Raw genomic sequence first — 288,358 nt, 5'->3', positions numbered from 1 at the left:
CCAAACGACATACAGCTCGACAGCCTCATCCGTGTTGAACACCCAGCCCAGGATTACTCAACCATCACTACAAAACGGTCCTTTTCAGGACCACCAAAAATGTGTTAAAGAGTATTATTTGGACATTGGTCAAAGTCATCAGTTCCCGCAAGCAGCTAGTTATATAAGGCTCAACCTGCCTATAGAAGATGTGGAATTGTAGGCCTGAATATATTGGTGCAATTAGTTTTTCCTCGGCTTTCATTCCGCACGATTCAATCACCCTTGTAGTGACGTCGAAAAGATTGTTTCAATTGGCGCTTACATATGAAATTTCATAGTTAAAGTTATCATAAAAAAAAAAAAAATCACCAGCTGGTATTTCCCGGCGACTTTACAAATAAAAAAAAAATCAAACAAAATCATCATGCTGAACATGATCAGGTTTTCTCTAACGTAACATCGAAAAAATGTAATTTTTAAAATAATATAATTTTTTTTATACAAATCTTGTAAATTCTATCAGAAAGTGAATTCCAGTTAGGTACGTTGGTCATGATCGATCATTCGAAATTAGTATATTTTTTAAGGATGCAAATAAAAAAAAACTGTTTTTGGTCCTCAAATTGGCTAGAATGCACTTAAGTATAGTGTTTTTTATATGAAATCGGGCTTAAATTTTCCGAGAAATCCAATTCCGTGCCCAGAATTTATATATAAAACGATTTAAAGAGTTTAGTATAAGCATTTTCGTAGAAATCGTGTCGATCGACTTAATTTTAAGCTATACTTGACATGAGCAGCGAAATCGTTTACAAGCATGCATACAATATTGCTAATTTATGCGATATTTCGCTTAAATTTACACTAAATATCACGTAATTTTATAGGCGTTAATTTTATGTGCGCTATATCTCGCAGAAATTTACATAAATTTTTCGAACGGTGCAGGTGGAACAAGCCGAGGTGAATTCGAGTGTGGAAACAGAATGGTTTACTGCATTGCATCAAATCTTCCAGCTCTTGAAATAGTCGGACAGAACATCCAGGCCTGATTGTAGTTTACTCGCAAGAGCACGGATCACTCGACCCTTATAAATGATGGAGGTGTCATCTGCGAACATAGACAGGATACCACCACCCGGCAGGGGAGGAACGTCTGACGTGAAAATGTTGAATAGGATAGGCCCACGCAGGCTACCCTGAGGGACCCCTGCATCAACGTTGAACGCATCAGAAGAGAAAGTGTTCAAGTATACCTGGAATGATCTGCCCGACAAGTTGTTTTTGATGATCTTCACGAGGTAGATCGGAAAATTGTATCGATGCAGCTTGTACACTAGACCATCATGCCAGACATTGTCGAACGCCTTCTCGACGGCCAACAATGCTATGGCAGATGTATTAGAAACGGACTTATTCCGCTTGATGATGTTAGTAACCCGTGCGAGTTGGTGGATGGTAGAGTGGCCTTTCCTAAACCCAAATTGTTCTTTGAGAAAGATGTTATTATCATTTGAAAACACCAGCAGACGGCTGAGTGTCAACTTTTCGAATAGCTTCGAGATGGAGTACAAGAGGCTGATGGGGTGATAGCTTTTGGCACTGGTAGGATCTTTGCCAGGTTTGTGTATTGGAATCACTTTGGCTAACTTCCAGCATGCAGGGAAGTAGCCAAGCTCCAAACATTTGTTGAAGATAAGGGTAAGATGGTTGAAGAAGTCAATACTCAAGTTTTTCAAATCGAGGTTGACTACACCATCCATACCCGCAGCCTTCATGTTTTTAGTGCTTCTAATAGCTGCTATCACCTCATCAGCCGATATTCTACTATCATCATGCACTACTACGGGATGTCAGCGACTCTACACATTGCCTCCAGTACGGCAGGCCCATGGGGTCTCACCATGGTTTGGCCAAGATTATGTTAAATCACAAAATGTTGGCCAAGAGCATTGGCCTTTTCAACTGGGGTTATAAGTAGGGATGGGTCCAAGTTCAGGTCAACAGAGGAAAGCGGAGGGATCGGTCTCGACTTAGTTTTCAAAATTTTGGTCATCTTCCAAAATGGTTTTGCACAATCTGGGAGAGAGCGAATCTTGTTGGCAAAATCGTTATTTCTGAGTTCCACCATCCTGGAACTGCCTACAAATGGTATTACCGAGCCTGATAAGATCTTTGGTTGGGCTGTCAAGGTTCAGAGTTTCGATGGTTTGCAGACACTGATCGACTTCTTCCAACGACTCCGGTAGGACGTCGTAATCCATTGCTGTGTCTACATAGCGTTGATACTGCTGCCAGTTGACACGATGGTTATTTCACCAGGGAGCTTGAAACCTATTGGCCGAGGAACCTACTTCGGCCACCACCGGATAGTGGGCCGAGCTCAGTTCCTGATAGGCGATAGGTTGAGAGATGTTATCGCCAATGTTGCTGATGAAGATGTCGATGGTGGCATGAGCTCCGGATCGACTCAACCGGGTGGGAGTGTCCGGACACAGGATGTTGTAGTGGGCTTCCTGCAGGTCGTGTGCCGTTCTGGTTTCGCCGACTATTGCCCCAGGCATGATGCATGGCGTTCAGGTCGCCAGCGATGACGAAATTTTGCCGCCATAGTGCTAGCTTGATGATGTCTCTTCGGAGGTCTGCGGCCGAGCCGTCCCTAATGTTGGTTTGTTTGGGGCAGTAGTGCACATTACAGTTATAACCAGATCCTGTCAGCCTCTCCGCGCATCAGATTGTTATTTTTCAATAACTCGACATAATAGTAATTTAGCCACACTTGCCGGGCAACGTTAGTCACGAGCTTGTCCCAGTTTAGTGTGACCATCAATCGCACAGAGTTGGCGAAGATCTCTCCAAGAATTTTGATGGTATTTTCTGTTCGAAGCCACGGTACCGTCAAAGTGCTGTTAATGAGGCCAACGTCGATTGCCGTTGTTTTATCTTCATTCAACCGTGCTTCTGCTACTTGCTTAAATCGCCTGAACAAATCTTTCATCGCGTCGAGTTTGCCGACGCTGGTGACGATGGCACTGATATCATCTGTGTAAGCGACGATTAGATCTGCTCCACACACTTGTTCTTACCGCCGCAAAAGTGCCGCCGATGCACTTGTTCGGATGGCGGAAAGAATTTAGACTGTTGTTATTTCGACAGCCCAGTGGCAGGCGCGTAGGCAACATCTTACCGTGACAGCGGGCCCAGCATAGCAAAATAAACGATTTGAGCCCGGGACATGCTGCCTACTGTCAAACGCTGCTGTTGGTATAGGCCTTGTCACTGGCCTGTATTTCGTGTTTACATCATCCTGCTCAGGGAAGACTCTTTCACAACGAAAAATACCGTCTTCTGCTTCTTCGTCCACATGACCTCGTGCATTGTATGGCAGCAGAATCACCGATGATCTCATCCCTCTCGTTTCGCAGTTGCTCGATGGTGGTTCTGCGGCGCCTTCGTTCCCCCAGCTGGTAGGTCGACAAAGGTTCACCAGCAACGTGGGTTTCGTTGATTCGCATGAATATCTCGGAAAAGCGTCGTTGATGTGCGAGCATTTCGGCTTTTGTCCGATTGATGGTGGTGAGCATGGCACGGTTGTGTTGGTAGCCGTCGTACGCATGTCGTAGTAGCTCGTAGAGGCGTTGCTGTTCCCGATTGAAATCGTCGAAAGCGATTTTAGATTTCCAACGGAAGAAGGATTGTATTTTGGGCTTTGCTCACGACAACCACCATTCCATCCATGACGGATAATTTCGGCGTTGACGAGTCCAATATTGCCACCGTATTTGGAACTCGTCGATATTGGAGGTGGGGACGGAGGAACCAGAAACCACGACCATGTGCTCTCTCGGGAAGAGGAAGGCAGATTCTCACGGTGACGGCTTTGTGATCCGAGAAACAGCACATATGGACAGCTGTTGATCTCAGCTGTTCTCGGAGACCGGCGCTTACATAGAGCCGATCGAGCCTGGACGAGGAGTTGTGCGTGATATAGGTGTATTCTGTTTCGTGTGGCCAAAGCTGTTGCCACACGTCGTATAGATGAAGCTGCTGAACGGTGGCTTGTAGAGTAGGGCTCGAATTGTGCCCCGTCGCATCACATTGTCGAATCACACAATTGAAGTCACCACCGAAGACGATGTGGTCGGTGCGATGAAGAAGGAAGTATGCGATGGTGTTATTGAAAAACCGTTCTCGTTCGGCGCGATAGACGGATTCCGACGGGGCATACACATTGCACAGCGTAGTATTGTGTACACGCAGTGCGTGTAATCTCCCGTTCAGACTCTTCTCTACGTGGGAAAATTTAATGTGCTGTTTAAGCGCAATTGCCATTCCTCTCCTTGCATGGTCGACGTTGCAGACAACGTTGTAGCCGGGCAAGGTAAGCTGTTCGTTTTCCACCTCCTGTAGGAACACGATGTCGAGCTCCATCGTGCGAACGAACGTGCGAAGGGCGTTTAGCTTGGTTTGGTTGGTGATTGTGTTGATGTTGATGGTTCCGATATTGCAGATGACGTACTCCATCATTGTTGCATATCTTCAGCGGTAATTTGGACGTGTTCGTGTTCGGTGGTGGTGGTTTCTTCTCCGGAGTGTTGCATTTTCTTGCCTGGTGGTTGTCTACGCGAACGTCGGCTGCTGTTCGAGGCTTGTGAAGCTTGTGAGCTGTCCGTTTCGTTGCCATCAGTCTTGCGATGGGATAGGATGGTGCCGATCTGGATAGAAGCCGGCGAGAGTTGTATGACAGCTTGCATTGAGGAGGGTTTTGTTATAGCAGGTGCAACGAGAGGTGGCATCGTGGTTTTCGGTTGTGTTGTTGCAGCTCGTGTCTCGCTTGCTCCAGGGAGATTTGGGGCCAGTCTCGAAGTACCTAGTTTTCTGGTCACAAACGAACTGTGTGCTGTATTCAAACCCGATGATGTTTTTCGTGGATCTACCCGAGATTTGTTTGACGGAGGTTTTATTGGTGCGGGATTGTATGCTTTCCCTTTCGTAACATTTGCGTACGATTGATCTGCTGCAAGCTTCTGCACCAGCAGTTTTTTGTTTTGTACACATGGGATGCCAATGTGTGCAAATTCATGGCAGTACAAACAGGTTTGTCGCTGCCCCTTGTAAACCACCGCAGTTTCCTCGCCTTGAATCGTAACGAGAGAAGGAATGTTCTTCGGTACCACAACACGCGCGACACGAACACCGGTTTTAACAACACCGAAGTCATTGTAACGGTTATCCCATAGTAAAGGCCGGCGCACAATAGATATGTACGTTTTCGGGTTTTTTGACAGATAATGCATGGACTAACTGTCAAAAAACCTGAAAACGTATCTATTGTGCGCCGGCCTTAAGCCTTGAACGTAGATGACATCACTGTATTCGGCGAGGAAAACTGCGATTTCTTCGTTGGAGACGCCTTCGGGTAGCTCAAAAAACTTCACCTCCACCGCTCCATCCTCCATCGTAATTCGTAGTTTGTAGGACTTTCCGTCAAACACTAAGTCGTGCTTACCATCGTGTTGCTCCACGATCTTCTCGGCAAGTTCGAGGTTGGTAACCTTCACGAAGGTACATCCAAGCCGCCTGCTTGGCTGGAGTTGAAGCACATTTTCGCGCGTAAGATCTTTCGCGACGAACTTGTGGATCTGATCATGGGAAAGATGCTTCGGAAACTGCGAATAGTCGACGCGAAACATATTTTCGTGGCGCGGCATCGCGAGATGTGACGTCGCGGCAGAGGCGAACGCGATACTTGGTACGACGGTGGAAAATAACCGACAAAAACGTACAAAATAGTCTGTGAACGACTTCCAAAATCTGCTCGTCCGAAAACATCGACTGATCGGCTCAGAAGTTGAGCACTAACTGCCTTCATTCAGACTGGATCTATTGATTTAAATTATTTAAGTTTTATTCCAGCTCTTTGATAACGGAACATCATTAGATTTATACTGTAATGATTCACTCTTACAGCTTTCGCCCTGGTTTTGTCTGTTGATCAGATTTGTTTGAATTGATTTTCAGCTTTTTGGTGTTGGCAGTCGCGGGCGGTCAGTTTTGCTCATGCTCATGCTCTAAGTTTATTTTCAGCTTTTCGATGATGGAACGTCTTCAGATGTATATTATAATGATCCACCATTTTGTTTAGGCTTCAGGAAAATCCAAGTATAATGCATGATAACACTGATTCATTTAAAACCATGGTCGCATCACTTATCAAGGTGAATCCAACGAACCCAACTTACCAACAAGTTTCCTGTGTCTTTTGTTGGGGTGCAGAGGTAAACACGACCCACAAACTACAAAGGTCACTCTAATATTCCTTCCCTACTCCCACCTGATTGCAAGGGCGTGACCGGCGCCTTTATTGATCTACAAAATATGGAGTCACTGACACTTGAACAATGAGAATAGACAGTCACTTCTAGCCCCATTCAGTTGATTCATTGCACAATTTCACTGATTCTGATCAATCCCGGAGCAGCAACCATTAATATTTGCAGTCAGTCTAAGCTAAGCTGATCTATTCTTCACGATTCAGCAATTCTGCAGGATAATTAACATCAGATTAAAAAAAAAATCTGTACGTAGAATTGCATAGTATGATATCATCGCCTGTGATAATGGTGTAGCTCACTGGCATACATTTTTTGCTTTAGTGACATAGACGTTTTGCGCGCATTTTGGTTTACACGGTGGATTTTTAGTTTTTTTAAGTTTTCAAATTAAAAATAGTAGTAGAGCCATGTTGTGTTTAGGGTCAGAAAAACCATTTATTCTTATACGAGTTTGAATTTGTGTAAAAATTTCTATAATTTTAATGTGAGCTGAAGAGCTGTTCAAAAGCATCGGCTCTCCTTAGTGAGCTGGACGTAACTGATCCGCTCAATCAGATGAGCTGTTTTGCCGAATTCTAGTGTAGATGCTGAGAATCAACGTTGGACACCATTTTGAAATACAAGATGGCGACCATTGGTTTTCGAAAAACTGTCAAATACCCCACAATATGAGTATTTTCCGAAAGCGACAACGTGTAGAGTTCGAAAATCGAAGTTTAACGTCATTTTGAAATCCAAGATGGCTACCGTGCGGTGGTGTAGTGGTAAGCGTGATTGCCTCTCACCCCAAAAAGTCTGGATTCAATCCCGCCGCCGGGAAGGGAAGTAAAGGCGTTGGTCCCCGTTTCATGAGTTGATGGGTCGATAGGGAGCTGCCTTCCTGGTGCCGGTAGCATTGGTACTCAGTGCAGAAACAAGATCGATGGAAAACAAATCAAAGAAAAATAATGGTTACCATCGGTGCTATAAAATCTGTCAAATACCTTACAATACTGCTTTTTGTGTAATGTAAATGACATGTAAAGATCGATTATATAAAGATCCATTTTGGGATGCAAGATGGTGGCCATCGATTTAAGAAATACAGTCAAATACCTTACAATATGGGTATTTTCCGAAAGGGAAAACGTGTAGCGTTCGAAAATCGATGATGGACGGCATTTTAAAATCCATGATGGCAACCATCGGTTTTAGAAAAAAAAGTCAAATACCCTATAATGTTAAGCATTTGAAAGAGCGTATTTTTTCGATATACAGTCAGGAATCCTTATTGCCAGATTCCTTATTTCCGGTATCCCTTATTACCGGATCCTTATTGCCGGGCTATCCGCGAATAAGGATACCCACAGCTTATGAGATTTTCACTAATAGGGGCTGTGGTGGATTATCTCATTTGTTTCAATATATAGAGCTATACTGTCTTAGACAAAGTTGTGGTACTGGGATAGACCAACAAGCCTGTGTTGTTGAATTCAGGTTTAATTGGGAACTACGCCCCTAGAGGCGCTTCACTTTTATGTTACTTATGACGGGAGCTATAATATATGGATCATAGGTCCAACATAAAATATTTCGTGATCCTGGCCATATAGAAAGTTACTGTCTTCAGCAAAGTTGTTCAAGTGACCAAGTCCCTTTGGATGGTGGCCATATTAGTTCAGAACTCTATCACTACACAGCGCTAGTGTGCACGTGAGCTTGCTATATAAGCTGTATCTCAAAATCCTGGCCATATAGAAAGTTACTGTATTCAGCAAAGTTGTTCAGGTGATCATGTCCTTTTGTATGGTGTTTATATTAGTTCAGAACTATCTCCCTACGCTGCGCTAGTGTGCATGTGAATTTCCTATATAAACTGTATCTCGAGAACCTGACCATATAGAACGTTTCTGTCTTGAGCAAAGTTGTTCAGGTGACCAAGTCCTTTCGAATGGTGGTTATATTAATTCAGAACTCTCTCACTACGTGGCGCTATTGTGCACATGAACTGCCTTAATATGTTATGCGTGGAAAGCTTGTCCATATAAGATGTTGCTGTGCAATGAGGGGACAGGAACCGGAAAAGGGATGATGTGTAGAGGTCGGAAATCGATTTCGGACGCCATTTTAAAATGGAAAATGGCGACCATCGATTCAAGAAAAACTGTCAAATACCCAACAATATGAGTATTTCTGGAAAGGAGACGACGTGTAGAAGCCGGAAATCGATGCCAGACGTCATTTTGGAATCCAAGATGGCGGCCATCTGTTCAAGAAAATCTATAAAATACCCTACAATATGAGGGGAGGACGTGTAGAGACTGGATATCAATTCTAGACGCCATTTTGAATGTCAGCTTGCAATGTATGACGTGTATAGGCCCAAAATCGATGTCTGTCACCATTTTGGGATCCAAAATGGTGGCAATTGGCTTTCGAAGGGACATTTAGTGGCTATGGACAGCCTCGTATCAGTTCAGCACAGTTAACGTGGACCGTTTACGAGGTAGGTTTGGCGATAATCCACTAGGAAGATGAATTTTGTCTAATTCATGTTTTAGGGTATGTTGGAGCTCAAAATCTTGTCTCGCATTGATTTTCCTGAATAATGCTTAACAAGCATATTGCGTTTAATTTGTATAATTTGTATAACGTATCACTGAACAAGATGGCAACGTTTTGACTTCCCTTAGCAAACCTTGCATTTTTGCACTCTGTTCGACATTGCTGTCCAATGTGCAGAAGGTTTCGAACTCGAAGAGCTGATTTATTTTGAACTCAATTTCTGTCGTGGTGGGATGAAAATATAATCCATATTCGTTGTAGATGGGTCCAGTTTGCTAACAGTTCATCTGCTGTAGCCGGTTCATCTCTTATGATTTCGTTGATTTCACTGTGTTTGTTATCCCCGGCGCACCAAACTTTCCGTGAATTTGTTGAATTTCGGACATGATCTGCAAATCCTCGTTGTCGTCTTCATTGCATTGTGACTTCGCGAAATACGACGGAAGAATTTTCTTCGAGCAGTTTTCCAATGTGCTTTGTTTTATGTCCTTTAGAACCACATCTAAGCAGTTGAAACAATTCTTGAACTACTTTCGTGTATCCGCTAGTGAAAGGCCTTCATTTTCGGTTGTTTCCAGAACAAAACTGTAACTTCTCTTGACATGCTTTAGGTTGAAATTTTGGATGATGCCTTGATCAAGGGATTGAATTATGTGTTGATTATGTTGATATTGCTTATGTTGGGCGGATGCAACGGAGCGTTATCAAGGAGCAACAAAGCCTTGAAGCTAATGTTCTTGGCTGCGCAAAACTCCTCCAACTGTGGTGAAAAGCGGTCGTTTATTCAGTCCTCAAATAATTCTCGGGTCATCCAACCTTTCTTGTTGCCACGCTAATGCCCAGGGAGATTTACTTTCTGTAAATTTCGCTTTAGAGAAAAACATGATTGAGAACCTTTGTTTGTCCCCTTGGTTAAGGCAATACTGAACACTTTCAATTTATTTTTTTAACCAACGATCAAATGACATCAACTTTTGGCCTCTACACGTCTTTCTCTTTCTCTTTCCAGAAATACCCATATTTTAGAGTATTTAACAGTTTTTCTCGAACCGATTGTAACCATCTTGGATTACAAAATGGCGTCTTGCATCGATGTACAGCCTCTACACGTCAACCCCTATCCGGAAATACCCATATTGTAGAGTATTTGACAGTTTTTCTTGAACTGGTGGTCGCCATCTTTTATTCCAAAATGCCGTCTGGCATTGATTTCTAGCCTCTACACGTTATCCCCTATCCGGAAATACCCATATTGTAGGGTATTTGACAGTTTTGCTTGAACCGATGGCCGAAATCTTGGATTCCAAAATTGCGACTGGCATCTATTTCCGACCTCTACACGTCATCCCCTTTCTGAATATATCCATATTGTAGGGAATTTCCAGTACAACAACTTTGTCGAAGACAGTATAGCTCTATATATTGAAACAAATGAGATAATCCACCACAGCCCCTATTAGTGAAAATCCCATAAGCTGTGGGTATCCTTATTCGCGGTTCCTTATTCACGCCCCCGTTACCCCGGCAATAAGGATTCCTGACTGTAATAATAATAATAAAAGTGATTAGAAATATATTATTTTAATAATTCATACAAAATCAATTTACCTTTGGTAATTTTATAAAATATAATTGAGATCATTGATTTCTTCATTTTCTTCTTCTTCTTGTTCTTCGCATTTTAAACTTATTGCTTAGCTCATATAAGCTGTGACTATGGCATTACCAGACACTCCCGGGTAACTAGCTCAGTAGCATGAGACCCCTGAACTGTGTCGCAGGGCCGGCATGTTACTGGGTATTCGGAGGGGCTACGCGGACAAAGTATGAAACACAGGAATATTCACATTTTCTAAAACATTTATTTGCCCTTTTCTGTGGCGTGTGGGTGTGGGTTTTCACATATATGTGGCGTGTATGCGAGAGTTTATAAACGGTACGGTACTCACTGTTGCAGCAGAACCTCCTTCGGCGTCGCGACGCTGGCGTTGGCCCACACGGCTGCTCCTGCACTACCGTGTGGCCGGAAACTTGCGGCGCGGGCTGCAGACAGTGTAGTTGCCGCTTTGGGAGAATGGCGGATCTGGTGGCGTTCATCAGCCACATACGGCTCAGCAGGCGTTGCTGGCTCGTTTGGCTGGCAGGCGTCTTCCGTCGTTGACAAAATCGGCTGACCGTGGCATGGCCACCTTGGTTGAGCCGAGACGGGACCCTCCTTGGCAATTAAGGCCACCGGCCTGAGGGAATCGTCCCTGACGGACGATCGAGGATCATTTACTATTAGGCTCGGAAGCCATCTTGACTTCCGAGCCGAGCCGTGTAAAACCGTTTTGTTTACGGTACGAGGTGTACATGTTGTACAAAAGCACAAGAAGTCCTGAGAATTCAGTCAGGGAAATTTCCGTCAGGATAATAAAATTCAATTACCTGAACGGAGGTAGGCTTTCCAGCCCAAACCCCCACAAGGGGGGGGGGGGGGGTTTATTGTATATGCACTACACTTCACGATACCGGTCTACACGGACGCCTGATTACTTCTGCCAATTAGAAGGTTTTTTCTTTTACAACATGGCCACTCGCATGCCTTTTGCCGATCATTCTCTATTTTTAGCTTAATTGTCCTCTCTTTAGTATCGTTCGAGTGTTTTTGCAGCGGTACTAACCCTCTCGCTGCTGTGTGTTGCCTTCTGTCTTTTAAATTAAAATACGTGAATTTTCCAAACAACAACAACTCATACAAACAAAAATCCACGGATTGTAACCAACTGGTTACACTATCCACTACCCCGATGAAAAATGTAAAAGCACGAAGTGATTTTGCATTTTTTTTTTTATCAAAACCATCTTTGGCTCAAACGGTGTTATGGAAGTGCAACCGCATCTCAAACAATCAAAACAAACTATTTACAATCTACTTGAAAACGCGAATTCATAATCATACTATTTACATACAAATTAAAATAATAAATTAAAATCAAATTTTAAAATAATAATAAAAACGTGCACTACTCATTTATTTTACACTAATAAATTACAAAAATCATCCCGAACCATGGGTAAACCTTCATATAAACATATTTACAATGCTGCAGCAAAACAATTTTACAACCCTATTTCTAATATTTACATAATTTACATTTATATCACTTTCGATCTTTCGCATTGGTAGTCCCCCTTGCGCAGGCGGGATTTACCGGCGGGTGAACTGTCATTTGATCGATTAGTCGATCAAGCGATCAGTCACCGATGACAGGTTGTCATACGGCATCAATGTGTAAATAAACATCTGTCAAAGCATATCGCCATGAGCAATGTTTATGTTTCGTGTTATTTATGTTGTGTTGTGTATTTTATTTCGTTGAAATTGGCCAAATTTCAATCGAAACGAGGTAAGTAAATAAAGATACCGACTAAGCATATCGACATTTATGCTTCCTGTTTTTCTTGTAGGTGTATGTGTGTATAAAAGTGGATTGGAGCTCTAGTGGATGGATTGTTTTGCTGCCAGTGCCAAAATCTTCCTGGGGAAGATCTGCCTGCAGAAAACCCATGAAATCCTGGGATTACCGTGCTAGCCATCTTGTATCCACAAGATGCACTGCAGGTGAGTAAAGTGCGCACAATAATTCAGTGAATTAAAACAAATTGCCGATCGTTCAAATTGATCGATGCATAAAATGGTCAACATAAGTTGACAAGTGGGTATTTTCTGCAGTCTTACCGTAACAAGTGCAAAGAAAGAGGGCAATACATGCAATTCCTCGATCTTTCACTGTTGTTGCTGGTACGAAAATCCCTTGTTCCATCAACAGGAACAATCAATTATGATCCGGTGATCCATAATTGATTTAAATGGAGTGTTGAACTCCTTAATCAATTGAAAGCACAAATAAATTTTCTCTTGAAAATTTTAAAACAACTTTGCAAGTGACTAACGATTACCTCCTTATTTCCATTTTAGGACAATCGATCCCTAGGCCAGTGGATCTGACGAAAGCGGTGGTATTTGGGCAGGATATATGTATCGAGGTTCCGAGGACATAACTAGATGACTCCTCGCCAACCTGTGCAGCCTATTCCCGGTTACCTGCCTCATCATTCCACCTTTATGTACCAGGGAAAATGATTGTAAGCTTCCTAAAAATAAAATAAAGTGGCTTCATTATCTTTTCAAGCGCCGCACGACCCTTCTGGTCTGGGCAAAAGTAAGAAATAGTTCATGAAAAAGAAAAGTCTAGTCAATGTCAAACATTTTGTGAATGGTAAGTATGAGTGTGCTGCTTTTACTTAATGGATAATACATCACAGGTGAGTATGTATGTACGGTAAGTATAGTACGGTAGAGTGATTATGATTTTTAAAATATAAATTTGGACGAACACGAACAAGTTAAAATCGTTTGAACTAATTTTAGTTTGTGTCCTCTCGTTCAGGACCTCTTTTGATTATACAAAATATTCAAACTTCTAAACATTTCATCGATTAAGTTTCCAGTGTGCGGTTTTAGACATTCGTGCTAAGCACGGATCCCTGCCACCTCCCGTTGGAAAATCCTTAGATTTTCATACTTTAAGCGATCCTCCGAGTACCTTTCACGATTTTACGTCGGTCGCCAATTGTGACTATGGCATGACCAGACACTCCCGGGTAACTAGTCCAGTAGCATGAGACCCCTGAACTGTGTCGCAGGGCCGGCATGTTACTGGGTATTCGGAGGGGCTACGCGGACAAAGTATGAAACACAGGAATATTCACATTTTCTAAAACATTTATTTGCCCTTTTCTGTGGCGTGTGGGTGTGGGTTTTCACATATATGTGGCGTGTATGCGAGAGTTTATAAACGGTACGGTACTCACTGTTGCAGCAGAACCTCCTTCGGCGTCGCGACGCTGGCGTTGGCCCACACGGCTGCTCCTGCACTACCGTGTGGCCGGAAACTTGCGGCGCGGGCTGCAGACAGTGTAGTTGCCGCTTTGGGAGAATGGCGGATCTGGTGGCGTTCATCAGCCACATACGGCTCAGCAGGCGTTGCTGGCTCGTTTGGCTGGCAGGCGTCTTCCGTCGTTGACAAAATCGGCTGACCGTGGCATGGCCACCTTGGTTGAGCCGAGACGGGACCCTCCTTGGCAATTAAGGCCACCGGCCTGAGGGAATCGTCCCTGACGGACGATCGAGGATCATTTACTATTAGGCTCGGAAGCCATCTTGACTTCCGAGCCGAGCCGTGTAAAACCGTTTTGTTTACGGTACGAGGTGTACATGTTGTACAAAAGCACAAGAAGTCCTGAGAATTCAGTCAGGGAAATTTCCGTCAGGATAATAAAATTCAATTACCTGAACGGAGGTAGGCTTTCCAGCCCAAACCCCCACAAGGGGGGGGGGGGGGTTTATTGTATATGCACTACACTTCACGATACCGGTCTACACGGACGCCTGATTACTTCTGCCAATTAGAAGGTTTTTTCTTTTACAACATGGCCACTCGCATGCCTTTTGCCGATCATTCTCTATTTTTAGCTTAATTGTCCTCTCTTTAGTATCGTTCGAGTGTTTTTGCAGCGGTACTAACCCTCTCGCTGCTGTGTGTTGCCTTCTGTCTTTTAAATTAAAATACGTGAATTTTCCAAACAACAACAACTCATACAAACAAAAATCCACGGATTGTAACCAACTGGTTACAAAGCTTATTATGTGCTCCCAACTTATAGCGAATTCGTTTATTATCGGGGTTGGAACCAGTTCCAACCCAGTGCGAAACCGAACTTTTTGACAGTGCGAACCTCAACCTGAGCTAGGTTTTAAAAACAAACGAGCAAACTGACGTTTGTCAGAAAACAAGCAGACCCAATCTTGATACCCGATCCAGGTTGGAACTGAATAATAAACGAATTCGCTATTAGTGTTCTAGATGCGCTTCGCCAGTTATTAATTGAGAGCTTTCGATGCCTGTACCATTTTTGCATTAGTATAATGGTGTGGCAAGTAGGAAAGTCGAGAAATTTTCAAACCCAAACAAATTCTAGACGGACCGGGAATCGAACCCAGCCATCTCCAGTATAGTCCAACTTTACTTTGGATGTGAGAGAAAATTGGTCAGCATGTAATTGAAAATGTTCATGCTGACTAAAAAAAAGTCTAAGAGAGTGAAAACGTAAGAACTGCTCTCAAAAATGTATTCCTCTAATTGATGCAAATATCAGCATAATATTCCCTTCCCAATCCCATTTGGATTGTGAGAAAACGGGGGGGGGGGGGGTCAGATCAAGTGTCCATAGGAATCAAAAGAATCCAGTTTCCCCTATATGGCTTAGCACATTTTGAATAAGAATAACACCTACATGATTTATTTTAGTGTTTTCTACACGATATTGCAAAAATATGCGCTGAGGCCCAAGAGGCTCTTAGCCCAATATAGGTTACAAGCTTCGTTTATAAATAACCCAAGTAACAATTTTGGTTCTATCATAGTCTTGTACCTCATACAGTGATGGAAAAGTACGCAAAAACTCACTATGACTCGTTGGTGAACTTCGTGAAATATCTCGAACTTTTCCAACACTGACCCCATGTAGATTTTTATAATTCTATAATATCTAAAAACTTCTCAAAATCCCACCTTCATCAACTGATATAAACCCAACATACGCCCATTACACTCCTCAATAAATTCTAGTACATTTGACTGCACTTCTCGTCTGTCAGGAACTGAAGCGCTCTCCGGATTCGCTCCTCAAACCAGTTTTTAGTACCCATTACCATCACCTGATTGTCAGATTTTCCCGCGCGAAAACTCTAGCGCACTCACACCATTTCAATCGCAATTTGTAGTATCACCGCCTGTCAACGTGCGTCCTCGAAAGCATGAATGAAACCAAAGAGAGAATCCTCATCGACACCCACATCGGCCAGCGCATCCCTACTCGGAGCGATTTTCCACCCGGAGCGCTTTCTCTTATAACTCACCCACTCACTCACTCACTTATTCAAGTTAAAAGCCACTGAACTGGTCGGGAAATTCGTATCCCATTTTCAGAAGCCGAACAACCTTCCAAGAGGTAGGAACAACCGGGAAACAGTTCGCGATCGTTTCGCTCAGAAATCAGTTTCGGGAAGCCTGTGGCCACAGGAAAGGTGGGGAGCGGGAACCAGCACCTGGTGCGCGTTCCTCTTCAGGAAAAGATACATTTGAGGTGTGGGTTTCACGGGAAAAAAAGTAACAACCGTGCAGCTGGATTTCCGCCCCATCAGTGTAAAATCCTTGAAAAGCAATCGTCCCGAAGTGAATGTGAAACTGCAAACGACGGAAAAATGCGTTTACCACCGCCCATTTTCAGGGTGGGGATAGCGTGCAGTGTGAAAATGAAGTCGGATGTTGTTGGAAGTGCAATTGTGTGCGGTTGCTGTTTGGGAATTAGTGAAGCAAATCAATGAAATATCGAAGAAGTTTGTCAGGCAAGTAGGAGGAAATTTGTGCATCATACTGCAAATTACCTGTCTGTGGGGGGGGGGGGGAAAGAGCGAGAGGGTGCAGCTGAGGAAAATTTCGTCTTGCTACTGGTAGGGTCGGTGGTTTCCTGAACGGGTTCTTAAAACATAGGAAAAGGCACAGCAGGGAAAGAAGTGCACCAAGTGTGACCGATTCAAGCTGGTTTTGAGTGAAAATGTTGAATAATTTATTTGTGCATTGAAAATATGGGTGGATAACAGGATGGAAATCCGAATCTCCAGCTGAGTGAAAAAAAAATAAGCAGTGCATTTGGATTATGACGCCTATGGATTGGGTTTAATTAAAGTGTACATTTTGCAAATCAATCCCCAGCTTCAGCCAGCACAGGCAACTTTGGTAGTGACAAGAGTGAGAGAGAGAGGAGAGTGATGAACTCATCCCAAAAATCTCCAAGATGCTATCAAAGAAAAAGGGATGCTAGAAGAAGGAGGAACGCCAGCTGACTGAGGTGAAACGAGCGGAAGCGTCGCAATGTGTAGTGCAGTGTGCGTGGAAAAGAAGCTGTGAAAGGAATGTTCCAGTTCGGGAAATATGAGCAAGCTCAGTGATGCCAGAGTTTGCCATCATGGAAGTCGGTGATTTTTCCAATCGTCAGATTAACTAAACGAAATATAATTGCATTATGAGGGGAAACAAGACAAGATGATCAGCTTTTCCATAGGAACTAAATTAAATGTATACATATTAGCCTGCAGTCTTGATAGCCTGGTCAGCAAAGGAACGGTGGGTCCAATTCCAGGAGTTTTCAAGCTCTAGAATATTATTATAGATGACACATAATATATGAGTGCCAAATGGGATGCACTAGTATTGGTAAGCTCCAACCGGTATTATCCTCGGATTAAATACCGATCAAGAATGTCCGGCAGCTTTGATGTCGACATCATATTTAATCAACACGACTCTAAGCAAACATTCTGCAGATCATCCAATTAGGGCCAGTATTAAAAGTTAATCCGAGTTGCAGCTTACCGCCATAAGAAAGCTCTTGGATCTCTTAGCACTGACACTATCAAGTATCTTGGGGCAATATAACCCTAGGAAAGTTTCACAATTTTAATTACTTTGATCATCACCATCTGAGCCATCGTTTTTTGCATTGGACCTCAGCCCGGAATATCTCATCCTTCGTTCATGCAGTCTCCACTAACATTCCGTGATGGTGAATCCCTCATAATTATAAACAAATCTCAATGAAAAATGAACTGACTTCAGTGAGAATTGCTCAGCAAAAATAACACTTTTTATGCCAACATTTGGATACTCACAAATGTCGATGGAAGATACAACTGAACTCCATTTAATCAACAGACACTCTACTCTACAATGATACAAGATTTACTCGTTAGTGTTACTGAGCCTTTCATCAATATCATCATCATCAAATATCGTCACGGAACTCACTAACGACATCTCGCGAACTATTCGTATAAAAAAGCTTAATGCTTGCCAATTCTCAAACAATGTTGCAAATAGATCAATAGAATGTATACGCTGAATGACTGGTTAGCAAACTCAGTGACATTGGAGTCGCAGATGGTCGATGAACTGTCAGAAGGCTGGTGTCCTACCAGACCGTAGACCCGAAGATGAAACCCGTTGGCGTTGGCTGTCTAGCAGATAATCACAGAGGCGGTAGATGTCTGGTCATCAAACCCGGTGACAGCGGAGTCACGGATGTTTGAGAACTGGGAACATTTGTTGAACAAAATTAGAGACGCAGTATCACTGACGTAGGGGAAATGGATGTAATATCAGCCTAAATGCCACTAATTTGGACTCATACCTAAATTCAGCAATCGACTAAATTTTCAATACCGACCAAAAATATCCATGAATTCCGTCCCAATGACGCGTTCATCTAGAAAAAAAATGATAAATAGCAGATTTGTAGCGATGGGTCTAATCTTAGATCCATAAGCCAACATTAGAGCCATTTCCCCTATTCGGCCAGACATATACCAGTGTAGTTACCTGTCAGAGAGCTGGTCACAGATTTCACAGTATAATTCAAAATTTAAGAATAGATAATCGAAGAAGTTGTTAAAGTTTAATCCAGTGAGGCCAGTAATTGATATAATTCCTTCATAAATAGTGTAGGACCTTTTGATTTACGAATCATTTAGAGAAAATAATCCACAATTTGTTCATTGTGATGTAACTTTAAATAAATATGCTCGGTGTGTAATTTCATTCTCACTAAATGGTTTCAAGCTAAAAAAATGGAATGCTGCAACATTTATTAGAAACTGAATATGATACGGAAAGTGCTAGTTGAAAAATATGCTTTTAATCAATGATTTTTAAGTTTAAAAAACTTTGAACTTGTATCGCTTGCTAGTCATCAAATTAGACAGAAATATCTTAGCAAGAGTATCTAGCATATATTTTTAATCAGAAGATATAGTATTCTTCTGATTGTTCACCTTAATCCTCATAGTGCATAGTACCAGTGCTGTGATCCTAAAATTTGACCTGCGCCCTTAAAATATAAATCTGCTTAAAATAACGATGTGGCCGCCCCTGACGCGGATGACGTTGTTTAAAAAAGTGTATTATCTAGTTTATATGGTACGTTGCAAAACATTTGCACTTTATCGATGCTGCCTGATGAGCTGCACCGTACTCTAAAGGTGACGAAGGTGGCATTTGCCACACAACAAAATCCCAAGGGGCGGAAAATTTCTCTAATGTTCCTTGAACATTTACTAATTCCCTTTACCCTTTCCAAGTAACAATCCAGTCACCATTTAGCATCCACTCTGAATTTATGATGGTTTTATAACGGCAATGAACAATCCAATAAGTTTAAATATAGCACTTCAAAGTGTAAAACATTCCTGCTTAGTAATTCAGCTTTTTGCTGTTTTAAAAACTTTTTATAGTCTGGCAAGAAAGTCAAAAACTGTCTTGTTTTAAAAATAAATTTAAAACAGTTATCAATCCCTACTTAAAACTGTTCTGTAATTCAAGCATAAACGTCATTAGCAATTGTTTGTAATGTCCTGATAAAATACTTAATAAACGTGTTCTATCATTATAAAAGCAACCATAAAGCCATTAGGTTTTGCATTAGAGCAAAAGGTATTTATTGTTGCTTTTTATGCTTATTAAAGTGCATCATTAACTCCCCAATTACTCTGTTTACAAATTGAGCTTAAAAGATGGTTCCTCATACACAGCAAAAAAATAATTTTGATATCACATCAAAGTGGATGCACTTCAATTGTGTCAAAAATATGGTGTAATATTACTTTCCAAAAAGGACAACATTATCATTAATACAGTGCATGAACTGACATTACGCTGCTTTTACTGATTTTTTTTGCCATAAAAACTACATGAGATTTTCGATAATTTGAGCTACCGATCTGAATTCACAATATCGCTGTATGAAGGGCCAAAAACGGTGGGGTGGACCCGTAAGCAGAGGCACTTACGCGAAATCCACGGGAATTTAAGAATCTCCTTCCAACGATACGATCCAACAAATCAAATAGCGCAATTCGCAATACTTATTAAGCTTCCTACAGGATGGTTTGTTAAGAAGGGCGCGTCAATCTCCATGAAGCTGTTGGAGTAGAATTCACACCATCACAAACGAAGATACCTAAATATCCATTCACTTTAAAATCATTACCAATTTGGTTTCTACGTTGCTGTTCAATTCATTCAGCAGGATGGTTTTGGAAGCGTGAAGCAACTTTTCCTACTTTTAGCTAAAGTGGAAGGCCAAACTTCTCGACCAAGCGTGCGTGTCAATAACGCAATCGTAGCTACGCAAATTTTTGAAGAAAAAAAAAACAAATAACAACCAAAGATGTTTGATCTGTTACAATTTATGTTACCAGTTGTTACGTTTATAACAGGTTTTTGTTTCAGACGTTCCCAAGAGCTCGTGGTATTACTTCCGTAAGTGTTAAATCAGTCCAGCAAATTTAACACTTTCGGAAGCGAGTCTATCCTTGAGCGATTCAACTGAAGCTTTTCAGAAATTATTAAATATTTCATGAGCTGAATACAATGATCCAGTTTTAGTTATTTTTTCCCAAGTGATTTAAAACTTTTATAAAGTTCAGTGCTATTCGAAGTAAATTCTGTACGTGCCAACCTTTTTAGATACTTTCCAAAGTGGTCCTAATCTTTTCTCAAGTTATTCAGTACTTTCTGAAGTGATTCTGAACTATCTACAACTCGACATTGAAGGGACCATCGAGTTATAGAATTACAATCCCATGCTATCGCAGTAGCCATGACATTCATTTTTACTACGGTTCTATAATTCGATATGGAGTTAGTGGGCATCGAGTTGTGGATAGTTGACTGCACTTCATCTATGTTGCCTAAATCGAGACCTTTTTCGATGTGTCACAATTGAGTACGAATATGGCTTAGTGATAAGAATCAGAAGAGATTTTGAACTTTTTTGAAATGATTCTGTGCTCCCCAAAGTGATTCAAATTTTTCAGAAGTGAAGGGATTCCAATCTTTTCTAAAGTGATTCAGTTATTTCAAAATTATTCAGTTCTTGAGGAAGTGATTGCAAACTTTAAAAAGTTGATACAGTACTTTTCGAAGTTTAGTGAAGTGATTCGGTCCATTCCAAAATCATTCAGTTTTTATGGAAGCAATAACAACCTTTCTGGAAAGATTAAGTATTTGCCAAACAGATTCAGAAATTTTCTTAAGTCATTCAATATTATCGGAAGAGTTTTCGAACTTTTCTGAAATGATTCAATACTCTCAGAAGTTATTTAAAACTTTTCAAAAGTGATTCAGTTCATTCCGCAGTGATTCAGTACTTTTGAAAGTGATTACAAACTATCTGGAATGATTCAGTACTCTTCGGAGTGATTCCAAACATTTATGAAATGATTTAGTGCTCTCTGGAGCGATTCTGAATTTTTCTGAAGTGCTTCAGTACTATCTGAAATGATTCAGTACTTTCCGAAGTGATTATGAACTTTCTGAAGCACTTCCTAACTGATTCAATTATTTTCGAAGTGATTCCGTCCTTGCAGAAATGATTATAAACTTTCTGGGATGATTCAGTACTTTCCAATGTGAATCCGATATTTTTTTTAAGTGAGTCAATATTATCCAAAGAGATTCCGAACTTGTCTGAAGTGATTCAGTACTTTCTGAAATGATTTCAAGCTCTCTTTCCAAAGTGATTCAGTACTTGAGGAAGTGATTACAATCATTCTGAAATGAGTGATTCTAAACTTTTAGTAAAGTAATTTAGTACCTTTTGAAGTGATACCGAATTTTTTTAAGTGTTTCAGTACTATCTGAAATGATTCAGTATTTTTCGAAGTGATATGAACTTTTCCAAAGTGATTCCGAGCATTTCTGAAGCGATTCAGTATGCACTGAATCACTTCAGAAAGGTTCCTAAAAGATTCAATTATTTCCGAAGTGAACTTTCCTCAATGATTCAGTACTTTCCAAAGTGATTTCAAATTTTTCTTAAGTGTTTCCTATCTTTTCTGAAGTTATTAAGTACTTTCTTAAGTGATTCCAAAGTGTTCTGAATCGATTCATTTTTTTTTTTTCAGAAGTGACTCCGTAATTACTAAAGTGATACAATTCAGTATTTTCCGAAGTGATTGAAAACATTTCTGAAGTGATTCAGCACTTTCCAAAGTAACAAAAACTTTTCTGAAGTGATCCAGTACTTCCTGAAGTGATTTCGAACTTTTCCGAAGTGATCGAAAACATTTCTGAAGTGATCCAGTACTTCCTGTAGTGATTTCGAACTTTTCTGAAGTGATACACTACTTTCCGAAGTGCTTTAAGTATTCTCTTAAGTGGTTCAGTACAATGCGAAGTGATTCCTAAGGGTATTGAAGCGATTCAGTACTTTTCGAAGTGATTCCGAAATATTCTCAAGTGATTCAGTACTTTCCGTACTCCCGAAACTTTTCTTCTATACCTCACCGTGAAGGAATTTTGAATGCATCTAAATGCTGTTTTAAAAGTAAGATAATGAACAAATATCACTTTACTCACATCCAGCCACGGCAGTGGATGCCAGAATATATTCGGAACCATAACTGTTGTTATGAAAATCCCATCCTCTGATGGCCATTCGGAGATTATATCAAGAAATTTGGTTGTGATGTGCTGAAATGGCAACAATTTGATTTGGGGATCTCGAGATGGCGTACGTATAGTTTAAATGGATAAATTTGCTTATATATTTTTTTGGATCTTAAGCATAACATGATATTTTCCGCCGGTTGGAAGCACTGTCCTCATACTAGCCAAAGGATCTTTGCCCGTACAGGGTGAGAGCGAGTGCGAGAGTTAGAAGTCGGAACGCAAAAAAAAAACAAAATTATTGCACCCAAACTGGCCGAAATGCTCCAACCGGAGAGAAACAGTTGCCTTTTTCCAAGCACACCGAGAGCGGCAGAACCGAACGGATTCGGAAAATCTGCACTCACACACTCGGAGAGCCCCAGCACACCGCTAGGTGGCGATGCTTTGCTTTCCGTTGAATGCGTGTACACATGGTGTTTGTGTGTTTTCCTCCGTCCCTGCGCGGCTCCCTGACGGTGTAGTCAACGGGGGAGGCAACCGCGTGCAGACGGAACGGATTCTTGCTATCAAAGACGAAGAAGAAAACAAACACGGGCAGGTACATAAGGTTCAAACACCCAGTCCGGCTCGGCGTCCGGAATGGGCGACAAGTGAGAACCGAACCGATCCAACGACGATGGGTGCACTCTCACAGGCATTTCCGTGGGAATTTGACATTTGACCTTTGACGGCTGATTCTCACAGGGAGCGATTTTTCATTTCCCCCTCAATCGTTAGGGTGAAATCATCGTGGCCATGATTAGGTGGCACTGTGAGTTTATTTCCACGTTTATGGTGGAACCCCATTGATGGTTACGGTCGTTTGCGGTTAACGAATTCGGAACGGAATATCGTAATCAACAGCCAGACGGCACAACGAATGATTTACTAACATTCGGAATGGAAAGAGTGGGCCGCCGGACTGCTGTTTGCTAAGTTTATGTGCATGTGGTCGGAAGTAATTAAACAAAGTACAACTTCCGAGCAAGTTAAGAGCTCATTATTTCTGACCAGACACAGTTTGAGCTCTAAGCTTATTGTTGTTTTTGCTTTTCGTCTTGCAGGAGCCTGTTGCATAAATATTGGGGATATTTTTGTGGATATAGTTCAAGATTTGTTTGATGAATCGTCTCGGGGATCCGATTGGGTAATAAAAGACAAACAGCTCGTGCAACAGCTGTGGGATTAATTTCTGGCTATCAATTTCCCCTTAGGTTTTAAACATGAATTTCATTTATACCTTGGCATTCAGGTTAAAGCCTTTGCTGTACATAGAAGTCGTCTCCATTCCACTCAATCCATGGCTGCATCAGTGATGTTGGTGGTTAAAACTGGTTACCCTCCGTCGTTACCAGTTATTGCTGATTCACAGAAATCTAAGCATGCATCGTCATTTCTCAAATAAGAAGAAGCAACATCCGCAGCACTTAAGCATAAACATAATAATGATTCCGTAATACAAATGTAGACTACAAAACAAATCACAACGAAACATTCTCAAAGACTTGGTAGTTTCATTATGATGGCTACCAAGCCTTTGGAAATTTTTCTTTATTTTTTGAGATTTGAATAGATTTTTCTTAACTTTTACTTAACTTAAATCTTTGGTTATTAGTAGTTAGGTTGGTTCCGATTCTACACGTTGTAGTTTCATTTTTATACCTTTATATTTTTAGTGGGAATGACACTGTGATGAAGACTGCACATTGTGGTTAAAATTAATTAAGTGGAATTAAATGGAAGATAACCTTTTTTTGCTGTTATATTTCAGCATTCCGCTAACAAACCAATTTCAAATGGCTCTAATTTATTTATTTATTTAATAAGTCATCTGACAAAGTTTTCTTAATGAATAAACTATTCGTCTTAAATAAGGTTTAGTCTTCTTACTCTATTCACAAATTGAGGTGTGGACGTACCAAAATAAACGCGGACTCGACGGATACAAACATACGAACCATTGCACGAATAGGCTGGTTATAGCCATAGATAGTACGATGAAAGCTCGGTTGCATCAGGGATTGCTGACGTAACATCCTACGTGAAGCATGGAAATCAAGCAGTGACAAAAGATGAGAGCAATCGACGTCACCGTTGAGCAAGGTTGCAAAGACTCATTTCAGCTAAAATAATGTTTTTCGGAATAATAAAACCAAAAGATGGTATGATGGCATGTTTTACTTGTAACTTACAAGAAGAGGTTACAAAGTATGCGTTGGAAACATAAAACCTGTAAATTTGGCTTTCTATGAGTCACAATCAGCGATTTGCTGATCGCTGAGTGAGTGAGTGAGTGAGTGAGTGAGTTTGTGAAAAATCGCTGATTGTGACTCTCATGAAGTGAAATAAACAGGTTTAATATGTCAAACACATTCTTTGCAACCTCTTCTTGTATCCTACCAATTCAAAATTTTATCATGGCATCTAATTATTTCATAATTTAGAAAAACATTGTTTTAGCTGAAATGAGTCTTTGCAACCTTGCCGTTGAGTAATTTAGCTATAAACGTAGCCTGTTGTACACACTTAGTTTTTTCTACCGAGCTCGGCTGTGCAAATCTCGGCAAAAAAAGTTTCACTGAGATCTCAGCAAAAGTGACATTTAATTGCTGAGTCTCGGATAATGCTTAGCTGAATCTCAGCAAACAAATGAAATGTTTGCTGAGATCTCAGTGAAACTTTTTTTGCCGAGATTTGCACAGCCGAGCTCGGTAGAAAAAACTAAGTGTGTAGCTTAAGTCTTCAATCAAGCATTTCGAGGTCAAGCAGACGGCATCTATCGGGATATGCTGGAAGGTTCAAAAGATCACGCAAGGTTTCTGAGCGCAAGTTGCTTTTTTGCACACGCTCGATTCTTCACTCATAAAATAAATCACAAACCAGTGGAAAATATCCATGTGAATTTCACATAACTTTTATGTGATCCCATAATTGGAAATTTCACCACTAAATCACATGAACGTTATGTGTCCAATGAAATCTATATGATTTCTCATATAGAATTTCTTATGCTATGTGATTTTCAGGTAAAAATCATTGTTTTTGTTTTTGGAAAAATACTGGAACTAAGTGAAAACTTTTTTCAGTGTAGATTCAATGAGGTAAAAAGGTAAATGAATCATTAAACAATGACGATGTTCCTTAATAAGTAACAGAAATTCCTTAAAATAGATTGGGTTGCTCCTTAAATGATTGATCAAAATACGTTAAAAATCTTAAAATGCTCAGTAAATATTTAAAGTACGCTCCCTACAATAGAGAAAACTGTACATTAAGCATTTGAAAATGCTCCTTAGTATGCACCGCTTTGCACCATTTTGAAGTGTAATTGTACCATATATCATCGGAAAAGCTGCTGTAGAAAGGTTAGTAAGTACCATGAAATCAGCTGAAATGTTCAGTAAATCATTGTGTGCATTTGTGCATTTTTACTGAACATTTCAGCTGATTTCATGATACATTACATGGTAAAGTGGTGCATACTAAGGAGCATTTTCAAATGCTTAATGTACAGTTTTCTCTATTTTAGGGGGCGTACTTTAAATATTTACTGAGCATTTTAAGATTTTTAACGTAATTTTATCAATCATTTAAGGAGCAACCTAATCTATTTTAAGGAGATTTTTGTTACTTATTAAGGATAATTTCATCTGTTTTATTGAGCAAAAGTAGGGCTGCCGATTCCATGATACGTCGTTTGGAGCCCATACAACTGAAGCATTTTCTAGGATCGGCCTTACGAGTGATCAATACAATGCTTTTAGACAGTGTGGATCCGTGAAATCTTTGGCAATCTTAGAGATGAAGCCAAGTTGACGATTAGCCTTGGAAATAATCGATGCATAATGGGAATGAAAGGAAAGCTTCCAGTCCAATACGACACCAAGAGCCGGCACCACTGAACGAACATGTTGAGCAACATTTGCAGCAAATGGCGATGAAACATAAGAGCCGTGTTTAACGTACAGCGTTCTGCCAGTCAATTACGATGACAACCACGACACCAATCGATTTGAGGCTCTCAATCGCGATAGCTTGCAGAGCAACATTTTATGTTCAATCTTGTCAAAAGCCGCTTTAAGGTCCGTATAGATTACGTCATCCTGCGCTTTATCTTCCATAGCCGAAAAACTACTACCTAGATCCAGTAAGTTAGTAGCAACAGACCTATCGGGAATAGATCCATTTTGATCTGACGAAATGTCGTTTTTTGTAACGCGTAGAATTTGATCACTGACGATAATCTCAAGAAGCTTCGATGCGGCAGAAAGGCTGGTTATCCCACGGTAGTTTTTAACACCTCGTCGGTCACCACTTTTGTGCACAGGAAACATGTACGATAGTTTCCATATCATGAGAAATTCACCTAGCTCAAACGAACGGTTGAAAATGAAGGCAAGTGGCTCAGCTACTGCACATGCAGGAGGGACACCATCCGGGCCAGGAGCAAATGAATTCTTCAACTTTTTTGATGCACCGATGATCATTGCAGATGAAATTTCGAACGTGTCTAAATCAACTGCATCCATCGCGACATTTGACGCAGCCAGTTCGGCCTCGACGTCGGACGATGACACTGGTTCGAAGATGAATGCGTGTGATTTGTAAAGTGAAGCATTCAACTTTCTGTTGCCGTCGCTCGCTCGTTTGAAGTTAGCTTTTGCAAATACGGATTTATGAGCCCGGAAATAACGTTGCCATCGATTGCGTTCTTTCTTAGATTTCCGAAGAAGGGGCGTACTCCAAGGAGGAGAGATAGGTTTTCTCTTCGTAGGAACGTTTACGATCAACCATTGGCGGATGATGGCACAAAAATTTGAGGCCATCCACACTGTCGTAGACATAATTCCAGTTGAGGCCTGACAGGTAAGCGAAAAGCACATCAAAGTCGATTTTGCGGTAATTGCGTGCTCTTTCGAATTCATTTGCCACTGGAAGTGACCTAGGACATTCAGCTGCAACATTAACGCTAATTTTAAGTGGTGGTGGTGCGGATCTACTGGCAGCAATGGATCATCACCAGAATATACTACAGAAGAGCTACCCACGGGCGCGAAAACCAAATCGAGAGTGCGACCTAAATTATTCAGCTGCGCGTTAACTTGATTCAGGTTCAAGAAGTCCATACCGTCGACTACCCTAGCAGCACACTTGTCACTGAACAATTGTGGAAACTTGTGTACAACTGATTCCGGTCACAATCAAGTATCAGCAACTTATTTCGATCGAAGTGTGCCGCTTGGGATAACGCTGTACTCGCCGGAGTCAAAAGCGTCGAAGAAGTAAGACGAATGCCATTTTCATGCTCAGACCAGGCAATACGAGGTTGATTGTAATCGCCGCACACAAGTACAATGTCATTCAGAGAAGCGTTGTCGCAGAGCTCACGAACGGTGTCGATGTGTTCTTCAATCAGATCGACATTACGGCTTTTGTCCGGTGTAATGTAGATATTGGACATCAGGAATCGACGACCACGAATATTGGCAGAAACACACACTTGCATATTCTCCTGTCATTGTTCGTATCAATGCGCGAGCTGCCATATCGTTCGGCAACGACTAATGTTGGTCTATGGATCTAAGATCGGAAAATCTACCATTTATCAATGTTATCTAGATGAACGCGTCATTGGGACGATACTGATGGATATTTTTGGTCGCTATTTAAATTGTTTTTCGATTGCTGAATTTATATAAGGGCCCAAATTAGGGGATTTAAGCCAACATTACATCGATTTCCCCTGCCAATTGATCGTGGATATCGTTGTTATCTCAAAATTGACGAAAATCAAAATGGAACTGATATGCAATTAAAGACAGTATAGGTCTTATCCATCTGATTAACTTTACTAAAGATATTAACCTCCTACACTGAACTAATATGGCATATTCCCTTGATGTGGAAGTCTGCGCCTTTTATAAGAAAATCCAATGAAAACGATATGATTGAAAATGTGTCAGGTAAACTCTATATCTGATACATTTACTATGCTGATAAGTTGGGAACTTTTATATGATTGTCATAAAGGGTGATACGGTCAAAATTTGGTCAATATCAACTTGACGTATTTCTTTCAATTTTGCATTTAAAAAACCTGAACATCCCTCATTTTGAAGGTGTGTGTGTGTAGAATGTTGCTCCTATTTTGATTTTGGAATTCACTCTTCAGTTGTCAAAATGCCGTCCAAGCAAGAAGAGCAGCGTATCAAAATTTTGCTCGCGTATCGCGAAAATCCGAGCTACTCGCACGCAAAGTTGGCAAAATCGCTAAAAGTTGCCAAATCAACCGTTACAAATGTAATTAAACTGTATGGGGAACGTTTGTCGACAGCCAGGAAGTCTGGATCGGGGGGAAATCGAAAACCGGAAGCCGCTGAGACGACAAAGAGAGTTGCCGGTAGTTTCAAGCGAAACCCTAACCTCTCTCTCCGAGATGCCGCAAATAAGCTGGGTGTATCGTCTACAACCGTGCATCGAGCCAAAAAACGAGCCGCACTATCGACTTACAAGAAGGTAGTGACTCCAAATCGCGATGATAAACAAAATACGACGGCCAAAGCGCGATCCCGGAGGCTGTACACGACGATGCTGACGAAGTTTGACTGCGTGGTAATGGACGACGAAACCTACGTCAAAGCCGACTACAAGCAGCTTCCGGGACAGGAGTTTTATACGGCAAAAGGAAGGGGAAAGGTAGCAGATGTTTTCAAGCACATGAAACTGTCAAAGTTCGCAAAGAAATATCTGGTTTGGCAAGCCATCTGTACCTGTGGCTTGAAAAGCAGCATTTTCATAGCTTCCGGGACTGTCAACCAAGAAATTTACGTGAAAGAGTGTTTGAATAAACGTCTGCTGCCTTTCCTGAAGAAACACGGTTGTTCCGTACTGTTTTGGCCGGATTTGGCATCTTGCCATTACGGTAAAAAGGCCATGGAGTGGTACGCCGCCAACAACGTGCAGGTGGTTCCCAAGGACAAGAACCCTCCCAACACGCCAGAGCTTTGCCCAATTGAGAAATACTGGGCTATTGTCAAGCGGAACCTAAAGAAGAGCAAAAAAACTGCTAAGGGCGAGCAGCAGTTCAAGGCAAACTGGCTTTCTGCGGCGAGAAGGTGGACAAGGTGGCTGTACAAAATCTGATGGCAGGGGTCAAGCGTAAGGCCCGGCAATTCGGATTTGGAAAAGCGGAAGCCTAACTGAATATTTTTCCTGAATTTTATACTAATTGAACTTGAAAAAGAAATTTAATTTGATTTTTTAAATAAACGATTTCACCGATTTACACGCGTTTTCCCTTGACCAAATTTTGACCGTATCACCCTTTACTCATCGCTAACCGCGTTCAAAGCAAAGGAATGTAATGTACTGAGTATGTTAAAGTCATTCCATATCGCAGTCACATCTTTTAACCGATATTCCAATGCAATCTGTCAACCATCACATAGAATCAAAGATATCTAATTAACAAGATATCCCACTAATCAATTCCTCATACAAGGCATATAGTTACCACCCTTATGTGATCGCAGTGCCATCTGTTGAGGGCACATTGAAACTGTTGGGAGCTCCTCACCAACTTTACCAACAGGGCTCAATAACTGGCAGGTGTCAGCATGACATATGTCAACGCGGACGTTGATGATCCTTGATCATCCTTGATGTCATCATCAATATATTGCGATAGCAAGACTCTACTTGTTTGTGATTGCTTCGATTTTCAATCATTACCACTTTATACGCAACTGAGACACTTGAGAAGACAATCACACATCCAAGCTATTATGATGTGCTTGTAATATGTTTTGCTTTCGAGCGAAAGAGTATCCAATATACCACCGGTATCAGTAAGATGCAAATCTTTAATAGTAATTGATGATTTACGGAGCTGTTGTTCAACATAATCTTAATAAGCATAGAAGTAAACATACACACTTAAAAATAAATAATTTTACACGTGACGAAATCCGTCTTTGACATAAAAGATGAGACGTAAACAAACATGTCATGTAAAATTAGGTGCTCCGAGACTGAAAAGTTCGTTGCTCGACGAAAAGTGCGTTTGATTGGACTATATTTCGCGTCTGTTATGATTCAAATTTATGTCAAAATTGACGCTCGTATATGTCACTCTCAGAGCACCTAAATTTACATGATTTTTTCTAAGTGTGTAGGAAACCCTTCCCTCTCTCTAATAAATTGTTCCAACACCCCAGCCACTAAAAATGCAACGTATCGAAATCATTACTAACCGTAATAAAATATGCCGTCTTCTTTGGTCAACGCAGCACGCATTCCATTCAAAAATTCCGTTGGAATAAACATTACTTTCCTATTTTATAACGTAGGAAGTATTTTACAACGCCGGTGAAAACAAAGGCAAACGGAAGTAGCCGAAGCTGAATGATGACGATGAATGATGACACCGCTTCGTGTTTTGATTTGCGCTGTATCATCCGCTCGTGTGGGTTCGTACATGTATATATGTTGGTGTGCATGTTTACTTCCATCGCAGCAGTTCAACGTTGCCTCGTCACAAACCGTTTGGCGCTGTTATCTGTCTCTATAAATTCCAAAGAGTGAAGGGGGTCTGCATAGAATGCATAAACCTTCTGACATTGATATGTTATAAGGTTTATCCAATAAACCGTACATACCGATTTGTTTCAGTGTATCTATTCATACTACAGAAAACAAAAGTAACTCAGAGAGTGAGTCACTTTTGCCCAGTTGTGAGTTACTTTTACTCATTCTTATGGATAAAAGTTCAAAAGCTTTTAGAAATTTCTCCTTAAAAATGAGTAAAAGTGACTCCGAGAGTGACTAACTCTCTGAGTTAGCTTCAGATTATGATTTTTTAATAATTTTTAAGTGTCCATCTTGAAATTTCTCAAAAGATGGCATTTTCATATTTTTTTTTAAATATTTAAAACAGTAGTTTTTTTTTTGTTATTAAACACTCTAAACGATTTCATACCGAAAACAACCTCAATTTTTTCCGTGTATATTTTTCCAGTAAGCCAGTATTTTTTTTTTTCTAACATGTTTGTGTCAGACGTCATATCCATTGGAATTGACGATCTCAAATTATTATTTGTTGAAAAATATCCGTAATTTTAAAATGGCCGAATTTTAGCTGAAATGTGAAAGATTGACCACAACAATCAATTATGCAATGTTTAATGCAAATCGAAGAAGGTCAAGTCTAATTTTTGTTGTTGCTATTTGGCCTGGAAATGGTCAGCTGCGCCATTACCAACTGAGCTAAGGAAGCCTTTTGTTTTGTTAGTATATTTAACAGGAAAAGTCCCAGGTAATGTGTTTGTTGAATCAACCGTGGTTCTAGTAATATACCCCATCACAAAAAAAATATTATAAATATAATGCTTACAGTAGCAACTAGGGTAGGAGTTGCAATAATAGTGGTGTACCTATAGTTGCGGTATGGAGGTTGTGCAGGAATAGTGAGGAGTATCCGGATAAGATTATTTTTCATCAGTAGCTTTCCTAAAATAAAGCATATTTGCATATTTCAAACTCAAAATATGCCCAAAAGTGACGGAAAATAATTAATTTTCCTTAAGATGTTCACTCCTTTGCACCTACACACAGAGATTATTTTACTGGGGTCAGTAATTTTTTACTGGGTTTTCAAACAGCTGAAAAAGTCAGTAAACTGAAAATAACGGTCACACGTAATGCAACGAACAATTTTAACATATTTTATTTTTATCATCAAATAAATGTAATAAGAACAGAGTCTGTATAAATTTCAAGAAAAAATCACTTTTATACAATTTTTTACAATTTTTTTAAGTTTACTGACTTTTTCAGCTGTTCAAAAACCCAGTAAAAAATTACCGAACAGGGAGGCCGTGATTTTGTGTGTATAGTTGCAGTAGTGCTCCTAAAATAGTGGAACCCTTAAGAAACCAACGCATTCCACTACTATAGGAATCAAAGTTAGCAACTACCACAACTACTGGAGCAGTGTTCATATTAATGGAGGACGATCTTTCTAAAATTTTATGCTATTTTATTACAATGTAATATTTTTCTATTAAAATAGAGGTTTAAAACTGTAGATTGACGTATAACAATTGTGTGTACATCGTATATTTATTTTTTAATTGATAAATTGGCTTTGTACCTTCACTACTGGCTTACCCACCCTAGTCTTCTTTTATCCAAAACGAAATATTCAAATTACGGCTGTAGGAATCACATTCAATTTATGACTCTTTCCTCGCTCGTTTCATGCTTGTGCTCAATATATACAATAGTTGTATGTGCTTTCAAAACGAAAAAGACTCAACTAGCAGCGGAGGGGAGCTAGGGGTAAAACAGTCTATGCTAATTTAATTTTTGTATTATATTAGTTATTGAATTTTAGGTCATTCGCGATTTCGTGTGAATGGATTAGGCCACTGTAGCGGGTTCAAAAAATTGATTTTTTGTTGGTCTTTAAAAATAGTTTAAAGAATACGGGACAATTGGCTTTAAAGGTTGACTAAAAGGATCTGTAATTCGTCATTCAATAAGTTTAAAAAGTCCATTAATAGTTGCTTTACAGTACATTTATTAAAACCTCAAAGTTACAGCATAAGATGGTTACATTTCTCCAGTTCGAACGAAATCTCGAACCTTCCTCTTGATGGAGCCCATCAGCACCCGCACAGTGGAAACGAACACGGAATCAGCGCATTTCTTCCATTATGCGCGCATTTGCTGGATGCCCTTGACTGCCCGCCGCTTAATTGAAGTCGCTGCTTTGAAATTGCCCAGTATTTTTCGATTGGTCGAAATTCCGGGCAATTCGGATGATTCGTTAGCTTGAAGACAAAATCGATCTTGTTGGCAGCATACCACTCCAGAACCACCTTGGAGTAGTGGCAGCCGGCCAAATCGGACCAAAAGATGACTTTACCCCTATGCTTGCGGGCAATACGCGCTTTTTCAGGCATTCTTCGATGTAAACTTGGGATGTCATCGTCGAAGATGCGACGAATGGTTCCGTTTGCAGGCCTCAACTGCAAATCGCTTGTCGGAAAAAAAAACGAACTTGAATCTTCCCGGCACATCCCCACATCCAGTCGCGATGTAAAACTTTTGACTGGGAAGCTGATTAAAATCGAGTTTGACGTATGTTTCGTCATCGATCAAAGTGCAGCCCTTGTGTTTCGTCAAAACACGGTCGTACAACAGCATTGCACGGTTTTGACCACGGAATTCTGCTTCATGTACCGGTTCGGATGTTCAATGGCTTTGTACGACTTGTATCCTTCCCCGGCAAAAATAATCACCGTTTGAAAGTTGGCGTTGTACCTTCTGGCCACATCTCGGATCGAACGACCGGGGGTTGGCTTTAACGCACCTCAACACCATGCTGCGCAGCAGACGATCCCTGGTTCCACTTTTTTCGTAGGTCCGTTGATTCCTTTTCACACTCAGGGTTTCTTTGTAGGTTTTGAGCACTCGACAAACTGTTGTTTTTGGCATCTTCAGCACTTTAGCCAGCTTGGAACCGAGTTTCATTTGACGTTATTTCTGAACGCGATCAACTACTTTGATCAAACTTGCACCAGTTGTTCTCTATAGAAGTGTAAACAAAATACTGTCAAAAAATTTCGATTCCCAACACTAGAGGCGTACTAGGTAGCAACCGGTGGAACCTAACGATTTTAAATTGGTTCACTACTTACACGGGAAAAAAATGACTCATGATTTCATGAACAAAGCGTATTTTCATGTTATGAAAATACACCATGACTAATATTCATGATATCATGAGCATTTTTTGCGTAACGCAGCAAACATTCCCAAAATCATGAATCATCCGAGTTGAAATCATGATCTAAATTCATAGGTTTAACTTTTAACCAAAAAATGTAAAAATAATAAAATAAAGCCTCAGACTGGATTCGAACAAAGAACCTTGAGATCATTAAACCTATTCTTTGACCACTAGACTATCAGTACTTGTATTTGATGGAAGACAAAAGGCGTATATGTAGTGCGGTTTACGAACACGGTTTGCCAAGTACGTGTAACGCTTGTAGCGGTCTTGATTCCACTACATTATGAAACCATGAATTTCCATGACGAAATCATGAATCATTGTTACGATTTCATGGGATGGCAAGTTTTTTTTCATTTCATGATTTTTTATTCATAAAAATGGAATTGGATTTGTTTTCGTGTAGCCTATTGGTCCCAAGCAAATCGAATAACGTACCCCATTCTAGTCAAAATTCTAGTACTACACAATGTTTGTTTTGATTCGCTATGAAAGTTTGACAGATAAAATGAGGGGTTAGCGGATTTTCCTATGTTTCGAGGGGTGAATCGATAAGCTTGGGACCGAAGATAGTACCAGAGCTGAGCCAAAAAGTTGAGCACGTTTCTTCGGGACCTACTAGTCTTAGAGTTACCTCTATGGTACTAGCGGTACGCGAGGGGTGTATCAATTTACTTTTAGTCAGCCTTTATACCGGGAACACTTCCTTTCGTATTATTTTGGGGCGGAGAGTAGGGGACTACCTGAAATTTATCTTTGATTGCGTTTTTCTCGAAACCATGGCGGAATCGAAAGTCATATTTCTAATTGATTAACCGACTTGATTTTGTGTAGCTTGTTCTACATACCTTTTTCTAGTGAAGTACCTGAGTTTTTATCTTTATCTTTAAAAGTTTTTCGATATTTTTGCCTGAAAACCAGACCACTTTCTTCAAACGCGTGACATTTTGTTAAAAATCAAAATTTTTACTATCCGGCTCCGGCTCCAAATCGTTTCCGCCTGCAAACCGCTTCACGTCGGGGATGCCATCACTGAGACGACTGCAACGCCACCTCGCTGTACATTTCAAAAACCTATTTTTGAGAAAATAATAAATAAAATATTTCCAATAAAATGCGCATTGTTTGCCAAAAATAAAATCGTGAGATTGACCCTTTTTTCGGCTTCTACACTGGATTAGCCCCTGAAAAAGGATTACCCATAGGTACAGGATACACTCATTTCTGTTTTAAAGCATTTATTCTTTTCCCAATTTTGCTATCTTGTAGGATGAGTACAACGATATTCAGATGACGAAGGAATGACATGGGGCATAGTCTCCTGTTGTAAATTCATGAGTTTTCATGCCCAAATTGTAGGGGTGGCTTCCTAAGCACTTCTATGGCGAATAGAGGCTCTACGTGAACCTGCTCCGCAATGGCCGTTTTGGGAACAATCCGTCAGATAACCAGAATATAAGGATAAACAGTCTCTTACTGTATTTCATTCATTTTGATACCCATATTGTAGGGTTTCCTTCAAAAACACTTCTATGGCCACTTCTGCAATATGAAATCTTTCTTCAGGTATCTCCATGAGATCTAAGATGTCACTGAATTCTGGTTTCCTGTCGTGAAAATAACTGTATAATGTCTTAACTTGAAATCTGAAAAGGTACCCGGGTACCCTGTCGATCACGAGTGTACCCCATTAGGCATAAATACGTTAGGCATACGGACGTTAGGCATAATGGACGTTAGGCATAAAGTCATTAGGCATAATGGACGTTAGGCATAATATACGTTAGGCATAATGGACGTTAGGCATAAAATACCTTGCTGCTGTGCAACTCTAGAAACCTGTTTCGAGCATGGTAAACAATGCTTAAATTAGGCTAAGCGTTGAATAACAATGATACAAGTTAAACAAACATAGTTTGTTTAATAAGCACAGTTTGGAATCCATTATTTATCATATCATAAGTGACGTAGCTATATATTTATTTGAATCCAAGATTAGTAGCGATAGCGGTTAAGTAATCTGGCAATGAAAACTCAGCAAAGTTTTGAACTATATCTTGAAATCAATCGCATCTAGAAATAAAAAAAACCACACATTTGTTGTAATATATTCTTACACACATATTGCAATTGTCAAAAAAGAAAAGGTTTTCCTCAAAGAACAGCTCAGGAAATAAAGAATGGTGAATTCTGTGATTTTTTATTCAATAACAAAAAAACAGCTAAGGTTGAATAAAATATGATGCCAAAGAACAGCTCATGTAATGAAGAATGGTGAATTCTGTGGTTTTTCATTCAAAAAATAAAAAAAAAACATTCCTGCTGCTTCCAGGATTTCCTGCCATACTTTTCGATACAACGATTCTGTTTTTGTTGTCATCAGAATGAAAACTAGCGGAACCGTCTGCTGATGTGAGGGAGCGATTCTTCCATGAACAGTGACGAGTTGCCGAAACAAACAAGGAACTGTGGCAAACGTACCATCTGTAACCCAATACTTTGCCTGTCCAAGACGTCGCAAGTTTTCATGAGTTCCAAAAATTAAGGCTATTTCATTATTGTCACCGAGGTCAGCAATCAATAGACAGTCCCCATTATCATCCTTCTGGAATTCATCGGGTGGATTATGCCAAACGTCCTTTATGCCCAACGTCCATTATGCCTATCGTGCATAATGCCTATCGTCCGTATGCCTAACGTCCGTATGCCTAACGACCGTATGCCTAACGTCGTGTACCCGTCGATCACATAACGGTTAATACCACACTAGTTAGATTTGCTTAAACAAGTTGCATTAAATTTGGATAATCACGCTCAAAACTACGCAGCAAAAAATCTGAATTTTAATTGTGATGTAAGCATTCATTCCTGTAAACTTGTATTTCATTTCACGCAAAGGAGCAACTTTTAAGCAATGTTGTTAACAAAGATGGGTTTTTGAATACAATATTTGCAACTTTTCATGAATGGTATCACAACTTTACACGATTTATAATGTGAACATCTATGATATGTGACGCTCCATTTATGTGCATCATATTGAACAGAAATTTACACTACTTTTTCGAACTTTGAAGAGGCGAAAACAAATCGGGCAAAACAGTGTGTGTAATCCAGATATTGTACGAGAAAGCCGAAATATCATCATCATCATCTTCATACATTCTAGTTGGTATGCCAAGTTATGCCTTAAGATTTGGAGAAGTTCAAATATATCGATTTATATATCAATATTTTTTTTTAAATTTCAATAACATTTTTCATAACATAGAGCATTCAACCCCCTATTACCCCTCCCCCTCCCCCTCCACCATCATATGTACTCATGAAAGCATTGAAGAGCCTTCGAAAACGGGGACTGAAGGTAAAATAAACACAGCGATCCGTCTGAATGGGAGAAATTGGACCTGGAAGGAAAGCTATCGAAACAGCTTACCGTTGATGAGGACTATCTTTTCTTCACCTGAGCTTGGCTTTTTTGCTGCCCCTTTACCATGTATGCCATAACCAGACCAAAGGCCTCTTGATATAACTCTCGCCTGGAGCTCACATTTCGTGGGAAAGGACGATGATGTCTTTATGCATGTTGTAGGCAAGTTCGCTTCATTTGAGGCATGCATCAGACCACGGTGATCAGTACCTGAACACGAACTACCTGCTTGTAGTTCTGTCAAGAAAGTTTACTATACATGTTATGCAAAATGTAATGGTGATGTCGGTCGATAACAATAGTAAAGTACCCTATAAGGCATCAGTAGGGATGCACAAACAATAAATGTGCAGCCTTCAGAGAAACTTAAGTGCACCCTACATGGTTGCAACACATTCTATATTGACGTCAATACATCGATATTGCCAATATTTCTGAACTCATATAATCAATATTGTTGTCAATAAATCCCCTTTGCGTCAATATATCGATGCGTGTGGGGTTCGCTTTACGGTGACAACCCCATGTGGTACACTGTAGAACCCTGTTAGTTTGAACAGCAAAAATCGCAACTAAACGACACTCATCTAGAATGTGTTAGACTGGTAACCCCACACTGGTGCGTAACGCTATTGAGCACCTCACAACAAAATCAAATTAAGCGTAATTTAATTGCCATTTTAGCTATTCAATCTCACGGGGTTCTACGGTATATCATCGTAGGTACTCGTCGTTGGTCGACTGCCACACGGAGGTGTGGCACCAAGTGGATCAAAAGCAAGTATAGAGACATGAGTAGCAATAGGGTAGAGAACTACTTCGGCCTAATCGCCGATTTTGGGCCTATCGAGCAGAACACTTCAAATAAATCCATGATTTCAGAGTTAACAAGTCTATTATGCGTTTGATACGATACTTTAGTTAATAAGCTACCGAACGAAGCCAATGAGAACGCGTGATATGAATGTTTGCACCCATTATTCCCAAAAACAAAAGAAGCGCTCCGACCGAATGAATTTTCTTCTTCATCCGATATGCCAAAGTGAATTCATTGGCGTTTCAATGGCGTTTCAATGCGTTACACCGAATTTAGAATCCGTAGGCCGAGTTTGGCGTCAAGAAGTAGTGTTAGACTTTCGACAATATCTCAACGATTGATTTATCTTTATCAAATCTTACGGTACTTACGGAAAAGTAAATAAATGTGGAAGCCATCAGTAATAATAACATTCCGTTTGGCGTTAAATTGCACTAGATTAAGAAATACTACGTGCGGGTTGTGCTTAATAGGCCGGAAATGGGGTAGTTAACCCTACTCTGCTCTGGGTGTGCTTCATGAGCCGTAGCAGCTACAGCGGTACTCTCGTTGCTGCTTATGCTTACGATGCGACTGCTACACACTTCCTTTTCCTTGGACCAGCAGCGCCCGCCCGCCAGACAAGATATTGCTAGGAAACTCCAAACTTTGTCCTGCCGGGTGCGCACACCGGGTGATTTGTGTTCCTATGTGTGGGTGTGCTGTTGTGAACCACCAACATGATGTAAGTACCTATACAATATCCCAGCTGGCTCGTACTGATGTACCTGCTGCTGCTAAGGGGCGTTCGTTCGGAGGAACATTTTACTGGGAAACGATGGCACCGGAGCGTATTTGCATTTAAGATTTTGACATTTATTAAAATTTGTCAAGCAAGAAGACACAAACTGGAATGAACGAGGAAAGCGAGACCTTGTTAGGCTGCAAATATATCGCTCGGTCGGCCGTGAACGCGCGGCACGGTTCGGAGGCGAGGCCAAGGTTCATGCTTTTCTGCTGCTTCCTGGAAAGTGTTATCAGCGACAAATTGTGTTATATTGGACGACGACACCCGCTGGAAGAGAATAATTGCGACGGATGTTGTATGGGAAGAATTTGAGTAAATTTCACTTTCGAGAATATATTAGCATGCAAGGTTAATCCTCTGCAAGTCAAATTGCCTTGATTAACATGAAAAGTTTTATGAATCATTGAGCTAGCATCAAAGAACACAATGTGAGAAAAACTGAAAATTGAATCTCGTTACATTTCCAATCTAATGCGCGACACTGAGCCCCGCAAGGAAACATGATTTAAAAGAAACAATGGTTCGTGTATGACTTGATATAACGTAGCTGTCACTTTTGACTTTCATCGTGGATTTTTCGCAAACGATCATTTAAACAAGCAAAGTAATAACACTATCGGACGAATCAAATAAGCTCCAATTTAATGATAATATTGATTTTTACACGCAAAATCAAATTTCAAGCAAGTTTTTCCAGAAGATTTTATGGGGTTGTAGGCAATGGTGACGTAGGACTACGTGGTCTATATAATCAATGTTATTTTTTAACTGCAGTAGGAGCTTATATTTTGTGTAGGAATAGGAATTTGAGCGAGGTTCTCTCTGTTTAGTATGCCTATGATTGCCCGGAAAAGAACCTTTTGATATGAATTTTAGTTGGGACATGTTCAGAAATCTAACTCTTTTGATAAATATTGGTGGCCCTGAAAAGCTGGAAAAATCTTTACGATTAATCGTTAATCGAATAAACAGGTGATTTTCCAAAAAAATTGGAAGAAATCACTTTTAGTCCCAATATTTAAATCTGGCAAACGGTCAGACATTAAAAACTATAGAAGTATTGCAATTATGTCATGCATTCCTAAAATGTTTGAAGCAATTGTTAACCAAATAATATTTAACCAGGTTAAGCATCGCATTTCAAATAAGGAACATGTTTTTTTTAAAGGTCAGTCAACGTCTACTAATCTTTTGGAATTTGTAAACTTTTCTATTGAAGCAATGGATAGAGGTAATACGGTTGAAACCTTATACACTGATTTTAGTAAGGCCTTTGACAGAGTAGACATTCCCTTACTTCTTTTTAATTTAAAACGTTTAGGTATGACAAGTACACTTTTAAAAAGGATTGGATCACACTTGACAGCAAGAACACAGATGGTCCGCTTTAAAGGAAAAATATCTTCGCCAGTTAATATTACCTCGGGAGTTCCACAGGGATTTCATTTAGGTCCTTTATTATTTATTTTATTTGGGGATGACGTGAAGTTTGCGTTAAATCATTTAAATGTGCTCATATATGCTGATGATATGAAACTGTACATGGAAAACTTTGACAATTCTGATTTGCTACATTTAAAAATGAAATTGTAGTTTTCTACAATTGGTGCGTTAAAAGTCTGTTGGACATTAATGTTAAAAAATGCAATATTACATCTTATTCCAGAAAACACACTACTCTAGATTTTACATGTACTCTAGGAAACCAGCTGGTTGTAAGGTGCGATACAATTAGGGACTTAGGAGCAGAGCAAATAATATGTTGGGATTCATAAAAAGATTTAGTTATCATTTTAAAGACTCATATACCATCAAAACACTTTATATAGCTTACGTGAGATCAATTCTCGAATATTGCAGTGTGGTTTGGGCTCCATATTATGAAACTTATATAAATCGTATAGAATCAGTTCAAAAACAATTTTTGTTATTTGCCATTAGGACACTAGGCTGGACCTCTTTTCTCCTTCCTTCTTATGAATCCCGTTACATGTTGATAAACATTGAAACACTTAAGAAACGAAGAGAAATTTCCATGATTTCCTTTTGTTGATGATATTATCTCACAACGCGTAAATTCAGAAAAAAATATTAGTAAGTTTAAATTTTTACGTACCATCACGCATGTTAAGAACTAGAAATGTATTTCAACTGTCAACTCACAGAACGAATTATGGTAAAAATGGACCAATCAACAGAATGATGAGAGTTTATAATAATTATTGTGAGCGTATAGATCTAACGATGTCTAAAGATACAGTAAGGAGAACAAAAAATGCTAGGCTTTCATCTCGTTAAGCTTAAAACAATTTTTATTTCTTAGATATTTGTATATGTAATTTACATTTATTGACAATTTCAAATAAAACGTTTGAATTTAAATAGCATATCTGGCAACAGAACTATTGTGAAACGGTCTACACTGATTGACGACAAACAAATAAATAAATAAATAAAATAAATAAATAAATAATTGAGCTTTAAGGCATCCCTGGAAATGAGTGTAATTTCATGTTTTTGGTGCAGAATTGCAACCAGCAAGTGAAACCCAAGAACCAAAAGCGATGCTAGTTTTCATTGCTATGACGACGACTGAATTAAGGGGCTTAGAAGCAGAGGAGTGAAAGTCAATTCTCTTCATCGATTTCCTCTTTTGATGACCATGGCTTCACTAACCTATTTCGCACTATTTCTGCTATGCTCATCTATCATTCAGAACAACAAATGTATCAATGAATATATTTGCCGTCGAGTTCTTAACGAAACAGAAAGTAGATGAAGAGAATCGATCAAAATCACTTGCACCCCTGCTTCCAACTTTGGTTACAAGATTACAACTCTTGAGAGCATTTTGTGTGGTCGTTGGAGGCGTGTGGTTCTGAATATGGCGTTGAGTGCGCAAAATGTTACGCAATTGAATCCTCCCAATTCGCACACGCCCGAAGATCAGAGGCGAATGCCACTTCGACTTGTTTCGTCTACTAATGACTTTCTGATGACAGTGTTGGGGAAGCAGCATGTACGAAGGGATTTGTTAGTTAATTCGACGCTTTTGGACAATGCTTGACATTTACCAATTTTCAATAGTTTCTTGTTTCTTGACGTAAGACTACGTCTGTGCTATATGGGGGTACACTTTGTGAAAACTGAAAAAGGAACATGGAATTATGAAAGATTTTTAACATTAATAACTCAGCTGCCTCTCATCAAATTTCAATAACTTTATCATCAATCAATCAGAAATATTTCTACGCATTGATAACAATGCTTCCGACTGATCATTTTCAACAAGAAACTATTGAAAAAGTGGTAATGTCAAGCATTGACATTATGTACAAATAAATGTATCACTTTTTTTTTATTAAATAAATAAATGTTCTTCCCAAACCCAGTCGTCATAATCGAGTACCACTTGGTTGCACATCATTCTGCTTTAACCTGAAAAGATATAAAAGAGCGCTGCTGTCCAGCCTCAACTCATCTGTCAATGGTGAGTGGTCATTCTCTGCTTGACCGTCAATCAGTAAAGTTCGGCTTTGGCTCGCTCTGTCGAGCTTTTCGATAAACCTATGGTTTGATACAAACTTTCGCAGATATACTGCACGTCACGTCGTCAGTTGTGTCGGTCGCATCGCGTGATTGGAAGACAGCGCTCCCGGAGCAGACTTCGTGACCAAGCGGAGAAGAAGAACAGTGATGAGGGTAGCTCGGTACCCTGTTGGGAATACCAACCCAGCCCCGGTGAAGCAGACGAAAATGAGGAAGAAGAGTCAAGGACAGCGTGATGGTACGAGCGGACGCGACGATGTTACCGCGACGAACGCCAGCGACATCGGTGATTTCGACGACGCCGTCGAAATCGAGAATTCTGCCGGCCCGAGTGCGGTGAAAGTCAAGCTTCCTCCACTGGTAGTGAAGGTAGTGCCACTCAAGACGCTCATTGGCGATTTTGCATCGCTCGGCAACGCAGCTAAGTACAAGATCAGCAGGATCGGCACTAAGGTGATGCTCCGGACGAAAGCGGAATACGAAATTGCCGTCAAATTCCTGAAGGATTCCAATGCCACGACATCCCCGGTGAGAAGCCCTTCAAGGTAGTCATCATGGGTCTACCGAATGTTGACCCCAAGGCAATCGAAGAAGAACTCAAGGACCGGTACAAGCTGGCCCCAATCGCTGTCTTTCGGATGACGAGGAGAGACGAAAAACTGAAGACGTACCCATTTGTCTTTTCCTGGTGCACTTCCAGAAGAGAACGGTGACGCTGAATGCGCTGCAGTCTACCCGAGCAAAGTAGAATAACAACCCGATATCGTCTAGATAACAAGTCTTTTTATCCCAGATATCATTTTGTTTTCAGTTGTTATCTCATAACTTATTTAGTTATCAGCCTTGATCAATTTTGTTATCAGTTGTTATCATGAAAAAATCACTATATATTATTTAGCGATACAAGGTTAGTTCAAAACTTTAAATGTCATTCGCATTGAAACAATAAAAATAGTGCTTTTAATCCCTAATCATATTTCAGTTATCAGCGTAAGGCTTTGATATCAAAATGATAACATGATTTGAAATTTATGGAATAAATTTGTATGGCTTACAGAATTTGTTATCAAGATATTATCAATGATAACAAAATTAGTTATTTTTGTGATATCCAACGAGCAATTTTTTAATATCATTTTTGTTATGTTGGCAGTTAATTCAACCATAATGATAACATATTCAGCTATCAAAAAGTGATAACCGGGTAATAGAACTTGTCATCAATTTGTATTTTACTTTGCTCGGGTATCCACTCAATCTACTCCATCATAGTACGATGGGAGCCATACCATGGAAGCCATCGCGATGTGACCCAGTGCCAACGATGCCTGAACTTTGGACACGGCACTCGCAACTGCAACATTAAGCCACGCTGTAGCAACTGCGCTCAAGAACACGCCACTTTCAACTGCCCTGTGGATAGAGCCGTGGCGTTAAAATGCGACAACTGTGGTGGTGCTCATCAATGTTCCGACAGACAGTGCTCCAAACGCGAGGACTTCAAACACATCCAAAAACAGGCGGCATTTTGGACGGAGGATTTCAGCAAAGGCAAGCGAATTCTCGGGTGCATTCCGCTCAAGCAACTTCCGGTGATTCTGCTGGCCAAAGCTCTCCATCTCTCCTGGATTCTGGAGACAACCAACAGCGCAAAACAACAACCCCGATCTGTTCTCAGCGGATGAACTGATGGAAATCTTCGTCAACATGTCCGGTGCTCTTCGTAAGTGCCGCAATAAGCCCGAACAGATCCAAGTGCTCGGTAAATTCATCATCCAGTATGGCGTCTAAACCGCTTACTATCGTCACTTGGAATGCTTGCTCTGTGAGAGCAAAATAGATTGAGCTTGCCGACTTCCTCCGCAAGCACAGCATCGACGTGGGCCTTCTAACCGAGACCCATCTAAAGTCCGGCGACAGCTTCTGGTTGCCTGACCACAACATTATTCGGCTTGATCGCATCAGCTCCAGGGGTGGTGGTGTTGCGGTCGTCCTCAAGAAAGGAATAAAATACTCTATCATCGATGCCCTTGGTGTGGAGGTGGAGTCATCGACTGGATACGTCCAGTTCATCGCCGTCTATTGACCTCGACAGTGTGCCGCCAGCAGTGGATTAGCGGCTAAATTCAAGAAGGACCTGTCCACGATCACCCGTACCGGTCCCTGCTTCGTAGTTGGAGAAGATCTAAATGCTCGCCATGAGGCCTGGCGGAACTACAGGCAGAACCAGAACGGTCGTCTGCTGTTCAACCACTCGCAGCATAAGCTGTACTCCGTTTGGTTTTCGAATGAGCCAACATTCATCTCACCGGCGGGCAACCCATCGACGCTAGGCCTGTTCCTGACAAATACCGGCTTGTCCAAGCCGGTAGTCTCGAATGAACTAAGCTCCGACTACCAACCGGTGGGGCTGAACTGGGCTGCAACGTGGCCCCTGCTCCAAGTCTGCACAGGGACTACCACCGTGTAAACTGGGCCCAGTTTGGACGCGTGGTAGACAGGCACATCATCGACAACCAGCCGCTTGGCACCGTGGAGGACATCGACCGAGCGTTGGAGGGACTCCACTCGTGGCTGACGAGGCGTGCGTCCGACGAGTTTCTGTGAGGGGTAAGTTTATTGCCATTGATTCCCACACCCAACTCTTGATTCGCCTGAAAAGTGTTCGTAGACGCCAGTTTCAGAGGACTGTAGATCTGGGAAAAAAAAACGTGAAATGGCCAATCTGAACAGGCAGATTGCTTCCAGAATGGACTCACTCCGAAATGAAAGTTTCGGGCTTGTTTTCAAGGTCCTGAAAAATCATCCCAAACCTGTTCCACCTCTCAAAGTCGAAAATGATGACGATCGGCTTTTAATCACCCCACAGGAGAAAGCAAATGCGATCGGCCAGCATGTCGCTTCATCGCATTTGCTTGGCTCGACTATCCAAAGTCCGCTCGATGATCAGGTTGCGCAATGCGTTCAAAACCTAGATGCCTCCCCTTGTGTGGTGCCTCCGGTGGATATGATTACAGTACAACAGATTTGCTCAGCGCTGAAATGCACCAAGAACATGAAAAGCAAAACGAGAAATCTAGATAAAAATGATAAATAGCAGATTTTTAGCGATGGGCCCAAGCTTAACTCCATAAGCCAACATTCGAGCCATTTCCCCTAGTTTGATAAAGGAGGTTCTACGCCAAACACGAAAGGGAATGTTGTTTGCAGATGAGTGATTAACCAAAGAGAAAATCGATAAATAAAACGATCAATACAGATAGGACCTTTCGAAATGTTCATCTAGATTTGAACTCATCCGCAAAACTTAAGGTGATTCCTTGTAGAGTTCACAAATAGCCGCCACATAGGCTATACATACACTTCGATTTCATCTGAAAATGCAACTTCATGTATGCTGCAGTGCAGTAAACATGGAGTAACAATTTGAATGTTGCACGTGTCGTATAAGCTGATATTTGTGCACTTAAAGTTTCGAAGTGGTTCCTAAAATAAGGATGTCACAGCGATTCACCTTAAACAGAGAAGGTGACTTTTGCTAGAAGCAGCTCTCACTCAAGCTCACAGCAAAATGGCAACCCGGATCAGAGTGTTAGTGGATTTTTTTCGATGCATTCATATTTCCCATTTCCATTTAGATACTACCAGTGTTGCACTGCACAGTTGCTAGATGGGGTTTGGAAATAGGGACAGGGATCCATCTAGCTTATAGCTTATAGCTTTTAAAACTTTATTATAAAATCATAAAACATTAAAATGTTCAAACATCATGCTAGTTAATTTAATCGTGTTTTAGGAAACCAAGTTATTCAATAAAATTTCCATCCGTTATGAATGTCATAAACAGTAGTAATTCTCTGCCCACACAAAGTTTACCAAGAACCAAATCCTTTTCACGAGAGAGGAAAACTACCAAAAAAGTTCATTCCGTCCACTTTCGATCAAATAACTTGGCAATCAGAAGAAACGAAAACATCCCTCAAGAGAACGTGATAAACACTCAACGATGGAAAAGGTCAAAGAGCCGCCAGCAATAAGAAAAACTGTGTAGACGTTTCCTATCGTCCACCCACTTATCACACCTTCTGAACCGAAAAAAATAACGACCGTATAAACATTTGTGCGAATGTTTTTTTTTTATTCTCCACTTCATTCTACCGGAAAATATAAAGAAAACTCAGGAAATATCCTTGACGAAGAACTAATCACACCGCTCAGATCCACCAGCCAACAGCTCGGATAGGCAGCCAGGAAACGAATCAAAACGATTTTTCCTCCTTCTTTGTTCTATGAACATCCATACCACCGCCGGTTTCTGAATGTGTGTGAGTGTGCGTTCCACAGTGAATATGTGTTTGTTTATTATGACGCAAGACGAACATTTCCCAGCTCAGACACCCCCGCCCACAGCGCAATCAAAAGGAATCAAACAAATACCTACCCTAACCATCATCTTCTGTCTTTGTCTTTTCCATAGGAAAGCGATTTATTATGTGAGCAACTCCCTCCCTCGGATCCGGGGACAGCTTTAGGAAAAAAAAAATAACGTGCGGTGTAATCGCGGCGATTATATCGGTCGAGAAAATCTCCGCGTCTGGAAAGGAAAAGATGTGCGAAGAGTGATAAAAGATAAACGTTTAAATCCTCAAACATTTGAAAGAAGATAAAAAACGGCAGAGATATAACTTTCCATCACTGGGGTGTGATAAATAAAACCCCGGGCAATGGGAAGATTTATTCGATCTGATGCAAAAGGTCCTTCTGCATGGTGCTAGGTGAATACTAATAAATAGTAGCAAAGGGAAAGTGAAGTGTGTAAATCCGTGAAAACGCAACTGGAAGTGTCGGCGTCGGTTGGAGCTTGAGATCGTTAGTACAAATGAGCATCTCAAATGAGGGATGAACACTGTCACGGTTCAGTGAACAGATAATGAAAAGCATACCGGATGGGTGGGTGGATCGGAAAATTTCAGATTTGTGCGGTGTACACAGGTGTGTAATACGATTGTGATCTGCTACTAGCGTGGGTTGGGGCTACTACCAAGACAGGAACGAGGATTATGGCTGATCTTCAGGCAACGATAGAATTTGCCGTGGAGCTCTACAAGTTCTACAATGTGGACCTGTTCCAACGAGGGTGAGTAAATTTACAGTTGATTTGTATTTCTGAGAATTTTAGTTGTTTTAAAGTACCAGAACGAAATTTATTTTTTCAAAATGATCTTTCTCAGCAGTGTCACAATCGATTTTCATAAACCTGATTTTTTATTGAAGAGGAATAGGATCTAACTTTTAACGTAGGTAACGCTCCGGTAGACCCCTCCTGCGTTTGAGAGATACAAATATGTCTGTATTTTTCTGGTTTTTTTTTCCACAAGCATGAACAAATGCTTTTTGTTGTCTGACGACTTGGTTATCTGGTGCATTGAACAATATCAAATAGATGAAATATGAAATGTACGAATGAATGAAATGAAAGTACGAATGAATTTAATGTTTCTACAATGTCTGGCTACGTTATTATCGATTCCGGAAGTTATGGAATCCGGATCTATAAAACATAGTAATTCTTCTGGAAATCGTATCATGCATCATTTAAAATCATGTCAAATAGGTAGAATCAAACAAATGAAGACCATTTGAGGTGCATCCGGTGACATATGGCCAGTCAACATCGGTTCCAGGGTTCTGGAATTCCGTTCCTGAAGTTCCAATATAGGGTTTGTTGTAACATTATTAAGTTCAAAGTAGCTATATCATGGAGCATGTCAAATCATGCCAAACTATTTATTTATTTATTTATTTATTTATTTGTCGTCAATCAGTGTAGACCGTTTTACAATTGTTGTCTTAAGTGCTATTTTTACAATTTTGTCTTTGTTTATATTTTTATAATATGTCTTAAGAACAAGTTAAAACATTACTTCTAGTTGACGTTATGCGACGAATTAAAATATTGCTTTAATTTGGTTTTTGTCATTGTAAAGTCAATGTTATCGCAGTGCTTATTATATGTATCCATCATTTGGTTCAAGGGTCCAAATTTGGCATAATTCGTACGATGACGATTTGTAGCAAATATATTTCTATTTCGTAAATGCCTAGATGGTGTATATAAATTTAAGGATGACAATAGTTCTATTGAATCAATTCGATGTGATACGATATCGTTTACGAAAGAAATCATAGCAAATTCACGACGCTTTTTTAATGTTTGGATATTTATGAGCATACACCGAGCTGTGTAAGATGGCAGAGGAAATACAGTCCAACCTAACTTGCGGAGTGCATAAATGGGAGCCTTGAAGTGACATCAACGGGATTTGATATCTTTCCTTTGTATTTCACTATTTGATGACGGTCAGTTAAATATGATTCAAGCCACTTGAGGAGTGCGTAATGAATTCCCATTTTTTGAAGTTTAAAAAGAAGCATGGGTATGTCAATTCGATCAAACACTTTGCTGAAATCTGTATACAACACTTCTACATGGTTTCCGTTATCCATTGCATTCAAGGAATAATTAATTAATTCGAGCAAATTCGTAGTTGTTGAACGGCCTTTAAAGAAGCCATGCTGCATAGTAGTTATTCTGTTTTTAATTTGAAGAAAGAGTTTTTCATTTACAATCGCCTCGAAAAGTTTCGGAATGCAAGAGATAATAGCTATACCACGATAATTACGTATGTCGGATTTTTTACCCGATTTAAAGATAGGCACTAAAAACGAGTTTTTCCATATTATAGGAAAGTTTCCGGATTCCAGTGACATATTGAAAATCCAAAATAATGGAGCAGTAAGTTCAATTGCTAAAGTTTTCATAAAAACTGGCGGAACACCGTCAGGGCCAGGACCTTTAGATGCATCTAAATTGTTTAAACCCTTTAAGATATCATGAACCTTGATTTGACTTACGCTGATGTCACTTGAGAATTCTGGATATGATTCAAAATATTCACGGTCACGGTCCTCTTCTGAAAACGTAGTATATATTTCTTGGAAGAAATTTGCAAACAAATTGCATATATCATCCGAGTTCTCACCTATCCTATCGTCCAAATGCATCTTTGAGGGAAAATTATCAGATTTTAATTTTGTTTTCACATAATTGAAGAAGTTTCTAGGACAAGATTTTATTTCAAGTTCAGTTTTTAAATTATACTCCTCAAATGCCATATTCACGGCCAAATTTAACTGATCGCAAATGTCTAAATAGTATGCCAAAGTTTCTTCACTATTATATTTTTTATAAAATTTGTGCGCTTTTTGCTTTCGATTTTTTAAATTTTTCAGTTCCCTGTTGTACCAAACTGGATGTTTTGCATGACTCTGACGTCTTCTTCTTTTAGTTGGCACTTCTTCAAGTATTATTTCAAGCAACACATTGTAGAATACGTCAACTGCACATTCAACATTTCCTGCAGTTCTTAATATTGCTTGCCAATCGACAATGTTCAATCTATTTCTAATGTTATCATAATTTGCTGAATTGTAATCAAAAATTTCATCAAATTCGCAGTCGTTGGTTCTTTAATTTATGTGAACGAATAGAGAATATTCTATTGCTGTGTGAAACATTTCATTTCTCCATATGGGACTTAACGATTCAGTCACACAGAAATCTTCATAAGTATTTGTTAATAAAAGGTCTAAATAACAATTTTGTTGATTTTTCACATGGTTAATTTGATTGAGTCCTAAATTTGCAATTTTGTCAAAAATGAAATGGAGTGTTTCATTTTCCCCAACGACTGGAAGTAAGATGCTTTCATTGTCCATATCAGAAATAAAGTCAACATTGCGTTGGTTAAAGTCCCCATATATATGAACTTTTACTTCAGGGGGTAAACTAGACAAAATTTCTTCCGCTTTTCCAAAAAACTTATCATACGTGTCCTTATGAGCATTGTTTGGAGGAAAGTATACCAAAGCAAAGACATGTGTTTCGTCTGCTACTTGCACTTTTACCCATACATGTTCGAATTCTTTAAATTTAGTAGCCATAATAATTTCTGAATTCAATTGGGTCGAAATCGCTATTAATAAACTGAAAATAGGGTCTCTGATATATCCGATGACATCTGGCCACATTGACATCGGTTCTGGAGGTCCCAAAATCCAGTGCTATAGGCTATCGTAATATTCGAGACAAATGAATTATGCTGCAGGTCAAATCACAGCAGTTTAATAAATGAGGTCAATGAAGACTGTTTGAGGTGACATTAGTCCACATTGGCATCGGTTCCAGGGCTCCAGAATTCGATTTCGTTTTTTTTTTTTTTTTTTTTTTTTTAACTCTTTATTTGTTCCAAATTCAAAATAAATTACATTTCATTTTTAACCTAGGTGCTCCAGTTACTGCAGTAACGTACCAGCCTTAATTGTTATGATATATATCTAAGTGTTTTTACATTGTTCATGTCTTGGCAACTAAGTATTTTAAACAGGTTTTTTAACCTGCATGTCAGTATAACAATTGATATCTTAAAACTAAAAACTAAAACTAAATCTTATCTAAGTATAAAGGGAATTAATCGTTGCAATTGAGGATTGCAACGATTTTTGTCTGAAATTATTCATTATTTTGTTGGACATTAGTTCTAAAGTCTCAACATTCGAAATTCTATGTACCTCGGTAGTACTGTACCAGGGAGGCAACTTCAAAATCATTTTCAGAACTTTGTTCTGAATCCTTTGAAGTGCTTTTTTCCTGGTAGTGCAACAACTAGACCATATTGGCACAGCGTGAAGCATGGCCGGTCTAAAAACTTGTTTAAATATTAGAAGTTTATTCGTCAGGCAAAGTTTGGATTTCCTGTTTATAAGAGGATACAAACATTTAATATATTTGTTACATTTGGCTTGAATGCCCTCAATGTGATCTTTAAAAGTTAATTTTTGGTCAAGTATTAATCCAAGATATTTCACTTGGTTTGACCAGGAAATTGGAACTCCGTTCATAGTGACTATGTGACTACTACTAGGTTTCAAAAACGAAGCTCTAGGCTTGTGTGGAAATATTATAAGTTGAGTTTTGGAAGCGTTGGGAGAAATCTTCCATTTTTGTAAATAAGAAGAGAAAATATCTAAACTTTTCTGCAGTCTGCTGCAAATAACACGAAGACTTTTTCCTTTAGCGGAAATGCCTGTGTCATCAGCGAACAAAGATTTGTGGCAACCCTGAGGCAAATCAGGGAGGTCCGAAGTGAAAATGTTATACAATATAGGCCCAAGAATGCAACCCTGAGGAACTCCTGCTCTAACAGGTAGTCGATTAGATTTGGAATTTTGATAATTTACCTGCAGAGTTCTGTCAGTTAAATAATTTTGAACTAATTTCATAATATAAAGTGGAAAATTAAACTTTTTCAATTTAGCAATCAAACCTTCATGCCAAACACTGTCGAATGCTTTTTCTATGTCTAGAAGAGCAACTCCAGTTGAGTGGCCTTCCGATTTGTTTGAACGAATTAAATTGGTAACTCTTAAGAGTTGATGAGCAGTTGAATGCCCATGGCGAAATCCAAACTGCTCATCTGCAAAAATTGAGTTCGTATTGATGTGAAGCATCATTCTATTTAAAATTATCTTTTCAAAAAGTTTACTTATTGAAGAAAGCAAACTTATTGGGCGGTAGCTAGAAGCTTCAGCTGGATTTTTATCCGGCTTCAAAATTGGAACAACTTTTGCATTTTTCCATTTATCAGGAAAGTATGCCAAATGGAAACATCTGTTAAATAATTTTACCAAGAAAGACAAGGTACTCTCTGGGAGTTTTTTGATGAGGATATAGAAAATTCCATCATCACCTGGAGCTTTCATATTTTGAAACTTTTTAGTTATAGACCTTACTTCGTCCAAATCAGTCCCCCAGGAATCATCAAAAATATTTTCCCGAGAGAAAATATTCAGAAAATCCCGAGCAACCTGATTCTCAATAGGACTAGTAAGACCCAAACTGAAATTATGGGAACTCTCGAATTGCTTAGCAAGTTTCTGAGCTTTTTCCAAATTTGTGATCAAAATTTTACCACCTTCTTTAAGCGCTGGAATATGCTTTTGAGGTTTTTTCAAAATTTTTGTGAGTTTCCAAAAGGGTTTGGAACTCGGGTCTAATTTAGAAATATTATTTTCAAAAGTTTTGTTCCTCAGGGCAGAGAATCGCTTTTTAATTTGTTTTTGCAAATCCCGCCAGATAACCTTCATGGCAGGATCGCGTGTTCTTTGATATTGTCTCCTACGAACATTTTTAAGACGGATCAAGAGCTGAAGATCGTCGTCTATTATAATTGAATCGAATTTAACCTCGCATTTTGGTACTGAGGCAGCTCTTGCTTCAACTATAGAAGTAGTCAGAGATTCAAGAGCATAATTAATTTCATCTTTGGTTTGCAAAGGAATGTTTGGATCGAAGTTATATTCCATAAATGTTCGATATTGCTCCCAATCAGCTCTATGGTAATTGAAAGTAGAGCTGTTGGGATTACAAATTATTTCTTGGGATATTTCAAAAGTTACTGGAAGGTGATCAGAACCGAAGTCAGCATGGGTAACCAGTTGGCTACAAAGTTGACATGAATCAGTTAAGACCAAATCAATAGTGGAGGGATTTCTTGCAGAAGAAAAGCATGTTGGGCTGTTTGGATATTGAATAGTGTAATAACCTGCAGAACAATCATCAAACAGAATATTACCATTGGAATTGCTTTGAGCATTATTCCATGAGCGGTGTTTTGCATTAAAATCACCAATAATGAAGAATTTAGACCTATGACGGGTAAGTTTCTGGAGGTCACCCTTGAGAAAATTCTTTTGCTGGCCTACGCATTGGAATGGCAAATAGGCAGCTATAAACGTAAGTTGTCCAAATTTTGTTTCAACAGAAACTCCCAAAGTTTCAAAAACTTTGGTTTCAAATGAAGAAAGAATTTTATGTTTGATTCGTCTATGAATAACGATGGCAACGCCACCACAGGGTCCATCAAGACGATCATTTCTATAAATCAAGTAATTTGCGTCCTTCTTAACCTTATGGTCAGGTTTAAGGAACGTTTCAGTTATAACGGCAATATGCACGTTATGAACTCGCAAAAAGTTAAATAGCTCGTCTTCATTATCTTTAAGAGATCGAGCATTCCAATTTACAATATTTAATGCTTTAAAATCCATTACTGAATTTTAAAGTCATGACAATATTATTTGCAAATTTTACTCCAGTTTGAATAGCATCAAACATGGAGTTAGATTTAAGCATATCAGAAATCATGTCAATTAATGATTTCTGTAAAAATTCCATTTTAGGGGCAGTAATGCTTCCTAAATCAAAATTGTCAAAATTTCCGTTAGAATTACTTTGGTTAGTATTTTGATTTCTACCCGCTGCAATAGCAGCATAGGTAGCTCCATTAACTCGCTGAACATTGTTAGCAGCGAGGGGAGTAGGTACAGATGAAACATTTGAAGCAGGGGAGATATTTGTACCTACGGGTACGAATGTAGAATTTGTTCCTCGCTGACCGTTGTTAACAGCAGAGGAATTTGTACCTGGTCGGAAACGTGGAGCGTTTCTTACCTGTCGGTTAGAACGAGATTGTAGGATCGCTTTGCGAGTCTTACATTCCCAAAAATTGGATTTGTGGTTTTCACCACAATTTGAACATTTAAATTTCTTAGGATCTTCCTTCACAGGACAGTCGTCCTTTGCGTGAGAGGAATCACCACAATTCATGCATTTAGCTGGCATGTAGCAATTTTTAGTTCCGTGACCCCATCCCTGGCATTTACGGCACTGGGTGAGGTTTTGGAAATTTCCTCCAGTCTTCCTGAAGTGTTCCCACTTCACTCGGACATGGAGCATAAGGCTAGCTTTTTCTAAGGCCTTAAGGTTGTTTAGTTCACTAGACTTGAAGTGAACTAAATAAAAATCATTAGAAATCCCGTTGCGCGAATCGCCAGGACGGGATTTCATTTTCATTTTGATTACTTGGAGTGGCACAACTCCAAGTAATTTTGCCAGTTCATCTTTGATCTGATCCAGGGATTCACCACTGGGCAGTCCTTTCATGACAACCTTGAACACACGTTCAGTTTTGGTGTCGTAAGTAAAAAATTTGTGCTTCTTCTCAGTAAGATACTTGAGAAGACATTTAAACCCGTCCAAGGTTTCAGCCAATACACGGCATTCACCCCGACGTCCAATTTGTAGTGAAAACTCAACTTTCACGAAATTCAAAAGTTCCATGCGAAGAGCATGGAAATCGGAAGTGGTTATTACAATAGGGGGAATCTTTTCCTTCTTGGCATTAAGCCGGGAAAGTTTACTAGAATTTTTCTTGGATGATGGATCATTCTCATCATCCGTGAGCAAATCAAATTGATTACTCAAATTAATTTCTTCAGAAGGGGGGTCAAGAGTTTGCCCCTTTCTTTTGCGTTTAGGCGCCATGGCGGCAGTAAATTTTTATCCAAATCGACTTCCAAGCAGATTACTATAAGAATCTGAAGGATCGAAGAGGAATTTTCCAAATCGATATCCAAGAAGGATTACCTCGGGTAGGGTCCAAACAAGGATCGAAGAGGAATAAAGTTGAACAAGGTAGAAATTTTTTACAGGTTGAGCACTGAAAAGTGCTGTTTAAATTTGTTGTAGCTTTAGGTAGTAGTAACACTTCCTTAAGCAAAAAGCAAATAGATCCGCACGGCAAGAGAGCACGATGCGGACTGAATTCGATTTCGTGAATCCCGGGATACGGTACGGTAGGCTATAATTATATTGGAGAAAACCATATCATGTGGCACTTCAAATCATAATAAGGGTTGATGCATATATTAGGTCACGCTCTGTCTAAGATTTTGTGACAAGCAATGCATTAGGTATAGGAAAAACGTCACGATAGGGGGGAAGGGGTAATTTTTTGCTCGATTTAGCGTGACATAATTAATGCATGGGCCCTAAAATGTGAATATTGTGTCAACGAAAACAGATCGAAATGCATCCTACGACATATGACCACATTGGCATCGGTTCCAGAGGTCCCAGAATCTGGTTCTATAGACCATCGTATTATGCGGGGCAAAATAGTCATCGTAATATGCGGGGCAAAAAAATCAGTTTATCGTGTATCCGATGACAAATGGCCATCCTGGGGTCCCGGAATCTGTTCCTTTAGGCCATGGTAAAATTTGAAGTAAAATAATAAAACAGCAAGTCAAATCATGCAAGCACAAATGCGATATTGAAAATGCAGACTATTCGAGGTTATTCTTTTGACATATCCTTTTGACATCAATTCCTGGGTCTCGGAATCTGGTTATATAGGCAATATATTCGAGGCAAAATAATCATGACGCTTATCAAATCATGAAATATATGGTCAAGGAAGACTATCTGAGGTGATTCCTTTGACATCTGGCCACATCGGCATCGCTTCTAACTACATTTACATACAAAAAACATAAAATTACATCAAAATGATCAGATGAGGTCAATGAAGATACATAATTTTAAATGTACCCATTGTCATATGATTATATTGGCATGGGTCTAGGGAGTTCCGCAATCCTGAAATATGGGTGGCATGGTGGTACGGACCACTTCTCAGAGGATCCCAAAAACACGATGTAGCCGATGGGTTCTGGGAATCCAAGAATCAATGCCAATGTGGCCAGATGATACCGGATGAATCTCGAGCTGTTGTCTTCCTTACCTTATCTTACCAATCAAGCTAAGGCCTTGTTGTCCTCTGCTGTCCGAAGAAGTCGTCTCCACTCTACTCAATCCATGGTCACACTTCGCCAGCCACGTAGTCTGCGAAGGGTCCGCAGGTCGCCTTCTACTTGGTCGATCCACCTTGCCCGCTGCGCGCTTCTTCTTCTTGTTCCTCTTGGGTCTCTTTCTAGAACCATTTTCACTGGGTCGTTCTCGGCATTCTTACGACGTGCCCAGCCCACCATCGTCGCCCAATTTTTGCAATGTGGACGATGGATGGTTTTCTCAGCAGCTGGTGCAATTCATGGTTCATTCGCCTCCTCCACGTTCCATCATCCATCTGCACTCCACCGTAGATGGTACGCAACACCTTCCGTTCGAAAACACCAAGGGCGCGTTGGTCCTCCACGAGCATAGTCCAAGTCTCGTGGCCGTTGAGGACCAACGGTCTAATCAACGTCTTGTAAACGGTCAACTTTGTGCGGCGGCGAATTTTATTCGGCCGGAGCGTTCACCGGAGTCCAAAGTAGGCACGATTCCCTGCCATAATGCGTCTTTGAATTTCACTGCTGGTATCATTTTCGGCGGTCACCAGTGAGCTCAAATACACGAACTCATCGACCACCTCGATTTCGTCACTGTCAATCTGAACTCGGGGTGGGAGGCTAACCTCCCTAGAACCTCTTCCTTTCATGTATTTTGTCTTTGATGCGTTGATGACAAGTTCAATCCGCCTAGCTTCAGCCTTCAGTCTGATGTACGTTTCCACCGTCGTCTCAAAGTTCCGTGCCATGATGTCGATGTCATCGGCGAAGCCAAGGAGCTGGATGGACTTCCTGAATATCGTGCCCAGAGTTACATTTTCCTGGTGTGTACAAAAATGTGCTGCTGAGACTCTCAACAAACCGCCCTCCGTCGAAAACAACATGTGACGAACGAGAAAGAGACACACGAGAATAAGATACGAGCGAGAAACAAATGCGATACCCAAAAATCCTGGCGTGCGCGAGTCTCGCGCTGATCTCATGTGTCTCATCTCATGTGCTACGATTAATGCTAGAACTGCAGAGCTCGAAGTTCTGGAAGGTGTAGGTAAGCGAAATACAGGCTGTTGAAACTTGGTTGCTTTGACGGACATTTCATTTGCGTTTGCACAACCCATTCCTATTTTAGAGGAAAGGTAGCATATATTTGCAGTGCTTAAATTCTTGAAATCCTCTAATAGCAAAAGCCATTAATTTGCTGGTCAATTAGAATATTCTTTGTTTATTTTTTCCGGTTTAACACTTAACTTCACTTGCATGACTAACATCTTTTGACACGTTATTTTCAAAATATAGAATGGACAAAAATTCTACAAAAAGTGTACGGGGATTTGACCGTTGCAAGACGTTCACACATTTTCAACGTAATTTAACCATTCATCGACAACACAACTGGTATACATTGTTAAATGGGATTCAAAATACGAATAGATTATATCGGAATGCTACGAATGCAGCAATGTTATGATGATTCAATGGGTGAAAGATTTTTTTGCAGAACATTTTTTTCTTGGCTTTGTTACCATTACTTTAAAAATGTTCAGATTTTTTTTAATGTGCCTCATGTGATCGAGCATTCAGATAAATTCTATAACAGAAGCGGTGACCCACTGGGTGATGGCGCGGTCTTTGCTAAATAGCTGCAGCAAAATAGTAACATGAGCGGGCATCGTTGGCTTTAACTCAGATGAACGTGTAGACCAGTGCAGTGATATATTTACCATTCCAATTATTAATATCACCAAGTCTACCGAACTTCTGTTCCGTTCCTTCAAATCGCTTTCTGGTTGGCACGCTACGATCTAGGTGGGTTCTACTGACCATTGATCTGCGGGTTTCGACGGCATCGTTTTCGCGTCGATGTCCGTAATCGCTAAGAAGAAATAACCTTTTCGGTTAGATAACGGGGTGAACTTGCCTTTGTATACCAACAGTGTCAGAAGGAAGCGCCTGAGTATCGGCACCAATTCCACAAAGTGACCACCAAGCGCCACCATCTCGCTACAACAAACCAGAAAGTGGTACAGCCATTGCTACAACCTGCAACAGATCAACCAATCAAATCACCATGTTGCCACCATGTTGCCAGAGTTTATGGTTTAAATTTGGAAAATACCGTGTTGAAAGTTGATCTATCCATTTGAAAAATTCAAAAACTTAAGCACATTCTTAAGTCATCCTTTTTTAGCAACTCGCTAAATCAGATCAGAAGAACATCAGTAAATGCTGATCTTTTAAAACTTCCTGGCTGTCTAGGGAGCATATCTGAAAGAATATCCTGTTACTTATGCAACGTTTCCTGAACATCTACAAAGTTTCCTTATGTTTTAGAAAATGTACTCAAATTTCAAAGTACCTTGAAATTAAACGATGGTCCAAAATCTTCATCTTCAGGAAGTTCATTGAGATTTTTAAGATCTCTGACAAACTGCTATGAAGTTCTCTAAGCTGAGACGAAGATCCCTGAAGTCTTCTATCTTTACGAAATTCCCTGAACTTTTTCAAAATGCCCTGTACTTCTATGAAGTTATACGCAGTTCCTCGAATTATTACGCGGTCCACAAAACTTCATCAAAGCTTGCTTCACGTCTACGTTTCTCGTTGATTTTCCGCAAAGTTCGACGCATGAAATTTCCTGAATTTGTGCGGAATTCTCTGAACTATTTTTAGTCCATGCGGTTTCATCAAAGCTCTGAAGTTATAAAAAAGGTCCCTGAATAATAAAGAGGTTCCCTGCCATTAAACAATAAACTTCTACGAAGATACCTAAACTTGTATAAAGTTCCCACTTCTACGAAGTTTTCTGAACTTTTCCATGATCTCAGAACTTCAAATAGTTTCACTAAATTTAGCTCATGATTCATCTGACATATGTAGGTCGTAATGCATAAAACAAAATCCATCAATAATAATACCAAAGAAACATTCAAAATCAGGACAGTGTTCTAGTAAAAACAATTAACATTAGAGTCAAACGAAGCATAAGTGCTACTAATCACATTAGCGACAGTATGAATAGCCTCATTCAGCCCATACTGTCAATTACGAGCTGCGAGGTGTATGAAGTATCGTTGTCTTATAACTTTTTCAGGTACGTAGAAGAAGAGTTACCGAAGCAGTTCGATGAAACTCTACGAAGTTCAATGAAGTTCGGTGAGCTTTTACAAAGTTAGCTGAACTTAAAAAAAATTTGCACTTCAAGAAAGTTTCCGGAACTTTTAAAAAGTTCACTGTAGTGTACCACGAAGTTTCTTGAAAAACTACAAAATTCCTTGCAACTCGGATAGCACTTCGTACCCTGGTGTAGTGGCTGTAGGTGCATTTTCAGACAGCACCAGCAAATCAACAGAGGAAGTGGTAGAGGTACTGCATGAAGAGGTGGTGATAATCGACGTACCCTCAGGAGGCCGATAAAGCATGCAAAAACGAACATCAGCATCCTCGGCAGAAAGGGTTTGTGGATCTGTCGAGATTCGATGCGTTGCAAGCACAAAAAAATATATAAAATCGATTTAGATCTCCATTGTAATATTTGTTTAGTCCTTCGGCTCCGAAGAGCTTTCAAAGATATTGAGCCTACTAAATAAACATTTTGCAAAACATGGTTTTCGATTCAGATACAGACCGTTGAGTGTAACAAATATGTTGGATTCATCCCAAAATTTACAATCCAGTTTTCTTATTTCTCATCATATTTTCAGGTTGACTACTACTTGGGACGAACACACCATGCTTTTTGTCTAAATATATTTGAACAGTTCTCAAATTTAAGTACATGTTTGAATTAACTAGTGATGTCGGCTACAGCTTGAAAGGCTGATAATACTGATGGATGAAGTCAAACGAATCAATTTCAACAACGAAGTTTTTTTAATGAGCCCTCCGAACTATTGGTTCTCTGCTAGATGCAAAATACCTATCAATTTTATTCACCAAGATCAATCGGATCCAAATCAGGCTGATCAATATCCAAAAAATTTGAGCTAATTTGGTGGCGAACTGATTCTGCACTGGCTCTTTGAAGTTTATATGGGAATTACTATAAGAAAAGTGTATTTTTTGTCCTCATCGTTCTAGCCCTGCACCATAATGATTTGCGGAAAAGTTGTCCATCAGAGCCCCCCCCCCCCTCTCTTGCGTGAAAATTTCCCAGCTACAACTTTGTTGAAAACCACTTTTTAGTTGAATGTAAAGAAAATTTGTTACTAATTAATTTCCAAGTTGATAACTTGCTGGTAGGATTAATCGGCTGTTTTCAGGACAACACTGCATCTTGCCCTTATGACATAATAAAGGGCGAACACGAAATTATTGCGACACCGAAAATGTCATGCCAATTTTCTTGTAATGTTTAGAATCAAACCAAAATTTTAGGGTAGTTTTATACATATATTTACTTCAAAAATCAAAAGAAAAGTTAATCGATGGAGCCTTGAGTGTAAAATTGAACGCATTTTCGCTTGATGCCCTCCATCAAAGTCTTTACAGTGTCATCCGGTACCAGTTTCTCAGTTTTTTTTTTCCATTTTCTTAACACGTCCTTCTTGTCTTTGACTGTCTTCTTGCTCTTCCGAAGTTCCCGCTTCATTATTGCCCAGTACTGCTCCACCAGGCGCAGCTCCGGACAGTTTGGCGGATTCATGTCCTTTGGAACAAAATGGACAGAATTGGCCTCATACCACTCCAGGACACTTTTAGAATAGTGGCATGATGCCAAATAGCGGAGCTTCGTCGTGCTGCTGCAAGAACGGCAAAAGGCGCTTCTCGAGGCACTCAGATTTGTAGATCTCGCCATTTACTGTGCCCTTAGTCACGAAAGGCTCACTCCTCAGTCCGCAAGAGCAGATGGCCTGCCAAATGAGATATTTGGAGGCGAACTTCGACATTTTCTTCTTCTTAAATTTGTCGTCCACATTGAACTTGCTCTTGCCGGTGAAAAACACCAACCCCGGAATTTGCTTAAAATCGGCTTTTATATACGTTTCGTCGTCCATCACACAGCAGCCATATTTTGTCAGCATCTTCTCGTAGAGCTTCAGTGCCCGAGTTTTAGCCGTCGATTGTTGCCGCTCATCGCGGTTTGGGAAGTTCTGTACCTTGTATGTATGTGGTCCAGCTCTCTTCTTTGCATTCTGGACGTAGCTCTGCGACATGCCGATCTTTTTAGCCAAATCACGGCTTGAGACGTTGGGATTTGCTTTAATCATCCGCTTCACCTTTCCCTCCGTCTTTTTGTTCTCCGGTCCCGGTTTTCTTCCAGCTCCTTTGCCGTGGTCCAACGTCAACCGCTCCTGGAACCGCTTCAACACTCTGGAGACGGTTGAATGGTGAATGTTCAACATTTTTCCCAACTGCCGGTGCGACAGGTCAGGAAATTCCAGGTGTTTGGAAGGAATTTGTTCTCTCAACTCGCGTTGGTTCACCTCCATTTTCGTTGAATCGAAAAACACGACTTCGAGTTTGACAGCATGTACACAATACACATCAATGAGAAAGTGTGCAAAATTTGGTTGATTTTTACCCAATGGTAAAAAGTTATGCCCTGTTGAATGTGTCGCAATAATTTCGTGTTCGCCCTTTAGCGTCGATTTTTTGTCCTATTATTCCAATGTTGTCTGCTGAGTAGTAAATGAACCATGTCAGAAGAACATCATCTTCCTAATCAATTAATAACTAATCATCCTAACGTTCAATTTTTCAATTCCCACATAAACTTCAAAGGGCCAAGTGCAGTATGAGTTCGCATCCTAATGAGAACAAATTTTGTGAGAATGATCAGAAGCTGATTTGAAATCGTTTGAACTTGGTGGAGCTAAATCAATATTTTGAACCATGAAAATTCCATGCGCATGGATTGGTAACAAATAACCCCGCCGGTAATTGGTTCGCAATCGTTTAACTCATCTTCCGCTTGAAATACTTCTATAAAACCACAATCTTTCAACCCTCAAAAACTGAATACCAACTGATTGAAATCAATCAGTTGTACCAGCAACACGAGAATGTGATTGGACTACAACAGTTCTCTGCTGTTTTTTTTTATCACCAACCAGCCACTTTTAGCATACACGCAGGACGTAGGTACGCTGCCGATCTCCCTGGAGCTCGCCGAGCTAAGCTCATGAGACACAGCACATGTGACACGAATGAGGCACGTAGGAATAAAAAAGAGACGCGAAATAATTCGTCTCGAAATGTACCAGGCACCTACGATCTGATTGAAAGCGTGTCTCTATCACGCGGGATGCATGCACGTGTACATACATTAACTCTGATAGTGCCACTCGTGTCTATCCCAGCTCTTCTGATCACACCTTCTAACGCGATGTTGAATAGCAGACACGAAAGTCCATCACCTTGCCCTTCGAGATTCAAAGGGACTCGAGAGTGTCCCCGATACTCGAACAACGCACATCACTCGATCCATCGTCGCCTTGACCAATCGCGTCAGTTTGTCCGGAAATCCGTACTCGTGCATAATCTGCCATAGCTGATCTCGATCGATTGTGTCGTATGCGGATTTGAAATCGATGAACAAATGATGTGTGGGCACGTTGTATTCGCGGCATTTCTGCAGAACCTGCCGAATCACGAAAATTTGGTCCGTGGTAGCGCGGGCACCCATGAATCCCACCTGGTATTGCCCCACGAACTCTCTTGCAAATGGTGACAGACGGCGGCATAGAATTTGGGAGAGTACCTTGTATGCGGCGCTCAGCAGTGTGATCGCGCGGTAGTTGCAGCAATCCAACTTGTCGCCCCTTTTGTAGATCGGTTGTAGAAAATCGGTTCCAGGGCTATGGAATTCGGTTCCGTGAGTTCCAATATAGGGTTTGTCATAACATTATTAAGTTCAAAGTAGCCATATCATGGAGTATGTCAAATCATGTCAAACTGGCAATATAGAGTCTCTGAAATCAGTTTATGGTTTATCCGATGACATCTGGCCATTATGGGGGTCCAGAACCCGATTTCGTGTATCGATATCGGGATGAGGTACGGTAGGCTATAATAATATTGGAGAAAATCATATCATGTGGGACTTCAAATCATAATAAAATGTGAATATTACGTCAACGAAAACAGATCGAAAAGCATCCGATGACATATACATTGGCATCGGTTCCAGAGGTCAAAGAATCTGGTTCTATAGGCCATCGTAATATGCGGGCAAATATTTTTCCATTAACAAAACCAATTATATCTATCTCAATTTTACATAATATTCATGTGATAACATGAGTTCTATATGATAAATCACTTAATTTTTATTTGACACATAAGGTTCATGTGATGCTGTGGTGCAATTCCCAATTATTATATCACATGAAAGTCATGTGAAATTCTAATGAATATTTACCATTGGATATGTGATTTATTATTTATGTGTATATTTCTAGAGTGAGTAAATGAGACTCGGAAAATTTTACTCAGTCTACAAGTAAACTACGTTTTCTAGAGTTTGAGTAATTTAAACTTAAATTTGAGTCGATTTTATATGCCATGTAGTGTGGAATTTAGTTACTTAGTACTGGTGCTTTTGCACGCCAGTAGTGGGGGAACGGGCACATCTTAGTGAGAGATTTAACCTTCCACCTCCTAAATATGGAGAAATCGACAATCAAAAGAGCAATGTATAAGCTTATTAATACGATTCTAAACATTCTAAACATTTCGTAACGGCGCCGGTGGTGTAGTGGTAAGCGTGATTACCTCTCACCCCAGCAGGCCTGGGTTCAATCCCAGTCGGCGCCGCCGGGATGTTCTGAGGCATAACATCTCTGATCACGCCTTCCTTCGGATGGGAAGTAAAGCCGTTGGTCCCCGGTTCATGAGTTGATGGGTCGATAGGTAGGGTCCAGGTGTGGGAGCTGCCTTCCTGGCACGTCGATAGCATTGGTGCTCAGCACGGAAAACAAGATTGACGGAAAAAACAAACCAAAGGAAAAAAATAAACATTTCGTGCTCAAAAAGTCTTGATGAATCAGGATTAGGGTTGCTAAAACGATTCAGATAGGAAGGAATATCGAAATAAAGATTATCGAGAAATGGAGAGTACTATACAACGGAGCCAAGTACGATGAATTGGCGCTAAACACTAACACTGTGGTAACGATTTTACAAATACAGTTTTAAAATAAGATATATCAAGCAACATATTCATTACGTGTTGCAAAATAATTACACTCCGGGGGGAGAAATACTTGGCTAAACATAACACAATTTGCTGATACCAACCTTTTTACCTTTCTCGTACACCAAAGTGTATATTACTTGAAAAACACAATTTCGTTCCAGGACCCGGAGAGACGAATGGCATATACCAATAGAATCATCTCAACGGGATGGGAAAATGTTTCTGTATGTGTGTATATATGCATGTATGTTTGTATGTACACACTAATCGAGTCAGTACGGTTTTACCGGGTGTTTGAATTGAGGAACTGTTCGGTAAAAGTTTAAAAATCTGTGGAAAATTTATTAATGACAACATTTGTTCTGAACTTGTACATACTTAGTTCTGTTAACCCCATTTAATGATAGAAAATAAAATTGGTCGATTTTATTGATTCCTTACGGATAACGGTCATTTGAATTTTTACCGACTTTTTCAGCAATTCAAAAATACTGACTCCTGTAAAAAAATCTTAGTGTGTATGTATGTATGTATGTATGTATGTATGTATGTATGTTTTTTTTTTTTTTTTTTTTTTTTTTTTTTTTTTTCATAGTAAGGTTTAGGAAAGCTTCAAGAAGCCTGGCCTGTAGTGAAGGTGGCACGGTGTGGTATCCACTAGTTGCCTAGTGCAGCTCCACTAAAACCCATTCCTTACTCTCTCCTCTGCCTGGATCCCCCCGGGACCACTGTGAAGCGACTACTTCGGGGGGTGGCTGTGCTCATGCACTTGTCGTACTCTCAGCGCTAGCTGGCGTTGCTAGATCGCTGCTCTTCTCTCCATTTACGCTGCAGCTCTGACATAATCTGTGTGACTGCCCTGCTGACGGCATTCCAAGAGTCCTCCTCTCGACACATTTCATCAACGACATTCTCCACGTTAAGGACGGGCATCTCCGTTCGCACTGCCTCGAACCTTGGACAGTCAAAGACCACATGCTCCGGCGTTTCATCGACGTTGCCACACTCCGGACAGAGGGGTGACGCTGCGTGTCCGAACCGATGCAGGTATTTCCTGAAGCAGCCGTGGCCAGACAGGAACTGCGTTAGGTGGAAATTGACTTCTCCGTGTTTTCTGTTCACCCAGGTCGAAAGAATCGGTATTAGTCTATGTGTCCATCTACCGTTCTCCGTCGTGTTCCACTCCTGTTGCCACTTAGCCAATGACTCCACTCTCACAACTTTCCGTACTCTTCCGGCTTCTCTCTGCCTGTAGCACTCGCTGTCCTCCGCCAGGGTGATGCCGATAGGGATCATACTGGCGATAACGCATACTGCTTCCAACGAGATGGTTCTGTACGCACTCACGACTCGCATGGCCATGAGCCGGAACGTACTGCTCAGTTTCCTTTGGTTCTGCTTCGTTTCCAGCGCTGGAACCCAGGCTGGACCTCCATATCTCAGTATCGATGATGACACGCTGGCCAGAAGACGCCTCTTGCTACTGCTGGGACCAGCGTTGTTCGGCATGATTCTAGCTATCGCGTTGATGGCCTTCGAAGCCTTCTCACAGGCATATTCGACGTGGCTGTTGAAGTTTAGCCGGTCATCGATCATCACTCCCAGGTATTTTAACACACGCTTCGAGGCTATGGTGTGCTCCCCGACGGTGATTTCTGCCCGCTGTACCGCTTTACAGTTACTGACCAATAACACTTCCGTTTTGTGGTGGGCTATTTGCAGCTTCGCTCCTTTCATCCAGTTACCAATCATGTCGATTGCCTCGGTTGACAACACTTCCACCTCTTCCAGCGTCTCGCCTGTTACCGTCAAGACGACGTCGTCCGCAAATCCAAAGCGTTAGCACGCCGTTGTACATCCCGTTCCAGAGCGTTGGACCAAGGATGGAGCCTTGTGGAACTCCCGCTGTGATCCTAATCGATCTCTGTCCCATGTCTGTCTCGTAGACCAGAACCCGGTTCTGGAAATAACTCCTCAGGATCCTGCACAGGTAGTCAGGGACCCTCATTCTATGCAGTGCTTCGGTGATGGCCTCCCAGCTGGCGCTGTTGAACGCATTCTTGACGTCGATCGTTATCACGGCGCAATATCGATCTCCTCTCCGCTTCTGTTTGGACGCCTTTTCAGCTGTATGTATGTATGTATGTATGTATGTATGTTTCTATGTATGTATGTATGTATGTATGTATGTATGTATGTATGTATGTATGTATGTATGTATGTTTTTTTTTCTAGGAGGAAACCTTCAAAAGGCCATCGTGCAACCGCTTGATGACTGGGTGCATAGTCGCGGTGACACGGTGTGTGGGATTCTTACCGCACTAAAACCTCCTTGGACGCCTTGCCCTTTTCCCCCGGAACCACTTGTCGTATTACTTCGGAGGGGGCCGTGCTTTACGCACCTCACTTTACCTCAGCTAATTGGCGCTTCCAGTTCGCTAATCGTCTTTCCAATTTGTGAGCCATTTAGCTCCCAACGTCGCGTTCTACTCGGTTGACCCGGTGGTGGAATCAGCCTACTCTGACGGAGAGTTCTCTTGGCTTCGGCTTTCACTTCGCACTTGTGTGAGCACATTACTACTTTCTAGCTGGTCCTCTTGCCATTTTCGCTACAGCGCTGACATGATCTGCGTTCCTGCTCTGCTGACGGCGTTAAAGGTGTCCTCCTCTCGACACATTTCTTCGACGACATTTTCCGTGCTAAGGGCGAGCATCTCCTCTCACACAGCATCAAATCTAGGACATTCGAAGACCACGTGCTTTGGTGATTCTTCCACATACCCACACTCCGGACAGAAGGGTGACGTTGTGTGTCCGAACCGATGCAGGTACTTCCTGAAGCAGCCATGACCAGACAGGAACTACGTCAAGTGGAAGTTGACTTCTCCATGCTTCCTGTTCACCCAGGTCGAAAGAATCGGTATTAGCCTGTGTGTCCATCTACCGTTCTCTACCGTTCTCTGCATCCCACTCTTGCTGCCACCTAGTCATCGATACCGTTCTCACCATTTTTCGTACTCCTCTGGTTTCTCTCGTCATATAGCACTTGTAGTCCTCTGCCAAGGTGATGCCGATTGGGATCATACCGGCGATAACGCATAGTGCCTCCATCGAAATGGTTCTGTACGCACTCACGACTCGCATGGCCATGAGCCGGAACGTACTACTCAATTTCCTTTGGTTCTGCTTCGTTTTCAGCGCTTCAATTCAGGCTGGACCTCCGTACCTTAGTATCGATGAGGACACACTGGTCAGAAGACGCCTCTTGCTGCTGCTTGGACCAAAATTGTTCGGCATGATTGCGTTGATGACCTTCGCCTTGTATGTATGTATGTAAGTTCGTACACACAATTTTCGCAGTGATTGCTGGACCAATTTGAGTGGAACAAGTTCAACCTCCCTCCCTTAGCTCTATCGGTAGAGGCGCAGCTACAAAGCAAGGCCATGCTGTAGGTAGTCAGGTTCGATTCCCGGTTCGGTCTAGAAATTTTTCGGGTTGGAAAATTTCTCGACTTCCCTGGGCATAGAGTATGATTGTACTTGCAATACAATTATACTAATGCAAAAATGGTACAGGCATCTAAAGCTCTCAACTAACAACTGCGGAAGAGCATCTAGAACACTAAGTTAGGAGCACGCAATAGGCTAAAATGCGATAAGAAATAAAATTGAAATGCGAAGAACAACAACAACAACAACAAGTTCCAGAATATGTGTTTCTTCAGATTCCTATAGATCGATTTGATATTTTTCCCTATCGGAATTATGGTTCCGAAGATTGGAATTTTACTATAAGATCAATGGTGGACATATTCAGACCCAATGATCAAAATGGCCTCTTTCAAATGTACCGGGTACCCCGGGTGATTTGAGGTATCATACCATCGTGCGATACCTCAAATCACATGGACTCAACATAATGATTAGTGCAAGTATTTATATTGATTTTACTTAGCTTATAGCTTACCTGGTCCTTTGAAAAAGTTCGTTAAGGGGGTTTCTTCTCGGGTTCCCTTTGTTTTTTTTTTACGAAGGACTACGTCTGTGATTTCTATATGAGGGTACACTTTGTGAAAACTGAAAATGGAACATGAAACGAAATTATGAAAGATTTTGAGCGTTGATAACTCAGCTGCCCCTGGTTCAATTTCAATAATTTTATCACCAATCGACCAGAAATATTTCTACGCATTGATAATCGTGCTTCAGACTGTTTATTTTCAACAAGAAACTATTGAAAAAGTGGTAAATTACAAGCATTAAATAGCTAACAAATCCACCAATTACGTACATGCATTTGCTGCTTCCCCAACACAGTCATCAGAGAATTGTTTCTAGACGAAACAAGTCGAAATAGCATTCGCAATGCAATTGCGTAACATTTTGCACACTCATCACCATATTGAGAACGACATGCCTCCAACGGCCACACAAAATGCTCTCCAGAGTTGTAATCTTGTAGCCAAACTTTGAAGCAGGAGTGCAAGTGATTTTGATCGATTCTCTTCACATTTATTGATACGTTTGTTCTTCTGGATGATAGAAGAGCATAGCAGAAATAGTGCGAAATAGGTTAGTGAATCCATGTTCATCAAAAGAGGAAATCGATTAAGATAATTGGCTTTCTTCCCTCTGCTTCTAAGCCCCTCAATTCAGCCGTCAGCATAGCAATGAAAACTAGCATCGCACCGCTTTTGATGCTTGGGTTACATTTACTTACTCAAAGGACCACCACAAAACATGAAACTACAATATTTTCTAGGGATGCCTAAATGTCCAATTATTCAATTAATTAATCATCCTAAAGATTTGTCCAGCTATTCGCTTAAATATTTTTAGAATTTTCAATTATTCGAGCGCGTAACCGACGTCCCTTCTTATTTCTACTCGTTTGATTTAGCGCAGTATAAAAGTTCTAATTTATCTGAGGCATAGAGAAGAACCATGACGTGAAACAGGATCATAAATTCGCCGAAAAAAGTGTTAAGCGTCTTTATGTTAAAGGCTAAGACTAACCAACTTGTTGAAAGAAGGAGTTTGAAATTAAAAAAGGGGAGAGCTTTAGCCGGGTGGACACTTTTCAGGGCCACCAATATTTATCAAAAGAGTTAGATTTCTGAACATGTCCCAACTAAAATCCATATCAAAAGGTTCTTTTCAGGGCAATCATAGTCATACTCAGTGTTCGGAAAATCACTTTCAAATCTTATTCATTGAGTCTCCCTGCGAGAATAAACTCGCATGCGGATGTGGCAAGCAAAATTCATGCTTGAGATTCTCTTGCATATTCACGCACTCACACTCACAACGCCAAAAAATCATTCCAACTTTAAACTCATATAAACCACTCAAACGTCAATTGATAGCGTGCTTATGCATGTTGTATTAGTTTTCCAACCCCTGCTGCACAAACAAGAGCAATAACAATTAATAGCACCGAGAAATGAATTTTTGTACCTGAAAACTCAACGGTGATTTTTGCGACGTTGAATTTTGGCAGGCAAAGCTCATAGGCGCATAAACTCATGCATGAGATTTGAGTTTTTAAGTTTTTCTGACTCATACTAAAGAGTATAAACAGAGAGAACCCCGCTCAAATCCATATTCCTACGCAACACACAAGCTCCTGATGCAGTTAAAAAATAACATTTATTATATAAGACTACGTAGTCCTACGTCACCATTACGTACAACCCCATAGGGCTGTCCCTTGTAGATTTTTTTTCCACATTTTTACGACTCTTATTCAGGTACAAAACGGCGCAAATGGCTGCTTCGTTCAGCACTAAAACTGCATGTGGGTGTTTTGAGTTGACGCATCCAAACAAACCGTCTTTTTCTTCTTCATTCCCTTATTTAACGTCGGTCTCTGCTCCACAATCTAGTGCCAATCACCGATGGACATCGATTGCCATCCATTGACGGCAATCGAATGTGCAGGAAGGTAGCTTCCACACCTGCGTAGGATATCACACCCATTCAACACACATGGGCCGGGACCAACGACTTTACTTCCCCTCCGAAGGAAGTCGTGACCAGAGATTTTTATGCCTCACAAAAATCCCACCGACCTCGGCTGGGATTGAACCCAAATTCATTGGGGTGAGAAAGCAGTCACGCTTACCACCACACCACCGTCAAATCGTATCAAAAATGTTCGTTTTGTACACAAGATGGCAGCACATTGACAGGTCTATAACTATGACCGTCTATAACAGTGACAGCTCGTTTGTGTGGTTGATTAGAAAACACGTGAATTTCTAATGCGTGTTGCAAAATGCGTCGAACGCGTAATTTGATTAACGATGTAAAACAGTGTAATCAAATAAATTTTAAAATTTTCTCCTGATTACAAAAGTCTGTAAATATCTGTGAAAAAAACTAAAAAAGTCTGTAAAAGTCTGGAGCGAAAAAAAATGTTTGTGAAAAAATGTAAAAGTCTGTAAATTCATAGACATGTCTGTAAATCTGGCATATCAGTTTCTGAATCCGATTTCAATACGATTATATGTCAACAGCTACATATAAAATTGACTTAATTCACCTCATCTGCTCATTTTGATAAGATTTGATATATGGTTTACTCGAATATAATTATATATTCAAGCGAACCGGGTTCTTGAATTCGCAGAACCGGTTCCAAAGTGACCAAATGCCAAAATAATGATATCTAATATATTCAGTTGACCTTCTTTTCGATTGGATTGCTATTTAGCATGAAACCTAATTTGTTTGCCTATAATATTCTAATAGCATATTGTACATAATTCCGGGACCACATGTGGTCATATGTCATTTCAAACATTTGGATCCGTTTTCTATGGCCTTATATTTACATTTAGTTATGATTTGAAGTGTTGCATAATATGGTTTTCTTCAATATAATTATGTTCCACCGTACAGTATCCCAAGATTTACGAAACCGGATTCCGGAGACCCGGAGAAACCGATGCCAATGTGGACTAATGTCAAAGGAATCACTTCAAATAGCCTTCATTGACCATATTTTTCATTATTTGACAGGCATCATGAATATTTTGCTTCGAATATATTGCGCTCTTCTCCCTTAAATGGACTGCACAGTTTTAAAGTGCAACCATGCATAAGTGTGATTAGAAGTGCTATCTGTCAAGTTCTGGCATGCGCTGTTTTATTTATGACATCTGTCATTGTTTGTTTTGATTTTTCATAGCTGTTCGTTTTCCGTCGATTTTGTGGAAATTGATTATTTACAATAGGAACATGGCCAACGTAATCCTACAGAATGTTGAAAATAAAAGAGCTAGCACGAATACTAAGTATCATTGCCTTTATGGCTACTATTTCTTCGGGCTAACAAGAGCCAGGCTTGCAATTGTGTACCGTAAGAGCAAAACAACAATCAGCGGCTGGATAACATCCTACGAGGAGAATGGACTACTTTCCTCTAAGCAGCGGGAGCACGTATTCCGGAAATTCAGTACACGACAAAGGCAATGGATTTTGGACCTCTACCATCAGAACCCGATTCTCTACCTTGAGGAATGTCGAGATCTTTTCTACCAACGATTCCAGATCAAGATTAGTGGATCATCTATCTGCAGAATTTTGCATGCTGAAGGATTGACGTGGAAGGCTTTGGAACGAAAGGCCATCCAAATCAAAGAGCATGAAATTCTCCGTTACTGCTCAGAACTAAGTTCTTTTGATTGGGATACGTATCAACTAGTATTTCTAGACGAAGTGTCGTTGGATAACAGAAGCATCTTGAGGAATCGTGGCTACGGGATCAAGGGGAAACGACTCGTTTTCCGGGGTGAATTTGTGCGTCATCCCAGGGCATCGTTCTTATGTTTTCTGGGTTTGCATGGTGTGTTGGACTGCTTTGAAACAGAGGGAACATTAACCCGGAAGATATTTTTTGAATGTTGTCGTGAATTTGCCCTTAAGAACAACAAAGTACTTCAATACCCAGGAAAGAACTCTGTATGGATAATGGATGGCGCTCGCATCCATTGCGATGCCAACATCATTCTGTATCTTCGATCCATAGGCATCATTCCAGTGTTCCTACCTCCTTACTGTCCCTTTTGCAATCCGGTGGAAATGATATTCGGCATGATGAAATCACGAATTAGGAAAGTATACGTAGAAAATCGAAACGAAAACCTGTCCCATTTGGCTCTGGAAACATTTATGGGGTTGGAAAACTATGATTGTACCAAAATTTATCATCACTGTGGATATTCACCGGGTGGAGTTTTTAACCCTTCAGTTGGGTTGTCGCAAAATGCTGGGCAGCCAAATTATGCTAAAGGAGAGTGAAGTTAACAAAAGTGTGAGTAAAAAGGCTTTATTTGAATAAAACTGTTCAGGTACAAAAATCACGTATGTATTTGAAAATGATGATTCAATCAATGAATGATCAATATCATACATATCCGAAACGTTTTCTGCAAGGGAACGGCTTACTTCATTTTCCTCTGGTCTAATAGAGTCCTGCATTGCTGAAACTAGACTCGAATTGATCGATGATCGAGCCCGCAGTGCACTAATGCGGTGCTTTACCCTCTGTCCCAGTGCAATCAATTGGTCGGCCTCTTCTTCCAATACTGTTAGCTCCGTTGAAAATGCGTCATTGATGGTGCTGGCAACAGATAGCCCATTTCGAGTACTTTCCAGCTGCACAGCTTCGGAAATAGGTACAGACCTGAAGAACTTAATTATGGAGTACGGAGGTAACTCTGCCATTCTTCGTTCCCGTTCGTGTGCTGGAGCCGTGTGGATGTAATTTGCCCACAGCTTCCACGCGCTAGCGTGACCGGTAAACTGTCTTCCATGCAACTCTCGAAGCTCATTAGCCAACACGGAGAGAGACTGGTTGTTGGGAGCACCCGCTCGATCAGTATCCTGAAACTGCACCAATTGGTTGTTGACCAAATCCCACAGTTGCTTGCACGATACAGCCGTTGAGTAGATGTGTACATGCACTCGTATGTCCTTCGTGTTCCAGCTAATCAGCAGTTTGCTGTCAATTTGGTCAATGTTTATTCGTCTCCGATTCTTATTCTGCATATAAACGAATTTCTGCAAATCCTCATACGATGGTTCACTATCAGCCCAGGTAGGAACCTGACTTCCATTATCCTCGATGAAAATAACTTCACGACAAATGACCGGCTTCACAATTGTCCACACACTTTGCAGAATCTCCTCTACTGTATCACCGTACAGTATTTTTGAAGCTATCAAGCTACCTGATGTTTCTCCAACAAACCTACGCTTGAAGAATGATCCACACAGCGATAAATTAATTTCGCTTTTGCCCGTACTTTTCGCAAGCTCGTCAGGTTTTCCTCCATTCGTGTATGAGTTTCCTGCAGCGTCATCATGACCCAAAGGAAGAATCAGAGGGTCACAATCATCGTCGAGAGCTTCAATGGAGTATTGGTCAGAATTATCATCAAAGCTGACGTCGTAATCCACTTGATTCGTAGTGTACCGATTCTCCTGATCCTCAGCGTTAGCCTCGTCATCGTCCATGTTGCTGCAAGCAAACATTATCAAAAGTTGAATCAGTCAATGATCAAAAGATAATAAAAACTTAATTTTACCTGGTAATCGTTGCTACTACAATATTTATTTCGACAACAATTTTCAAGCGCACAATTCCGAGGCAGCAGGAAACTTGAAGAAAACAACAACAATCAAATTTCAACTCTGTTTTGTTTCTGTTGACAATCTGAAGGATCGCTTCTGGCAGTGTTGCCAGGATGTATTGTGCATAAAAAAATTGTAAATTGTAAATCCAAAAAAGTTTTTTTTTTCTTTGTTATGACGCAAAAAACAATAACAATGACGCAAAAAACAATAACAAAAGATCACAAAGTACATGAGATAATTGTAGCGTGCAAATAGTGAATGCTTAGCACTTATATTCAAGCAAGTATTCAAGAATTTGTTAAATTATTTATCAATACGATATCAAATCTTTTCTGGCAACAATATAGCACAAGGATAAACTGTGATTTGAGAAGTGTGCTGAAAATCCAACTTTCAATGCAAACTGCAATATTGCCTATATAACCAGATTCCGAGACCCAGTAATTGTTGTCAAAAGGATATATCAAAATAATTACCTCGAATAGTCTGTAATTTCCATATCGCATTCGTGTTTGCATGATTTGACTAGCTGCATTATTATTTTACTTCAAATTGTACTATGGCCTAAAGGAACAGATTCCGGGACCCCAAGATGGCTATTTGTCATCGGATACACGATAAACTGATTTCAATGATCTTACCTTGTCAGTTTGACATGATTTGACATGCAGCATAACTATTTTGGCCCGCATATTACGATGGCCTATAGAACCAGATTCTGGTACCTCTGGAACCGATGCCAATGTGGTCATATGTCATCGAATGCATTTCAATCTGTTTTCGTTGACGTAATATTTGCATTTTATTAGGATTTGAAGTGCCACATGATCTTGTTTTCTCCAATATAATTAGAGTCTACCGTACCGCATCCCGGGATTCACGAAATCGGATTCTGGAGCCATTCATTTGCCTAGAATATTACCATGGCCTACATCACTGGATTCTGGGACCCCCAGAACCGATTTCAATGTGGCCAGATGTCATCGGATATATCAGAGACCTTATTGTCAGTTTGAAATGATTTGACATGCTCCATGATATGGCTACTTTGAACTTAATAATGTTATAACAACCCCTATATTTGAACTCACGGAATCGAATTCCAGAACCCTGGAAACGATGTTAACTGGCCATATGTCACCGGATACACCTCAAATGATCTTCATTTGTTTGATTCTACCTATTTGGCATGATTTTAAATGATGCATGATACGATTTCCAGAAATATTACTATGTTTTATAGATCCGGATTCTATAACTCCCGGAATCGATAATAACGTGACATCGTAGAAACATCTAGATTCATTCGTATTTTCCATATTTCATTAACCTACGTCAAAAGTTAGATCCACTATTCCCCTTCAATAAAAATCTAAGTTTATGAAAATCGGTTATGACATTTTGAAAAAAAAAAAATAAATTTCATCCTGGTTCTTTACGGGTTAATAGTTTGTTCGCATACAAGGGTATTGTGTGGCCGGAAATCGATGCTTTGAATTCCAATATGGAATTGTTCGGAAACGTTTCTATAATTTCTTCAAACCAAATTATGCGCATTAGCGAACCTTTCAGGTCAACATTTATAACAGTCGTACCAGTACTCAAAAATGTTTTAATATTCAAATACGCGAACTGCAACCTATAGAGACAGCGATGAAATTCATGGTAACGATGACCTCTAGCTCTCATTCTACAGATGTGGAGAGACACCTCATAGATTCACCATAGTCCCCAAATAGAGATCACATCAAAAGAAGAGAGCCAAAAAGGAATTCATCAAAATCAATCCATTAGTCCATCCAAAAATGCAATTGATTATCCAAAGTAACTCTCCCTTCATCGGATACCACTCTAGTCCAAATTTACTGTTAGCACGAGCGTTCAGTTCCACCGACCGGCCTCAACACAATTACCTGACCCTTGTTAGCAGTCAATCAGCAACGCAGAAGTGGAGTGCAGCAGCTCCATCAGTGTTCTTCTCCCATCCACCTTGCGCTAAAAGGCCCTAGAAAAAGAAAATCTAATAACAAATTGGATAAAGCATTACATCAGGACTCTATAATGCAATCAATAAAAAACCGTAGGCCACCAACCGTTTTGCTGACAGGAATAAAAAAAAGAACCAACAAGAGTCCAAAGCAATGAGTCAACGCTTTGTTCTTCTGCTTTGTTTTACCAGTAGAATCTAAGAAAAGAGATGGACTATTTCCTACGATTAGCTAATGGATTTTATCTATCATTTTACATAAAGACCAAAATTGGAATGTTTAATTTTTAAAGTGTTCATTGTTTGTATAGATCTGATCGACGCTGATGGCACTATTTTCAATATTATAATTCAGTCAAACACGTTCAAATCGTTATCTTATTATTCCCTTCACCCATTTCATCGCTTTAGCACAAGATTCAGGAAAGTTTCCCACTGGGACACATGTAGGGTAACTAGGTATAATACGCCCCTTTTATGAAAAACGGCTATATTTTACCGTCTTCAAATAGGTTGTAGTCACTTTTTCTTCAGTGGCAGTTAAAAAAATAAGGAAATATTTACGATTTTTAGTAGAGTGGTCCATTAGAATACTTGGATTTCCCATAAGCTTTGCACTAATATAAATTCTTTATTCAAAAAAAAATGCAAAGGGGGCCTTTTGCGCCGGTGGGGCGTTTTATACACTCCTACCCTAGTAGCGTGATGACTGGTGGACGACAGAACATCTTGCGTGTGTACTACACGCGCACAAATAATGATAGGGTACCATTCAGAAGACAGAATCTCAAGGCAACACCAATTGAGGAAATTGGTGTGTAGGTGAACATCGTTAGCCCATTTAGTGAGCTGTCGTCGTTTTCGGTTGCTATACAAGTTCTGCGTGATTTTCGAGGGTATGTAATTTTAATGGATGCACAATTCAACAAGGATAAGTGTTTCCTAAGGCGAACCAGCCTTTAGGCTGAAAACTTAAATAACGATACAAAAAAAAAACCCAAGTGGCCAGGGAAAAAAATAATATGCTTTCTACAATAGCAGCCATACTTAAAAAAATATATACTATTTTGTTCATATGAAAAGCCGGCAATGACTGAAATCAACAAAACGAAAAGATTATGTTTTTCTTTTTCATAATTCAATTGCGATTGCTGCTGAGAGCACAAGATCAACAGTTTCCTCCATTCACTCTCTAGCCATGCGGATCTATTTGCTTTATGCTGAAAGATGTCTTACTGCTCCCTATAGCTGCAACAAATTTAAACAAGGATCGAAGAGGAATTTTCCAAATCTATATCTAAGCAAGATTTCCTCGGGTAGGGTCCAAACAAAGAACGAAGAGGAATAAGAATCGAACTGGGTAGAACATTTGCAGATAATATTTGGCACTAAGAAGTGCTGGCTCAAGTTTATTTTCATCAGAAGGGGGATCTTTTCTTCTTCAAATCGACTTCCAAGCAGATTGCTATATAGCAATCTGCTTGGAAGTCGATTTGGAGAAGAAAAGATCCCCCTTCTGATGAAAATAAACTTGAGCCATCAATTTGATATACTCACGGCTCATGAGAATGATGCATCATTCAGGAAAAATTCCAATAAACTTTCCTAGCTTGTTGCCAAGAAGGAAAAAGTCCCCCAAGTTGTGATAACCTCTTCCGATTTTCATGATCTTCTCACGGAACTTTTGAGCTTCGTAAAATTCATGTTTTCACTTCAAATTGGCCGTTGGTGTGAGTGCCGTGTTTTGGGCGAAACCTTGTTGCTTTTTCTAAGGCCTTGATATTGTTTAGTTCACTAGACTTGAAGTGATCTAAAAAAAATCGATAGAAATCCCGTTGCACGAATCGCCAGGATGGGATCTCATTTTCATTTTAACTACTTGGATTGGTTCATCTCCAAGTAATTTTGTCAATTTATTCTTGATCTAATCCAGGGATTCACCACTGGGCAGACATTTCAGGACAACCTTGAACACACGTTCAGTGTTGGTGTCGTAAGTAAAAAATGTGTGCTGCATCTCAGTAAGATACTTGAGATGATGTTTGAATCCGTTCAAGGCTTCAGCCAATATACGGCATTCACCCCAACGGTCAAATTCGAAGTGAAAACTTCAATCTAAAAAAGTTCAAAAGTTCCATGCAAATCGGAAGTGGTTATCACAATAGGCGGGACCTTTTTCTTTTTGGCATTAAGCCGGGAAAGTTTAGTGGAATTGTGGCTGGATGATGGATCAAATCAAATTGATTGCTCAAATCATTTTCATCCGAAGAGGGATCAAGAGATTGCCCTTTTCTTTTGCGCTTAGACGCCACGGCGGCAGTAAAACGTTTCTCTAAATCGACTTTCAAGCAGATTACTGTAAGAATATGAAGGAACGAAGTGGAATTTTCCAAATCGATTTCCAAGCAAGATTATCTCGGGCAGGGTCAAAACAAGGATCGAAGACGAATAAGAGTGGAACAAGGTAGACAATTTGAAGGTAATATCATAGAGGTAACTCTAAGACTAGACGGTCCCGAAATAACGTGCTCAATTTTTTGGCTCAGCTCTGGTACTCTCTCCGGTCCCAAGCTAATCGATTCACCCCTCGAAACATGTTTGTGACTGAAATAAGGTGCATACAAGTAACCACAACAGTTAAATGGCAAGTGTGCTGCTAGGGACACTTCCTTCAGAAAAAGTAAATAGATTCGCACGGCAAGAGATCACGATGCGGACTGAACGAGGGGACTTTGTTTGACCACAGACAAACATACGTAACTCTTTATGCTGGATCTTTGTTCACGCATTAAACGATTGATTTGAATATTATCAGCCTTATATTGCAAAACGGCGAATTAGCGGGCTTGTTGGTTACTCGAATATACAGAGGTCCAAATCAAAAAAATGTGAGCCGGAATAGTGTCAGCATCAGGTTTTAAGTGCTTATAACTTGGCCATTTATGGATAGATTTCAAATTTTATTACACCATTTGATTCAGATTTGATGTACGTAAGATAATGGTGGTTCATCATTAGTAAACTATTGAAAATTAAATTAAACTTTTCGATCGTATTCAACCAACCACGTGCTTGCTGGATATGACTATCGATAGAACAGAGAGTTAAAGCGAGACGAGCCGATAGTGAGTTTATAAATGAGCGTACCTGATCCAATTCGTCTGTGCATGTGGTGGTTGTTGCATCACTGTACGCCGTAGACTATATCCAATATCGTAATTACACCGAGTTCACTGTACTCGTAAACCGAGTAAATTTTATCCGATTGTCCTTATATTCGAGACGATTTGTGAGGATAATCGAGGACAATTATTAACCGACTCAACTTTGATTTAGTTCAGTTGAGGATTTCCTCAGGTGGCGTTAGATGGTGGAGTTTGACATTAAACTGATTCTGAAGCTTGACATATCGATTAAAAATTTGTCAAAGTTTTTTTCCTTGTTTTGTTTTCCGTCGATCTTGTTTTCCGTGCTGAGCACTAATGCTACCAACGCCAGGGAGGCAGCTCCCACGGTGGCGCCGACTGGGATTGAACCCAGGCCTGTTGGGGTGAGAGATAATCACGCTTAGCACTACACCACCGGCGCCGCTAAATCATTAAATTTTTTCAAAAGATAAGGTCTATTGGATGGTGCACAGCTCAGGTCAGAAGTTTCCATCCAGATGACGCAGATATGCAATATATTTTAAAATTACGTGCTTAACTTGACATTTTGACTAGATAGAAGGTAACTGTCTGCCGTAAAGTTGTTCAGCTAAATCAGATCTTTTTTTCAGTAGAAAGTTCAATAAAAATTCTCACACCAGGCGATGCGAGTGTACGGTTTGACTTCCAATTTACTTGCTTTTATTTGACAGCCTAACTATATGGAAGGTTGCTGTTTTTGGCAAAGTTATTCATATTGTTAACATCTATTGCATAGTGGAAAGAAGAGTTGAGAATATCCTTACCAGGCGACACTAGTGTACCAAATGACTTACCAACATCTCGAACTGCAAAGGACAGAATAATTCTGAGGACCATCGCCTGGCAGGTCTTCAAAAACTGGAGGAGCGAAGAACGCTTTTTCTGGAAATAATGGTGCGATCAAAAAATCATCAGAGATCTGGAAAGTTCGGTTACATTATTTGTAGTTAGATAAGTTACAGTCAACTATTTAATGAACCATCGAGATATAGAACAATATAACCGTACACATTGATCAAAAAAGTGGTCATAATATCGAGGTATAGAACATCGAGATATGGAGGGTTTTTTTTTTTTTGATTTCTCGCGTCACTTTTCAACTGTCCTAAGTAACAAATGTAAGCAAATCGAGTTAAGCGATACAAACTATTGCTATGCTATCATTGTATGTGATCCATCCATGATCCATCCAAATTTACTTTCATTTATTTAAGATAATCATTGGTCAAAAATTGTCAGTTTGAAATGATGGGTACATGATTGTTACTTCGGTCATTCGGACTGCCTTACATGATTGGTGCTCATTTTCTAAAGGCGGGACCAATCTAAAGTTTGGTGTTCTACTTTGAAATCTGTGAAAGGGAATCTACTATCATGTAGAACAAAACGTCAAATTTAACACTCATTGATTATGTCATTGAGAAAAATCGTCCAATTTAACATGTCCGATGTAGTCCGACTAGTCAAAACGTCCTATGTTTTTTTTTCTATATTGTAGCATTAAATTCAAAGTAAAATTGTGATTTTTTTTCCGTTTCAACTGAATTTTCAACGTTATTATTCACTGGCTACATTAAAAATAGTATTGCAAAATGTATTGTTTCAAAACAGTTCAAAAAATAATCTATCGAAGTTCAACTTCGATTTTCTCAAAATGGTGGATATGTTGATCTATTTGAAAAGTGACGAGTGATTTGTTTTCCGTACTGAGTACCAATACTATCGACGCCAGGGAGGCACCTATCGATCCATCAACTCATGGACCAGGGACCAACGGCTTTTTTTTTTTTTTTCCTTTGGTTTGTTTTTTTCCGTCGATCTTGTTTTCCGTGCTGAGCACCAATGCTACCGACGCGCCAGGAAGGCAGCTCCCACACCTGGACCCTACCTATCGACCCATCAACTCATGAACCGGGGACCAACGGCTTTACTTCCCCTAGGAAGGCGAGATCAGAGACTTTGTGCCTCAGAAAATCCTGGCGGGGCCGACTGGGATTGATCCCAGGCCTTTTGGGGTGAGAGGCAATCACACTTTCCACTACACCACCGGCGCCGCTGAGATTTTTCTTGTCTATTTGATATGTGTTTCACTTCAAAGATGCCTCACACATAAAAAAAAAAAAAAAAAAAACGGTCAGGCCTACTGAACATCGGGCCTGTTTAAATAGAATATTTAAACACGATGCTTCTGACATCTTGTACCGCAAGTCTTGTTTTTGGTCATTATATGATTAATTGGTCGTTGAAAAAATCTAGGCTAGAAAGGTTAAGTGATGCTCCATTTTGCACTGACAGTTGGGACATAAGCACTAACTCTTATCCTAGCCTTTGTAGCTTATGGTTATATCGCCATTTCTCGCTTTCGGAAAAGAGAATAGGGAATGGAAAAGGAGAAGGACAAAGCAAAAACGATTATATATCAAGAGAAAATTTTAGCTGCGCTGGTGGTGTAGTAGTAAGCGTGATTGCCTCTCACCCCAAAAGGCCTGGGTTCAATTCCAGTGGGTGCAGAGCAAATTTTCATTATGTAGAAAGTGACATTCGCACCGATCCGAGAAAATTAAAGTTTTGAATTGATGACCGAAAAGTTATTCCTATTTCCATTTAAACACATATAATCTCATAGTGATAGCAATGTTTGACATATTAGGCGGGGTTTGAATTATACAAAGCAGATCGCTAGCTTTCTTGCTAAACAATACCGGTTTTTGAGTCAAAAGTTATTATACGTCATTTGGTAGCCCCCTAATGTTACTTAAATCAAAGCGTATTTACCAAGATATTAGGGAAAATTCTCAATCACGTATCCTTACGTGCAGCCCATTCATCATTTTAGAACCACCGAAATCGTCTTAGCAACAAACAGTTCTATTTATTCACTTTAATAATGAGAAAACGAAACCACAAACGTACACTTTTCACGGGTGTCTCTGCACTGTTACTTAAGACAAACGGCATCTCCATTGAAATCGGGTGACTTGAGTAACATCGAAAAATATTTTGATCGGTAGGTGATTACGTCAAAAAGCAATTTTACTGGAAATTAAAATTTTAAAATGGGATGTGATCCTATATTCGGACAGTATATAGTGTAATAGCAGGAGAATCGATTGACACTGATTGCTCGACTTTGTTTACCTTTGTTACTTTCGACGTAATGAAAATTTGCTCTTACTCTATGATTATAAGCAAACATCGAGATATGGAGAGTTGACTGTATCCAAATTTTCGCCCGACATTCAAAATATACCCGAAAGGAGAATAATGTAAACTGGTTGCAAAACGAAAAAAAAAACACAAACGAAATGTTAAACTATTTATCGAAGATGAAGAGTACTTCAGGCTAAATCAATTGAAATGTAGCATCAAATGTAACACGTTAATTATTGTAAATAAAAGTTATTTCACTATTACTAAATTCTGTTCATTCTGTCTCATTGACAAGACAGTTGACACTTATTTGAGAATTCAATCACAAAGTGGCACTTGCTATGATGTCTTCTAGCTGCCTGTTTAACTTGACTGCTGGAAAAGATAGAAGGTTGCTGTCTCGGGCAAAGTTGTTCAGATGGACAAGCCCTATTAGATGGTTGGCAGCACACTTTAGAATTCATTCACCACGGGTGCTAGTATACCGTTTGACGCTTAATTTATAGCTGTAACTTGATAGGTCGATTAGCGAACAGTTTGCTGTCTTCAGCAAAGTTTTTTTTTATATATTAACAAGAACTATTAGATAGTTCAGTTGAGAATTCACTCACTAGGTGGTGATAGTTTGTCATTTGGTTTCAAATGGCTTTGTTTAACATTATAGAGCATGATTATGATTGACAGCCCGAGTATGCAACTCCGTTATTGCCAGATCAGCTGTAATTATACAGAGTACCAATAGACGTTACTTGGGACTAGCAATCATCCTCATAATGCTGGTGATCTAAAACTAGGCAATACCAGCGCTGACCACGTCCGAATGCTGGTCAAGAAAGGAATGCGTAGGAATATTTTGACGTAATACACGCTTGAATGAAAGTCGGTAACACTTCTGCACTTTCAGGAGAATATGTTGGATAAAAGGGTTGGGATTGCAGCAGGATTCGTTTTGGTAAACAATATGCTGAATTGATGTCCTAACGATCCAATATCGCGGAGGAGCCTGTTTTTGAACCCACGGTCTTCTACTCAGAAAAATCGGTCACCACTAGTCCACCGAGCTCCACACATCACAAAACAATCACGATCAAGTTACCGTTCAACTTATTACTGCTATACCCTGGCAGCGACCTCACCGACGACTTCAACAACTGCTCTTGAGAAGGATTTGGAATGGATTTTCAATCAACACGACTTTTCAAAAGCTGGAATATTACTTCTTTTACGTACCCGTTCCTTCAACCAAATTTCTTTACGCTTTATATCATATAGTTAGAGAAAGCCAAATTAAAGTTTAACTCTATAATGTGAACGATTTTCTGCTCAGTAAGCAAAGTCGGCTATCGAGCTCCTCATTTCACAAAACAATTACGACCAAGTTCCTGTTCAACTTGCTGTTACTAGATTTTGATCCTGGCGGAGACCTCACCGACAACGATAACAACTACCCACATTAGATCTGGATGTAACGCGTTGCGGAAAAGTGACAGCTAAGTCTAACTGTAAAATTTACGTCAACGCAGCGTAAGCATATCTAATGTGGGTGAACCTTTAGTGTCAGCGTTGTTGCGGTATACTTAGAAAGATCAAGTATATAAAGATTTCTTTCACATTGACACAACATTGTATGATGTACATTACAGTTCAAAATTTACTCAACAGGTAGCACTAGTGTGTCATTTTTTTTCGAACTGATTGTTGTAACTTGATAGTCGGATTAGGTAGAAAGTTGCTACATTTGGTAAATTTCTTCAGATGGACAAGACCTATTTAAGGGGGTAGTCCACTCTGGCGGCATGAAAAATAGGCCATTTTCACGATTTTTTTTTTTTTAGGGTAAATAACGATCAATTCAAAAAAGGAATGCATGGTTTTGTCAATTGAAATGTTCACTTTGATTGAGATTTTTTTTGGCGCGATTGGATGTCTCCTGTAGCCGCTGCACCAGGTTCCCCAGGAGACCTCCCGTCTGAGTCGTCGCGGGCGGGACGTCTGGCGGTCACACCACTGGAGCTGGAACAACGAATTTTTTTGTGGTTATTCTCTGACCTAGTCTTGTACGTAGCCGTTTTTGATTTGGTTGAAAAAAAAACAGTCCGTTTTTGTACCCTAAAATTGGAGATAAAAGCTTGCACCAAAAATTCATTTTTGATTCTTTTGAAAATCGGCTACGTACAAGACTAGAAAAAAAAGGTACTTAGCTCGAAAATTCAATCGCCGTTTAAATCGAATGAGCCCGCCAATTTTGAAAACATCGTTTAGAGATAATCGCGTTTAAAGTTGGAACTACTAAGACACGCCGTTTCGCCGGTAACGGGCGGGTACTCCAAGCGCTTACCTGAGCGCGCTTGGAGCGTCTGGACACGAGTCCACTAATCGGCCTATAACTTTGGAACGATGTCACTTGCGGACTTGCGGTCAAGTCTATGTCAAAGTAGACATTCCAAAGCATTTTTAAGCAAAAAAAAGATTTTTTGAAATTTCCAGAGTGGACTACCCTCTTAATTATGGATAGCTCAGCTAAGAATTCACTGACCAAGCAGCACTAGTGCCGCATTTATCGCCAGTAATGATTCAAAGTGTAATATTGCAACAGATGGCACTTTTTTAGTGGTAGTAAAACCGAATTTTCAGGGCAAAAGCGGCATTCTGACTAGACATTTATACATAGATATGAATATTTGTTTAGGGTAGAGAACTACTTCGGCCTATCAAGCAGAAAACATCAAATAAATCCATGATTTCGGTGTCAACAGGTAAATTATGCGTTTGGTACGATACTTTAGTTCAAAAGCTACCGAACGAAGTCAATAAGAACGCGTGATATGGATGTTTGCACCCAATATTCTCAAAAAAAAAAATTGAAATCAATACAAACGAATGTGCTGCCGCGTAGTGATGGATAGCACAAACTCGGTGTTTTGCCTCCAATGCACTACTTGCTACTAGCAGCTTCAGGAAAATAATTTCAGTGAGTAGAGTCGACGTCCTCGAAGTCGAAACTTGAATATTAGATTATATTTTTTGATATTCGATTTTTTGAATAAATCGAACGATTAACCGTCATCCCTAGTACCGGCCAATCGCAGTCCTACGTCAAACTTCCGTTCGTACCCTTAGGTACAGACCCTTCTACTTCGAATTATCGAAAATAACCTTCAATCTAATCAATATTAAGTTCTTTACCACTTGCTCAATACTCAGGCATATTATGGAGGCCAGTATTGGCAAATCAAAGTTGGCACTCGTGGAGAATAGAAGAACTATGAAAGTGATGATGGTTTCAAAATTTTACACGGTGAGGTATACGAGTTCAATCTTAAAATGCCTTTATTTTGCAAATGGAGCATTTTATTTAATTCTGGTTAATGCTACGCTAGTAGAAAACTTAAGGACTACTTAATAGACACATAATATAGAAAAATAATTTCTTTTCAGATTTTTAGGTGTAGACATAGATTTCAGCTTTTCTACAACTGTAGCAGCAACCAGAATTAAATAAAATGCTCAATTTGCAAAATAAAAGCATTTTAAGATTGCATTTGTATACCTCCCCGTGGAAAATTTTGAAACCATCATCACTTTCATAGTTCTTCTATTCTCCACGAGTGCCAACTTTGATTTGCCAATATGAAAATAAGCTATTTAATATTACATGCACAGTGTTCACTCGGCTGTCGACAAAAGCAGGCCACTCTCGATGTGTGCTACGCGATCGTCTGTTTTCTCGACAGCAACCATTGTGTGGTCCTCCTCATTGTTCTTCATCAGCAGTTCTTTCGGTCGATGCGTCGTCGACTTTGGAAAGCAACCGTTTCGTGATGAGTGTGTGAGTGCTGACCACGTTTTGCGTCCATTGCTGCAATGGACGCGCTCTGACCCTCGTTGGCGTACAACAATTTGCCATACAATGAAACTACTGGAAGCGGCTCCAGTTCTGATGGAGGAGGCTTTTTGGATAGCGGAAGATAAAGTGTTTATTGTGTTGTACCTTTTGACTATAGCTTTAAGATGTATTGTATAGTGACCATGAATCCTCGGCTCTGTTAAGTTAATTCGGTTGAGCCTTATCAAATAAATTAATATACAAAAAAAAAAAAAAAATATTACATGCACGAGAAAGGCATTCGTTCACGGTAGGAAGATGCATCTATTTTTTTTTTTTCAATACACTGATACTATAAAATTACCTCGTGAAGGTTTTATACGATAATTAATAAATATTCTGGAAAAAAAACTGGCTTGTACTTACGCTGCACTCCATTGTAAGAACTGCCATTACATTTATTGTTATAAATAATGCACAGGATGTAAGAAATCCGTTTTTCCAATAATGTTCATGCTATTTATTATGCGTGAAGAAAGAGAATGCACGAAATCACTTTGTGGATTCAATTACTAAAACTCTAACTTCAGCTCACTAATCTGCAATCTCATAAAAATCCACACTTGACTGCAAAAGTTTCAAAAGCCAATCTCTAGATTACATAACTGGCACAATTTTGTTGCGGTATAGTGACACACATTCCGTCCGGGATTTTGGCAGCCTTTCAAATAGCCTCCATCACTACTATATCCCTAGACAAATATCCTTCGATGCGTCTTTTCCGTACCGAAATGGAACATTAACAATATATTTTACGATTCACCTAACAGCGTACCACATTCACCACAGCATAAGAAGCTTCGATTTAGTGCGCTTGTGATCAGCTTCCAATCGTCTTCGAGAAACCATGATGCGGGTTCCATGGCTTTAGTTGCTCGCTTTCGTACCCAAAAGAACGTTGTGCATATAATTCAAAGTTTGACGGAATCGTTTCCCATTATGCTGATTTTGAATGAAATGAAATGGCTAACAAGCTTAATGGCAGTGGATGGCAACTGTCTCAGACAGAATTCGTCAGAACATCCATCTTTCGCCAATGCACAGATAAATAAGTCGTCGTCACTTTTCTTCAATATCATATTCCTATCGTGGACCTTCACAACGACCGGGGTCTGACTCGTCATTGTGCTGTGAAAATATACAATTTTAATGAAAACCAGCAACGAAACGGAAACGAGAAGAAACTTTGCCTCACTCCTCTGGACAAACTAAAATGAAATAAGTTTCTCAACCGTGCTCCAGTGGCACCCCCCGCAATCCACCTCCCAAGGAGGAGAGGTGAATCGTGATTTACGAAAAACAGCACAGTGTGCTCTTATTTCTCGGTACCCGGCCGGTGGACCGTTATTGGCAAAATCCTAAACAATAACAACTTCGGAAACGGGTGAAACTTTATCTAGGGCAATCACTGTACTCCGGATGGGATGCTCTCGCTAGTTGTAGGCTTGAGAATCACAATTTTAATTATTTTGATTTTGCGCCCTGGTATGATTTTTGGAAACCCCAAAACCTAGGTACATTCAGTAATGAGTGAGCCTTAAACTTTTAACGGACTCGAGAAGATGGGGTTGGGTTTTATGGTTCTGGAAATGCTGAGAAAACACTAATTAAGGTCAAGTCTGGGGTGTTTCGCTGAAAATTGAATGGTAAAACATTGTGCAAAATTTGAAACTTGGATCATTCCCTTTACCATAGAAGCACATTTAGCATACAATCAGGGACCACTACCGACAAATCGCTGAATTAAAATTTGTTTGTTCACTCATCTACGATAATTTGATGGAAAATTGATGGGAAAAGTTCGATATCCGAATGAAAACCGATTCACGCATTTTCGTTGGCATCGTTTATCAGCTCCCACTACCATAGAAAAACGCCCGACCGTGCATGTGGTTCAGTCGTCGAAGATTTCCAGAACTTACTCCTAGCAAATTCCAGAGCGTATTACACAGCTCCCATTCTTTCGGGGGCAACTTTCCCAATAACAATTTTCGAATAAATCCAAAAGACAAGCACAAGTTTCCCCTGCATCTACCCGCGCAGCCACGGATCACGGATGGCTGCGGTATTGGCCGGGCTATTGGTTCGGAAACATGTTCCTCACGTTTAAATCCACTCCAAAATGGTAATCCGAACGATTCATGGTGTGTCAGCAAGTTATCTATTATTTGCGCTCGAAGCTGATTTGAATATTTTCACACCCCGGTAGGATCGTCCGCTGCCAAATCGTCCTAGAGCGGAGGAGCGAGTGGATCATTTTGAAATTTGCATTTAGTGAATGGAAAACACTTCTCCGACAGCCAAATTCGAACGCGGATCCACCACGCCTCCTCGGACACTAACGAACACAAATGGAAAATTGACCAAAAGTGGGTCTGGGTTTGAATTACGTTTGCTCAATGTGAAATTCGGATTAAATTTCTAACAATAAGCTTTAATAGAAACATTTCGATGCAGGTGAAATCAAACTACCAATTTGTATCCGCTACTTAATGAAGAAAAGTTGCATCGTCAGAATGGTTCTGTCACCCTGCTGTGTAGATAGGTGAACGTATTTATTTTCCTTTTCACCCGGAAGCCTTCTGTCTAATGTTCAGCTCGGCCATTGATACTGAAATGTGCTGCCTGCCCGTCCAATACATAGAAGCAGTAGAGGCGCATCATAAATCATCCATAGGAAGCGGGAACCAACCAATAGCCGACACGGGATTCTCGCATTCTCCGATGGGCCACCGTGCCGGCGGCCGTCGAAGGGAAATGCCCGTACAAATTGGGACGTCTGCCTAATGGCCGATGGAACAATTGGCTTCCCGAATTTATTTCACGCATCTGTGAGTGCACGTTTTCCAATTGCTGGTTGACCCATCTAGGGTAGCGAGTGTGGCTAGCTTTTTTTTGTGGGATCGATAACGTGTCTGGGTTGAAGCAAGGGTTTCATCTGCCAAAAACGGGAGAACTCTTGCAAAACGGGATTTCACTGGAATATTGGTGTCCTTTTAGTTTGAACAGTTAAAGCTACATTCAACTACCGGAAGGTGGGGGTACTGATCTCCATTTTTGAATCTTTCGATAGACCAGTCAGTAATTCAATTTTTTCGTCAGTTAAATCAAAAAGTCGTTTCTCAGACACGTGCGTTTAGACTATCTGATTTGTTGGTCTGATTCGAGCGGACTGCTCGATAATTTTTGTCAGATGCAATGTTCGGATGCGTTCACACTTCTTCGACATGATGATTAGATTTGACGTTTGATTTGTCGAACGGAATAGGGTTGTGTTTGATTTTCATTCGACTTGTTCAGCAAAATAGCCGCAAGTGAGGTTAAAATATTGATTTTTATTTTCAAAAATTTCACGGATTTGAACTGCTAAACGCATTATTTGTGTTTTGATGGCATCCAGCAGCAAGGTAAACTGATTTCACTAGGGGAAATTACGGCTTCGGCATGACAGACTATTTTCGGCAACCCAAATTGAAACACTATTTTCACTGAATTTTCTTACGAAAACACTTCGCTGAATGCATGCAATCGATTCTTTATGCTTTCAGCTTCAGTTTGACTATATTTTTACCACTGAGAAAAGCAATCTAGCAGGGTTTTCTTGAAATGAATCACACGCACTACAAATTGTAGCTGATTTCGAGTTGCCGATAATAGAACAGCAGATTTACATGCAGTTCAAATGGAAAGGTTGTCGAAGAAAAACTGGTTGCCGACAATACTCGCTCTCACTAGAGAAGATTGGAGCTTTGTAAAAGCGTTTCAAAACAGTTTTTGACAATTCTTTCGACTGAAATTGTTAGAGCAGCTGGCAGCAAAAGATTATAAACAAACCAATACTGCATATGTATGCATCCCATATAGAAAAAGGCTAAAGAAAGAAGGTCGCTGCTTAGGTTGCCGAGAATACGTAAATTTCCCTATTAAATATTGTCCTGTGTATGATTTGATTTATTTTTATTTTCCAGTGTGATTGGCCGAAAGATACCGTAATGGCTTTGATCATGGCCTGGTCAACAAAACAGTGTTTATATAATACAAATCATGTATTATAGAAGAATGGGCATGCCAGACAGCAGGTCTGAGAGCCTAATAAGACTTTTTTTAGAGCTTCAGAAAGGTTCAGAGATCAACTAATAAATATGTATAGCTTCAGGGTAGTTCGTAGATCTTGAAAACAGAGCTAAAAGTCTTTAGAAAATTTTACAGAAATAACAAGAAATTTGCACATATTCAGACAAATTTACAGAAGGGATCGTAGACCTTCAGATAAATGTTCGAAAAAAAAATTAAAAACTTCAAGCAAGTTAAAATATTTCCATATCAATTTGTTAAACTTAGAGCGACATTTTACAAATCTTCAGGGAAATTTGCAGAACTTCAGTCCAAAAATCTACAGTGAAATATAAAGAATACCCGTAACGTGGGTAGATCACCTTTTCGTGGTACGTTACGGGATGTAAGATCTACCACCGATTCCTAGTCCTGACTTCTTCAAACTAGGGGAACAGGATTTTTCAGTAATCAAAGGAACACATCTTAGTCCTTGTTACTTTTTATGCCCTGTTGACAGTGATAAGTCCTCGGGTTGCCTGGACCAAGGATGATCTTGAAACAAGGAAAAAAACGAGTTAGTTAGTCTTCATCTATGTGATTCCAAATCTTCTAATCGTTGTTCCCTAGTTTGAAGTGGTTAAGACTAGGGTTCTGATGCATGGTCATTATCGGTGTCATAGCTTGTTTTTGTTGTTCAGAAATCCAATTTTGACTGGCAAAGGGGCGCGCCTTTGGAGGGTGTTTCAACTCCGAAGGGTATAAATAGTGGGACCTTTCAATTAGAATCGATTCCTTGCGATGAAGACAAGAATGACAACTGTATCAAAACCGAATACTTCATCATTTCTCACTAGTGATGGAGTAATACAACATGCATTAAACTAAAGACACTGGATATACTACAATAGATCAAATTACTGGTCGCAGTAGTGTTATGTCCCGAACAGAGGAAAAAAAAAAGAATTTTACAGAAGTTTGGAGATCTACTGAAAAATTATTGAACATCAGTGAAGTTCGTCGATCTTCAGAACAAAGCTACAGAACTTTGAAAAAAATACAGAACTTCTGAAAAAATCACAAGAATGGTCATAGATCTTCAGATAAATTTGAAGAACTTCAAGAAAGTGTGTAGATTTTCTAAAAAAAAAATTAGTATCTCAGAACATTATATGAATCTTCAGTGAAATTTTCAGAACTTCAGGGAGATTCATCGATTTTTTAAATATTAATACGATTTCAGAGAAATTTGTAGATTTTGAGAAAGACATTTAAAACTTCAAGGAAGCTGAAATATTTACAGATAAATTTGGAGAACTTTAGGTAATTTAGAAAATCTTCAGGGAAATTTTCAGTGGAGCAGTGGAATTTACAATACTTCAGAGAAGTTTGCAGGTCTGCTGAGAAATTTATTGAGCCTCAAGTTTTTTTTTTTCGTAGATCTTGCAAATAGAACTACGGAGCTTCAGACAACTTTACAAAACATTAAAAATATTTGCAGAAAGTTGAGGAACTTTAGAAGAGTTCAGAGTGCAGATCGTAAATTTACAGTACATGTTTAAATAAATTTTCTGAATTTTATTGCGATTCTTGGATCTAAAGAGAAGTTTACAGAAATTCAGGAAAGGTCGCTGATCTTCAGAGATACTTGCACAATTTCAGAACAAATAGTAGATCTTCAGGGAACTTCCCAAAACTTCCGGGAACCTAAAAAATTTCTAGATATACTTTCAATACTTCAGGGAGCTGTGTAGATATTCAGAGATATTTGCAGATATTTATTGAATCATGAAAATCTACAGAGAAAATTACAAACTTTCGAGAAGTTCGTTGATAATAAAAAAAATTGAGTGGACATCAGAGATAATAGTTAATCTTTAAGAATCTTAAATCTGCAGGGATTCAGGAACTTAGAAGATTTTTAGAGAAATTTGCAGAACTTCTGAAGAACACAGAACTTAAAAAAAATCTGCAGAACTACCGAGAAATTTGCGTATCTCCAGGAAAGTTTGTTGATGCTTAAATATATATTACCAGAAAACATAAACAACTTCAGAGAAATATGCAGAATTGAGTTCTTAACAGAAATTTGTCACTAGTTTGTCGAAAGTTGGTATCGACATCCTGGCAAAGTTTTGAAATCCTTTTTCGCCTTCATATCACAGTTCTTGAAGGATAAATGAGCCAGATGTCTGCTGGTGTTCCTTCTAAGCAACCATATCCTACTCCACAAAGTTCACCTCATCCTTCTCATTTTATTTAAAAAATAAAAGCTAATACGCCTACCGAAGCTACAACAATGTTCCAGTAATTCATGATGGAAATATTTACTATTGATACAGTTTTGATTTGAAATCTAAATTGACAGTTCTTTCGACATGTGCAAGCAGTGTGAACACTAGCAAACAGGGGGGTTCGATAAAGTGTGTCGAGAGTAAATTCGAGCAGATTTTCCATTATGGTGGCGGTCAAAATCAGACCAAGAAATAAGATAGTCTAAACGGACCTTTAATAAACTATTATATCAGTAAACTTAATTTCTGTTTAGTAGAGCGTATCGGACAACAAAATGGTGAGTCGAAAACCTGGAAGGAGCATGACACAAAGCTCCAGTCCTCACATGTCTCTATCTGAGCAGTTCCTGGTTAAGTAACAACTTCCAACTTTAAATTCAAGATGGCGGCTTCCACTTATAAAAAAAAAAGTTAAGGGTTGTGTTTGAAGCACGACCGCGTTGTTGTCGTAGAACTAAGATTTAGTTTTTTGAAATTAAATGGATAAGAAGCTTAACTACAAAATAAACAATTCATTATTCAAGTCTTTGAAATTGAGCAGTTATTGAATGAATGCATTTCAGATTCATTTTTTGAAAATTAGAAAATCAGTTCCTTTATTATTCATAATTTGGTTCCAGACTTGTTTACCTAATTTTTGGAATCATACTAATGTTAGCCATGGCAAAACAATTTTAGAAATCAAAGTACACCTGATATCATAAATCTTCATGTTGCAGAACTATGACAGACAAGTGGCTTCAACTGCAACTTAAATGGAATGTCATTGTAGCATATAACACTCCCAATATAATGGATCAAACCCCATTTAAGGGTAGTATCGAAGTAAGCAAGTTGTAAGCAAATTTTTCTTTTCAGATCCATAATAAAAGGTTCTTTTATTATTTATGTCACGTCCTTCTTAAGAAGTTAACTTCAAAAAAACAAATAAAAAATAATTCTTTCCCGTACTTTAATGATGCATGATTTTGGTATTCTAATAAATTTTAGACAGTGTGACAAAAAAGGTTTTTCGCAGCTTTGTGCACATTGAACAATATTTTTTAAAGCTGTTTTATGATATTAGTAGCTTTAGAATCCATGAAGAACACATAAATTGCAATCAATTTGGCGTTTCTGACATCAGTTCTTAACGTGATTTTTGCGGAAAAATGGGAAAAACTAGGAATATCGATTTGCGTCGAGAGTAACCAAACATTGGCGTAGCTAATGAAGGTGCCAAGAGAGTTAGGCTCCCTCCAGAATTATCCAGCTCTTCTAGGATTTTTGGGATTTTTTTTTTTTTGACTCGCCGGTATTTTTTCAAGATTGTCAAGTTCGATTTTATTTAACAGCGATGATTAAAATTTGACCAGAAACAAAGATTTCTTTAAAGTCCTTTAATTTGACTGCTTTTGTTTTGATCTGGACTAGAAGAAACTATGTTGATAAAAAAAACATTTTATCGATATTCGTGGAAAATCAACGAGAAACGTAGAAGTTCCGGAAACATTGTAGAACTTTTGCAAATTGAGTAGAATTTTGATTAGCTGCGAAAAACTTCATATAATGTAAGGAATTTTGAAAAAAGTTCTGGGAATTTTGTAGAAGATCTAAAAATAGTTCAATAGAACAATATCCCGAACTTTAACATTAGGTTGTCTACCTCGAGCCCGTACAACTCGGATCTGACTCCACGGTGCTCAGCACATGACCAAATAATGTGATCTGCGTCCTGGTAACATTGTCCACATTCACAGAGATTACTGTCCCCCAGTCCAAAATGGAACAAGTGAGCGCTTAGCGAATAGTGATTGGACATGAGGCGAGACATCACACGAATGAAGTCTCGACTCACCTTCAAACCTTTGAACCAAGGACACTTCGACACTTTAGGGATGATTGAATATAACCATCGTCCCAAAACCATCTAATGATGTAACTTTAAAGTTTTAATTAAAGTACTTTAAAGCGACCATTAATGGACTTTTTAAACTGATTGAATTACGAATTACAGATATTTTTGTGCGTACCGCAAAACGGGGTAACATTGATAATTTTTTAAAGGATATTCTAAATATTTTGAATATATGAATAATGAATATTTTTCAAATTTTGTATTTTTAAAACAAGTACTGAGGATCCAAGAGTTAATTCGTTAGTAATTTGTTTAACGGGAATTTAAGCATTTGCACAATTTTTTTTTAGTTTTGTTACCGAACATCAGTATTTTGATTTGGAGTTACTTTGATACCGGATGAATGTAGAAAAAGTGCGTGAAACTCAAAAATTTTAGTTTTTTAAATATGAAACTTTGAATGAGTATATAATCAGAAAACATCAAAGGCAATAAGATTACAACATTGAATTTGTGATGGCTATATCGGAAATTCATTTCATAAGTGATGGTTTGAGTGCTTTTTCAAACAGGCGAAAAATACGAAAATTGTTTTTTAATATGTTTGTAAAATATGTAACAGATACTACACAAAAACTATATACGATTTCAACGGAAACACCCTAAGCTACAATATGGAACCAATATTTCTAATTTCGAAAAAGCGCAGCGATTAAAATTAATCTTTATATTATACTATCAAAGTTATCCGCATTATCAAAGATACCCCGTTTTACGGTACCAATTTACTTTTAGTCAGCCTTTATTCTATACAGAAGCCCATCTTTGTAAACAACATTGTTTACAAGCTGTTCGTTTACTTGAAATGAAATGCAGAATTTTTTTACTGTGTAAAATACGTTTTTCTACACGCAAACCAAAAATCTATTACAATGAATGTTAGTTCCGTTTCCTATCATCCTCTGTTCATGAACATCGCAACGAATGTTAGAAATTGACCATGCAGGCGATGTAATGGTTTTTTGTCTTTTTTTAGAACGACGCACATTGTAGAACATTGTAGAACGACGCACACACTTGCCTCGAATCTCTCCAGCAGAAAAAGCATACGAAGTCGAGTATACGATAAAATGAGCGCTTCATGTTTGCTTTTAGGCTATCCAATTCAGAAACATGGGGAGAGCAGTGGAGAAAGCACAGGTCTGATAATCGTAATGTTCGTGTTTCGAGTCCAGACCGGCAATCTGTTTCCTATTTTTTTTTTCGACATAACTTATTTACTTCACTAATACACTCTACATTTTTCAGTCTCCAATTTTCTTGCATTGGACCGCAGCAAGGTATATCGCATCCTCGGTTCATGCGGTCTCCACTAACATCCTCTGATGATGAATCCCACATAATTGTAAGCGAATCTTACATCCCCCGGTTGGGTGTACGCACACTTGCTTGTACACGTTTGAGTACATCGCCTTTTTTGCGGTCTCAACTGATGATCCAAATGCCATATTATAAGCTTCCGGACGAATTTGCAGGCGGAAACGAACTTAAACTCACAGAGGGCGTTTCCTCATACCGTGGCATTTTTGTTTTTCATTTTTAATTTGTTTTCGCGAGTTTTGGAGCTGACAACGTCGGATATTTGATAGATTTGTGCTAAATAAATTTTCATCTCTCGTCTTCAATCTGGCATAACCCGCACTGCAAGAGGAACCCTATCAAAACAAACTGATTTCAAAACATTCCAGATCCGACCACAAAGGGCGCTGTTATAAAATAAATTGTACTTCCGGATGTGCTACTGGAGGTTCCCAGGATACAGGTATAATCCAACAAATGTCCAGATACACAGATAAAAATTCTGAATTTTAATTGTGATGTAAACATTCATTCACGTAAACTTAAATTTAAATTCACACAAGCGAGCAACTTGTAAACAATGTTGTTTACAAAGATGGGCTTTTGTATACAATATTTGCTACATTGCATGAATTGTGCTAGAACTTTACATGATATATAATGTAAACTTATATGATATATGACGCTCCATTTGTGTGCATCATATTGAACAGAAATTTACACTACTTTTCGAACTGTGTAGATGTAGTAACGTCATAAATTACCATGCTACGGCTCATTCATACACAGCTAAAAAAAAGTAGCGTAAATTTCCGTTACTATGGTGCACATAAATGGAGCGTCATATATCATACAAGTTTAGATTATAGAGCATGTAAATTTATGAGACATGTCATGCAATATTCCATATATTGTATGCAACTGTCCACTTTCGTTTGCAACATTTCTTGCAAGCTGCTTGTTTACGTGAAAAGGAAGTTTACATGTATGAATGTTTGCATGCATGGATGTTTACATCGCCAGTAAAATTCAGAATTTTTTGGTGTGTAAGTTCGAAAAAGTAGTGTAAATTTCTGTTCAATATGATGCACATAAATGGAGCGTCACATATCAAATAAGATTACATTATAAATCGTGTAAAATTCTGAGACATTTAATGAAATGTTGCACATCACAAATAAAAGTTCTGAATTTTAATTGTGATGTAAAAATTCATTCACGTAAACTTGTATTTCATTTCACGCATCCGAGCAACTTGTAAACAATGTTGTTTACAAAGATGGGCTTTTGTATACAATATTTGCTACATTGCATGAAATGTCAACTCTACATGATTTATGATGTGCATCATATTGAACAGAAGTTTACATTACTTTTTCGAACTGTGGGTATACAAACGCTCATATTTGTAAACAACATTGCTTTCAAGTTGATCGTTTGCGTGAAATGAATCACAAGTTTAAGTGAATTAATGTGTACCTATAACACAATTGAAATTCAGAAGTTTCTGCTGTGTAGTGAAAAAGCGTCAAATTCAGAAAGATGGAGACGTGGGAAAGATCATCTGAGCATAAAAGCACAGCAGTTGATACAAGTATTGAAGTGGTACACTTCAATCAAAGTGTAAATATGTAGCATGTCAAACTTATATAAGGGTTGCATATGAATAACATTTCTTCAAGGGTGTTGACTTTGCTGGTACAGTGAGTTCACATTTCCTCCATTGAAACATGGCATACATTATTCTGAACAAAGCTATTGCTATGTGGGTCAGACGCAAGCCTTTCAAAAAATCACTGTTTCATTTCGAAGAAAACTGAAGGATTTGAAAAAAAAAGAAAAATATCCCATCATTTTGTCATCAGCACAGTTACCCAGTTTTCCATCACGGCTCGATGCCGCCCGTTGACTGATGATCAGGAAAAAGGAAGAAACGGGTGTTACCAGTAATAATAATCACCGTCATTCTTCCCATTATTAAGGGATATGGAAGAGCAACAGAGGAGATGAGCAAAAGCCAGCGTGCATCTAGCGACATTGTTCGGTCGGAGCCAACGAGCAGCGTGACAAAGGACAACGACCAAAACGAAACACCGTGCGTCGCCACTGGCCACCGTCGTCGTCGTCATCAACGGTATCATTGAGGAACTTCATCTGCTAGGTTATTGTGCTTGCTCATGTTTCATTTTTCCTCTTTTGTATAATGGCGACAGCTATGTCGGCTACATTCCTGCTGCAACCGAAAGGTGTGACATCGAGGACACCCACGCTACCGTGGATGGTTTTTAATATATAGCTAAGGTACACGATGACTCCTTCCTATCCGCACGTAATAAAAACTCGCTCTCTGCATGATCCAGTACTCCATTGCTCTACTTAAGATGAAACTTTATTCATACCATCTCGCTGATGACGTTGTGGCTGCTGCTGCTGCTGTTTCTGACAGATTCTACGATAGATGCTTTTGCTTTGATGAAGCTACTACCGGAGACCTAAAATCGTAGCCTACAACGAATGAATTGGGGCCCTTCATAGTTAGCAACAATGAATGGGGTTGAAGTCGATGGGTTGAGATGGTACTTGCCGTTGAAAATGAAAATGGAGCAAATTAGTTCACTGGGTTGTACATTTGAGGGGTAATGGGGGGGTTGAAAGGTCACATGTTTATCAGTGTAAAGATATTAACAGGTTTTCCATCGCTTATAGAGCCCTCAAAACCAAATAGACGAGTATGAGTACTTATAATAGCAATATTTTAAAGGTTAAGATCATATGCATGGATTACTAGAATCAGAAAAAAAACTCAGTGTTTGAATTAACCTGGCAGATGTCATAAAGTAAATGTTGGGAGATTCTATCTATGCAACGCAGGAATTCAAAAATGTTACTAACATTATGAAATGTTTAAATCTGGATGATCTACAGGCTCAACAGAGTATTGTACATTGTCCTAATTTGCTATACTAGTTCGTAGGGCTTCGTGCAATATCGTTTGAATTAGTATCCAAGGATCTCCATATGGAGTTCAGATCCTGAAGTGTTACAGACACAACAATGTCGATGTCCAGATTGAATTTTCAGAATAGCTTCGTTGAGCCCCATAATATCATGCAGGATACAAAGTTGTAATGACAAAGTATGTCAGGTTCTCCCAACGATCCTTAAGTTTCAATGTTGCTGTTCTACAGCATCAACATAGTCTTGTACGATGTCCTGGTTTATTATACACACTTAATTTTTTTTTTTCGCCGAGATTCCAACAGCCGAGGAGTTCTGCAATTTATTTTGCTGAGATTCAGTAAAGCAATTGCCGAGACTCAGCTAACAAATAATATTTTGCTGAGATATCAGCTAACAAATAGATATTTTTCAGAGTAAAAGTAAATGCCGATGTAATCGGCTGTTGGAGATATTACCGAGCTAGATTAAGAGTGTACGAATCTGTGGAGCTTCGGGAGACCTCCCTTGTGCTTAGCAATGTGAGAACTTGTCACATATTGGAAGACTCCCTTCAAAAAAGGACTTGGTCTATGTCCAACTAACTGTATGAATCAACTAACTGTATTAATCGATAGACCTACACCAAATATATTATATTAACAATATGATCCACTCTTTCACTTAGCTGGTGAACCGAATTCTTAGCGATGAAAGCACCTCTGTGGCCAAAAAGCCTACCAATGTATTTGTTTATCGTCATGAGGGGTAAACCAAATGAAAATTCGTTTAATTTTTAAAATGAATATATTTCAACATTTTATTTTATTTCGTGACAACAGTCAGTGACAAATTTTAAAGTAATATACCCAATGTAATTAATGAAAATAATTTGACTCTTACTTTTGTAATAAATGCTATATTCGCACCCCTCGATTGTAATTGAATGATTGTTGCTGACCTTTTTCAACGCTAGATGGTGCGTGAAGCAATATTTTGCGGGTCACCATTGCATCATATGGAAAAGGCATGAATGGATCATATTGTTAATATGATATATTTGCCTACATGGTAACATATTGTTGGGCATATTGCTGTACAGTAATGACCGGATTTTGTAAGAAAAGATTTATTTTAGCGGCACCGGTGGTGTAGTGGTAAACGTGATTACCTCTGACCCCAGCAGGCATAGGTTCAATCCCCGCCGAGATATTCTGATGGATAACATCTTTGATAACGGCTTCCTTTGAGTTCATTGGTCGATAGGTAGGGTCCAGGTGTGGTAGCTGGCCTCCCTGGCGTCGGTAGCATTGGTGCTCAGCACGGAAAACAAGATCGACGGGAAACAAATCAAGGAAAAAAAATTCTAATATTCGCCGAAGACCATTCACTTTTTGGTGGTCATGTACAACCAAAGTATACGTTAAACATTACGGTTATATGACATTATTGAAAGATAAAAGTCTGATGTGCGGAGGGGTAAGGCGGTACATATCTTCCAAAATCGTTCGGAGATAATTTTTTTTCCTTGATTTGTTTTCCATCGATCGTATTTTCCGTGCTGAGCACCAATGCTACCGACGCAGGGAGGCAGCTCCTTATGATGATTGAAAATGGCAATGGTAGCATAAGTCGAAACAAGCACAATTTCCTAGTTGTAAATGTAAATCTTCAAAATATTCCCAACATGAAGAAAAGAACAATTGTTGATAAGTATTCCTAATACTTAACGTTGAAATCAGATCACATTTCAAATACAATCAAGATTCCTATAGTGCGGTTAATAGAGACCACACAATAGGAACCAGCATTAACGAATACACGTAGCATATGGGATTAGAGCTAATTGGGACCAAACACTGATAGTACGGCAATTTGAAGAGATAACTTCCTGCTGTCTTTGGAGAAGTTGTTAAGCAGATAGTTGACCACCTTTAAGAAACAGTCAGTTTTCTGTTGGACACAAGTCTGCTCCTGTGGAAGCTCCAGAATATCCGTAAAAGTGGTCAATTCATGAAACTGATCCTAGAGCTCCGCGTTTTTTTTTCAAAACCACTCATAGACATATTATCAGATTAAATTCAAAGTTGTGACCAGAATATAGACCCTGGTGACCACGGGACGGTCCACCGGAAAATCCGGAACATCCGGAAAGTGGTCAATTCATGAAACTGATCCTAGACCTCCAAGGTTTTTTTGACGTAGGACTACGTCTTTGATTTCTATATGGGGGTACACTTTGTGAAAACCGAAAATGGAACATGTAACAAATTAAGAAAGATTTTGGACGTTAATAACTCACCTGCCCCTGGTCCAATTTCAATAATTTTATCACCAATCGATCAGAAATATGGCTACGCATCGATAAAAATGCTTCTGAATGATGATTTTTAACAAGAAACCATTGAAAACTGGTAAATGTCCAGCATTGTCCAAAAGCGTCGAATTAACTAACAAATCCACCAATTACCTACATGCATATGCTGCTTCCCCAGCACAGTCGTCAGAGAGTAGTAAGTAGACGAAACAAGTCGAAGTGGCATTCGCCTCCGATCCTCGGGCGCGTGCGAATAGGGAGGATGGAATTGCGTAATATCTTGCACACTCATCGCCATATTCAGAACCAAACGCAAATTCTTCGAGATCGACCACCGACCACCAGCACCAACTTTAGCAACAAAACGGCTCTTTTCAGGGCCACCAAGCTTATTACAGTAAAGAGTAGGAATAAAATTCATCTGCCTGTTTGTCTATATTCAGAACCAACGATCACAAAAAAATGCTCATGTAATCAAACTGGAAGCAGGACGACAGGAAACATTTGTGAAGCCTAGTTATTTACAAAATAGAGTGACGATGAAGAGAATCGATCAATGTAGATAGGACCTATTGAAGCTCCAATGCTACCGACGCCAGGGAGGCAGCTCCCACACCTGGACCCTACCAATCGACCCATCAACTCAACCATAAATCTCAAATTTAGATGCTCAATAAATCTCACACTAGCGAATAAATCTTCGAAAAATCTTCTTTCATTTCTCGCATCTACTTGCATCGCGTATCATCTTTTTGCAAGAAATATTCAAAATCGTGATAAATCTTCTTTCTATCTACTCAGCGTACGCGCAGCTAGCCACAGCAAAACACAATATTTCCTGCATCGTAGATAGAGTCGTCCCCCTCGGATTGGACCCAGGTCTGCTGGGGTGAGAGGTAATCACGCTAACCACCGGCGCCGATATCTTTCAAGGTGATATCATGACGAATGAGATCGACCTAAATTTGAGTTTAGTTATCTCAGAAATAAGAAGTAAAGTGCAGGAATTCAGCGATGAGTAAATTTGCCTCATGGTTTCCCAGGTTTTTTCCCGGATTTTCCAAATTTACAAATTTACTCATCGCTGAGTTCCTGCACTTGAGGCGATTATGAGTGAACTAAACTCAAATTTACGCAAAAGGAAAAGAGCCAGTGTCGCTACGTGATAGCAAACTACTCATAATCGGAGGAGTCTTTATAGCTTTTATACCACTTGGTTTCCGCCTTCTAAAGATCCAAAAGTTATTTCATGACACCTTTGCTGAGTACTGTTTTTTAGAGGCACCCTAACTCAATTCAAGAAAATTGCTCTAAATCGGTCAATTTAAGAGATACAAAAAAGATTTTTTTCAACAAAGTTGCTTGTCAGCTATAACTTTGCCCAGGAATGTATGCCTTAATTTTTTCGAACAAAAAAGTTATATTTTTGATTTTAATGACAATAAGAACCACCCTAGAATTCATTTCATTAAACTGAGGGCCTAGCAATTAGGAACAACTTAGAAGACGAGACTTTTAGTCTATAGTTTAAATTTCAGGCTCAAAACATATCCTTCCAGCTAAATCTGCATTCTGGACCACTGTGCAATGCAGTATTTTAAAAAGTTGTAGAACAATCAATTCAAAGCTACTTTTCTCAATACATCAAATTCATATTATATCTCTTATGGTTCATGAGTTATGATTATTTTAAGCGAGCAGGTAAGGGTGGCCCCTAGAAAATCGACTTTTCTTTTAAATCTTTTCTACGAAAGCAAAAATATACATCGAAAAGATATTCAACGAAATCTGTTTTTTTAGGGGCCACCCTTAACCTGCTAAGAGATAGAAATTTGGTGTCTTGGGCAAAGTTGCTTCAAATTGATTGTTCTACAATTTTTTAGAACATTGTATTGTTCTATCTCAAATACTAAAAAAGTTTGTATTTTCAATTCACCAATTTAATATCGGCCAAAAAAGATGAAGAAATTTTCCCGCAGACACTATAAACCTAAAATTGACGGTTTGGGTGCAAACATTTTTGTCTTCAAAAATACGACTTTGTGACCATTATGCAGCGGATGGTCCTCCGAAAGATCGGAAACATTCGTAAAAGAGGTCAATTCATGAAGCTGATCCAAGAACTCCGTATTTTTTCGAAAACTTTCACAGACGTCTTGTAATTATGAATACGGAGTTATGATCGGAAAATAGACCCTGGAGACCATGAATGCTCCTCTAGAAGATAATAGACGTCTCATCAGAATGAACTCGAAGTTGTGACTGGAAACTGGACCCCAGGGTTCGTTGGATGGTACTCCGGAATATCCGGAACACCCGTTAAGTAGATAATTCAAGAAAACTGATCTCAGCACCCTGTGGTTTTTTAGAACTGCTCATAGGCATCATTTTTCAATTTATTATCATGCATGATTTCTAGGTGGCATTTAAATATTTAAGAACTTCTAGGCACTTTAAGGACATTTTTGAATATTATTCCTTGGATTTCTTTTACGGATATTCCGGATCTTTTGGTGGACCAACTCGTGGTACCCAGTTTAAATTTTCCTATCAAAACTCCGATTTTATTGTGATAAGACGTCTATGAGTGGTTTCTAAAAATCCGCGGAGTTCTAGAATCAGTTTCATGAACTGATCACTTTTACGGATTTTCCGGATCTTTTACTAGACCAGACTTGTCTCCTACCGGAAACTGACTCTTCCTAAAAGGTGGCCAACTATTTACTAAACAACTTCTCCAAAGACATCAGGAAATTATCTCTTCAAATTGCCGTACAATCAGTGTTTGGTCCGAATTAGCTCTAACCCCAAATGCTACGTATATTCATTAATTCTGTACTATAGGAATCCAGCGGCATCAGTACTATAGGAATTCGGCAAGAATGAATCCGCACTATAGGAATCTTTACTGTACAATCCTTTTCCCTCGGAGACTATCTAAGCTACTTAGACCACATATCCCATGCACTACCGTAACTCGAAATCCTTCTCTAACTCGATGTTCGCTTGAATATCTGCTGAAAGAGAGTTTACCTTTTCACCTCCTTTTTCTCGTTTTGTCTCTATCTCTCTCTATCTTTCTCTACCATTCTCTTTTCTTCTCTCTCAATATCATATTAACTCACGCTGCAAGCACTGCAAGGATGCTGATTTTAATATACAGCTATTCCATAGCAAAACGACATAGTGGTTCTCAGAATTTCGTTAAAAAATGGGTTTGTTCCTTATCACAAATATAAGACCGTTTTTTCTTTTCATTATAATTAGGGTGACCACTTCCATGTTAGGGTGGTCTAAAAATATTTTTTATTAAATAATGACTTCTTTCAAAAATGCATAACATTTGAATTACTGGGCGGATTTGAATATTACATGAAAGGTAATTAAAAATATTTTTGAGAAAAAAAAAACAATAATAGGGGAAATGGCTCTAATGTTGACCTATGGATCTAAGATTGGGCCCATCGCTAAAAATCTGCTATTTATCAATTTTATCTAGATGAACGCGTCATTGGGACGGTACTAATGGATATTTTTTAGTGGCCAAACTACATCCATTTCCCCAATTCAAAAAAATAATTTTGTATTGAAAAACATTGAATGCATTTGTTTTGTTTTTTCATGGATTTCATGGTTTGTAGTCAGATGGCACAATATGTTCTTATATTTTTCTCTTGACAATTTAGGATTGTAGGAACATTAAAAAATCCCCATGTATTTAATTATTATTTTTATAAATAAAATTTTTATTACCTTTCATTAAATATCTTAATCTTCGAAATCGGCCTAGTGCTTCAAATGTTAGGAGTTTTTGAAAAAAGTCACTTTTGAAAAAGAATCGATTTTTGGGTCACCTTTACATGGAAATGGTCACCCTAATGACAACATTTAAAAAAACGGGTCTAAGATTATGCGATAAGGAACAAAACTACTGAAGTGGTAATTTTTATACGATAGATGAGGAGGAGATGAAAGTATAAAATTGATAGTTCCGTTTAGATTACGGCAGTGTGAAAATTGCATATAGAAAGTAGACAGCGAGCTAGGACAACTTTTAAGGAAGGTACAAATCGGTTATATCATCTCTCTTTACCAAACTCCCCCCCCCCCCCCTTTGGAGAGGGATGGTGAGGGGTGTCCCCCCTTTGGAGAGGGATGGTGAGGGGTGTCCCCCCTGGCAACCACCAGCAAAAAGAGATGATCGCTGACCGCTCAAGTACCAACGATGTGTTTGAAACAGTTCTACCGATTTTTACCGCACTTCAGTTGTTATTCGAAGGAAGGCATCCAGTCGTAGGTTCGAAAATTACAGCTATTGTTTACCCCTACCACGACATGTGCTCCTGTCTTCGTCGACTTGACAATCTCGAGGGGACACGGGTGGGGTAGGTGCTGATAATGTACCTTTCGACCAATGACAGTAATTGATGGTATGCTCCCATCCAGAGCTATGTACTTAGACTATATGTTTAGTATTACTTCTGCGTGAAGTCAACGATTTACATAGTTGAAGATGCTATTTCGAATAACAGACTGAAGTGGTAATTTTTATACGATAGATGAAGAGGAGAAATAGCATCTTCAACTATGTAAATCGTTGACTTCACGCAAAAGTAATACTAAACATATATTCAAAGAACAAAACAACACTTTTTTTTACGAAATTCCACTCACCATCATTGGCCAAAGAAATTATCGCTGATTCGCTCATGTACCGCCAATGTGACGTAAGAATCTAGTCGATAGGTTTTGAAATTGCAGCTATTGTACCGCTTCTGGGCTCCCGTTATCGTAAACAAACTATTTATTGATTTATCGGTTGAGTTTGTAAAACTTTAAGACTCTGGGATGAATTGGAGAGTCAAAGATATTGTATACCACACATGGTATTATGAGGCTTTCAAAGTTTTACACAAAAATTAAATCTGGACTTCGAACAAGATTTCATTGAGCCTGTAGAACTTTATGATCTAAACTCCAGGACGATTCATCGAACCATAGATATATTGGTAACACAGAACATTTCATAAAGGGTGTACCGTTTAAAATCCGCACACATTCTCAAAAATCGAGTTTTAGGACTTTTTTTTTATTGTTATTTAGATTTTAACCCGTTTTATGGATTTTTAGCTTAAAATGACTGCCGTGTATATAAAATATATATTTTATTGTATCGACATAAATTATATAAAGAATGAAACAAATAAAATAAAATTAATCTAGGACGAATTGGAGGACCACTAGAGTCAACAACTGGCTCACTTACCCTAATTTGGACTACCATTCCACTGGTGGCTGTGAAGCTCATGCATCGTTGGCTGTTGGCGTTCAATGCGGCCCGACCCGATTACCGGCAATTGATTGAGCAGAGTTGTTAAACTGACAAAACATTATTATCACGATTTAAAAACAATGAAATATATGAATATTTTTACTATAAAGATAATCTCACTCTTGAACCATCCCTCACGAACAAACTCAAAAGTTGACACCATTTGTAAATTCAATGCACATCGCATAAATCTCTGCAAACGGGCAATAAAATCCAGATTACTCCAAACGCTCTTTTATTGCGTTCGGCATGCGCCATTAGGTCAGAGAATTCAGCCCTTTTCTGGCACATGTTTTCTAGCTATCCCTGTTTACTAGGACATGAGGTATCCCAGACCGAACACAATAACAGAGACTGGAAATGTATGTCAGTAGAGAGCATCTCCATTTTTCATTATAAATTTAATGCCATTCCTCCTTGCCACTTTCTTCTTCTCTGCGCTAACTTTCCAACAATGATGGCTCCAAACGCCCGCCCAGCAGCAATAGGTCTCCCCTCGACGGAAGTACATGAAAGTTGAATGTTGGTATGGCGTGTACGTGATAGGCACAATATGTCTTTATCACAAGGGCAAAGATGAACGGGGGAAACCTCCGCAGAGTTTCGAGTGTTTTTTATTCTTCTCTCCTTCAAATGCATATGTAGATTCACACTGACGCACTTTCGAGACAAAATGGAAAACAAAACCATTAGCAGATAGGCAGAAAGCGAAAACACATAAATATACCTACAGCCTACCCCAGTTACGAAAATTCGCTTGTTTAACTTGATATATGAGGCAATCGTTTGTACGCCTTTTCCGGGGGGACGTTCACCGGTCTCCAGGCAGAATGCATGAAGAGGAAGTTCGTAAATTGTATTCCCATTAAAAATTGAGTAAACATTCGGAAGAAATGTTTGCTACCATTTCAATTACCTACCTCTTGAGGCATTATTTCACGAAGTCTGTTAACTGTGGCACTCACAGGAGAATCTGCAAAATTGGAAAATGTGTGAGCGAAGTGAAATTTGAAGCAAGTGATAAATCTTGAAATTTCGCTAGCGAAAAAGGTTGTGAAAAATGGTTGTGCAACATTTTCCAATTTCCTCTTTTCGTAGATCACAGTTCACGTGAAACGAAATAGATCAGTTTACACTTCCGGTAAACTTCGAAACTTCGATACTTCACGTATCTGCAGATATAAAATAGACCCCAACACCTCTGTGGGCGTAGTCACTTAGCCTCTTGTCCAGTTAAAGTTTGTTCCATTTAGAATTTGGCCGCTCAAAATAGGTAATTGCTCCAAGGGAAAAAAAAGTACAAAAACGCTAAAGGTATCCTTTTGTAGGATTTTTATTTAGCTTTAACTTCAATTCAAAGTTATTTTTTAAATTTATTTATTTGTCAAGGCGTTAGCTTTGCGGAGCCGTAATTCAATAACAATATTTCTTATGACAAAAGTAATTAGAACGGGGGCCGAATACTCGCGGTTACTCGAGGTTAATGACTACAATTTTTAAACAGGTTGAACGGGTACATTAGGATGAATTGTCGTTTTATCTCCGTCACCGTTTTTGCATTGATGAATAAACGTAGAGGAAGCACTGTGGTGGCGTGCAAGTGCTCTGAACCTCGAAACGTGAATGGGCGGTTGTAATTTAAAGTAATAACCACACAGAAATGACGAAATGTAGTTGAAAAGTCACGGTGAAGAACTTTATGGAATGGGTATTTTTTCCCACCAAGGCAAAATTTCGAATACCAAAAACGGCAAAGGAATGAAGTGTGGAGGGGGTGCACTCGTTCACCCGCCAGCAATTATACATTGATGCATACGAGTGGTGGAAATTTTATACTAACTGTATTACTACCCTTGCGACGTTTGCTCAAATTTAGAACTGTTTTAAATTCAACAGACATAAAGTAGCGGGAATCCTTAACTCCACCAAAAACACACCACTGTGACCCGCCATTTCAGACGTCAACAAGCTTATTTTCCATTCCGGTCGTGACGATTTTCTACGTAACCACGGACGGGCATCACCCCCGTTGTCACTGTCACCACCAGTGACGACGACGACGACGTTGGAAACGATGACAACAACGAACAAAGACGACACGCAGTGCTACGGAAAGAACAAACGGCTTCACGCCCCCAGTTCAGTTCCATTCGGTGAGATTTTTTTCCAATTGTACACGCAAAACAAATTTCTCTTACATCCAGTGTAAGAAGTTTGGATTTATTACAGCCTCTGCATACGCTTCATACAACAAATGTAATGGCAGTTGTTACAAGGGACTGTAGCGTCCAAGCTAGTTTTTTCCAGAATGCATATTTTCTTGACGCAATGCATTTGGGGAAATAAACTTTGTTCGAAAAATAGCATATTTAAAAATTACAAAATTTTTTTGAAACCTTCCATTGTAATTGTCAATTCCGCATACTTTTCATGCAAATTTGTAAAAGAATCATACATTTCCCTGTTGGATGTACCCATCGTCTAATGCTTCCCTTGAGAATCGAGTCAAAATGATTTTACAAAGCAAATTACATGTTTGACATCTGAATGCAGGATGTCTTCTATCCACAGTCTATCTAATTGATGGTGTAATTATTCTGCATGTGAATTCGGCTTATGGCTGAGACCTGTGTGTAATATTCTCGAGCTAGACTGTACATTACCTGCAGCTTATGGTCACTTATGTCGTTGCCGTTGGAAGCAAAAATTTGATCATGAATGGCGTTGAAATAATTAATACGATCAATTTCAGATTTCCCACTGGAAATGCGAAACACACCATAGGCGAACTTGCAAATTTCGAACAAGCACTGGATGCGAACCACATTCAGCTGGTAGCAAGTTACCGGACTGCGGATGGGAAAGCACTTCCTAAAATTCAAGAGAGAATAATCAATGCAGCATATATTGACGTTTAGCTCGGAAGACTTACTGTTGCAATAAGTGATTCGAAGTGACTGTTACTTAAAATAATGGTCATAACGATTGAACGCTTTCATGAATGCTCGATATTAGTATATTACAGATGTACTACACATATAACCTCCAACTTATCATAAATATTGTACTCGAAAAAACAAGAACACTTTCTTTTGTGTATAACTTTTCATTGCTTGGGTAAAAAAGATGAAATTTTGAGTAAATCTAGTTTAGAGTGTAATGTTTACATGTGCAAAATCTCGACACAATCTGTCAAGTGGTTATCGAGATGGCTTCCAAGGAAGAAGTGCTTCGACAAAAAATTATAAGAGCGGTCGTGGAAAATCCAGGCCAGTCCCACAGGTGGATCGCGAAAAAGTTTAGAATCGAAAATTTGACCATGACCGGTGTACATTAAAGTGGACGCCAAGCAGATCCCCGACCTGGAGTTTTTCGTAAGCAAGTCCCGCCTGGATGTTCCGGAGAAGTTCCGGCAGAAGAAGGTCGACAAATTTGCCAAGAAGTACTTAGTGTGGCAGACGATCTGTGGGTGCGGCAAATTCAGCAAGCCGTACATAACGACACCGTCACCATCAGCGGCCAAATATATAAAGAAGAATTCCTACAGAAGCGCCTGCTGGCGTTCCTCCGGGCCCACAAAGGTGACACTCTGTTTTGGCCAGATATGGCATCGTGTCATTACGCAAAACCGGTGATGAAGTGGTACGAAGCCAACGATGTTGTTTTTGTGCCGAAGGAGGCAAATCCGCCAAACTCGCCAGAACTTCGCCCAATAGAAAAATGGTGGGCAAGCCCCGGAAAACAGGGGAGGTCTTCAAAAACGACAAGGATTGGAAGGAAGAGTGGATGAAAGTGTGTGAGAAAGATGGCGCAACAATTCACAGGATTTGATGGGTAGCGTTATGTCCAAGGTGCGGGCTTTTATCCTTGGAGAGAGGGTTGAATAAACCAACTTTGCAAAAACATAGCTCCTGAGAGTTTCAAAAATATCCGACTTAAAATGAATTTTTGGCGCTCATTTTGTCTGTTGTATTTTTTTTTTTTTTGTTCGGCTACAGTCTTTACTTACATTAAAATCTCTCTCCCTTTACTTTAATTACCACTATACCAGCGCACACCCCCCACCGGAACTTTTGCAAACCCCACCGCCGCATGATGATTTTTGATACGCCACAAGCGACACCTCAAATCACATGAGAATTCGAAAAAATGCAAATGGCAGTAATGCAGAAAAAGAAAATTGTCGTATTGGGCAATGTTTCTTTGAATGACTTCATCTACAATGTTTCGATAGATATCAATTTTAACAAAGCATAAAAAAAAAAGTTGTTAAATTTTTATCTGAGTGTATACTCCCCACACAGCACACATTTTTGCTACTCTATTAAAGTACTCTAAAAATGAAGAAAAATTATAGAAAACTGCAATATTTTCGTATCAAATGACCATGTCCAACTTTTTTTTAATATTTCATCACAATGAAATGATCGGAGCACAAGCCTAGTTCTGATAATCCCATTTAATGATAGAAAATAAAATTTGCCGATTCATTGATTCCTTACGGATAGTGGTCATTTGAACTATTACCAACTTTTTCAGCGATTCAAAAATCCAGTTAAAAATACTGACTTCTGAGCATTTCCAGCTCAAATCCTTAAAAAAAATGTCAATTTTGTCTCGACCCCTTCTGATTTGAATGAAACATTGCTCACGTGTTCGCTGCTACTAATGGTTGCATTTTTCATTTAAATATGATTTTTTCCTCCATAGTAACTTTTGAAAAGGGCGTATAAAAAAATGGATTAATTTTTTGCAAAAAATCATAACTTGAAAACAATTGATCTGATGAAAATGGCATACGAGAAAAAGTTTTAGGTTATTAAATTATCTTTGCGGAAAATATACACTGAAAGAAAAAACTTCGTAAATTAGTATTTTAAAAACGTAAAACGATGATTATCTCAAAACACCCCCCTTTCGATCTTTATAATTTTTTTTTCAAGAAAATTGATGGAATACTCTTAAATTTCGTGAAAAGTTTATGTTGGTAACTTTCTTAAAAAGAAATCTATAATTTTTTAAATATGTGTTGGTTATTACAAGTTGATGAAAATTATATTTGTTATATTTATTTGGATTTAACGTATAATTTTAAATAACTTTGCATATAAAAACTTTTTTCCTAAGTCCAGCCGTTCTCAAGTTAATGCGAATTAAAAAATATAATTATAACAATTTTCAACATTTTAGGCCATTTTTAAATGTTCGTCGAGATGTCCAGCAACGAGATTTTTTTTTTCATGATTGTATATTAAAAAACAAACAATTCATTCTCAGATATGGTAGCTGTCAGACTTACCCGGACTGTAAAATAACCTAACAGGGTACCCTCATTTGCCTCCCCTAATTTTTCAGCCGATCAAATCCATCGTTTTTACCTTGACCAAACTGACCAACCGATAGTGAACTTGTGCCATCCTGCAGGGAACTGGAAGAGTGTTTGGCTCAACATTGGAAGCAGAAAGTTGTTATCAACCCAACATAGTAGCCGGTATTTGCTCGTCAACGAGAAAGTCAAGCACACCATTCGGCGCGTGGACAGCAATGTAGCAATGGAAACACAGTATTGAGCGGGTGTCCACGAGTGACGGCGGCGTGGTCTTTTTTGCAGAAGGTGTTAGCGATAATCCTTGGAGGTCGGAGGCCTCTCTCTTTCGAGGACCTAACACATCCAGTTTCGGACAGAATAGATACAAGACAAAGAACTGAAATCCTTAAACATTTAATTAATTATGTTACCTTTTTCCATAGATAGTGATAACGCGGTAGACGTAAGCGATGTGGATTTTTATTAACAAGTTGAAATGAAATTAATTGTGTTTATTTAGAATAAGTTTAAAACAGAGTCAACTAATTAAACAAAACAAAATAGCTGTACAGAAATAACTTAATAACTTTTTCCTTAATTTTAACTTCAATACTCTGGCAATTCTCGATTTTGCTTAAACGGTGCATTTTGAACCACCGTACCCTAAATAGCGCAGTCCCGCGACGGTAACTTTTATTTCCTCCCATTTCTACTCCCTTGAATTCCGATTTGTAACACCCCAATCCGTAGTCTGTTTGTATATGCTGCCCACTTTTCTTTCTTCAAATTGAAAATTAAAAACTGATTTTAATTTCCCTTCAAGGATGTTTATTTTGCTGTCCCTAAGCACAATTACATTGAAGAGCGACGGCATACAGATGGATCCTGGAAATTCTGTGAAACCCAATATTGCCAGTGACCAATTATTTTCTTTGCTATTTCCCCCGCTTTTTTTGTCGATGGAGTTTCGTGTTCAATTTATAAACTAGGGGTCGTCCATTAATTATGTCACACATTTAGGGGGGAGGGGGGTTTTGAAAACTGTGACGAGCCAAACAAAAAAAAATTAAGATCCATACAAAAAATGTGACAAAGGAGGGAGGGGGGTTGAAAATGGGCCAAATTTGCGTGACATAATTAATGGACCATCCCCTGGGTGGATCGAGATGAAGCGTCAAACCAGGAGGAGATAATGCGAGAGAACACAATGCGCGAACGTCGCTGTTTCACCTTCTCGAAGATCGAAAGCCATTCTCGGCGTTATTCTTGTGCTTCTGATTTTCCAATTTAATTTCGTCAACAACAACAACAACAAAACTTTCGCTTTTGTTCGCATTCAAAGTCATATTCTACACGGAGAAAAAATACTACCCAAAATTTGAGTTCTTTTTACTTAATTTTGAGTTGAGCCTCTCACGTACACTCGTTATTGTTGTGGAAAAAAGGAACGAGAGATTCGACTCAACGATATAGTTCAGCCCAATAAGTTACTATTGAGTAAATTGCAAATTCTCAAATTTACGTAAATTAAACTTAATTTTGGGTAGAAAATATTTTAGAGTAAGTTTTTTTTTTTTGGTTTGAAATGGAAACTCCTTTATGCGATTCACTCAAATTTGGGTTATTAGGCTGAACCTGGAAATTGAGGGAAAAGTACTTAATTTTGAGTAGTTTTTCATCTCCGTATGCGCTGCGATGTTGACGTGATTCTTTTACATGATCTTTTGTTTCTTTTGCACCTTTAATTTTTTTTTCACTACTCGGTTAACAGTTGTGTGTAAAAGTTATTCAAAATCTGTTATGAATCGCAGCACATACAGATTATGTAATGTTTTAACAGGAATAAATTTCAAATTATGAATTAATAACCATTACATTTGAACATGAAATCTTCATGAGAAGGTTTTGTACGAACATATTTATTCTGTGATTTTTTAATGTTAAAGTCTGTTGTAAGTACCTATAAAATTATACATAGGATGTATAGAATTAAGTAGAGTTTTAAAACATCACGCAAAAATAGAGGATTATTTTGAATTGAATATCAAAATTAGTTTGATTTACGGCTTAGCGACTTTGCAGTCAATTTAATTGTTTATGAGATAGTTTGAACATACCGACCAATATTAGTGTAGATTAAAACAGTCAAAACCTGATGATCTTATCGTACCTCAACTCCTGAAAGATTCTAAATTCAGAGAAAAATATATAAACTATGATTCTTTGGAACATTTTAAACGTTGATCCAGTACATTATTCTGCCCAAGTAACAATTCAGCAGCTACTTGGCATCCACTCTGATTTATGATGGTTTTATAAAGGAAATGAACAATCCATTTTGTTTAAATACAGCATTTCAAAGTGTAAAATATTCCTGGTTTATAATTCAGCTTATTGCTGTTTTAAAAACCTTTTATTGTCTGTTGAGATAGCCAAAATATGTCTTGTTTTAAATATAAATTTAAAGCAGCTCTCAATCCCTCCATAAAACTGTTCTGTAAATCAATCTTAAACTTCATTAGCAATTGTTTATTAATGCCTCGATAAAATACTCTTAAAAGTTGTTCTTTCATTATAAAAGCAACCATAAAACCATTCGATTTTAAATGAGGGCAAAAAGCATATATTGTTGATGTTTAGACATGTTAAAGTGTATCATAAAATCCCCAATTACTCTGTTTCCAAATTCAACCTAAAAGTTGGATTCAGTGAAAAAAAACAAAATTTATGACAAGGAAATCTCGAAGGGTAGACGAAGCAGGATGAAAAAATCAAGCGATGTTAACTACCCAAGAGAAGTCAATTTTAGCAATGACTGAGCCGCTAGCGTTTGCATCACATTTGCATCACTGTTGTTGATTCTTTATGAAATACCTAGTCTAAAAACAGACCATCATTCTCCAGATCGGACGAACAGAATAATTTGCATTTGTACTTACAGCAAACCACTGAAACTGTCAGTAAGTGGAGATTGGCTGGTTTCCGATTCATAGCAGTAGTTTTATTCAGCGAAAGGTTCAAAATTTCATTCAAGCGTACTTAATTTAAACTGCATCGTTTGATGGTGCAATTCGGGAACCATCCGAAAAAAGGGGATCTTTTACGGGAACGGTTGAGTTGCCAGCTGTTCCTTCCATATATGCGAAAAATTGCGAAATGCTGCAAAACAGTTCCGCACACTTCCTTAGTAACTGCTTCCAATCCAGCGGGAGAAAATCACCTGGAAGAACGCTGGAGTAAACCTGTTGTGATCGAACAACGCAACTATCGAAAGATAAACAAACTTTGACGTTTAACTTTTTGCAGGTAACTTTGCCTCCATAAGTGCTGCCATAAATCTGAACGGGTTAGGAACAAGCAAAATGGTTTTATATAAATACAATTCAGTCAGGAAGTTTTCTTCATAAAAGCCATTTCAAAACCTTATGAATTTGTTAGGGATCTCATTAAAGCAAAACAACTTTTTCACAAATGGCCCATGAAAACCAAATTTTAAGCCACCGCCATATTACAATTATTTTGTTTGATTTTAACATATCTTCGTTTTCAATGTGTATTTCCTTGAATATATCTTTATTTTGGTCAAATTAGCAATTATCAGATGTTTGAAATACGATAATCATAAAAAAATATTTCGGTTGAGCTTAATGATTAATCTGACGAATAACTTTTTTTTTATCTCAATCAATAATAATAAGCAAAATCGACGTTGATCAGATTATATTTCCATTATTTTGTTAAGGTCGGATGGTATTTATGAATCCTTTTCTATCTTGATTGATGATTTTTCTAGAAGATTCAGCAAGTGGCTAGCGAAAATGGCTTTAAAAGGATTTTTTTTTATTGTTGCCAAAAAGCTTTTATTGTAGCTTAAGATGGTTCTCAATACGTTCGTCAAACAACCTAAATCAATCTTGAAGAGCTTCGATAATATACCCTTCGGAACCTTCTCCAGGATGGGCCAACTAGACAGATTCTAGTCTTAATGAGGTTTTCGTGGATGCATCAATGGCAAAGTAGCCTTGACCAGAGTTTTATGAATGTTATTTTATATAAGTTTTGTATTACTTCATAAAACTTAAAATGTTACTTGGGAGCAGTGTTGGAAAAATTCACCAAAACTCATTATGACTCACGAACTTTTCCCTTGGTAAACTTCGTGAAATATCGCGATCTTTTCCAACGCTGCTTGGGTGCACCTTATTTTTTCAACTCTCTCAGATAAACGCCAGGATGTACCTGCTGAAACAAGGTGACATAAAAAAAACTTTCCAATAAGCTCAAGGCAGTTTCGGGTTGATGTTTTGCTTCTGAGGATATCTCGCTAAAACCGGTACACTAGTTTATCGAGGTTCAAAAAATCTTGCCTATATTCGAAGACTACAAATCATTTTCTCATACAAACGCTATGAGACAGGTACAATCGCGTCATCTGCCACTCAGAGGTAAATGCTTCGAACAAATTTGATAGCAAAGATTACATCCTCGGAAGAAGGGTTTGTGTATTTGCTCATTTTTCTATGCGTTACTTCCACCTTCACTGAAGCGCAGCGCCATTGTATCTGTCGCTTGGATTCTGGCAAAGTTGTTTGTTGTCTTCGCTATATTCCGAATGTTTGCGTACCATTTGAAAGGGAAACGTCAGGGCTTTCATTTGACATGTTTAGAATTTTTGACGGCCATTTTGATATTAACCACCATATTGGATTTTTTCGAAGAAATTGGTTTTTCATAAGCTTACCTCCTACCAATTAAAAAACTCAGCCCGTCATTTCTAAGATAATACTTCTTCCTATAATATACATATCAAATTATGGTTATCGTCAATAACCAAAAAAAAAAGAAAGGAGAGGTAATATGATCCTATAAAATTTATGATAATTCGTCTTCTTTTATTCTGTTTCCTTACGAAAAATTAAGCGCTCAGTTATAATTTGATGTGTTTCTTGTAGGAAAAATTGTGTACATTGTTTTTAAATACGGCCGCCAAAAATTATATATATGCAAAAGAAAAGCCCTAAACACCTTTAGAATGGTATGCTAACATTAGAATACTGTAAAACCGATTTTTCTATGCTCATACTAAACAGTGCTGTGTTCCTAAAATTTGAGCTAAGCAGTCGCACCCAATTTTGACCAGCGCCCTTAACACTCCGAATACGATGCCTCCGAAAAACGTGTAACGGCAAGTTTGCAATGGCATAACTTAGCCATTTCTTAATGAATTCCTAGGGTTTTTGCTTATGACAACTTTTCGAAGTGATGTCGATCTTTTTTTATATGATTCCAAATATAAAGAGAGCGAGAGAAGGATTAGTAACTTCCATTTAATTGAACTACCTAAAGTCGAGTATTAGTACAAGACACTGAATAAATCTGCACATAGTAGATGAAATACGCGTATCTGTCAAGGATAAGCAAATAAAGTAGAATTTAATGGAAATTACTAATCCTTCTCTCTGTCTCTCTTTATATTTGGAATCATATAAAAAAGATCGACATCACTTCAAAAAGTACTAAATCAATTAATAGAAATTAGGAATCACTTCGGAAAGTACTGAATCATTTCAGAGAGCACTGAATAACTTATGAAAAGTTCGAAATAACTTCAGAAATGTTTTGACTCAGTACTGAATTACTTCAGAAAAGACCGGAAACACTTAATAAATATTCGAAATCACTTTGGAAAGTATTGAAACATTGCGGAAAGTTCACTTTGAAAATAATTGAATCACTTATGAATGCACTGAATCATTTCAGGAACGCTCGGAATCACTTTGGAAATATTTAATCGCTTCAGAATGTCCATAATCACTTCGGAAAGCACTGAATCATTTCAGAAAGTACCGAATCACTTCAGAAAAAATGGAATCATTCCTGAAAGTACTGAATCACCTCAGAAATGTTTGGAAAACGCCAAAAAGTACTGAATAATTCCAGATAGTTTGTAATCACTTCCGAAAGTACTGAATCACTTCAGAAAGAATTGAGACACTTTTTAACAGTTTGAAATCATTTCTGAAAGTAATGAATCACTTCAGAAAAGCTCTGACATTCTTCGGATAGTATTGAATACTAAATAATTCCGGAAAGAACTGAACAACTTCACAAAACTTCAGAAAGTACTTCACTTATCTGAAGTTTACAATCACTTTTTCAGGAGCTGAATCACTTTGTAAATCACTTCAGAAAGATATGGAATCCCTTCAGAAAATATTCAATCACTTCAGAAAAATCAGAATCATTTAAAAAAAAAGTTCAAATTCTCTTTTGCAAGTATTGAAACACTTTAAAAAATCTCGAAATCAGTTTGAAAAGTAATGAATTACTACAGAAAAACTTCAGAAAGTGCTGAATCACTGCAGATAGTACAGACATAATTGAGCATGAGAATGATTAACTGCTCGCGGTTGCTACTCCGTTATTATCAGATCACCTGACAGAGAAGCAACTAACGATGCGTTGGACTAGCATGCATCTGCAATGTGTAAAAACTGGTGATTTCATATTTTACGCTAGGCAATAACAGTGTTGTCCACTTCCAAATGTAGGTTAATTAGACCGCCAAAAATCAAGAGATCCTCCTCACTTCCACGATTTTTTTAATAGTTCTTCAACAGGATTCCCTTAAGGGAGTATTGATTCTAAGTCACTCAATTGTGACACATCGAAAAAGGTCTCGATTTTGGCAAGATAGACGAAGCACAGTCAACTCTCCACAACTCGATATTGAGTTATATACTTATAATAAAAATGAGTTTCATAGCTTCTGCGATTGCGAATTTGTATGGGATTGTTATTCTATAACTCGATAATTCTATAACTCGAGTTGTAAAGAGTGCACGGTAGTTACGTTTCCAAAAACGAGATGTGTCTATGCTGACACTACATTACATTAGGAAAGTTTGCAGTCACTTTGGAAAAGTTTTTTTTTTTCCTAGATTTGTTTTCCGTCGATTTTGTTTTCTGTGCTGAGCACCAATACTACCGACGCCAGGGAGGCAGCCCCCACGCCTGCACCCTACATATCGAACCATCAACTCATGAACCGGGGACCAACAGCTTTACTTCCCTTCCCAAGGAAGGCGTGATCAGAGATGTTATGCCTCAGAACATCCCGGCGGTGCCGACTGGGATTGAACGCAAGCCTGCTGGGGTAAGAGGTAATCACACTTACCACTACACCACCGGCGCCGCTATCTTTGGAAAAGTTCAGAATCACTTCAGAAAGTGCTGAATAACTTGAGAAAAGCCACGCTCTTTAAATTTACCTGAACATGTATATCAGACGCTAGTTATTTCAAATTTAATATTTTTTAACTTTTCGTCAAACTTGTTAATTGAGGGCGCAAGTGTTCAAAGGGACTGACTTGGGTGCAGTGTATTTTTAATATTTAACATTTGCGGTGAGATTTTGTGCTCATTGATTGCTGTATTTTACTTATTTTGCAAACATTTTTTTCGGTTTGCTGCTAAGTAGTCGCCGACTACCCGCAACTACCCACAACCACAGCACTGAAAGTTCTCGAACCTCGATCAAAAAGTGGCCGGTTTCAGCGAGAATTGCTCATCTATTCTGTTATTTTTCATCTTCTGTTTGTGAAAGTTTCCTTCCCCTCTCACTTTTCCTTGTTCCGCTTGACGAAGTAAATCAGTCTTCACCCCGGCTTGGTTAGTACCTTTCGTGAAAAAAAAAGACGGAGGTAAACTGAATACAAACCCGAACGTTCGTAGCGTCAAGTAAACAGAGGAAGCATCCTTCTGCTTAGTTCAATGCAATCGCTAACGGGATTCAATCGATATTTGAGTGGCGGACGTGAGTTTTCCGTTCATCATCCTCTTGTGCCCTTTAAACTTTGGGAAGCAGCGATGAAATCTTCAAGTTTTGTACGGTTTTGTTGTGGGAGGATGGGGTTGATTGATTTAAGCGTGATGAGAAGTTATCATTGTTACCGGAATAATATTGCATTCAAGGGACATTTGTGACGCTGAGGAAGCTTATGAGCAGTTTAAGATGATTTTCCTTCGGATTTTCTTATATGTAATTAATAAGCAATTTTTTTTACACAAATAAGTTCGAGGGGCACGCAATAGTAATAGTCAGCAATAGTGCTGACCAAATATGATAAATCTTGTCATTACTGCATTCATTACTTTTAATACACTCTCAATTTCATTAAATGCTTTAATTACTAACAAAATTTTATGTTTTAATTATTTTCAATACATTGAAATAATTTTTCATTACATTAGTATAGTTTTCTTTTCTTTTTTCTTTTTTTTTCCTCTGTTCGGGACCTAACACTACTCCGACCAGTAATTTGATCTATTGTAGCATATCCCGTGTCCTTAGTTTAGTGCATGTCGTATTACTCCATCACTATTGAGAAATGATGAAGTATTCGATTTTTTTTACAGTTGTCATTCTTGCATTTATCGCAAGGATCCGACTCTAATTGAAAGGTCCCGCTATTTACACCCTTCGGAGTGTTGAAACAACCTCCAAAGGCGTGCCTCTTTGTCAGTCAAAATTGGATTCTTTGCCAACAAAATGAAGGAATGACACCGATAATGACCATGCATCAGAACCCTAGTCTTAACCACTTCAAACAAGGGAACAACGAATAGAAGATTAGGAATCACATAGATGAAGACTAACTAACTCAGTTTTTCCTTGCTTCAAGATCATCCTCGGTGTACAAAGCCGAGTCTTGTCACTATCAACAAGGCATAAAAAGTAACAACGACTAATATGTGTTCCTTGGATTACTGAAAAATCCTGCTCCCCTAGTTTGAAGTAGTTAGGACTAGGAATCGGTGGTAGATCTTACATCCCGTAATGTACCATGAAAAGGTGATGTACCCACGTTATGGGGCTTAGTTATCGTTAAGTATTAGTTGATAACTTTCAATATCGTTATAGTATATAAATTTAAATTATTACTGTCTTCAAATTATTGAAATTACTACGACTACTCGCTTAACTTAGCTTGAGCTTAGATGACTGAACATTTTGTAGTATCTACTCCGTGATTGACAACAGCTAAAAAATGCACATGCATTGGTTCTTACGGTCACCGTATGATGGTAGGTTTTATAGTTTGACATGCATCGTTAGTGTAAGAGACCGAATGCACTTCTGCAACTTCAAGGATGTCACAGATCTGGATTCACTTTTAAAAGTGCTGCAATCTTTTAAAGAGTCAAGCGACACTATCAATTCAGTAATTTAAAGAGGAATCGATATCAAAAGTTTCTACTCAGTATGCTAAAACGATCGCTACTAGACCAGCAAACCCCTTTTAACAAAACCATGGTGACTGACTATGTTTTCAACAAGGTTGCAAATACTCATTTCAGCTAAAACAATGTTTTTTTTTATAATGAAATAATAAGATGCTATGATCGTATTTTGAAAGCAAAATTTACAGGTGTTATGTTTCAAATGCATACTGTGTAACCTCTTATTGTAAATTACAAGTAAAACATGTCATCATACCGTCATTATTTTAGCTGAAATGAGTATTTGCAACCTTGGTTTTCAAACCCGAATCAAGCATACGTCAAGTTTTTATTCTCCGTGCCGCCGCGACCGAGTTCTATCAGTGTTCATTTTCTACATATTTTTCACACAATTACGAAAAAAAAAACAAACAAACAACGATGCCCAGGATTCAATGGTAGGGGTATTCAGGGTAAGCTGATTGTTGATGGCTTAACTATTGAATGATATTTAATGCATTTAAGAATTTTATTCGGGTTTCTGCTTTTGGCTGAACAATCGAACTCGACTTTAAACATAGGGAGATGGCACAACCGGATGCGTCTATGGGGTTGTCAGTACTGTCTCAGATTTTATTGAATTTTAAAGGCTATAAAGACTGAATTTTAAAGGCTACAAAGGGAAACAACAAGCAAATTAACCACCTTTTGAAAGAAGAAGTACATTATTGTATTCAAGACACACTAGACTGACTGAACCATAATTGATTTTAGCTCATCGATAATTAACCGAAGAAAATAGTTTCTGCACTGTTCGGTCATCAGATGTCAGTACTGTTGTTTGTGGTGACATATGTCAGAAATTTAGCATTAACTGCTTTCCGATAGTTGTTAACAAACAGTGCAGTCAACAATACTAGAAATCCCTTTCACAGTCTTCAAAATAGAGTGCAGAATGATGCCTCTGTTTTGATTTTTACATTTGTTCTTCAGTTATTAAAATAACGCCCAAGCCAGAGGAGCAACGCATCAAAATTTTGCACGCGCATCGCGAAAATCCGAGCTACTCGCACGCCTAGTTAGCGAAATCATTAAAAGTGTGCAAATTGAAGGAAGGGGAAAGGTTGCAGACATTTTCAAGCATATGAAACTGTCAAAGTTCGATAAGAAATATCTGGTTTGGCAGGCTATCTGTGCCTGTGGGTTGAAAAGCGACATTTTCATGGCAACTGGAACCATCAACCTGAAAATTTACGTAAACCAATGTCTGGAAAAACGTCTACTGACTTTCCTGAAGCAACACGATTGTTCTGTGCTGTTTTGGCCAGATTTTGCATTCTCCCATTACAGAAAAAAGGCCATGGAGTAGAACCACAGGACAAGAACCCTCCCAACATGCCAGAGCTCCGCTCAGTAAAAAATATTGGGCCATTGTCAAGCGGAACCTGAAGAAGACTCAAAAATCTGTTGGAAGCGAGAAGCAGTTTAAGCAAACTGGCGTTCTGCAGCAAACATAGTGGACGTTGTGGCTGTACAGAATATTATGGTAGGAGTTAAACGAAAGACCCAGCAAATCGGATTTGGTCAACCGGAATCAAAGCTAAGGTTTTCTATTTGTATTATATAGTAAATGAACTTAATTTATTTAGTGCATTCATTTCTATTAATTTTCCTGTTACATTTTTCATCAACAGAATTCCGTAAAATGATGTTTGAAACTTTTGTAGGTTTTGATATTGGCTACAACTTTTGTCAATAACTCAAATCTGTTTCTCCTATACGTGACGAACTAGTGCGGGCAAAATTCTGTTAACCTATTATTGTTTTTCAGTGACTATAATTTACATTCACTATTAAACAATGGTGGGTTCTGTTCGCTCTGGTTCATCATGCATAAGAGATGCAGATTTGAGTTATTTACAAAAGTTGTAGCTAATATTAAATCGTACAAAAGCTTTATACATAATTTTACGAAATTCTGTTTATGAAAAGTTAGAGACAAATGAATGTAAATTAATGCACGAAATGAATGTAGATGACCTAACGCATACATGAATGGATGACTTGAAGTGTTTCTTCAAATTTACAGGCAAAAGAGTGCGCGTTTGACTTGCTCATATACTGTCTGTGAGATCTCAGAGAGAAAACAGTAGAGTGCTTGTTGCGTGCTGTACAATAGAGTGATGCAAAATTTGAAATTTTCGCTCCACAATACTTAAACGATTCCAAATCGGATCCTGACTAACCTCTCCAAATTTGAACCCATTTGGTGAGAAACTGAGATCGCACAAACCATTTGAAGTTTGTATGGGAATTACTATGGTAAAACCAAGATTTTTGTTCATGTCTATCTAATAATTCGCCATATCGATCTGCTTCAAAAGTTTTCAACTGTACTTGTAGGAATTTTCCCAGCTACAACTTTGCTGAAGATCACTTTTTGATTAAATGCGAGGATCGAAAGTTATCAATGGTTCAATGCGCTGATGTTTTATGATCATGCTCAATCAACTGCTCACCAGGCAACATTGGTGTTTCTGGGGCGTTGAATAGGACACAAAAATCATGGCTACTATGTCACTCTGCAAAATACAGTGTTGCCTACAGAGCAGCTGCTTGATCATGTCATAAGTTTACAAATCTCTTAAATAATGAATAACTTTTTCCTGTCTCGTTTTACATAGAAACGATCTGCAGCAAAGTTGTAGCTGAGAAAATTTTCTATAAGAATGGTGATCGAACTGTTTCGCAGCTCCATATGGAAAAAGGACTAGAAGGCAATGAACAAAAAGTTGAGATTTCCCATAGTAATTTACATGTAAACTTCAAATGGCTTGTGCGAAGTCTGTTTCTTACCAAATGAGATGTAACTTTGGGAGGCTAATCAGGACCCGATTTGAAACCATTTAAGCACTGTGGAGCGAAAAAGTCAAATTTTGCATCAGTCTACTGTACAATCATCAGCATTATTAACGGTTACTCCCGCCTTGAGTTTATTTATTTATTTATGTATTTATTGTATGTTATGAACAAACTAGTTTGGTGTCCAAATGATAAAAAGTTATCTTAAAGTTAACAACAATTTTCTTCTAGGAGAGTCGCGTGACATATCTAAATCAAAACTGAGGAGACTCGGTTGAACGTCCGTTGGAGGACTATTAGCCCAGAATTCGCGGCATAGTTAGTTCTCCTGAGTGGGATCCTGAGAAGAGAGTTTCCTCGAAGCACACGGAAGCGAGCTGGAACATTAATGTTGCCGAGCAGGGCAGAACAATCGATACGGTCGGTTAGAAAATCAGCGATGACAAGTGCCTTAGCCACCTCATGTCGTGTTTGGAGGGTGTCCAGTAGAGGGTGTCCAGTAGTTTCAACAGAGGAAGCAGACGCTTCTGTAGACACTCCTTGAGGTAGATCTCCCCGTTTACAGTCCCGGTAGTCACGAACGGCGCACTCCGTTTGCCAGATGAGCAGATCGCTTTCCAAATCATGTATTTCTTGGCAAACTTTGAAAGTTTCTGCTTCCTTACTTCCTCTGGAACATCAAACTTGTGCTGGGCAGTGAAAAACAATAGCCCCGAGAGCTGCCGGAAGTCCGCCTTGATGTAAGTCTCATCATCCATTATGAGACAATGAGACTTCGTCAGCATCTGGGTGTACAGTTTCCGGGCCCGTGACTTTCCCACCGTATTTTGCTGTTCGTCACGATTTGGAGCCTTCTGCACTTTGTACGTATGCAGTCCATGGCTCTTTGAACGAAATACTTGGACAGTTTCAACTTTTTGGCCACATCCCTGACTGAAGCATTGGCATCCCGCTTAAGGAGGTAGTACACTTTGAACGTCCAAAAAGTAAGGCATTTTTGTTAATTTTTTTAAGCAATAAAACACTCAGGGAGGGCAAATATGTTATAACCCATTTATTAGTCATCCTTCGAACTGCAATTTGTATTTTTTGGAACTCGATTGGCGTCTCCCCGTGGTCGGTGCACCAGGTCGCGTGGGCGTCCTCGCGCGGAAGTCGGAAAACGGCGTGGGAAAATACTCCTTTCCATGTGATCCTGGAACATAAATCGAACAAAAATCCTGATTAGTAATGAAATTTGGGTTAGAAATACATATTCCGATTTTTTTTAAATTATTTTTTTCAAAAGTTGTGGCCTTAGGAAGAAAAGTCCATTTTTTCACCCTAAAAATGCTTACAAAATCGTGGATTAAAAATCCATTTTTGACAAAATCGAAAATGTGGATACGTATTTCTAAGCAGAATTTAATTCTGAACAAGAAAACTTAGGCGATATCCAAATTTGATGATAACTGGTTAGAGTTATTTCCCACGCCAGTTTGAAAAACCCCGTTTCGAGATAAACGCGTTTAAAGATAAAAAATGCTCTCTCAGTGCGCCGGTACATATTTTAGGAAATCGCTTCGTAAAGCGGTAAGGAATATTCTGGCGGGCTTGGAACATTTTAAGCCAAAAGAAATGCATTTTTTTGAAAAATCAAAGTGTACTCCCCCCTTAAACGCTTTCACGACACGCTGTGATCCTGATCACTAATCGAACATCCATTCTGACTGCATTTCTGCTTCCGTTCGATGCTCGGAGTTTCGTAGTAACGTTTAATCACAGGACTCACCGTTGACTGCACGATTTTGAGCTGTTTTCCGATGTCCCGATGAGAGAGTTGAGGATTGTCCAGGTGCTTGCGCAAAATCAATTCGCGGCGTTGCTTTTCGGGTGACGCCATTTTTTCCAACTTTCAAAAAACTGACAGCGATAAAAATACAGTGTAAACAACACACTCTAAACTACTTCTACCCAAATTTTCAAGAGAAAATACCCAATGGGTAATTTTCTACAGCGTTTTTTCCGTGATGCAATTTGATGTGGGACAACTTTTATTATCAAAGTAACCCCAATACAAAAAAAAAAAACTGATGATCGGCTACAAGACAATAAAGATAGTGCAAATGCAATAATTACCTTTGAACATATTACTTATGAATTAACTCTAGGATTCTCAGTACTTGTTTAAAAAATTATTATTATTATTATTTAGCTTTATTTAGGAGGCTTTCAGCCTTAGGTTGGTTCGCCTCCACTGTTTGTTTGAAAAAAAAAAAAAAAAAAAAAAAATAATAACATTAACTGAAGTAAAAAACATTTAGAATATACTTTAAAAAAAACTATCAAAGCTACCCCGTTTTACGGTATCGATAAATCGGCGAGGGCACGCAATAGCCTTTTTGACTGCGTTGGATTTAAAGTACAAGGTGTTTAACTATGTAATTAAGTAATTAAAAATGAAAATTAAGTATTTCATGTAATTAAATTTAATTTCGCGTAATCAAAGCAGTGCCAGTGTATTTACTGTAATTAAAACACGTACTTCAATTTGATTACGTAATTAATGTAATTAAAAATTAATTTTCTGTAATTAATGTAATTAAAGTTACACAAACGTACCAAAATCCTTATTCTTGAAGTATTTGAAAAAAATGAAGAAAACCCTTAACACATACTCGAATGAATTTATTTATTCAAAAACTCTCCTTACACCCTGAAATACGCATATTAATGTTTTACTAGACTACAAACATGACCAATTCTGCGAATACTTATACTAAATTTCTTGGAGCACCATGCTAGAGTTGAAAACTGAAATAATCCACTCGCGACAATCGATTTCACTTTCGTTTTGTACGTTCAACATAATGTCGTATCTAGTGCACTGTATTCGTTGAATAATGCGCTTTAATGCAGAACTAGAATTAAATCGATTGTCACGAGTGGGTTATATCGGTTTACAACTCTAGCGACAATATACAGTGAAAAGGAAGTGATACTCATAATGAGGGCCGTGATTGCCATACAAATGAAATGGGAATCTCTTAGTTGTGACGACAAGTCTTCAAATTTCACATTTCCTTAAATTCAAGCAATTCCTCGAGCAAATTTCCTCCCGATCAAAAAATGTTCGAATTTTAAGCCATGCTCGCAGCACAGTTCGACAGATGATGATATTAGCTTATGCCTGAATTAACAGATTCAATGGAAGATGTATATGCATTTGCATTAATTTTCTGATGTTACGCGTGAATTCTTCGATTATTTCAATATTTCTTTCAAACTTAATATTATTATACTAACAATAATTCACAGATTTAAGGCAGAGTTCATTAACAAAAAAATTATAATCAGGTTTTGGTTGCAGACACTAAGATGATTTAAACCAATTGTGTGCTTTTATTTGTATTATCGCCATCATATGATCACATCCGTATTCAGAATTGACGCGACAGCACTTATGAAATCCGCCTCCCCATTATTCGTCTTTCCATGGGTAAACTAAACAATACTATCGGCAGAACTCCAAACCGATAGAAAACGATGAGTCCCATGTGCGCAGGACACGAAATGATCGTTACCGATCAACTTGACACACTCAAGTTATCCGTGCTGGGAAGACAATTGCATACCAACTACGATTTTGTTCCGGAAGAAGCTCAGGTAAGGTATTGCCGAAGCCAACTTTTCCCCTAGCACAAACAAACATTCCTTTCATTGTCGCATTCTCCGGTGCTTTTACAGGGGCGTGATCCAGGATATAGTTCATTGCCCTGCCAACACCTCGGCAGTATTGAAATCCGACTACATTTCCAATCACGAACCGATCGTTGTATGTGAATTGGCACCAATCACCAACTGACATTATCCTTAACGTAGCAAAAGGGCCTGTGAAATTTTGGTTTCACGGGCCAATAACGAAAGGGTCTAACGGTACGCTGGGGGAAATTTAAGTACATTTCTCGTTGTACATTAATGGAGTTAATGTACTTAATTTATGCGACTTGTAATTAAAGCTGAAATTTGTACTTAAAAGTAATTAAATCAAAAAATTTCCGACGCTCGTAATTAAAGTAATTAATCATGTAGTTAACTGTAATTATTGTACTTAAAAAAGGCTTGCGTAGGAGTTAAAGGTTATTGCGTGCCCCTCGTAAATCGGTATGCCTGGCAACGCTACCAACAACCAATACGAAACCAACGATTTTAAATTGGCTCACTACTTGACTAGCCTATTGGTACCAAGCAAATCGATTAACGTACCCAATTCTAGTTAAAATTCTAGTACTACACTATGTTTGTTTTGATTCACTATGAAAGTTTGACAGATAAAATGAGGGGTTAGCGGATTTTCCTATGTTTCGAGGGGTGAATCGATTAGCTTGGGACCGAAGATAGTACCAGAGCTGAGCCAAAAAGTTGAGCACGTTTCTTCGGGACCTTCTAGTCTTAGAGTTACCTCTATGACGCTACTGCCGAGCCGAAACTAAATGGTGAATGATGACACCACTTCGTGTTTTGATTCGTGCTGTACAGTCCACTTCACATGGCGCTGTGGGTTCGTACATGCATATATTTTAGTGTGTGTGTTATTTCCTGAGATTTATTCAACGCTGCAATTCAACGTTATCCCGTCACTAAAGGGCCACCCACATTAGATCCGTTTGCGTTGCGTTGACGTAAATTTGACAGTTAGACAATAGATTTAGCTGTCACTTTGCCGCAACGCGTCCGATCCAGATCTAATTTGCGTAGGCCTTAAGAGTGATGGCGCTGTTATATGTCTCTAAAATTTCAAAAGAGTGAAGATGAAGTGCAGTACATATTCAGCTTATGAACAGTAACTTACACAAAATTCATACTTACAATGTAAAATTCACAAAATGACTCTTAAAACACACCGCCACACACAGCAAAAAATTCAGAATTATTATTGTGATGTAATCATTCATTCACGTAAACTTGTATTTCATTTCACGCAAACGAGTAACTTGTAAGCAATGTTGTTTAAAAATATGGGATTTTGTATACAATATTTGCAGCAAGTCATGAAATGTCTCACAACTTTACACGATTTATAATGTAAACTTAGATGAGATGTGACGCTCCTTTTATGTGCATCATATTGAATAGCAATTTACACTACTTTTTCGAACTGTGCAGTTACAACATGGCATTCATTTTCAAAATGCCCACAAATGTCACATGGTCACATTCATAATCGAATCACTGCGACCGGATGCGCATGAAAGCATTTGCAGCTTTTTTTTTCTCGTTTAACTTTGTTTGCGGTTTATGTCCGTCCCAATGGAATAATTGAGGACGCACGAAAACCACAATCAGGATTAAAAAAGCAACTCACAGGAGAAAAGCCTGCAACCGTGCTCGTTCGCCTGGCTGTGAGCTATGTGACATATGACATTCCGAATTTAAGCTCTGGAGAACTTTAGGTCAAACACCGGTTGCAGCGTGGATGGTGATGCAATCAACTGGAATCAAAGATAGGCAAAATGCATAAAATTTTAAATTGAGGAAAATTTGAAACGTTAAATTATCGCAATCTTCTCTCAGGAGCCCAAAAAAAATAAGAGAAAATTGCATCCTGCATGTGCTTCATTAGGATTTCCCTCGTACCTATGCTGTATCTCTCCTATTCAACCACCCACTTCTGCTACGGTACGACACAGACGCAGCCAGGTAAAAGTAGGACTGCGTTCTTCGAAAGTTTGTTCATCCCCTTAGCAATGCGGATGGAATTTCAGCTGAATGCAGACGTTGAATATTTCTTGCATTCATCTTTACTTCTAGAAGCCATGTGGGTTGGATATATTGCGCCGCTTAAAATCAATTTCCGATGCAGTTGTGAACATAGTTTTGTCAGGTTGGGGAAGGTGAACTGATGTTGGAAGTTGACACTGTTCAAAAAGTTTGATTTTGTGTAATACGCAAAAACATGGACGTGATTCAAATAAGTAATCAGTAATATTATGAAATAGTTTTGGTTACAAGTTACTTAAACTCTACATAGTACAATGTCTCTACAATGCTATTTGTTCTAGAGAGAGACGCTTGGAGTTGCCTGAAATTATGGCTCAACCAATGGGAGCTCAGTAAGAAGTTTTATCTGTAACATGATGCGCTTGGTGCCGGTCGAACATATCGGTGCGCATGCAATAACTATTGATTGGCTATTAGTCGTGTATGGGAGCAAATGTGGTTTGGAGAAGGCAGAGTCAGATTACGTCTTCTTGTGTGGGAATCTGGATTAGGTTTTGTCTTGAGGTGACGAAAACGTGGGCCATCATTATGTGTTACATGGGAAAATGCCTTAGCAATAATTTTAGTTTGAAGTGGTGTTTTGCACTTGTGCTGCTAAGCAATCAATTGTAAAACTCCACGGATGCAATGGTCTGGAGTATGGGAACATTTTATTTGGAATAAGGGAATGTCTCGTTTGTGTCAATGTAAGAATGTCTGTCCCACAGACAAACAGACATAACACTCGCAAGTTGTTCATCGAACAAGCATTTAGCGATCAATTTAAAAGTATCGTAGTTGGTAGTACCGCCACCTGTGGCGCGCATAGTCAATTCCCCCAATACTGCCAGCGTACTACCCACCACAGCGTACTCAACAGATGGCGGTAATGTTTTAGCGACGATGTTTAACAGTGATGAATATTCAATGTGTTATGTCTGTTTGTCTGTGTCTGTACTGTGGGAAAGTTTAGAGCTTTTAAGCATAAGCTAATGAAGGCTTGAGGATAATGTATTATGTTACTATCTGGGATGCTACACATGCCAGCTGGCACTTTACACTGACCTTAAACTGAGTGTTCTTTGAGCATTTTTACAAATTGTGTCAAACCAGTTTTGACAGTCGTATATAGTGTGGCAGAACATCGATACTTTAAACTCAGAGAAGACGAGAACGTTTCCATCCCGAAGACATCCTCGATCGAATACCAGAATTGGCATTCACAATTGCTCATTTTTTTATTACTTTTGATTACAAAACTGTATAAAATTTCCACTTTAAATTGAGCAAATATTTATCTTTAAAGCAATTTCCATAATTAAAATGATTTTCAGAGAATTTCACTTTCATTTGATAATATTTTACCACGAATCAAAAAAAGACTAAATAAAGAGTGTTGCGGCACACGACAATCATAGACCTTCGGACGTCTTTTTAGCAAACCCAGTTTGTTTTGTGGGAATATGCTTTAAGCTGTAAATTTTATTTAAATTAGTTTTAAGTGAAAAGTAGAATATATAGAAATCTTACATTGCTTAGTCCAATTTTAATTTGTTTATCGTGTTGCAACTTCTTGTGTATATCCTCGATTATTGTCTATTAATTTAACACAATATTTAGTTCCATGTATGTAATTCAATTTCGTATACTTACAATTGTGTGTAGTTCAAATCTTAGTTTAATGAAATCTGTTTTATTAATCACTGACTACAAACTTTTCCAATAAAACACTTATTTTTCATCTTTATTTTAACCTACCATCTACCAATGACATTCCATAGCTGTCAACTTGACGTTCAATAGCTTCCCATGGAAACTGTAGTGAATGTTTGCAGACAGTTCAGACGGACAGCTTGCCAAGGTTGTTATGATTCGCGAGGTGTTCGCTCTCGCCAACAGAGAGAGATAAAAATCAAGCGGGGTAAGGCTGTTTTGGGCAAAATTGCACAGTAGCTCAAGGCAGATTGGTTAGTGAACAGTAGTACAGGATGTTTTCACTTGAGGTCTTTACTAATTAGAAATTTTCCATCTTCGGAAAAGTTGATCTAGGTCACCAGATGTGGGCCCACACTAGCGCCGCGTAGTGGAAGAATTGCAAGTGTACCTGTTCACCACAGTGGTCAGATATGGCAAAATCACGAACTTAATTGAATCGAATATAAACTTTTGACTGAATCTAAAAAGTGATCGCATAGGAATTGTTCACATTAGTATTAACCACAATTCTATGATCTCAAAAATGTATCATGGCCTACTATGAATAAAATGATAAACCTAACATTTCCCCCAAAAGAGATAGAATGATGCTTTCTTGAACAAAATTGTAGAACCACTCAAAATTTGAAACTTTGTTGAAAATACCAATATTCTATGCCTTATAGTTTTGCATATATGAACCGTTTCTATTTAGTTTAGTTTTTTTATTATAAAGATTTTACATAATAACTTTTCAAGCTAATAATGTTCTAGACAAATATAAACCAAATTAGATTATATGTTTGTGTTGAAGACAGTATGGGGCTATTTGCATTAATTGCAAAGTAATAGCTATTTTTAACTTTATTTTACCCTATTTTTGACTGCATGTAAGGGAGAAGGAGCCAAATTGGGACATACAATCAACTACTATTCTCAAATCATAGACTTTGTACTAGCGCCAATTCGTAAATGAGTGAATAGGGTCACGTTGAATGTTCGTGTGTTTTGCCATTTTCTATACAAAAACCAACCAAACTGCTAATGTTTTAAATGTGACTTGAGAAATTGAAAGGCATTTAGTCCAGTTTGGCTCGTTTTGATATAGAAAATGGCAAAACACACGACCATTCAACGTGACCATATTCACTCATTTATGAATTGGCGCTATCCAAACCTTCACTTATATGTAGAACAAAATCTAAGCTTCTAAAATAGTGCAGTGTGTGCAGTCAAAAATGGGGTAAAATATAAATAAAAAGAGCTTTAACTTTGCAAAGATGTACAAAGTGTCTTTAGCGAAAACATGTAATTTCATGATGAATGTGGGCGTCTTAGTGGAATACCTGAATAAAAAGAGAGAAAGAGAAGGATTAGTAATTTCCATACACTACCTTAAAGTCTGCAACGCGCAAAAATGGGTCAACTTCAAATCGGTGTATTTTTGTTAAAAATGCTGCATTTGGAAGTTGAGTGTACATACAAGGATTGCTATGATGAGTTTTCACCGTTTGCTCTCCAGTTTTCAAAATGACGTCCAAGCAAGAGGAGCAGCGTGTCGAAATTTTGCTCGCGCAGCAAGAGAATCCGACGTTCTCACACGCCAAGTTGGCAAAATTGCTGGATGTGGCCAAATCGACCGTGACAAACGTTTTAAAAGTGTTCGGGAGCGTCTGTCGACCGCCAGGAAGCCTCAAAGCGGCGGCAATCGTAATCCGGACGTGGTAGCGACGACGAAGAAGGTGGCGGTGAAATATAAGCGGAATCCTAACCTCTCCATCCGGGACGTCGCTGGCAAGCTCAATGTCTCCCATGCTACTGTGCAGCGGGCCAAGAAACGAGCCGAGTTGTCGACGTTTAAGAAGGTGGCGAACCGAGATTACAAACAAAACACGTCGGCAAAGCAGCGGTCCCGAAAGCTGTATACGAATCTGCTCACAAAGTTTGACTGTGTCGTCATGGACGACGAAACTTATGTGAAGGTGGATTTCAAGCAGCTTCCGGGACAGGAGTTTTATACCGCATCAGGGAAAGGGAAGGTGGCTGAAATTTTCAAAACCATCAAATTATCGAAGTTCCCGAAAAAATATCTCGTCTGGCAGGCCATATGCACGTGTGGTCTAAAAAGCGGTATTTTCATTACTACGAGAACCATCAATCAAGAGATCTACGTCCACGACTGCCAGAAAAAACGGCTGCTACCATTCCTAAACCAAAATAATAGACCTGTGCTGTTCTGGCCGGACTTGACGAGCTGCCACTTTGGGAAAAAGGCAATCGAGTGGTACGATGCAAACAACGTAGTTGTGGTACCCAAAGACCACAACCCTCCCAACAGCCCAAAACTCCACCCTATCGAACGGTATTAGGCCTTGGTCAAACGGAATCTCAAAAAAACTAATAAATCCATGGAAAACGAGCAGCAGTTTAAATCTAACTGGCGTTCGGCGGCGAATAAGGTCGCAAAATTTAATGGAAGGCGTTAATCGGAAGGCACGGCAGTTCGGATTTGTCAAACCAAAAGAATAAACGAACATTTTTTCCTTTAAATATATGAATTGAAATACCAAAAGAAAAATAAGAAGATTTTTGTGATATAAATTTCGACTGAAAGAAACGATTTTTTTGTCGACCAATTTTTGCGCGTTCCAGTCTTTAATTGCTTATCCTTGACAGATACGCGTATTTCGTCTACAATGTGCAGACTTCTTCAGTGTCTTGTAAAACTAATTTTGAAGGGGTAACCATAAAAAACGGTCCATTTATCCAAAACTATAGCACATCGAAAATAGGTATCTTCAACAAACCTTAATTTTCATTTTCCTTGCTTTGTTTCCGTCGATCTTGTTTGCCGCGTTGAGTACCAATGCTACCGACGCCAGGGAGGCAGCTCCCACACCTGGACCCTACCTATCAACCCATCACTCATGAACCGGAGACCAACGGCTTTACTTCCCTTCCGAAGAAAGGCGTGATCAGAAATGTTATACCTCAGAACATCCCGATGGCAGTGTCTGGTATTGAACCCAGGCCTGCTGAGAGGTAATCACGCTAGGAAACCTTCATATTTTTAGTAGTTCTACTTCTTGGTCGGAAAAAGTAGAAGTACTAGGAGAAAAGGTCAGGTTCATCATTTTATTCATAGTAGGCCATGATAGTTTTTTTTTTTATTTGTAGAATTGTGGGCAATACTAATTTGAACAATTCCTCTGAAGACACTTATAGATCAAGTCAATAATTAATACACAATTCAATTAAGTTCGTGATGTTCCCATGTTCGACCTGCGACCGTCACAAATTTGAATGATTGATCACCTTACTTTTAAATCCGGAAACCGAAGCTTCTTAGAAATACAGAACCATATTTTATGAATTGACTGCTTTTACGGATGTTCCGGATTTTTTTTTTTTTAGGGTCCCCCGGGACCTCTATATCATGAATTTATATTGATGACAGATCTACAAATGTTTTCGAAAAAACCTGATTTATTTCAGAAACAAAATATTGTTATTTACTACGTTCAGTTTCTAACTTGAACCATAGCACATCTCAACCAAAGATACCCGTCTTACCCCGATACAAGTCAAACTGTAGCAGCTTCTAGAATGTATTTTATAAAACCAACTATTCTTTATCAAATAAATGTTCATCGTAATTTTTCAAGAGTTGATTGTTTCAATAATCTAGAGGGTGTTCGTCGCCCTCTTCTCACTTTTGCGTCACAAATGCGAAAATAGAAGCAATCGTTGCTCTTTTCGGTCTTTCAATGAAAAAAAACTCATTGCTGTGAATTCAAATATACACACTACTCTGTGCGTTTCTACAGTGAACTCTGATCCTACCCTATTATTTTTGCTCAAGGCTCAAGACACCGTCACTCAATTCGGATTCTTCTTGTTTTTGAAGTATTCTTCAATCACCATCATTAGTATACACATACATTCACACACAAGCAATCCGAAAATTTAAAGCAAGTGTTTCATGATTTTATATCGTATATTTTCTGGGTAAAACACCATCACTGCAATTACTTGCTTGTGTTCTTCGTAACATTCCACCATTTCAAGTAATCGAATACACCAAATTAATATGAACAAAATAAACACCAAGAAAATCACTTCGACTCCACTTCTTTGCTAGCAAACGCAGAAGAATCATTGAACAAGCGTGCCCAGATGTAATTACCTCAAGCAGTGAATATAAGTTTATTGAAACATGCAAATGCGAAGTATAAACCAATAACTTGTTTGGTTTTAATGGTGAATAAGTATCAAAAACTAAAAGGATCTTTTTTGCAACGTAAACGTTCCAATTACAAAGGTAAATAATGATTGAATTAAACACAAACAGGGAAGATGGCAGCATTGCATGTAGCCTATTGTTGGCTTTCCCGCTCATGGGTGTAAACAAAATACCATACAGCGTGGTCTGGCAGTGTGAATGTTTTGTCTACGACATTCTTATACACGTGCATGTGTGACGTCACATTTGCTGTTGTGTTGAAAGTTAAAAGAATAAAAGAGATGGTAGATTTTGCTCACCATACCAGTTGATATTATGATGCATTGACTGTTTTGGTACGGTGATGCACGCTACTAAAGAATTTTACCAATACTTTTAGAATGTGATGATTTAAGAATACAAGAAGAAGAAGCAAAAGCAAATCGTGTGATGGTTAGTTGATTCTTAAGTTAAAACCAACCGGTGGACACTAACGATTTTAAATTGGCTCACTACTTGATAAGCCTATTGGTCCCAAGCAAATCGATTAACGTACCCCATTCTACCGACAATCAATACGAAACTATCGATTTTAAATTGGCTCACTACTTGACTAGCCTATTGGTTCCAAGCAAATCGATTATCGTACCCCATTGTAGTCGAAATTCTAGTACTACACGATGTTTGTTATGATTCGCTATGAAAGTTTGACAGATAAAATGAGGGGTTAGTGGATTTTCCTATGTTTCGAGAGGTGCATTGATTAGCTTGGGACCGAAGAGAGTACCAGAGCCGAGCCAAAAACTTGTGCACTTTTCTTCGGGACCTACTAGTCTTAGAGTTACCTCTGTATGGTAAACCGAAGTTTCAAAGTTATTAATAAAATAGCATTTTTTTTAATGGGCATGCAAACCATGCTAATAGGATATTAAATCCACCGCCTCCGATAAAGCATATCGCTCCTGCAGTGAATATGCTATCAGGATACCCTAACTGATTTGATATTCATCATTACATCTTGCCTGCAATATGAATTTTCCTAAAACAAACCATTTTCGCTAGAAGACTCTCCGACGTAATATCAATTACTTTTATTAAGAGTCATTCGCCTCCACGAACAAAACCGTACACCTAGATATAATGTTTCCTCTAATTGAATTTGATTTCCACTTGATGGCCTCCACCATGCTCAATACCCATGAAAGGTAACGAACGTTTCCTCACTCTACGGAACCATAACGTGTAACATTACACATAGTTAATTAGCTAGAAGGTCCGTCCCGTCACCTCATTGCTACCGTTTACGCTCCTGGTCCTGTTGCTTAATGTGCTCTTCTACGTTACCAGGTTTGACATTGACAGGCGCAAACGTAAACATGGGTTCTGCCAGAGAAACGAAAGCACCGTACCTACATAAATCAACCGGTGTCAATAACGTGAGCAGGTACCATTTCCCCGATCTCATTTCGCCAGTCCGTGCCAACATGCGGGAAACTGTTCTGGGCTCGTTTTTCCACGAGTTATTTGTTTTTGTTCCAACTTGTTTAACTTTGTTATTCTTCATTTTTATTGTGCAACCGCGCCAAGGAGGCAGATTTCAGCTTTCGTTCTGCTTTGCTGTTTGTTTAGTGGAAAGCCTACAGCATAATAACCTGTTGTTTGGTTGACTTCTTGTTTTCTTCTGGAAATATCCAATCATATTAGGGAAGAAGGTGAAAAATTTGTTAATTCAGAGAAGATGAACCACGGCAATCTTTACTAAGCATTTCGACATGTAGATTCCATTTAACTTATCCCATCTATCCTAACATCGACATTCTTCATCTTCACGTGTCAACTGACGGCTGCCCTTCAGCTTTTTGTTCGTTGAAGCACCATACATAAAGGACGTAGACCCCTCACCTCCCCTGTTACATCACCTTAAAATGCTACGTTATCTAATAGACTGATGCAAAATTTGAAATTTTCGCTCCACAGTGCTCAAACGGTTCCAAATTGGGCCCTTATTAGCCTTCCAAAATTTGAACTAATTTAGTTAGAAGCTGACTTGGCACAAACCATTTGAAGTTTATATGGAAATTACTATGGGAAAACAAAACTTTTTGTTCATTGTCTTCTACTCTTTTTACATATTGTACTGTTAACAAATTCCATTGCTATTCTTATGGGAATTTTTATCAGCTACAACTTTGCAGAAAATCATTTTTCAGCCAAACGTCAAATTAAATAGTTATTAATTGTTTAAGAGATTGAAAATCTTATGGCAAGATTAAGCAACTGTATTGTGGGCAACACTGTATTCTGCAGTGTGACATAGTAGCCATGATTTTTGTCCTCTATTCTACGCGCCATAAACACCAATGTTGCCTGCTGAACAGTTGATTGAGCATAATCATAAGACATCAGTGACTTGAATCATTAATAATTTTTGCTCCTTACATTTGATCTAAAAGTGGTCTTCAACAAAAGTTGTAGCTGAGATTTTCAACAAGCTCTGCTATCATTTTCTAAAGTAAAGTGAACTGGTGAATTTTGAGATAGATATGAACCGAAATGATGGTTTCTTCATAGTAATTCCCATATAAACTTCAAATGGTTTGTGCCAAGTCAGTTTCTAACTAAATTAGTTCAAATTTTGGGAGGCTAATCAGGGCCCAATTTGGAACCGTTTGAGCACTGTGGAGCGAAAATTTCAAATGTTGCATCAGTGTATTATCTATGCATCATAGAATGTGTTTAGAGTAGATTGAGTGAATCTCTATGATGAGTTCTTGATGGAGTGGAATGCGACAAAACCTAAAAAAAAAACTGGTGGCATTGTGTATTAGATACGACCACATGGTTGACATAGACTACGTTGAGATGTTTAGTGAACTTCTCGAGGATTTTTTTTATATTAATTTAAAATACAGTAGAAGTAACTTATATCCTCAATTTACTCTATTTCTTCTCCTTGACATAATTTTTCTAACTGTTTCTGAACTCTCCGTTAGGGATATTTCTGCATACTCTTTAATCCTCCGTTATAAAATATATTCCCCGTGCACACTTCAATTCCCATCCCATATCCGTTGAATATTTGTTATAGATCACGTTTAACCAAACGATTGATCGCAGTGGGATTCCTTTCGGTGGGAAATCGTTCACAAGCATTTATTGTACATCCCAGCTAAGTAACATTGTATGTTTTATTGTGGTTTTAAAGCACTCTACAAGTCTAAATCATGGTCTACAGTACCCTTATAAAACCCAAACTGTTTCTTGGGAGGTAACCAACAAGCCCACTTATTTGGATTGATTTTGTTAGATAAAGCTAACACCCGACTAATACAGGGCTTTGGCGCATTATTAGTCGGATTTTTACTAAGCAAAATGGTACACTTTCTTTCCATCAGCATAATCGAATTCAGAGTGATTCATATTCAATATTTAATCATAATTTGCTACTTCAAGCAAACAAAAATTCGTCTATCCAAGCAGGATCATAATTCTAAATGTTCATTGGATAGCTTAAAGTAGGAACTCATCCGCATCTTAACCACCTAATGAGGAACTAGAACTACAAGTTTTCAGAAATATATCTCTTAACTTTTTGCCATTCTTGTATTTTCAGAGGTTCGATTTTTGTTAGACCGAACTAAACACATCACCACACGGGAAAAAAAGAGTTCCCATATTCGTGAACCACAGCCGTGAACCATAGTTCACGGTGTATATTTGAGAAAATTTTGTTCTGGATAGCTGGCCGTGATTTTTAGTTCACGGTCCGTTCCCGTTTTCGGGAACAGATTTTTTTCCGAGCACCCAGAAACTCGGTAATCCACTTGGTGTATGAATTTTGTAACAAACAACAATGTAAAGCTCTACTTAAAGATATAAATGAATTTTTACCGTCCCTCTGTCCACCATAGGACGGCCCAAAATCATCAAAATTAAGTTCGCCAAGCAGAATCTCACGAACATTAGCGTGTAAATTCATAGCATTTTGACAGTTCTTACAGTAATCAATATGTAATGTGTATACAACATCAGAAGTCCCTCCCTTTATACATATTCTGCAGAAAAAATACATCCGAATTCTCGCCTTTTTTACATATTCTGCACAAAAACTACTTTCTAAGCCCCGCCCCTGACAGGATTTCATGCTGTTTTTTTTTTATGAAAGGGGCGTGAGAGAAAGTATCTTTTGTGCAGAATATGTAAAAAGAATGGATCAGATGTTAACCTAATTGCATATAAAGAGGTACCAGACATGTTTTGCACTATTGTGAAGCTGTGAGAGGTACAGCATACATGACATGCAAATTTTCTCTCAACTTGAATGTTTGGCTCTTTTGGCGGGTGAAAAAATTAACGTCAATTCTTGTTAGGTTGTCGTTATAGGAGGATCGGGGGTTTGTTATATAAAAATAACATTTGTCGCATTTCATATAATTTTAACGGGACCGAAAACAGCCTCAATAACTCTTTCTGTAAAATATGTGTGATCCTGAAAAGGACCAATTGTTCGATCTCCACAAATTCCACATCCTCTCCACCTCGCTCTCCACTACATCGTTGGTTGTCATCAAGGTGATCACGCTGACTGCTGCTATTTTACCACACCGTCCGTCCGATGCAAAAATGAAAGGATTCACAACAGCAGGGCTCTAGCCTGACAGCGGTAATGTTCAGCAGAGGCAGAGGCTTGTATGAAAAAGTTTTTCGTTTCGAGATGCTTGATGCTCAATGCCATCCCTGATTTGCTTCTGCTTGCCACGCCGTCCAAAGCTTTAATGAGTGGAGCAAGTAGTAGTAAAATTCTTCTTTATTTTGATTTGTTATGTGGTTTACAATTGCTAATACAGGGCAAGAGGTTAGCCAGAAGGGCTGTTCATCTGTGGTGAACTTTTTGATTTTGTGTTGTACATGTTGTGTTTTACTGAGTAATGTTTTTCAATTTTATTCTTGTGTTGTTTGAATGTTTTAATTTGTTATTCTACCTACTTAACCTAACTTAACCTAAAGTGCCAGATACCTGACGATCTGTTGATCGGATCGCCTATAGCAATCTCTGAACCTTGCGATGGATTCAGCTCTCCGTAACTCCAGTGTCTGAAGACCAGCCAGGCGGTGGACCTCAGAATTTCTAGCCCGCGGGGGACTGTTAAGGATCATCCTAAGGATCTTGTTTTGGATCCTTTGGAGTTTGAGGTGATGGCATTTGGCGCAACTCTCCCAGATTGGCACCCCGTATTCTATTACGGGAAGGATGATTTGTTTGTAGACAGCAAGCGTATTTTTCAGGGACAGGGTAGACCTCCACTTGATGAAAGGATACAACGATCTTATCAAGATGTTGCACTTGATTTTGGTTTTGTCAACGTGCTCCCTGAAAAGAAGCTTGCTGTCTACAAACAAATCATCCTTCCCGTAATAGAATACGGATCATACAGAACAAGTCTGGGAGATTTTGAGTGGGAAAGATGATGACCTGGGTATTTGCCGCGTTGATACGGATCTTCCAGCTGTTGAAATATTCAGATAGGACGTCCAGGCCTCTCTGAAGTTTGGCATTCAGAGCTCCGATGACCCTACCCTTGTAGACGATGGATGTGTCATCTGCGAACAGAGACAACGATCCACCATCAGGGAGAGCCGGCATATCGGAGGTGAACAGGTTGAATAGAATGGGGCCAAGGATGCTTCCTTGTGGAACCCCGGCACCGATGTTGAATGCATCCGATGTGATGCTATTCAGAGAGACTCGGAACGTCCTGTCCGATAGATAGTTGTTTATTATCTTCACTAGGAAGATTGGAAGACCATACTGCTGCAATTAGAACACCAGGCCATCATGCCAGACATTGTCGAACGCTTTTTCAACGTCCAACAACGCCATGGCAGATGTTTTCGAAACAGACTTGTTCCGTCTGAGAATGTTTGTCACTCGAGTCAGCTGGTGGACAGTCGAACGACCTTTCCTAAAATCAAACTGTTCCTCGAGTAAGATGCTGTTTTGTTCGGCAGATGTTAGGAGCCGATGGTAGACTGCTCTTTCGAACAGTTTTGATAACCCTGAGAGAAGGTTGATTGGTCGATAACTTGAAGGAGAGGACGAATCCTTCCCAGGTTTCCGGATGGGTATGACTTTAGCTGACTTCCAACACGAGGGGAAGTAGCCAAGTCTGAGGCACTGATTAAAAATCAGTGCCAGATGGTTGTAGAATCTGGAACTCAAGTGTTTGAGTTCCAGATTCAGGATGTTGTCGAAACCTGGGGCCTTCATGTTTTTAGATGATTTGATATAGGCCAACAGTTTGTCAGCCGTAATCTGGAAAAATGTTAGGAATCTGAAGAAGATTGGTTACATTTTTAGCAACCTCAGATTCATGAGGGCTGACGATGTTTTGTCCGAGATTATGGGCGCTGACGAAGTGTTGACCTATCGCAGCAGCCTTCTCTTCAGGGGTTATCAGATGAACCACTGGGTTGCCGTTACAATCTAGTGGGGTCAGTGGTGGAATGGGTCTTGGCTTATTTTTAAGAATTTTGGTTAGTTTCCAAAAGGGCTTTGCACAATCTGGGAGTTAGCGGATCCTGTTAGCAAAGTCCTGATTTCTGAGGTCCACCATCCTGGCTTGGATGGTTTTTGTTAGGCGATTACAGTGGGTCTTAAAGATAGGCAGACCAGAGCGTTGGTACTGCCTTCGGATGGTGTTACTGAGTCTTATAAGGTCTTTGGTAGATCTGTCAAGGTTCAGAGTTTTGCTCACCTGTCTGGATACTGGCACGTGTTGTTCCCTGGCCCGGGATATCGCCTCCTCGATGGAATGCAGACACCGATCAACTTCATCGGGCGTCTCCGGAAGGACACCGTAGTCGACAGTGCAGTCGACACAGTGTTGGAACTGATCCCAGCTGACACGATGGTAGTTGCGTCGGTAAGCTTGGAACCGGTTGACGGATGAGCTCACTTCGGCCACCACCGGATAGTGGTCCGAACTCAGTTCCTGGTGAGTCACAGGTTGCGAGATGTTGTCTCCCATGTTGCTGAAGAAGATGTCCATCATGAAGTGCACGCCGGACCGACTCAGCCGGGTGGGAGTGTCCGGCACCAGGATGGTGTAGTGAGCCTCTTGCAGGTAGTCGTTCAGGATGGTGCCGTTTTGATTCCGCCTTTGGTTGCCCCAAGCTTGATGTTTGGCGTTCAGATCACCAGCGATGATGAATGTTGTACGGCGTCGTGTTATCTTGAAAATATCCCTCCGCAGGTCTGCCGCGGATCCATCCCTGACGTTTGCTTATTTCGGGCAGTAGGCCGCAATGATGGTAACAGGGCCGACGGATGTGAAGACTTCCACTCCCAATGCTTCAACCATTTTCAGCTGGAAACTGGGTAACAGCCGGCAACAGATGTTGTTCCTGGTAGCGATGGACACTCCACCACCTCCAGAGCTTGTCCAATCCAGCCTCACGAGCCGGAATCCAGGAATAAATACGTTTATCTCCGGTTTCATGTGAGTTTCGGTGATGATGGCGATGTCGATGCTATGTTCGTTGAGGAAGTCAATGAACTCGATAATTTTGCTCTTGAGCGAGCAAGCGTCCCAGTTTGCGATTTTGATGAGCTCACGGTCCACAACTGAGCATGAAGGTAGCCACAGCTTGGAGCTGGTCGGATTTGTTTTTGATGGTGTTGGCAATGTCGTGCATCTTGAGGAAGATGATCATTAGTTCCGCTGCGGTGAACCAAGAACCCTCGTTGATTTCTTGGCTGCGGTAGGGACGGTCCATCCTGACGCCAGTTTAGCCCAGGGGCTGTGGGGAAATCCTGCGGCTGTGGAGCAGCAGTCGTCTGTTGACCTGAGTTTGCAGGGGCTCCGGAAGTTTGAGCTTGAGTAGTAGTAGCAGTGGAACGAGCAGCAGCCAATCGTTGATTGAGTGGCAGCGGTGGCAGCACTGGAATCGGTCGTCGTGGAACCGATGGGAAGTTCCTGCGGCCGGACTGGTTTCTCGTCGATGCCTTCTTCCGGATCTCGATGTAATTGACGCGCTTCGGGCAGGCCTTGCTTGTAGCTTTGTGAGCAGCATCAAAGTTGTTGAGTTCTTCTCAAGGTGAACCAGGTATAGCTGGTCGCGGTACTTGGTGGCCTTGTTGTAGCGGGCCATCTTGTGAATTTGGACCGGTCACATTAGTCACCAGCTCATCCAAGAGGACGCCTGTGTTCATGTCGTATAGTCCGCGCAGGACCACCTTGAACGGCATAACAGCCTCGATGTCGTGGGAGAAGTATTCCACCTGTCATTGGTACAGTATGGTCTTTACCGCCTTGTAATATTTCAATGCCGGAACCATCAGTTTGTATCCTTCCGTGCACAGCTGGATGGTGCACCGGACGCCCTGCGTGATGAAGAAGTTTATTTTACCGCAGTCCGGGAGGGAAGGCCTTCACGTAAAAGGGCGGCATTCTGTCCTTCTTTGGCGGTCCTGTTGTTTCCGTCACCGGTTCTGCACCGTCCTTCAGAACGGAGAACCGATTGTTGTCGAGTAGCTTCTTCGCAGCTGTCGCAATGTCACTGTTGTCTTCAGGCCTAGACCGTTTCCCGGGATTGCCGGCACTCGCGCCACCGCGCGATTTTTTACCCTTGGCTGGGTTAGCGAGAGTGTCACTATTCAACGCGAGAAAAAACGGAACAACGCAATCAAACCAACGAAGAGAGCGAGAGTAAAAACGTCGACTGTACTGCTCAGCAGTCTGGCAGCGAATGAATGAGCGGAGCAAGTTTTTTTTAGTTTAAATGATCTTTATTTTAGTTTAACTTGGACGATTACCATATAAATTTTTACTAAGTGATTTAATGATTTCTTCATCTTTAGGTATGGGCAAAATTCAAAATTTGTTTTACAGAATTAGTCCTAGACTTAGTACATGGTCGACCACCTTGGTGGGATTGGTTTGTTTTGTTTTTAGAATTTGAAGAGAAACTACTTAATACTACTATTTACAGCTTAAAACTAACCTACTCTACTATATACACTTAACCTACTATGTACAAATTGCTTATTAAAGCATGTTCAGAAAGATTGCATTTTTGAATAAATTTAGTTGTCATATCATCAATTTTGGAATCTACTTTGGGAATTTCTGCCTCTTGATGGAGGTCTGCTATTCTTGTGTCGAATGGACGATCTAGGATCATCCTCAACACTCTATTCTGTGCAACCTGGATTTTGTTCCTGTGGGTCTGAGCGCACGATTCCCACACCGGGGCGGCATAGAAGATCGCGGGGGCTATGATCTGTTTGTAAACAGCCAGTTTGTTTTGCCTTGAGAGGCGGGATCTGCGGCAAATGAGCGGATACAAACACCTAACCAAGGCGGAGCACTTAACTAGGGTTTTCTCTATGTGCGAGCGGAACAGGAGCTTCTCATCGAACAACATCCCGAGATAAGTAACATCAGTGGACCACTCGACCCTTGTACCATCCATTATTACGGTACAGGAGGGAGACGGTTTAAGTTTTAATGATTGTCTGTGAAGGAACATGATCGCTTGGGTTTTCGAGGCGTTGATTTTGATTTTCCACGTGGTGGCATAATCAGTAAAGGTGTCAAGGCATCGTTGGAGCTTGTTCGTAATTTCACGAGGCATCCTACCCTTGACGGCTATCGCGGTGTCATCTGCAAACAGAAAGAACACGCAACCGTCTCCTAGAGGAGGGATGTCCGACGTGTAGATGCTGTAAAGCAGTGGTCCCAGCAGACTCCCTTGCGGAACACCTGCTGGGATCGGAAATTGTCCCGAAAGGGAACTATTCAACGACACCCTGAACGACCTTTGCTGGAGATAGTTACGGGTGATTTTCACAAGGTATGGTGGAAAGTTAGAGTTACAAAGCTTGTATATAAGTCCGTCGTGCCAGACATTGTCAAACGCCTTTTCGACGTCTAACAAGGCCATGGCTGTGGACTTGGATACAGCTTTGTTACTTCGGATGTTATTCATCACCCGCACTAGCTGATGATTGGTGGAATGCCCCTTGCGGAACCCGAACTGTTCCGGAAGAAGAATGTCATGTTCCTCCACAAACTTGTTTAGTCGGCTGAGGATCAATTTTTCGAACAGCTTGCTCAGCGCTGAGAGCAGGCTAATCGGTCTGTAGCTTGACGGTAGTGAAGGGTCTTTCCCAGGTTTGCGGATCGGGATGATTTTTGCCACCTTCCAGATGCTTGGAAAGTAGTGCAGCTCCAAGCATCTGTTGAAGGTGGCAGCTAGCAGCGAGTACACCCTCGGGCTGAGATTTTTCAACGCTAGGTTGAATATTCCGTCAAACCCGGGAGCCTTCATGTTCTTACTGTATTTCAGCGCTGAGCAAATTTGTTCCTCTGTAATCCGTTCTTCTGGAGGGACGGCACAAGGGGAGGCATCTAACGTCAGGACGCACTGCGCAACCTGGTTCTCGAGTGGACTTGGGATTTTAGAGCCAAGCAAATGCGACTGGGCAATGTGCTCCCCAATCGCATTGGCCTTCTCTTCGTTGGTGATAAGCCGTTCGTCTTTGACTCTAAGTGGTGGAATGGGCTTGGGGTGAGACTTCAGCACCTTGGCAACCTTCCAGAATGGTCTGGAACGGTCGTCCAGGTTCTGAACGAGCCGCCCGAAACTCTCGTTCCGGATTGAGACCATTCTGGAAGCGATCTGCCGATTCAGATCGACCATTTCGTATTTACGCTGCAGATCCCCAGTCCGCTGAAACTGGCGTCTACGAACATTTCTGAGCCGAATCAAGAGTTTGGTGTGGGAATCAATTGCTTGAAACTTACCCCTCACAGGAACTCGTCGAACGCACTCTTCGTCAGCCACGGATATGGCTTGATGGAGACCCTCCAGGGCCCGGTCGATGTCCTCCACTGTGTCGAGCGGTGGGTTGTCGTCGATGTGGCGGTCGACCACGATGAGCGGAGCAACGGCAACAGAGCTCTTTTATAGTTTTACAATTTCAAGCAAAACGATGCGCAACCAAATGGTACTCGATTATGACGACTTGGTTTGGGGAAAACGTTTATTTAATTGAAACAGTGATAAAATTATCACTTTGAATTTGAACATTTTCAGCGATTTTTTTGAGGAAATTGGAAAAGCATTTATTGTAGCAAATTGTGAGAGCTATTTCCTATCGATTGGTGCATTTGGATTTTAATTTCATCTATAAATTACAAAGCTATAAGCATTCAAAACCTTACACCTTTTCATGACGGTCGCAATTTTAGATTTTCGATTTATCCCCAGTACCTTCCCGTAAGACGTAGTCTACGTCAAAAATTCGAACATATTGCATGGAAAAACATTGTTTTCGAGTGGATTGCGTTGATCGCCAAGTTCTGGCCAGTGTTTCGAAAATCATTTTCAAATCTCATCTATTGAGCACTCCTGAGCGAATTTGCAAACAAATCTCACGTTTCAAATTCTCATGCAGTTTCACGGACTCACATTCACAACGCAAAACATTCAGTCAATCTCAAAACTCATCAAATCCGGTAAAACGTCGACGGTAAATCCGGTAAACGAAAAAGGATTGTCGAAAGTTCCAATTTATATTTCATATACGTGCTAAAATTATAGAATTGATTTCAAATCATAGGGGGTCCCGCAATAAAAATAGACCGATACTCCAAGGGTGGTTAAGACGGTTCTGCTCCTGTAGTAATTCACATACAAATTTCAAATCATTAATTTTTACGATTTTTTGCACAGATTCATTTGGATTAGGAATCAAACTGGGAGGTGGGCTAGAAGAAATCTAACACTTATTCTGAAACCAAGCGCCCTAATGTAAATGGGTTCAACATATTATATACAAGTATAATGTTTATATTTAAGATATTAACACACAAGCACACTAACAAAAGAAATGCTGGAGAAATGACACCAACACTGACAGAGCAGATTCTGAGGTGACAACGTATCTGCCATGGATTCCAAAATTAATTAAATGGAATTAATTGGAAGATAACCTTTTTTTGATGTTTTAAAGAGTGATAATAGCTTCGCACACGAAATCTTTATAGTTTCTGAGATTTGTGCCATAAAGGATTCAAAGTGGAAAGGCAAAATAACCAAAATAGCGGCCATTTGTGACTTCTATCAGCTTTCACATTAGATTTTAAATAAAACAGCAACGCCACAACAAGGAAGTTACGGAAACCGAAACAGTGGTTGTTCAATTTGTAGAAGAATATCCCTCAATTTTGATATAACATTAAGTTGTCAAGCCAAAACCTTCAGCGTCGATCCGAATAGGGCCAGTTATGGAATTTAAATCGAACATCAGCGATTTAAGCAACATTCGAACATCGTCGGTACTACCCACCATACATATTGAATGCAGCACCACAAGGCACGTCCATGTCCCTGTGAATTATTGATATCAACAGTAGCAGCACATGGGAAACGGTTTTCGCTCGTATGGATTCTATTCTTCCGGTTTCCAGTCGGTCGCGTCCACCCAGACATACCATACATGCCGGGGCGATGAAATTTTAAACACAGTGCGACAGTTCCGTCCGGACTTCCCGGCATCACCATCATCGATTTCGGAATCTATTGAAGCGTGGTGGATGTGTTTTTCCGATGAATTGTTGTTCTTTTTCTCTCCACGGGAGTGTTGAACTTGGCTCAATATAATCGACAGAACAAGCGCCAAATCGCTGTTGCTATTCTGATTTGTTGCGGTTTGAAAAGTGAAATAGATATGAAGCGCATTTCAATTATTCTATAAATTTGAGGTTATTTTAGAAAATTATACATAGATTTCCAAATCAATATTTTCTGTCAGATATGGAATATGATTCGATCAACAATCCATTAAAAACGTTCAACTGAAAAGCTGCATTCAAGCATATAACATTCACTCCGGTGCTCTCGCAATTCCCAATAAACCCCCAGACAATAATAGCCTGTGGCACTTTATGACAATTTCTCGCATTTTTTCTCCTCTTTCAGATTATATCAAGTTCGATGTTCACTGAGAGTTTCACCCCGGCTGCCGGTACAGGTGGAGACCTGTCTGCCGGATGCAACGACCACGGGAGTGCCTTCATCTGCGAGTACGACATCGGCTCCTACTCCTGGCAGTGGTGGACCTGGTGGTGGGTCGGCCATCGGGTCCAATAGCAGCGGCAACGGCAGCAACAACGCACCTGGATCGGCATCCAGTAGCGCCAACACACCCAATTCCACTAATTCCTCGAATGCTTGCAATGCAGGAACGACCAGCAGTAGTGGCACCGGTAGCAGCAACGCCGGAGGCCTCAGTGGTTCCCCAACCACCGCTGGCACGACAGGCTCCAACGCCACCATCATCGACGATTGTGGCGCCTCACGAGTGTTCCAGATTCTCTATCGCAACGAAGAAGTGTCGCTGCGTGACGTTATTATGTTCCGAGCACATTTACTAGGTAATTTTATGCGTTTTCATAAAATCGTCGTACATCTTCACACCGACTGATGGTGATGGCGGTGCTGTCCATGCCATGTCGGGTGAATGCAACAGTAGAGAATCGTGTATGGCACAGGGAATGGTTCCGAAATTCCAATAGTAATAATGTTCGATTTACGATCCACTAACATGACACCAATAAATCCTGGTTCCCTTTAAGCCCACCTAGATCTATATCTTCCGCATCTCGACTCATTTTACCACCCTGAAAGGCTAGACTGCGATGCCGATATTTTCGGGAATGGCGTATTCCTGTGTTGAATACAATTAAACTCGCCTTAATGCGGAAGTAGTGGAAAGCAATGAGACTGTTCAAAGTAAGCGGTCTGGCTAGCCGCGATTTTGAATATATGATTTTGTTTTGCAATTTTTTCCAGAAAGTCCAGAGTCCAGAAATGGATGTCTGACGCCATAATGAAATCCAAGATGGTGGCTTCCGAATATAGAAAAACTGATAAATACTGTCAAACACGCTTAAATATGGGTATTCGGGGTGACGTTAAGTATCAATTTACTTTGATGCTTTTTGGAAAATTTCAAAATCAGTTTTTTCCGACGCATTATTTCAGATTGCGGAAAGCTCGCACTATTCGATACCTTTTGATATTTTACACAAAATGACGCGAGCTTTTTGCAATCTAAAATAATGCGTCAAAAAAAACTGCCTTTGAATTTTTAAAAAATGCATCAAAGTAATCCATGTCTGACGCCATCTTTAATTCAAGATGGTGCATTTCGGATACAGACAATCTGGGAAATACTGTCATACTGTCTTCAGTATGGGTATTTCCGGAATCGGGGTGACGTATAAACCTTTCATTCTGGGGTTGTTGCTTACAATTTTTATAAGTGGATGCCTAGATTTCCAAAAATTCTTGATTTTCGAATCATGTTCCATCCATATCTCCGGAATCGAATAACTGATTCTAAAGGTGCTGAAAAGTGTTCTATGGAAACGTGGTTCCTTTCATTTGGCGGATGTTGTGACCGATTCGGCTCAGTGATAGTTGAGACATTTTTTAGATTTCAAGATGGCGTCATATTGCCGGTTCTTATACGTCACTCCAATTCCAAAAATACCCATATTAGAATGGATTTCAAGATGGTGTCAGGCATCGATTTCCAGTCTCTATACTCAACCTCGATTCCGAAAATACTAATATTGAAGGGTATTTGACAGTATTTCCCACTTTAACTAATCATGATGGAGTTAACAATTTTCATAGTTGGAGATGCTTAATGTCAAATATAAGACTTAAAGCGGTCATTTTATCGATAGATGTGGAGATAAAAGTATCGAGTTGATAGTTCCGTTAGAGTAAAAATTGTATATAGAGCGTAGAAACCGAGCAAAGGTCTATTTTTAGGAAGGCACGAATCGAGTTGATCATCTCTTTTACCAAACTCCCCAGTTGGGGAAGGATGGTGAGGGGTATCTCCATGGAGTACAAACATGATTAGATAAGGTACGAAAGGTAGTTTTGATGTCAAAGCTAAAATATAGTAAATATTAAATTGATTTCTTAACTCCTTTGGTTTGTTTTTTCCGTCGATCTTGTTTTCCGTGCTGAGCACCAATGCTACCGACGTGCCAGGAAGGCAGCTCCCACACCTGGACCCTACCTATCGACCCATCAACTCATGAACCGGGGACCAACGGCTTTACTTCCCATCCGAAGGAAGGCGTGATCAGAGATGTTATGCCTCAGAACATGATGATAATAATTAATATCACTCACCTCAGATGCGTTACAAACAATGTACCTCTTTGTTTCAAAGGAATATAGTCAAATATCCTACCTTGTCCATGAAGACCTTTCTCCAGCATCCCAATCAGTAGATAAAGCAATGTTGTCTCTAGTCGTTCTGATCCTGTCTCTGTAACACCGATTTCTTTCACCATCAGTTTTCAGCTGCTTCTTCTGAGGTTTGTCCCCTTGCAATTCCTTTGCACGCTTACGTGATCCATGCTTGTGTAGTAGATAGAGTTAGTGTTGAATAAATAATGAGTAGAATCAAGTGAGCGTGAAGCGTGATAGTTCGCATGTAAACAGAATCTCATTGGTTAGAGAATTTTGATAGGTTAGCAGGTATAAATATGAAGTACCTAAGCTCGTTGAAGTCATTCTTGTAACGAATTTTGGAGGTGACGGACCACCAGCAGTAGCAGAAACAGCAGCAGCAGCAGCAGCAGCAGCAATAGAAGCAGCCGCACCCGTGGGAGCTGCATCGCTAATTCGTGTTGCCGTGGCCGAGGCTGGAAACCTCGGTCCGGTCACGACAATGGCGCAGTCGGTACGATAGTGTAAGTATAGTGGAATGTCTAAAGAACTGAAGAATTATTTTGAAAAAATTGCCATGAACTGATGGATGGTATACAGAATGACCATGACCTGATGGATGGTAGATAGAAAGACCATGACCAGATGGATGGTAGATAGAATTACCATGACCTGATGGATGGTAGATAGAATTACCATGACCTGATGGATGGTAGAAAGAATTACCATGACCTGATGGATGATAGAAAGAATTACCATGACCTGATGGATGGTAGGTAGAATTACCATGACCTGATGGATGGTAGGTAGAATTACCATGACCTGATGGATGGTAGGTAGAATTACCATGACCTGATGGATGGTACAAAGAATTACCATGACCTGATGGATGGTAGAAAGAATTACCATGACCTGATGGATGGTAGATAGAATTACCATGACCTGATGGATGGTACAAAGAATTACCATGACCTGATGGATGGTAGATAGAATTACCATGACCTCATGGATGGTAGATAGAATTACCATGACCTGATGGATGGTAGAAAGAATTACCATGACCTGATGGATGGTAGAAAGAATGACCATGACCTGGTAATTCTGGGACAGATGGTAGATAAGAATTTCCATTACGTGATGGATGGACTAAAGAAATTTAGAAATAGTTAGAATTGCCATGACTTGATGGATGGACTGAGGACATTTTTAAATAGTTAGAATTGGCATGACCTGATGGATGAAATATCTCTGAGATGGTAGATGAAAGTCCCCCGAGAGGGTGGATAAAATTCCCCCAAATGGGTGGATATAATGCCCCCTTCCTCAATTAAGGAGAGTAGAAGAGGGGAAGAATGTAGTAGATAGAGTTAGTGTTGAATAAATAATGAGTAGAATCAAGTGAGCGTGAAGCGTGATAGTTCGCATGTAAACAGAATCTCATTGGTTAGAGAATTTTGATAGGTTAGCAGTTATAAATATGAAGTACCTAAGCTCGTTGAAGTCATTCTTGTAACGAATTTTGGAGGTGACGGACCACCAGCAGCAGCAGAAACAGCAGCAGCAGCAGCAGCAATAGAAGCAGCCGCACCCGTGGGAGCTGCATCGCTAATTCGTGTTGCCGTGGCCGAGGCTGGAAACCTCGGTCCGGTCACGACTTAATTCGCACTATAAGTGTAGAAATTTGAACTGCCCATTAATTTGCTATTCGAAAATGAAATCTGTATTAGGGAAAACACATCAATCACTGAATCTGAGCATATCGGACGGTACCTACGTTAATGCTTTTTGATGCAAATTGTAAGCCCCTCATATTAAAAGAATTTGACAAGTATTTTTTGACGTAGTGCTACGTCTGTGATTTCTATATGGGGGTATACTTTGAGAAAACCGAAAATAGAACATGTAACAAAATTATGAAAGATTTTTTACATTAATAACTCAGCTGTCCCTAGACCAATTTCAATAATTTTATCACCAATCGATCAGATATTTTTCTACACATCTGTTAAATTGAATACTTTTTTTAAAATGTGACTTTTGACAATTGCATGAATGTGCAACTGTTGCTTTGATAAATAAAATTATCACTGATTGCCTGCGAAAAGCGATTTCCCTAACAGCATCATACTAAAGAGTATAAACAGAGAGAGCCCCGCTCAAATTCCTATTCTTACACAAAACACAAGCTCCTGCTGCCGTTAACAAATAAGATTTATTATATAAGTCCACGTAGTTCGACGTCACCATTGCATACAACCCCATAGGGCTGTCCATTGTAGTTTTTTTGTTTGGCTAATCCTCTTAATAGGAGGGGCTCAAAGTTTGCATCAAAAGACTCAAAGGTAGGTACCGTCTGGCATGCTCAGTACACGGATGTTTTTTTTTTTTCATCACGAAAACGCATCGTTTTCTGATGAAAAAAAAAAACCCATTTTCATGCACAAAACGCATGGATTTTTTGGTTTATCCAATATATAATAAAAAAAAAACGCAAATTAATTGCAATCTAATTTTCCAATCGCGAGATTACGATATAAATTCGTGATTTTTTTTGCTTTCTTGCGTTCTTTCCTTAATTTGAAGTGTTTTAGGTTAATTGACAAGGTCATGTAGTACTCGGTCATTGCGAGAATGTTTATACTGTTACGCATTTGACCACAAACTTTTGGTTGCTGAGTACATTATCATAGAGCTTTGGGGGTAATGTACCCGGCAACAAGGCGAGCGACCGTTCCTTGAAAATTAACTCCTAAACATCAATAATTTATGGCGGGTTGAGTAATGCTGAGCTATGAGGGTGTTCAACACAGATGAGGCTGGTGAGCTGTATGTTCTTTGGAACGAGATTGAATCGCTTGGCATAGATGGCCCACAGCGACTCACGAAGAGCTACTGAATCCGATCAGTAGCGGTGTGGCTTCTTCCTCGTTCTTCGGTGAATGGACGCTCATGTGAGCTGCAGCTCGCTGTGTACTGGAGAACAATGTTCAATGACACGCGCCGAAAGCAGTGCAGGATGCAATTCGGTTTTGAAATCTGTGTTTGGTAAAACGCTTTTTGCAGGAAATCGGTAATATTTTTGATCACCATGGCAACAGTTGGATATTTGCGTAATTTTAATAGTGACCTATTGAAAATTGATGGTGCTCATTTTAGCTGATTTGTAGAAAAATTTCCAATCGATTGTTTAGAATTAAAATCCATCTGCCATTGACAGAGTTACAAGCGGTCAAAACCTAATCACTTTTCGTAACGCATCCCCAATATGTTGCCGAAAGGTGTAATCCTACGTAAAAAAATAAACCATACACCAGTATTGTCGATAGTTTCATATTTTTGCCATATCTAAGAAAAACGATTGAACCACAATCTTCGTGCGGTTTGTGGGCGATATGTATGTGTACCCCGAATATGATTTGAATCAACAATCTTAACAGAACTCAAGACCTCAAACTTGAAAAAAACGTTAAATATAACCAAAACATGGCCAAAATAGAAGCTTAGGTGCGTTTCCTCTACATTCATTGGTCGTATTTTGCCGAGTAGATGTGATTTAATATATCGCTTGATCTGGTTATGAGAGATATCAAATTTGACCATAATCCGGAATATCCAGATTCGGTTCTATGGAGGCCATATGGGTCTATGGATGTCATTTTGGGTGCCATTGGCCATATTTCAACGAGTAGATGTGATTTGATATGTGACATGAAATGGATATGAGAGATTTTATCATGTGGAACCTTAATCCGTGATATTCAGAATTCTAAGGTCTCCGTATGGTTATCATTTGGAGTGCCATCAGTCATATTTCATCGAGTAGATGTGATTTGATATGTCACATGGTATGGTTATCAGAAATAATAAATTTGACCAAGCTTTGAGTGGGTTGGTTTATTTCGTTTAAATTCCGTTATAATTGCTTATTTTTTGACAGATACGCGTATTTCGTCTACTACTTGCAGATTTCATCAGTGCCAAGTACTCAACACCACTACTTGGCACTGATGAAGTCTGCAAGTAGTAGACGAAATACGCGTATCTGTCAAAAGATAAGCAATAATAACGGAATTTAAAGGAAATAAACCAACCCACTCAAAGCTCTTCATAAAGGGATTCCGTTAAGAGGTTCGACAAATTCAAAGGATTAAATTAGACCATTTGGAACCATAATCAGGAACATCCAGAACCAATAACCGATAGGCATGTGATCTTATGATTGTTCTCTATCATTTCCGGCAGTTCTACGAAGCAAAAAGGAAATAAAAATTGAAAAAACACCCACGTGCCAATAAATTTTTCAATATATAACAAAGAGGGAGGGGTCTGGGAGGGGCAGTACCACCCTACAGATGTAAGAATAACTCACCGGAACGATGTTAAATAAATCATGATATCTGAGATACAAATTTTTGAAAATAAAAAGTTTGTCCCGGGTTTTCACGGGTTAAAGCTAGTTTCAAAATGTTCAATCGGAGAATCATTTTTCCATACATTGTTTAGGCTAAAATGGGCTGAAAAGTTACACACGGAAGAAAATTTAATTATTCCAGACCTTCGTTTCGTTTGGTGGGTGTTTCAATGGAACTTATTTTTTGTAATAAGGTTTTCTTTCAGAGACACAGTGTCAGAAGTGAGCTTATTAAATTAACTGTAAATTTCTTTCTCTATACAGCCATTCCTTAGCAAAATGACCATTTCCATGTTAAGGTGGTCAAAAAATCGATTATATTCAATTATGACTTTTGTTAGATTAAAATATCATATGAAAGATAATTTTAAAAAAATAGGGAAAATATAATGTATGTATGTATGTAAGGTAGCCACCATCCCTTCATAGATCTTGTCTTGTATGCAGCTCCACTTAATAGCAAGATCAATTTGAGCTACCGATCTGAATTCACAATATCGCTGTATGAAGGGCCAAAAACGGAGGTGCGGACCCGTAAGCAGAGACAGAGTTTTTATATTTTTCCTGGAAAATTTAGTATTGAGTTTTTATTTTAACACATTATATCACAAAATCAGCTACATATGTGTGTTTTTTTTTAGATTTTGAGTTATATTTTTTTGAAATTATCAAGTTTTGGGTTTTCGCTCCATACTTCTATGCGACTAGACTACCATGCATCCCCATCGATTTATAGTGACTGTAACATGGGTTCAATCCCAGACGGCGCCGCCGGGATGTTCTGAGGCATAACATCTCTGATCACGCCTTCCTTTGCAAGGGAAGTAAAGCCGTTGGTCCGCGGTTCATGAGTTGATGGGTCGATAGGTAACGTCCAGGTGTGGGATCTGCCACCCTGACAAGGAAAACAAGACCGACGAAAAACAACGCAAGGAAAATAAATATTTTTTTTACTACAAAATCCTAATTTTTTTAATATCATTATGTTTTTCCTAAAAAGTATTTTTAATTACCTTTCATTTGATATTTTGATCTGTCAGGGTGTCGACTCAACGACAAAAACAAAATTTCTTGATTTTACAGTAATTTAAAAAAAAAACCAGGTGCAGGCCTACCCGTTTTTGGCAATGCAGCCCCATCAGCCATAACATTCATCAGTGCTTTATGGGCATTTTTTTTTATGAAGTACCACACGGACCTCTAACTCATGAGGAGTGGTCCAGTACAAATTCAAATTAAATAAAGCGTTCGATACATTTTATAGAATGCAAAAAAGGCAGAAATTTCGTGTTGCCAAAGGCGGAAAGGATCCGGATTATATCCTAGGGGCATACATTCATCGAGATCTCCACCATATTCATGATGACCAGCAAATCTCGATTAGATTTTTTTTTTTCGTTTTTCTCCCGGAATTTTGGAAATATTCGCGGCTTAAGTATTTTAATTAAGCATAAAACTGAATGCGATTAAGCCGAAGATTAAATGGGTAATTTAAAAGAGCAGCACCTTTGCTGGATCTTGAATTTAGTTCTGCGACAGGTTTGAAGTCTTCGAAATTTGTGTATGAAAATTTCCCCCAAAACTTTACACGGTTATATTTATTGTCCTCAAGCTTTTCCTTTAGATTAATTACTTGTCACAGAATTCTTCTGAATTAAACTTGAAATTGTTTCTAGAAACTCTCCGTAGAATATGAATTCACTTGTGCTTCATTTGTTTTAATTTGCATGAAACTCTCCGTAGAATTTCCATACAATTCACCTCAGATTCTCGACCGACAATTCAAAAGGGCCTACTAGCTTTTGTGAACAAAACTTGTAATCCCCCTTCGCTGCTAACACCAGGGTAAATTTCCCCGCCGAGAATTGTCTTTAAATTTTGCTCAGAACTATTTTGTAGTTCTCCTATAAATTCTTCTGGAGATTGCATGGAATTATCATCAACATTCTCTAGAAATTCCATTTGAAATGCGCTTGGAATTATACTCGGACTTTCCTTATAAATCTTCGCAGAATTATTTTTGAATTGTACCCTCAAAATTCCCTTAGTATTTTAAGAATCCTGGAATCCTCTTCACTCTTGAAAGTTCTAGTAACAACTCTCTTAGAGGTCTTCCTAAAGCTTCCTAGTAAATATTCTCTGAAATACCTTGGTGTTATCTGTAGAAGTTATTCTAAAATCTGCTCAAATTTGTTTTAGAAAAATTCTAAAATTCTCTTAATACTTCTTCAAAGTGACTGTAGTTATCTTGAACATCTAGTCCAAGGGTCTTGAAATCTTATTTATTTCATAGAGAGGACGAGGTATATTTTTCCAGATTTGCCATCTAAATTCACGGGATTTCCCCGGTGACTTCAAATTCACAGATTTTTTCCCGGTTTTCCCTGTTCACTGGTCACTCTGCATTTCACACATGAAACACTTGTTTTTTATCCCATTATATATGTTTTGCCTTGAGCACATTTTAAGACCTAGCTCCACAAGAAAATTGTTCCGGATAATACGCTAAACTAAAAGCTAATTTTTGGGTGAATCCCTCCGGTGTTAAATCGTAAAAACAGCGCTTTCACCTCCAACATTCTGCAAGTTAATTCCATTTAAATTGCAATAGCAGCAACATTATAATACTAAAACTTTACTGACAAGCTAATTTGACGAGCTAACCAGGCTCACAATGAAGATCAAAAATACTTAATACAGCCACTCTATGCCGTCAAAGCAATGTCTACGTATATTTGAATAATTATTCAATAATAAAAGTGTTGCACCAAGCAATAAAAAAAAATCATCCCAAACAATTGAATTCTTAAGCGGCGCCGGTGGTGTAGTGGTAACCGTGATTAACACTCACCCCAGCAGGCCTGGGTTCAATCCCAGTCGGCGCCGCCGGGATGTTCTGAGGCATAACATCTCTGATCACGCCTTCCTTCGGATGGGAAGTAAAGCCGTTGGTCCCCGGTTCATGAGTTAATGGGTCGATAGGAAGGGTCCAGGTGTGGGAGCTGCCTCCCTGGCGTCGGTAGCATCGGTGCTCAGCACGGAAAACAAGATCGACGGAAAACAAACCAAAGGAAAAAAAACTGAATTCTCATTTAGTTACTTCTCTGAGCTAATCAAGCTGTTAAAATCACAGACCTAGAAGCATTCAGAAAAAAATCATCATCTTCTCTTAAAACTGGGTTTATACAAGGCAAGTCAATTGATTAACTCAGTTCAATTCAACTGACTTGAAATGTGTAAACCGTGCCGTTCAACTGACTTGATCAACTCACTCGAATTTTAAAAAGTTGAACCAGTCTCAACTTTTAAAGTCAATTGAATCCAACTGAGTTGATCAACGACTTGCCTTGTCTAAGACCCAGCTTAACTCTTAATCTTTCTTGCATTTACTCAAAGGCGCTAAAGGGTGTCCACGATGAAATTGCCACACACAAAATTGATTCGCAAAATTCGAGTTTTCATCCGATTGCCATCAAATTTTCAGGGATTGAGAAATAACTATTAAACTTCATTTTACCATTTTACTCGTATTTTATTTACAGTCCATACACAAATGCCCGCACCTTGGCCTTAACCCCGGCCATAAGATTCTGCACGACCTGTGAATCAACCGTTTTTTGCATGTAAACCCATACTTTCTTCAGTTCCTCGACTGTCTTCACTACCTTAGGTCGTTTAAGAAGGTGCTGCTTCATAATCGCCCAGTACTTCTCGACGGGGCGTAGCTCCGGAGTGTTGGGAGGGTTGAACATTTTCGGCACGAAATTGACCTTATTGTCCGCATACCACTTCAGCACGTCCTTGGAGTAGTGGTATGAGGCCAAATCCGGCCAGAAGATTGTTGGGACGTTGTGGGCCTTCAGGAGAGGAAGCAGCCGCTTCTGGAGGTACTCTTTTATGTACACCTGTCCGTTCATCGTGTCCTGGGTCACGAAAGGTGCACTCCGCTTCCCGCACGTGCAGATGGCTTGCCAAACCAAGAATTTCTTCGCAAATTTGGACATCTTCTGAGTGCGGACATGCTCCGGAACGCTGAACTTATCCTTGGCCGTGAAAAACAGGTTGCCGGGGATCTGTTTGAAGTCGGCCTTCACATATGTTTCGTCGTCCATGATGCAGCATTCAACTTTCGTCAGCATGTTGAGGTACAACTTCCTGGCACGGGTTTTGGCGGACTTGTTCTGCTTCTCGTCGCGATTAGGGGCCTTTTGTACCTTGAACGTTCGAAGCCCAGCCTTAGTTTTGGCCTTCTGGACAAAACTTCGGCTTAGGTGCAGCTTCTTAGCCACATCCCTAACGGAGGCGTTCGGATTTCGGTTGAAGGCCCCAACTACGCGGTTGTGATTTTTGGTGTTGTACGGAATACTTTTTCCTTCACTTCTGGGCTTCCGATCGGTGGTCAACCGTTCCTCGAACCGCTTAATCACTCGCGACACCGTGGAATTCGCGATTCCCAACGTTTTAGCGATGGAACGATGCGAGAGATCCTTGTTCTTGTGATGAATGCGCAAGATTTTATCACGCACGAGCTGTTCTTTCGACATTTCCGCGAGTTTTGATCACAGGACTTTAAAACTTGCAGGATGTAAATAATGCACTATGAACTAAATCCACCCAAATTTTCATTAAATTCTACCCAACGGTTAAAAAGTTAGAGCAATTTCATAGTGTGGCAATTTCATCGTGGACACCCTTTACAAAGTGCTCATGGAATTGATTTTTGTTGGACACAGCTGGATCGAGCAGACGCACCAATCTACTCGACGGTTACATTTTATCACACGTAATTAGGTATAACATCTATTAAGAGACGCACATTCCCATAAGCAGCATGAATTTTGCAAAAACTAACAACGTCTAGCGTATCTACGAAAATGGATTTTTATTTGGGTTCAACTCTGGAATATGACAACACTCAGTGGGAGCTGAATTTATAATAGGCTCAAAATCATCGAAGTACCCTTTTATTTGAGTAACTTTTGCTCAACTTGTAAAAATAAACATCAAACATTGAACAACCACAAGTTCACAACTCTACTTAAAATTTTGAATTAAAGACCATCCTTAAACTACAACCAGTAATTAAGTTATTTAAAACTAGCGAAGTCAGCCATACTTATCCATAAGTTTCTGTAATAAAGAAATATTTCCCTGACTTTGAATTGAATTCCCTGAGATTCACTGATTTTCCAGGTCCAAAAAGGAATTCCCTGATATTCCCTGATTTTCCAGGTCCAAACAGGAATTCTCTGATATTCCCTGATTTTCTATATTTTTACAGGTAGTCGACACCCTGTCTGTAAATTCCTAGTGGTTCAACAGATACAATTGTATGAAAAAAGTCATGTTTGAAAAAAAAATCGATTTTTTGGACCACCGTAACATAGAAATGGTCACTTTAATGACAAAATAAAAAAAATGCTGGTCTAATATTTTGCGATAAGGAACAAAACAACAATTTTTTACGAAATTCTAAGAACCACTTTATCGTTATGCTATGGAATGGCTGATAAATAAAAATAAAGTGGTGTTCGCATACGTCACGCTATACGTTGAGAACAGATTAGCAAGATTCTTGTTTTTTATTATTTTTTCGGCGGGCTTATATCAAACAACTAGGCAGTATATCATTTGCTGGCTCAGCTTGTTCAAAATAAAATCAAAACTCTATGAAATATGTTTTTAATATGATCTATTAAATCTTCTGCCTTCTTCGGCGCATGAATCTAACAAACAACCACTACACTCTCCGATGCGTCTTTACGATAGTTACCCAGAAAAATAACACGACCTACGGAATACGAGACTGCATGAATGAACGGTGGTAGTACATGCGCATATCGAGCGATGCCCACTGAATGCTTCTCGCTTCCACCCGACTGCGAACCCATCCTGGCACTCCAAGTGACTATCCTATAATCCCAAATGACCTCCGGAATTCGCACACCACATCCTGCGTGCGCTACCATCCTCTGAACTACAGCATCGATATCGATGATGCCACTACTATTAGGAACGCTATCTGGACGTCCTTTCGCTCTCACACCATCCCACATCAGGAAACTGCATAATCCCACATCGATACACGCAGTATCTCGATTAAGGGTGCACACCACCAGGGAATTGGTTCAGGTTTTTGAAACCCGAGTTGTTCGTGTAATTGCAATGCTCTCTCAATAACGAGTCAATCTACACGATAACCTACACTCACGATACCAGCCCGTATGGGAACTGAACAGCCAAGAATAATCCCGTGCAGGGAAAAAATGTGGAAAATCGATCACTATGGTAGAGATCTACTTTGGCACAAGCGCCCATTTCCGTCATATCGAGCCAAAAAAAATATCAATGAATTCGATGTGATCGAATCAATCATACAATTGGTGTGGAAGTTTAGTTCAAAAACTACAAAGCAAAGTTTATAAGAACGCATAACATGGATATTTACATCCATTCTTCTCGATAACGAACGAAGCGCTCCTAGCGAATCAATTTTTTCTGCCATCATCCGTATGCCGAAGTTAATCCAGTGACGTCGCAATGTGTTTGGACGGAATTGAAACTCGTAGGGTAGAGTACTACTTCGGCATAAGCACCCCTTTTCGTCATATCAAGCAGAAATATAAAACTATTAATGATTTCGATGTGAACGAATCAATCATCCGTTTGGTGTGATGGATTGGTTCAAAAGCTACAAAAAAAGTTATAAGAGCCATAGGCGTTGCCAGAGCGGTACAGCCCCTAAGCCCAGCAACACAAAGGCTTTCGATAGAACGGACGCCATTTCTAAATGGCATTCTTCCAAATTTTCCATAGAATTTTTTTTTTCGTCCCTCCCTAGCTCGAAATCTGGCTACGCCCTTGATAAGAGCACACAATAGGTATATTTACATCCAATATTCTCAAAACAAAAGAAGCGCTCCTAACGAATTCATTTTATCTGTCATTATCCGTATGCCGAAGTGAATTCAAAGACGTTTCAATGCGTTTGGACGGAATTGAAACACGTATGTATGAGGGAATTGGAACCAAGAAGCAGTGTTAGGTTATTACAAAATCTCATTAATTTATTAATCTTTTCAAATCCGTCAAACGGTACATATGAAAAGATAACAAATTAAAGAAATAATTTTTGGTATGAAAAAATAAGTTTCTATTGAAACCCGTTCGAAAAATAGAGCGGTTTGTCCTGCTTTTAATTCATATTGTTTCACAGTGCATTGAATCAGCAGATTTGCTTTATTTTCCGTCGATCTTGTTTTCCGTGCTGAGCACCAATGATACCGACGCCAAGGAGGCAGCTCCCACACCTGAACCCTACCTATCGATCCATCAACTCATGAACCGGGGACCAACGGCTTTACTTCCCTTCCGAAGGAAGGCGTGATCAGAGATGTTATGCCTCAGAACATCCCGGCGGCGCCGACTGGGATTGAACTCAGGCCTGCAGGGTTGAGAGGTAATCACGCTTACCACTACACCACCGGCACCGCTAGCATATTTGCTGTCTAGATTAAATTTTTACGCACCCTCTCGGCAATTACGTAACCGACAATTCCTACTAATTATGCTAAATTTGAGCCACTAAATCAGATAATGTCTGCCTATAACAAACATTGCGAAATTATCAACCTATATATGTCAAAGGCTAAATTGCGAAAAAATTTCACAACTCTGCGAATTACTAGATAATAAGATTAGTAACAATGTAGTCTCCGATTAACTGATTGATGAATAAATAAATAAAGTAAGACGGAAACTAGATCTTAACCCTACACAGTAAGAAGCTATCGGGAAAAAGGGGAAACAGTGAACGAAATGACTACCGGGCATTATTTTATGCATGCGATACGCCGCCGTAATTAGGTAGGCTGTGTATGCAATAAGCAACAGAATAATGCCATGTGGCTCCATTCAGACGGGAGCATGATGGTTTTCGGGGTGGTGCAACACATACACACACGTAAAAAAAAAGAAAATTGGAAAATTGACAGCGAGCGAGCGTGAGTGCATGACGACGATGATGGCATTGCATAACGTAACCGAACATGGAAGTGCAATAACATGAAACAGACGTTGGCGTGCTATAAACAAAGTATGTATGACGTTGTGAACATGAAAGTCATGAAGTACGTAGGACGAAGAGCTGCCCTGTTAGGGGATCAAATTACTTTCATACTAATTAATGCATAGAAAAAAATGGAGCTGATTCACTTCATGTGTGATTTAACCCTCCGTTACTCGCGCACATGAGTTTTCCACTTGCCATTTTGTTGCTGAGTTACCAATCGATCTGAAACCAACGAAAATTTGTTTTGATCTAAACAAGCTAAACTTTGATTACAGAAAACACCTAAAAAATGCGGATAATAGGGAAAATGTAAATGGAAACCGCGAAAACTGTGACCATACTACGTGGGATTTGACTTAATTGATTACAACATGAAATATATAAAGATTCTGACAAGATAGAAAGTTACTGTCTCTGATAAAGTTGCTCAGGAGATCCTAGCCTTGTCGCTGGCGGACAGTAGTTCAGAATTTTCTCACTACGTAGCGCTAGTATACATGTGAAATTCTCGCATGTGATATATCTCGAGATCCTGACCAAATAAAAAATTACTGTCTTTCACAAAGTTTTTCAGGAGATCAAAGCCTATTGCTTAGTGCTCAATAGTTCAGAATTTGCTCACTACGCGACGCTAGTATACACGTGAAATTCTCATACAAAATATCTCGAGTTCCCAACCAGATAGAAAGGTACTGTCTTCGGCATAGTTGTTCAGGATGTCAAGACTTTTTCGCAGGTGAACAGTAGTTCAGAGTTTTATCACTTTGCGGCGCTGCTATAGATGTGAAACTCTTGCATATAAAATATCTCTAGATCCTGACCAGATAGAAAGTAAATGTATTCGGCAAAGTTTTTCAGGAAGTCAAGATCTTTTTGTTGGGTGACAATAGTTAAGAATTTTCTCACTATGCGGTGCTAGTATATACGTGCCTTTCTCCCATATTCAATAGCTCGAGATCTTGATCAGCTAGAAAGTTGTTGTCTTCGGCAAAGTTGTTTAGGGGGTCAAGAATTTTTGGCTGGTAAAAAGTAGTTAATAATTTTCTCGCCACGTGGCGTTAGTATACATGTACACTTCTCGCATATGCTATATCTCGAGATCCTGATCAGATAAAGATGTTCAGGAGGTTAAGGTCTTTGGGATGGTGAACAGTAGTTCAGAATTTTCTCACTTCCTGATGCTAGTATACATGTGAAATTCTCGCATATAAAATATCTCACGATCATGACCAGATAGAAAGTTACTGTCTTGGATAAAGTTGTTCAGGAGTTTAAAGCCTAGAGTTTATGAGAAAATTCTAAACTATTGTTATCTCGAGATATAGCATATGCGAGAAGTGTACATCTACGCTACGTGGTGAGAAAATTCTTAACTACTGTTTACCAGCCAAAAATGTAACTTTCTATCTGGTCAGGATCTCGAAACAAACCATATGCGAGAATTTCACGTGTATTCTAGCGCTACGTAGTGAGAAAATTTTGAACTACTGTCCACTAGAGAAATCTATCTGATCAGAATCTCGAGATATTTTACATGCGAGAATTTCGCGTGTATACTAACGCCACGTAGTGTGAAAATTCTGAACTATTGTGTACCAAGCAACAGGCTTGGCTTTTCCTCGCACGTGTACCTACGAAGTGTATGTGTTGACCCACACACCGAAAAGAAAACACGATGCACGCGGAGCAAACTTTCGTTGCTCGCCGTGCACGAACGCTCGAACGAAGAGCAGGAGCATTCCCTATCGTGCACGCGTAAAACGAAGAGAGAAAGACATGGAGGAGAACAGTGTACGATCCGAGCAGTACGATTCGGGGTATGCTACGACTGTATGCTTTTAATTCGGCCGTGCTGTCTTATGAGCAACAAGAAAAAGCTATTGTAAGTGTTTTCGATTTCTATTAAAAAATTACACAGAGTTTAACACATTTGATTTTCAGAAACACCTGCTTATAACTGCGGTTTCGAAAAGCGTATCCGTAAGCTGTGGTTGGAACCATCATTGCGCCTGGACGAAGATGTGGTTGCATGGTGGAAGAAGAACCAAAAGATCGATCCTGAAATGGCTATGCTTGCAGAGACAGTGATGCAGATGCCTTGCACGCAACTGTCTGTTGAACGCGCATTTAACAGCCTTGGTCAAATAATGACCAAACATCGAACTAAATTAAACTATTTTAATCCACTTTCTGAGTGTTTTGTGCTTCTCATATTTAAAATTTTAATAATGAGTTTAAATTCGGAAAACTTTTATATTTTATAAAAAAAAATCTGGTTTATTTGACTCAAGCTCCCCTATAAATGTTTTCAACAGTTTTTAAAAGGCACAAGCTGACTACTAGAAGACATATTGGCTGCTTCTGATAAAAGGTACTGAAAATTTGAATCAATGAAGTATCATAATGGGAAAGAAAAAAACTACAGAAAATATGGGATTTTGGGGGCAAAATAGGCTCCAAACATGCCTTTATAACAGCGTGTGCCAATTCAATATATCAAAAATAAATGTCTTGACATTTTTCCCAAAAAAAAAGTCATATGCTACAATGTGTGGTTTCAGCGGCAGACAATTTCAAGCCTTTTTGTTGCAATTTGATTGAATAGTTCAGTGCTTTCACACTCAGCCTAGGCAGTCAATAATTTTACGCTCTGCTCTACGTAAGTTCAGTAAACTTGTTTTTTTTTTATTGTTATTATTCTTACATTTCCACATAAAGAGCAACAATATGTGTATCGTTTTTATCGTTGTCATAAAATTTCTGCCAATCATCGTAATTAGCTGTTTTAATGTACTATATCTTACCCCAATAAAACTTTATTCAATCATTCACGATGGAAACACAACCTAGATTGTTTTTAACTATGATTACTAAATGTTTTGAATAAAGAGGGATTATATTCTAGTTTAATGAATTTGTTTCTGTGCAAAATAAAACCTACATCAAATTCCATGACTATTGTGCGGCAATCTTTTTAGACCACTTTCTTTCCTCTATACAATTCTACAAATTTCACCTCTTTTTTAATACATCACCTTCACTAAGTATTGGGTTTGTTAGAGTTTGGTGCATATGATCAAACTAAAAAAAATCATATATCTACCTTATAAAAACATTCCTTTGATTTAAAGTGACTAGCAATTTTTTTTAACTCTTTGTTTGTTCAAAATTCAAAATAAATTACATTTCATTTTAACCTAGGTGCTCCAGTTACTACAGTAACTCACCAGCCTTAATTGTTATGATATATGTTCTAAAGTCTCAACATTCGAAATTCCATGTACTTCGGTAGTACTGCACCAGGGAGGCAACTTCAAAATCATTTTCAGGACTTTGTTCTGAATCCTTTGAAGAGCTTTTTTCCTGGCAGTGCAACAACAAGACCATATTGGCACAGTGTGAAGCATGGCCGGTCTAAAAACTTGTCTAAATATTAGAAGTTTATTCGGCAGGCAAAGTTTGGATTTCCTGTTTATAAGAGGATACAAACATTTTATATATTTGTTACATTTGGCTTGAATGCCCTCAATGTGATCTTTAAAAGTTAATTTTTGGTCAAGTATTATTCCAAGATATTTCACTTGGTTTGACCAGGAAATTGGAACTCCGTTCATAGTGACTATGTGACTACTACTAGGTTTCAAAAACGAAGCTCTAGGCTTATGTGGAAATATTATAAGTTGAGTTTTGGAAGCGTTGGGATAAATCTTTCATTTTTGTAAATAAGAAGAGAAAATATCTAAACTTTTCTGCAGTCTGCTGCAAATAACACGAAGACTTCTTCCTTTAGCGGAAATGCCTGTGTCATCAGCGAACAAAGATTTGTGGCAACCCTGAGGCAAATCAGGGAGGTCTGAAGTGAAAATGTTATACAATATAGGCCCAAGAATGCTACCCTGAGGAACTCCTGCTCTAACAGATTAGATTTGGAATTTTGATAATTTACCTGCAGAGTTCTGTCAGTTAGATAATTTTGAACTAATTTCATAATATAAAGTGAAAAATTAAACTTTTTCAATTTAGCAATCAAACCTTCATGCCAAACACTGTCGAATGATTTTTCTATGTCTAGAAGGGCAACTCCAGTTGAGTGGCCTTCAGATTTGTTTGAACGAATTAAATTGGTAACTCTTAAGAGTTGATGAGTAGTCGAATGCCCATGGCGAAATCCAAACTGCTCATCTGCAAAAATTGAGTTCGTATTGATATGAAGCATCATTCTATTCAAAATTATCTTTTCAAAAAGTTTACTTTTTGAAGAAAGCAAACTTATTGGACGGTAGCTAGAAGCTTCAGCTGGATTTTTATCCGGCTTCAAAATTGGAACAACTTTAGCATTTTTCCATTTATCAGGAAAGTATGCCAAATGGAAACATCTGTTAAATAATTTTACCAAGAAAGACAAGGTACTCTCTGGGAGTTTTCTGATGAGGATATAGAAAATTCCATCATCACCTGGAGCTATCATATTTTGAAACTGTTTAGCTTAAGACCTTACTTCGTCCAAATCAGTCCCCCAGGAATCATCAAAAATATTTTCCCGAGAGAAAATATTCCCAAAATCCCGAGCAACCTGATTCTCAATTGGACTAGTAAGACCCAAACTGAAATTATGGGAACTCTCGAATTGCTCAGCAAGTTTCTGAGCTTTTTCCAAATTTGTGATCACAATTTTACCACCTTCTTTAAGCGCTGGAATTGGTTATTGAGTTTTTTTCAAAATTTTAGTGAGTTTCCAAAAGGGTTTGGAACTCGGGTCTAATTAAGAAACATTATTTTCAAAAGTTTTGTTCCTCAGGACAGAGAATCGCTTTTTAATTTGTTTTTGCAAATCCCGCCAGATAACTTTCATGACAGGATCGCGTGTTCTTTGATATTGTCTCCTACGGACATTTTTAAGACGGATCAAGAGCTGAAGATCGTCGTCTATTATAATTGAAAGTGACTGGCTATTTTCTTGGACAATGTGGGACTAAACAAAAAATATTTTTAATGTACTAGTAGTGCACCAATTAAAATTTAAAACCACGTTTTGAATGCGGAACGCCTAATGATGCCGGATAGGTAAGATAATCCAGAGGCCGGTCACTTTACTTTAATTACTGTATACATTATTTTTTGAGCTCGTCTTTCTAGGCATCAGTCTTATTCCCCTTTCTACCCCATATGTAAGAAATTCTGGAAAATAAGATTTAAAAGAAAATATTAACGTATTTTCAAAAATTTTCACGTGGCTTTTGCTCTCGGCAACTGCATGCCGCTCTCTCAGTGCCTTAAAATATGAGCTGATTTCTCAAATAATGACAGAATAACCAAAATCGTTTACGCTCTACACCGGTGGTCTTTGATTCCATTGTCTCATGCAGATCTCGTCTGGAAAGTGCACAAAGCACAGGGAATGCGCCAGCTGTTATGAGGTAAGGAAAATGCGCAACGGAATCGCTTCAGCGAGCGTGCTCTTGCTCTGGTAAAAAAGCCGAGTGTAGCCAAGTGCAAAACTTCGGGATTTCTCATTTACCGAAGTGTGTGCGATGTATTGCACTCTGGCACTCACGTACAATCGGTGCGCTTGAGCGTCTGGTGAAGCCGACCTACGGTGCGCGCACCATTTTGTTGGATGCGGTGCACGTGGCAGATACACTTTTCTCTTCACTCACACCGAGGAGAGAACCAAGCCAGCCAAGCAATTGGCCTCATGAACAACTTTTTCGAAGACAGTAATTTTTTACCTGTTCAGAATCGCGAGCTTGGCATACGCGAGAATTGTACACGTTTACTAGCGCCATGTGGTGAAAAATTTCTAGGCTTCTGTCCACCAGCCAAAAAGTCTTGACCCCTTGAACAAGTTTGCCGACGACAGTAACTTTCTATCTGCTCAGGATCTCGAGCTATTGTATATGCGAGAATTGCATGTTTATACTAGCACCGAGTAGGGAGAAAATTCTGAACAACTGTCCACCAACGAAAAGATCTTGACTTCCTGAAAAACTTTGCCAAAGACATTTATTCTTTATCTTGTGATGTATCACATGCGAGATCTTAACATGTATACGAGCACTACCTAGTGAGAAGATTTTGAACTACTGTTAATCAGCAAAAAAAGCTATGATCTCCTGAACAGCTTTGCCCAAGACAGTAACTTTCTATCTGGTCAGGATCTCGAGATATTTTATATGAGAATTTCACGTTTATACTAGCGCCGTGTAGTGAGAAAATTCTGAACTACTGTCCACCAGCCCAAACTACTTGACACCCTGAACAAGTTTGCCGAAGACAGTAACTTCTATCTGCTCAGGATCTCGAGCTATTGTACATGCGAAAATTGCATGTATATACTAGTGCCACGTAGTGAAAATTATCTGAACTGATCCACCAACGAAAAGATCTGGACTTCCTGAAAAACTTTGCCGAAGACAGTAACTTTTTGTATGGTAAGGATCTAGAAATATTTTATATATGCGCGTGCGGTAAAAAATCGGTAGAACTGTTTCAAACACACAGTTGGTACATGAGCGGGTCGGGTTTCATCTCTTTTTGCCAGTGGTGGTGGGGGGGGGGGGGACACCCCTCACCATCCCTCTCCAAAGGGGGGGTTTGGTAAAGAGAGATGAAAAAACCGATTTGTACCTTCCTTAAAAGTTGTCCTAGCTCGCTTGTCTAATATCTATATACAATCTTCACACTGCCGTACTCTAACGGAACTATCAACTCTATGCTTTCATCTACTCCATCTATCGTATAAAAATTACCACTACAGTCTGTTATTTGAAATTAGCATCTTCAACTATACAACTCTAGTGTTATCCACCTTTAAGAAGATCTGAGCCTTCTTACAACTGAGCGGCTCTATTTTGGCACCATAGATGCAGTGATGTCATTTCACCCAAATGCGGCTCTATCGTACGTATATGTTGCCTCCTCTGAGGATGTATGCACTGCAACTCATACGAGCAAATCACCGCGTTCACGGTGAGAACACGCCAAGCCAAGTGTGAGAGAGTGCATATTGAGAACTTTTGTGGTGAAAACTAAAATCATTCTCTCACTAGAGAAGTGAATTTAATGTGCTCTCGAGTTCACTCACCTAAAATCTCTCGATGGTTTACTTCTCGAGAGACTTCTCTGCAGAGCCCACTCTCCAGAGAATAGGTTTGAGCGCTGTTGAAGAATTACTTTGCTACAAGCAATTAAGCATGGACCTACTACATATGAGTGTTTCGCATCGTGCGTGTCGGTTGTGAATTTGGTCTGAGCGTGTAATTATAAATAAGAAAAAATGGCTGAAGAAAGAAAAAGAGAAGATGTTGTCCAGCTAATTTTCAAAAAGAAAAAAATTATAAATAGTGACGGATATGAATATCTTGCTGTTCGTTGTGAGGTGAGGCTGGTAAGCCATTTAAATGTGATTCTACGTCCAATTTGTCGTGACATTTATTAATCAGAGTGTTCACTCGGCTGTCGACAAAAGCAGGCCACTCTCGATGTGGGCTACGCGATCGTCTGTTTTCTCGACAGCAACCATTGTGTGGTCCTCCTCAATGTTCTTCATCAGCAGTTCTTTCGGTCGATGCGTCGTCGACTTTGGAAAGCAACCGTTTCGTGATGAGTGTGTGAGTGCTGACCACGTTTTGCGTCCATTGCTGCAATGGACGAGCTCTGACCCTCGTTAGCGTACAACAATTTGCCATACAATGAAACTACTGGAAGCGGCTTCAGTTCTGATGGAGGAGGCTTTTTGGATAGCGGAAAATAAAGTGTTTATTGTGTTGTACCTTTTGACTATAGTTTTAAGATGTATTGTATAGTGACCAAGAATCCTCGGCTCTGTAAAGTTAATTCGGTTGAGCCTTATCAAATAAATTAATAAACAAAAAAAAAAAATTATTAATCAAGCATAAGCAAGAAGCGGAAGATAGTGCACCAGAAGAGCAAGTAATCGAAGGAGATGCTCCAGTGCCTAAAGTGAAAAAAACATCTAGAACCCATTTACTGAAAAGAGCAGTTTATTTGTACAGGCTCAATCAAAAAAACTTTACAGAGCCGAGTTACCCTTTCCGTTATACATTATTACTGTCTTATATTTAAAGTTAAAGGAACTGGACCGAGTACTCGCGGTTGTCTCGAGGTTAGTGGAGATTAAAAGGGCAGTTTTGGGAATCTCCAAAAACGTTTTAACTAGGGTGTAATTATGTTATGCTCTTTAATTTTACCTGGGGCATTTCATATGCGCCATTCTAATATCACAGCTTCGGAAATATGCACAGAAGATTGTTGTATGACCAATTTAAGGGTTTTAGCGGCGCCGGTGGTGTAGTAGTAAACGTCATTACCTCTCACCCCAGCAGACCTGGATTCAATCCCAGTCGGCGCCACATCTCTGATCACGCCTTCCTTCAGAAGGGAAGTAAAGCCGTTGGTCCCCGGTTCATGAGTTGATGGGTCGATAGGTAGGTTCCAGGTGTGGGAGCTGCCTCCCTGGCGTCAGTAGGCGCTCAGCACGGAAAACAAGATCGACGAAAAACAAACCATAGGAAAAAAAAATTAAGGGTATTCATAAAATGAGAAATTATAAAAAAAAAAGGTGCCAAACATGTTAATTACGCTTTGCCATCAGCGCAATAGCGGTAGCAGCACGCGAAGCGTATTTATAAACAAAAATCAACTTGGGGATTTATTTATTATTATTTATTATTACCTCTCGTCTGTCCCCCGCTACAAGCAGAAACTATAACTCTTTACTCCCATGGTGAAATTTCATAAGTTAACTGTAAATCTACAAGAAAAGTCGGTGTCTTATACTGGCGATGACGAGTGTGTTGATTTTGTATACGGTTTTACGTGAGAAGGTGAAGGAGAGAAGAGTTTTTACTTTTTTCACACAATAGTAAATAAGAAACACCATTGGAGTAAAGATAGTCTCCCAGCTCAAATACAGTCGTCAACGCCAATATCGAATGGAAAATTGAAACGGAGCGTCAAACCATTCACAATTCCACATGCTCTCTATCCAGAGGACCAACCAGTTCTCCCACTCCAGTGTTCTCTAGAGTGAGCTTCTGTGAGTTCACTGCAGAGTGTTCTTGAGCTCTTATGTCGCTCACTAGTTCCCACCAGTGTAGAGTAATCCAATCTCACCGCGCAGTTCATTCCAAAAACTGGCTGTTGTGAATAATTTGACATTTGTCTACTCTTTTGTTTCCTAAATGTATGTTTATGCAAATGGTTCCAATTTTTCTACTAAATGTTATTACGTTACATTTTTTTTACGTTGAGTTGGAGTAGACTTTTGCTACACCAGGTGTAGCATAGATTTATTCCATCCTGGAATATTTATGCGTCAGAGGCATTTCTTATTTCTATGAAGAACTTCATGTCGTCTGCATACACAATTACTTTAATATTAATCCTTTAAATTTGTCGAACCTCTTAACGGAATCCCTTTATGAAGAGCTTTGAGTGGGTTGGTTTATTTCCTTTAAATTCCGTTATAATTGCTTATCTTTTGACAGATACGCGTATTTCGTCTACTACTTGCAGACTTCATCAGTGCCAATTACTCAACACCACTTGGCACTGATGAAGTCTGCAAGTAGTAGACGAAATACGCGTATCTGTCAAAAGATAAGCAATTATAACGGAATTTAAAGGAAATAAACCAACCCACTCAAAGCTCTTCATACTTTAATATCCTTAAGTATGAAGGAAATGTCGTTTGCGTACAAAGCAAAAAGAAATGGGCCTAAAAAGAAGTGGGAATAGGGATAGATGGACCACAGAGGTGACTAGAATTGATCAGAAAGTTTATTTTGAAAGTATACAATTTGCTTCCGGCTCTTAAAGTTAAAAAAAAGTTCCAAAAAGCACTTTTAAGGAACTTCAGGCAAAACTGAAAACATGGCCACAACAAATTTCCGGACAAGTTGCCAGCGGAACTGCTTAGTAACTTGAAAGTTTCTAAAAAGGTCCGTCATAGCCCACATGAAGCAACCCGCACATGTCTGTTTTAGGAACAAAAATTAATGTACCTAAATATCAAATGATCAGTGGCTCAAATAAATCATAATCCTTATATTTATGCAGTGCATCAAGATTCCACGCAAACATAAAGAATATTAATGAACAATTTCCTGGATTCGAACCCGTGTGTTTGGCATGATCTTCGAGCGCTAACCACTGCGTGTGTAGTAGTACCCTGCGGACAAACACCAATTTAAAATTCATCAAGGTATTGTGTTCGTATTCAAGTCAGTCAGCTGGCACTGAAAACTCCAACAAAGCGGGACAACAGCTCACTTTGATATATCTCAGATGACGTAGCGGTTTGTGCTGGGGTTCTCACGCAGAAGGACTGGGTTTCAAACAGCTCCAATTCTACTACTAATGCTTATAAATCATTACACTTCATACCTGCCTTTAGAAATAACTTTCATAAAGACCTGACTTTAGAATTAACTTTCATAAAAGTGCGAACTAAATATAAAATTGGTGTAGAGAACAATTTAATTTATTTTCTAAAAGTTCCGTTCAAGTTCCGCCAGAAGCTGCTTGAAATGCTTTTCAATTATGGTACTGGAACTTTCAAGTTCTTTTAGTGACTTAAAAATGAGGCTGCTTAGAATTCTATAGATCACCTTCAACCAAGCTGCTTAAGCCACAAATATCCCTTTATCAGAACTTTTGGTTACTTGGGTGGTTACCATTATCCATGGCATTCAGGGTAAACGCGACAAACTCCAGAAGATTAGAAGCAGTGGAGCGGCCCTTGTCTTGTTATTTGGTTTTTTACTTGTTGATAAAGTTTGTCGTTTATGATAAATTCAAAGAGTTTTGGAATGCAAGAAACAATGGCAATTCTACGGTAATATCGGATGTCAAATTTCGAGCCATATTTCAAAACATATGCACTAAAAACGAAGCTTTTCAAATTTCAGGAAATTTTTAATTTTTCAAGGACATGTATAAAAGGCGTTTTAAAGGAAAGCCATCCCATCAGGTCTTGGTCCTTTAGATGCGTTCAAGTTTTTCAACACCACTGCGACCAATAATTTGATCTATTGTAGTATATCCCGTGTCCTTAGTTTAGTACATGTCGTATTACTTCATCACTATTAAGAAATTATGAAGTATTTGGTTTTGATACAGTAGTCATTCTTGCCTTCATGGTAAGGAATCGATTCTTATTGAAAGGTCTCGCTATTTATACCCTTCGGATTGTTGAAACACCCTCCAAAGACGCGCCCCTTTGTCAGTCAAAATTGGATTCCTTAGCAACAAAAATAAGCAATGACTCCGATAATGACCATGCATCAGAACCCTAGTCTTAACCACTTCAAACTATGGAACAACGAATAGAAGATTAGGAATCACATAGATGAAGACTAACTAACTTATTTTTCCTCGTTTCAAGATCATCCTCGGTGGACAAAGCCGAGTATTAGCACTATCAACAAGGCATAAAAAGTAACAAGGACTAAGATGTGTTCCTTTGATTACTCAAAATTCCTGGTCCCCTAGTTTGAAGTAGTCAAGACTAGGAATCGGTGGTAGATCTTACAACCCGTAACGTACCACGAAAAGGTGATGTATCCACGTTGTTGAGATAGTTGGTTGACAGATATGTAATTTGAAAATTCATGGATGTACATGCCTGTCGAAGTGCATTCGTGACGGAAAGATGCTACTTTTAAATATCGTGTTCACGTAATTGAAGAAGTTATTGGGACACGATTTGACTTCAGTTTCGACTTTACGATTGTATTCTTCATGTGCTGAGGTAATGGCTGTGTTGAGTTGATGTGATAGTTCAGCAAATTATCAGAATTTCTTTTTTTTTTCTTTTTGTATAATGTATGCGCTTTCTGTTTTCTGTTCTTAAATGTTTCAGTTGCGGGTGGAACTACACTGACAATTTACTGCTATGAGTCCTTCTTGTTCTTTTTACTGGTACAGTTTCATCACTGAGATGTGGGATAAAGGGTTAGGATTGCTGCAGGATTCGTTTTGGTAAACGATATGCTGAATCGATGTCCTAACGTGGTTTTGAACCCATGGCCTTCTGCTCAGTAAGCAAAATCGGTCACCACTAGGCCACCGGGCTCCTTATATCATAAAACAATTACGATCAAGTTTGCGTTCAACTGGTTGTTATCCCGGTGGCAACCTCACCGACGACGACAACAACTGCTCTTGAGAAGGATTTGAAATGGATTTCCGATCAACTCAAAGATTATATTACTTCTTTACCCGGCTCGCCAACCGAATTTCCTTATGATTTTCATCATATTATGAAAGCAATCCGATTTAAAGTAAAACTCTAGAGTGTGAAGAAGCGTGATATTGAATCCATGATTTTCTGCTCAATAAGCAAAATCGGTCGATATAAGGTAACCGAGCTCCTTATTTCACAAAAAATACCACCAAGTTCCTGTTGAACTTGCTGTCACTGCGATGACAACTACGCTTGAGAAGGTTTTGTTATAGATTTCCGATCAACACATCTTTACTAAAACCCAAATATTATTTCTTTTACGTACTCGTTCCTCCAACCGAATTTCAATAACCTTTATCTTATATTAAGAATAAATCCGATTCACTTTCATGGATTTCCGATCAACACGTCTTAAACAGACAATTTTCTATTCAGTATGCAAAAGTGGCAGCCATTTAGCTAGCAGTTATTTGGTAAAGATTGAATTATGTTTATACAAATAACTGGAAAAGACCTCATTAAAATGATCTGTACCTAGCTGCCCTCCATATTCCATAAACTTAAAAGCAATCACTCTTCCAGGCTTACTGCTTAAAAAACATATGCATTAAAAAAATTTATGACGGCGTTATTTTTTTTTTATAAAAATAAATACTGAACTAAGATTTTGAAAATTTAAGCGCAAAAACTTCCCCCCTTAATCGCAATTTTCATTAAGGTGATAAACTCAATTTATTGGTATGGAAAACACGGCTCGAACCAAAACGAAGATACAGGCGTATAATAGAAATCTTAAGGATTTCTAAAGATTTTCCATCATCGAGCCATAACGGAGTTGCATCCACGGGTGGTCAATCGTATTTTTTTTTTTTTCATTGGAAGTACGCTTATATCTTTTATATGTTATGAAATAATCATATTTTTTACCCATATTTTTGCTAAGAACAACATCTCAACGTATGGCAAAATTGGGCAAACCAAACTTAATGCATTTGAAAGAAGAACTAAGGCACTGCTTAATCCATATAATATAAAGAGCTTTGAGGGGGTTGGTTTATTTCCTTTAATTCAGCAGGTATCCCCTGCCAAGTCACAATTTACCTAATCAGGTACCTAAATTCAGTCTCCAACAGGTAGAGGCATGCTACGATGTGTGGTTTTAGTGGTAGCATGCTAAAGAATCTCGAGTATCCGTTTCCTTGATCTCTATTAAGCAATGTTGATGGATTATGTTTAAATATTTCTAAACTTTCAGTTAATTCTACTTCCAAGGAAGATACACTCCGCAGGATATTAATGTTATCCTTTGTCAAATGGTGCCCTTTTGTAACGATATGTTCTGCAACCTTGGATTTAAATTCATAATGAAGTCCTTTATCCATCTCTTTGTTAGCATTTTTACCTCTGCGATGTGTTGCTTAAACCTTTCCAAAGTCCTTTTCGTCTGAACAATATAGATTTTATTGCAATCTGAATTAGAGATTTTGTAGACTCCTGCTTTCCCTATGACATTTCATTAATCTTCTGTTGATCAACAGTGCCTTCAGCTGATTTGTCCTGCTGCTGAATACTAAATCTAGGCCAAAACTTCTAAACTTCGAAATCAATGGTTTGGTAATGTTTTTGTCGAAATTCACCGCTACCCGTTTTAAACCCTCAGTTACTGGTGTAGGAGTTGTCGAAATACGCCTTAAATGATCCCTTGTTCTTTTATCGATTACTGCTTGAATTGTTTTTTTCTTGATACCCATTAAGTCTAGCGATTTAAAAAAATGTGAGTTATTTCCTTTGATTTGCCTGTATCGCTAAAAGGAAGAGTTTGCATCCTGTGAATCATGTGGTGAAAAGCGGCCATTTTGTGTTGATGGGAATGGTTTGAAGTGCTTGGTATTACTCTCTTTGTGTTTGTTGGTTTCCTATAGATTTCGAAATTGAACGAAGACGTTTCCCTGATGATGAGAAGACTAAAGAAGTGAAGTTGGCCGTCTCTCTCTTCTTTGTGAGTAAATTTGATGTCCTTGTGAACGTTGCTTATGACCTCCAACGTTATTGATAAATCTTCCCTTTTGACAGTGCTAAAAATGTCATCCACGTACCTATACCAACGCTTGGGCAGCAAATTCACATCCTCCAGAGTATTTTCTAGGTTAGCCATGAACAATTCACATAAAAATGGAGAAAGTAGATTGCCTATACGAGCGCCATTAGTTTGTTTATAAAAATTTCCTCTGAAAATGAAATAATTTTCTTCCATACAAAGACGAGTAAGCTTGAGATATGACCAAACTTTGTTTTTCCAAGTAGAATCTTCACGTTGCTTCAGAAGCCAGTCCTCTAAAAGGCTGATGGTTTCCTTTACTGGTACACTAAAAAAAGGTGCAGTGACATCAAATGAAACCATGACTTCATCTTGTCGAATCTCTCCGGATGCCCGAAGTTGATTGGCGAGTTCCTTTGTGCTGTTAACTGAGCGATTGGTAAAGGGTTTAGGCATATTTTGAAATTCCTTTACTATCCATTTGGCAAGCTTATGAGTGGGGGATCTTTCCCTCATTTCGTTTCCTGGTTTGTGAATCTTTGGTAAACCTTTGATCCTAGGTGGAATAGGGTTTGAAACTTTCAATTGATTCGTAGTGTTGCCAATAAACGCCTTGCACTATTTCAACGTTTTATCCTCATCGAGACTCTTTAACATGCTGCCTAAAACCAAACATCGTAGCATGCCTCTACCTGTTGGTAAGGTAAATTGTGACATGGCAGTGGATACCTGCTGAATTTTAGTACCTATTGATTAGTATATAACTCGTACTTGGCACTGATGAAGCCTGCAAGTAGTAGACGAAATACGCGTATCTGTCAAAAGGTAAGCAATTATAACGGAATTTAAAGGAAATACCACCAACCCACTCAAAACTCTTCATAAAGGGTTTCCGTTAAGAGGTCCGACAAATTTAAAGGATTGATAATATAATAAAATTAGTTTTCAATAGTTTTTTTCCACTGATATGCTTATTGTGAAACTATACGGAAATTATAAGGGAAACAAAAAAAAACGCAAGTCAAATTCTTTCACATTGTTCTATGTATATTGCCTATTTGAGGTTTTTTTAGTTGGACAAATCATAAGGAACAACTTTATCGAAGTCAGCAAATTAATGCGACTACTGTGTAAAATTTATGAACCATTTGCCCAAGTGCTTTACGTATACCTACAGGCGTATATGAGACCAGCGAGCTTGAAATTTTGGGGGCAATTAAATGCAGAATATTAAATGATTTATAACTTTCTGTACACAATGTGAATTAATACGCAGTCTGCCATAAAGATGTTTTGTATGGTTTGTTCAATCTAAGTCTCAAATATGGGTGTTTTTGAGCAATGTGGGATATTCGTATTAACATTTGAATATTTTCTTTCGGTTTCCAATTCTTTCCTTTATTTAACGTCGGTCTCTGTTCCGCAATCTAGTGCCAATCACCGACGGACATCGATTGCCATCCATTGACGGCAATCGAATGTGCAGGAAGGCAGCTTCCACACCTGCGTAGGATATCGCACCCATTCAACAACATACATGGGCCGGGACCAACGGCTTTACTTCCCTTCCGAAGGAAGACGTGACCAGAGATTTTTATGCCTCAGAAAAATCCCACCGACCTCGACTGGGATTGAACCCAGACCCATTGGGGTGAGAAAGCAGTCACGCTTACCACTACACCACCGGCGTCGGCTGGTTTCCAATTCATTTTATTATAATTTTACAATGTGTGTATGGGTGGAGAAAACTATGGAAAACTAATGATTTGATATGGGTTAAGTATCATTTTTGTTCTTCTTTCAAATGCAATTAGTTAGGTTTGCCAAATTTTGCCTGAATTTGACGTGATGGTATAAGAAAAAGATTGTCCATCATCGAAGGACTGAAAATAAATGTTAATCATTAAACTCAACCTGAATGAAGGCTGAAAAAAGTGAATCTGAAGATGTTCCATCATCGAAGAGCTAAAAATAAACCTTAATAATTTAATTCAGTAGATCTAGCTTTAACAAAAGCTGAAACAATGAAACACCAATCCCAATCACACACTACGATCAGCGAAAACCCAATCTAAAAACTCAAAAATCAAAAACAATGATAACAAATATATAAGAACGTTCTTCAACTAGAACAAACTCACCAAATCCAACCATGATCGTTGTCCAATGGTGCGGATTCATACATTATGAATTCAAACCGCACTTTATTCAGAAAATGGCACAAAATGACCCTGAACTCGTCTTACATATACAAAAAAATGTCGGGAAATCATTTCCAGAAAAGATATTGATTTTTAGAAGTCGAAAACCTAATGTCTAATAAGTTACAAAAATGCTAATGATATTATTATCTAAAACTTTATTCAAGATACCATTCTACTAAAAAAGGATTACCTATCTAATTGCTAAGAGGATTAATCATGAAAAAAGTAGGTTTAAAAGAACGAGCTAATTATGAACACAAACTGCTCCAAAGACACTGTATGTCTAAATTATTCCGTTTTCACGTAATTAATAAAACACACGTTTTAGCGCCTTGAAGTCACTGGGGACCGTTGCGACAAGCTATGTAGTAGAGCAACTGCCGTGACTACCGCCGTAATTATTTTTTTGAACTTTATTATATTTAATAAATCGTCGTAAGTATTTTGTTTATATTGTTGCTTGCTCTCTGTATTTTAATTCCCTGATACTTTGGTCTTAGATAGGGGAAATGTTGGCTTCGGCAATACCTTAACCTATTATCGTCAGGGGCTAAACAACGTCGTTGAGAGCTCAATTTTGGCATGTGGATACATTGTGTTTCAGAGCATCTATTGGCCAAATTTGAGTGCTCTAGGACTGTGTTTACCCCCTGACAATAATAGGTTAAGGTATTGCCGAAACCAACATTTTCCCTATTAAAAAGTATGCAATCATACAGCGAGATTTTTTTTTCTCTTGAAAACTTGAAGAGTCATTCAGAATCCTAAAGGTGGCCTGGTCCACTGGCATCCCTATAAGCAACACCCATGATTATAACCTTTTGGGAAGAAATGGTTTTCAATAAATAGGATTTTTGGTGTTAATAGCCACGTTCCTTCCAACTTCTTGCAAACAGCAATGTCATGAATCACTCGACATAAATGTTTTTACACAGAAATTAATAAAAAATCAAAAAGCTCAATTTAAGCTCCACCTATCGTGACACCCCTGGACTGTACCCGTGAATAAAATATGCTGAATTTGTAGTTCCCTGATGCTTGCCTTTTATGTGTAGAATCTTCACAACATGAAAGCAAACATATATTCCAGAGTTTGTAGATCCCGTGCACCGTCAGGTATGGAAGCAAAACCTGGCATCAAAGCACTGTCCTCACATAGTCATGCACGTTCCGGTTCAACACTTCAACCAGAGGTCCTCGTGGATGCAAGGCAGCTCTAGTAAATGTTTGTTTTTCACTGCGCTTTTCTTGATTTCTGCTATCTTCTACCGTTTCAAATGTGCCTCCGAGTTGAATTCAAACTTGCAGAAACATCACACCGCAAAAACGATGTTCCAAGCTCCCAATATCTAGCCAACCTAAAACACTGGTAAAATGGAACGAAAAACAATTCTCAGCTATCTGAACCCTTCTCATCCCCATCCAGACTCGAGATGTCTTACGACTCACATATTACGGCCAGGAAACATTTATCTTAGTTCGATCGCAAACAACACTCCAAACATCCGTTCTATCTCGAGCACGAGCAACATTGGAGCTTGCTCATGCCCTCCATATTCACCGAAATCCCCCATTATCCGACGAGCAAACTGGTGAACCAATATGTTACACAGGAGAACACAATCTTCCATCATTTCATTCAGCAAAGGAAGTCCCCATATTCGCGTCGTCGCAGGCACAGCCCGTACACACACAATGCTTTCCCGATATTGTTGAAGTAGCGACCAAGTGCTATTAAAAAGCACTCGCTGCAATTGGCGTCTAATGGCACTCATGAAAGCGCTTCTCCCAGTCCTAGTAGCTACATGCAGACCACCTCGGTATTGAGCAGCGAGCGACTGACGCGATTATACCCACCATGAAGCAATCTAACGAAGTATTATGTGTGAATAGCACTTCCTTCTTATTCTCAGCGTAAAAAAAAAATACGAACCCGGATAAGACGTGGTATAGTTGCGGTTATAGATGGCTTTCCACAGGGCTATAAACAACTTTGTTCGTAGTAAGAACGCTAAATGAATGGTTCCTTAGGAAAGTGCAAGGACACAAGCAGCCATCGATGAATTGAGATAGTCGTGATAAGAGTTTTACACCGTTAATTGTTTTAATCTATCTTCTGAGATCTTTGTTGTTAAATCGATCAAAACATCGGATAAGTGGCATTTTGCGTTCGTTAACGAACTTAAAACCACTACCGAATGTTGATCTCCCAAATTTCAAATTAACCTCTAATATTCTAGTCGAAGGACACATATCAATTTAAATTTCCCTGGTTAAATTTGCCGTAAAATTGTCAACATCATAAATCAGCTCCCGTTACCCGGGCGTAAACGATTCAACGTATTGCCCCTTGGCCCCTGCAGAAACCCGTAACCATCCCAAGTCCAAGCGAGGAGAACATCGCACGGGAGTCACCATCCGTCTGTCGTTTTTCGGTTGCTGAAATATAAATCAGTTCAGAGGGTAAAACGGCACACAGCGTGGTGAGTTATTGGCTCCCTTTGGATGTGTATGTAAATTTCCCATCCGATTTGGACGAATGATCCTGACGTGGGGAGGAGGTCCTACGCATTAGGCCGCATTGATTGCAAAGGAGCACCTACGATTCCATTCATACGAGAAACGAACTACCGGTGTGATAACGACTGAGGTGGGTATTTGTTCTTCGTCTTAACGACGATCGATAACCGACGCCCGCCTCCACTCACTCGGGTTTCAACTTTGAGCTTTACGGTGTGATAAGTTTCCAGGTTGTTTTTTTTTTTTGAATCGTAATATTGCTGAATCACAAACAAACAAAGGGCACCGGAAGAACTCGTCAAAATTTGTGTTGTAGAAATGTTTCTTAGAAAATCAAAAGATGCTCCAAAACTTATCCTTCATTCACTACCCGATCCACGGGCGGATGTTGCGAGTAACAGTAGATGGTGTTTTGAACTTTGGAGTAAGTTTGACATTACACCCTGATTAAACTCAACTAAATTTTCCTCAGTAGTAGCGTTGAAAATGAGGGATGGATGAACGATTTACCGGATTTTCCATCATATCGTATCAATAATTCTTTGTGGAAACTTGAAAATGATTAAGTTTAAAATTAATGGAATAATCCATCAAAAATGGGTAACAAAATACAAATGGAGGTAAAATGCTGTTTTGGATGAGACTGCATCATATCACAAAGCGAGATCTATGCGAAAGTTGTACGTTTTGATGTCTTCTTACGAGGTAGAGGCATAGATAAATTTATTATTTTTTTTAATTACTTTATTTGTACAGGCTCAATCGAATAAACTTTACAGAGCCAAGTTATTATTTTCTGTATACATTATAAATGTCTTAAATCAAAAATTAAAGGATTTGACCGATTACTCGAGGTCTTCTCGAGGTTAGTGGATGACAATTGTTTGGATCGGTATAGGAAAAAGGAGATTTGGAATATGATTTATGATTCAAAAATTTCACTATTTCTAAAACATATACTTAATCCTATCGACGTTATATCAACTCTGTAATTATACAATTATTACAAAAACAAATATACAAAAAAAAAACACACACACACACACACACACACACACACACACACACACACACACACACACACACACACACACACACACACACACACACACACACACACACAATACAAACTAAACACAAGGTTAATCAAACTTACAATCTATGGTTAATATTCTTAACCCTTCGTTACTCGCGCCAGCTTTTGTAACACGAGTACTCGCGCGTTGTACTTTGTACAACAGTGTGAGTTTTCCGTTGCCATTTTGCAGCCGAGCTACGAATCGATATTAAACCAACGGGTATTCCTTAAAAAACTTATTTTTAACTAAACAAGTTAAACTTTTATCACAGTTAACCCCAAAAAAAAATGCGGATAATAGAGAAAATGTGAATGGAAACCGCGTAAACAGTGTCCGTACTACGTGGGATTTGACTTAATTGGTTACAACATGGAAAATCTCGAGATCCTGACCAGGTAGAAAGTTACTGTCGTCGGCAAAGTTGTTCTAGAGATCATAACCTTTTTGCTGGTGGAGAGTAGTTCAGAATTTTCTCACTACGTAGCGCTAGAATACATGTGAAATTATCGCATGTGATATATCTCGAGATCATGACCAGATAGAAAGTTACTGTCTTCGGCAAAGTTGTTGATGAGATCAAAGCATATTTCTTGGTGCACAATAGTTCAAAGTTTTCTCAATACGCGGCGCTAGTATACACGTGAAATTGTCATATAAAATCTCTCGAGATTCTGACCAGATAGAAAGTTACTGTCTTCGGCAAAGATTTTCAGGAAGACAAGATCTTTTCGTTGGTGGAGTAGTTAAGAAAATTCTCACTACGTTGGGCTAGTATATACGTGCAATTCTTGCATATACAAAAGCTCGAGATCCTGAGCAGATAGAAAGTTACTGTTTTGGGCAAACTTGTTCAGGGGGTCAAGACTTTTTGGCTGGTGGACAGTAGCCCAGAATTTTCTCACCACGTGGCGCTAGTAAACGTGTACAATTCTCGCGTATGCTATAGCTCGAGATCCAGAACAGGTAGAAAATTACTGTCTTCGAAAAAGTTGTTCATGAGGTCAATGCCTATTGCTTGGTGTACAATAGTTCAGAATTTTCACCCCACGTGGTGTTAGTATACACGCGAAATTCTTGCATGTAAAATATCTCGATATTCTGATCAGATAGATTTTGCTAGTGGACAGTAGGTCAAAATTTTCTTAGGGCGTAGCGCTAGAATACACGTGAAATTCTCGCATGTGGTTTGATTCGAAATAGAAAGTTACTCTCTTCGACAAAGTTGTTCAGGAGGTCAAAGCCTATTGCTTGGTGTAAAATAGTTGAGAATTTCCTTAGCGGCGCTAGTACACACGTGAAATTTACACATATAAAATATCACGATATCCTGACCAAATAGAATTTTACTGTCTTGGGCAAAGTTGTTCAGGGAGCCAAGGCCTTTTGGCTAAACGGCGCCGGTGGTGTAGTGGTAAGCGTGATTACCTCTCACCCCAGCAGGCCTGGGTTCAATCCCAGTCGGTGCCGCCGGGATGTTCTGAGGCATAACATCTCTCATCACGCCTTCCTTCGGATGGGAAGTAAAGCCGTTGGTCCCCGGTTCATGAGTTGATGGGCCGATAGGTAGGGTCCAGGTGTGGGAGCTGCCTTCCTGGCACGTCGGTAGCATTGGTGCTCAGCACGGAAAACAAGATCGACGGAAAAAACAAACCAAAGGAAGGCCTTTTGACTGGTGGACAGAAATTCAATTTTTTTTTTTCACATCAGTGCGCTTGTATACACGTGCAATTCTCGCATTAGATATATTTCGAGACCTGCTAAACTGTCATTGGCAAAGTTGTCCAGGAGATCAAAACTTTTTCGTTGGTCGACAGTACAGAATTTTCTCACTACGCGGCGCTAGGATATACGTGAAATCTTCGCATATATAATATCTTGAGATCCTGAATAGCTAGAAATTTACAGTATTTGGCAAAGCTGTTAAGGAGATAAAGATCTTTTGGCTGATGAATAGTAGTTCAGAAATTTCTCAAAACTTGGCGGGCAATTTTCGCATATCAAATATCATAAAATAAAAAATACAATTATCATCAGTCTAAGTGGAATAAGACAAATATATTCTGGATTTCTTTTACTGGTGAATATTTTCATGCAGATTTGTGGATACATAAATTTGGGTGCATCGTTCCACTTGTATACCTCTGGTAAATTAGTGGTAACACGTATCTCAGATGGAAAACATTATCTTAAAAGATCAATATCGATGAAACTTCCACCAAATGAATGTTAAGAGTTTCCCTCATTTTAGGCTAATTTCAAAATGTATTATCGAAGGGTCTAGAACAAAAAAAAATCCCTGTATTTACGTATGCACGGATAACGAGACTAACTCAGAGAGTGAGGCACTTTTGCTCAGTTGAATGGAGAAATTTATAAAACCGTACACTCCCGATCATAAGTTTAAGGACACCCCCTAAAAACGTCAAATTTTCGTTCTTTTTATTACATTTGAAAGATTTTGAATGGAAATACGAAGAGGAAAATAACTCAATATCATTTTCAAATTTTGTATACCAAAGGTTCAATTTTCTCATAATTGACTTGAACAAATAAATAAATCAAAAGTAGTAGTAGAACCCTTATGCTATACCATTCATACCATTTATACGTGAAAATTTCTCGTATATACTAGCGCCGCGTAGTGAGAAAATTCTGAAACATTGTGCACCAAAAAATAGGCTTTAACCTCCTGAACAACTTTGTTCTGGACAGTAACTTTCTATCTGGTCAGGATCTCGAGATATATCACAGGCGAAAATTTCACATTTCACTAGCGCTACGTAGTGAGAAAATTTTGAACAACTTTCCACGAGCAAAAATATTGTGATATCCTGAACAACTTTGCCGACGGCAGTAATTTTCTATCTGGTCAAGAACTTGAGATATTTTATATGCGAGTAATTCACATGTATACTAGCACCATGAAGTGAGAAAATTCTGAACTACTGTCCACCAGCCAAAAGACCTTGACCCCCTAAACAACTTTGTCGCAGATAGTAACTTTATAGCTGATCAAGATCTCGAGATATAGTCTATGCGAGAAGTGTATATGTATACTAACGCCACGGGGTGAGAAAATTCTTAACTACTGTTTACCAGCCGAAAAGTCTTGACCACCTAAACAGCAACTTTCTAGCTGATCAAGATCTCGAGCTATTGAATATGCGAGAAAGGCACGTATATACTAGCGCCGCATAGTGAGAAAATTTTGAGCTATTGTCACCCAACAAAAAGATCTTGACTTCTTGAAAAACTTTGCCGAATACATTTACTTTCTATCTGGTCAGGATATTTTAAATGCAAGAGTTTCACATGTATAGTAGCACTGCGAAGTGAGAAAACTCTGAACAACTGTCCACCTGCGAAAAAGCCTTGACCTCCTGGTTGACCTTTCTATTTGGTTGGGAACTCGAGATATTTTATATGAGAATTTCACGTGTATACTAGCGTCGCGTGATGAGCAAATTCTGAACTATTGAGCACAAAGCAATAGGTTTTGACCTCCTGAAAAACTTTGTGAAAGACAGTAACTTTCTATCTGGTCAGGATCTCGAGATTAATCACATGAGAAAATTTCACATGTATACTAGCGCTGCGTAGTGAGCAAATTCTAAACTACTGTCCACCAGCGACAAGAGTATAAGCTCCTGAATAACTTTGTCGGAGACAGTAACTTTCTATCTGGTCAGGATTTCGATATATTCCATGTTGTAATCTATTAAGTCAAATCCCACGTAGTATGGTCACAGTTTACGCGATTTCCATTTACATTTTCCCTGTCATCCGCATTTTTTAGGTCTTTACTGCACTCAAAGTTTAGCTTGTTTAGATCAAAACAAGTTTTTTGAGGAATACTCGTTGGTTTCAGATCGATTGGTAACCTAGCAACTAAATGGCAATGGAAAACTCATGTGTGTTGTACAAAGTACAACAGCGCGAGTAACGGAGGGTTAAAGAAAACATATATGAGTTGCATAAACTCCAGATCGCGTCTAGCCAAAATATCCCGAACTGGGACATTCGGTTGTCGAGCCCGAAGGGAATCGTACAACTCGGATCTGACTCCACGGTGCTCAGCACATGACCAAATAATGTGATCTGCGTCCTGGTAACCTTGTCCACATTCACAGAGATTACTGTCCCCCAGCCCAACACGGAACAAGTGAGCGCTTAGCGAATAGTGATTGGACATGAGGCGAGACATCACACGAATGAAGTCTCGACCCACCTCCAAACCTTTGAACCAAGGACACTTCGACACCTTAGGGATGATTGAATATAACCATCGTCCCAAACTCCCTTCACTCCATTTATTTTGCCAGCTGGCGAGTGACTGTTGACGATAAATGAAGAAAAATACGTCGTAGGAGATTTATCGATCGTTAATATCGCCTTCCATAGCGCCCACCTTTGCAAGCGAGTCCGCCTTCTCATTGCCCGGAATCGAGCAATGAGAAGGGACCCATGCAAAGGTGATGACAAAAGATCTTAAAGATAAAGCACTTAAAAGCTCTCGTATTTTCATGAGAAAATACGAGGAGTGCTTTACCGGCCTCATGGAGCGAATAGCCTCGACAGAACTGAGACTATCCGTAAAAATAAAATAATGATCTGGTGCAAGTGAGGCGATCGTTTCTAGCGTATAGTATATAGCCGCCAGCTCAGCAATATATACGGAACAGGGAGCTTGAAGCATTCAAGAGGCGCTATGAAATGCGTTATAAATACCAAAACCAGCGGACGCCTCTATTAATGATCCATCTGTGAAGAATGATCTTGCGGAATCAACTTGGCCAAACTTTGCAGCGAAAATTGACGGAGCAATCATGGAACGATGATGCTCTGGGATTCCACGAATCTCTTGCGTCATGGATAAATCAAAATGAACAGAAATGCCGAAGTCGGAGAAGCAAACACGATAGGGATTATGCTGGGAAGGGCTGACATCCTGTGTTATGTACACGTAGTACAATGACATAAAACGAGTTTGAGGGTTTAGCTCAAGAAGCTCCTCAAAGTTTGCAATCACCAGTGGATTCATAATTTCAACAGTGCACAGTGCGATGAATGAGCTTTTAAAAATATTGAATAAGCGGCTTTCCAATACACTTCCGACAGATCCACGAACCCTTCTTAAAACAACGCAGACAGTTTCTCTAAATCCGGTTGGAGATGACTAGTATTTCCATCACGGCTTTACACCTTGTATTGTGAAAGCTTTTAGTAGATCCAGTTAGAGTCGGTGTATAATGAGTCACGCCAAGAGTGAAGCCAAGTCTACCTATTGAACTGTCAAACCGGCTACCTATCGCGCAAAGTACACAAACATTACGATGCTATGAAAGATCCACGAAAGGTATTGCAATAAAATATAAAATATAATCGAAGAAATGATCATAAACACGCAGTGAGCAATAAATTGTCATGGGATACATTTGGTAATGATCACTTATGAGAATTTCTACTATTTTTGGTTAAGATAATTTGACAAAATCACTGATATAATGATTTACTAAAGCCGCTATATTTTTTTCTCACTGGAAGTCATTTGAAGTTGATGTAGAAGTCCTCTGTTGCAAAGTGAAAAGAAAGGAAATCTTTCGAAAACCGTGATGCGAGTTCAACTGTTTTTCTCTTGGCGTGACTCATTATACACCGACTCTAGATCCAGTAAGCATTTCTTACATCTTGATTACAAGAGAAAATAGAAGGAACGCTTGGAATGTTGACTTTTTGACAGGTTGCCATGGTTTTTGTTTTGTTTTGATTCGCTGTACCGAATAAAACCAGCGAGCTAGTATAACTATATAAGCTTAAATATAACTTAACGTTCTCAATTCGGACTTCGAAATGCTTAGATACAACCATTAGGTTTATGTCATGCTATAGAATTCCAATCTAGGAGAATATGTTATATTGAGGTATTTTTAATGAGTAGCAAGTTATAACGAAAAAATGTCGCCGTATGAACAAATTTCACACAGTATGAATAATTACGCTTAATTGATAGGCGATAAAACACTTTCAAACATCTATGTGAATGGTTATTGCTCAACAGTAGTAACAGTTTTGTACTAAATAGATAATCTTTTAATGACTCTTTAATGCATGGTGCTAATGCAGACAAATTAAAAATATCCCCATATGGCGAACTAAATGTATGCTCCTATTGTATAATAATCACCATAAATATTGCACGGCATGCTCTGAAGCATATACAGATTGGTTCAAAGTTGTGATAAAGTCGTTTTATTTTCAATATACAACTACATCAGCTATTATTACAAACTGACAAGGATTATGATTTCACATCAAACATCGAAAGAATAAAACCACAATAAAATAATTCCCAATATTAACTATCATCCAAAAACCCCAACTTAAAACCTTCAAGGTTGTCAACATGTTTTGCGTATCATATTTTATCAACTTCTTCAGGAGCGATTTATGCGGTTGCAATATAGTTTTATGGTAGTCATCAAAAGGTTGTTGAAACTTTCTGACCTGGAGGAGGTTTTATGTTTTCATTTTTAACATCCACGTATAGAGTGTGATAAAACTGACATAAAACCTATGTTCCAAAGGTAGTTCGCATATCAAGTTTTAACGAATGCATCAAAACTGGGCCATGGCATAGCTGTATAGCGGTTCTCAGGAGGTTGTTAAATCAATGTGGTCGTCAGTGAAGGTTTTATAATTTGGTTATATCAACTGCTATAGAACTTCAATTGTCAAAACAAAAATGGTTGCTTGGTATAGACACTACGCCGTCATCTGCAAGTTGTCTCAACGTGCAGTTGTCACTTAGACAATTGTCAATTTCTCTGACGTAGAAATTATACAAAAGGGGGCTTAAACATGAGCCCTTGGATGTAGCTAAATCGAGAAGCTGTAGAGTTTCCATGAGAAAAGCTCATTTGTTTCTCTGACAGCAAATTGTACAAAAAGTTATTAATTAATGGAGAAAGGCCACAAGCGTGGAGTTTGTCTGAAAGGACTTCAACCGATTCTGAATCAAAAGCCCCCTTAATATCCAAGAAGACAGAAGCCATTTGCTCTTTTTTTAGCAAAAGTCAACTGAATTTCCGAAGAAAGCAACGCGAGACAGTCGTTCGTTCCCTTACCCCTACGGAAACCAAATTGAGTATCTGAGAGTAGGTGGTTCGTCTCAACCCATTTGTCGAGGCGAAAAAGGATCATTTTCTCCAACAATTTTCGAATGCACGATAACATCGCGATGGGACGATACGAGTTGTGATCTGACGTGGGTTTTCCGGGCTTTTTAATGGCTATAACTCTCACCCGCCTCCAATCATCCGAAACAATATTAAGCTCCAGGAACTGACCAAACAAGTTCAACATGCGCCTCTTAGCTACGTCTGGGAGGTTCTTCAACAAGTTGAACTTGATTCTATCAGCCCCCGGAGCCGAATCGAGACACGAAAGGAGCGCGAGTGAGAGCTCCAGCATTGAAAAAGGCTGGCTGATCTCGTCTACCGAATTCGTCGTTTCGCGAAGAATCATCTGTGCCGGCACAGAATTAGGACATAGTTTTCGCGCAAACTTGAAAATCCAACTATCCGAGTACTCCTCACTCTCGTTGTTTGAAGACTGGTTACGCATACTTCGCGCCGCATTCCAAAGCGTATTCATCGACGTTTCGCGCGATAATCCGTCCACGAATTGCCGCCAGTATCCGCGTTTCTTGGCTTTGATGAGGCTCTTGAGTTCGCGTTCAAGAGCCGAGCACGCTTCGAAATGTACGGGTGTTCCACGTTTCCGGAAAAGCTTAAACGCGTCGGACTTTTTACGATAAACCTCAGTGCATTGCTGGTCCCACCAAGGGGAAGGAGGTTTCCTACGGAAAGACGTTCCTGGAACCGGCCGAGTTTGAGCTTGAAGCGCGCTGTTCAAGATCAGATTGGAGAGGAAATTATATTCCTCCAACGGTGTAAGCCCTTCTACCGACGTTAGGGCATCTTCTATCACATTCTTGAACGTTGTCCAATCGATATTACGGGTAAGATCGTACGCGACGTTAACGGGTTTCGACGGATTGGATAAAATTGATAAATACCACATATCTAGCGATGAGCCCAATCTTAGATGCATAAGCCAACATTAGAGCCATTTCCCCTATATTCTGATTTTCATTGCAATTTAATCTCCACCTTAAAAATATTCATGGAAATCGTTTTTCAGATTACATTTGTTATGAATTGCTGGGATAATTTCCTTATCAATGATACGATTTTTATACGATTTTATCGCATTTTTTTTTATACGATTTTTTTAAATTATCATGTTTAGAAATTTCGCTCATTACTCCAATACGACTAGATTACCCTGCGTCTCCATTGATACATATCGAATGTAACATGGTTACATTACTTACTTATTTCAATTTCTGATCCTAGACTACCATGACATTCATAGAAAATTGAATCAAAATTATTTTTTTGCTGTGTAGGAATTCAAATAGAATATATTGATATTAAATTTGAGCAGTACATCTTTCACGGACTGTTTGGAACTCCATATCTAGTCCATATTTGGACTAGAATCAATGTTTTGATAAGACAATCTTATGGTTTCCAACTATGCACATTAGAGTGATGCAAAATTTGAAATTTTCGCTCCACAATACTTAAACGATTCCAAATCGGATCCTGACTAACCTCTCAAAATTTGAACCCATTTGGTGAGAAACTGAGATGTCACAAACCATTTCAAGTTTGTATGGGAATTACTATGGTAAAACCAAGATTTTTGTTCATGTCTATCTAATAATTCACCATATTGATCTGCTTCAAAAGCTTTCAACTGTACTTGTAGAAAATTTTCCCAGCTACAACTTTGCTCAAGACCACTTTTTGATTAAATGCAAGGATCGAAAGTTATCAATGGTTCAATGCGCTGATGTCTTATGATCATGCTCAATCAACTGCTCAGCAGGCAACATTGGTGTTTCTGGGGCATTGAATAGGACACAAAAACCATGATAGTAGCCACTGAAAAATACAGTGTTGCCTACAGAGCAGCTGCTTGATCTTGTCATAAGTTTACCAATCTCTTAAATAATTAATAACTTTTTCCTGTCTCATTTTACATAGAAACGATTTTAAGCAAAGTTGTAGCTGAATAAAATTTCTATAAGAATGGCTATCGAACTGTTTCGCAGCTCAATATGGAAAAAGACTAAAAGGCAATGAACAAAAAGTTGAGATTTCCCATAGTAATATACATGTAAACTTCAAATGGCTTGTGCGAAGTCTGCTTCTAACCAAATGAGTTGTAACTTTGGGAGGCTAATCAGGACCCGATTTGAAACCATTTAAGCACTGTGGAGCGAAAAAGTCAAATTTTGCATCAGTCTAATGCACATGGCTGGTTTGGAATAAAATTCATTATTTTTTTATTTATTTTTTTATTTGTAGACGAGAACGAGAATCGTTTCACAATAATATAATTTTCATTTTCTGGCCTAAAACTATGATACGACTGTGTTCCGGAAATTTGTTTGACACGATTATAACGAGTTTTAAGTTTTCTTTCCATCGCTTTATGATATGCGTCTGAAAAAAAGCCATAGTGCATTTTTGAATCGATTTTAGAAATTGCCCATGTATAAAGCTCTTTAGCTTCTTGCAAATTTCACAATACTAACCTTCGTTGTATATTAACCTTACCATCAACATTTTTTGTAATAACATAGTCGCGTTTTCCTAGACAGGCTCGGCTTATTTCGTCACTGGTATAGAAATCACACACGAGTGATAAAGTTTCTTCTGCTAAAGACGCCCTGTTCAGATTTCTTCCTGGTGTCGTCATTATCCCCTTGTCCTCCTTTAGTGTTTTTGTCCGATCCACCATTTATTTCGTTATTTTATATGCTGACCAGCTTCTAGGTAAAGTCGTGAGAATACGATACTTCTCATTATTAGCATGAGTTTCTAGAAACTTTTCCTTGAGTTGCTGAATGATTTCATCATCGTTTGTAGTAGGCACACTGTCAGTACTTCTGATCGATTGTAAACTGGGTGCTTCTAGTGACTCTGAAAATGAAGGGTAATACGCCAAGAAAAAAATGTTCTGCATAAAATTCTTCGACCAATTGACTTATCATAACATTTGCTGCATTCGTAGAATTCTGATATAATCTATTCAACATACGTAACATCCCTTCTAACAATGCATACCAGTTATGTTGCCGATGAATGGTTAAATTACGTTGAAAATTTGTGAACGTCTTGCCACGGTCAAATCCCCGTACTAAACAATACCGATACACTTTTTGTAGAATTTTTGTCCATTACATATTTTGAAAATAACGTTTCAAAAGATGTTAGTCATGCAAGTGCATTTAAGTGTTGAACCGGAAAAAATAAACAAAGAATATTCTAATTGACCGGCAAATCAATGGCTTTGGCTGTTAGAGGATTTCAAGAATTCAAGCACTGCAAATATATGCTACCTTTCCTCTAAAATAGGAATGGTTTGTGGTAACGCATATGAAATGTCGGTCAAAGCAACCAAGTTTCAACATCCTGTATTTCGTTTACCTACACCTTCCAGAACTTAGAGCTCTGATGTTCTAGCATTAATCGTAGCACATGAGATCAGCGCGAGCCTCGCGCACGCCAGGATTTTTGAGTGTCGCATTTGTTTCTCGCTCGTATCTTATTCTCGCGTGTCACTTTCTCTCTCGCCACATGTTGTTTTCGTTGCGACGGGAGACGGTTTGTTGAGAGTCTCGGCAGCACATTTTTGCACGCACGAGGAAAATGTAACTCTGCTTATCATCGTTCTTATTACGATGCTTGGTTCATGCATTATGCATTTTCAAAGTGCATGATGCCATGGAAAATTCTATGAACTAAAATTTTCCGGAAAATTAACCACTACACACTAAAAAAATTCTCAACAGTGCGGTAGAAATACGACCTTCATTCTAAAGCCGATTTTGCTCAAAAATAATTTCAAAATACGTTAAATCTCGTTAATTTTATCAAGTATTGTATTTAACGTGGAGATTTCATTTTAAAGTAACTTTAAAACAATTGAATTGAATTTCACAAATAACAGCTATTGAGATTTCGGTAAACATTATCGAAGTAGGCGATAATTTTTAAGTGTGTACCTGTAGGCAAATTTTCATTAAATTCTGAGTCCCTCGGCCCATTTTATCCGATAGTAAAAAAACCCACTCATCTCAAATGCACGCTCAAATGTTACTCGGAAAATCAGTTCCTTGCCGAGTACCAATAATAATTACAAACCACTCTATAACTCCAGCAAACACCACACATTTAATTACTAACTCCATCAAGTATTTAAATAGTAACCTTCTTCACCGTTCGGGTAGACGTATGTAGATTTTCAGGATGGCATCGATTTTCCTACGTAACGACATCTCTCATACTCCCACTCTGTGCCGTTCGTCGTGACACGCCTAATCCGGCAAACGTGCCAATGCCACACTGCAAACACCACTGACTGACGTGTTTGTGCTACCTATATCTACGGACGTGCTGTGTGTGAATACAATTTGAGAGAGGGTTTAAAGTTAACCTCACAACCGCAACACCTATTACGCTACAATATGTATGATTCTCTACTCCGGAGATTGTGACCCATGAGCTGTGTTGTCGCTAGTTATAGATATAGAAGCAAAGGAAAACGGGTTTAACCTTTGCCCTTTTCCTTCGGTTCTATGTTTGCGGCAATGTTTCCATACACTTATGATCTTGATTCCCCCTCTTCAACTATTTCTATCCAACTCCTTCACCAGTTTCTTCCCTCTTCTTCCTACCCCATGCCATGAATTCAGTTAAATACAATTTTAAAGATGTAATCCATTTTGCAATTTACCCAGGCCGCCCCATTTTCTGTCTTCATCCCCTAATGCTATGCACCAGCAGCACAGATCAGTCAATGTGTGAAGAAAATTCCTAACTTCTAGAACGGAACCGTCCCAGAATTTCAGCATTTTTCTCTCATTTTCTTCTCCATCCCCCGCTCCACGCACAACAGTTGACAGCCGGCATCTGAAGGAATCCATTGAACGGGCGGAATTTTCGCTCAATCTGGAGCTGTGGTTCGGCGAGCAGACGACCGGGAACGTGCTGAGCCTGGCTTCGACACGGACGCTGCAGCTCAACTTTCACCCGGGCCGGGGACTGCACTACCATCTGCCGGTGCTGTTCGACTACTTTCATCTGGCGGCGGTCAGCGTGGGGATCCATGCCAGCCTGGTGGCGCTGCATCAACCCTACATCAAGTAAGTGGAACGTGAACGCGAACCGAACGGAACGGAACAATGATGTTTTACAATCAGATTCTGTTTTCCAGTTTGTTGTAGTAGATTTTTTTGTTTATGGTTTTATTGAGTCCTAGAGGAAATGAGTTTTTTTTTCCCGTTTCTGTTCCATCATTTATTGTTCTGTTTGTTCCCGCAAACCGGTAGGAACTAACCTAAAACGCTGGAGTGCTTCGAAGTTATGAACATTGTTGGCAAACAGAGAAATAGATTGGAATTTATGGATTGTTTTGACCGAGGTCTGGGCGATTTGAGCTTTTCAGGTTTTCTAGTTTAACCGGTAGAGACCGATCTAGAAAGTAATAGTGCTACACATTATTACGTCGACCAAGATACCAGTCTAAGGATAAATGTTTCTTAACACTCCGAATACGGTGGGTAAAATACTTTACGCCGACTACGAAGCCTCCGAAAAACGTGTAACAGCAAGTTTGATGAATTTCAAAAATTGTGGTACCTCTAGAATTCTTAGGCTATGTAGATTATTTTAATTGCAGAGAGATTGAAAATAGGGAAAATAGGGACTTTTTTCAAAAGCGAAAAGATGTGTTACAAGTTTTTTTTAAGGTGTGTTTATGGGTTTTGCAAGCGGCCCAAGATCCAGAATTTAGATTAATGGGCACAAATGTTCATATCTAGTCAGAATACAGTCATGGTATACATGGAATCTGGAGATAACGGAACGGTCCTCGAAAGATTCGGAACATCCGTAAAAGTGGTATATCCATAAACCTGTTCCTAGAACTCCGCGGTTTTTTCGAAAACATTAGGCACCTCCGTTTACGAAGTCTTTTTTTACGCAGTATTTAATTTTACGTCCTTCTTTTTACGAAGTAAATCCCAAATAACGAGGCTTTTTTTTACGAAGTAAATCCCAAATAATGAGTTTTCTTTTAACGAAGTACATTCCAAATAACGAGTTTTTTTTTTGTGATTTTGGGAACTGGGATATACTGTGAAATACCCCACAATATGGGCCTTGTTGGAATCGGAGTGACGTGTAGGGACCGGAAAGCGATGTGTGACGCCATTTTGGAATCCAAGATGGCGGCTTCCGGTTACAGAAAAACTTGGAAATTCTGCCAAATACCCCACAATATGGGTATTTTTGGAATCGGAGTGATGTGCAGGGACCAGAAATCGATGTCTGACGCCATTTTGGAATTCATGATGGTGGCTTCCGGTAACATAAAAACTTGAAAATTCTGTCATATACCCCACAATATGGGTATTTTTGGAATCGGAGTGACGTGAAGGGACCGGAAATCAATGTCTGACGCCATTTTGAAATCCAAGATTCCTGTTTTCCATGTTTTCCTGTAACCGGAAGCCACCATCTTGGATTTCAAAATGGAGTCACACATCAATTTCCGGTCCCTACACGTCACTTCGATTCCAAAAATACCCATATTGTGGGGTATTTGAAAGAATTTCCAAGTTTTTCTCTAACCGGAAGCCGCCATCTTGGATTTCAAAATGGCATCAGACATCGATTTCCGGTCCCTGCACGTCACTCCGATTCCAAAAATACCCACATTGTGGGGTATTTGACAGAATTTCGTTACCGGAAGCCGCCATCTCGGATTTCAAAATGGTGTCACACATCGATTCCCAGTCCCTACATGTCACTCCGATTCTTTTTTTTTTTCCTTTGGTTTGTTTTTTCCGTCGATCTTGTTTTCCTTGCTGAGCACCAATGCTACCGACGTGCCAGGAAGACAGCTTCCACACCTGGACCCTACCTATCGACCCATCAACTCATGAACCGGGGACCAACGGCTTTACTTCCCATCCGAAGGAAGGCGTGATCAGAGATGTTATGCCTCAGAACATCCCGGTGTCGCCGACTGTCACTCCGATTCTAAAAATACCCATATTGTGGGGTATTTGGCAGAATTTCCAAGTTTTTCTGTAACCGGAGGCCGCCATATTGGATTTCAAAATGGCGTCAGACATCGATTTCCCTACACTTCACCCTGGTTCCAAAAATACCCAATATTTTCAAAAACCTCTTTTTACGAAGTAAATCCCAAATAACGAGGTTTTTTTTTACGCACTAATTCGATTTACGAACCCCCGTTTTGGTTCGTAAATGGAGGTTCCAGTGTATAAGAAAGAATTAGAGTTCATGACATAAACATGGACCCGGATGGGCATCAGACCGTTCTCCGGAAGATCCGGAACATCCGTAAAAGTGTTCAATCTATGAAAAACACTTAGAACTGTCATATATAAATTAATTAGGGGTCATGACATACACATGTACATAGAAGGCCATAGGACTGTCCTCCGGAAGATCTGGAACATCCTTAAATATGGTCAATCCTGATCCTAGAACTCCGTGGTTTTTTTCGAAAGCATTAGGAACTGTGATATAAGAAATAATCTGGGGTCATGACATAAACATGGACCTGTATGGCCATAAGACCTTCCTGCGGAAGATCCGAAACATCCGTAAAAGAGGTCCATTCATGAAACTGATCCTACAGCTCCGCAGTTTTAGAACACTAGGAGTTGTAATGATAGAATGAAAGATCCGGAACATCATTAAAAGTGGTCAATCCATGAAACTGATCCTAGGGTTCTATGGTTTTTTTCGAAAGCATTTGAAATTGTGATATAATAAATAATTTGGGATTATGACATAAATATGGACCCGGCTCATGGCATAAATATGGACCCCCTGGTAGGTCTAGAACATCCGTAAAGCGGTCAACCGATAACAACTGATCCTACAGCTCCGCAGTTATTTTCACAAACATTAGAAACTGTGATAAAAGAAAGAATTTGACGTCATGGCATTAACATGTACCTGCATGGCCATAGGATCGTCATCTGGAAGATCTGAAACATCCGTAAAATGGTCAGTCCATAAAACTGATCCATTAGTTCCAGGAATGCCATTCTCCCCAGTGTAAGCAGGGTGATAAGTTGAAACGACACCTCGCACTATGACAAAAGCAAACTCACCCGAGAGATTTTTATTTTGTTTTCAGTTTCTATCGCTTCTCCCACTTCTCAAACAAATACAGTTTCTGACCTCGCACCTCCACCAGTCCAACACACCGGAGCGTATGAGTGATCACTAGGGAGCACCGTAGAGAGTTCGTTTGCTTCACCGGGGAGAATCACCCCGGTGAAGACTTTGGTTGTTAGTTTGTTGCTAAGAGGAAGAGGAGACAACTGACTTCTTACTCTTTTATCTCTATCTCTATCTCTATCTTACGCATTCCCAATCGGCCAATCACGAGCTGGTTCGCGCTTAACAGAAAAGTGATTCGTTTTCGCCCCCCGTATTGTCTTCTCTTCCTCTTAGGTTTGTTGCATACAAAAATTTTTTAAAGGTTAATTTTTCTATTAACGTACGGTAGTCAATTATTTTAAAATTTGGTGTACACATTTTGGAAATGCGAATACGGGAAGTGCATCAGCGCACCATTATTGAAATTTGCTTCAGACATGGGACAGACAGACATGGGACAGAGATCGATTAGGATCACAGCGGGAGTTCCACAAGGCTCCATCCTTGGTCCAACGCTCTGGACCGGGATGTACAACGGCGTGCTAACGCTGAAGCTGCCCAAAGGAGTTGATATCTTTGGCTTTGCGGACGACATCGTCTTGACGGTAACAGGCGAGACGCTGGAAGAGGTGGAAGTGCTGGCGACCGAGGTGATCAACATGATTGGTAACTGGATGTAAGGAGCGCAGCTGCAGATGGTCCATCATAAAACGGAAGTTCTATTGGACAGTAACTGTAAAGCGGTACAGCGGGAATATATCACCGTCGGGGGCATGCCATAACCTCAAAGTGGAAGACAGCGAGTGCTACAGGCGGAGGGAAGCCGGAAGAGTACGGAAAGTTGTGAGAGCGGAGTCGTTGGCTAAGTGGCAACAGGAGTGGAACACGGCAGAGAACGGTAGATGGACACGTAGACTAATAAAGAGATGAAACAGCCTCTGGCTGAAAGTCTCACTATTAAAGATAACCTAACCTAACCACGTAGACTAATCCAGATTTTTTTCGACCTGGGTGAACAGAAATCACGGAGACTTCAAATTTCACCTAACGCAGTTCTTGTCTGGCCGCGGCTGCTTCAGGAAGTATCTGCATTGGTTCGGACACGCAGTGTCACCCCTCTGTTAAGAGTGTGGCAACGTGGATGAAACGCCGGAGCATGTGGTTTTCGACTGTCCAATGATCGAGGCAGTTTTGTGAAGGGAGATGCCCGTCCTTAACGTGGAGAATGTCGTCGTTGAAATGTGTCGAGAAGAAGGCACTTGGAATGCCGTCAGCAGCTGCAGCGAAAATGGAGAGAGGAGCAGCGATCTAGCCACACCAGAACACCCGATGAATATTGACGAGATGCTCTGCCGGAATCTTTGGAGAAACAATAACGCATTTGCGCTGCTATCTTTCTCACGGAAGTGAGTGTATAAACAGACAAAAAGTGAACTGTCAACATTCTCACTCTCTCGTGCTGTGTCTAAAAATCTATCCAGTGGTGCCAGGAGAAATCTCCGAGGGGACAAGCAGAGATTCACCCCAGAGAATGATATCTCTTGCACCCGGGTGATTCTCCCCAGATAATTTTCAACTCTGAAGTTCCACGGTTTTTTTTCGAAAACACGTGGAACTGAGATATAAGAAATAATCTGGGGTCGTTACATTAGCATGAACCCGAATGACCATGAAACCGTCTTCCTGAAGATCTATTAACGTGGTGCAACGATGATACTAATTCTAAAACTTCGCGGTTTTCTCAAAAACACTTCGAACTGTGAAGTTTTTGAAAAAATCACGTTTTTTTTTCATAGTTTCATGTATGAAACACTTTTACGGATGCTCCGGATTTTGAATGACGGTTCAATGGCCATCCAGGTTCATGTTTATGTCACGACCCCAAATTCATTCTTATAACACAGTTACTAATATTTTTTAAATAGACTGCGGAGCTCTAGGATCAGTTTCATGGATGGACCACTTTTAATGATCTTTCTGATCTTCCGGAAAACTGTCTCATGGCCATCTGGAACCAAGTTAATTTCACAGTTCCTAATGTGATCTAGGATCAGTTTCGTGGATTGACCAATTTTAAGGATGTTCCGAATCTTCCGGAGGACCGTTCCGTTGTCTCCATGATCCATATATAGGAACCATGACTGTATTCTGGCTAATTATGAACCATTGTGCACATTAATATAATTTAGGGATCTTAGGCCACTTGCAAAACCCATAAACACTGCTGCACCCATAAACGTGTAACGGCTCTTTTCACTTTTGAATAAAGTAGACGACCCTATTTTTAATCCTTTTACAATCAAAATAATCTAGGAATTCTAGAAGTACCACAATTTCTTAAATTCATCAAGAAATGGCTAAGTTATGCCATTGCAAACTTGCCGTTAAACGTTTTTCGGAGGCATCGTATTTGGAGTGTTAAATAAAGCTAAATAATAATAATAATATGAACGTGTATCATTTAATTAGTTTATAAACATTAATATTAAAATGCCAATTGAGCAGTCCCAGGCCAAATATCGAAAAAATATACAAGCTTAAGATAAGTTTGTGCTGGAATTCGACCATTTTAATTAAAGCCTTATTATTCAAAATGGCGTGTTCGTTATTGTTCAATAAATCGCGCATCTGAGACAAAATTGAACACTGTAACTGGAAAGTACCCATTAATGGGTACAATTTCATCCACTTTGGAGTAAATTAAAGTTACCCATTAATGGGTAACTAGTACCCATTAGTGGGTAAACGTTACACATTAATGGGTAATTTTGTTACCCATTTACTTGGTTAAGCTACTTTGTGGTGAAATTGTACTCACTAATGGGTACTATAAAGTTAGAATGTAGGAAACTGGATTGCCATTTAAAAAAAGGCACGCTTAAGAAATAAAAAATCCCGCCCATGGTAAAAATTAGGCCATTTTTTGACAATTTTAATACCTGCCGATAATCAGCCTGCTTACTGTAGTTACTATAACAAAAACAAAATGTTTGTACATTTATAATAATTTACATTACAAAACCTTCAAATTGACGTTCTAAGATCACGAATAGCTTATTTGGTTGTGGAGTAATCTCTTCTGAAAGTTGAAATTTTTAAAAATCTCGAAAATACAGGGTTGTAGCTCAGAAGGATCTAGCCACTTTAGTGCAAAATCAAAAAAGGCTTTGGTTCAGAATGCCAAAATGAGCGTTTTGGCCCAAGTTTGACGGTGACATCGACCACAGGTGGTGTACCCACTTGAGCTGGAATGACTCCTATGTGATTCCTAATCTTCTATTCGTTGTTCCCTAGGTTGAAGTAGTTAAGACTACTGTGTTAGTGTGTGTGTGAGTACCCCGAATAGAACGTATGACTCGTCTAATTTTGCATAGCATTTGCAATGTAAAATTAGACGAACTATACGTTGTATTCGAGGTACTCGTATACAACGTATATTCGTTATAGGTCAGGTAACACAGTAGGGTTCTGATGCATGGTCATTATCGGTGTCATAGCTTGTTTTTGATGCTAAGGAATTCAATTTTGACTGACAAAGGGGCGCCCCTTTGGAGGGTGCTGTCACTCTTCGAAGGGCATAAACAGCGGGACCTTTCAATTAGAATCGATTCCTTGAGATGAAGGCAAGAATGACAACTTTATCAAAACCGAATACTTCATCATTTCTCAATAGTGATGGAGTAATACAACATGCACTAAACTAAAGACACGGGATTTACTACAATTGATCAAATTACTGGTCGCAGTAGTGTTATGTCCCGAACAGAGGTAAAAAAATATAAGGGTTGTGTCCTAGACACGACCGCAGTATCACCAACCAGTATTGTAAGCGGTCACGGTAGTCGACACATTTTCTGTGATAATCGACTGCTTTTGCCTCCGACACTTGGAAAACAAGCTATCATAGTACAGTACCAAACTCAAATGTCATACGATAGGCTCTGTCATATGACACTGTCGCCGAAGACCGTCACGAATGTATGTATTTTAGTTTTTCTCATAATAAGAGCTGCTGATGTTGTGCTTGTGTGAATTCTGAAAATAGCAAGCAATTATGTCCTAGGAATAACATTTCTGATCAGAAATGGTTTAATTTACACCAAATTGAGGAATTAGAACGAAATTACTCATGTCATATGATAGTTATTTGATAATTTTCTCTTCTCTCGAATGTTATTCTACCGGTTGTGTTGTGTGAGAGAGACGACGGTAGAGCATGAGTGTAGGAATAAAAACAGACTGTCGCGCACGACAACGAAGCGAGTGTAGTAAAAAACGTCAACAGTTTCAACCCCTGTCACCAACAATCAATATGAAACTATCGATTTGAAATTGGCTCACTACTTGGCTAGCCTATTGGTCCCAAGCAAACAATTAACGTACACCATTCTTGTCGAAATTCTAGTACTACACAATGTTTGTTTTGATTCGCTATGAAAGTTTGACAGATAAAATGAGGGGTTATTGGAATTTCCTATGTTTCGAGGGGTGAATCGATTAGCTTGGGACCGAAGATAGTACCAGAGCTGAGCCAAAAAGTAGAGCTCGTTTCTTCGGGACCTACTAGTCTTAGAGTTACCTCTATGGTATCACGTAGAACCTATCTATCTATCTCTATCTATGATGATATGCATTTAGGTTAACATTCGACGTCCCTCCTTTTTACATATTTTGAAGAAAAAATACATCCGAAGTCCCTCCTTTCACATACTTTCTAAGCCCCGCAACTGACAGGATTTCCCGCCATTTTATTATGAATGGGGCGGGGCAGAACGTTTCTTTTGTGCAGAATATGGAAAAAAAGATTGACTTCATATTTAATGGTTTGATATATTTCATTTTTCCACAACATATATTTTCATTGTATAAATAAATACTGGGTTGGGAGGGAGCATCAGGGTATCATTTGACCTGGGACTGGACGATGGAGTGGTATGACAACCGGAGTCTAGGAGGGAATAAACACTATCATTTTCTTTATCCTACCGATTCGATTGTGGTGGTGTGAATTCTACTTCAACAGTTTCAGTGAGATTGACGCACCCTTCTTTACAAACCATCCTGTAGGAAGCTTAATAAGTATTGCGAATTGTGTTATTCGATTTGTTGGATCGTATCGTTGGAAGGAGATTCTTAAATTCCCGTGGATTTCGTGTAAGTGTCTCTGCTTACGGGTCCGCACCTCCGTTTTTGGCCCTTCATACAGCGATATTGTGAATTCAGATCGGTAGCTCAAATTGATCTTGCTATTAAGTGGAGCTGCATACAAGACAAGATCTTTGAAGGGATGGTGGCTACCTTACATACATACATACAGTATGGAAAAAACGATTGACTTTGGATGTTAATATAATTTCATGTATAGAGGTACCAGATATGTATAACAGTCAGTTGTGTGTTATCCACTAACATAATATCATCGAATATGTCTTTCAAGCAATTTTTTTTTTCTCAAATTTGAGAGTTTTGGTGCGGGAAGAAATTAAGGGAAAAACTTCTGTTTTTACTAATAATTGTGGTTTGTTTAAAATTTATTTCCCGGAAAAAAGAGATCGTCAAAGTTCATGGCTTTTTCGGGTTAGTGTTGTTGTGTTGACAGAGGTTGTTGTGAAGAGAGGGGGGAGAGGTTGTTGTGAAGGGGGTAGGTGGTTTACATACATTGCTTTTCCTCATTCCTCATTGTGTCGCATTCCTCATTGTGATCACGCTGCCACGCTGTCCGAAGTGGTAATGAGCAGCAGGGTTGCCAAAAGCAAATCTGTGTTTTTGCTTATAAAAATCCTTTTCATCTGTATTTCTTTTTCGAAAAATCTGTATCAATATCTGTATAGTTTTAATATTGCGTATTTGCTCCAAAATGAACGAAGAAGTGTTGGAAGTGCGGAATCGGTCATAAAAGTGCGCTTTTGCATCAAATCGTGTTAGTACATTTTGCGCCGAATACATTAATAGCGGTAAGCTTCAACTTGGATTTACTTTTAATACCGTTCCTGTTTGGAAAATCTGCCAAATGTTTGCTTAAGATTGAATTGGTTAATAGCACCGTCGATACCAAATCAACCCAACATTCGTTATCGGGATTTAAACCGAGGATAATATCAGTTGGTGCTTACCGCCATAATATCATTCTAGATTAATAATCCAAAAACTACAAGGGACAGCCCTATGGGGTTGTACGCAATGATGACGTAGGACTATGTGGTCTTATATAATAAATCTTATTTGTTAACTGCGGCAGTAGCTTGTACTTTGTGTAGGAATAGGAATTATAGCGGGGTTCTCTCTGTTTATACTCTTTAGTATGCTGCTGATGCCAACGACCTGACACCACCACACACGGTGATTGGAACTGAATCCGATCAGCGGTTGAGGTCGCCTTGATAGCTAGCTGGTTGTGGGGAGCCTTTCGTTGTGTATTGGAGAACACCACCACTCACCACGCGGTGTTTGAATAAAAATCGTTTGCTGAGACCGGATGGAATTCAACTTTGAAATCTGTGATAGAGAAATCACTTTTCGCAGGCAATCGGTGATAATTTTAATTATCATAGCTACAATTACACAATCGTGCAAGTTTCAATAGTGACATTTTGAAAAATGATAAAGTCTTAAACATATGCGTTGGACTATTTATGATCGATTGGTGATAGAATTATAGAAATTGGTCCGGGGGCAGCTGAGTTATTAACGTTCAATATCTTTCATAATTTTATTTCAGGTTCCATTTTCGGTTTTCACAAAGTGTACCCCCATATAGAAATCACAGACGTAGTCCTACGTCAAAAAACAACGTACATATATGCAATTTGTGACAGAGCTGTCATGCAGTTGTGTGTGCCCGATTACTTCACCCCGGTAATCCAGTTCATTGAGTTCTACACTCTCGAGGCAATGTTACGGTAAAATGAAAGTAAGACTAACGCAAAAATTTAGATTATTCTGTATTTTTGGCATCCCTGATGAGCAGAGGCAGGAGAGCAGCGCTGATTTATGTGTTTTCAGGTTCAAGCAGAATGATGTGCAACCAAGTGGTATTCGTTTATGATGACTGGGTTTGGGAAAAAGGCTTATTTCATGAAAACAGTGATAAAATTATCATTTGTACATTTTCAAAATTGGAAAAATATTTATTTTTGCAGCTATCGATTGGCGTATTTGGATTTAAATTTCATCTATAAATGACAAAGTTATAAGCGTTCTAAACCTAACACTCCTTCTCCACACATATTTTTTGATTTGCACCCCAGTATAGTCGACAAAGACCTGCGTCAAAAAAGAGCTTGATTATCAAAAAATAAGTTTCGTCAACTAAAAAATGACTTATTCAGCCTTCAATATTGTTTTTCGGGACCTCGGACATCTGAAGTGGTCTTGTTGCTCGGTGTAAATTGTAAATTGTGGTGTAAATTGTTTGTTTGCTGTGAAAAGCCAGACTCTACGCGGGTTCAACGGAGCAAAAACAAGGCTGAACCAAACTTCAATAAAACTTGTGACAAATGTAAAAATGTGTTGAACAAGAAAATCCAATATAACAATCAACGGATACGAGTGTCACGACGAACTTTCGTTGGCACTACTACTGCCCAACCCTTCATTTCCAGTTGGATTATTGAAACCATCAATATCCACTAAATTGTTGTGCACTTGCTTTCACGCTCGAATGCAAACTAGGACTTGCCGGGAGAACACGCAAAAAGTCGGCAAAACTGCCACAAATGATAATGGGTGACACATTAGGCAGCCAGGCAGCGTGGAGGGACACCGTCACTACGACAGGCGGTGGGTTAAATGCGGTGGCATCCCAAATTTAGGTCATCCGTTTATCGAGCCGGAAACGTAATTGCAATAAATTTTTCGCAGTTTTGGCAGCCGGAGCTTGAACCAAACCAGAAGCTTGTTTTAGAGGGTTAACGGCCAGAAGCGTGTAAAAAGTGAAAACGAGAAGAGTCACTTGTGATGAGAGTTTTTTAGCTATTGTTTTTTGCGGGCTACAATGTTTTAAATAAAAATTGACGAGTGTTGATAAAACGTATTGCACTGACAGCGGCAGTTCTGGAGAGAAATTTAAGTTGTTTGATAATACGAGAGCTTGTTGGTTTATGAAACATACACACTTATAAATACCTAATCTTACACGTGACGGAATCCATCTTTGACATAAAGGATGATACGGAAACAAACATGTCATGTAAGATTAAGTGCTCCGAGACTGAAAAGTTCGAAATTACGTTCGATTGAGCTGAATTTCGCGTCTATTTTGACTCAATTTTATGTCAAAATTGACGCTCGTATATGTCAGTCTCAGAGCACCTAAATTTCCATGAATTTTTCTAGGTGTGTACATTCAGATCAAAAGTGCAATATTCCATTGCAAATCTATCAGATCTGGAAGGGTTTTCTCTCCTGGAAACTCCCGTCGACCTTCCACCTGCAGCGGGAACTGATTTCCTGACTCATCAATTCTAATTTGCCAAACATTGGAGCGCTTGCGCCATTTCTTATTTGGCCTGCGGGTATTAACGCTAATTGAGTTGTAAATATATGTAGGGAGATGGGATTGTCTGTGCCTCTATCATGTGCAGCATAGTAGTCTCGAGGTATTTACTACAGGGACATGCCACGGTGCGCTGCCTGCACGGCCGTTCAATCTCACTCAGAGAGAGAGTAACTTCTTCGGGTATCAAGACGGGGTCTACTTGTTTTCTGACAAACGTCAGTTTGATCGTTTGTTGGGGTTCAGTTTCGCACTGGATTCACAACTGGTTCCAACCTCGATAATAAACAAATTCGCTATAAGCTACGTTTTTAGATATGTTTCTTTCATCTTAGTAGAAGTTAATCTCACTCACGCTCTGAGTGAGATTGAACAGTCGTGTGTCAAAATCAACTTCATTTTCGCGCTTCATCGCACGAATATATTAAAATCACTAGGGTGACGGACCTGTAATTGTCCCATCCTTTTGACGTAGGACTACGTCTGTGATTTCTATATGGGGGTACACTTTGTGGAAACTGAAAATGGAACATGTAACAAAATTATGCAAGATTTTGAACGTTAATATCTCAGCTTCCCCTGAGCCAATTTCAATATCTTTAACACGAATCGATCAGAAATATTTCTACGCATCTGTGACATTTAAGACTTTATCATTTTTCAAAATGTCATGTGCAACTGTTGCTATGATAATTAAAATTATCACCGATTGCCTGCGAAAAGCGATTTCTCTAACACAGATATCAAAGTTGAATTCCATCCGGTCTTATTCGTGCTCTTCGTGAGTCGCTGTGGGCCATCTATGTCAAGTGCGTCATACTAAAGAGTATAATAAACAGAGAGAACCCCGCTCAAATTCCTATTCCCACACAAAACACAAGCTCCTACTGCAGTTAACAAATAAGATTAATTATATAAGACCACGTAGTTCTGCGTCACCACTGCTTACAATCCCATAGGGTTGTCCCTTGTAGTTTTTTTTTATTAAATCAGTATTTAGTGGAGGATTATAAATTACGTAGATACTATAAGCAGGGTGGCCAGTGAATTTTCAATTTGAAATTCCCTGTTTTCCCGGTTCAAATCATAAAAAATTTCCCGGTCGTTAATATTCAACAAAAAACGAAATTGCACGCATTTTTTAAAACGTGTCCAACTGTAAATCTTCGGAGGTTATTTGTGGGAAAAATAAAAGCAAAATTACAGAAAGTATTTTTTAAAGCTGAAAATATAAATTCAACTCTATGAGTCACTTAATGTATTCAAAACAAATCATTGATCTTTGTAGATACTTTGAAAAATCAATTTCTATCACTTGTTTTTAGGCTCGATACATCTTATGATTGCAAAGCCCTAGAATTTTATAGAGTAAAAGAAATTAAGGTCACTAGGCCAAATGCTTTCTGGATGAAAAGGTTATAAGACAGAATTGTGAAAAAAAAGAGATATAATTTAAAAAAAATGTTTCAGAAGAAATGAACTTGATACAAATGAGAGTTAGAAGAAATTGGAATTGGGTAAAGAAAATGCATTCCACTAACAACCGCTAACAACCCAATTTTATGACTTCATTATGATTGCGACCAAACCTTCGGGATTTTTTCCTCATTAGAGATTTGAATAGATTTTTCTCCTTTACTTTACTTAAATCTTTGGTTATTATTAGTTGGGTTGGTTCCGATTCTACTCGTTGTAGTTTCATTTTGATACCTGTGATCTTGACACTTTTACCTAGGGGATGAGTACTTAAGGGGGTTAGGTTTTTGATAAGTGTTTAGTGGGAATGCCACTGATGAAGACTGCACATTGTAGTCGGAATACGTATCTGTCATGGATACCAAAATCATTAAGTGGAATTAAATGATCTTTTCTGTTTTATGGTTCATGAAATTTAATAACCACGTCTAATAGATCAATACTTGAAAAATATTACTGAAAGATTATTTACTAAAAAGAATTTACTGAAAGGAAAACAAAAGTGATTAAAAAAGATTCCCATTATTCTGAGGTTTTGGAATTTGTGTAGAGTCTGAAATTAGAACTTTTCTTTAAAATGTGTAATTAATAACAATCTTCGTGATGCAAGATTAAAGGGCGAACACGAAATTATTGCGACACCGAAAATGTCATGCCAATTTTCTTATAATGTTTAGAATCAAACCAAAATTTTAGGGTAGTTTTATACATATATTTACTTCAAAAATCAAAAGAAAAGTTAATCGATGGAGCCTTGAGTGCAAAATTGAACGCATTTTCGCTTGATGCCCTCCATCAAAGTCTTTACAGTGTCATCCGGTACCAGTTTCTCAGTTTTTTTTCCATTTTCTTAAAATGTCCTTCTCGTCTTTGACTGTCTTCTTGCTCTTCCGAAGTTCCCGCTTCATTATTGCCCAGTACTGCTCCATCGGGCGCAGCTCCGGACAGTTTGGCGGATTCATGTCCTTTGGAACAAAATGGACAGAATTGGCCTCATACCACTCATACCAGGACACTTTTAGAATAGTGGCATGATGCCAAATCTGGCCAAAATAGCGGAGCTTCGTCGTGCTGCTGCAAGAACGGCAAAAGGCGCTTCTCGAGGCACTCAGATTTGTAGATCTCGCCATTTACTGTGCCCTTTGTCACGAAAGGCTCACTCCTCAGTCCGCAAGAGCAGATGGCCTGCCAAATGAGATATTTGGAGGTGAACTTCGACATTTTCTTCTTCTGCCGTCCACATCGAACTTGCTCTTGCCGGTGAAAAACTCCAACCCCGGAATTTGCTTAAAATCGGCTTTTATATACGTTTCGTCGTCCATCACACAGCAGCCATATTTTGTCAGCATCTTCTCGTAGAGCTTCCGTGCCCGAGTTTTAGCCGTCGATTGTTGCCGCTCATCGCTGTTTGGGAAGTTCTGTACCTTGTATGTATCTAGTCCAGCTCTCTTCTTTGCATTCTGGACGTAGCTCTGCGACATGCCGATCTTTTTAGCCAAATCACGGCTTGAGACGTTGTGATTTGCTTTAATCATCCGCTTCACCTTTCCCTCCGTCTTTTTGTTCTCCGGTCCCGGTTTTCTTCCAGCTCCTTTGCCGTGGTCCAACGTCAACCGCTCCTGGAACCGCTTCAACACTCTGGAGACGGTTGATTGGTGAATGTTCAACATTTTTCCCAACTGCCGGTGCGACAGGTCAGGAAATTCCAGGTGTTTGGAAAGAATTTGTTCTCTCAACTCGCGTTGGTTCACCTCCATTTTCGTTGAATCGAAAAACACGACTTCGAGTTTGACAGCATGTACACAATACACATCAATGAGAAAGTGTGCAAAATTTGGTTGATTTTTACCCAATGGTAAAAAAGTTATGCCCTGTTGAATGTGTCGCAATAATTTCGTGTTCGCCCTTTAGGTGAAAAAAATTAAATGTGAAATTTTGAAAAATTTTCAAGTTCACAGATTTAAATAAAATCATACTTATAAGTCATGGAGTCATAATTGTCAAGGCTCTGAGACTTGGAAGCATTTTAAGGGTTACAACAAATTACAGAACAATCGCTAGAATCTTGGAATTTTTAGTAAAATTTAAAAGTATTCGAAGTGTAAATTTCAACCAAATATTAAGGAGGATTCTCACACAATTTTCCAAAGAGAAGTTTAAGGCAGAATTCCAGAATTATTCTGACATGAAGTCCGCAGAAATGGGTAGATAAATTTGGAGGGATTTCTGTGGAGAAGAATGCAAGATCTAAATTAAATTCTTAGGTAATTTTTGAAGATTTCATCAGGAGTTGTGGAAACAAAAACTTTAGGGAAAATTCCTACGTGATTCTGAGGAGATTTATATGAGAATCGTGACAGATGATTTTTATGAAGAATTCTAAGAGAATTATGATGAGAATTTAAAAAGAAACAGTGCGAAAGTTTCATCACAGAACTAAAACAAAATTCATTGCAAAAAAATGCTAATAATTAAAAATCAAGAGGATTCTAAATAAAATTTCGAAAGATTTATGCAAAGAAATTTTTTAAAAGAATTTCAAAGGAATCAAAGGCTCCGAATACGTTCATGGAAATTCTAAGACGGATTCTAACCAAATTATTAGAAGGGGTTTCAAGGAAATAAAAAAAAATCAACGGTATTATTACGCGGAGTGTTTCTGCTTAATTTCATGATAAATCTGGAATCTGGACTTCATATCATAAGAACTTTGAATAACGAAAAATTAAAGCCCCGGAAATTTTGCTGAGTGATTAAATTCTAAAAACAATAAGACGTAAAACCGAAGAAAATTATGCAGAAAATAGGACAAAACATTCATTTGGTGAAGAATCACTCTGTTTTAATGGTGAATTATGAAATTCTGGTGTAAAAATGTGTTCCTATGGTATGGTTAAATTTTTTTTTCCAGGTTAGTTCAGGTTTTCCCGGTTCGCTGGCCGTATAAGGAGTCAGGGCTTGGCGAGAGTCGACGGTTATAAAAACAAAAATATGAAAACACGATTATCTTCGTTAACGCCTTACCCATTATTTAACATTTTCTAGATTATTCCTATACACATAACATATTTCGTACTTTTCCTAGTCCGAAGTAACATTCAACAGCTATGATGATAAGGATGACGATGATGATGGCGTCACCATCAGCACTGCCGCGCCCTGTCACTTGTTTATCTTCTGGGTGCTTCTTTAGCCCTAGGATGGAAACCTTCACGGATAGAGCATATAGCATATTCCGCTCCTGTTAGTTTACATTGGGGTTCATTATCACATCGAACCCAGCAAATAGAGCCAATCCCATGTTCGGCTTCAGCAAACACTGTTTTTACCGGCAGAAATTAATAATCTTATTAATGGCTATTACGTCTCAACTGGAATGTGGAACTTTGTGCCAGCCATATTGTTTTGAGCTCCAACAACAGTGCAATGTAAATTGAAAGTTGTCTATGTCCTAGCTTGCTTCATTCTACATATGAATCGTTGTGAGCCAAAGTGGTACATAAATCATTTTTATCATTGTTGAGTTTTTCTACTAGAAAAATATCTACTGGTATCTATTAGAATAATAACAAAAAAATAGATTTGGTAAACATTCCGTTGCGGGAGAACAGGTCATAATGCACCCCTGGGTTAAAATGCCCACTTGTAGAAAAACAACGAAAACTTTTCCTCAGATGCTTTTTGCGGGTAACGGATTGGGCTTGTTTTCATCTGGAGGTTTCAAAAATAATTCCTGATCATGAAACCATAGATTGGCTGATTCTTTAAAAAAAATGTATTTGCAAATAATGACACAGCTGGTAAAATCATCGACTACAAATTAAGCCTTTATTAGCGAATATCGCCAAAGAGTGGAACGAATTAACTTTTCGGATATTTTTCAAATGTTTTACTTTATGAATAACAGTTTAACACTCTATTGAGACCTTATTTATGATGTAAAATAAAAATAGTCATTTGAAATACCTGACGGTTTTGTATTTTCTACTTGCAGGTTATGATTTATCAAGAGTTGCATTTTACCCCAATGTTGTCATGCGTCTTGCCCCAATGTTGTATATTACACTGTGAATCAGGCGTTTTACCCCGATATCATTTAGGATTCGATTAAATAAATGCCTTGAAAATCATGAAAAATCATCGTTTTGGAGTTCGAAATCACTCGATCTTCGTAGAAAACTTTTGAAAGAACCATACTCAATTATATTCTCCTTGATTTTAGCTTTCATACCCTACGATAAAATGCTTAATTTTAAAAAAATGTGTTAGATGTTAGATTTCTCCAGTTAGATTCATAATTCCAAAATATTAGTGCTAAAAATGGAAAAGATTGATGAAGGTTTATAGAAGTCATGCAAATGGTTTGAAGTTTACATGGAGATTTTGGCGGATTATTATGGGAAATTGTTGAATTTCAGTAATTGAATTTTTGAAAGATGCTAAATAATTCCAAGAAATTTAGTTCGTAAGAAAACAATTCAATCTTTCATAAAAAAAAACGACACGAGTATCACAGAAATGATAAAGTGTCCCTTATAAAAAAAATAATAATAATTTAATAATTGAATTTCACTTACATCGCTCTAACTTTAGTTCTAGTTGTCCAACCGTTAAAAATAAATAAAATTTGGTTGCCATGATAATGACCAACAAGCCTGTTGTTTTGATTAAATGGGTATTGTTGTCTGGTAAATATTCAAGTATCGATTTTTCACTATATTGCAACTTCTTCATGTTTGACGAACCAACCACTGGCTGAAAGTCACTCTAATAAAGATAAAAAAAAACTTCTTCACATTTAAATCTTTCTTGAATTGCTGCCAAACTGACCGTAACAGAGTTATGATATTGAGAACTTGGCATTTGAGTGCAATTTAAATCTTTACACGAGCATTACAGAAATTTTGTTCGTGCTTCAACGTTTGTTCTCGGCGATAAAAGGTTTATAATGAGTTTAATTGTACATGTGAAGGTTGGTCAGCTGGAACTAGAATTCAAAAGCCAACTATGATTGTGACATCAGTTAGAAGTATTAACACAGGCAAACAGAAAATTCTTCGAAAATATCATCAAGCGGTTTTTTGCATGCACACTAGCACGCTCTATCAGACACATTCCCAAGCAATGATTTGCAACCGGAGCATCCCTAGTTCCTGCAGTTTTTACACTAGTTGCGTTTCCCTCGTTCTGTTAACACGTTAGCTGTGTTGATTTGAAAAAAAAAACGATGCAAGTCAGTTACTGTAGATTCGCTAAAATTAAATTGAATTTGCACAAGTCATGTTTTTTTTTTCAACGGCGCCGGTGGTGTAGTGGTAAGCGTGATTACCTCTCACCCCAACAGGCCTGGGTTCAATCTCAGTCGGCGCCGCCGGGATGTTCTGAGGCATAACATCTCTGATCACGCCTTCCTTTGGATGGGAAGTAAAGCCGTTGGTCCCCGGTTCATGAGTTGATGGGTCGATAGGTAGGGTCCAGGTGTGGGAGCTGCCTTCCTGGCACGTCGGTAGCATTGGTGCTCAGCACGGAAAACAAGATCGACGGAAAAAAAACAAAACCAAAAGGAAGTCATGTTTTTTACGCTTGAATAATGCCAAAATTGGTCCACAGCGAATAAAGGAGACAGGAAGTCTTAAGGTTTTAGGAGTCGTTTTTGAAAATAGTTGGCGTTCTACAATAAAAATTCAAATTATGATAAACTGGTGACAAATATTAAAGCCGTTCTGCAAAAGCACAATATTCAACAATTGAACATTTTCGGAAGATGTATAGTTTCAAATGTTTTTGTTTTATCCAAATTATGGTATGTCGCGCAGATTATTCCACCTTATGATCGCCATCTAGGACAAATTAAATCTGCTTGTGGAAAGTTCGTTTGGACTAGCTGTATTTTTAAGCTTAACAGAAATCAGGTGTACTCAGACTATACGAAAGGAGGACTCCGCCTTGTTGATCCAGAATCAAAGGCGAAGGCACTTTTCTTGAAAAACGTTTTCTATAATTTTGATCAGAATGAACAATATTTGGAGCAAAACTATCTATTAACTAGCAACTTGAAAGGAAAACTGTCACGGAACGCTAGAGAATGGTTGCAAGAAAGCATTTTTCTTAAGGACAATTTTTCTTTGAACACAACTCAAGGTATGCACGGCTTTTTCATGCAATAGAATCACGAATACAAATGGATAAGGAAATAATTTAGGTGAATATATAAACTGGAGGTTTGTATCTTTTCTCGATCAAGCGCATTTCTTTAGTTTTGTGAACGACATTGTAACATAAATGTCAAAAATTGTGAAATATATGGGTTTTGTGATACCAATGAACATCGACTTAAGCAATGCCCAAAAGCCAAGATAATTTGGGATTGGTGAAGTCAAATAATAAAATATAGATTAAAAGTAAATGTTAATGATAAAGAGAATATTCTTCAGTTACGGATCCCAGCATCATCAAAGCAGTTGAAAGCTGCTTTATGGTTAACCATCACAGCTATTTCGTTCAACTTGAGAGTGAATGTACCTTCCTTGTTCATGTTCAAAAAAGAAATTAGAGAGATAAGATGGAACAAACGGATGGTATTTAACGCTGAATTTGGTGATCATCGAGAAATCATCAATAGAAGTTACATTCAAAGTGTTTTTATGTGACTTCATACGCGAAGCTAGCAATTTTCAGTTGCAAATGCTAACATGAAGCTTTAGTGTGATAATTTATTAGCTAGAGAATGATCTTTAGACGAGGGTAGGTGGATAGTTCCGTTAGAGTACGGCAGTATGAAAATTGAATAGAAGTTGAAAATGAGCTAAAGGCCATTAATGCGACAATTTTTTTTAAGTCAAACGCACATCTTTTGCCTAACCCGTACGATGTCATCTCTCTGAGATGACCACGTTGGTCATGACAAGAGGAGCAACACAATAGTTGGGTAAAGAAGAATTGAATTATAACACACCATCGACTGGAAATGCTCTCGCAACGTGGAGTTTTAGGTAGTGATGAAACGTTGCTAGGACTATTCCACAGCCGCAGTCAGTTATGAGCAAAAGGAGGACGCACATATTTTGCCTGTAGACTTGAAGACATACTTCAAGTCTCCGCGTACATCGTACGGGTTAGGCAAAAGATGTGCGTTTGACTTCAAAAAACTGTAGCATTAATGGCCCTTCGCTCATTTTCAACTTCTATTCAATTGTCATACTGCCGTACTCTAACGGAACTATCCACCTACCCTCTTCTAAAGATCATTCTCTAGCTAATAAATTATCACACTAAAGCTTCATGTTAGCATTTCCAACCAACTCTGGTCAATAGAAGTCATTGTTTACAAAAGCTGTTACGCCCTAATTCCAGCTCTATCTAGAAATTCAGAAAAAATGAGCTCGTTACAATAGTAAACAACTTTTTTTTTGAACCCACGTTGAAATGCAGTGAGTGGCACAAATATTTTCATAAGCAAATACTCGACCAAGAACGGAAAAGCATAAGCTGTGATTCAACCTATGATTGCATAAATGATGTTTGCGCCGTCAACATTTGGAAAACAGCGGCGCCGGTGGTGTAGTGGTAAGCGTGATTACCTTTCACCCCAGCAGGCCTGGGTTCAATCCCAGTCGGCGCCGCCGAGATGTTCTGAGGCATAACATCTCTGATCACGCCTTCCTTCGGAAGGGAAGTAAAGCCGTTGGTCCCCGGTTCATGAGTTGATGAGTCGATAGGTAGGGTCCAGGTGTGGGAGCTGCCTTCCTGGCACGTCGGTAGCATTGGTGCTCAGCACGGAAAACAAGATCGACGGAAAACAAACCAAAGGAAAAAAAAACATTTGGAAAATAAGTAGCGTTAAATACCCCATTTCTGGCCTATTAAGCACAACCTGCACTTAGTATTTCTTGATCTAGCGCAGTTTAGCACCAAGCGGAATGTTATTATTACTGATGGCTTTCAAATTTATTTACCTTTCCGGTACGTACGTAAGATTTGATGAAGAGAAACCAATCGTTGAAATATTGTCAAAAGTCTAACACTGCTTCTTGACGCCAAACTCGGCCTAACGCATTGAAACGCCATTGAAAGGCCAATGAATTTACTTCGGCTTATCGGATGAAGATAAAACATGATTCGCTCGGAGCGCTTCTTTTGTTTTTGAGAATAATGGGTGCAAATCTTCATATCACGCGTTCTCATTGACTTAACTATTTTTTTTTTTTTTTTTTTTTTTTTTTTTTATTATAGTCACTTTAACGCTCTTGGGTCATTCGTGACTTGTCCGGGGGTGAGATTTGAACTCGTGACTTTGGCGTGAGAGGTATGGATGCTAACCACTACGCCGGGGTCGCCCCCTTGACTTAACTAAAGTATCCTACTAAACGCATAATTGACTTGATAGCTCTGAAATCATGGATTTATTTGAAGTTTTCTGTTCGATAGGCCCAAAAGGGCGATTAGGCCGAAGAAGTTCTCTACCCTAACACAATCAGTGAATCAAAAATAGGGTTACCATATCAAAAACTTGAAAAGGAGGACATTTCATTTAAGGTTTGGAGATTGAGGAGGACAATGATTTCTTTCTTAACATTAAAGTAGGACAATGAGTTTTTATCAAACGTTTTAATAATATGTCCGCTATCACAAAATTCATGATGGTACTAAGCAACCTGATAATTTTACCATTGATTCAGCATAGGACTCTAAGGCCGCAGCCATGGTGGGAGCGAAGTGGCGCGCTTAGCGTTCTATACAAAAGAATTCCTATTATTGATAAATATTATTCCTTACATTCGATTTCACGCTTCGCGTGCCTCTTTCCTCTCAGTATGGCTGCGGCCTAAACAAATCTAGCTTAACCATTCAAATCGACGTATTTTCTTTTGTAAACAATCTCTTCAATCGACGATTTGTCCTAACTGCTACCTCACCCACGCAAACAAACACCATCATCAGATAGGGGAAACTTTCGCCTACTAGCTGGTGTTATTAGTTTCTGTGAGTGAGCTTGCAGTTGCCACAAATCGTCGATTGAAGTGATTGTTAACAAAATCAGATACGTCGACTTGAATAGTTATGCTTGAAATACCTAGAATCCCATAGAACCAGAACGTCAAAATCGAACACATGTTGGATTTAATCTGTGTTCCATTTGGAGAATTTTAACTTAAATTTGACAGATAGAAAATTTTCAAATATACCTGCTATTGTACAAGACTTATTTCTGGCAGACCAGGAATCAATTTTGACAAACAACTCGAAAATCACACGATCGTTAACAGAGAGATTTCCGAACATTATAATTTATTTTCAAAATGTCAAATTTAAGTAAAAATTCAGAAAAATTGATGAATTTTCATTGAAACTAAATAAATAAAATAATTTTCGGAAGTCCCTATGTTGTTGATCGTCCGATTTTCGAGAAATTGTTTGTCAAAATTGATTTCTGTTTTATCTGAAATAAGTCTGAAATAGCAGGTTTATTTGATAATTTTCCATCTGTCAAATATAAGTTAAAATTCACCAAATGGACCGCAGCCTAAATTTAGGGGGAGTTGACAGCTGTAGTATGATTAAACAAATAAGCTCTGCAAACAACGCTCTTAGAAAACAATTGTATGAATATGTTACTGGAAAAAATGCAAGGATAAAGAGGAGGACATTTTTGGGCATAAGGAGGATTTAGAAAAAAATATTGGAAAGGAGGACATGTCCTCCTTTAGGATACCATATGGTAACCCTAATCAAATATGACTTTATCATGACAACATGTAATACGACATAGGGAGCATCCATTAAGTACGTTACGCTCTAAGGTGGGAAGGGCGGTTTACATATGTGTGACAAGCAATGCATTAGGTATAGAAATGGGATGAACTTCCGTACTTAATGCATGCTCCCATACCAGCAAAATATTAATGGGTGATCACTGGAGAGTGATGGCAAGCAACGAAGATAATATTGTTGAAAGGTTTGTTTGCAGCAAACGCAAACGCAAACGCCGAAATTTCCACATCGTTTTATATGTATCATCAACCGCATTTGTTGCAAACCAACTTTCACTTTTATCTTCTCCTTCGACTGTTCCGACCTTCAATCGATCAAGCATGTTACAGAGAGAGTTTTTCATGACAATCGTCGCAAGCGAATTTATTGATTGCTCTCTGTGTTTTGATTCCCTGAACAATCAATCATTTTAATATCAAACCCAATCAAAATTGCTACAGCACGACGTTTACGTCACCTATGCGATCATGTCTAGGATGGAGAATTATGTTAAGGGTTGACTGTTGATCGTATCCCTTCGTCGGCTATCACACGATGGCTATATTTTTTTTCCTCGGTTGCGTCGTTACACTCAATTTATAACCATTACGTTATACCAGAGCAGAGCTAGAGGTAACGGGGCTGTTGGTTCTACTAACTTCTTCTCTTCCGGTTCATATATGTAGAGAGTTCCAACCGTCCCGCCCCAGTCGTATTAAAGAGGGTTCTGGTCTGTGTGGCGAGAAGGAAATTGAACCCCACTCCTTGGCTTTGGGCTATTTTTAGACTTTCTGTAGCAAATCGGGGCCTCCCTTAGCTCAGTCGGTAAAGGCGCAGCTACAAAGCAAGACCATGCTGGAGGTGGCTGGGTTCGATTCCCGGTTCCGTCTAGGAATTTTTCGGGTTGGAAAATTTCTCGACTTCCCTGGGCATAGAAGTATGATTGGACTTGCCACACAATTATACCAATGCAAAAATGGTACAGGCATAGAAAGCTCTCAATTAATAACTGTGGAAGTGCATCTAGAACACTAAGTTGAGAGCACGCAATAATCTAATATGCGATATGCAATAAGCTTGAAAAGTGAAGAAGAAGAAGAAGAAGTAGCAAATCGTTGTACCACATCAGACTGGAACACGGATGATAAGACGGGATAGCGAGTAAGGAAGAAACAGGTCTTGCGTATATTTTTATTATTGATATTTGATAACATCATCATATGAATAGGTAATAACTGTTAGGATACATAATGTTCTGACACTTATATAGGTACTGAGATTCAAGATAATTCAAAGATTGAGATTGCTGGCCATCATCCCCATCGATAACTGCATTTAGAATATTAGATAGAATTTTCCCAGACTCATTTTGCTAAACAGAATTCCCTGAGTTTTCCAGGTTTTTTCAGGGCTTTAATGGAAAATTCTCAGGTTTTTAAGGAAACATTCTTTTAATGTTTAAAATTGTGCTATTTTGGGTAAAACAATAACTCAAGTGTCATAAACGTTTTTACTCATTGTACATGTGACTGAAAACTGATGTAACTTTTTTTTAAGCTTTATTATGGAAATTTTTTAGCCAACTGGCTACATCATCTTCGTAAATGATGCAACGTTTTCGCTGTCAACAATTGAATTTCTAGAGGAGATTTATATGTCGGAGTCTCAACTAAGACTCACGAACTTCGGTTTAGTGGTGGCGTGACAATAACATAAATATTATAAACATAATATTCAGTGTTCACTCGGCTGTCGACAAAAGCAGGCCACTCTCGATGTGTGCTACGCGATCGTCTGTTTTCTCGGCAGCAACCATTGTGTGGTCCTCCTCATTGTTCTTCATCAGCAGTTCTTTCGGTCGATGCGTCGTCGACTTTGGAAAGCAACCGTTTCGTGATGAATGTGTGAGTTTTGACCACGTTTTGCGTCCATTGCTGCAATGGAAGCGCTTTGCCTCACGATGGCGTAACTGGCATACAATGAAACCACTGGAAGCGGCTCCAGTTCTGATGGAGGAGGCTTTTTGGATAGCGGAAGATAAAGTGTTTATTGTATTGTACCTCTTGACTCCTACAATGCCTTCGATCCCTGGTCTAGCCACGGGGACCATTGAAGGTGGGCTCTCAAGGCCTCTTTTGATTGCTCCCGGCAAGCTCGAGCTTGAGGCACTTTTGCGCTCAGGGTCGGCTTTTATCAAGGGAATCTGCTTAATAAGAGTCCCGTCACTAGATTAAAAAACTACACAACGCAAACTGAAGTTAAACACATTTTTATTCTGACTTACAGCAATGGTATGTGTGTTTGTGGGTATGATGGGCCGGCCGGCTGCTGCTGCGGAAGAGCGTGGTGGGACGTCGTAGGTTCGCGATCGGTTGTTGCTCATGCGGACTGAAAAGCACCTGATCGGCTGCGTTCGGTGAACTGCTGGCTGGATACGACGGCGTCGGTACCCCTGGCCTAACCTCTGCGGACGGAGCCCACGTGGGCTGTTGGTCTATCCATGAACCTGCGATCACAATGGACCTTTGGCTGGTCGAGGTTGGGGTTTGGTTACGCATCTCGCACTGGACTTTTATTCCAGGTCAGCTGCCTTAGCTAACCGGTAACGGAACGACTTCAACCGGAATACAATGGGTCCTGGTTGGGTGAGGGAAATATCAAAGGGGGCAGGTGTTACCATAGAGCACTACTGGTTTTGGGTTCCGGGGTCCATAATCGTTTTATGGGTGATTAGGCCTACCTGGGTCGACTTTTTCCAATTCAACAATATAAATTGAGATCATAGTCACTTTTCCACTTCACTGTGCGCAACTGGTCTAGTTTCGAGATGTTTCTCACTTGAGGTGTTACTTGGAAAAGAACATTCCATCACTAATAGGACCACCAGTAGCCTCTCCCTTTCAGATATACCATTTTTCATCGTAGTGCTTTGTCTCCTCTGTGGTAACGCATTTAGCTCTGCATCAGCTTTTCCCAAGGGTATCAGTTTTCGTGTAGTGTAGTGTAACAAATTGTGTTCTTAGGTTATCAATTTGAAATTGTTTCTTGAGTGTGCATGCAATTAATTTAATCCTAGCTAGGCTTAAGGATCTCGAGATATTTAAAAATTTCAACTTTCAGAAGAGATTACTCCACAACTAAATAAGCTACTTATATAGGCGTACTCACATTTTTTTATAGTAACTGTAGTAAACAGACTGATTACTGGCAGGTATCAAAATTGTTAAAAAATGGCCTTTTTTAACAATGGACGGGATTTTTTATTTCTTAACATTTTGAGCTCAAATTTTCACCACACTTTGGAAAACTCTTCTACTTGATGTGTTTCCAAGGGCAAATGATTTGGACAAATAGTTTTTTAGATATGACCAGATGAGTGAGTGATAGTTTTGAGCTTTTCTGGTGGAAAATCAATGCTATTTAATTTTTTTTTCTGGAATTCCTTCACGCCGATAGCACAATAATATGTTAATGTTATTTATCACATGTTCATAAGAATCATATGAAATCATAACTAGCTCATTTATATACTTATTTCCACAATTTAATTGTGGTCCTAAAAGTAAAAAAAATCGCTCCTATGGGATACAGCCAAAACGTTGTGCTTTAGAAGTACGATGAAATCATATAGATTAGCAGGTACATATATAACATTCAGTTGTGGATGACAGCTGCTGCTTGAATAATACCCTTATTGTGATCTAGGCATTTTAGAGTAAAACCAAAAAAGGTGTGTTTTTTTTTATAATCCATTTATTTGTAAAGGCTCAAATGCGGTAGCTTTGCGGAGCCAAATTAATTTAAATGTAGTTTTTTATAATTTGTTTTACAACTAAAGTTAGTAGAATGGGGGCCGAATACTTGCGGTTAACTCGAGATTAATAAATACATTTATTTAGAGGATTGGAAGGGGGCAAAGGGAAAGGGATATTGGTAAATCTTCTTTCTGCTTCATTCGACGGATGAGTGTCGCTGCACTATATTGGCGGGCATGTGTTGTGGATATCGAAGCATTGAAAGCACAGCTGAAATGATATAAGAGGGGACTTGGGTTGGGATAGTGATGAAAGAATGAAAGAATTAAAACACAAAACACTACTACATACCCAAATCAGCACTTTTTAAAAATACGTAAATTAATCTCATAACATCGAGATCACGGCAAGCCAAAACGTCTCTAATTGGTGTATAAGGTTGTTTCCCTCGGGCCCTGAGGGATTCAATTAGTTCGGATCTCGCCACATGATGTGAGGTGCAAGACCAGACAACATGCTCAATGTCGTGATAGCCGTTTCCACAGGCACACAAACTGCTATCTACAAGCCCTATACGGTAGAGGTGTGCGTTTAACGAGTAGTGATTGGACATGAGCCTGGACATTACCCGGATAAAATCGCGATCCACGTCCAATCTCTTGAACCAGGGTTTGATCGACACCCGTGGGAGGATCGAATGTAACCATCTTCCCAGTTCACCATCATTCCACTTTTGTTGCCAGTTGATGAGGACTTGCTGACGAGTAATTGTGAAAAATTCATTGTAGGTGATTTGTCGCTCGTAAATGTCGCCTTCCATAGCGCCCACCTTAGCCAGCGAGTCTGCTTTCTCATTGCCCGGGATAGAGCAATGAGAAGGGACCCATACTAAGGTGATGATATGTGAGCTGTTTGATAAAGCACTCAGTGACGATCGTATTTCGTTCGGGAAATACGTCGAGTGCTTCATCGGCCTTATAGAACGCATAGCCTCCAGAGAACTTAGACTATCCGAAAAAATGAAATAGTGATCAGGGGGACGTGAGGAGATCTGCTCTAACGCATACAATATAGCTGCTTGTTCTGTAACGTATACCGAACATGGGTTTTTAAGCTGATATGAGGCACTATGGAGATCATTGTATACACCAAAACCAGTGGACGTATTTATTGTGGACCCATCAGTGAAAAATCTCTTCTCGGCATTGACGTGGCGGTATTTGTTCGCGAAGATGGATGGTACAATCAGGGGGCGATGGGGCTCTGGTATTCCTTGAATTTCCTCCCTCATTGAGAAATCGAATCTTACGGAATAACAACTGAAATCGTGGGATACTTCATTGGTATTGAACGGGTAGGGGCTAATTTCCAGAGTCATGTATTCGTAGTACAAGCTCATGAATCGTGTTTGCGGATTTCGATCAAGCAACTTCTCAAAATTCTCGATCACCAACGGGTTCATGACTTCACAGCGGATAAGGAACCGAAACGACAAATCCGCGAACCGATCTGGTAAGGGAAGTACGCCCGCAAGTACTTCCAGACTTAAAAAAAAAGAAGGTGTTTGTTCAGAATGCCAAAATAAGCGTTTTGGCCAAGTTTGGCTCAAATCGGTGATATCTACCACAATTTTTTTAAATTCTGTAACAGGTAGGGTCCTCTCTGCCCAGCACTAATGAGGCCTCCCTATACACTGCCTCTGGGTCAGCATACACGTGTGACTATCGCGGCCAAGGAAACACTCAAATACTCTTAACACACCCCGATGAACTTTCACACAGGTATCTTTTATTTCCCTAACTTTCCCACTTTCTTATCGGCTATCTCCTACCTTAGCCTTCACTAGTTCTTCCTTCGTCTTCCGTTGTCGATGGAGGCCCCCTTCTCCGCCGTTCCGCTACACCTTCACCTTCACTTTCTCCTTTCTTCTCGGTTTCGACTGTGGGTTGCCCAGTCGATTCACCTCTTAACACTTCACTCTCCTCTCCTCCTACGGGTACTCCCACGGTACCGTTTGCCGAGCCGTTAACGAACGGTATAACGAGTCCACGACGCTCAAGGCAGATCAACAATGGCGATGAACACGGACTAGTGAACGCGGCTGGTTCTATAGGATGGATCGGAATACGTTTGTATTTACACGATAAATTTGGGGTTTGACCGCAGTAGGTCGTACACAACAATCACTACGGGGTCTGACCGCGCCGTAGATAAATGTTAACGGTAAACTACGGGGTCCTGTGGGCACAATAGGATACCATGATGGCGGTTAGTGATGAGAACAATTCGGGTTTTGGCTTGAAGGGGTTTTACCTGGATATTTCAGTAGGTTGGCTCCTCCTCCACTACTGATCGAGTTTCACGCCTCAAGACTCGTGCAGACTAATAACTTTATTTCGAATAACAATTTTTCACTATGATGTACATCACATTCATTTTGGGTGTGTCTAGCTTGGTTTTCGACTACCACTTTTGACTTTTGCCAGGCAATTGGCTAGCAACGATTGCGCTCTCGACAATCTCTACAATCTTAAACAGATAGATACACCACTGGTTACAATTATGTACCCACTTGAGCTGGAATGACTAATATACTTTAAACTATTACCAAAATCAAGATTTTTTCAATGGTGTGAGGATTGGTCTTATCATTCCAGATTCTAGACTAGCATTTCTCAATCTATAATGGCTAAGCGGGCAGCTCTCAGCTCAGGTGGGTCGCAGAAAAACAGACAACTTGATTATAAGTTTTGTAAATTGCATGCAGAATGTATCTGATTAGACAGTTTGGAAAGTCTAGGCCATTTTGACTTAATTTGGACCATTTTGGTGATTTTAGGGCCATTTTAACGTTTCATGATTGTTTGTCTTTTTGTTGATATGTAGGCCAATTTATGCAATTCTAGGCCGTTTTAATCTTGCTAAGCGATTGTGAGGCCTTTTTGGTGTTTTGACGTTTCTAAGGTTATTTCAGTGTTTTTCATATGATTTTGAGGGCGCACGCTATGTCTGAAGGCACTTTTTTTGCAAAATTCAAGTACCTCAGTTTTATCTTCACAGGAAGTTAGTATTGATCCTTACAATCAAATCTGCGAAGGTTTTAAAATATTTCATCTTGGGTTTTTTGAGAAAAAGTGTTTTGAAGTTTACTTAGCTGTTAACAAAGGCGTATACGGACTATTGATTATACAAAACTGTTACGGATCGAAACAAATTCAGCTGAAAATGATTCAAAATGGGATTAAAGTTGTCAAAACACTAAGTTTCAATGATACAGTAAGGTTCGCTCTTCGGCACCGTCAGATATCGTAACAATGTCAGAATGTTTAAATTAATAAAATAATTAAACAATGGTTTAGTCTCTAAATTTTATTATTATTGAGCCATTCCATTTCAAAACGATATAGTGGTTCTCAGAATTTGGTAGGAAATGGTAGTTTTGATCCTTACCGCAATTTTATTTTTATTTTGTCATTAGGGTGACTATTTCAACGTTAGGGTCAGGGCTCTACATTTTCAAAGTTCTAAAATGAACTTGAGTTTTGTTTCTCATATACAAACGTGTTCAACGCTTTATTTCTATAACGCCTAGCTAGACTATCAGCAAGAAACGAAAATGAAAAAGATGGACGCTTAGAAGGAAACGCTGGCTGTGGATTTTCTCGTAGTTGCTTTGCTCATAGCTTTCAATGTAAGTAATGTCGATTTTCTAGTTAAACGAAACCTCATTATGGCTTTCAATCCCCTTTCACGAACACTCTATCACCGCTCTTTCAATTTGTTTAAAATGCGTTGTGTCCCGTTTTCGTTGATTTTTTTTTAGATAAATATGTGGATGGAAGAGAAATTAAACATATTACGTGTAATCTTCAAGTGTTTTCACGTGGGAAATGCTTTAAATGTGTTATTTCATTTTCCGTCATATACGTCATGAAACCTCTGTTGATGTGTTTCATGAAAGAGAAAACTATCAAAGTCGAGCGCTCTTTCGCTCATCCGTTTCACCGAAGCTAGAAAGGAAGACCAATTCGGCGACGAGAGAAAGAGAGACAAGCGATTGAACATTTGTTTGTGCACGCCGACTGAGGTTCTAGAATGCTGCGAAGCTGTTCGACTTTAACAGAAAAAGAAAGCCAGCAGTCTCTTCGTCACATCGATTTGGTCGATTGAAGCTGATATTGTGACGCCCTGGTTAGGGTAGTCCAAAAAATCGTTTATTTTTTATTATTTTCCAAAATGACTTTTTTCAAAAATTTATAACTTTTGAACCACTGGGCCAATTTCAAAGATCAAAATATCAAATGAAAGGTTATTAAAAGTATTTGTTATGATGAAATATAATGATATTAAAAATAGGGATTTTATATTTGAAAACAAAAAATTGTATTCGTTTATTATGGTTTTCATGGTTTGTAGATAGAGGGTGTTTTTATATTTTTCTTAAAAAATTTAGGCTTTTTTTCACAACATATCGAAAAATCAGCGATGTGCTGTTTTTCATTAGCTGATGATTAAAATTGCATCCTTCAAAAACTGCACGATTATCAATCAGGCAATGGCGTTTATCAAGCACCTACAATGGCGACCAGCGAATCCAAATTGCGCATGCCGAAACGCATTTGCGGCAGCCACTCAATTTGAAGCGTTATTTGATCATTCTTGGCCGCTTTGTCTTTCCTCATAGCTGATTTGAGGCCGGGCTGGATAGTATGTCTCATACATTTAGCCAATTTTAGCGTCTGAAATATAACAAAAGTATAGTTTAAAGTCATGTAAAATATAAATTTGTAAAGATAACTGTTACATACTAACCTTATTAACACTCAGATTAAGATCTTTCTTAAAGCTGAGTAAATATTCGTGAGAAATCTTAGATTTTTTTTCCTGACTGTTTCAAATTTAAACCCATTGGTCTTCCTGCGACATTTGAAAAACTAACCTTGGCTAGTTTTTTGCCTGCTAACTATCTAATGCTTTTGGCAACAAAGCGATGCTTACTTTCATCTGCCAATTTGGAGAGATTCTGAAGTTTCCGGTGTTCACTATATGCATGACGTTTCTCAGGAGAAACCTGCGTCCGACATAATTTGAAATTTTTTATGAATTCCTTTTTTTTTTCTGTGGTGTTTTTTTCTTACAAATATCTACACACCCGCACAACTTTGACTGTCGAGTTTGGTTTGAACTTTTTGTTAACATCTTTCTTCTGGATATTTGTGAACCTCAATTTTCATAAACTGCTCCCTTTTTTATACCGGTAAACGGAAATGTAACATGCGTGAACCGTACTCACGATTTTTTTTTTAGGTGACAAACTCTCATTTTTACGCCCTTCCACCCTGCTCATGCCCTCGATCACATTTCATAAAGGAAGCGTAAAACAGAAACAAATATCGCAACAAATTCTCACTATTTTACCTGTTTTCTAAGACATGGAGTGGGAGTTGTTCCACCAACGACCCGATGATGCAGCTTATAGAAGTTTTCAAATCCCTGTTCATAAGTTTTTCCTTGATTTCGTTGAACTTCGATGAAATTCTTCAAACTTTCATGATTTTCTTTGATGTTCTTGATTTTTTTTTCCTGAGATTATCAGATATTTTTTAAAATTCATAGTACTGTCCTAATGTTATTAAATTTTCCCTGTGGTTCACAGACCATCCTAAAGTTTGCAAAAATTTCCTCACGTTTAAAGAACTGTTTGCAGAACATAATTGAAATTCATATAATGTATTTATAGTTCACAGAACTCTCTTTAAGTTCGTAGAACTTACCAGGAGGACATTCAACTCCTCTGAAGCTCACAAAATGTCCCTGAAGTTGGCAGATCTGGAGAGCGAAGCACACGTTTAAAGTTTGAAGAATTTTCCTGAAGTCTTTCCTGAAGTTCAATGAACTTCTCTGAAAGTTTTTGAATTTCTCTGCTTCTTTGGAGGAACTTATTCAAAGTTTGCTGAATTTTCCTAAAATTCACTACAGTTCCCTATAGTTCGCAGAATTTCCTAGAAAGTCGCTCAACCCTCCTGAATGTTTCCTTATTCAAAATATGGGAATTGCAATGAAGCTCTAACAATTCTGTAGTAATTCAAGGTTAGGACTACCTAAACTCACTGGGCAAACGTAGCTAACCTCATGTGAGTTTCATTCCTGTATTATCGGAAAGACGATTTTGAAACCAATTCGTCATGGGTGCCAGAATTTATTTTCGATCTCGCCATTAAGTCAAACATATATATTTATTTATTTTTAATCCAAGCAAATTTAACTTCACCACCTGCTGAGTACGGGACACAAAACTTTCGGATACCTACTATCTCCTTTATTGAACTCCAGTAAAAATCTTTCAACGATCGTCGCTACTAAAGCGGCTTGATTTTTTTTTACAGAGTCGCTTTTTCGAAGCACAACAAGCGAACTCTCTATTTTCTTCATGCAGTTTGTTTTTAATTTTTTTTTCCAGATTTTCTACACGATACCTCCAATAAAAACAAAAACACTCGAAACAGGACGAAAATCAATGCCTACTACGATTACGTGGCTGCCTCAGACTGTCCTGCTCGTTTCTTTCTCTTTTACTCTTATGAAGGAAGAGAAATTAATTAAGAAGTTGTTCTAGCAACAAATATTAATTGATTTTGGTCAAAGTCGACATAATCAATACGGATCTTACTTGAGAGTCAAAGAGAACTCTGTAATGCCATTTAGATTAATGCAATCATCATTTGAACCTTGTTTAACTGCATTTGTTAAATTCGTAATAGTGTTGTATCGTCAATAGTCCATATATGCCTTCATAATCGGCTTTGTTAACTTCAAAACATTTTTTCTCAAAAAACCCAAGATGAAATATTTTAAAACCATCACAGATTTGGTTGTTAGGATCATTACTAACATCCTGTCAAGGAAAATCTGAGGTACATGAATGTTGCAAAAAAAGTGCCTTCAGACATAGCGTGGGGCGTTCAAAGAATCCATTTTGGCGCTTAGAGGTCTTTTTCGCGATTTATTGCTTTATTTTTGCTTAGTTGAAAATGGTAAGTTTTAAATAACAGGCTTAAAGTGGTCATTTTATACGATAGATGAGGAGATGAAAGTATAGAGTTGATAGTTCCGTTGGAGTACGGCAGTCTGAGAATTGTAGCGAGTTGAAAGCGAGGGACGTACAAATCGGGTTGATCATCTCTCTTTACCAAACTCCCAAGTTGAAGAGGGATGATAATTTAATTAGTTTCAAGCATCTTAAAAATAATCCCGGGATTTCGAAAAATAAAACAGGATTCATTCAAAGCCGGGAAACAGGACCCTCTACTTGTGAGGTCGTTCTGATGCATATGCAAGGTAGCTCCGTGTAGTTATAAAGTGGATTTTAAGGTATAACGCATAATAAGCATAAGCGTGCCTAAAGTTTAACCGGTGGGTTCGCAAAATTTCAGCAGAAATGTCGGGTTCTAGGGTGGTAACAAGGTAAATGCCAATTATACCTTTTCATTTAGAATCTTACGATGTAGGGGAAATGGATGTGATGTCGGCCTCAATGTCCCTAATTTGGGCCCATACATAAATTCAGCAATCGACTCAATTTTCAATAGCGACCAAAAGTATTAATTAGTACCGTTCCAATGACGCTTTCATCTAGATAAAATTGATAAATAGCAGATATTTAGCGATGGGCAAAATCTTAGATCCATAGGCCAACGTTAGATCCATTTCCCCTATTGTTTATTTTCATCTTCATAAATACACAAATCAAGAAACGTGTCGAAGTTGTACATCGTTAATCACGGTCATTCGCATCATAAAAAGTAACTTCCAAGCAAACTGTAAAACATATACGTATGCAAATATGTCTTCAAATAATTCCCAAGTTACGCGTACGTTCGACATACGCACATCCAATCAATCAACGGGTTCAACGAGACATAACCATCGCAAATTGATCAATTTCAACCGTTTACGCTTTCGACTACCCCCTCCCCCGTCCAAAACCCAAATCACTGCACGTCGCGGTGACAACGACGACGACAGTCAGCGGTGGCGGTTGTTGAATAGCAAAACCAATTATCCTAGGGTAAACACAATCCGGATCCGAAAGCTATTTGGAGATATAGGGTGGAGATCTAGTTAGGCATAATCACTCATTTCCGTCATATTGAGCAGGAACATCAAACGTATCATTGATGATGAACGAATCAATCATACGTTTGGTACGATGGTTAAGTTCAAAAGCGACAAAACAAAGTCTTTAAGAACGCATAGTAGGAAAATTTACATTCATGAAAACGAACGAAGTGCCCCTGGCGAATCTATTCTGTTTGCCTCCATCCGTATTCTGAAGTGCATCCAATGACGTTCCAATGTGTTTGGACGGAGTGGAAACTCATATGACGGACGACAGTGTCAGACTTAAAACAATATCTCAACAAATCTTACGGTACGTATGGAACGGTAAATAAATTGAGATGTCATCTTTGATAGGAACATTCCATTTTCTGTTCAATCCCGTTCGAAAAAAATAAATTAAGTTCGGGTTTTGCTTAGCATGACGGAAATTAGATCTAAACCCTAGAAATGGTTTCCCTCATATTTTTTTTCTCGTTCACTCGGCTCTCTATCTTGAAAGAATCTTTTTGACGAAAAAGGATGAGCCACAGTAGCGAATTGATTCCGTACAAGCATATGTCATTCAGTAGCTCTTTTTCCGAGAAGGTTCGACAAATCGTTTCCGTGAGGAGGTTGAACTATCGTCAACCCATTCCAGCATCCATTCAATAAATGTCCATATACCTACCAACCTACATCTGCTGTATCGTTTCGTGTTGAGCTGCTACCTCAGCACGCCAAGAACAATATAACTGGATAAAAGACTAAAGCAAAAGTGAGGGGAAATTCTATTGGGGCATGTTTTATCAATTTTTCGATCATGATGATTTATCATCATCTATCTGCGGCTGGAGGTGGCATAAGTCGGTGGAATTCGGTTTTTCGATATCGGTGAGGGCAAAAATCAATCATAAGCTCGAGGAGTACACAGGCTATTTCAACGGCGGCGGAGTTCTATGCCTATTTTCGTGATGGCAATGACGGCAAGTGACTTCCTATGTCGTTGGTCATATATTTGCTGTACGAAAGCCGGGAAGTGAGTAAAGCTGATCAAATATGGCGTTATGACTTCAGTAAAAGTCCTGATCCATGGATAGGCCAGAGCAAGTCATGTTGTTTGTCACCACCGTCATCGTGGTGGTTGGTCTGACGATGTAATATTATATTTTGTTTGATTTACGATGGCAATGGATGATATGTGTGTGTTGGCCCATGGTTCCTTTGGATGTGACTGTAAAGGCAAAAAGTCTAAGTGAGAGTAGAAAAAAATATACACCAAAAAAATGGTAAACTAATAAAACTGGAATATGATTTTCTGCGATATTTTACCATGGCGTATGGCAGAGGGTCCAGCGTATAGAACTCATGCTGTTAATCAATTTCTTCTTCTAGGCTTTTTACGCTTCTAAAGCGAGCGTTTTGCCAGTTCTCAACTTAGTGTTCTAGATGCACTTCCACAGTTATTAATTGAGTGCTTTCTATGCCGACACCAATGAATGACATTTTATATTGTGTGGCAAACACAATATAGTGGAAATGGATGTAATGTCGGCCTAAATGCCCCAATTTGGGCCCTTACATAAATTCTGCAATCGACTAAATTTTCAATAACGACCAAAAATATCCATTAGTCCCAATGACGCGTTCATCTAGATAAAATTGATAAATAGCAGATTTTTAGCGATGGGCCCAATCTTAGATTCATAGGCCAACATTAGAGCCATTTCCTCTACCCAGAGAAAGTCGAGAAAATTTCCAACCCGACAGATTTCTTCGCCTGGACCAGGAATGGAACCTACCACTTCTAGCTTGGTAATACCGTGCCTTTACTGACTAGGCTATATGAGGGCCCAATGAACACATAATACAAATTACACATATATGTTATGTAATATGAATTATTACATCCTCTGCCTAGGAGATGTGGGACAACTTTGCTGAATATATCAAAATCTTTTTTCATATTCTTGTTTTCTTTGAATATTCTGCAAAACAACCAATTTAGTTTTCGATTTGATCTCAGACTCTACTTGAGAACGCCGAAGTAAAGGTACACTGGGGCAAGTGAGAACAGTGGATATAACTCTTTTTAACAAAAATTTCTAGGGTCAAACCCACCTGTAGATTAAAGATACAGTGCAACCACTTACATTGTAGGTATACAATTAAATTTGTATTGTTTTCATCCCCGTCCCCAGGAAACACTTTTTACTAACCTTGTAAAGAGGATCTGTTACCGTTTGGGTACTTTGCCCTATGGAAAAAGCTCGAGCAGAGCGATAGCAGTGCTATAAAGAGCGAGCACTCAACCGAACGAGACAGCAATCCACTAGTATACTGCTGTTCGGTGCGCTCATGGCTGAGAACCATGATAGTTTATAATCAGTAATAATTGATCTAATGTTTGCTTAGAATTAATGATATTATTATTCATATTGTTGCTAAAACTAAACAGTGAATGAATAGTAGAGCACTAATGGCTCATTCATATACATAAAACATATAGGAATTAGGGAACTGACTTACATGAACTCCAGTATGAACGGTCGAATTAAATACAGAAACACACCAACTGTTATACACCTACACTTAGCATACAGAAAACAACACCCACCACCCGGATCATGGAGGAGAAGGGAAATTTTGAATGGGACTTATGGATCAAGAAGGAAAGGGACATTTTAGGAAAAGGGAAATATATGGTCTGCTACCGGAACGAAGAATAGTACTAGTTCTTTTCCACGCCAACCTTTGAGAGAACAAGTTGTGGGATTTTCGGGAGAAGGCAAAGTCGTGTGGTACACGATTGAAAAATGAATACGAAGTGTGTGTTTATTAAGTTCGGAGAAGGGTTTTTATAAACTTAAGAAATAATTGTTAGTGAGAGTGAGTATGTAAATCTAAACAGAGAATTCTGGAGCATTCTTCATTGTTCAGCATTTTTGGTAGAAGGCTTGGGATATTTACAAACTTCCATCGGTATAAAACAATAATTGAATTTAAAACGAGTGGCGAGGTGCAAGTGTTTATGAACCACTTACATTGATGGTACGTTACATCGATGCGCACGGAGCAATAACGATGGAACGTAGCAGCAATGTTTACTTGGACATGTTTCCTTGTTTTCGGTTAGTAAATGGAAAATAAATCAAAGCATTGTTCTACTTTTACCAAGATGTTGATTAAAGCAGAAGAATGTTAAGTCGTCGGTATTCAGGTTTTATGGGTTTAAGGAAATGATATGGATAGTTCTATGTTACGCGTTTCTGAAGTGTTTGGTAAATATTTTAATTGACATACTTGAGTTTTGTCAGTTAAGCAGGATTTGAAATAAGGTTTGTTGAAATTGAAAACATCATGCAACAATGTTGCATGGGAGAAAGATAGATGGTCGTTTGAATAATTCAACGTAATTATGCCACAAAGTTCACCAAGTTGAAGAACAAAGTTTAAAATAGTGAACAGTCGAATACGGGTGGAAGCTGACTAATATTTTGCAACCGTAGAATCAGGAAGGAAAATATAAAACGGACTCCGTTAGCATAACCTTCATTAGACCCTTTGCCTATTTCTCACGTGCCCTCAGGACCCATTGAGTTTTACCTCAAAACCGGGTGTAAAGCCTGAGTCAAGCCACGGTCTGTGAAATCAGCCCGAGAACGCACTAGGCCAGGTAGTGCTCGATCGACCGGCTATACGTGCCAACGAGCCGACGTTCAACCTTGGTAGGAAACCTGGTACCGCGAGGAGCTCGCAGTGACAGAACCTCGTGCCATCCTGCACTGATACCACTGTCCGTGGCAACCGTGTCATTCATCGCTCTCAACCAGCAGTCCCCTGCGTCCAGCGCAAGTGACGCCGACGCTGCCGACGTGCAGCAATCAGGGCGTCACAATATCAGCTTCAATCGGCCAAATCGATGCGACGAAGAGACTGCTGGCTTTCTTTTTCTGTTAAAGTCGAACAGCTTCGCAGCATTCTAGAACCTCAGTCGGCGTGCACAAACAAATGTTCAATCGCTTGTCTCTCTTTCTCCCGTCGCTCCATTGGTCTTCCTTTCAAGTCAAGCTTCGTCGAAATGGATGAGCGAAAGAGCGCTCGACTTTGATAGTTTTCTCTTTCATGAAACACATCAACAGAGGTTTCATGACGTATATGACGGAAAATGAAATAACACATTTAAAGCATTTCTCACGTCAAAACACTTGAAGATTACACGTCATATTTCTAATTTATCTTCCATCCATATATTTATCTAAAAAAAATGATCGAAAACGGGACATAACGCATTTTAAACAAATTGAAAGAGCGGCGATAGAGTGTTCGTGAAAGGGGATTGAAAGCCATAATGAAGTTCGTTTAACTAGAAAATCGACGTTATTTACATTGAAAGCGATGAGCAAAGCAACGACGAGAAGTTCCACAGCCAGCCTTTCCTTCCAAGCGTCCTTCTTTTTTATTTTCGTTTCTTGCTGATAGTCTAGCTAGGCGTTATAGAAATGAAGCGTCGAACACGTATGTATGAGAGAAACAAAACACGAGTTCATTTTAGAGCTTCGAAATTGTAGAGCCCTGGCAGCAATATTAACGATCATCCGATCGCACTCGTAGCCGCCCCGTCCGATTCCTCGCAGAAGAGATCCACGTGCCGGCCATCCCATACACACACACACACACACCCCCAGAACTTGTAAGTAGGTTTTAATTAATAAAAGTTAAATAGGTGACCGTGTTTGCATTTGCTGATCAGTGTCCCCTATTTGTCCGGAGCCGACCTTGAGAGCTCCGTCTCTCAAGCTCGAGCTAGTCGCCGCAATAGAGGCTGGTGGTTAGCCCACCCCTGGTCCCCGTGGCTTTAGACCAGGGACCTGGGGCATTGTAGTCTTAGAGAGAGAGAGAGAGAGAGAGAGAGAGAGCACACGCAGTGAGTAACAGATCTTGGTATGGATCACAAGTTCTGAGGTTATGCGCCAGACGAAGGAGTCCTAATTACACTAACATATTGCCTCTTGAAAATGTGTAATAATCAGATTGGTATGTTAGCCTTAATTTACGCATATTCGTTAATGGCATATTGCCCTAACTATGAATCCAGTTGCTCATGTACTATTTGCATTATGCTTGAGTAGTGCAGTAATCTTATTGACTAATTTAGGTCGTGTTTTGTAATTTATCTACATAATTTGAATTTAAAGACATTTACAGACACATACATATTGTACCTGATATTAGACAAATCGAGACTTTCGAGAAGTTGAAAATAATTTATAAGTTTAATCAACTCCATCCATTATTGGCGAATGAAATCATCGAAATAGACAAAGCTCACAGTAATAAAGGGTGTCCACAGTTAAATTGCATCACTTAGCAGTACTCGCCAAAAATAAAGGGTGTATTCGATTAAAATGGCACACACACATATTTACTCACCAAAATTAAACCGATTATCGGATTTTCTTGAAATGAAAAACTACTAATAAGTTATGATTTACAAAATTTGTATTATTCAATTTCGTCTCCCATCCCGGAAGGAAGGTGCCTTTTCACTCCACCCATCAAATTTTGTACAACCGATTTTCCCAGTGTTTTTGTTGTTATTACCCAAATTTTCTTCAACTCCCGCTATGATTTAATAGTTTTGAGATGTTTTCGAAGTTCCGTCTTCATAATTGCCCACAATTTTTCAATTGGGTGAAGTTCGGGTGAATTTGGTGGGTTCATATCTTTTGGCACAAAACTAACTCCGTTGGCTCGGTACCACTCCAACACGTTTCAAGCGTAGTGGCAGGATGCTAGATCAGGCCAAAACAGAGTTGATCCTTTCTGCTTCCTTATGAATGGCAAGAGATGCTTCTTAAGGCACTCTGCCTAGTGTAGAAGTGTAGTGATGAAGGGAGCACTTATTTCACCACATCCGCAAATCGCCTGCCAGATCAGGAACATCTTTGCAAATTTCGATAATTTCATCTTTCGAACATCCTCCGGGACATCGAACTTAGACTTCGCAACGAAATATTCTTGCCCAGGAAGTTGACGGAAGTCGACCTCGATGTAAGTTTCGTCATCCATCACGATGCAACACGATTTGGTGAGTAACTTCGGGTTAAATTTCCGGGCGCGGGTTTTCGCACTGATGTTTGGCTTTTCATTCCAGTTTGGGGCTTTTTGTACCTTATAAACATGTAATGCAGCACGATTCATGGTTTTCTGCACAAAACCGACTGACACCTTGGACTTTTTAGCAAAATCACGAATTGACATGTTTTGACAGTTCTTGAACTGTCCCACCACTTTCTTCTCCATTTTACTGTCCATTGGACCACTTTTACGACTACTCCCTTTGGCACTTAGACGCTCCTTGAAGGTTATTATCACACGAGACACAGTTTTATTTGCAATTCCAAGCTTTTTAGCGGTGGGACGCCTCTGGATTTTGATTGTAATTGCACAAATAAATTTCACGGACAATTTCTTGTTTCGACGACATGACTGGAACTACTGTATGCATAACTATGAAACTTGACAGATGTAAACAATACACTATATGAATAAGATTTACTCAAAATCAGGTATGAGTACGGTTCAAAGGTTACAGAAGATTTTCGGTGTGCCATTGTTATCGAATACACCCTTTTAGTTTCTCAACCGATTGTCATGACATTTCCAGGGAATTTAATACCAACAATCAATACGAAACTATCGATTTTAAATTGGCTCACTACTTGACTAGCCTATTGATCCCAAGCAAATCGATTAACGTACCTCATTATAGTCTAAATTCTAGTACTACACTATGTTTGTTTTGATTGGATATGATAGTTTTACAGATAAAATGAGGGATTCGTGGATTTTCTTATGTTTCGAGGGGTGCATCGATTTGCTTGGGACCGAAGATTGTACCAGAGCTGAACCAAAAAGTTGAGCACGTTTCTTCGTGACCTTCTGGTCTTAGAGCTACCTCCCAAGTAACATATTAAGTTTTATTAAATACTACAAAGAAACTATAAAACAACATTCATAAAACCCTGGTCAAGGCTATTTTGTAAATAATGCATCCACCAAAACCTCATTAAGATTAGAATATGTCTAGTTGGCCCACCCTGGAGAAAGTTCTGAAGGGTGTATTCTCGAAGCTCTTCAAGATTGATTTACTGCAAAAGGTTGTATGACGAACGCATTGAGAACCACAATAAAAGCTATTTAGCAACAATAAAAACCCTTTCCGAGCTATTTCCCCTAGCCACATGCTGAATCCACTAGGAAAGCATCATTCAAGATAGAAAAGGATTTATGAATCCGATCTTATCAAAATAATTAAAATAGAAACTGATGGTATAAAAATCTTGTTGAATATCCAAATTTATCACAATAGTTCTCATTAAGAGGCCTAGTTTTAAGTTTTTTTTTTTATCTTTATTAAGGAGACTTTCAGCTGTTGGCTGGCTCGTCTCCGAATAGTTTTAAGTGCCATATTAAATTTTATGTGAAATGTACGTGAAAACATCTAAAAAATTAAGTCCACCCTCGTAAAACGTCGATTTGACCAATTATTTAACATTGAAAAAAAAAATATATTCTTTAAATCGAGCTTGGCCGAGATTTTTTTTATTATTTTCGTATTTAAATGTTTGCACATTGGTAAATTTACCAAAATATAGTTATATATAAGGAAATATTGATAGAAGATCGAAGATTGTAAAAAAACAAGCAAACTAATTGTAACATGGCGGCGGCATCAAAGTTGATTTTCATGGGTCATTTGCGAAAAAGTTGTTTTGCTTTCAAGAATTCCTTAACAAATTTATAAGGTTTTAAAATGGCTTTTATGAAGAAAACTTGCAGGCTGAATTGTATTTATCTAAAGCCATTTTGCTTGATCCTAACCCGTTCAGATTTATGGCAGCATTTATGGAGGCAAAGTTGCCTGCAAAAAGTTAAACGTCAAAGTTTGTTTATCTTTCGATAGTTGCGCTGTGAGATCCAGGATTCTTCCAGGCGGTTTTCTCCCGATGGATTGGGAGCAGTTTCTCAGATAGTTTGCGATATTGTTTTACAACATTTCGCATTTCGAACAGCTGGAAGCGCAATCGTTCCCGGAAAAGATCCCCTTCTTCCAGATGGTTACAGAAGTGCACCATCCAATGATGCAGAAATGTACGGATGAATAAAATTTCTAAGAGTCTTTCGCCGAATAAAATCGCTGTTTTGGATCAGAAACCAGCTGATCTCCGCTAACTAAAAGTTTCAGTGGTTTGCTGTCGGTTGTTATTTCGATTGTCATCGCAAGATCTGGAGAAGGCTGGTATGTTTTTCAACTTTAGACAATGTTTTATGAATTCGAGGGCCCCGCTCACTTTACTCTTCTCCGACAGATGGTCAGTCGTTGGTGGTGTGCTGGTTCTTCTAAAGAAGTAAATTTATCTGAAATTGACTTCATGTTTTCATCCTACTTCGTCTATCCTTCGAGATTTCCTTGTCATAAATTTGGCATTTATTAACTATAAGGAACCATCTTTTAAGCTCAATTTGTAAACAAAGTATTTGGGGAGTTAATGATGCTTTTTAAAAAGGCTAAAAAGCAACAATAAATGCTTTTTTCTCTAATGCAAAACCTAATTGTTTTATGGTTGCTTTTATAATGATAGAACACGTTTATAAAGTATTTTATCATGACATTAATAAACCATTGCTAATGACGTTTATGCTTGAATTACAGAACAGTTTTAAGGAGGGATTGATAACTGTTTTAAATTTATTTTTAAAACAAGACAGTTTTCGACTTTCTTGCCAGACTATAAAAGGTTTTTAAAACAGCAAAAAGCTGAATTACCAAGCAGGAATGTTTTACACTTTAAAATGCTATATTTAAACTAAATAGATTGTTCATTGCCGTTATAAAACCATCATAAATTAGAGTGGATGCTAAACGGTTACTGGATTGTTACTTGGGCTATATGGTTATACTATATATAAGCTTGGTTTACGTATCTTTATGTCACTATATTTCTTCACCTAATCTAAATGCCCTAACTTTCTTGTTAATTCCATAAGGTTTTGTACAACGGTTAAATCGACATTTCTTCTGCTTTCAACCATGATTTCAACATTTGATGCTGCGTAGTGACAACTTGACAACGGAGTTCGTGTTTCATTATAGCCCAGTATCTTTCGATCGACCGCAACTCCGGTGTGTTTGTGGGATTGAGATCGTTCGGCACGAAATTGACCCCATTTGTCTTGTACCACTTCAGAACGTCCTTGAAGTAGTGACAAGAGGCTAGATCCGGCCAAAAATTGTAGAAACGTTGTGTAATTTAAAAACGGAAGCTGTCGTTCCTTCAAGCACTCATTTATGTAGACTTGTCAGTTATTCTGAAAATTTATGAAATTAAGATTTCAATTTTGTTGTAAATAAACGAAACTTCGCGAAATTCCGTTATGTTTCGAAAACATGGAAATAATTCAACTCGATTTTTTTGTTCTGAGCGAAACGAAACAAAATTAAAATTAAGCGAAACAACTACAAAATATTCTGCAAAATTCCACAGAATTCAGATTCGAGCCGATAAAAACGGAATTACTCGTTGTATCGCATACCCCTCTTCAGTGTTGGCAAACTCATTAATCAAATAATATTTTTCCGCTCTCATAGCTCTCAACATCACACGTGTTATTGGAACAAAACATCATGCTTGATATAGATTTTACATGCTCCTTTGATATTGTGAGACTATTCACAACGTGCAAAAATCAAGCTGAGAGTTGACTAGAAACAAAAATGATTCCGTTGCACATCGTTTTCTTAGAAAGAGAAAGTATAGTTTGCTCAAGAGGTATTCAACTCTGCACACTTTTATCTGTGCCAAGAGATCAAGCTGTGCCAAGTGTTGTGCCGATCGTTCCAAAATAGGCCGAAGTGTATCAATCAAGGTGTCAATATCCCATGAGTTTGGCCACCCTGAAGTTATAATGACTTTTGAGAGTATGTTTACGTTTTCAATTTCACTAATGGTCCATGGCAAACATTAAACTTCATTCTGATTGGAACGTGAGCGAAATGGGGAGGATATGAGGAACTGGAAGCCATCCAGCCGATACGACCCGTATACAAGAAACGTGTGCAGAAACGAAGGTGGAGGAAATTTCCACCAACTGTCTGTAAAATACTTCCCGACCAAAGCAAACCCAGAACTCGAATGGGCGAAAGTTCAATCCCACCCAAGAAACAACATCCCCGAACCAGTTCATCTGATCGACTCAGAAGTACGTGACCTCGAAGACATCACTCAAGCTTATCGTATCGCTGACTATAATGTCTCCTACCACCACCCAATCACCCACGTTCAAGCCTACCAAGTTCACGATCGTATGCAGTTGTGGCACCTTCCACAATGTACCACCAATTAAAACCATTGGCCAATATATCACAGGTGGAAACCATCAAATGAACCCCCAATCCCCCTGTCATACTTTGGAAATGGTTCGTGATCCAGAGTAGTTTCGTTTCTGCAGTTCTACTGCAGACAGTACCCTGTGGTTGTTGTTGTTGTTGATCTGCTCGCCCGTGGGATTTTTCCGAACAGCACATTTCTTAGTGTCGTCATGCGCCACCGAAACCCTCTCTGTCACGAATCAAACCTTCGAAATTGAGTAAGACCTTACAATTGACCAGACTAGTTTAACTGAAGATAATACTTGTATCGACTGGGAGTGGATACCTGAGGAAAAACGCAAAGTAAAACGAGACAGTCATCCCGGAAGACCCTAGGAAAGACCGGAATTTAACTGGCTGAAATACAACTTTTCGCCCCAGACCTTTTAATTTTATTCTATATTGTTTATTCTGCATAACAAACTTGTAAAACAAACAAAAAATCCTTCATAGCCGGCACAATCGCAACCCCGATCGCATTCCGTACCGTACCGTCGAATTGAACGATCTTACTGGCATTTGACCAACCGTCGCTGGAGGTAACGCATTTCGGCCGTCTTGACTGCCGTATGGACCCTATCGACTGACCATGGTGTGGGAGAATTCTGTTGACGTGATGCCCGAATAGAAGCTATTCCGGATGAACCCACGAGCCATTGGGATTTTCGCTACGAATCGGATGAGATAAACTTGCTTTTGTTGGTTTTGAAGGAATTCATAATACAGACAATACTTACAGAATTTTTCCTAAGAATTTTTCAAAAAGTGGCAAGGAACGATCCTTGAACCCATGAGTAGCCGAATGGAGTAAACAAAGAAGTCAACCTTAGCAACGATTGGCAAAACGTCAACACTTGACAGTGATGTCGATTTATATCAGCATGTGTCCTAACGTGCCGAACAGTGTGCCATGCTGTGTTTTGGCACAGTGTGCGGAGTTGATTACCACTTGAGTTTGCTGTCTCTTATTACTCTTCACCAATGGCAGACACGAAGTGACTGCTGCCAGCCGTTATAGAAGTTTCGGTTGCGTTTGGGCGTAAAGCAAAAATTATGAAACTCAATCTCAGTTTGTTGAGTTTTGCAGCTGGTGAGTTTTGTTAGCTTGATATTCCGAGCTGCGATATCGCAGCTTGCAAAATCAACCACAGTTGTTTGATTGTCTACGAAAATCAAGCGTGATCTTGGGCGATGGTGAGATTTGATTGTTTGATATTTTTCCAATACTGCCTCTCATGCCGAACAACTCTGGACCAAGCAGTAGCAAGAGGCGCTTTCTGGCTAGGGTATCTTGGTCGTTACTTAGGTACAGAGAACAGCGGAGTGAAAGTGGACATAATTGATTTTATTTTCAGCTGCTATAGTTATTATTTTTCATATAATTCTTATTTATTTTCTCAAATAAGTACAAATTATCAGTACAGCGGCGCCGGTGATGAAGTGGTAAGCGTGATTGCCTCTCATCCCAGCAGGCCTGGGTTCAATCCCAGTCAGCGCCGCCGGGATGTTCTGAGGCATAACATCTCTGATCACGCCTTCAGCCGTTGGTCCCCAGATCATGAGTTGATGGGTCGATTGGTAGGGTCCAGATGTGGGAGCTGCCTCCCTGGCATTGGTAGCATTAGTGCTCAGCACGGAAAACAAGATCGACGGAAAACAAATCAAGGGAAAAAAATAATAAATACAATCGGATAACTAATATATTTTTGGAAAAATGTGAGAGATGCTCGCGAAATTTCAATTTCCACAGCCACTTTCCATCTTTTAGTAATAAATTAACTATAGATTCTTTAGCGTTTAAGCATTCACCAAAATCCAAAATACGAAGAAAAACTGTTTGTAGGCCTCTTCATCTTGTTTCCTATACACAAAATTGAATTGGAAAGGTATTGTATTGTATCATTTTACTCAACCGGCGATGTTCAACCATTAATAACAAAAAAAATTCAATGAATTTGATACTAATGAGAATTCTATCAGTTTTTTTTTTTTTTTCAAAAACCACATCGTTAAGTTTCGCAAATTTTCGAAAGTTAGTGAAAATTTGATAAACTTCTGCAAGCGATTCTACGCAAAGACAGGATACCACAACAAGTAGGTTATGGCCAATTTGCTTAAGAACTAATCAAAGGAAGTCTTTTATGGACCAAGACCTCACAAAAAAAATATTTTATAATTTTCAACTACCAACCGGAGTAGATTCTTATATATAAAATTACCGTTATCGATCTGAAATTCAATTAATTAAAGCTGAAATGTACAAGTAAATGTAAATTAATATCGTTATTCGTTGTTCGTTGACATTTAAATCAATGTCAATTTATCGTTTGACCTTCATGTAAAAACACATGCATGTAGAATTCAATCAAAATTAATGGAATATTAAATACATTCATGTACACACTTAGTTTTTTTTACCGAGCTTGGCTGTGCAAATCTCGGCAAAAAAAGTTTCACTGAGATCATTTGTTTGCTGAGATTCAGCTAAGCATTATCCGAGACTCAGCAATCAAATGTCACTTTTGCTGAGATCTCAGTGAAACTTTTTTTGCCGAGATTTGCACAGCCGAGCCCGTCAGAAAAAAAAACTAAGTATGTAAAATTAATGTTTTATTGCTGTACATTTCCATTAAGGCTAGAAAAGACATCAATGTGCCTATGTAAGTTTTTGCTGTGCTTATTGTAAATACTCAAAGAATTCCGCGAATTGATGCAATCGCCATTATACCTTATTACTGTGAAATCACTCGACACAGGAATTCGGTTGGCTCACAAATAGGACTTACCTTTCCTAGAGTCTGCTGCTGAATGCAATGGAACAAGCACGAGCTTTCGTAGCCACATCATTTGTGCCGTGTTGCCAATGTTCCACATCAGTCGTACCAACATTGTATGAAAGTATCACAAACACTTTCATTAGTGGGGGAAAGGAATCTGTGAATATTAATTCCCGTATTCATGTACCTCACACTTATGGATTGTTGTCCAGGTTTTGTTATGAGTCACCCCACTGAACTTAACATGCAAACAGCAAAAAAATGTGAATTTACTTTTGACACATTACAATGTGTCGAATCGGAACCTACCGAACTTATAAAAACCAAAGATTTAAGTAAACTAAAGGAGAAAAATCTATACAACTTTATTAGTTAGGTAGGTTCCGATTCAACACATTGTAGTTTCATTTTTATAACTGTGATCTTGACTTTTTTACCTAGGGATGAGTACTTAAGGGGGTTAGATTTTGATAAGTTCGTTAGTGGGAATGACACTGATGAAGACTGCACATTGTAGTCGAAATACGTATCTGTCATGGATACCAAATTAATTAAGTCGAATTAAATGGAAGATAACCCTTTTTGCTGTTGTATTTGAGCATTCCGCGAACAACCCAATTTCATTACTTAATACAATTACAATACATTAATACATTTCAGCTGTAATTAATTGAATCTTTTATCGTTAAGGATGTTATTTTATATTCAAAAACATTCTGTGGTTCGTTGTTGGAAATACCAACATATTTTTATCTGTGTATCTATCCACAGAATTTCACTATAATTAAAAAAAAGTAAATGAAAAAAGATTTGCACAGCAAACGAAATTTATCAGCATCTAATCATAAACTTTGAAGCACTCAGCGAAGTTATATTTAGGGACAACAATACATTTACCCTGTTCTCATCTAAAACTCGAAAACTCCTCATGCGCCCCCAGTTTGCACACCATTGACTGCCCGGATTGTTAAAAAATAATGTTTTGTTCTTTCTCATTTTTATCATATCTCCAAATCATTGCTTATGCGGGCACTTAAATTCACACCATCACAAAACCATACCTGCAAATGCAAAATTCGCGCATAAATTTTCAAAGGAAAAGCATTATGCACTATGTACAAAGTTGGTAAGGCCCACCAGAAGCTTAATTTTTACATTTCCTTTTCTGTTTCACCTTTTCTTCCACACGGTTAAAAAGTTTTTCCAGTTCAAAAGTTAAATGTTGTCAGCCCCTTGATTCCTGCGTGTGCATTTAGCTCGGTGTTTTATGGCTTTTCCCTCTCCTTTCCACCATCCACTGACTGCACTGCCCATTTGAGGGATCCTGCAAAAAAGCAGACCGATAATTGATACTACGTGTCTATAAAATGTCTGTTGATTACTTCTTGCTCAACGGTCTTTCTCGATGTCTGATTCGAAGCTCTAATAGCCCCGAATGATGAAGTTCTAGCATGCCGGCACACTCATACTCCCAATCGGATAATCCACATGTGGAACACGTTTCATATTTTGTTTCACGTTATGCTATCTGCCACTAGACCACTGTTCTTCAGTCGAAAAAAAAACAATCCCTTTTCACGTTCAATTTATTTCTGTAGCACAACTTTGTCCGCTTGGATGAGCTTAAGGAAACGAGTGAAAGCTTAATTATTATTTTATTTCTTTCCATCTTCTTTCCCGCATCTACCAGTGCCCCGAAAACTGCCAAACCCTGGATCGGCGGGTCGAAGCTAAACTGCCGCGGTGGAAACTCTCCTGGGCCCCTTGAGGCCATCTTCTTTGGACCGCAGGTGGGAGGCGGAGCTAAATGTGGCGGCGGGTCAGCTGGTCGCCTATTGCACGCTCGTAATGTCCATAAGGAAATCTGTGCCTTGCTGCTGGGAGCACTGGAATCGCTGAGGCTTTCGTTACAGGAATTTTGTACCGTACTACCGCATCAATGGGCTGCCCTGACCGGTTCGACGCCACTGTCGAATCTGGACACCAAACAAAGACTGAAAAAGCTGGCCGATTCGGCAAAGGTGAGTACTTTTGATTCAGTTTATTGAAGCAGAATCGTTTCATCGGTGTTTTCTTTTACAGCTAATGGACACCGAAGATGACCTGGCGGCACGAGCCAATTCCGATATAGCTCAACTTTGTGCCGAATGTATACTTTACTGGAGACGAGTGCTGTCGGCAACAACCCAGCCTTCGGTGCACAGCCTGTTGGCCAAGAAGCATCATACACTCCGCGTAAGACGATTTGCCGAGGGATTCTTTGTGATCGTGAATCCAAGGCACGCGGCTAGTGGATGCTACGACTCGAACTACCAGAACTACGTATCCATTTGCGAATTGGCTCGGAGATCTAGGTATCTATCATCACTACCGCCCTTGCCAGTGCATTGTACTCCATTGGACGGGGACGCAAACTCGCTTCCACTGATTTTTGAAGATCGTTACACCGATTCGAACAACTACAGCAAGCGTCGATCCGGTAGTGAACCTTATCTAAACGGTCATAGTGGAACGTTAGGGAAATTGAAGAACCACCACCATCCGAACAAGATAGCTCCAATTATGAATACCAAAGAATGCTCCTGTGGGATAGCATCATGCTACATTGAACCTATCCCGAAAATGTGCAACAACTACATGGGTCTGATGACTACAAGATACGCCTTAGGAGGTGACATTCTACAAGCAAGTCTGACGATAACTCCTGCAGCGGCTGCATCGCAAAATGGCGTATGTTCGAAAACTCTTTCGAGACATTCGGTGTCTACGCTTGTCGAGCCGGAATGCCAGTGGGATCAGTTTAAGGCCGTTTATGCTCCGGGAACAAGCGTTAGTGGTGGGACCCTTCCCACGCGGCATAGTAAATCTCTGGACCAACTAGAAATTCAGAACAACACTTCATCTCTACCCCGTCAACACGTCCATAATGTCAATTATAATAATTACCCTCAAAAGCAAATCATTTACCATCAACCGGGTAATGCCATTATTCAAGCAATTCCAGCGAAACCCAAAAAGAACCCCGTTCAGGCTGAAGATCTACTGAAGAACATCACCGAGTTCAGAGAGAAATACAGGAACCCAGGTGATACCCGAAAAACCACCAACTCAAACAGTTCCAACAGTACCAGTATATACGAGGTTAGAGACACTTCTCACCAGATAATCAAAGAGCACTCAGCGAACAACGTGCAGACCCTCAATCGGATGCCCAAACAAATAAACGGTTACGCCGTACCAAGAACTGACTACATCCATGAAATGAAACCTCACAGTCAATCGGTGATGAACCATGAACCAAGCGGTCAAAAAGTGTCACAACAACAGTCATGCTACTACAACTCGCTACCGAAAAATGCTGGCATGGGTCTCTCGATACCGCCAAGGAATTCGTATCCTCCAATTCGTAGTAAAAAGCAGCAATCAACTGGATCGCTCAACACCAAGACCGAATCGAACACTATACCACGAAGTAACTCTTCCCAAATGTTACGAATCCAGAATGGAACTCCCAACATCAACAGCAACACACTACCACATCGTCCCGTAGAATTTGCCCGCATCCGGGTTGCCGATTTCAAACAAATGGTCAACAATCATCAACGACGGAACAGTAAAGGCACAAACGGTACTAACGATTCCAGTAGTTCTGGCAGCCCTGCGGTCACTCCAAAAACTCGCAGTAAGCAGAGACGTCTACTCTCATCGGCAAGTGTTCCATTCAAGTTGGAAAACCTAGAACTCGAGCAAGCAGGTGGCACAGCTGCCTTCAGCGAAAGTCTACCGAATCTTGCACCGCCCCCAGCGTTCAGTAATTCCCCATTGCCACCATTGCGATTAAGACGCAGACATTCCAGCAGCGAATCGACCTCTTCCTTAAGCGAACAGTCCGGGTGGGTTTCCAGTCGGAGGAGCACGGGTCCTTCAAGTCCGGATACAATAAGAAACGACCAAAGAATCGTCAACGGTGAACAGTTGCGTAAGAAGCTGCTAAAGTTACTCAGTGAACAGCCTCGACTGATGGATAGGAAGAACAGCAATCAATCGAACATCAGTGAATTCCTGGTTCGAAGCAACCAAAGCTCTATGAAGTCCAAATCAAACACCGATAATATCAAAAGCTCTGTTCAAATCGAAAATTGGAACAATTTAGAAAAAGAGTGGAACGAACCCAGATCGATACAGAAGAGTTCAGAAGGCAGAAGAAACAATCAACACTCCACGATGGATTCAAGACACCAAAAGCGAAGCACTAAGAAAGAGAAATCCAAATCGGACTTCGATTTGGCCAACATCTCCGACTACGTATTCGAAGATCTACGGTTACTTCCACCGCAACAATTTCGCGACCTGGCACCTCCACCGCCAGATGAGTTCCGGGATCCTCCGTCGTTGATCGAAGTCGTTCAAAAAGAAAAGCCCTTACCTATCAAGAATCTCCCACCACCAAATGCATTACTCCAACCTGCTCCCACTCAAATACAACAACAGCAGCAACAACACCAACAGCAGCAGCAACAACAACAACAACAACAACAACAACAACAGCAGCAACAACAACAACAACAACAACAACAGCAGCAGCAGCAACAACAACAACAACAACAACAACAACAACAACAACAACAACAACAACAACAACAGCAACAGCAACAACAACAACAACAACAACAACAGCAGCAGCAACAACAACAACACCAGCAACAACAACAGCAACAACAACAACAGCAACAACAACAACAGCATCAACAGCAACAAAAACAGCAACAACACCAACAACAACAACAACAGCAAAAACAACAACCTCCACCATCCACCCTTATCCCACAACCACAGGCCCTACCTTCTATGATTGTCCAGCAGCAGCAAATCATCCCCGCAACCCAGCAGTACCAAATTGTCCCGGTGCAGCAAATCATCCAACAACCACAGTACAGCAAGCCAATCCAGCACCCCATCAACCAGCATCACGTCTTCAGGAAATACGAAGTCCAAGCCATCGACAATCCCCTCTACCACATCTACGAAGTCGTCAAAGCACCTCGGCCCGTGCTGAAGTCACAAAGTTCCAGCGAACTCGCTGCCATGGCCAAATGCGCTGAAACCCTGAACAAGCCGAACGCAACCCTCAATAGCAACATCCCTCTGCAGCAAAACGGAACCGTTCATGCAACCCATGAAAACCCAATCCCACCGGAACGGAAATCATCCATGCGTAACCTTGAACGCATTCAGCACAGGCCAGAAGAAGATGAGAACAAGAAACGGATCGATCCACCCATGCAGCTGTTGGAATTTGAGAAATGTCGAGAAGAGTTTCGCAAACAAATCAGCTACTCCGGGTCAATCTATTCGGACTTCCACAAACTGGCTTCGGAGATGCCGTACTTCCACATTAGTGACGAGTTTCGGCCATTCTCTACCAATGGTCTACACCTGGTGATCTGTGTACACGGGTTGGACGGGAATTCGGCAGACCTGAGACTGGTCCGGACGTACCTGGAACTTGGCCTACCGGGGGCTCACCTGGAGTTCCTGATGTCTGAACGAAACCAGGGTGATACGTTTTCCGACTTTGACACCATGACAGACCGACTGGTGGCCGAAGTGCTGTATCACATTGAGACGTACCAGCTGAATCCAACGAGAATTTCGTTTGTGGCACATTCGCTCGGCACAATCATCGTGAGGTCGGCCCTGGCAAGACCGCAGATGCGACCACTGCTATCGAGATTGCATACATTCCTGTCACTGTCCGGGCCACATCTGGGAACTCTGTACAACTCCAGCGGACTGGTGAATATGGGTGAGTTTTTTGGAATGTTCTTGTGCCAATATGAATTTGAATCGTTTATTTAAGCTTTTTCTGAGCATACAACCCAAGCAACCATAGGCATGTTATTTCGCCTTTTTGCCTAGATTTGCAACTGATCGACTAGGGGAAATGGCCCCTAATTTGGGCCCATACATAAATTCAGCAGTCGACTAAATTTTCAATAGTGACCAAAAATATCCAATTGTACCGTCCCAATGACGCGTTCATCTAGATAAAATTGATAAATAGCAGATTTTAGCGATGGGCCCAATCTTAGATCCATAGGCCAACATTAGAGCCAATTCCTCTTTTCTGTGTTATTGCTGAGCCGGTTTGAAACACGAATGGAACTCTTCAAATTTCTTTTGATGTATTTATAGATGTTTCTCGTAAATGTTCAAAGAACTTCATAGTAATTGAGAGATTTGGGAATTTTACAGAAGTCTTGGGAACAACTGAGAAGTGTGGAGATATTTCATAGAACTTCATAAAAGTACGAAGAGCATCACAAAAAATGGGAGATCTTCGTAGAGAACAGAAAACTTTAAGAAACATTTTTTTTTTTCAGAAAGTATCATACAAGTTCTGGGAATTTCATATTATATTATAAAATTTCATGGAAATGCATGGATTTTCACAGAATTTCATGAAAGCCCCTGCGTCTTTTACATCAAACAGATATTCTCTAATATGATACCAAACTGCTCAGAAATTATTCCAACAATCTTCAGTTATTCTAAGTGCTCAATGAAGTCCTCTTGATATATTTTCAAGTATTCGGGTTGATCAGCTATTATTCTAAAGATCTTCAACCATCCAACAATTAAAATCACGTTTATTAGATGATCTCTCATGATACCGGGTTGCTCAGAAATTATTCCCAAGACCATCAGGTGTTCAGAGATTTCCATGCTAACCTCAGGGGTGACACATGTATCATTCTGAAAATATCCAATTATCCAAAAATCCAAATCACATTCCTCCAAGGAATCAAAAATATCTCCAAATGACAAAATGACAAACGATCAACGAGCCGAACGATAACGCTTTACTAGAAATGGAAAGCTTTACTCTTCTTGGTCCCTGAGGATTGCACCTGTGTCACAATGTTACGCCAACTAACTCGGCTGCTTGTCTCCAATTTCTTGACCGTTCCATACTTCCTAGATCTTGCTCCACTTGGTCTAACCACCTTGCTCGCTATGCTCCTCTGCGTCTTGTACCGGCCGGATTCAAGGCGAACACATTTTTTGCGGGATTGTTGTCTAGCATTCTTAAAACGTGTCCCGCCCATCGTACCCGTCCAGCTTTCGCGACTTTCTGGTTACTGGGTTCACCATAGAGTTGCGCCAGCTCATGTTTCATTCTTCTCTTCCATACACCACCGTTCTCACATACCCCGCCAAAGATGGTCCTAAGCACTCGTCGTACGAAAACACCCAGTGCTTGCAGGTCCTCCTCGATTATCGTCCACTTCTCATACCCGTAGAGAACTACCGGTCTTAGCAGCGTCTTGTACATGGTACATTTAGTACGGGGGTGAAGTTTACCCGACCTCAGGGACTTATGGAGTCCGTAGTAAGCACGACTTCTGGCAATTATTTGTCTACAAATTTCTCTGCTGCAGTTGTTATCCGACGTCACAAATGATCCGAGGTACACAAATTCATCCACCACCTCGAATTCATCTCCGGTGATTGTCACGCTTCTGCCTATGCGAGCCCTATCTCGACGTATTCACCTTTAATGCAACCTTCTCTGCTTCACGTTTCAGCCTGGTGTATTACTCCACCACGGCCCGAAACGTGCTTCCGACAATGTCCACGTCATCAGCGAAGCAGATGAACTGGCGGAACTTATTGAAGATCGTTCCCCGCAGGTTAAAGCCCGCACTTTTCATAACACCTTCTAGCACAATGTTGAACAGGAGGCCGTAAAGACCATCGGCTTGTCGAAGTCTTTTGCGAGATTCAAACGGGTCCGATAACGCACCCGATATCTTCACGCAGCACTGTACACCATCCATCGTAGCCCTGATCAGTCTGGTCAGCTTCCCGGGAAAACCGTTTTCGTCCATAATCTTCCATAGCTCTTCACGGTCAATAGTATCATAAGCGACCCTGAAATCGATGACTAGGTGGTGCGTAGGGACTTGGCGTAAAAATTTGGTCCGTTGTCGATCACCCGTCCACAAAACTGGGTTGGTAACTTCCCACGAATCTGCTTGCTAGCGGCGATAGACGGTGAAAGATGATCTGGGAAAGCACTTTGTAGGCCGCGTTGAGTGATCGCTTGATAGTTTTCAAATTCTAGCTGGTCGCAATTTTTTATATATTGGCCATATTACTCCCTCCTTCCAATCCTCCGGTAGTTGTTCTGTATCCCAGATCCTGACTATCAGTCGGTGCAGACAAGTGGCCAACTTATCTGGGCCAATTTTATTAAGTTCCGCTCCGATACTATCTTTAAAAGCTGCTTTGTTGTTCTTAAGCTTTCGGATAGTATCCTTAACTTCACCTATCGTGGGAGCTGGCATGTCCCCCTCATCCGTTGTACCGACGAAGCCATTCCTCCTGCTGCCTTGGTCCTCTGACTCTGCGTCATTCAGATGTTCATCGTAGTGCTGCTTCCACTTTTCACTCACCTAACGTTCGTCCGTCGTCCGTCGTCACATTTCGGCTCGCGGCACAAAGCCTTTGCGGGATTAGTTGAGTGTCTCGTAGAACTTGCGCGTTGCGAGGGAGCGATACAGCTGCTGCATTTCTTCGCACTCCAGCTCTTCCAGGCTGTCGCTTCTGTTTGTATTGCTCCTCATTTTGACGGGTTCCTTGGTGCAGCATCCTCACCCGCGCTGCGTTCTTCTCGTCCAAAACCATCTGACACTCCTCGTCGAACCAATCGTTCCGTCGATTCCGCTCCACAAACCCAATGTCACCTTCAGCAGTGCCGTTAATCGCTTCTTTCTATTCCAGCAATTCAATAATGATATATGTAATCTTTTTCCTCTTTCTTCATGACAACACAGCTTGCTCGGCTCGTCAGAAGGAAACGACCAAATTTTTGGCCACTGCTTCACGAAGTAAAGACGAAGATGATACACGGGTGTTAATGGATTTTTTTTTTTTTTTTTTTGTTACACACTTAGTCTATGTCTTTTATCGATTCTGATCAAGCTATGTCCTGAACCATGTATATTGCAACAGCAAGTCCCCGTAACGTGGGTAGATCACCTTTTCGTGGTACGTTACGGGATGTAAGATCTACCACCGATTGCTAGTGCTGACTACTTCAAACATGGGGAACAGAACTTTTCAGTAATCTAAGGAACACATCTTAGTCCTTGTTACTTTTTATGACTTGTAGATAGTGACAAGACTCGGCTTTGTCCACCGAGGATAATCTTGAAACAAGGCAAAAATGAGTTAGTCTTCATCTATGTGATTGTGATGTGGTATTAGGTCCCGAACAGAGGATATTTTTGCAACAAAGTAGGCAAGCAATATATCATTATCCTTCTATCACGTAGCAAGTGTTTTGTTTATATCGTTGGTTGGTTTATGTGCTTGGATTCGCTGGCCATGAGTCGAAATGTATCGCAGAAAACCTAAAAAATAGACGCACATATCATTCAGAAATTACCAAACCGGAGGTGGCGTTCGATTCCTTGTCCGATCGAGGAAATCTATCGGATTGGAAAGTTTCTCGACTTCCCTGGACATAGAGTATCATTATGCTTGCCACACAATAAACAAGGTCACACATTGATTGGTATAGGAAGCTCTCAATTAATAACTGTGCGAGTGCATCTAAAACACTAAGTTAAGAGCATGTAAATCGCTCGCAAAAGAAGCTTTAAAAACCTAGATTGTGATCTCGGCCTCGGGTGGCAGATAGTACACTCGTAGGGTAAATGCTCCTATAGTTGCGGTACGATAGAAGCGTTAGGTTCCCATAGTTGTGCATGGAGACTCAATACACAACTATAGGAACCTAATGCGTCTAACGTACCGCAACTATAAGAGCATTTACCCTACGTATTAAACATCATCATACCATCATAGCAGCCCGACATTCGTGATCATTATTTAATCCGAGGATAATACCGGTTGGAGCTTATCACCATGATATATACATACAACCTCGCATACAATCGGTTTATACCACAATTGCGAGTGAATTGGGTTCTTTAAGAGTATTAAGGTAAATGCATATTAGTAATCTGGATTAAAAATGGAACCCAAACCCAAAATTTCATCAATTTTGGTACACTGGAACTATTTTAAATATGAACAATTACACTTATTAGCGCCCCTCGGTGTCACTTTGTATGGGAGCGAGCTGTCAGTTTGTCAGTTTAGTTTCAAACTTGGGAGCCATCGTTCACTCTGACCCAGTCGAGCCAATCGCCGTTTCCTGCCAGTCATCTGTGGTATCCTGCCGTCCAAGTCGTTCCGGCCCTGTGGTCGGAGATAGGGCGAGGGTCTCCCATCCTGGCTTTTCAGGCAAGTATGCGTGCTTTCTCGGTGAATCTCCTCGTGATGAACATTTGGATTTCAGCGCAACACCCACTCAAATTCATTGCATTCTGCCGATGAACGGACGCGAAGTTTGTGACAATCCTTCCTCAACAACTTCCGAGCTACGCATTTACTATCAGAATGCACGAGGACTTCGGACAAAGATAGATTCTTTCTTCTTAGCTACAACTGACTCGGAATATGATGTTATCGTGCTAACTGAGACTTGGCTGAACGATTGCATCTTGTCTACTCAATTATTCAACGACTCTTACACTGTGTTCAGGACAGATCGTAGCTCTTTGAACAGTCGAAAAACTCGTGGTGGAGGTGTATTGATTACCGTCTCTTCTAAATTGTGTTGCTGTATTGATCCAGCTCCGATAAGTAATGCTCTCGAGCAGATTTGGATCAAAATCAAACTGCAGAACTATGATGTCAGCATTGGAGTGCTTTATCTACCACCTGATTGCAGAGACGACCTGTCGCTCATACAGCAGCATACTGACTCCATTGATTCAATCCTTTCCGGCTTGAGGCCTCATGACCTTGCTTTCCAGTTTGGAGACTATAATCATCCTGAAATGCACTGGGTACCATCAGAGGATGGTGGCCTCACAATAGATTCCCATACATCGAGATTAACGAATGCTAGCTGTGCATTGTACGATGCCTTCTGCTTCCAGGGTCTGACACAAATCAATACTGTGAAGAACTCCAGTTCACGGATTCTCGATTTAGTACTCGTGAATGACTCAGCGTTATCAAGCTGTTGCATATCCGAAGCGGCTGAATCGCTCGTAGAAATCGATACTCCACATCCTGCTATTGACGTCACCGTTTCTATTTCGGTACCAGTGTCATTTGAACCATCTCTAGACGACTGCCGGTTCGATTTTCGTCGGGCTGATTATAGTTCGATGAATGATGCGCTATTATCAATCGATTGGCAATTTTTAGATTCTGATCAGGATCTGGACGATATTGTATGTATTTTCAACACGGAGATACGTCAAGTCATCGAAACTCAAGTGCCTCTTCAGCGCCCTCCACTGAAGCCTCCTTGGACGCCAGTTGAAGCACCGTAGGCGATCTGCACTTCGAACGTATAGTCGGAGTCGTTCGCAGCACTCCAAACATCGCTTTGTAATGGCCAGTAACAAGTACACACGGTATAACCGTCTATTGTATGCTCGATACGTTGATCGTACGCAGAGAAATTTACGTCTACATCCCAAACAGTTCTGGTCTTTTGTTCGTACTAAACGCAAAGAAGATGGATTGCCAACGTCCATGTATTTCGGCGACCAATTTGCTAGCACAGCCTCTAGTAAATGTGAGATCTTTGCTGAACACTTCAAGAATGCCTTCTCAAATACGCCTGCTACGCCATCGCAGATAGAGGCTGCTGTTCGTGATACGCCGCTAGACAGCATCGACTTTGGAATTTTCCAGATCAGCGAGGAGCATGTCGAAAATGCATTACGTAAGCTCAAACATTCCGTGTCACCCGGTCCTGATGGGATTCCTTCATCTGTGTTGAAAAACTGCTCGAGTTCTCTGATGACACCGTTAGTAAAACTGTTCAATCTCTCGTTCCAACAGCAAAAATTTCCTGCTGGATGAAAAACTTCGTTTCTGTCACCGATTCAATGTAACGTCGTCAACTACCGTGGAATAACGTCCTTGAGCGCTTGCTCTAAGGTTTTTGAAATAATTGTAAACAACGCTCTCTTTGAAGCCACCAAAAACTACATTTCATGTGCCCAGCATGGATTCTACCTGAAACGATCTGTTACTACTAACCTCACTCAGTTCACCTCACTCTGCATACGCTCTATGGACGCTGGTTCACAAGTGGACGCCGTATACACGGACTTCAAGGCTGCATTCGATCGTGTGAATTATGATATCCTGTTGCAAAAACTCGAGAAGCTGGGGGTATCTTCCGCGCTTGTTAGCTGTTTTAGATCATATCTGTCTGAAAGATCCGTGACAGTAAGGATTGGTTCGTCACATTCGGAGCCGTTTATGATTCCTTCTGGTGTACCGCAAGGGAGTAATCTTGGACCGCTGCTCTTCTCATTATTCATAAATGACATTGCCTTTGTGTTGCCACGTAGACAGCGAATATTCTATGCCGACGATGTTAAGATCTTTATGATCATCACGTGCACTGAGGATTGCCTGGAGTTGCAGAGGTTATTAGATTTGTTCGAGGACTGGAGCAAGCGAAACCTACTCGATTTATGCATAGCCAAATGCAACACAATATCATTCAGCAGGAAGCGGCAACCAATCAATTTCAACTATAGCATGTGTGGACAAACTCTCGAGCGCTTGTATCAGGTTAGGGATCTCGGTGTGATATTGGACCGCGAACTCACTTTCCGATGGCATTACGAAGACGTGATTGCAAAAGCCAATAAACAGCTCGGCTTCATGTTTAAGCTTGCTGATGGATTTCGTGATCCTCTCTGCCTGAAGTCCCTTTTCTGTGCACTGGTTCGATCTATTTTGGAATCTTCCGTGCTGGTATGGTGCCCGTACAACAGAAACTGGATTGACCGTATCGAGGCGGTGCAGAAAAAATTTGTGCGCCTCGCTCTTCGCCACTTACCCTGGCGTGATTCGTCAAATCTTCCTCCATATGAACATCGTTGTATGCTGTTAGGCATCGATACTCTGGAGAAGCGAAGATCCAATTTGCAAGCCATCTTCGTCGCTAAGGTAATGACCAATGAAATCGATGCCCCAGATATTCTTGCTGAATTGCACGTATATGCGCCGCAAAGACCTTTGAGGCAACGTAATTTCCTGCACCTTGCTACCCGGAACAGTCGTTATGGTCAACACGATCCTATCAGGATAATGCCTTCTCGGTTTAACGATGTTAGTGGACAGTTTGACTTCAATGTTTCTGCTGCCACTTTTCAACGCCGCCTCAATGCACAGCGGTGAGTATCTGTCCAATCACTGCTACTTCGAAAGTGTGTATTACCTGCTGTTTTTTTATTACATGATCCTTCTACAACACTACGCCAAGTTTCCAACCCTCCGACGCGTGAGCTGCGACGCATTTGCAGATTGTTGTGTTCAATTACTTTAGATTATTGACTTAGCTTTTAATATGTTTGTCATTTGTATTCATTTGTATTCAACGTGTTCTGTGTATTGACTATTTGTAATTTTATTTATTGTTATATGTATGAAAAGACATGGGGTTTTTACGCCTCTTTGAGCCAACTGAATGGTTTACTCAAAGAGGCTTTCCCCCATCCTAGATTTCATTAAGACTGAAAAAAGTCAGATGAAATAAGAAATAAATAAATAAATAAATAAATAAATAAATAAATAAATAAATAAATAAACAGTGAAGTTGTTATTTTGCTTTAAATCTTGATTTAAAAATCGAGATGAAAGTGTGTGGGTTCGAAAAAATATCGCTGTGCTCAGAAAACGAAGCTCTTTCAGATGATATATAAAAACCGATATATTTTTCAAAATTAAACAACCCTATTGAAAACGGTTATTATAGTGTTTGGAAAAACTTACCCTCCCGAGCATAAGTTTAAGGACACCCCCAAAATAACATGACAAATTTGTTATGTTCATATCTCTGTCATGTTACGTCCAATTTTCGTTCTCTTTAGATCATTAGAAAGGTATTGAATGGAACTTTCCTCGTAGGCAAATTGTTCAATATAATTTTCAAATTTTGTGTGCTAAAAGTTCACCCAAAGTTACAATATTTTTCAAAATTTACTCTGTAGAATCGTGACTGATTTTCTCAGAATTGGGTTGCCAAATTTTGAAATAAAAGTAGTAGTAGAACACTTAGGGATCGTCCATTAATTATGTCACACTTCAGGGGGGTTTTGGAAACTGTGACGAGCCTTACAAAAAACAATTAAGGTCCATATAAAAAATGTGACAAAGGGTGAGGGGGGGTTGAAAATGGGCCAAATTTGTGTGACATAACTTTCCCTTATGCTATACCATTCATACCATTCAAATAACCTTTGGAGATCTAAAATTGAACAAAACATATTTGCATGGTTTTTTGGGGTGTCCTTAAACTTATGATCGGTAGTGTAGTAACTATTGTTTGTGCAACTGTTATGTTAGAAAACTAATACCCCGGACAGGCTATGGCTTATATCATGTAATATAGGCTGGCTTAGTGTTTAACGTACGTCGGTAGTGTTTAACGTATTTTAAATATGGCATCTTGGGCACGAATTTGAAGTAGCTTGTATGAGCTGTCACGTCGATTCGTCGGTGGTATAAGCATGAGATCAATTGACGTTTGAGTGGTTTTTATGAGTTTAAAGTTGGAATGTTTCATCGTTGTGTGTGAATTTTGCTACCGTACCGCATTCGCACGTGAGTGTATGCTCGCAAGGACGCTCCATGAATGAGATTTGAGAATGGTTTTCCGAACACTGATTAATCAATTACAATATGTCGATCAAACAAATAAGAATGAAAGGGATAATAACGCTATTAATCGCCCTCGTTGTTTTTTTTTTCTATTCACAGGAATGTGGTTTATGCAAAAATGGAAGAAAAGTGGTTCACTGCTCCAATTATGCCTCCGGGATGCACCCGATCCACGGCAAAGCTTCCTCTTCCGACTGAGTCAACGGAGCACATTGCATCACTTCAAGAACGTACTCCTGTGCGGATCGTCACAAGACCGTTATGTTCCACCCCATTCGGCCCGGTTAGAGCTGTGTAAAGCCGCCGTCAGGGATCAAACCAGCCTCGGTGTTGTCTATCGGTAAGTTTGATCACCAATTACTTCATTTGCATACCTAACCAATATTCTAAAACACGCAGTGAAATGGTCCACAACATCATTGCTCCGATGTTGGCCCGGCCGGACCTCACGCTGGCCCGGTTCGACGTACACCACGCCCTTCCGCACACGGCCAACGCACTGATTGGCCGGGCCGCTCACATTGCGGTCCTGGATTCGGAATTGTTCATCGAGAAATTTTTACTAGTTGCCGGATTAAAATATTTCAGCTAGCTGATTGAACCTCAGGTTAACTTGCATAGGAATGTATGCTACGATCGTATACGCAGGATCGCTACGATCCTCCAGAGAGCAATTCGAAATGGTATAGAAGTTACACTTTACTGTTGATGGGTTAATGTTTCGGTGAATAGGAAAAGTAAGAGACAGCAATTGAATGTATTGAATGAAAAACAAATGTGAAACTATCGTTGTAGTCGATTGCAGATAGGAATTAAACTCTACAGTAGGTAACCCTTCTTTTAGATTTGGAAAACAGTCGACAGCAGATTCAGATGCAAAATAATTACAGAATATATGACTGACTCAGAGCCTAAGTTTATTTTTGTTTAGTAAATATTGTTGTATTTTTCTATTAGTTCTATATCGATAAATCAAACGTAGAATTGTAAATGATACAATTGGTACAGAGTCGTTGGAATTTTGCTGTCCACGTGTTAGGCACTGTTAGGCGTTTATCAAAATGAAATCAAACAAAAAAAAAACCGAATCTCGGATCAGAGATCGTTACACAAAATAATAATCTCCACTGCCGGCTGTTGATTCAATCGTGATTAGTTAGTGGGTTTTCGAGAATGATTTTGAACCGATTGCTTCTACACTATCAGTTTCGGACATCTTTCTCTGTATTAGTAACGTAAACGTGTAAATTGATCAAATACATATATTTTAATATAAATGAGACTGATTTAATCTAAACCACAAACTGACAAAAAGAAGAGAACAAAACCAAAAAGTAGGTATATTAATCATTTCAGTAGATCACCAAAACAAACAAGGAAAACATAATTGGGAATCAACATTACGATATTCGAAAGGAATACATTTTACGAACGTAGTTAGCGTAGCAATTTTAAGTATAAGTACAGGGATCGAGAGGCCAGAGTCTTAGTTGCGCTGAAGTAGCAGACAAGATGTGAAGGAGAAACTGTTGACCAAAAGTTAGAATTATTATCATCATTATTAAAATTGGCAAAGATTTCGTAAGATGAAAATGGCCGCGATTTTTACCTTTTCTAGTTTATTTTTACACACTCATCAAATGGGTACATCAGTGCAAATATGCTGAATCGTCTACATAACTTATAAACCTAAAAATATAATACCTAGCAATGCTTGTGCGTTGTTCCTTAGAATTCCGGGATTTTATGATTTTTCGCATAACTGCCAGAGAAAATGCTGGACTACTTATGTTGTCATCTATAAGAAAAAGTAAGAGGTTGTATCCAAGAAACGACCGTAAATTGGACGTAGATTTACGTGCTAAGTGTCAATACTCGGCGGCTGTGCTAGGGAAACCTCATTTTCCCATTACGGAAGCAACTCGTTTTCTGGCGACAAAATCTCGCATATTCGTGTACAAAACGCACGGATTTTTGGTTTATTCAATATATAATACAAAAAGGGAAAATTTATTGGAAGAATTTTTGCTAAAATTTTCCAATCGTGAGATATTCGCGATTAGTCATATAAATTCGAGATTTTTTTACTTTTTTATAGCGTCCTGGGAAAACCTTACCTTCATTCGAATTAATGGTTAATTGACTAGGTGGTATTCGGTCATTGTGAGAATTTGTATGTACCACTTCAATACTGTTACACATTTGACCACAAACGTTTGGCTGCTGGGTACATTATCAAAGAGCTTTGGGGATGATGTGGCAGACAGCAAGGCGAGCGAACGTTCAACGAAAATTAACTCCTAAACAACAATGAATTATAGTAGTCCTGAAAAGGACCGCTTTGTCGTGATGGTTGAGTGCTGCTGAACTATTAGGGTGTTCAACACGGATGAGGCTGGCGAGCTGTATGATGTTTTCACCGAGGGTGACGCCCTTGGCATAGATGGCCCACAGCGACTCAAGACGAGCAACTGAATCCGATCAGTAGCGGTATGGCTTCTTTCTCCTTCGTCGGTGAATCGAGGGCTCTTAAGAGCGTTGTGTACTCGATTTTGAAATCTGTGTTAGGGAAAGCGCTTTTTGCAGGCAATCGGTGATAATTTTAACTATCATAGCAACAGTTGCACATTCGCAAAATAGCATCTTTTTGAAAATTGATAAATTTTTAATTTTAACAGATTCTTAGAAAATTTTCTTATCGATTGGCGTATAAAGAATTAAAATCCATCATCTCTGGATTAAAATCAGACCACTTTCATGCCACGACTTTGGTTTTTGTAAATGCACCCCCGATCTTAAAAATACACGGTATGTTAGATTTAAACTTACCTGCACGGGTGGTGTAGTGGTAAGCGTGATTATCCGTTACTCCAGCAGGCCAATCTCAGTCAGCGCTGCCGGGATGTTTTGAGGCATAACAAGAATTCAAATTAAAATGTGCTAGAACACTAGGGCCGCCATATACGAAATGTTGCGACTCGAGTTATCACTTTTTGTGATTAATGAGTAAACTGATTTGGTTTGATCTTATTGATCGTGTATCCAAATGAACTATCAAATCAGTTCAAAACAAACAAGACAAAACAATGGAAGTCAATCAAGTTTCTGCGGAACCATTATTTTCGAATAAAAAAAAAACTAAGTTCCTTTACAGTTTCCTGTAGATCTACGACCATTTTTCGTTACAATTTTAACTGGGCATCAAGGGGTAGGTCACTCCGCACACCAATCTTGGGTCAACATTGTTCTCATTGTGCCGCAAGTTTACCGCTGGTTTGCCGATTGTGCCGGCAGTGCAGGGCATAGAGCAAGCTGTTATTTTTCAAAAAATAGTATGGTATATTTGGCAACCCAGTATATCTGACAGCTTGAGTGTTTAGGTTTGCAATCGCAACGGCCCTGAAAATTTCGAATATCGTGCTCGATAAGGATTTCTTTTACCGACGAATAAAACGCCTCTACGCCAGCCGGAAGGAACCAGAGTTTTCCCACGATGATTCGCTGCAGAAGGTGGATTACATTCTGACGGTGGTTGGCGTAGACGAGGAAACCATCTACAGCAAATCCACCTCGTTGAAGACCTGGCTGCAGGGATACGAGCTGATCGATACGATTACGGTGCTGTGTGAAAAGTCAATCTTTTTCCTGACCAACAAGAAGAAGGCCGATTTCCTGAAGCAGATCGAGGAGGGCATTCCGTCGGTGAAGTTGTTGGTTCGGGAAAAGAACTACAAAGACAAGTTCGACAGTGAGCATGCATAAGGGCCTATACGCGATGATCGATTCTCTTCGTCGATTTTCTCTTTTGTTAATAACTCGCTAGATTTAACGTTTCTCGGTGCGTTTGCTGTTGCTTTCGATAGCCAATACAACCTGTTACTACTCTGCATTGAACAAATTCTAGAAAATTGTTTCGCCTAGCTGTAGCAATGCAAAGAGAAAATCGATGAAGAGAATCGATCATCGCATATTCGCCCTTATGAATGCTCACTGTCGAGTTTAATTTTGAAAAGCTGCTGGAGGCGATTAAGAGATCCAAGGATGGCAAAACTTTGGGCGTTGAGAGTTTCGACACGGTGGACATCAGCGAACCAATCGCATACATCATGCCCTCCAAGGAGGACTCCGTGGTTATCACCATCAAACGGTAGATGGATCACGCCATGGAGATTATGGATGCTGATAAGAAAGTAAAACATGCCAAACTGTCGGAGGGTGTCGAACAGGCCCTGACGGACAAAAGGTACGTCTCCGGTGTGGATACCTTGTTGGACATGTGCTACCCGCCGATTATCCAGGCGGGTGGCAATTACAGCTTAAAGTTCAGTGCATTCAGCGACAAGAACTATCTGTACTTTGGATCTATCATTTCTGCTCTGGGTGCGCGTTACAAGTCCAACTACTCCAATGTCGTCCGAACGTTGACCGGAAACGATTCAGAAGCACTTGACCTTTCTGCTCAATCTGGAAGAGGAACTACTGAAGGTGATGATTCCGCGCAAGAAGATTTTCGGCGTCGGAATGGTTTATGCCAAGAAGGAGGATCTCAAACTAAGACGTTCGGTTTTACAATCGGATTGAAGTTCCGGGACAATTCGATCGTAGTACCTGAACAAATGAAATTCAGTTTTAAAATTGTAAGTTAATTAGTTCGAGTTGCAGCAATAAACATTCCGCGTGATTGTGCCGCGAGAATTAGTTCGGTTTTGTTCAAGTGAGTTTGGTTTGGTAGCCGACCAATTGACCGACTACTTTTTACGGCACAATCACACGGAATTTTTTTTGCTTCCCCTCAACCTAATTAACTTTTATTTTTATTGCAAAAATCGAAAACCATTTATTTCATCTCGTATAAGATGTCACGTATCCGAAAATAAAACTACTCAAATTTAAACCGAAATCTCACTTCAAATTTACATACGTCGCATCGGTGGTAAGGCCACAGTTGTTACTCTTCACCACCATCAACGCATATCCATCGTTGGACCAGGAGGTCTTGATTAGCTAGGAATCTTCTCCTTTGAGTTTTCCGTATCCAACCGCCACCACTGCATGATTATATCCATCCAAATTGCTCTTGCATTCCGGTTCATATTACACTCAATTTGCGTAGTAGCTGAAAGACTTGTGACCGGTTGCGATAGCAATCGACAGCCCTCGGAAGCCTACATTTCAAATTTAAATGTGAACCGAGAAGTGATTTGCTGGTCTGAGTTCCTCTAGAATATTCAATTAGAGTATGATTCTGAATTACACAGTCAAACAGCACGTAATGTTGTGAACAACTTCAATAACAGCAGTTCAGCAGTGCTCCCATTTTATTTAATGAACAATCCAATCCCTACGAGATTGTGCCGATGGATGTTTTTTTTTGTTTATTATAGAGGTTTTGAACCAACGGTTTCATTCGCCTCTACCGATGGATGTGTCCAAGCTGTGCCGAATCTAATTTCAGCACACTGTGCTGAGTGACTTACCCCTTTCTGGGCATAGTAGTGAGGAGTAAAATTGACATTTATTGAGTTCACTGGCGGCGTATCTCCAAATGATTCAGTGAGGGTGTGAGCTCTAATTAGCCTTCATTTAAATTCATAAAAATGTGGTAAGATTTGAACACTGCTTACCCTGCATCCGTTACTCCAAGAATTCGAAAAGCCTCCGGGGGAAGTGGTCGGAACATAACTTTTTCGTTGCATGCGCTTGGACTACACGTGAGAAGAAAATCTCCTGTAGTTCGGACAATTCCTATGGGCACGCAATAACATTTAAATCCAACGCAGGCAACGGCTGTAATTAAATTAATTGCATTAACTATTGCTTTAATTACATTAAAACATCATTAATACATAAACATCTCACGAACGAGTGTGAGGTGAGTGAGAGGTGGAAGCAGTACTATGACGAGCACCTCAACGGTGAAGCAGCAGAAAACGAAGGTGGCACGGCAACAGACCTTGGAGCACGCGCAGAAGACGACAGGCTACCGGCCCCTGATCTTCAAGAAGTTGAGGAGGAGATCGGTCGGCTGAAGAACAACAAAGCAACTGGTGTAGATCAACTACCAAGTGAGCTATTAAAATACGGTGGTGAAGCACTGGCTAGAGCGCTGCACTGGGTAATTACCAAGATTTGGGAGGAGGAGATATTACTGGAGGAGTGGATGGAAGGTGTCGTATGCCCAATCTACAAAAAGGGCGACACGTTGGATTGCTGCAACTACCGCGTGATCACACTGCTGAGCGCCGCCTAACAAGGTTAATTCTATGCCGCTGCCTGTCACCATTTGCAAGAGACTTCGTGGGACAATACCAGGCGGGGTTCATGGGTGCCCGCGCTACCACGGACCAAATTTTCGCGATTCGGCAGGTTCTGCAGAAATGCCGCGAATACAACGTGCCCACACATCATTTGTTCATCGATTTCAAATTCGCATACGACACAATCGATCGAGATCAGCTATGGCAGATTATGCACGAGTACGGACTTCCGGACAAACTGACGCGATTGGTCAAGGCGACGATGGATCGAGTGATGTGCGTTGTTCGAGTATCGGAGACACTATCGAGTCCCTTTGAATCTCGAAGGGGGTTACGGCAAGGTGATGGACTTTCGTGTCTGCTATTCAACATCGCGTTAGAAGGTGTGATCAGAAGAGCTGGGATAGACACGAGTGGCATGATATTCAGGAAGTCCATCCAGCTCCTTGGCTTCGCCGATGACATTGACATTGACATTATGGCACGGAACTTTGAGATGATGGCGGAAACGTACATCAGACTGAAGGCTGAAGCTAGGCGGATTGGACTTGCCATCAACGCATCGAAGACAAGATACATGAAAGGAAGAGGTTCTAGGGAAGACAATGTTAGCCTCCCACCCCGAGTTCAGATTGACGGTGACGAAATTTCGTGTATTTGGGCTCACTGGTGACCGCCGACAATGATACCAGCAGAGAAATTCAAAGACGCATTATGGCAGGGAGTCCTGCCTACTTTGGACTCCGGAGGACGCTCCGGTCGAATAAAATTCACCGCCGCACGAAGTTGACTGTCTACAAGACGCTGATTAGACCGGTGGTCCTCTACGGCCACGAGACCTGGACTATGGAGGAGGCGAATGAACCACGAATTGCACCAGCTACTGGGAGAACCATCCATCGTCCACATTGCAAAAATTGGGCAACTACGGTGGGCTGGGCACGTCGTAAGAATGCCGCACGACGACCCAGTGAAAATGGTTCTAGGAAGCGACCCAACAGGAACAAGAAGAAGAGGCGCGCAGCGGGCAAGGTGGATCGACCAAGTAGAAGGTGACCTGCGGACCCTTCGCAGACTACGAGGCTGGCGAACTGTGGCCATGGATCGAGTAGACTGGAGACGGCTTCTTCGAACAGCAGAGGACAACAAGGCCTTAGCCTGATTGGTAAGGTAAGTCAATTACATTAATTACAAAGTGTAGAACATTAACTACTTTTTAAGTCCATTAATTACAGTCGACTTTTCATAAATAAAGTTCATTAATTACATTTTCAATACTTTTAATTACATTAAGTACGGAAAGTTAATTTTAATTACGGTCAGTACTACCTCAAAACGCATTAATTACTTCAACGCACTGGTTCTTTGTATTGCGTACCGCTCGGGCTATTCAGCATCCTAAGGAAAATTGTGAAAAGATTTTCGCTTGGTAACACCTTGTTTATTTGCGTACCAATAAAACTCGGACTTGCGGCCCATGTTCTGATCGGTTTTAAACAAACAATGTTTGGCTCACAACAATTTTGAAATTTATGTTAAAATGACGTCTATCGATCATCGACGTCGATGGGCAGCGGTACTAGCGCCACCACGATATTGCTAGTTTCAAATGTCTATTCAATAAAGCAGTTAAATTTCTTACACACTTTAGGAACTTGACTTGGGTGTCTGTTCTCTGTGCTTAAACACATTTTGGCAAGTGAGCTTCTCGCGTAACATTTGAAAAAGGCCTATGTTCAAAATGTAAACAAACCAGAAAATAAATTTTAAATTCTTCCGCCACTATTCAATTCATATTTCAAGAAATGGAAGTATTTTAGGCATTTATATTGTTCACAATAACAATCTGTATCTCAGTATGCAACATCCACAATATGCAAAAAGTTTCAAACATATTTAAAAATCGATAACAATTTAATTTCGTAAATGATAAGCCTTTTTGTGCATCTTTCAATGGATAGGCCCTTTTTGTTAAGCTGTTGAGCTTGTCATCAGAAATGGTACGCCCTTTGCTAAGCCTTTTCGCAACGTCAAATAAATTCAAAACAAATCATCGACCCTGTCTCAAGCAGTAGGGCCTAGCTTTGGATTGAAAATTTTCAATCATCGGCCCTTTTACGTGTTTCGGCTTAATGAATCGATTTTTTTTTTTAATCGGCCGTTTCGAAGGTCGAGTTAATTTTAATGATTTTTATCGATTATGCGGAACATTCCAACACGATTAGTAGCTATCAAGCGGTGCTATAGAATGGTATCAAAACCCAATTTGTTTACGTTTTGGACATGGGCCCATTTCGAATGTTACTCTAAACTTTATTCTTCTTTGATTCTAGATAAACATTTCATACGGTCCTATCTGCATTGATCGATTCTCTTCATCGACATTCTCTTTCGTTAATAACTCATTTCCAAAAAAATTCTCTGTTGTATTTAACGTTGAGGACACTAGATGCGAACCTCTTTTATCAAAGTATGTGGTAAAAATAGCGCAAAATCCATTTACATAGCAGTGGTTATCCAAAGAGAAAGTCGATGAAGAGAATCAATCAAAGCAGATAGGACCTTTTGAAATGTTCGAGAATTTGCATTTTTCTCTTGGCGCTTTTATGGTAGTGTAGTATTTGCTAGATAGGTAGACGCGGACCGAGGGGAGGCGGTTGGATTAATTACAATCTTAACAATTGTAAACTTAAATTCTTCCCTTAAGTTTTTCAAATTTTCCCCAACTTCTACGAGGTTCCCTGAATTTATTCCAAATTCCCCATCCCTCGTAATCCTAAAAATATCTCTAAACGCTTTTGTACTTCTGAAAAGACACCTATCATCTACAAATATTTTTGAACATCTGGAAAGTTCCTAGAAATTTAACGAAGTTCCCAAAACCTCCAAGAAGTTCATGGAGATTTTTTGAATCAAGATCTGTCACAAACTTCAACGAAGCTCAACTGAAGCGAGGATCCCTGAAGTTTTTAGAAGTAACTATTTTTAGATGTTCTACAAAATGCTCTAAACTATTTCAAAATTCCTTATACTTATAAGAAATGTTACGCAGGTCCTCAAAATGCTACGAAACACACAAAACATCTACAAAGTTTGCGTCACTTCTACGTTTCTTTTTGATGTTTCACGAAATTTCATGAATTGGTATGTAATTTCCACAACTATTCCAAGTCCATGAGGCTTCAAAAAAGTGACCTGAAATTATATAGAGGTTCCCGATCAATAATGAACTTCCCTAATATAAAATGATGTTCCCTTAAGTTCTACGAAGCTCATCAGACTTAAATAATTTTTTCACAAATACGCAATTTTCAGAACTTTTCCAAGTTCCTTGTTTCTACGATTTTTTTTCTGAAGGTCTATGAAGTTCCCAGAATTTCTACTAAGTTTCTTCAATTTCTACGATGTTCCCTGAACTTATTAGAAGTCCTTCAAGCTTTACAAAGTTCCCAGAAGTTAAAGGAAATAGCCTGGGCTTATAGCCAATTTGAAGAGCCTTATTATGCCATCGATTAAATATCGATATAACATAATTTCTCAAAACTGTTTCTTCTAGTCCAGAACGTACGAAAAGTAGTCAATTTGAAGAATTTTAAAAAATCGATGTTTATGGTCCAATTTTCTTAATCCCTGTCAAAAAAACAGCAAAAACTTTAAGCTGACGCCCTTGGTACACTCATTAGCTACGCCAATGGGCGTTTCCCTAGACGCGGTCGTTTGTGTTCAACAACCACCAGGACGCGTTTGAGACAAAACCCAAATGCCGCGCAGTGTATCGAGTTGACAGAATCCTACAATAATATATTTGCACTTGTGGACCCAACAATAGCTAAAATCATTTCCGAAAAAAAACAGAGAACTGAAATCAAAAAGTATTTAACATGCTTGAAAAAGGCAAGCTCAAAAGATAAACCAGAGATAAGCTGCCACAGTCAATTAACGCGGAGTACCATTGAGTTTTTCTTTTGCTAAACATTGAACGAAAGTTTATCTCGAACGCATGAAAGAAATTGAACAGTAAATTTGAACAGAGAAGAGAAATATGTAAAAACACCAATTTCTTACCAAACCAAAATGCAAAAGTTCGTAATCACTTTTAACCAAAGGAAAATAGGAAATTAGTTATATGCATCAAACGTAACATTATTAAGTCATAAGGCTAAGGAATCAAAACTTTTCTGTGAACGATCTCTTTAAGAAACCGATCAAACCAAAACTACAATTAAGAAGCACGTTGAATGAGAAAATCAAAGATAATCGGTCCGATCGCAATATGGAAATTTCCGCATTTCAAACAGACCATAATACATAGAAAACAAGAAACCTTTAACACAACCCGAGTTACAATGATAGACTACAGTATATTCTCATATGATAGCAGATAAAGTAAATGTTCAAAAAGGATAACCCATAAAGAAAAAGCATTACCAAATTAATCAAATCAAAGCAAATCAAGCATAACCTAGCAAGTAGCTCGAAGTCATAGGTGCAGTTCAAATTAAAAGCCACTTAGCAGTGAAACAGTGAAATGCGAAAGTTACATGAGGTGCGGTTCTGGGTTTGACATGAAGCATGTGCGCATATTGTTGGGCGTCGTACGATCAACGCGTCAAATGAAGGATTTTAATAGGACGAGGAAGAAGAAACAAGTTACCCGTTTTCCGCTAAACGTAAGAGTCTATATGATAGAAGTGAAATGAAAGTCTCTATTTTTCTGAACGCCACTTTTCTCTTGTCCGTTAAAAATCGTCTAATGAAAAAAGTGCGAAAAAATATATTCCAAAATTTCAATTTAAACACTTTTTCTTTATTGGATCCTCGTCAATAGCGACAAACGATGTCCGTATTTTCCACGCTCTGATGTTAACTAAAAGAATAGCCAAATCTTCCCATACACTTTACCTTTACTGTTGAGATGTTTGCAAACTAAACATAAAAAAGGAAAACAAATGAAATGAATCGAAAAGAAGGAATTTTATCAGCCATTAACCGGAGGGAGTATATATTCTTTGAGCATGTATAAGAATACAAAACTAGAGTCAAATAAATGGAATGTTGTAACGATATAGAGGGAATATAACCGAACAAATTGGCACAGGGGCAGGCAGACAGACAAAAACAATGAATGTATGCGGATGTTACAGTTAATCGGAACAAAAGGATATTAAAATAGTGGAAAAAGAAACAATTGTAGGATTTAGAATAGTAAAACAATTTACTGAAACAGTTGGTAGCGATAGTGAAATTAAATTTGAAAAATAAAAACTGCACGGCTTGTGTTTATTGTAAACTGTATCACTGTCCATAAGTTTTTTTTCAATAATTATTATTATTATAGTCACTTTAACGCTCTTGGGTTATTCGTAACTTGTTCGGGGGTGAGATTTGAACTCGTGACTTTGGCGTGAGAGGTATGGATGCTAACCACTTTGCCGGGGTCGCCCCCTCACTGTCCATAAGGGTAGATGTTTTACACTCCAAAACAATGCACGTTTGATCTACGTGGGTACAATCCAAGGCAGGAACAATGTAAAAACACTTAGATATATATCATAACAATTAAGGCTAGTAAGTTACTGTAGTAACTGGAGCACCTAGGTTAAAATGAAATGTAATTTGTTTTCAATTTGGAACAAATAAAGTTAAAAAAACTCGTTCCCAACCACTGTTTTGCCGTCGCTATTCAAGACTTTACATACAGCGTTGGAACAAACGGCCGTATATCCCTTCTTGATGATCTGGTTCACGAAGAGTATATTTACCGAAAGATCCAGGATCAGTTGCACATGATGAACCGGAATGCTATTCTCCCTGGCTTCAAGGTGGCCGTGCCAGTTGCCGATACATTCATCCCGTTCCCAATAGCAGCAACGATGGATCTGGTCGCTGACTGCAAATTCTCTAGAAATTTCGAATCATTAATCATGTGCACACTTGCACCAGAATCTATGAACCAGTCAGTGTGATGTCCTCGTAGACGAAAAATTTGACAAAACCGCACAGAAAGCAGCCTCCTTTTTCACACTTCAGCAGTCACGAGCGATGTGTCTAATCTTATGGCACTTTCGGCACTATGGTCCTTTCGGGGAATCGCTCTTCGGTTCGTTCTTCTGTTTGAATTTCCCACTGCTGCGTCCTGCTGCTCCCTTCCTTAGACTGGCAGTCAGTGCCGCGTCCTCTGCCGAAAATTGGTCATTATTGCGTCCCCGAGTTTTCTAGAGCCATTATCATTGGGCGATATTCTTCGGAAAGACCGACCAGAAGTAACCCATTCGTCAGAGATCGGGAAATTCATTCCATTTAGCTGATGTGCAATGGAGACAATTCGGTTGACGTAGGAGCAAGCAGACAGCTCCGTTTTCACTAAAAGCGATTTTTTTTATACAGTTCCAACTTGGATCGGGTATCAAGATTTGGTCTGCTTATTGTCTGTCAAACGTCAGTGACGTTTGTTTTTGTAAAATGGCTCGGGTTGAGGTTCGTACGAGTTGGAACTGGTTCCAACCAGGATAATAAACAGATTCGCTATAAGTTGGGCAGCAATCCGACCCTTCTCGTTATTCCTGAATCGTTCAATGCACTTTCCAATATGGCCCAAACAGCCTTTGCCGATTTCGCCTCCTTGGCGTGTACGTAGTTCACGGGGTCTAGAAGCAAAATAATGTTTGCTCTCTCTCGGCCATCAGAAGCGGCGTCAACTGTGTCGTGACCGGACCGAGGTTTCCAGCCTCGGCCACGGCTACATGAATAAATGGGGCAGCTCTCCCACGGCTGCGACTGATTCCAGTTCTGCAGCTGAATTCCTTCTCCTGCAGTCTCCTCCAAAATTCGTTACAGGGATGCCACCAAAAAGTAGTAGTAAAATTATGTTGATTTCTGTTGATTATGATAGTACATTGATTTAACATTTGAATTGATTAGCCTAACTGGCTCTTCATCATTGTTTAATTTGATATTCTAATTTAATACTTGCGTTTTTCAACTAGTTTACAGAATACCCCTTTGGGGGTGTGTTTTGTTTGAATTGAAAAAAGAGAAAACCTAGCTAACTACGAGTATAACTTAACTTAACGTGCTAGATCATGTATGATCTGATGATTTGATCTTAGACATGTGTCTCTGAACCTTTCCAGGAGGAATACTCTCCGTTCTTCTAATGTCTGAATTCCAGCCAAGAGGTGTGTAGTAGATATAAGTGGTCGAAAGAGGTAGTCTACCTCGGCTTAGCACTAAACAGCAAGCTGATTTTCAGGGAGCACGTTGACAAAACCAATACCAAGTGTAACATCTTGATAAGATCACTGTATCCACTCATCAACAGGAGGTCTACTCTATCCCTGAAAAATAAGCTTGCTGTCTACAAACAAATCATCCTTCCCGTAATAGAATACGGGATGCCAATCTGGGAGAGTTGCGCCAAATGCTATCACATTAAACTCCAAAGGATCCAGAACAAGATCCTTATGATGGCCCTAAACAGTCCCCCGTGGACTAGAAATTCTGAGATCCACCTTGTAGTAGATATAAGTCTCATGTTGAATACATAACTGAACAATACCAAAACATGTAAATTTCTCAGTGTATAACATTCAGCTACAGCCTATATTTCACTGGTAGCGAAGTGAAAACCGGATGATCGCTTTTCGGTTCCGTCGAAAAAGAGCGTAAAGGAAAAGAAAGATCGGGTGTATGATTGGAAAAGAATTGAGAAGCGGGACTCGTCGTTGCAGCCATAGGGTAAACTCAGCGAAATCAAATACGAGAGAGGGAAAGAATTGGTCCAGAATGCTGGTGTACCAAAGATGAAGGATGGCACTTGCCTCTACTCAGCTGGATATCCGATCGTGCCAGAGGCAAGTGCCATCCTTCATCTTTGGTAAACCAGCATTCCGAACCAATTATCTTCCTCGCTCGTATTTGATTTCGCTGAGTTTACCCTATGGCTGCAACGACGAGTCTTACTTACCTTTCCAATCAGGCTAAGGCCTTGTTGTCCTCTGCTGTCCAAAGAAGTCGTCTCCACTCTACTCGATCAATGGCCACAGTTCGCCAGCCTCGTAGTCTGCGAAGGGTCCACAGGTCACCTTCTACTTGGTCGATCCACCTTGCCCGCTGCGCGCCTCTTCTTCTTGTTCCTGTTGGGTCTCTTTCTAGAACCATTTTCACTGGGTCGTCGTGCGGCATTCTTATAAAGTGCCCAGCCCACCGTAGTCGCCCAATTTTTGCAATGTGGACGATGGATGGTTCTCCCAGCAGCTGGTGCAATTCGTGGTTCATTCGCCTCCTCCACGTTCCGTCATCCATCTGCACTCTACCGTAGATGGTACGCAACAGCTTCCGTTCGAAAACACCAAGGGCGCGTTGGTCCTCCACGAGCATAGTCTAGGTCTCGTGGCTGTAAAGGACCACCGGTCTAATCAGCGTCTTGTAGACAGTCAACTTCGTGCGGCGGCGAATTTTGTCCAAAGTAGGCACGATTCCCTGCCATAATGCGTCTTTGAATTTCTCTGCTGGTATCATTTTCGGCGGTCACCAGTGAGCCCAAATACACGAACTCATCGACCACCTCGATTTCGTCACCGTCAATCTGAACTCGGGGTAGGAGGCTAACATTGTCTTTCCTAGAACCTCTTCCTTTCATGTATTTTGTTGATGGCAAGTCCAATCCGTCTAGCTTCAGCCTTCAGTCTGATGTACGTTTCCGCCATCATCTCAAAGTTCCGTGTCATAATGTCAATGTCATCGGCGAAGCCAAGGAGCTGGATGGACTTCCTGAATATCCTGCCACTCGTGGCTATCCCAGCTCTTCTGATCACACCTTCTAACGAGAAGTTGAACAGCAGACACGAAAGTCCATCACCCTGCCGTAATCCCCTTCGAGATTCAAAGGGACTCGAGAGTGTCCCCGATACTCGAACAACGCACATCACTCGATCCATCGTCGCCTTGACCAATCGCGTCAGTTTATCCGGAAGTCCGTACTCGTGCATAATCTGCCATAGCTGATCTCAATCGATTGTGTCGTATGCGGATTTGAAATCGATGAACAAATGATGTGTGGGCAAGTTGTATTTGCGGCATTTCTGCAGAACCTGCCGAATCGCGAAAATTTGGTCCGTGGTAGCGCGGGCATCCATGAATCCCGCCTGGTATTGCCCCACGAACTCTCTTGCATATGGTGACACACGGCGGCATAGAATATGGGAGAGTACCTTGTAGGCGGCGCTCAGCAGTGTGATCGCGCGGTAGTTGCAGCAATCCAACTTGTCGCCCTTTTTGTAGATTGGGCATACGAAACCTTCCATCCACTCCTCCGGTAATATCTCCTCCTCCCAAATCTTGGCAATTACCCAGTGCAGCGCTCTAGCCAGTGCTTCACCACCGTATTTTAATAGCTCACTTGGTAGTTGGTCTACACCAGTTGCTTTGTTGTTCTTCAGCCGACCGATCTCCTCCTCAACTTCTTGAAGATCAGGGGCCGGTAGCCTGTCGTCTTCTGCGCGTGCTCCAAGGTCTGTTGCCGTGCCACCTTCGTTTTCTGCTGCTTCACCGTTGAGGTGCTCGTCATAGTACTGCTTCCACCTCTCAATCACCTCACACTCGTTCGTGAGAAGGTTACCGTCCAAGTCCTTGCACATATCGGCTTGCGGCACGTAGCCTTTGCGCGAACTATTTAGCTTCTCGTAGAACTTCCGTGTGTCATTTACGCGGTACAGATTTTCCATCGCCTCGCGATCTCGGTCTTCCTGCTGACGCTTCTTCCTTCGGAAAACCGAGTTTTGTCTGTTCCGCGCTTGTCTGTATCGCTCCACATTCAATCTCGTGCGGTGTTGCAGCATTCTCGCCCGTGCTGCATTCTTCTCCTCTACTAACAGTTTGCATTCACCGTCAAACCAGTCATTTCTTCGGTCCGGGATTGCAGTACCTAGTGCCGGTGCAGCAGTACTACCTATGGCTGAATGGATGTCCCTCCAGCCATCTTCAAGAGAAGCTGCGCCAAGCTGCTCTTCCGTGGGTAGTGCAACTTCCAGCTGCTGCACGTTGATGATGCGGTAGTTGAAGAAACGGCACTTAATCCTCAACTTGCACATCCTCGCGTTGATCGGCTGCCAACCAATCACGCGTTGGCGCATCTTACCAAGCACTACAAAGCCGGTTCCCAGCTCGTTGGTGGTGCCACAGCTCTGGTAGAAAGTAGCCGCTCGATGCCCGCTTTTCCATACCTTTTGCCCCGTCGAGCAAAGTTCCTGCAGTGCTACGACTTCGAAGTTGCGTGGTTGAAGTTCGTCATAGATTAACCTATCGCAACCCGGGAAGCCGAGCGATTTGCAGTTCCATGTTCCGAGTTTCCAATCGTAGTCCTTATTTCGTCACGTAGGTCTGTGCCGATTGTTCCGATCCGTATTTCTTTCTTCGGTATTTGCAACTTTGTTTTTTTTTTCCAGGGCGGCTTGTTGGGCCTGCCCCAACCCCCTGTCTCACCGGAGGACCATCGTGCACAGCTCTGTTTAGAGTCCCACGCTGGCACTAGGACGGTGATCAGCCGCTCCTAACATGGAGAACAGACGCCGTTTTGAGCCGCACCTCCATGGTGAACAGACGCTCGGGTTTGGTGAAGCATTTCCTCTATCACCGTACTATGGTTACCGCGCCAGTGTTCGCGTCGCACCTCTTCACTTTGCTATTGCCGGACTGGCAACATTGCCCAGGCTACGCCACCCAGCTGTGTCCATGTTTCAGCTGGTAGTCTTTTGTTATCATATGACTCGAGGAGGCGTGAAGTAGGAACTTGTGAGGACCAGGGCTAGGTATTCCGCTCCTTCCAGGTTGCCAACTCACCACTTTGTAGCCCACAAGTCCCGCTTCTCAATTCTTTTCCAACCATACACCCGATCTTTCTTTTCCTTTACGCTCTTTTTCGGCGGAACCGAAAAGCAATCATCCGATTTTCACTTCGCTACCAGTGAAATATAGACTGTAGCTGAATGTTATACACTGAGAAATTTACATGTTTTTGTATTGTTAAGTTATGTATTCAACATGAGGCTTATATCTACTACAAGGTGGATCTCAGAATTTCTAGTCCACGGGGGACTGTTTAGGGCCATCATAAGGATCTTGTTCTGGATCCTTTGGAGTTTAATGTGATGGCATTTGGCGCAACTCTCCCAGATTGGCATCCCGTATTCTATTACGGGAAGAATGATTTGTTTGTAGACAGCAAGCTTATTTTTCCTGGATAGAGTAGACCTCCTGTTGATGAGTGGATACAGTGATCTTATCAAGATGTTACACTTGGTATTGGTTTTGTCACCTGAAAATCAGCTTGCTGTTTAGTGCTAAGCCGAGGTAGGCTACCTCTTTCGACCATTCCACCAACCGGTGGAAACTAACGATTTAAAATTGGCTCACTTCTTGACTAGCCTATTGATCTCACGCAAATCGATTAACATACCCCATTCTAGTCCAAATTCTAGTACTACACTATGTTTGTTTTGATTTGCTATTAAAGTTTGACAGAAAAAATGAGGGGTTTGTGGATTTTCCTATGTTTCGAGGGGTGAATCGATTAGCTTGGGACCGAAGATAGTACCAGAGCTGAGCCAAAAAGTTGAGCACGTTTCTTCGGGACCTACTAGTCTTAGAGTTACCTCTATGATTCCACCACTGTGCCGTTCAGGCAGATCTTATTATTCACCAACGGAACAAGTCTGGGAGCTTTTGAGTGTGGAAATATGGTAACCTTGGTCTTTGCCACGTTAATACGGATCTTCCAGCTGTTGAAATATTCAGACAGGACGTCCAGGCCTCTCTGAAGTTTGGCAGTCAGAGCTCCGATGACCCTACCTTTGTAGACGTTGGATGAGTCATCTGCGAACAGAGACAACGATCCACCATCAGGGAGAGCCGGCATATCGGAGGTGAATAGGTTGAATAGAATGATGTGATGCCATTTAGAAAGACTCGGAACGTCCTGTCCGATAGGTAGTTGTTAATTATATTCACTAGGAAGATTGGAAGACCGTACTGCTGCAATTTGAACACCAGGCCATCATGCCAGACATTGTCGAACGCTTTTTCAACGTCCAACAACGCCATGGCAGTTGTTTTCGAAACAGACTTGTTCCGTCTGAGAATGTTTGTTACTCGAGTCAGCTGGTGGACGGTCGAACTACCTTTCCGTAAACCAGATGTTAGGAGCCGGTGGTAGACTGCTTTTTCGAACAGTTTTGATAACCCTGAGAGCGAGCCTGAGAGAAGGCTGATTGGTCGGTAACTTGAAAGAGAGGACGGATCCTTCCCTGGTTTCCGGATGGGAATGACTTTAGCTGACTTCCAGCACGAGGGAAAGTAGCCAAGTCGGAGACACAGATTACGGAGTCTTATAAGGTCTTGGTAGATCTGTCAAGGTTCAGAGTATTGCTCACCTGTCTGGATACTGGCACGTGTTGTTCTCTGGCCCGGGATATCACCTCCCCGATGGAACGCAGACACCGGTCAACGTCTTCGGGCGTCTCCGGAAGGACACCGTAGTCGACAGTGGAGTCGACACAGTGATGGAACTGATCCCAGCTGACGCAATGGTAGTTACCCCGGGAAGCGTGGAATCGGTTGACGGATGAGCCCACATCGGCTACCACCGGATAGTGGTCCGAACTCAGCTTTTGGTGGGTCACAGGTTGCGAGATGTTGTCTCGCATGTTGCTGACGAAGATGTCGATGGTGGAGTGTACGCCAGACCGGCTCAAGCGGGTGGGAGAGTCCGGCGCTAGTATGGTGTAGTGAGCCTCTTGCAAGTCGTCGTTCAGGATTGTGCCATTTTGGTTGCGTCGGCTGTTACCCCAAGCCTGGTGTTTGGCGTTCAGGTCACCAGCGATGATGTACTTCTCACGGCGTCGAGTTAATCTGATGATGTCTCTCCGCAGGTCTGCTGTCGACCCGTCCCTGATGGTGACTTGTTTCTGACAGTAGGCCGCAATGATGGTAATAGGGCCGACAGGAGTGGAGACTTCCACACCCACCGCTTCGATCATCTTCAGCTGGAAACTCGGTAGCAGTCGACTGCCAATATTTCTCCTTAATGCAATAGCCACTCCTCCTCCGCAGGAGCTGGTCCGGTCTAGTCTTACGGGTTGAAAATCGGGGAGGTGAACATTTATCACCATCTTCAGGTGTATTTCGGTCATGACGGCGATGTCTATGCTATGTTCATTGAGGAAATCAACGAATTCAATGATTTTGCTCTTGAGCGAGCAAGCGTGCCAGTTGGCTATTTTGATGGCTTCACGGTCCATACTTTTCTACGAGGGTCATAACTGCACGAAGCTGTTCATGTAGTGTCTTGGTGGTGCGCAAGATTATGATCACCTCAGTCACGACGATCACTAATTCGTCGCTTGTGAGTGGAGAATTTTCTTCTGACTCACCTGACACAGCACGGGCGTACAGTAATCCCGGGGCAGTAGAGCCATGGCTCGGCTGGGCCGCAGCATCAGTGAGGCGATGCTAAGCTGAACGGTGTCTGGGACCCGCTTGATCTGATGATGGATTCGCAACGGGGGGAAGCGGTGCTAGGTTCGGGACCATACGACGGGCCGGAAGTACAGGAACCGTGTCCTTGTTGACAATAGGAGCACGATTATTGCGGTGGCGACCAGGTTGGTTCCTCGTGGAAGCCTGTTGTCGGATCTGGATGAAGGCCGCTCGCTTGGGACATCTATCGCTGCCCAGATGGTTGGAATCACAGTTCACGCACTTAGGTTCAGCTTCTTCTTCCTTCTTGAAGGCGGTAGTATTGTGAGCCCCAGCACATTTGCCACAGCGAGCCTTCATGTGACAATTCTTCGTACCGTGCCCAAATGCCAGACAATTAGTGCACTGGGTCACGTCACGGTTCCGAGGGCGATACTGCTCCCACTGAATCACGATGTTGAACAGCGTGCGAATCTGCCACAGAGCAGCCACACCGGTGGCGCCCACATCGAAGTGCACCAGGTACAACTGGTCCCGGAATGCACTGGTTGCATCACGTCTCGCAATGGGAAACATGTTGATTGGTTGCAGACGAAGGTGCTCCAATTCCGGTTTAATGTCCGCAACAGGGAGATTTGGAAGACCACGAGTATTTGAGCACACCGCCGTTCAATCTTACCCAGTGACAGAGTAAATTTTTATTGTTATCTCTTTATTTTCAAGGAAATATTACTCAATTTTCATAAAAACTGGGTTTACTCATAGCTCTGAGCAGGCATGGAAAATCATTTACATTCATTTGCCTTTAACTTTTTTCATCAATATTTTCCGTAAAATGTATCTCTTATGCATGATAAACCAGAGCGAACATAACATAAGAGATACAGGTTTGAGTAATTCACAGAAGTTGTAGCTAATATTAAAACCTACAAAAGCTTCATTCATCGTTTTATAAAATTTTGTAGATGAAAAAAGTTAGTGCAAATGAATGTAAATGAATACACGAAATGAATATAAATGATTTTCTATGCCTGGCTCTGAGTAACCTCAGTGTTTATGAAAACCGAGTATGCTTGTAGTAAGGACATTTCTTTCCACGTTAAAAATAATGAAAATTATTTGCAAAACTAGACTTTAATTTATTCTTGTTCTAACATGATACTTCTGACGGGTTATTTTATTTACTTTTTACACAGTTCTGTTGAGTTATTCATTCAACATATTTCTTTTAAATTTCATATATTAAAACATAATACTACAGCTTGTGGATATCCCTTTCCCATACAACATCCGGTTTTAAATTCTAAGCGTACAACTGTAAAATAGTGTGATTGATTCTCTCCCAGACATCCCAACTAGCTTGGCAGGGAATTCAAAATTTCTAACTGAAAGAGCTAAACTTTGAGCAAAACAAAAACCACATTCTTGTTTTTGGGAACAGTTGTGCAGCTAAGTATCATGACCAATTCCTTCTACCCTCGTTCTATGCTTGTCTGTTTTCTTTTTATTAAATGCATTGAATTACCCTTTCCTTTGGCTCTCCTCTCCGCGTCGAAGCAGAAACTCTTGTCCTTTCGTATCTAATATCACGTTGTACCTGATTCCTGGTGTTTGACTTGAAACAAAACGTAGTAATTATATGGCTCAATTCAAAAACCACAAAAAAAAACACGACACAACGAATGATACCTACGCACAAACAAGACAACTTCTTGATTGTCGTCAATCTGCTTTCTAGAGTTCGTTATCAAACGGAATAGAGAAGAAGTTAATGAAATAATTTAGTAACGACCGTGCTTTGGCCCAATCACAATCGATATCAATATGATATCAGCTTAATTGTATAGGCAGTCGGTTTAGAAAGAAGGCAACGCGACGGGGTACGATGCGGAGAAGCGGATGAAGCTCAAATATAATGAAACTGCTCCACCCTATGCTTCCCGGGCAGCGCACACCGGCCACATTCCCACTCAGTAATTGTCCTATGATTTGAATCAATGTCTTTTTTTCCCGCACGCTGACTGGCGTTTGATCACAGTTCCGTACTTCATTTTAATATTTGAGATTTCAACAATCGAAGAAAATGTAGGAAATAAATCGCAACAATAAACAAAAGTATTCCTTCGTTTTCGAACAAAAATATACTTTGCCTTGATGTGTTGTTCACTAATATGCTTTGCTCATGCTTACTTTAAAAAAGTTGGTGCACTCTTGGAGTTACGATTTAAAAATTTTGAGGATGTATTTTTACTCCTAATAAAAATAGTAATTTTAAAACCGATTCCCTAATAAATTCATAAAGAATGAATTTAAAACATGCAATTTAAATTTCCCGGCAAATCTCCATAACAAAGGTGTGCAAGCCTGCTCTACAACGCCATCAAGCGAATTTAACCGTTACCAATTACTTAAATAGCTCATAGAGACGCCAAGCGCAGTACGAGGCTGCTAACAGTGTTACGACCCGATGGCTATATTTGGCGCATTTATTGCTGGCATAGACTAACACTATTGGCGAAGAGAAATCGTTCACGTTCGGCACTTTCGACAGGCTCTTGGCGTTTTTTTCAACCTAGCAGAAATGGGATGGGAAGATTTGTTGTTATCGGTTATAAATTGAAATGGGTTCATAATCTACTTACTTGGTATTGAACACAGGGATCGCAGGACCACGATATTGTATACAAGCCGGTACAGAATATCGATACCGCACAGAGGGGTGTACAGAACAGTAACCTATCGCGCCAGATCAGTCCTGAAAGATGAGAATGAAAAATTTAAAAAATCGTTAGGCTTTTGTTGTAATAAAATTGAATAATTTATGTAGAAAATGTTTGAAGTATCAGTGGTCGATCACCTATTCAAAAAGACCAATGTCCATTATTCAAAAGAATTAACAGTCAATTATATCTTTGGTACGATACTTTAGTACAAAAGCTAAAAACAAAGTCTTTAAGAGCGCAAAGTATAAATATGTATACCATTTTTTCTCAAAATCAAAAGAAGTGCTCCGACCGAATCCATTTTTCCATTTCATTTTTATCTTCATCCGTAGGCCAAATTGAAACCGATTAAATAGCTTACGGACTATCAATACTCGTGCGCACATAATGGACTATTGTGCCCCTTTCCCTCTACGCCTAGAAATTTAACATAAAGATGTACATATGACAAACCCTATGAAACACAAAAAGGCATAAACTACGAGTTGCCACCTACACATGGAGATGCTGCTTTTGTATCGCAAGTTATTTTCCAAGTGATTGTAAATTCCGGAAAATCACTGCTATCAGGTTTTTCAGAGAATAAGGTTTCACACGGATTCAAACCCGTCAACCTTAAAGCCCTCTAGTTAAAGTATGGACGAATGTCACCACAAAACTGAAAAAAAAAACTGTTCCAATCGAGCAAAGCGGTGCATTTTGACGGTTCGATTGGAACAACTTTTGACAGTCGTCCATACTGTTACTGTAGGGCTTTGGGCAACCTTCGTTCTAAATTGATTCAAGCGAAATTCTCTGTCAAGCATTGAAACCAAGATATAAAAACCACAAAACTGAGAAACACGATCCCATCGTTCCTTTCACCAACCTAAAATGAAGCAAATAAAAAAACATTCACTTACCGGCCGCCACCGACGCCACACCACTGATGAGGGCCGTCTTGTGCAGACAGTTTCCAACGGCAATCCATCGTCCCGTTTCTTCACCGAGCCGCGATGGCTCGATGATGATGTAGTCTGCCTTGGCGTACAGAGCCTTGTCCAACTCCAGCTCGAACGTTTCATGTGCATTCTCGCCTTCGTAAACCTCACGGATCACGTGCACTGTGGGAGATTTCAGTTCGCTGCAAAGTGGTCGAAAAGAGGAAGATATTAGCCGAAGAATCACAGTTACCACGCTGCCGGTCATTCAACGAAATAAATGCTACAATTTTGAACTACCACGTAGAAAAGCAACATAAAAATAAATAAGCTAAATTTTAACAGATTTCATATCATTATTTTTGTTCGTTTCGCAAAACAGATTAAGACCACGGTGCCAATCCGTTCCAGTCACCATTGGTATGGGGATGGGATAATCACTACTCCAATTGCGATATAGCTTCTGATTGATGAAAACAACTTTAAAAAATGCACTCACTCGATCGGGCTGAGACGTTTTAGTTCTTCAAAAGCAGACATTGCATGTGAACGCTCTCTCTAGGTATATGGGAAGCCAACGGAATTTCCAGCCGCGGTCGCTAATTCTCGTTCGCTTTTTTTATTTGTCCAAATTTGGGTGGATGCCGAACTAATTACTGCGAGGCGAGGATAGAACGAAGTGTGCATCGGAGTGTAACGCGGGTGGTAGAAAAATAATTGATTCATTATAATAGGTACTGAAGCAATATCACGGTCGTTTTACAGGATGATGAAAATATTATCAAGCAAAGCTCATAGGCATATTCTTGGCAGCATTTAAATGTCTTTCTCAGAATCAAAGAAGCTCATATTGTTTACTATATGTTCAATCATAATTAAAACAAGATAAAACCTACATTCATTGACTTGGCTCCGATTATCTTTGTTTGACTAAAACGAACGAAACTAGAAACGATAATTATTGATCAACGACAAGAATTTATTGTTTTGTAGATTTAAGATTGCAATCTTACAAAAATGTTGATAAGAGCAAGCAAACATTCGCAAGCCCCCAGGCCCCATGATATGGTAAGTTCAAGGTTAAGGTCTACTTCACTCTCGAATTCTTCTGTACTCTGTTTTGCATGGGTTTCGTCTCAAATTAATCTTACTGTTCTTTGCTTCGCAAACTGAAGTTTAATTATGGATTTGTTCCGTTCCTCCTATTGACAATCCTGCTGCTGCTGCAGCTGCAACTTCCAAGCATCATTCTACAAGTTTTGGGGATTACACAATATTGTTTTCCTTTTTATCATCTACCACACATTCGCATACTGCCCAATCAGCAAACATATACGTCTATGCGCCGCGTCCTACCGCAAGCACCTTCAAGCCCTCAACCACAATCCGCACCGTCCCCTCCCAAACCCCTCCGGAAGGAATCCAACTGATTATGTAAAAAATTTGGAACATTCTTTTCGAAGCACATTCACTCCTAGGAAAGATACGCATTTTCCGGTGCACTATTGTGGCTAACTGCAGCTGCAAATCAGGAAAACAACCGAGAACAAAGCAAAATACATTACCTCTGTTCTCGTTCGGTTGATTCATCGGACATTTTTAGGCTGGCTTGCGCTTATGGAAAAGATGGAAACTTGTTTTCACGGGACTCTGGAACTCGCGGATTTTCTTGCTTCTCACCGCAGCACACACACGAAACGCACTGTGACGGCTGACGGAAGCAAAGCACAACCACACGCAGAGGGATGAAAAGCAAACCGACTGTCATTTTCTGACAGATTGCAAAAACAAACATTCTAGACTAACATTTGAAAAGGGCGTAATTCCAAAATGACCATATCAAGAAAATCGCTTCTGAATTTTGTTGACCTAAAAATTAATCCTATTTCACGACTTTCCATTTTCTGGTTGATTTTATAAGCTTGACATATAGTTAATAGTGTAATCTATCATCGTGCATCACTTAAAACTCAAAAAAAGTTTTCTTTGTCGTGAAATTGAGAAGAAAACATCATACGCCCTGATAATTTCATACATGTTGTTACCCCCCAGATCTTCCACCCTTTGAACTGCCAACACTGGTGATACGCCGTGGAAGTACACCCTCGGGATTTTTTGTTTGTTGTTCCGCCTTGGTTCTTCGTTCGCAAATTTTGTGAGAGTGGAATTACGCCCGGAGATTTTTTGGTCTGCTTTTTGTTCGTTGTTTAAACGTGAACTATCAATCGGATGCATTTCAAATGAATCGGGCGTGACTAGATACTACAGAATCAAAACATTTGGCATATTAAAACCATATAATTCGTAGTTCTGGTGCAAGGCGTAACAACCAGATTTATCATAGATTTGAAAGTTGGAAATACGCCATGTAAGAAGAAACGTTTTTGATAATTTGAATGATATTTTCTTCTACTTTTTCGTATTTATCGAGTAGTTTGTGAACTATTCTCTCTATATGTGGCAAAATATGGTTTGTTTACATTTTGGCTCTTCCGCCCCTTTCAAATGTTAGTCTAGCATTGACCTTTCCAACGTTTATAACACGCACACTTGAGTAATCTCATTTTCAAGTGTAAAGTTTATTATCTCACGGTTAGAAAAAAGAAAACAAAATTAAGTTTATTTCACCCCCCGCATAAACGCGAACCATAACATGAGCTTAAAGAAAATGGTTAAAAATTGTTTATAATCCCTGCTAAACTTTAACTAAAATGGTTATGGAACTTTACATGAACGTTTGTGTGATAAAGTTTGAACCTTATGTATTAAGGTTTTTTGGAAGTGAACCTTACAAATAATGGGTTGTTAAGAACCATTACCATTCCAAATTCTTGTTTTCATCATACATTTTTGGGAAAGGAATTATATTGGAACCAATTTATTTATGATTTGAGAACTTTAATGGTAATGGTAATGTTAGTCGGTAAGGTTCACAGATGATTTTGTAATATCCATCAACTTTATGTGGAATATATCGCGAATAGGTTGTCTGTAAATTACTGATTACCAATTCGCGATATATTCCACGTAAAGTTGACCGATAATACAAAACCATTAATGAAACTTACTGGCTACCATAACCATTACCAATTCCTTTCCCAAAAATGTATGTTGAAAACAAGAATTTGGAATGGTAATGGTTATTAACAACCCATTATTTGTAAGGTTCACTTCCAAAAAACCTTAATACATAAGGTTCAAGCTTTATCACACAAACGTTCATGTAAAGTTCCATAACCATTTCAGTTAAAGTTTAGCAAGGATTATAAACAATTTTTAACCATTTTCGGTAAGGTAAAGTTATGATTCGCGTTTATGCGGGCCATAGGTACTAAAGTGTGGGAAGCCCCAAGTAAGTATAGTCCCATGTACTCAATTTTGAGTACTCGCATCGCAGGGATGGGTAGAAATTACTAGACGGTTAAAAGAAATGAATGATGTTTAAAAAAAAGAATTAGACCGGACTCGAACCATGAACGTACAGAGAAAAAAAATACCCTTAATTTAAATTCTTTTTACTTAATTTTGGGTAATTTTGAGTTTTGCATCCCACTCTCACTTTTTGTTGTTGTCAAAAACGGAACGAGAGATTCGCCTTTCTCATGACTATCGTTCAGTAAGCTACTAGCACAGACAAACAGACATAACACTCGCAAGTTATTCATCGAACAAGCATTTAACGGTCAATTTAAAAGTATCGTAGTTGGTAGTACCACCACCTGTGGCGCGCATAGTCAATTCCATGTGTGTTGTACAAAGTACAACAGCGCGAGTAACGGAGGGTTAAAGAAAACACACAGACAAACAGACATAACTCTTGCAAGTTTTTAATCGAACAAGCATTTAACAGACAATTTAAAAGTATCGTAGTTGGTAGTACCGCCACCTGTGGCGCGCACAGTCAATCCCCTTGCGTTTGACGTTTACACACTACCACCATCTGTTCAGCGTAGTGCCCACCACAGTGTACGCAACAAATGTTTTAGCGACGATGTTTTACAGTAAGAAATATTCAATGTGTTATGTCTGTTTGTCTGTGCTACTAGTGAGTACATGGCTAGAAAAAAGTAGAGTCGGTGTATAATGAGTCACGCCAAGAGAAAAACAGTTGAACTCGCATCACGGTTTTCGAAAGATTCCAATTCTTTTCACTTGGCAACAGAGGACTTCTACAACAACTTCAAATTACTTCTAGCGAGAGAAAAAATACTGCGGCTGTAGTAAATCATTATATCAGTGATTTTGTCAAATTATCTTAACAAAAAATAGTAGAAATTCTCATTACTAATCATTACCGAGCGTATCCCATGACAATTTAACGCTCATGAGTTAAAACCGAGTTAATTTTGAGTAACTCTGAGTAGCCCGAGTTATTCAAAATTCAATACAAGCAGACTCAGCAGCCATGTTTTTGTTGTGCTCATTTCCCAGATGTCAAACAATATCATCTAAACGCGTTTCATACCGGATCATCTCTCTCAAGTTTTGTCATTGTTCGTCCTCCGAAAAATTGTATAGTCCATCATTTATCGATTCGTACCGTGCAATTGTTCCATTCTATTTTCAGATTATAAATGAGTCTTCTAGTCGCACATCTATGAGTACTAACTTGAAGAAATTTAGCTTGCCTGGCCCTCGACTGAAATAACCACGGCACTCACAGTATTACAACGATTTGTAATGGAAATTAAATGCAGCAGTTCAATGTAGTTGTAGTTAGAGATTACATTCGATTATTTTATTATATTATTGCAACATTGTGCAATGTATATTATGCATTAAAAACACAATATGCCTCATAAATGTATCATGGCTCGACGACAAACACCACTGTTTTCAGAAGGTTTTTCAATAAGGAATTCCATGTTGCCGATGATTACAATTTTCAAATTTAAGCATGCGGATGGCAGACTTAATTTTTTAATCAGACCAATCGCTTTGGGTAGAAATCTTATTTATTATTTCTCTCCTATGTTACTGACTACAGTTTTTGTTTGCTATACATTTTGTCCAAACTGTTACAGAAGTATGCATCAATACTTTTTAAATCCGTGCCATGTGATTAGGTATTCAGGTTCTTTTTATAACCAGTAGCGGTGAAACTGCCATACCAGTCCACCACCAAACTGCTATTTTCTCTTTAATCGACGGTATACTATAGGCAGCCTTGCTGATAGGATATAAACTGTGTTATCAACCATCCCCGGAATCGGTTCCGTAGTTTCATCACAAGCACTCGTTGGGTTGCCGTCGATGTTTATTCAAACTGATGACAGTTGACCTGATTGACATAGGACTACCATAGAGGCAACTCTAAGACACGAAGGTCCCGAAATAACGTGCTCAACTTTTTGGCTCAGCTCTGGTACTCTCTTCGGTCCCAAGCTAATGATTCACCCCTCGAAACATAGGAAAATCCAATAACCCCTCATTTTATCTGTCAAACTTTCATAGCGAATCAAAACAAACATAGTGTAGTACTAGAATTTCGACTAGAATGGGATACGTTAATCGTTTGCTTGGGACCAATAGGCTAGTCAAGTAGTGAGCCAATTTCAAATCGATACTTTCGTATTGATTGTTGGGACTACTTTGATCACTTTTGAGTAATTATGAGTAACTCAAATTTACTCGATTTAAAAATATTAGCTCGGAGTACAGCTGGCTTGCCCCTAGGTATAAACACATAAATGAGTAAAAAAAATACACATTTTTTATATATATATGCAGCTGTCAAAAAATGTGTAAATTTGGAGATCTTAAAATGTGTAAAAAAAAACACACATTTTAAGAATGTAGTACACGCAGAAAAAAATATTATCGAAATAAAATTATTTGAGGTAAATCCCGACCAACCATTTCGTTAATTTTCTTAAATTTTCTATACATCTATCTTCAAAGCCATTCATAAGAAAAATCGATAGCGATCGTCACCATTTCATGAATAATTGTAAAGATGCTAAAAGCCTAATCGTGAATCGTTTATAAAGATCTTTCTCAAAATATTGCTACCAATCGTTACCAATGTTAAAATATCGATTTCTGTAGTGAAATCAAAATATTGATACTCAACTGCTGATTTTATTTGTGATTTTTTACCTGCATAATTTCTAGTTTCGATCCCATGTCATCTGGGGTGTACTGATTTCGTTGTTGGTTGCTAATCCTCGGGTCCACGGCTGCTGTTGATGAGCTTATTAACGACAGGCAAACACACTCTAGTATGTAGTGTATTGAAATTTCTGTAATTCTTTTCATACATGAATTCAATATTTATTTGTCATAACCATCAACCAGTCAGCCATGTAGGTGTAATAGAGGTCAAAAAGGTATCAATTTTCCTCATTGGGTTCCAAATGTCGAGAATCCCACCACGCATGCTATCACGGGTTATTAAATATATAGACGTAAACTTGAAGAACTACAATGGTAAACATTTGCTGCGTCACGGCCATCGGTCATCTCGTTCATTTACCGGCAGATTGCTTCTTCCGATGAAATGCCGAATATGTCGATAAATAATATAAACATTGCCATC

General features: G+C 39.6%; 3 protein-coding genes and 1 pseudogene across 4 annotated transcripts; 2 read left to right on the top strand and 2 right to left on the bottom strand.

Moving 5' to 3' along the window:
* The first annotated feature begins 47,329 nt into the window (after positions 1–47,329).
* LOC135711270 (uncharacterized) lies at positions 47,330–260,394 on the top strand. The gene is made up of 7 exons (XM_065234070.1): positions 47,330–47,970; positions 148,740–149,194; positions 195,581–195,827; positions 245,363–245,693; positions 245,755–249,478; positions 258,547–258,787; positions 258,847–260,394. Exons 1-7 carry the CDS (start codon positions 47,894–47,896, stop codon positions 259,037–259,039), a joined length of 5,268 nt encoding a protein of 1,755 aa, XP_065090142.1. The 5' UTR covers positions 47,330–47,893; the 3' UTR covers positions 259,040–260,394.
* LOC135711267 (uncharacterized) lies at positions 71,865–73,026 on the top strand. Its single transcript, XM_065234063.1, has one exon. It carries the CDS (start codon positions 71,965–71,967, stop codon positions 73,024–73,026), a length of 1,062 nt encoding a protein of 353 aa, XP_065090135.1. The 5' UTR covers positions 71,865–71,964.
* LOC135711261 (uncharacterized) lies at positions 73,263–74,244 on the bottom strand (annotated as a pseudogene).
* An 18,898-nt stretch (positions 260,395–279,292) lies between the features above and the next one.
* Pmi (Transmembrane protein Pmi) lies at positions 279,293–283,525 on the bottom strand. Of its 2 annotated transcripts, XM_065234057.1 has the most exons (5): positions 283,386–283,525; positions 282,320–282,476; positions 281,803–282,023; positions 280,820–280,932; positions 279,293–280,749 (listed from the first exon to the last, which is right to left on the bottom strand). In XM_065234057.1, the coding sequence occupies exons 2-5, from the start codon at positions 282,358–282,360 to the stop codon at positions 280,582–280,584; spliced, it is 543 nt and encodes a 180-aa protein (XP_065090129.1). In that variant the 5' UTR covers positions 282,361–282,476; positions 283,386–283,525; the 3' UTR covers positions 279,293–280,581. The 2 variants fall into 2 exon arrangements, with proteins under 2 accessions (XP_065090129.1, XP_065090130.1); XM_065234058.1 differs by lacking the exon at positions 282,320–282,476.
* Positions 283,526–288,358: the final 4,833 nt, after the last annotated feature.

The sequence above is a fragment of the Ochlerotatus camptorhynchus genome, unplaced genomic scaffold, assembly GCF_037179485.1.
Source record: "Ochlerotatus camptorhynchus isolate MF236.1 unplaced genomic scaffold, CSIRO-AGI_Acam_v1.1 ptg000429l, whole genome shotgun sequence".
NCBI classification, from domain to species: domain Eukaryota; kingdom Metazoa; phylum Arthropoda; class Insecta; order Diptera; family Culicidae; genus Ochlerotatus; species Ochlerotatus camptorhynchus.
Note: the sequence above shows the minus strand (reverse complement) of the source record. Positions and strands in the feature narration are given on the sequence as shown.

What these genes read in the sequence shown, in the direction of transcription:
- LOC135711270 (XM_065234070.1), top strand. Translation starts at nt 47,894, where the DNA reads ATGGCTGATCTTCAGGCAACGATAGAATTTGCCGTGGAGCTCTACAAG. An exon ending in GTGGACCTGTTCCAACGAGG is followed by an intron (nt 47,971 to 148,739) that starts GTGAGTAAATTT and finishes CTCCTCTTTCAG; the next exon opens with ATTATATCAAGTTCGATGTT. An exon ending in CAGCGGACTGGTGAATATGG is followed by an intron (nt 249,479 to 258,546) that starts GTGAGTTTTTTG and finishes TTCTATTCACAG; the next exon opens with GAATGTGGTTTATGCAAAAA.
- LOC135711267 (XM_065234063.1), top strand. Translation starts at nt 71,965, where the DNA reads ATGGCCAACGTAATCCTACAGAATGTTGAAAATAAAAGAGCTAGCACG.
- Pmi (XM_065234057.1), bottom strand. Translation starts at nt 282,360, where the DNA reads ATGTCTGCTTTTGAAGAACTAAAACGTCTCAGCCCGATCGA. An exon ending in AAACGTCTCAGCCCGATCGA is followed by an intron (nt 282,024 to 282,319) that starts GTGAGTGCATTT and finishes ACCACTTTGCAG; the next exon opens with CGAACTGAAATCTCCCACAG. An exon ending in TGTGGCGTCGGTGGCGGCCG is followed by an intron (nt 280,933 to 281,802) that starts GTAAGTGAATGT and finishes CTCATCTTTCAG; the next exon opens with GACTGATCTGGCGCGATAGG.